Raw genomic sequence first — 288358 nt, forward strand, 5'->3', positions numbered from 1 at the left:
GCCTAGACTCAGAGAGCTCAGATTAGTGAGCCTAAGGCGTGCCGACGCCATAAGAGCAGTGAAGAGTATCGAGGCCTACTGTCAGTGTGAAGCCTAGTGAGGGCCCCGAGCGAGGCCGAAGGCAAGTGGAGTAAGCGAGCTACATAGGGAGCAGAGGAGCTTAACCAGCTCACCCCTTAAGCATTTACCGGACACCGGGTCCGTGTCTGCAAGGATCTCTAGGACCAGCAGAAACAACCGGAACCCCTGGCAAACTACATGTCCCAGGAACACCAAAAGCTGACTGATATACCAGGGTCAGGAGTCACTGAGGCCCAAGAGACCAGGGAGTGTGAACTCCAACAGAAGGCCCTACCACCCGGTCAGCCGGTGCAAGACAGAAGCCAAGTTAGGCCTAGCTCCAGGCAGGTCATAAACTTATCAGGAAAAGGCAAGAAACAGGAGGCCCCACACCCGCTCACTGGGGAGAGTCCTGAAATGCACCCCTCACCCTACAGTGCCCTGGATCGTGCCTGAAACACCACCAGTAAAGGTACTGAAGTGAACTGTTGTGAGTGTGCCTATTCTTCCTTTGACCCAGCTGGGTCCCCTCTGTCCTGAATCCCCTCTCCTACGCTGCCCTGAGGCCCCACTCCACCTTTGGGGAGCCGCACCAACTAAGCTGCCTGACCACCGGCCTCAGAGGACTGTAGCAGCGCTGGTGATCCTCACCAGACACCACGGGTGGCGTCACGAACTTTCCCCTTTCCCATACACCTTTTCCCCCATTATTCCTTGCTTTTAAGAGTGACCCCAGGGTACGGCCCCGGGAGCCGGCCACCGCGGCATCCCCCAAAACCAAACAGCAAGGCCAGGGTGCCGAGTCCCCATCCCTTGGGCGCGTCATATTCACTATTTATTGACTATGGGGGTTTGTTACCACGGCAGATTGGTGCCCATAACTGTATATTATTATTCCCCTTAGTCTTCATGTATTCATCTGCTTTTGGTTTGCCTTGCCGTGCTCTTTCCCATCCCATTGCCTCAACTTTTATGCAATGGTCATGGGGGCTTGAGCTATTGAGTGCTGGGTGGTCCTGATATCATCCACCCTTGTTTATCCATGCTGTGATTATATTATATACTATTTATTATGTGATGCTCATTCATTGAATAATAATAATTAAAAATTTCTATTGTTGTTTGCCATTCTGCTCCTTGTTTCTCCTTCTTTAATTATGGATTTATCATGTAGAAATCCATGGTGAAAATCCAGAGCCTAAATTGACACGCAGAAGACAAATTGTGCACTGCAGTTGAGTTTTCACAGAGGAATCTGCATCATATGAATGAGATTTGGTAAGATCACGACTGTGTTAGTAGTGTGATACGTTACAGATTGTATGCTAGAAAATCTGGACAGAAAATGCACAGTATATCCTATCCCTGTGTGAATCCATCTGAAGCTAGCCTTAAACGCTAAGAGTAGCCTGTACAATCAATTTAACAATAAACATCCAGTATCATGTAATTTTGCAGAAACGATTATTTAGTTAATAACATTAATTAATTTTGTGATACTGCCAACACCCAGCAAAAATATTCAGCTCTCAAAATTGTTAAAAACAACAACAAAAAATTAACGTAAAAGGGTTTTCTATAAAAAAAGATGCCCTGTTAGCTCTCCTAAAATGTCTGCTTTAGTAAACAGGTACACCCCTTATACATTAAAAATACTGCAGCATCTTTTCTTAGATCTCAGCTTTGAACCATTCCTCTGGTATTCCTCCTGCAAATGTACTAATCAACTATCAACTGTGTGCTACCATTCTTCTTATAAAAAGGGCATATCCCAGTGGTGCCAGTGTAAGATCATAAAGGCACACGACCTATAGAAATGGAAATGGTAATCTCCAGTTTTCAGCAATAATAGAGGAACTACATAACTCAGAGAACTAAAGGAAGGTAATTTTATAGGAAATACTAGTAATTTCCAAAACTTACATGTATATATCAGCAGAACAAACAAATCACCCATAAGAAAAAATAAAGCTAAATTAATAAAATATACTTAAAATGCATTGTTGGTGTTAATCATTTTTGTATGTTGCGTGTCTGAGGTTTGTATTGTACTTGTGATAAATGGCCCCCAATCTGGGGTCACGTAGCGTAGCTGTAGAGTTCCAGATGTAGCAGTAGCCAACACGGAGGCCGTGGCACATTCCAACAATATCATAGCACACCACAGCTTTTTATGTAGCATGATGCTTAATTAAAGTGAATAACAGAGACTGCACTACTCAAAAAGAGTAAAGGATATGCTGTTATTAACCCCTTAACAACCACTGATAGTTTTTTTAAAAAATGGTAATTAATTACACCTTCATCCTCAACCCCACTTTTTTGTTCGCTGAGGATTAAGTGCGTAGCGCATCCTGACAGGCAAATAAAGCAGCAGGAGTCAGCGGTATATGACAGCTGACACACTGCTGCATCGGCCACGATCGGTTTTTGCACTGATCACAGCTATATAACTCCATAGATGGTGTTGTAAATCACAATGACATGATCTAGATGATTAACAGAGAGAGCGTTTTCCCTCTTTAACTCTAACTGGACTATCCCACAAGGGTGAGTCCCAATAATTGCCAAGGCACCCCGAAGTCAAATAATGGCCTCAGGGTACAATGGCCTTTTAGACCCTTCCACAGGCAGGATCCCCACACACATTATGATATCACCACAGTACCTTCTCCACACACAGTATGATGCCCCCCAGTATTTTCTCCCACACACAGTATGATGTCCCCACGGTACATTCCCCACACAAAGTATGATGTCCACAGAGTACACTCCCACACAGTATGATGCCCTCCAGTGTATTCCCTCACACACATGACGATGTCCTCACGGTACATTCCCCCACACACATTATGATGTCCCCACGGTACATACCCACACTCAGTATTATTCCCCCAGGGTCCATTTCCCCCCACACACAGCTATGCAACATAAACACACAGATCTGCAGCATAAACACATACAACTCTACAACAAAAACACACACAGCTCTTCATAATCAATACAGAGAGCTTTGCAAAGTCAACACACAGTTCTGCTACATCAACACACACAACTCTGCAACATTTGCATACTCAACTCATAACTCTGTAACATCAAAACACACAACTTTGCGACTTTAAGGCTGAGTTCACACGATGCGTATTTAATGCGTTTCCGCTGCGTTTTTGCAGTAGCGTAAACGCCGCGGAAACGCATTAAAAACGCATGGTAGAAGGGCAGAAATGTTCCCCAATTGAAATCCGCATGTGCTGTGCCCATGATGCAGATTTTTCCGTAGCATAAACGCTGCGCTCAAAAATACGCAGCATGTGAATTAATTTTGTGGAAACGCAGCGTTTTCGCCGCCATTGACTTGCATTAGAACGCGCCAATTCCGCAAGACTGCATCTGTATTTGCGTTATTGGCGCGTTATAATGTGCGGATGGTACCCGAGTGTGGAGAAGATGAGACTCTCCTCCACACCCAGGTACCATTAAAAAAGCTGTAAAAAAAGAATAAAATAAAAAATAAATGTATATTTACCTTCTGTCGGCCTGCGCAGCGCTCCTTCTTGGTTCCCGGCACTTGCAGTGAGTTGTAGGACCTGCGCTGACGTCAGAGTCATGTGACGGGTCACGTGACGCTGACGTCAGCAGGTCTTTCAATTCAAAGTTGCCGGCAGCCGGGAGAACGGAGTGGGCAGGACAGCGCGGGCCATCAGAGGGTAAAGTATACATGTATTTTTTATTTTTACCATTCTCTCGGGTCACACTATATAAATCCATGCTGGTTGCATGAATTTATATAGTGTGACCTAGTTGTCAAGCACTTTCCAGGTGATGCTAAAATCGCCTGGAAAGCGCTTGTCAATCCACATGCGGAAACGCATGTGGAAACGCATGTGAATCCGCATGTATTCCGCAGAAAAAACACATGCACAATCTGCATGCGTTTTTTCTGCCAGGGAGATGCAGAAATGATGCAGAAATTTTCTGCTTCATTTCTGCATCGTGTGCACATACCCTAAAACACACACTTGCCTGTTTCCTGTTCTTTTCCCCACTTGTCTGCTAACTACTCACATGACCTGAGAATGTCTCCTGACCCAAAGGTTTTGGCAGGAACTTCGGTCTTTACATAGACAAAATGGTGAAGGAAAGACCTGTCAGTTCCCTGCTCCACCATTATATTCAGCTGTATCTGTGTCCTGAAGAGACAAATGAAGCTGGAGTTGGGACATGCTTCCAACCTCATTGGACAGTAGCACAGCTTCCAAAATTTTGGACAGTCCCACTACATTCAGGACAATTGGGAGGTATGCCACTGGGTTCAATATGCTCACTGTACACCTAGATGACTCCATGAGGAGTCTATTTTTAAAAATGAGATCACTTGTGGGGGATTCCTGATGTTTTGTCATTTCCGAGACTTTGGAAATGCTCTCTTTCCCTTTCGAGTTCTGCCTTGTGCCCAAACAGTAGTTTTCCACAACATATGGGGTATCACCACATTCTGGAGAAATAACATAAATTCATTTTCATTCATTCAATTCAAGTCCATTTTCTCTTATTACCTTTTGTGGAGATTACAACAATTGGATCTAAAACAACATTTTACTGTCAAAAAACATGTTTCTTCACTTTGATGTCATAATTTCATAAAATTTTGAGATGCACATGTGGTTTCAAAATGCTTTCCACACATGAAGATGAATTCGTTCAGGTGTCTAGTTCGCTAAATTTGGTCACAACTGGAAGTTTCTATTGTTTTGACAGGTCAGGCGCTCACTGTAAGTGTAAGATAGTGTCAACAATCTCCACCTAAATTTGAGTTCTGAAAATTATATAGCTCATCTTCCCTGATGTGTGCCCAGACAACAGTTTTTGACCACATTTGGGATAGTGCCACGATCAGGAAAAGTTACCTAACAAACTATGAGATCCATGATCTCTTTTTACTCCTTGTGAAAATGACAAATTTGATGCTAATCAATATTTTAGTGTAAAAAAATGTAATTTTTCCTTTTTTGATTCCTCGTTCCATGAATTCCTGTAAAGTGCTAAAAGGGTTAACACATTTTGTGAACACAGTCTTACATAACTTGGGCGTGCAGTTTTTAAAATGTTATCACTCTGAGGGGTTTACAATATATTGTCCCCTTAGAGTCAGTTGAAAACTGAATAGGTCCATAAAAAATTGGATTTGTAAATTTTATTGGAAAAAAAAGAAAAATTGCTGCAAATTTTTTTACTTAACATCCAATAAAATAAAAGTAAGTTTAAAAATGATGCTGACATAAAGTAGGCATGGAAAATGTTGTTTATTAAAGAGGTTGGCTGCTAATTTACATGTCCCTTTCCTGTGAACTAATTGCCTTAGATAAGCACTTCACTAAATACCTTGTTTTGTCAAATCTTACTGTAATCTAGGCTTCTCTTTTGGTCACATAATCTCTAGCTGAGACTCTCCTGGCTTCCTGTCATGTCATGTCAAATTCTACCTCCTTCCTGGCTCTGGTGGGCTGGGTAGGGCTTGCTGCATGGGTAGGCAGTGCTGCATTCAGCAGAGCTCACTCAGTTTCTGTGAATGCTGCCAGCTCTCCCTGCAGACCCAGCTCTCTCTCCTTCCTGTGTGTATACAGCAGGGTACATATATATTTACCAATGATCAGTGTGTAATGAGGGTGAAAATACCAGGTGAAAAATACTCCCAAGGCAGCAGACAAAATCTAATGATCTGAAGACAAGGGATTCGCTTGTACTATATTGATTTATGTGAAGTTTGTTAAAGTGACAATGACCATTTAAATTATAGCATTTTGTACTTACCAAATATTCTAACTCTAGAACACCAACTATCAACTATTTTTCATTTTTCATTTACTTCTTTGACATAATCAACCCACATAGACAGATAAGCCACTTCAGAAGAATGTTTCCATTTTTTTTTCTCTACTATTTGGTTAACAAGCTTTCATTATTCTTTTCCTACTGGCAAGTAATTCTGCTGTTCAGAGGTTATTCTGATGTACAAAGGCCTAAGAATTTTTTTTGATTTGATGTACGAACTCTAAAGAATGTCTAGAAATGATTTGGAAATGTTGGCAAGTAATACATATAAAATACTTTTTTATATTAGAAACAGTCAAGGAAATACTAGTAATTACTTGGTGCAAAACCACCAGACCTAATGATTTACTGGATTACATGTGGATAAGTAAAACCAGCACACTGAATATTAAAGCCATTGTGACACACTGAAATCATTTGGCAGACTGCAGGGTTCTGTGATTTACAGCAGTGTATATGCAAGGAAATTGAAATATTTCACATAACAAATAAATGACTCTGTCTGGCCAATATTTGGATTATTACATTATCTTTAATGAACATAATAACTATATATACTCCTCAACAATGAAATTGCAAACGCTAAGGAAAAGTTGTGCAATTATGATAATTACAGGATGGATAGACAAGTTAATGATATGTAAATTCTGAAAAAATGAAAAACATTTTCAAAACATCTCGATTTATTCAGCATCAAGCATGAGCACCACATGTGTGGCACCCTGCTACCCACAGGTACCACAGGATCCAAAAGGGTGCATGGATGAACTTCTCCACAAGATGCCCTCACTACATGCAGACACCTCCACCCTTCCACCTCATACCACCAGACGGATAAGGATATATATATGGAGGGTGGAGCCAGGCAGTTAGTCAGAGAGTTCAGAGAGTGTGTTGCCACTGAGAGCAGTGAAGACGCAGCACGTCTGCTGCTGAATCAAGGGCCCCGAGTGTGGCCGGAGGCAGTAAGGAGAGAGGAGAGAGGAGTTGAGGGGGCAGAGGAGCATCATAGGCTCACCCCAAGACACAAAGAGGACACCGGGTCCGCGCCTACAGGATCCTCTATACCCAGTAGGGACTACCGGCATACCAAGAGGCTTCCAGACCCCTGGTCATCCTGAAGCTACCAGCAATTGTGTCACCCTGGCCTGGATGCCACAAAATGTATTAAAGCTGTGTCTGAGAGCAAGGGGGAGGTTCTCTAGTCTGGGGAACATTAGCATGCAATGCCTCCTGTCTCAGGCCAGTAGGGGGAGCAGGCTGCCCCTATAAAAGCTGGTGCTGGGGGCAGGGTTAGGGAGAACTTGATGGCCTGTCTCAGCACTGAGACTTGTCCCAGAGCAGAGCAGGGACAGACAGTTGCACTGCACCTAAGAGGAAGTGTGGCAGGAGGAGAGCCACAAGCCAGAGACAAGAGGCGAAGCAAGCCTGTCTTGGCAGATAAGAGACTGACTTTACCAGACTTTGGTGTCTGAGGCTGAGAGGATTCTACATCCTCCAGCAGATAACCAGTCCGCAAGGGACTGTATATTCCTTGGCCTAAGAAGCCTGGAGGCCCTGCCACAACCGAAGGGACCAGTAAAGCCGTACAAGGCTGGGAGCAGAAAGGAACCCACGTCGCAGGCCATACAGGCGAGAATACACGGAAAGCTCGGAAACGTGGGCTGTTACCCTATAACGAGGAGATAGCCAGAAGGAGCGCAGAAAGCACGGTAGGCCTACACCCTCACCCTGACCAGGGCCAATTTCCCCGTTGCTCTCAGACATCCAGGTCCCCTCCTAGCTGGGACTGTTTATGGGTCAGTTTACCTGTTTCAGTAAAGACCCTGGACTGCAACCTATTGTCTGTGTGCTCCTTCGCGCCTCCAGCACTACCGGTACTGGGACTCTCACCACCGTCACTCCCACCATCCACTACACTGCCCTGGGGCCGCACTCTTCCCGTGGGGAGTCACACCATCCCAGCTGCACACCTCATCAGCCCCAGCGGTCTGCCTTGCAGCGGCGGTACCTAATGACCGCAAATCCACGGGTGGCGTAGTCGGACATTATCAATAGCACATAACGGACTACCACTGGCCTGACCACCCTGAGCCACGGAACCGGGTTGTCACTACTACTCCGATCGTTCCCCCTATTGCCCGGATCCGAGTGCCCCACGGCCCAGGGGGCGAGTCAGCTTTGGCGTAGTCGGCAGGATTTCGTGCCCGCAACCACCGGGTACTGCGTGCCTGAAAAAGACTTTTGTAACTTACCTGTGGCGAAGTTTCCCGCCGTCCGGAGTCGTTTCCCGCCATCCGAAGCCGATTCCCGCCATCAGACACCATCTTGGACCGTTTCCCGCCGTCTTCTGCCGTCTTCCCGCCATCCGCAGCTGTTTCCCGCCATCGGACGCCATCTTCAGGACGCCGCGCGGGAAGAAGAGGGGCGTGGACGTCAAAACCGCGCGAGATCCGAAGCTCCGCCCCACGCACCGACGCTGCGCAAGGTCCTGGAAGGGAGAGAGAGCGACGCTGACGTCATCAGGACGCGACGCCAGGTCCTCATCCATAGCAGCAGCAGCGGAGCCGCGGCCTACAGAAGAGGATCGTCGGAAGGTAGGCCACGCTTAACTAGGGGGGAGAAAGATGTCGGATACAGAGGCGCCCACTACCACCAACGCAGCTGCAGCAGCGGTGATGCCCTTTTCCCTGCCCTACATCCCTGGAGCGGCCTGGCTGCCCAAATACTCAGGGGAGCCCCATGCCCTAACTGACTTCAAGGAAAGGCTATACAGTTTGTTCCACGTTTACCCCCTGACAGAGGAACAGAAGGTCAGCATATTAACAGGGCAGTTAACTGGCGCAGTCCAGAGGGAGGTATAATCATGGCCCACTGAGGAGAAAAGAACTGTGAAGGGTATTCTGGCCCGGCTGCGGGGTACCTTTGACACACGTACCTCCGCTGAAATTAAAATGAGGTTCTATGGGTGTAAGCAGCGGGCACAGGACAGCATCAGAGACTATGCCCTAAATCTGCAGGAAGCCCTGAGGGCTATTCAACAAACTGACCCTGGCAGTGTGCAGGAAACGGATAAGCTGCTAACAGAACAATTTATAGAAGGTCTGCTGTCTAGCGCCCACAGGGCCCAACTGCGCCTCATGTTCTTTCAGGACCTAGACCTGACCTTTGCCCAATTTAAGGACAGGGCCATAAGGGTGCTCCGTGAATCTGAAACCAGTGGCGCTATAAACCCCCGGCGCCCTGCTCTCACCAACCACCAGGAGGCGGCGCCCTCCTCTATGGATCCCGTGGGGGCTGATGCACAGGCCCTGAACCAAGCCCCGTCGAAAGACCTGCACCACCAAGTCCAGGAGCTGACCAGGAGCATCGCTGCGTTGACCAGGACCGTCCAGGCATTGCAAGTGGACCCGTCAAGACCCATCGAGCTGGCTTCAAGTCCGGAGGATGTCCCGTGGCGTCGACAGAGGAGGATCCTGTCGTTCCGAGGGAGGCCCACAGACCGCTACGCAGAGGATGGACAGCCCATTTGCCGTCGATGCAACCAGCCCGGACACATTTCCAGGTACTGTTATTTAAACGGGTCCAACCTGGGGCAGAGGGCCAACCCCCAGGCATAAGATCACCAGGCCCTTGCAATTGGCGTAATAAGTACGTTGGGGGGCGCCCGGTTTTACCCGTGGTGCTGGACGGTATCCCCATGAGCGCCTTGCTGGATACTGGGTCACAAGTAACCACTATCCCTTATGTACTTTTTAAGCAGTATTGGACTGATGCTGATATCACACGGTATCCAGACAGTAACTTGAGCATCATCGCCAGTAATGGCTTACCCTTGCCGCAGATGGGGTTCAAGGAGATGACCATTAAAATTGGTAAAGTTGAACTGCCGGCACAGGGAGTGATTATTGTGGACATTGACCGTCGTGAAAGTCACCCTAAAATAACTGTGGGTACTAACGTGATTGAAAATTGTCTTTCAGAGGTAATTGTAATCTTACAACAGGTGGCGGTGAATGCTAGTTCCAGCCAACAGAGAGTCCTCAACAAGGAGATAAAAGCCCTGATGAGACAGCAGCAGGTAGAACTGTCTGGTGGTGAGATTGGTAGCGTAAGACTGAGTGACCCATTCCCCATTTCCATGCCTCCCAAAAGTTAAATGATGATCTGGTGTCGGACTGCAATCGGGTTGAGAGGTAGAGACTACCAAGCCATGGTAGAACCCGTGTACTCGGACAGCAGGCCCACCATTTTGACAGCCCGGGGGGTGGTTGATGTCCGTCATGGGAGGGTGCCCGTCCGAATCCTCAACATTGGGGAGAGGGAAGTACACTTACCCAGGTACGCTACACTAGCCAAACTGTTTGTTGTCGAACACAAAGCTATCAGGGCCCTTGCCTCCATCTCCACAGGCGGAGGGTAATGGCTCCCAGAAACAAAAGGAGGACTGGTGCCAGAAACTCCATGTGGGTGCTGACTCCACTCCCCTGCACCAAAAACAAGGAGTCTACCGGGTGGTACAGGAGTACGAGAGAGTCTTTAGTAAGCACCCGCTAGACTTCGGCAGAGTAAAGGGGATAGCACACCACATCCCCACAGGGAGCCACCCACCAATAAAAGAAAGACACAGGCCTGTACCCCCTGCACATTATCAGAACGCAAAGGGCATGCTAAGAGAGATGAAAGAAGCTGGGGTCATTAGAGACAGCTGTAGCCCCTGGGCAGCCCCCTTGGTTCTGGTCAAAAAGAAAGACGGCACCATGAGAATGTGCGTCGAACTATAGACAAATCAACCGTATCACTCACAAAGACGCATATCCGCTGCCTAGAATAGAGGAGTCTTTAGCCGCACTAAAATCAGCTAACTTCTTTTCTACTTTGGACCTTACTAGCGGGTACTGGCAGGTTCCTGTGGCAGAGGCTGACAAGGAGAAGACCGCCTTCACCACCCCGATGGGACTGAGTGAGTTCAACTGTATGCCTTTCGGGCTCTGCAACGCACCAGGGACCGTCCAGCGGCTGATGGAATGCTGTCTAGGGCACCGAAAATTCGAGACGGTCCTCCTTTACCTGGACGACGTGATCGTCTATTCGAAAACCTACGAGGACCATCTAAAGCACCTGGCCGAGGTGTTCGAAGCCCTGGCAGGCTACGGCCTGAAGGTGAAACCATCGAAGTGTCACCTGCTGAAACCAAAGGTCCAGTACCTAGGGCACGTGGTAAGCGCGGAAGGAGTGGCCCCGACCCTGACAAGGTCACGGCAATCAAAAGCTGGCCAAGCCCCTCGAACATCAAAGAGGTGAGACAGTTTCTCGGGTTGGTAGGCTACTACCGAAGGTTCATCCCCGGGTTCACTAAGATGGCAGCTCCTATGCAGGACCTCCTGATCGGACAGTCTAAGTCCAGGAGCCAAAAGCCGCCCTTCAAGTGGGATAAACCGGAAGAGGAGTCCTTCCGCCAGCTAAAGATGGCCCTCACAGGGGACGAGATCCTGGCCTACCCTGATTATGGCCAGCCTTTCATTCTCCACACAGATGCCAGTAATGTGGGACTGGGAGCCGTACTGTCCCAAAACCAACAGGGCAGAGAAAGGGTGATCGCGTATGCCAGCCGGAAGCTGAGACCCACCGAGAGGAACCCGGAGAATTACAGCTCCTTCAAGCTAGAATTCTTGGCGGTGGTGTGGGCCGTGACGGAACGCTTCATGCATTACCTGGCTTCCGCAAAGTTCACCGTGTACACGGACAACAACCCGTTGACACACCTGGACAATGCAAGACTGGGTGCCCTAGAACAGCGGTGGATGGCCCGTCTCTCCAACTATGACTTCGTGATCAAGTACCGGGCCGGCAAAACCAATGCCAACGCTGATGCCCTATCGAGGATGCCTCACTTGCCTGAAGGTGACGAAGACCCAGAAGAGCTGGAGGAGGTAGAACTCCCCGCGTTTCACCGGTATGGAGCCGCTCAATACTCCCACCGCATGAAGGAGGAGGATCTAACAACCGTGATGATAAATCCCCTACCTCACCACAGCTGGGCCGAGACCCAAGATAGTGACCCTGCCATCCGCCTGGTGAAATATCTGCTGACCCAGGAAGATGCCCGCATAGATCCGGATGCTTCAGAGGAAGCCAAGCAGCTATAGAAAGAGAAGAGCAAGCTGTTCCTCTACGAAGGCAAGTTGTGCAGAAGGATTGTCAACCACCGGACGCACGAGCTGACCTGGCAAGTCGTGGTCCCAAGGCGGGATGCAGCTATGGTCCTGGGGGCTTACCATGACAGAGCGGGACACTTCGGTTGGAAGAAACTGGAGTTCCTACTAAGAGGAAAGTTCTTTTGGGTCAGCATGAGACGAGCTGTAGAAAAATGGTGCAGAGACTGTGGCCCTTGTCACCTAAGGAGGAAGGACCGTGCCAGCCAGAAGACACCCTTGAGGCCCATCGTCACCACGCAGCCTCTTGAGCTGGTAGCTCTGGACCATGTCAAATTGGCTCCCAGCCGGTCAGGATACATCTATGCCCTGACAATCGTGGACCACTATTCCTGTTTTCTAGTGGTGGTCCCGGTAAAAGACTTGACAGCCCAAACAGCGGCCAGAGCCTTCCAGCAATATTTCTGCCGTCCACACGGGTATCCGGAACAGGTCCTGACAGACCAGGGTCCAGCGTTCGAGGCTGAAATCTTCCAGGAGTTCTGCAACCTCTATGGCTGTAAGAAGATTCGGACAACGCCTTACCATCCACAAACCAACGGGATGTGTGAGAAGATGAACAATATAGTTATCAATCTCCTGAAGACGTTGCCCCTGGAGGAACGCAGCCTGTGGCCAGAAAGACTGCCGGACCTGATAGACTTATACAATCATATCCCGGTGAACGCTACCAACTGCACCCCGGCTTACCTGATGCGAGCCAGACCGGGTAAGCTGCCCGTAGACCTGGAGATGGGAGTCCTGACGCCTGAGGACACCTCCCCGGATGCAGACTGGGATACGGAAAGGCAACTGCAGTACAAGAAGGTACAGGAGAGTGTGGAGAAGACTAATTCTCATTCCTCATTCTACATTAATAATTTAAATAAAGAGATAAAAATACTCAATATATTTGCTATTTCAAATTTTTATTAATGTTATCACAAGACATACACACACCCCATAAAATCATATTAATAGCCCCTAAGACATAGAAAACCCCAATAAAATTGAGGCAGTGTGGTCAAAAAGGTATCACTATAAGCACATAGAATTGATGTAGTTCAGAGAGTAGAAGTGTAGGATTGTATCAGTAGAGTTCCGAACCTCTTAGTTCCGTGGAATATGCCCCATATCCCTAGTAGATTGTCACAAAACATACATAAATAGAGTATATATCCATATATATAGGCCATAAACAAATCATGACATTTACAAGATAATGCAGATTTTTACATAGAGTAATATATTCTCATATAGGATTATCATATAGCATATACAGATTAAATACAAATCCTCATAATTTTAAGGAAAAAGTCCCACTGTACAAGTCATTAGATTACATATAAGTAGAGTATAAATCCTCATAATTTGAGGGATATTTCCCATATATAGACTAATAGGATAGTCTCAGTGGTCACAATGATTACAACCCATATATAAGCCACATAGGTTAGTATATAGAACCGGGTGCATATCAACAATCATGAGGATCAGAACAAAATCCTATTCGACAGACAAGTGATACCAACATAGTAATACCCCCAGGGCAGGCATAATACAAACCAATGCCAAAGTGTTGTGATTGTCACAAAACATACATAAATAGAGTATATATCCATATATATAGGCCATAAACAAATCATGACATTTACAAGATAATGCAGATTTTTACATAGAGGAATATATTTTCATATAGGATTATCATATAGCATATACAGATTAAATACAAATCCTCATAATTTTAAGGAAAAAGTCCCACTGTACAAGTCATTAGATTACATATAAGTAGAGTATAAATCCTCATAATTTGAGGGATATTTCCCATATATAGACTAATAGGATAGTCTCAGTGGTCACAATGATTACAACCCATATATAAGCCACATAGGTTAGTATATAGAACCGGGTGCATATCAACAATCATGAGGATCAGAACAAAATCCTATTCGACAGACAAGTGATACCAACATAGTAATACCCCCAGGGCAGGCATAATACAAACCAATGCCAAAGTGTTGTGAGACCACACTGCCTCGTACCCCAACGCGCGTTTCGCGTGCTGCTTCGTCGGGGGGTACAGAGACAGTGCCACACCTGATATATATATATATAGAAAAAATGTGACGCACACCTGTTGTTCCCTATGTGTATTAGGGCGCACGCATGTCGTCCAGGGCACATCGCCATCACTCGGCCGGCGTCCAGGAAGTCGAAGTGCGCATGCGCACATATCGGTTCCTGATAGGACGCCAGTCGAGGGAGGCGAGGCCGCCATGACACGCCACGCGCGCGCACCACACTGGGTCCGTGCACGCTCCATATTAAATCTGGGCAAAGTTGCCCTTAAACCCTATCCATATATAGACGATACAATTGGTAATACACAGTAGATATATCTTAAAGTCCATCACGATGACATTATCTCTCCACTTGATAATTCACATATTGATCCATCCTGCATTGCTGAAGAAAATAAACAAATAATAAAATATATTCCAAGCAAACAAGAAAGAGGAAGATAATAAGTACAGAGTTCTATATCAAAGTAATATCTACAGTAAATAATTATAGGATACTCCTAATATTATTGTATATAATGTACATATCGTCACAGATAATTATAAAAATATAATTATAAAAATACAGTACAAAATCATCGTAATGAAATATAAATAATTATGTTTTATGAATGGTCAGCATCCCCATAGTAACCATATTGTATATATTGAAAATAAATGATCAGAGATCAAAGTAATATATTAAGATAGGGAATATAAATAACCAGGAATGGCAATATCAAAATAATATATCGAGATAGGGAATATAAATAACCAGGAATGGCAATATAGAAGATACAGTGTAGTGGGATAAGGCATAACTGCAACAGTGCCATCATATTCAATCCCATTATGAGAAGTCACACCAGAAATGGCGCAAAGCTCACTGAGTCATTAAGGCCCTTCGGTTTAATTGTATCAAGGATAGTGTGGAGAAGAGCCTGGCCCAGGTGAGAGAGAGGCAAGAAAAACTCTTCAATCAACACGCCCCTGCTGGTCCCCTAGAACCTGGTGAGCAAGTCCTAAAGCAAAAAAGAAGTCTACATAAGTTGGACAACCAGTGGGAACGGGAACCCTACACCGTACTGCAGTCTGACCACGACAACCCGAAGGTGTGTGTGATCACCAAGGACGGAGGAGAAACCACTAGCACCGTCTCCAGAGACCACCTCAAAAGGTGCCCCGAGCAACTCCGTAGTGCAGAGGAGGATCAGAGTGACCTTGAACCCGCAGAGGACAATGAAGAAATGATCAGCACCGTTCTCGGAGAGTTCCCTCAGTCCTGGACTCGCATAAATGATGCCATAGTGGTACCCATCCTGCATTTCCTGCAACCGGCACAGCAACAACCAACACCAGAGCCGGAAGGTGAAGAGGAGCAAGCGGTTCCAGAGGCAGAAGAGCCTGTACCAGCAGCCCAGGAGAGTCAACCCTCTGCTGACAGTGAGCCTGCCATGCCTGCGGTAAGCCAAAGGACCCGCAGACAGCTGCCTGCCCTACCTGTACACCCAGCTGTTAGCTGTACCCCTAACGCTAGTGGGGAAAGCCAGGTTGGTCCACCACCAGACAGTGGGCTACGTAGGTCAACCAGGAGCACAAAGGGGCAGATACCCGCTCGCTGGAGAATATAGCGCGCTAAAATTGTAAATAACCCTGTTACCAACTGTTGAAATGTTTGCCAAGTTACGTGCATGTTTGGTAATTCTGTGTTTCAGTTTCTTGCAGCTACCGTAAGGGCTCAAAGGTTATGGACTTTTTATAACCGGGACCTTGTATGGACTGCGTTCGGAGCCTAACCCAGGAATGAACTAAGACTGTGAAGGACTTGGGGTAGGACAGATCCCCACCTGGTTAAGGCTCCCCGTTGTATTGGTGATATGGACACCCGGTCACAGGCCACACTGTGACCTTAAGAACTCAAGCTGTGCGTCGTTTATCTATTAATGTTTTATAGTCATATATATTATCCTTGTTTATTGTTTAGTCCCGGAGTACTAAATTTCACTAGGGGGGAATGTGTCACCCTGGCCTGGATGCCACAAAATGTATTAAAGCTGTGTCTGAGAGCAAGGGGGAGGTTCTCTAGTCTGGGGAACATTAGCATGCAATGCCTCCTGTCTCAGGCCAGTAGGGGGAGCAGGCTGCCCCTATAAAAGCTGGTGCTGGGGGCAGGGTTAGGGAGAACTTGATGGCCTGTCTCAGCACTGAGACTTGTCCCAGAGCAGAGCAGGGACAGACAGTTGCACTGCACCTAAGAGGAAGTGTGGCAGGAGGAGAGCCACAAGCCAGACAAGACAAGAGGCGAAGCAAGCCTGTCTTGGCAGATAAGAGACTGACTTTACCAGACTTTGGTGTCTGAGGCTGAGAGGATTCTACATCCTCCAGCAGATAACCAGTCCGCAAGGGACTGTATATTCCTTGGCCTAAGAAGCCTGGAGGCCCTGCCACAACCGAAGGGACCAGTAAAGCCGTACAAGGCTGGGAGCAGAAAGGAACCCACGTCGCAGGCCATACAGGCGAGAATACACGGAAAGCTCGGAAACGTGGGCTGTTACCCTATAACGAGGAGATAGCCAGAAGGAGCGCAGAAAGCACGGTAGGCCTACACCCTCACCCTGACCAGGGCCAATTTCCCCGTTGCTCTCAGACATCCAGGTCCCCTCCTAGCTGGGACTGTTTATGGGTCAGTTTACCTGTTTCAGTAAAGACCCTGGACTGCAACCTATTGTCTGTGTGCTCCTTCGCGCCTCCAGCACTACCGGTACTGGGACTCTCACCACCGTCACTCCCACCATCCACTACACTGCCCTGGGGCCGCACTCTTCCCGTGGGGAGTCACACCATCCCAGCTGCACACCTCATCAGCCCCAGCGGTCTGCCTTGCAGCGGCGGTACCTAATGACCGCAAATCCACGGGTGGCGTAGTCGGACATTATCAATAGCACATAACGGACTACCACTGGCCTGACCACCCTGAGCCACGGAACCGGGTTGTCACTACTACTCCCATTGTTCCCCCTATTGCCCGGATCCGAGTGCCCCACGGCCCAGGGGGCGAGTCACAATAACCGGACTAGGAACCACGAAGGCCCCGGCGTCCAGGGATAGTGGTTGCCAAAGAAAGGTCCTACTACCAAGCGGTCAGGTGAGAGAGCAACACAACACAGAAGCCAGGCCAAGTTCCAGGCTGGCTAGAAGCTTAGAGAGAGGGAGATACCGATCAGGAGGCCTTATACCCGCTCACTGGGGAGAAGTCCTGAAGTGCACCCTTCCTAGCAAGTACCCTGGACCATGCCTGCCATTACACCAGTAAAGGTACTGAAGTGAATCCCCTGTGTGAGTGTCCGTCATTCCCCCTGACCTGGCCATCTCTCACCTGCATCCCTTCCATCTACACTGCCCCGGGGGCTCGCTCCGCCTGTGGAGAGCAGAAACATCCCAGCTGCCATCCCATTACCCCCGGAGGTCTGCAGCAGCGCCAGTAACCATTACCAGAAAACACAGGTGGCATCAAGAGACAAAAACTGTTATTAACCAAAAACCCCCTTTTTCAAGAGAGACCCCAGAGTATGGGCCCGGGAGCCGACTGCCGTGACATCCTAAGCAAGGTAAAAGGCCCGGGTACCGAGTCCCCCTATATCTCCCTGGGTGACACACATGCAGAAATACAAGCACTTACACTTATCTTATATTTGTCTGAGGAATATTCTGGTGGAAGCTCCCTTTGCATTTGCTGACCAATTATCTCCCAAATGTGTTCCATGGGAGACAAATCCAGAGGTGCTGCAGGCCATGGTAACACGTTTAGGCCATGTAGGCTGCTCACAGTATCATGAGCAACAGGCAGCCTGATGCGGTCATGTTAAAGAATAGCTCCTGGGACACTTTCACATTCCATTACCCTGTGAAGGCCTTTGCATAGCGTTGCCCACATGGTCTCCAGACCAATCTGTATACCAGCCGTACCTGCCTGCACCTGCCAGTACAGGCCGTGCCAGTCTGTATACCAGCCATACCTGCCTGCATCTGCCGTGCCCATCTGTATCTGTATGCCAGCCGTACCTGCCGGCACCTGCCGTGCTAGTCTGTATACCAGCCGTATCTGTCTACACCTGCCGTGTCTCCCAGTATTCCTGTCGTGCCTGCCTGTACTTATCATGTCCATCTAGTTTTGGCCGTTACATCTACCTGCCCCTTTTGGGGTCAGCTGCCGTGCGTCAAAGCTCTGTCCTGGAGTAGCGCCGGGTGTCCATCTGGAGCTAAGTCTAATCCCACCATCAGGGGTTCCAGCAAAAAGTCAGGTGTTCGCCTAGTCACACCCCTGTAGCCTCTCCTCGGATCATGGCACAGTGGTTCCACTACTCCCATTACATATTTGAAACGATACTGCCTCAATGAATTCAACCACCTGATTAATTCAGCCTGGCCTAAGTTGAAATTCACTATGCACTTTGATCAACATCGCATGAGTTTCCTTGACACTTTTGTCCTCAAAAATCAAAGGGGTACTCTTACCACAGATCTCTACATTAAAAACACTGACCTTCTCCATTTTAATAGCTTTCACCCTCAAACTATGATGAAGTCTATACCTCGTTCACAATTTTAACGAGTGAAAACAATTGTGTCCAATAAAGCCGTATGTACCCAACACATAGGTGAGATGAGGGAGAAATTTAGAGAAATTTTATCCCACTACTGTTCTTGATCAGTGTTTAGATGTGGCTCCATCCACACGTCATAAGATGATAGGTCGGATTCCTTTTGTGCATACAGTACATTCCACCCGAAGGGCTGAAATAGTGGCTGATGGGCCCCACCTTGCCCTCCCCCGCCAGCCGTCTATCCGCTACCATCACCCACTGTTACCACTATCTACATCCTCGGTATGCAGACAACCGGTGAATACATTGGTGGAGTGCACCGGCTCCATCTTCCACCAATCAGGGTGTGCAACAGCAGACACAATGTAGTCACTTCATCGCATCAGCTGTGCACTGCTGAGAGTCAGTGCAACAGAAAGAGCAGAGGCAGAGCGCCGGGGGAACGGTAGCGTGGTCAGTAAGGGGTGTTGTTTTTTTTTATGTGCATGGGATATTTGAATGCATATATGGTGGCTATGTGAGTGGCTCATACTATACATAGTCTATGTGGGTGGCTCATACTGTTTATAGGAGGCTATATTGGGGGTCATACTGTATATTGGAGGCTATGTGGGTGGCTCATACTGTATATTGGAGGCTATGTGGGTGGCTCATACTGGGTTATAGAGGCAAAGTGGGGCTCACGCTATATAGGGAGGTTATGTGGGGGGCTCATACTGAATATTGGAGGTTATGTGGGGGCTCATACTGTATATAGGAGGCTATCTGGGGGCTCATACTGTATATAGGAGGTGATATGGGGGGCTCATACTGTAGATAGGGGGCTATGTGAGGGCTCTTATTGTATACAGGAGGCTATGTGGGATCTCATAATGTATATAGGGGGCTGTGTATGGGCTCTTACGGTATAGAGGGGGATGTGTGTGGGTTCATACTGTACATAGGGGGGCTGTGTGGGGGTTCATACAGTATATAGGGTGGCTGTGTGCAGTCTCATACTGTAAACAGAAGGTGTCAGCATACTTAATTCTGCTCAATATTAAGTGATACAATTAATATTAATATACATAATTATAATTAATATGTTAATATTAAAATTGAGTAGAATTAATTTTCAATGCGGTAATAAGGTGGCATTGAGGAATAAGAACCCTTGATGACCACCGTAAAAAGGCATATTGTTGAGCATTAATGGGTTAATAGGGTTTTTTCAGAGATTAAAACACATTTTTAATTGACTGAAAACTGTAAATCAGTTTTCAATATACTTACCTTATGGTTTTCCCCATTTATGCACTATTAATTTGCTTGGGTTACATGAAAGTGTGCACGTTTTACATGATATGCAATCCATAGTGATAACCTTTTTTAATATTAGGAATGATATTCAATATTAGATATAGGAATAAGCCTATGACCAGCTCTGCTTTTCATGAGACAATGGGTGGTTGTCAGATGAAATAGAGTAAGCCAATATTAGGAGTGTATTCAAGAAGAGAAGAATTTAATATTTATATAAAATAGAGAATATAGGGGCGCTAGTGGGTTGCCCTGATTAATTCTGCTGCAGGTATTGACAACTTACCACTGGTTGTCGGGAGAATGAATACTATGTACGAAGAATAATATACCAAGCGCTGGGGTTTTGAACAGAGGGGGCGGAGTGAGAAGTCGGAAGAGGATATTTGCAATAAAAATTAATAGCGTGCCAAGATAAAATGAACAATCAGATTTTATTGGTACAAGTTCAAAATGCATATTAAAAGAATCTTGTGTATATATATATATATATATATATATATATATATATATATATATATATAGTGTAAGATGGCTAATGGTTACATAGTCAATGGGAGGTATGTGTGTCACGCTGTCTCTGTATACTGGAGGTAGGGGGCCTAAGCTGACCCTAAGCTGGGGCCCTGACTAGTCCCTCAACCTGGAGGTACTGTTAAAGGTACAGAGGTCCAGGCCGCCAGCGTAACCCCTACCTCCTGAAGATCCCTGCACCTCAGTAATCTAGTCCTGAGAAGGACCCCGATCACAACCAAAGGGAACAAGAAATAATATGCCCAAACACAGTATTTAGACGAACGAGACAGTACAAGGGAAAAACCAAAACCACCTTGCATACAAACAACTTCTCAACTACAACAGAGGGAAAACCAACGGGAAAGGAGATAAATGATAAAGCGAGGAAAGGGAAAAAACACTTCCAAATACACTTATCTCAGCAACTCCAAACACCACGATCCGCTCTGTCAGTCTGAATGAAATGCTTTCACCGACACCTCCCAAACAGACCAGCAGGTATATGAAGGAGTCTCACTACAGAAGTATTGATTGCAGCTGGGCGAGGCTGGACCTCATCTAGCCCAGAGAGAGAGAGAGAATTAACTCCCTCACTGCCGAGAAACACAAAGCACCAACAAGTCAGCTGCGAGAAGTCAGGCTGTGTACTCGTGACGATCTTCATGGCAACACACCCGTGACAGTACCCCTCCTTCTACGAGGGGCCTCCGGACCCTCAGGGCCAGGTTTATCCGGGTGAGTCGTGTGGAAGGCCCGAACTAATCGGTCTGCATTAATATCCGACGCAGGAACCCACATCCTCTCCTCAGGACCATACCCCTTCCAATGAACCAGGTACTGAAGGGACCGGCGATTAAAGCGTGAATCAATGACCCTCGATACCTGGAACTCCAAGTTACCATTGACAACCACTGGAGGGGGAGGTAAAAGTGACGCTACCACCGGCGCCACATACCTCTTAAGCAATGATCTGTGAAACACGTTGTGAATTTTAAACGTAGGGGGGAGGTCAAGACGGAATGCCACCGGATTAATAATAGAACTGATTCTGTACGGCCCGATGAACCTGGGACCCAGTTTCCAGGAGGGAACCTTAAGTTTAATATTCCTGGTAGACAACCATACCCGATCGTTCACACTTAGGTCCGGACCAGACACTCTCCTCCTATCAGCCATACGTTTGTATCGGTTCCCCATAGTATTCAGATTCTTCAGCACCCCTCTCCATACTGAAGCGAGTGATGAGGAAAATCGTTCCTCCTCAGGAACCCCCGAAGAGCCCCCTCTACTGAAAGTACAAAACTGGGGGTGAAAACCATATGCCCCAAAAAACGGGGACTTACCAGTGGACTCGCTCCGCCTATTATTAAGAGCAAACTCTGCCAGAGGTAAGAAAGAAGCCCAGTCCTCCTGGTTCTCTGACACAAAACACCGGAGATATGTCTCCAAGCTCTGGTTCATACGTTCCGTCTGACCATTGGTCTGAGGATGAAAAGCCGATGAGAATGACAACTGCATCCCCCGCCGTGCACAAAACGCCTTCCAGAACTTAGACACAAACTGAGACCCCCGATCAGACACCACCTCGGAGGGTACCCCGTGAAGCCTCACAATCTCCCCAATGAACACCTGCGCAAGAGTTTTAGCATTAGGGAGAGCCGGAAGAGCGATAAAATGTGCCATCTTGCTGAACCTGTCCACTACAACGAGTATGACCGTTTTACCCGAAGACGGAGGGAGGTCCGTAATAAAGTCCATAGACAGATGAGTCCAAGGACGCTCCGGGATCTTCAAAGGTAAGAGGGCCCCAGACGGACGGGTATGTGAGGTCTTAGAGCGCGCACAAACCCCACAGGACGCGACAAAAATTACCACCTCCTTATGTAAATTAGGCCACCAAAACCGACGCGAGAGGAGATCCACAGTTGCTTTACTCCCCGGGTGTCCTGCAAAAACTGAGTTATGGTGTGCCTCGATCACCTTTTGTCGCAACTGATCTGGAACAAACAATCTCCCTGGAGGTCCAACAGGGGCGTCCCCCTGAGCCTCCAATACCTCCTCCTCCAGCTCAGAGCATACTGCCGAAACCACCACCCCCTCCTGAAGGATAGGAATTGGGTCGTCCGTATTCCCGGCCCCCGGGAAACTACGAGATAAGGCATCCGCCTTTACATTTTTTGACCCAGGACGATATGTAACGACAAAATTAAACCTGGTAAAAAACAATGACCACCTAGCTTGTCTGGGATTCAGACGTTTCGCGGACTCCAGATATAGCAGGTTCTTGTGATCGGTGATGACGGTGACCGGATGAACTGCCCCCTCAAGAAAATGGCGCCACTCCTCAAAAGCTAACTTAATGGCCAAGAGTTCCCTATTGCCGACATCGTAATTCCTCTCAGCGGACGACAATTTTTTAGAGAAAAAGGCGCACGGATGCCACTTACCAGGGGACGAACCCTGTGACAATACTGCTCCCACCCCTACCTCGGAAGCGTCTACCTCTACAATGAATGGCTGAGACGCATCAGGTTGAATGAGTATGGGCGCCGAGGCAAAACATTTTTTCAAAGAGGAGAATGCTTGACAAGCCTTGTCAGACCACCTAGAAAAATCCGTCCCCTTTTTAGTCATGTCAGTGAGAGGCTTAACCATGGACGAGAAATTACGAATGAACTTTCGGTAATAATTAGCAAACCCCAGGAAACGTTGTAGTGCCTTAAGATTCTCTGGCCGATCCCACTCAAGAACTGCCCGCACTTTCCCAGGGTCCATACGAAAACCGGACGCTGAAACCAGGAAGCCTAAAAACTGGAGTTCCTGTACGGCGAACACACACTTTTCCCACTTGGCATACAGTTTATTATCCCGCAAGATCTGTAACACCTGCCTAACGTGCTCCTGATGAGACACCAGATCCGGCGAGTAAATTAGGATATCATCCAGATATATGACAACAAACTGTCCCACCAAGCGGCGAAAAATGTCATTAACAAAGTGTTGGAACACCGCCGGGGCATTAGTCAGACCGAATGGCATGACAAGGTTCTCATAATGCCCCTCCGGAGTGTTAAACGCCGTCTTCCACTCATCCCCCTCCTTCATCCTAATCAGATTGTACGCCCCCCTGAGATCCAACTTAGAAAACCATTTGGCGCCCACGATCTGATTAAAGAGATCGGGAATAAGTGGGAGCGGATACGGATCTCGGACCGTAATCCGATTAAGTTCACGGAAATCCAGGCAAGGGCGTAGGCCTCCATCTTTCTTCTTAACAAAGAAGAACCCCGCAGCCACCGGTGAAGATGAAGGTCTAATATGCCCCTTAGCCAGACTTTCTGAGATATAATCCTTCATGGCCTGCCTCTCAGGACCAGAAAGGTTATACAACCTAGCTTTAGGTAACTTGGCCTCTGGGAGCAGTTTTACAGAACAGTCATACACGCGATGAGGAGGTAGTTCCTGACACCCTTTCTCCGAGAATACATCCTCAAAGTCCGCCAGAAATGGAGGTAAGACCCAAGGAGTAACCGCACCAATGACCGTGTTCATGCAGTTTTTATTACAGAATTTACTCCATTGGCTTATCTCCCTGGTTTGCCAATTAATAACCGGGTTATGCTTAGTTAACCAAGGAAGGCCCAACACAATAGGAGTGGGAAGACCCTCCAACACGTAGCAAGACAACAGTTCTTTATGTATTGCCCCCACTTGAAGTTTTACATCATGCACAACTTGCAAAAAACTTCCCTGCCCGAGAGGCCTGGCATCGATCGAGAATATGGGGATGGGTTTAGCCAACTCACTCAACCGCATACCTTGAACCCAGGCAAACCGAGCATCAACCAGATTAGCCCCGGCCCCACTATCCAGAAGAACAGATATCCTCTCAGTTCTCGTACCCACCACCACCTCCGCCGGTACGAGAAACTGAGACGAACCTAGGGACGAAATACCTACTCCCAGATTGCCGTCCACCACACAACCTGGGATCAACAGTTTTCCGACGACTCTTCACTCTGCAAGGGACGGGATGGACACCCCCCAATAAAATGTCCCTTTCTCCCGCAGAAGAAACACCTTCCTGCCTTATGGCGCACCACCGGTCCCCTCCCCCGAAATGATGTCCCTCCTAATTGCATAGGCTCCTCTGGACTGACCAGGGGAACCACCATATGAGGGGACCTTGTAGGAGGTGGAGTCATCACAGGGGGTAGAGTTATCCCGCACCTCTCCCGAAGCCGTCTGTCCACGCGAATAGCGAGGGCCATAGCGGCTTCCAGAGACACGGGAGAGTCATACTGTGCCAACACATCCTGTAATTTGTCGGATAAACCATGACAAAACTGGCTCCTAAGAGCCGGGTCATTCCACTGGGTGTCCGTGGCCCACCTACGGAACTCCGAACAGAATTCCTCCGCCGGACGATCTCCCTGCTGGATCCTACGTAACTTAGACTCAGCAAGGGAGATCCGATCTGGGTCATCATATACGAGTCCCAGGGCAGCGAAAAACCTATCCACTGACTGGAGAGCCGGGGAACCCGGGGGAAGAGAGAACGCCCAAGATTGTGGGTCCCCTTGTAGGAGCGAGATGACAATTCCCACCCTTTGTTCTTCACTCCCCGATGACCGAGGCCGCAGCCGAAAGTACAATTTACATGCCTCCCGGAAAACAAAAAACTTGTCCCGCCCCCCAGTGAACCTATCAGGGAGAGCTACTTTAGGTTCTGGTCCGGCTTGCTCCTGAGGATGCCAAACCTTGGACCTAACGTCCACCAGCTCCATGGACAAACTCTGCAATTGCCGAGCTAGACCGGCTACTGGATCCATAGTAGCTGGAGAAAAACTAAGTGGGTCGGTGAAAATGTCACGCTGTCTCTGTATACTGGAGGTAGGGGGCCTAAGCTGACCCTAAGCTGGGGCCCTGACTAGTCCCTCAACCTGGAGGTACTGTTAAAGGTACAGAGGTCCAGGCCGCCAGCGTAACCCCTACCTCCTGAAGATCCCTGCACCTCAGTAATCTAGTCCTGAGAAGGACCCCGATCACAACCAAAGGGAACAAGAAATAATATGCCCAAACACAGTATTTAGACGAACGAGACAGTACAAGGGAAAAACCAAAACCACCTTGCATACAAACAACTTCTCAACTACAACAGAGGGAAAACCAACGGGAAAGGAGATAAATGATAAAGCGAGGAAAGGGAAAAAACACTTCCAAATACACTTATCTCAGCAACTCCAAACACCACGATCCGCTCTGTCAGTCTGAATGAAATGCTTTCACCGACACCTCCCAAACAGACCAGCAGGTATATGAAGGAGTCTCACTACAGAAGTATTGATTGCAGCTGGGCGAGGCTGGACCTCATCTAGCCCAGAGAGAGAGAGAGAATTAACTCCCTCACTGCCGAGAAACACAAAGCACCAACAAGTCAGCTGCGAGAAGTCAGGCTGTGTACTCGTGACGATCTTCGTGGCAACACACCCGTGACAATGTGTCACAGAGATGGCTGGTCTCTGTGATGTAGCCCGGAGTATTTCTCTAGTGCACGCACGCACTAAGAGTACTAATTGTTGCACCTGGAAGCCGGGTTACGGGTTGCTTGGAGAGAATGGGCGGATCCAGCAACCCGCATACTTCACCTCTGAGTGTGGTTAACACTGCAGCCTATAAAATGGAGGCTGTTGTTTGTCACATGGTCTGTGTGTCAGGAGGGAGAAGGCCTCTTGTGTGTGTTTGTCTCCAGACTGGGCCGTGTACTGGATGCCTGCCAGCCTGTGTAACCACAGTGCTGGCTAACCAGAGTTTTTGCTAAACGGACTGTTTTCTTTGTTTTTGCCTTCACTAAAGGCTGTTTGTTTGCACTTTTACTTTTGCACGGTTTATGAAACCCATAAACCGTTATGGACACTTAAAGGAACGTGCCTCCTGTTTTCCTCTTATCGCACCCAAGTGAGTACGATCCTTACAATTGGTGGAGAATGCGGGCAGCGTTCCCAGCAAACACGTGTGGCTGCTATAATAAGGACTGCATGTCCTGGGTGAAGTCTGCCATAAGCCAGGAAGTGACACCGGAGAAGATGGAGGACCTGCTCAAGCATCTGTTGCAGGCGCAGCAAACGCAGCATCAACAGGAGATGGCGCAACAGGAGACCACCAAATTGCTTATGTAGCAGCTCCAGCTCCAGCAGCAGGCCCAACAGGACCAGTGCCGACAACAGCAGCAGCAGATCTATTTGCTAGCAGAGGCGATCCGTGGCTCGGGAACAGCTCCAACGGCAAGGTCATAAGTAGTGTTGAGCCACCCCCGTAGTGTTCGAGTTCGGTTCGGTTCGTCGAACACCCGTGTGTTCGCCGAACTGTTCGTCGAACTGTTCGTCGAACACCTTCGAACACCGTTAAAACCAATGGCAGGCAAACAAAAACACATAGAAACAGATAGAAAACACCTTCAAAGGTGTCCAAAAGCTGACAAACTGCTCAGAAGACACAACTAACACATGGAAAAGTGACAAGTACATATAGTCATGCGAAAAGAAAAGAGGTGGAGGAGTAAAAGGAGGGGGAGACACAGATATAGGCATGTCATGCCCTTCTAAAATCCAAAAAGTGAGAAGCCGACACGTTCAGTCCACTCCTGCCCGTGCCACCTCCGTGTCGCCGGGTTTGTGCCAGAGCCGCGGTGAACCCTGACGGCCTGCCCCCCTCTCCCAATACTGGTGCCTGTCCGCTGGTGGGTCGAGCGAGCCCCCCTGTGGTGGAGGCAGCTCTAAGCTTTTTAATTTAAATTGTCTCTCTAATTTGAATGAATACACTTTAAATCCATTTACAAGGATCTATTGGAGGGCAAGTCTCATGCCAGCAGCCGCGTAATTCCAGCTCCAGTAGCGTCCACTAAAGCTGCTGCAGTTAAAAAGCTTTTATAAGGATCGAGCTCGGCTGTCCACCGCAAGTCATCCTACTGCCAGTCCCAGCCCCTATGCCTTGGGGTGCCTCCTGATGCTCTTCACTGAGTATCCCGTGGTCCCGAAGCATTTCCTTTGAAAAAATTAAGTGTCCAAACTACAGGTGGTGTAGCTTGCTTAACAGCCGGGATAATCCGCTGACTAGCAGACACTGCTACTAGGCACAAAGTATTTCCTGGGCTAGATGCAGTTAAAAATTTGTAATTAGATACTCTCGTTGGATGCTGAGAAAGCATTCCATAGAGTCTCCTGGCACGCCATATATGATTCTCTTAAAAAGCTTGGGGTAGGGGTCTAGGGGACCCTTTTACAGCCAAAATCACGGCCCTGTATCACAATACGTCACCTAGGCTGAAGATAAATGGAACTGTAGCACCCTGAGGACTCGGTTGCTACAGAGGTATTGCACCTCACCCAGAGGTGTGATATCTCACTCTCAGGTAAGGATGGAGTGTGGATCAGGACCCGACACCTGCATGCATTACACCACATTGCCGTGGGGCAGGGCGACCAATATGCCTCTGAGATGGGCACGACAGTCCCTGTCCCTGGCTGGAGTGGGGGGAGGGAACACTGAGGAAGGGGAACCCTGTAGTGCAGGAGCAGGGAGGAAGCAGTTCCTGGGTGCATTGAGAAGGGAGTATAAAAGGTGGGCACCATCTTAGTTCAGTGCAGAGAAGTCTGAGCAGAAGTGGCAGGGAGCAGGGGCTCTGCATGAGCTCTGCTCCGGAGGCGGGCCTAGTAACAGAGGCCCAGGCCTGGAAGAGGGAGAAGGAAGGAAGAGGAGCGGAGAAGGCTCCAGGAACGAGGAATGAAGGGATCCCAGGGGTGCGGACGGGCGAGTCGCCACCGCACGCCCGAATCCACCTGCGTGGAGGGGTCAGGCCAAAGGGGGAGACCGGTCCCCGAAACTAGTGGAGCCAGGAAACGACCCTCAGCTAGAAACCGGAGGCTGTGACATTTTATGTGGCGCAGCCCCTCGCTACACCCGCTAGGAAGGCACCACATAGGGTCAGGGAAACTGTCGCCAAGTTTACCAAGAGGAGGCCCGAGGCAGCCAGACAGAAGGGTTGGTAAGAAAGGCCAGACAAAGGACACACAAAGGGGGTCCTGTGAAGCGCTCCAAAGTTATCTGGGAGTTGTCTGAGCCCCTCACCTGGTGAGCACAGTACGACGTGGGCAGCCGTTACCTGCAGACGTGGTCTGGATAATAAGAACTGTGAGTAAAGGCCCTGGACTGCATCACTGACTCCGTGTCGTTACTGCTGCTGCCCTGCACCATCACCCCCATCCTCCGCATACACTGCCCTGAGGCTATACTCCTCCCGTGGGGAGTTATGCTACGCTCTGCTGCACCCACAACACCAGCCTCAGCGGTCTGCCCTGCAGCGGCGGTTCACTCTGACCGCAATCCACGGGTGGCGTAGTCGGACATTTAAACATCAAAACCACATAAATAGTTCCGCCACTGGTTTGACCACCCTGAGCCACGGAACCGGGTCGCCGCCACGAAGACTACAACCACCAGCATCCACCAAAAAGGGTCCGGCTCCGGGTGTCCCAAGGCCCAGGGGGTGCATCAGAACATTTTCATCACCTTTCACAATCACCAATGGGACAAGGCAGGGATGTCCTCTGTCCCCTCTCTTATACATCCTAGTGACGGAGCACCTGCTCTCATCAATTCGCCATAACCCCAATATTAGGTGGATTGAGGTGGGAGGCACCGAGTACAAGTGCTCTCTATTTGCTGATGATGTCCTAGTATATATCACTCAATCACATATATCCATCCATGCTGTTATGGCTGAAATAGATCACTTTGTTACATGGTCAAATTTTAAAATCAATGCAGCGAAGTCTGAGGCCCTCGATGTCTCCCTCCCCAAATCCATATAGGATTCCATCCAGTCCAACTTTCCCTTTGCCTGGCCCTCACAGGGTATCAAATACTTAGGAATTCCTATTCATAGAGACCTCTCCCATCTATGTTATCTTAATTTTGGGCCCTTTATTGAACAACTCCATACAGACCACGGTTGGCAAGTTAGAACTGTAAGATTCACTACGTGAACCACTGGTGTTTTGTGGAAAAGCACATGTACACTGTGTTCCAAATTATTATGCAAAAAGTGTTTAGGAGTGATAAGGGAAGAATTTGTTTGTTTGTCAGTTAAACTCATTGATGGTGATGTGTGTCAGGGCTCTTTATATCACTGTAAGCAATTGCAGACACCTGTGCTAATTAGTTTGGCAGGTGTGTCCAATGAAAGGCAAGACTACTTAAGAAGGCTGTCTCACATTATTAAGCAGCCTACATTTTCTGCCAAAATGGGAAAGAAAAAGGATGTGTCGGCTGCTGAGAAGCAACAAATTGTGGAGTGTTTAGGTCAAGGCATGACTACAATCAACATTGTGCGATGATCAGGATGAAGTGTCTTGGCAATCAAGAAGTATGTAGCTGATTCACAGTACACACGTGTGCGTGCTGATAAGGGCAAATTGAGGACTCTTTCCTACAGGCAATTACGTCAGGTTAAAAGAGCAGCGGCAAAAAAGCCTTGTCATAGCAGCAGACAAGTTTTTGAAGCTGCTTGTGCCTCCAACGTCCCCCGAACAACAAGATGCAGGGTCCTTCAGAGGTTTGCAGCTGTGCATACGCCATCCTGTCGACCTCCTCTATCCACTTCACACAAGCAGAAACGGCTCCAGTGGGCCAAACATTACATGAAGACTGATTTCAAAACTGTTTTGTTCACGGATGAGTGCCGTGCAGCGCTCGATGGTCCAGATGGATGGAGTGGAGCATGGCTGGTTGATGGACACCCCACGCAAACACGGCTACAGCACCAACAAGGAGGAGGTGGAGTAATGTTTTGGGCTGGAATCATGGGGAGAGAGATTGTCGGCCCCTTTAGGATCCCTGAAGGCGCTAAAGATGAACTCCATAATGTATGTGGATTTTCTCAAACAGCACTTCCTGCCATGGTTCAAGAAGAAGAACCGTGTATTTCACAGCAAGATCATTTTTTTGCATGATAATGCACCATCTCATGCTGCACATAAAACATCTGCATCTCTGGCTGATATGGGCATAAAAGGGGACAAACTTATGGTGTGACCCCCATGCTCCCCTGACCTCTATCCCATTCAGAACCTCTGGAGCATCATCAAAAGGAGTGTCTATGATGGCGGGAGGCAGTTCACATCTAAGCAACAGCTCTGGGAGGGTATTCTGTCCTCATGCAAAACAATTGAAGCAGAAACCATCCAAAACCTGACAAATTCAATGGACGAGAGAGTTCAGAAGCTCCTTTCGAACAAGGGGTCCTATGTGAAAATGTAACATCACCTAGAATAAAGTTTTGAGTTGAAAACTGTTTGATTTCAGTTTCTAACAACCTGCTAATGCTTATAATTTCAAAAATGACCATTTTTTTGGTCTTTATTAAAATGAAAAAGTTGATCGAAAAGTTTAGGGGATCTAAGAGTGTGGCAACCCAGTAGTCATGATTACTTCGAATTCTGACAATATGAGGGTCATGTTGCAGGTAGTGCAGCAAGAAGGCACTTATGTGTCTTGCGCATCTCGGAGCCCCAAAATTATTTTCCGGGCTAGATGCAGCTAAAAATTATTATTAATTTTAAATCTGATGGAGCTTAGTATAGATGGCCTAATAAGATCAGTGCTGCACACTGCTACAAAGCCCAAATTATTTTCCAGTCAAGATACAGATAAACATGATTAGTAATTTTAAATCTGGTGGAGCTTATTATAGATGGCCTAATAGAATCAGTGCTGCACACTGCTACAAAGCCCAAATTATTTTCCAGCCAAGATACAGATAAACGTGATTAGTAATTTGAAAGCTTTAAACGGTTGGTAGGGTGATTTTAACCAATCATCAAGCTTTTACTCTCCCCAGTATGACACAGGGGTAGAAAAGTCGTTTCGAATCCATGATTTGTTCATCTTTATGAACGTGAGTCTGTCTACATTATCAGTGGAGAGCCGCGTGCGCTTATCTGTCAGCACACCACCAGCAGCGCTGAACACACGTTCAGACAGAACGCTGGCTGCGGGGCATGACAAGATCTCCAAGGCGTAAGTGGCTAGCTCCGGCCATTTATCCAGATTGGAAGCCCAAAAAGAGCAAGGGTCCAGTGACACAGTCATGGCTTCAATGTTTACTTGGAGATACTCCTGTACCATCGTCTCTAGGCGTTGACTATGTGTCAGACTTCTTGTCTCCTGTGGCCTTGCAAAGGATGGGCTAAAAAAGTGGTGAAATGATTCCGCAAAATTGATGTTACCAGCAGATACTGTGGTTCTGTTATGGTTTGAGTGCTGAACACTTGACGGTCCCACGGTTGGCAAGTTGGAACTGTGAGATTCACTACGTGCACCACAGGTGTTTTGTGGAAAAGCACATGTAAGATTCTGCAACAGTCTCTGCTGATACTCCTGCATGCGTGCATCCCTTTCTATGGCAGGAATAATTTCTGCAAATTTACTTTTGTACCGGGGATCTAACAGTGTGGCAACCCAGTAGTCAGGATTATTTCTAATTCTCACAATTCGAGGGTCATGTTGCAGGTAGTGCAGCAAGAAGGCACTCATGTGTGTTGCGCATCCAGGAGCACCAAGTCCCTGTTGTGTTGGTGGCGAGGTAACAATCATGCTTCCTTCCTCTGTCCTCTCCCCCCAACCTCGCACAACAGAAATGTGATCAAGTTCTCCCTCATCTGATGAGTCTTCCATCAGTTCGTCCTCCACTTCTTCCTGGGCTCCTGCACCTTCCTCACTAGTTTGGCTGCTACCATGCGCCCTGGTAAAACCATCGCCCCCACCCTCACATGCCTGCCGCCTTGGTGCTGCCGACCGTCTGGACCTTGCAGATGTTAGCCCTTCCGCATACAACTCCTCCTCCTCTACTTCCTCCACCTCCTCTTGTGCCACCACCTGACTCCGAATTCTGTTTAACATGTGCTCCAGCATGTAAATCACCGGAATAGTCATGCTGATAATGGCATCGTCAGCACTAAACATCTTCGTCGCCATTTCAAAACTGTGCAGAAGGGTGCATAGGTCCCTGATCTGAGACCACTCCTCCAGCGTGATTTGCCCCACCTCTGGATCTCGTTGGCCCAGGCTATACGTCAGAACGTATTGCACCAGGGCTTGTCGGTGCTGCCACAGTCGCTGCAACATGTGCAGAGTTGAATTCCACCGGGTAGGCACATCGCATTTTAGCCGGTGAAGTGGCAGGCCCAACGACTTCTGTAGAGATGTAAGTCTCTGAGCTGCGGGATGCGAACGGCGGAAGTGAGCACACAGCGACCGTGCCCTCTGCAGAAGGCCATCTAGTCTGGAATAGTGGGCTAGAAACTGCTGGACAACCAGGTTCAACATGTGAGCCATACAAGGCACGTGTGTGACATTGCCCCGGCGAAGGGCCGCACCCAGGTTTGCAGCATTGTCGCACACGGCCTTCCCTGGTTTCAGGTCCAGTGGAGACAACCATTCATGAAATTGGTTCTCCAGAGCTGACCACAACTCCTCAGCTGTGTGACTCACATTTCCCAGACATTTCAAAGTAAAAACCGCCTGATGACGTTGAGCCCTACTGCCAGCATAGTAAGGAGGTGTGCAGGATCCCTTCTGCGCAGTTAGAAAGCTTGTGGCATGACCAGACAGGCTTTGGGTGCAGGTGGAAGACCGAGAGGAGGTTGAGGAGGCAGAAGCAGTGGAGGAAATTTGACATAAAGAGGATTGACGCACAACTCGTGGGGACGGCAAGACTTGGACAGCAGCCCCTTGTCCTGCTGTCACCATAGTTACCCAGTGCCCAGTCAGCGACATGTAACGCCCCTGTCCATGCCTACTCGTCCAAGTGTCTGTGGTGAAATGCACCCTGTCACACACAGAGTTTCTCAAAGAAGCGGTGATGTTGTGTGCGACATGCTGGTGGAGCGCAGGCACACCTTTCTTTGAGAAGTAGTGCCGACTGGGCATCTGGTACTGGGGCACTGCGACGAACATAAGGTCTCGAAAATCCTCTGTGTCCACCAGGCGGAAAGGCAGCATTTCTGTAGCCAAGAGCTTGCAGATGGTGAAATTCAACCTCTTAGCTTTCTCATGGCTAGGAGGAAATGGTCTTTTACTTGTCCACATCTGAGGGACCGAGGGCTGGCTATTGTGCTTAGACGGGGTTGATAAGGGTGTCCCCGGCAAACTGCCGGTCTGTGAGGAAGATGCAGGCGGACATGTTAGGTTGCCTTGATCCAAAGGTGGTGCTATCGATGTCGGACAGCGCTCAACACCAGCTGGTGTTACCACCTCCAAAGAAAATGATGACCTGCCAATCACGCTGGCTGTTGCGGGTAAAGAGGTGGCAGGTCTGCGCCCCAAAACAGGTGTGACTGCTGTCCCCCCAGTCACAGAGGATGAAGAGGCCGCGGATGCACAAGATATGGCAGACGGTGGTTGACCCGGCCGGCTAGGCCACATGGTAGCACACTGAGCTTCCCACTGCAACTTATGCTTCATGTCCATGTGCCGGTTCATGCATGAAGTACTCAAACTATGTATTTTTTGGCCTCTACTTAGCTTTTGCTGACAAATGTTACAGATAACACGAGTTGGGTCATCTTTATCGATCTGAAAAAATGCCCAGGCTATGCAAGGCTTAGCACCCATGCGACCTGAAGAGCCACCACGACTTGTGGTGAGAGGCAGAGTTGTGTTTGAGGATGCAGTTGTTGACGTGCTTCCAGTACTACGTCTCTGTCCAGGAAGGCGCAACCTGACCTCGTCGTCACTAGCATCTTCCTCCACCTCCTCTGCTGACCTCATCTCTTGGCTGACTGTGGGTTGACAGTAAGTGGGATCTCCAACCTCATCATCATCACCCTGTGCGTTATCACACCCGTCGTCCTCAGAGCCAACCTGTTCCTGCCCTGACAAAAAACTAAAGTTGTCGCTCCAATCAGGTATTTGAGTCTCATCATCGTCTTCCTCATTGTCTCCACCAACAGGAGTTACAGTTTGGGAATGAGGGTCTACATTATGGTCAGAACCTTCTGCGTCTGGTCCTGGATCCGACTCATAAAGATTCTGGGCATCAGTGCAGATCATTTCCTCGTCTGGATTCACAGAAGCACGGGAGTCGACCTCTGATTCCCAGGCTATAGTATGAGTAAACAGCTCTGCAGACTCAACCATCTGTTCTACCTCATACTCAGACGGGCAGCTGGAGATTTGGGAGCTGTGAGGAAGCAAGTGCGATTGGGGTGACACCTTTGAGGACTGGAGTATTTGTGATGTTGAAGTTGATGTGGAGGAGAGCCCACTTAAAGGAGCACTTGATACCTGTTGAAGCACCTGCTGTTTTTGTGCCTCATCTGGAATTTGTAGCGATTGGCGTGGCCGTAAGAAAGGGATCTTATCACATTGTCCGCTAAAAGAAGTAGACATTTTAGTTTGGCTGGAAGATGGTCTTTCTTCTGCAGATGTTACTGTTGCTTTAACACCTACCCCACGGACACAACCTTTTTTCCCCTTCCCAACACGCCTATTCCCCTTTCCACCAGCAGCAGGCCTTTTTCCACTCATTTTGGTGGTTAACTAATTCACAACTCTGGAGTTGTTTGCACAAAAAAACAATGGATGGGAACCGAGCAGAGCTGAGTGGCCAAACTGTGGTATTAGGCCAAAACTATTGGCTGGGTTAGATGCAGAAAAAAATTATATTCAATTTGCAACCTGATGGAGGTCAGTATAGATGGACTAATAGAACAAGTCCCACACACAGCTAGAAGCCCAAATATTTTTTCAGAGGTAGATGCAGAAAAAAATTGTATTCAGTTTGCAACCTGATGGAGGTCAGTATAGATGGACTAATAGAACAAGTCCTACACACAGCTAGAAGCCCAAATATTTTTTCAGAGGTAGATGCAGAAAAAAAATATATTCAGTTTGCAACCTGATGGAGGTCAGTATAGATGGACTAATAGAGAAAGTCCCACACACTGCTAGAAGGCCAAATATTTTTTCAGAGCTAGATGCAGACAAAAAATTATTTTTAATTTGCAACCTGATGGACGTCAGTATAGATGGACTAATAGAGAAAGTCCCACACACTGCTAGAAGGCCAAATATTTTTTCAGAGCTAGATGCAGACAAAAAATTATATTCAGTTTGCAACCTGATGGAGGTCAGTATAGATGGACTAATAGAACAAGTCCCACACACAGCTAGAAGGCCAAATATTTTTTCAGAGCTAGATGCAGATAAAAATTATTTTTAATTTGCAACCTGATGGAGGTCAGTATAGATGGACTAATAGAGAAAGTCCCACACACTGCTAGAAGGCCAAATATTTTTTCAGAGCTAGATGCAGAAAAAAATTATATTCAGTTTGCAACCTGATGGAGGTCAGTATAGATGGACTAATAGAACAAGTCCCACACACAGCTAGAAGCCCAAATATTTTTTCAGAGGTAGATGCAGAAAAAAATTATATTCAGTTTGCAACCTGATGGAGGTCTGTATAGATGGATTAATAGAACAAGTCCCACACACAGCTAGAAGCCCAAATATTTTTTCAGAGGTAGATGCAGAAAAAAATTATATTCAGTTTGCAACCTGATGGAGGTCTGTATAGATGGATTAATAGAACAAGTCCCACACACAGCTAGAAGCCCAATATTTTTTCAGAGGTAGATGCAGAAAAAAAATATATTCAGTTTGCAACCTGATGGAGGTCAGTATAGATGGACTAATAGAGAAAGTCCCACACACTGCTAGAAGGCCAAATATTTTTTCAGAGGTAGATGCAGAAAAAAATTATATTCAGTTTCCAACCTGATGGAGGTCTGTATAGATGGACTAATAGAACAAGTCCCACACACAGCTAGAAGGCCAAATATTTTTTCAGAGGTAGATGCAGATAAAAATTATTTTTAATTTGCAGCCTGATGGAGGTCTGTATAGATGGACTAATAGAGAAAGTCCCACACACTGCTAGAAGGCCAAATATTTTTTCAGAGCTAGATGCAGATATAAATTATTTTTAATTTGCAACCTGATGGAGGTCAGTATAGATGGACTAATAGAGAAAGTCCCACACACTGCTAGAAGGCCAAATATTTTTACAGAGCTAGATGCAGAAAAAAATTATATTCAGTTTGCAAACTGATGGAGGTCAGTATAGATGGACTAATAGAACAAGTCCCACACACAGCTAGAAGCCCAAATATTTTTTCAGAGGTAGATGCAGATAAAAATTATTTTTAATTTGCAGCCTGATGGAGGTCAGTATAGATGGACTAATAGAGAAAGTCCCACACACTGCTAGAAGGCCAAATATTTTTTCAGAGCTAGATGCAGACAAAAAATTATTTTGAATTTGCAACCTGATGGAGGTCAGTATAGATGGACTAATAGAGAAAGTCCCACACACTGCTAGAAGGCCAAATATTTTTTCAGAGCTAGATGCAGACAAAAAATTATTTTTAATTTGCAACCTGATGGAGGTCAGTATAGATGGACTAATAGAGAAAGTCCCACACACTGCTAGAAGGCCAAATATTTTTTCAGAGCCAGATGCAGATATAAATTATTTTTAATTTGCAACCTGATGGAGGTCAGTATAGATGGACTAATAGAGAAAGTCCCACACACTGCTAGAAGGCCAAATATTTTTTCAGAGCTAGATGCAGACAAAAAATTATTTTTAATTTGCAACCTGATGGAGGTCAGTATAGATGGACTAATAGAGAAAGTCCCACACACTGCTAGAAGGCCAAATATTTTTTCAGAGCTAGATGCAGATATAAATTATTTTTAATTTGCAACCTGATGGAGGTCAGTATAGATGGACTAATAGAGAAAGTCCCACACACTGCTAGAAGGCCAAATATTTTTTCAGAGCTAGATGCAGAAAAAAATTATATTCAGTTTGCAACCTGATGGAGGTCAGTATAGATGAACTAATAGAACAAGTCCCACACACAGCTAGAAGGCCAAATATTTTTTCAGAGGTAGATGCAGATAAAAATTATTTTTAATTTGCAGCCTGATGGAGGTCAGTATAGATGGACTAATAGAGAAAGTCCCACACACTGCTAGAAGGCCAAATATTTTTTCAGAGCTAGATGCAGACAAAAAATTATTTTGAATTTGCAACCTGATGGAGGTCAGTATAGATGGACTAATAGAGAAAGTCCCACACACTGCTAGAAGGCCAAATATTTTTTCAGAGCTAGATGCAGACAAAAAATTATTTTTAATTTGCAACCTGATGGAGGTCAGTATAGATGGACTAATAGAGAAAGTCCCACACACTGCTAGAAGGCCAAATATTTTTTCAGAGCTAGATGCAGATATAAATTATTTTTAATTTGCAACCTGATGGAGGTCAGTATAGATGGACTAATAGAGAAAGTCCCACACACTGCTAGAAGGCCAAATATTTTTTCAGAGCTAGATGCAGATATAAATTATTTTTAATTTGCAACCTGATGGAGGTCAGTATAGATGGACTAATAGAGAAAGTCCCACACACTGCTAGAAGGCCAAATATTTTTTCAGAGCTAGATGCAGAAAAAAATTATATTCAGTTTGCAACCTGATGGAGGTCAGTATAGATGGACTAATAGAACAAGTCCCACACACAGCTAGAAGGCCAAATATTTTTTCAGAGGTAGATGCAGATAAAAATTATTTTTCATTTGCAGCCTGATGGAGGTCAGTATAGATGGACTAATAGAGAAAGTCCCACACACTGCTAGAAGGCCAAATATTTTTTCAGAGCTAGATGCAGACAAAAAATTATTTTTAATTTGCAACCTGATGGAGGTCAGTATAGATGGACTAATAGAGAAAGTCCCACACACTGCTAGAAGGCCAAATATTTTTTCAGAGCTAGATGCAGATAAAAATTATTTTTAATTTGCAGCCTGATGGAGGTCAGTATAGATGGACTAATAGAGAAAGTCCCACACACTGCTAGAAGGCCAAATATTTTTTCAGAGCTAGATGCAGAAAAAAAAATATTTTGAATTTGCAACCTGATGGAGGTCAGTATAGATGGACTAATAGAGAAAGTCCCACACACTGCTAGAAGGCCAAATATTATTTCAGAGCTAGATGCAGACAAAAAATTATTTTTAATTTGCAACCTGATGGAGGTCAGTATAGATGGACTAATAGAGAAAGTCCCACACACTGCTAGAAGGCCAAATATTTTTTAAGAGCTAGATGCAGATATAAATTATTTTTAATTTGCAACCTGATGGAGGTCAGTATAGATGGACTAATAGAGAAAGTCCCACACACTGCTCGAAGGCCAAATATTTTTTCAGAGCTAGATGCAGAAAAAAAATATATTCAGTTTGCAACCTGATGGAGGTCAGTATAGATGGACTAATAGAACAAGTCCCACACACAGCTAGAAGGCCAAATATTTTTTCAGAGGTAGATGCAGATAAAAATTATTTTTAATTTGCAGCCTGATGGAGGTCAGTATAGATGGACTAATAGAGAAAGTCCCACACACTGCTAGAAGGACAAATATTTTTTCAGAGCTAGATGCAGACAAAAAAATATTTTTAATTTGCAACCTGATGGAGGTCAGTATAGATGGACTAATAGAGAAAGTCCCACACACTGCTAGAAGGACAAATATTTTTTCAGAGCTAGATGCAGACAAAAAAATATTTTTAATTTGCAACCTGATGGAGGTCAGTATAGATGGACTAATAGAGAAAGTCCCACACACTGCTAGAAGGCCAAATATTTTTTCAGAGCTAGATGCAGAAAAAAATTATATTCAGTTTGCAACCTGATGGAGGTCAGTATAGATGGACTAATAGAACAAGTCCCACACACAGCTAGAAGGCCAAATATTTTTTCAGAGGTAGATGCAGAAAAAAATTATTTTTAATTTGCAGCCTGATGGAGGTCAGTATAGATGGACTAATAGAGAAAGTCCCACACACTGCTAGAAGGCCAGATATTTTTTCAGAGCTAGATGCAGACAAAAAATTATTTTTAATTTGCAACCTGATGGAGGTCAGTATAGATGGACTAATAGAGAAAGTCCCACACACTGCTAGAAGGCCAAATATTTTTTCAGAGCTAGATGCAGATATAAATTATTTTTAATTTGCAACCTGATGGAGGTCAGTATAGATGGACTAATAGAGAAAGTCCCACACACTGCTAGAAGGCCAAATATTTTTTCAGAGCTAGATGCAGAAAAAAATTATATTCAGTTTGCAACCTGATGGAGGTCAGTATAGATGGACTAATAGAACAAGTCCCACACACAGCTAGAAGGCCAAATATTTTTTCAGAGGTAGATGCAGATAAAAATTATTTTTAATTTGCAGCCTGATGGAGGTCAGTATAGATGGACTAATAGAGAAAGTCCCACACACTGCTAGAAGGCCAAATATTTTTTCAGAGCTAGATGCAGAAAAAAATTATATTCAGTTTGCAACCTGATGGAGGTCAGTATAGATGGACTAATAGAAAAAGTCCCACACACAGCTAGAAGGCCAAATATTTTTTCAGAGTTAGATGCAGATAAAAATTATTTTTAATTTGCAGCCTGATGGAGGTCAGTATAGATGGACTAATAGAGAAAGTCCCACACACTGCTAGAAGGCCAAATATTTTTTCAGAGCTAGATGCAGACAAAAAATTATTTTTAATTTGCAACCTGATGGAGGTCAGTAAAGATGGACTAATAGAGAAAGTCCCACACACTGCTAGAAGGCCAAATATTTTTTCAGAGCTAGATGCAGATATAAATTATTTTTAATTTGCAACCTGATGGAGGTCAGTATAGATGGACTAATAGAGAAAGTCCCACACACTGCTAGAAGGCCAAATATTTTTTCAGAGCTAGATGCAGAAAAAAATTATATTCAGTTTGCAACCTGATGGAGGTCAGTATAGATGGATTAATAGAACAAGTCCCACACACAGCTAGAAGGCCAAATATTTTTTCAGAGGTAGATGCAGGTAAAAATTATTTTTAATTTGCAGCCTGATGGAGGTCAGTATAGATGGACTAATAGAGAAAGTCCCACACACTGCTAGAAGGCCAAATATTTTTTCAGAGCTAGATGCAGAAAAAAATTATTTTTAATTTGCAACCTGATGGAGGTCAGTATAGATGGACTAATAGAGAAAGTCCCACACACTGCTAGAAGGCCAAATATTTTTTCAGAGCTAGATGCAGATAAAAATTATTTTTAATTTGCAACCTGATGGAGGTCAGTATAGATGGACTAATAGAGAAAGTCCCACACACTGCTAGAAGGCCAAATATTTTTTCAGAGCTAGATGCAGAAAAAAATGATATTCAGTTTGCAACCTGATGGAGGTCAGTATAGATGGACTAATAGAACAAGTCCCACACACAGCTAGAAGCCCAAATATTTTTTCAGAGGTAGATGCAGATAAAAATTATTTTTAATTTGCAACCTGATGGAGGTCAGTATAGATGGACTAATAGAGAAAGTCCCACACACTGCTAGAAGGCCAAATATTTTTTCAGAGCTAGATGCAGACAAAAAATTATTTTGAATTTGCAGCGTGATGGAGGTCAGTATAGATGGACTAATAGAACAAGTCCCACACACTGCTAGAAGGCCAAATATTTTTTCAGAGCTAGATGCAGAAAAAAATTATATTCAGTTTGCAACCTGATGGAGGTCAGTATAGATGGACTAATAGAACAAGTTCCACACACTGCGAGAAGCCCAAATATTTTTTCAGAGCTAGATGCAGAAAAAAATTATATTCAATTTGCAACCTGATGGAGGTCAGTATAGATGGACTAATAGAATGATGCTATGCCCAAAAGATTTTACTTCACTAGGTGCAGTAAAAAAATTGGTATTCTATACACAGGTGGTATATCTTGCAACACAGATAGGCTACTCCACTGACTAACACACTCTGCAATAGGCCAAAAAGGATTAGCTTTGCTAGATTCAGCCAAATGCTGTGAAAAAACTTGCACAGCACTGGCACAGACCTGCCTGGCAAAAACTGATAGGAACTGATGTAACCTAGTCCTGAAAATTAGTCTTTACTCCCACAATCTATCTATTTAAGAGCACAGACCGCCTGATAAAAGTCATAGGAAATGCTGTAACCTAGTCCTTAAAAAGACTGCAATGACAACTATTCCCTACTCCCAAGCTATCTGTAGATTTGTGCGAAAATTGGCTTGAAATTAACAAGGTATAGCGCACACAGCAACAGCGGTGCCGTCTAACACGCAGCTGCAGCAGTGAGAAAATGGTGGCGACGGGGAAAATGGCTTGGTCTTATAGGGCAAGGACATGTGACATACACTGCCAATGACACATGCCCTTGCTTGTGTGAAAAAAAGCACTTCGCTCCGTGTGTGCGCTGCTGATAGGCTGACAGATTGCACCTCCCCACTGTAAATGCGGGAAAGAGAAAAAAAAATGGAGATCTTCATTATTCCTGCAGAGATCCATCCCCTGCCCCTCCCCCCACCCCGCTGTACACTCAAACTGCGTATTAACATTAATTTTCATCATTACTGAGAAAAAATCCAGTTATGATTTTGGTGCACGAACAGTTATCGAACATAACCTCGAACAGCCGAATTTTTCTCAAATCGTTCGTGTTCGCCGAACGGCTCGAACACCGCCCAAAACAGCTCGAATTTGAGATTGGCGAACAGTTCGAGTCGAACAACGCTCATCTCTACTCATAAGGTGATTTTTCCATTCGGAAGGCGCTGAGGAGAGCCCTGCAGAAAATTACCCCGGGAGATGATATAGAGGCCTTTCTGACAGTGTTTGAAAGGGTCGCTGAGAGAGAGAGACTTCCGCCAGAGCAGTGGTCTGAGGTGCTGGCGCCATACCTGACGGGGGAGCCCCAAAAAGCATACTATGACCTAGCTTTGCAGGACGCTAAGGAGTATGGCAAGTTAAAGACCGAGATTCTGGCGCGCTTGGGGGTGACAATGACTGTTAGGGCACAGCGGGTCCACCGCTGGGCGTATCACCGGGACAAACCTCTTCGCTCCCAAATGTTTGACCTTTTGCACCTGATCCAAAAATGGCTGCAGCCGGAGTCCTCTACGCCTGTGCAGATGGTAGAGCGAGTGGTAATGGACCGATTTGTGAATTTCCTGCCGAGACAAATACAGACTTGGGTTGCCCAGGGTGATCCCCGGAATGCAGATGAACTGATTGGACTGGTCAAGAGATACCAGGGGATTGAGGGTTCATTGGGAAGGCACCCCACTCCATACTGGGAGTCCCAACAGGGGCCAGAGGCCCAAAAGGGGGTGGGGTGTCCACGGTCCAAAGGGGCGGGGGAGATGGTGCCCAAGGTCCCTACGGGTGATATTATTTGCTGGAGATGCCACGGCCCAGGTCATATTGCTGTCTGTTGTCCCCTGACCCCCAAGCAGATGGACTGCAGCATAGGATGCCACTGCTCGTATTATGCGTATCCAGCCTGCAGTGTGAACTGTCCATCCAGCGAGGGGCCACAGGCGTGTCCCGTGAAAATGAAAGGGCGACAGGTAACGGCCCTGCTAGACTCCGGGAGTCTGGTGACCCTTGTGAGGGCCACCCTTCCTCTCCGACTGATCCTGGAGAAAAAAGTCGGCGATGGCAATGCTAAGGACTATCCCATGGCCAGAGTGGACATTGAAACGGCCCACGGTACTGAGTCCCACAAGGTTGGCGTTGTTCAGGACTTGTTGCACCCCATCATTATAGGCCATGACTTTTGTTTGTTTTGGGATCTATGGGGGAAGGGTTCCGGGTTTGCTGGCTCAGATAAGAAACCAGTTAACCCTGATGAGGTATCACCATACCCAGAGTCAGGCGGGTTTCCCTTTTGTGTTCTTGTGAGGGATGAGGAGGTAGTGCCCCCTGAGTCTGACATTCCGGAGTTAGGGGTGACCAGCAAGAATTTTGGGTCTGCCCAACATAGGGACCTAACTCTGAAGGAAGCTTTCAATAATGTCACGGTCATAAATGGGGTTGCACAGGAGCTGGAGGCTGACACAAGGTTTCCCTATTTGATAAGTGGGGAATTGTTGTACCAGGTCACAAAAGTGAGGGAACAGCTGGTGGAACAGTTAATAGTGCCGGATCCCTATAGACGGAAGGTGTTGGACATGGCCCATTCGCATATCTTGGAGGGACGTCTAGGGGTGGAAAAAATGCAAGAATGGATTATGCAGAGGTTCTATTGGCCCGGGTGTCACTGGGAAATATTAAAGTATTGCAGGTCCTGCCCTACATGCCAGTTAACCACCCCCACCTCTCACTTTTGGAGTCCCCTAGTGCCATTGCCCATTATTGAAGTGCCATTCGAGAGAATTGCCATCGACTTAATCGGTTCCCTGGTTAAATCTGCTCGTGGGCATCAACATATCTTGGTCATCCTGGACAATGCCACACGCTATCCAGAAGCAATTCCCCTGAGAAACTCCTCTGCAAAGAGTATAGCCCGCGAATTGGTCCACGTCTTTTCCCAGACAGGTTTACCAAAGGAGATCCAGACCGACCAAGGAACACCTTTTATGAGTAAGGTGATGAGGGAGTTATGCAAGGTCTTGCAAATCTCCCAACTGAGGACCTCAGTGTACCATCCTCAGACAGATGGCCTTGTGGAACGGTTCAATAAAACGCTAAAAAGTATGCTGAGGAAGGCCATAGAAAAGGATGGTAGAGACTGGGACTGTCTCCTCCTGTATTTGTTGTTCTCCATCCAAGAGGTTCCCCAGACCTCTACGGGGTTCTCGCCATTTGAACTTGTGTATGGCCGACATCCGCGAGGTCTCCTGGATATAGCCAAGGAAACCTGGGAAGCTGAAGTCATGCCCCACAGGAGCGTAATCGAGCATGTGGCACTGATGCAGCAGAGGACTGTGAAGGTGATGACCATCGTAAAAGGACATCTCCTCCAGGCGCAAGAAGCTCAGGCCAGGGTCTACAACCGGTCAGCCAGAGTGAGGCAGTTCAATCCGGGAGACCCAGTCCTTGTGCTAATCCCTACTGTGGAGAGCAAGTTCTTGGCCAAATGGCAAGGGCCATATGAGGTGGTGGAGAAGCTTGGTGAGGTGAACTATAAGATTCATCAACCAGGAAGACGGAAACCATACCAGATATACCACGTCAACCTCATCAAGCCGTGGCAAGACAGGGAGGCTATGGAAGCTCCATGCTTGCTGGGCAAGCCAGAAGGTGATGTTGGAGAGTCGCAATAGCGGAAACACTAACGAAGGCCCAGAAACAGCAGTGTCAGGAATGACTGCAGAAGAACCGGGATCTGTTCTCCGAATTGCCAGGCTGCACAAGGGTCATAAAACACGAGGTTCTGACAGTGCCACATGTGAGGGTGAACTTGAAGCCCCATCGGATACCTGAGGCCCGACGAGTGTTGATCTCCAAAGAGGTGGTTTGTATGCTGAAACTCGGTCATTGAAGAGTCCAAGAGCGGTTGGTCGAGCCCGATCGTCTTGGTCCCAAAGCCCGATGGCGAGTGGAGAGTTTGCAACGACTATCGAAAGTTGAATGAAGTCTCCAAATTCGACGCATATCCCATGCCACGTGTCGACGAGCCTGATCGAGAGGCTTGTGCCAGCAAGGTAGATAACCACCTTAGATTTGACAAAGCGATATTGGCAGATCCCTATGGCATAGGGAGCCAAGGAGAAGACTGCATTTTCTATGCCAGATGGATGCTTCCAGTATGTCCGGATGCTGTTTGGTCTGCAGGGGGCCCCTGCAGCCTTCCAGAGAGCTATGGATCAAATTCTTGCACCCCATAAGTAATACACCGCGGCATACCTGGACGATATTGTTATCTTCAGCCCGGACTGGGAGAGTCATCTGGAAAAGGTCCAGGCGGTGTTTGATGCTCTCAGGAAGGCGGGGTTTTTAATAAACCCGAAGAAATGTGCCATGGGGAAAGAAGAAGCCAAATACCTGGGTTATGTGGTTGGTAGAGTGACTGCTCTCTTCCTCCTATGCCTCTGGAGGAGTGTATCTACACAAACCTAAACTGGGTCTGTGCCTGGTAAAAACTCTCCACCAGGTAGTGTCCATATCTCACTAACTACCATTACCTCAGACACAGGTCCCACAGCCCAGGTCCACCCACTGAGAGGCAAAGCAATCACAGTTTTCCAGTCTGACTATTCAGACACAGGTAAACACCTATCTCATAACCTTACTCATTCTATTTATCCCCAATATACTTTTTTGTGTACTCCTATTCTCATAGCCGCAGCAACCTACTCTTCCACCAGAGAGAGTTTAATCCATACTCTACCGGTAGCTTTCTCACCCTACTGGCAGCCAATAACAGGTACACACGGGTACTAAGGCATTAGTCCTACAATCACCCTTGTGTCTTCTTTCCTTTCTCTCCTTTCCTCCTTAGCAGCCAGGAAACGAAAAGGCGCTCTCTCCAAACCACTCAATTCACCTCTCCAATGGCCACATTAAGCTAATGAATCCTTTTTCCCTTCTAGGAACTTGCAGTTTCACCTACTTATGCAGGACGTTTTATTCTGCTACTTACGCAGGACCTTTTATTCTCCTACAGGGGATGACAGTCATTTTACCCAACTAAAATCATCGGACACTTAGGACCTCCTCCGCCATCCTACTACGAAGGACACCCACCCTCTACTCCTTTTGTAAAGAGCCCTCCCCGACGTTTACTCATTTTCATTCTTATTTTATCCCTTTATAGATATATATATCTATGTATACAAGATTCTTTTAATATGCATTTTTAACTTGTACCAATAAATTCTGATTGTTCATTTTATCTTGGCACGCTATTAATTTTTACTGCAAATATCATCTTCCTACTTCTCACTCCGCCCCCTCTGTTCAAAACCCCAGCGCTTGGTATTATTCTTCGTACATAGTATTCACTAAAGGTGAGGGTTGAGCTGGTCGTGCAGCGGTATAGTGGAACGATGGTTACTGCAGGTTGTGGGCTTGTTGTTAGAAGTAGGTCTTCAGGCTCTTTTTGAAGGTTTCCATGGTAGGCTTGTGTCTGATATGTTGGGGTAGAGAGTTCCAGAGTAGGGGGGATGCACGGGAAAAATCTTGTATGCGATTGTGGGAAAAGGAGAAAAGAGGTGAATAGAGAAGGAGATCTTGTGAGGATCAGAGGTTGTGTGTAAGTAAGTACCAGGAAACTAGGTCACAGATGTTTGGAGGAGACAAGTTGTGTATGGAGTTGTTTGTCATGGTCAGGGTTTTTAACTGGAGTCTCTGGGCAATGGGGAGCCAGTGAAGGGATTGGCAGAGAGGAAAGGCCGGGGAATAGCGAGGGGACAGGTGGATAAGTTGGGCAGCAAAGTTGAGGATAGATTGGAGGGATGCGAGAATGTTAGAAGGGAGGCCACAGAGCAGGAGGTTGCAGTAGTCAAGGCGGGAGATGATGAGGGCATGCACTAGTGTTTTTGCAGATTCATGGTTAAGGAATGTACGGATCCAGGAAATATTTTTGAGTTGGAGTCAGCAGGAGGTGGAAAGAGGCAGTGAGCTTGCGGGACTAGGGAGAGTGAGTAGCCATTGATTTTGATGGATAGGTCTTTTCGGGGGGTTGAGTGAGAAAGGTGAGGCCAATATTGTGACATCATAACATTGCGACCTTAAATCTAGGTTTAAGTGAGCTTGTCTCAGAATCGTCCTGGGACTCAATACAGCCAGAAGTGAGGAGGCCCGGCGATAAGAAGATGCAGGGAGTAGATGTGTATCTAGGTTTTCTGGTACCCGAGTCTTTTGAGGGCAGGTTGAAGGGAAACATGATGAGTTCTGTTTTGTCCATGTTGAGTTTAAGAAATCGAGCAGAGAAGAAGGATGAAATAGCAGACAGACATTGTGGAATTCTGGTTAATAAGGAGGTGATATCAGGTCCAGAGAGGTAGATCTCTGTGTCATCAGCATAAAGATGTTATTGAAAGCAGTGAGACTCTATGAGCTGTCCCAGGCCGAAGGTGTATATGGAGAAGAGCAGGGGTCTTAGAACTGAACCTTGAGGGACACCGACAGATAGAGGGCGAGATGAGGAGGTGGTGTGTGAGTAGGAGACGTTGAATTTCTGATTTGTTAGATATGAAAAGACCCCAGATAGAGCCAAGCCTGTGATGCCAAGAGATGAGAGAATCTGTAGTAAGAGGGAATGGTCCATCATGTCGTAGGAATAGGATAGGTAAAGGAGGAGGAGGACAGAGTAGTGACGCTTGACTTTGGCGGTTAGTAGGTCATTGATGACTTTAGTGAGGGCAGTTTCGGTTGAATGATGTGGTCAGAAGCCAGATTGTAACCGGTCAAAGAGGGAGCAGGGAGAGAGGTGGGAGGACAGTTCAAGATGGACATGCTGTTCCAGTAGCTTTCAGGCATCGGGGAGAAGTGATATGGGGTGATAGCTAGACACAGAGGATAGGTCAAGGGAGGGCTTTTTGAGGATGAGTGTGATCAAGGTATGTTTGAAGTAGATGGGAAGACACCAGTTGATAGAGATAGGTGGAATAGATAGGTTAGAGTTGGGATGAGGTGGGACAGGATCGATTCAAGTGCACAGGTGGTGAGATGTGATCTGGAGAGTAGAGGAAAGTTTATCTTCTGTAATGGCAGAGAAGATGGTTTTGGAGGGAAAGGGCTGTGTACAGTAGTTAGGAGGGGCTGTGGGGACTGTAGGGCAAAGCTTTGGATTCTAATTTTCATGCAATAGTTAACCTTCTCTTGCATGTATATTGTGCAAAGTGTACATTACGTCATGTCACAGCCATTGACCCTGCACTACCCTCCTTCACCGAGGACAAGCCTCCACTCAGTAACTACAAATCTGTCTTTATAAGAACATGTGAGAAGTGTTTCCCTACCCTTCCCACCCAGTGTATCTTCTAATAATGTTGAATCTGTGCTAATAGAAATGTACATAACTCCACAAGTAGTGCAATTGGTTTGAGAGAATATTTATTTTATGTGAATGGGGTTGTTTGCATCAAGCATGGATTTCTGCATGCCTCATCCAGATATGAGGGACAGTTTTAGAAATTTCTTCAACAAATTTACTACATGTGTAAGGGGGCTTACATTTAAAATGACACAGGGGCCTAATAGCCCTTTACAAACTAGGTGCACAACAAATGTAGGGAAAAGGGCACATAACGTTTCAACAATACAAAAGTGAAGCGATGGAAGCCTTCTCCACTCACCTTACGTTCTTTGCAATGTTCTACCACATACCATAGAAGAAGAGCTGTAACTGCATTTAAGTTGCCATGGATTTTCAGAGTTAAAATCTTCACCAAAAATCTGACAAAATCTGGCTACATCTGAAATTACAAATGTCTCCCAACAAATTTGCCATGTGCGAATATAACTTATGATTCTATGAGAGTCGTACTGTTTATTCATGCCCCAATTCATCATTGCCTTTGTGCCTGTTTTTTTGCCTAGTTTTGTGTGTTTTTCTGCTTTTTTTTTGTTTGCACCCAAGTAATTATTTTATTTGCACCTTTAAGTCTACTTTATTTGTGCTCATCTGTCTTTTTTTGGAGGGCTTCTGCTTTGTTAGGCAGAGTTTAGCATTTTCAGTTGCTTTCAGCTGATTGTTTATTTGCGACTTCGCCATGATTTCAAGCACGTCAAGCAAAAAGTCCCATTATTGGTGCAATAAATATCAGTGAATACAAGACAGAAAAAGAAAAGTGACTTTAAAAAACATAATGATGAATCAAGGGCTTAACTTTTAAAACTAAGATCATATCCCATTAGTGAAAACCATTCCCCAAAAAACTAGTGAAAGTTTTTCCTGCATTCACTGCATTGCAGATTTCCTATATTTTATTTTTCAATACACATATAGCCCATCTGAAAAAGTAATTACTGCCGTAGCTATTTACATGACCTGATTTAGTTTTACCTCTGTGTTTAATGGGTTTAAAACCCAGTGAAATCACTGACAGGCCTGATTACAGATAGTCTTGGTAAGCATACACTCCACTATACCTTAGAGCATACATGTCAAACTCCGGCCCGTGAGCCAAATCTATCCCTCAGGGTGTTTATATATGACTGGTGACACTAGAACCGCCACCCCTATGTGGGCCCACTATTCTGTGTGGAGGACTATGTGGGGCCCACTATTCTGTGTGGAGGACTATGTGGGGCCATTATTCTGTATGGAGGACTATGTGGGGCCCACTATTCTGTATGGAGGACTATGTGGGGCCATTATTCTGTATGGAGGACTATGTCAGGCTCCTTATATTGTATGGAGGATTATGTGAGGCCTATTATTTTGTATGGAGGACTATGTGGGGCTCCTTATACTGTATGGAGCGCTATGTGGGCCCATTATTCTGTATGGAGGACTATATGGGGCCCATTATACTGTATGGAGGACTATGCAGGGCCCATTATACTGTATGGAGGACTATGTGGGGCCATTATTCTGTATGGAGGGCTATGTCGGACTCTTTATACTGTATGGAGGACTATGTGGGACTCCTTATACTGTATGGAGAACTATGTGGGGCCTATTATTCTGTATGGAGCACTATGTGGGGCTCCTTATACTGTATGGAGAACTATGTGGGGCCCATTATACTGTATGGAGGACTATGTGGGGCCATTATACCGTATGGAGGACTATGTGGGGCCCACTATTCTGTATGGAAGACTATGTGGGGCCATTATTCTGTATGGAGGACTATATGGGGCCCACTATTCTGTATGGAGGACTATGTGGGGCCATTATTCTGTATGGAGGACTATGTCAGGCTCCTTATATTGTATGGAGGATTATGTGAGGCCTATTATTTTGTATGGAGGACTATGTGGGGCTCCTTATACTGTATGGAGCACTATGTGGGCCCATTATTCTGTATGGAGGACTATATGGGGCCCATTATACTGTATGGAGGACTATGCAGGGCCCATTATACTGTATAGAAGACTATGTGGGGCCATTATTCTGTATGGAGGACTATGTCGGACTCTTTATACTGTATGAAGGACTATGTGGGGCTCCTTATACTGTATGGAGAACTATGTGGGGCCTATTATTCTGTATGGAGCACTATGTGGGGCTCCTTATACTGTATGGAGAACTATGTGGGGCCATTATACTGTATGGAGGACTATGTGGTGCCCATTATACTGTATGGAGGACTATGTGGGGCCATTATACTGTATGAAGGTCTATGGGGGGACCCATGATTCTGAATGGAGGACTATGTGGGACCAATGATTCTGTATACTGGTTGGCCCGCAACTTTGTTCAAGTTTTTCATTTTGGCCCTCTGTGTGTTTGAGTTTGACACCCCTGCCTTAGAGTCTATGTACACATTCTCAACCAACTGTTTTTACTTCAGTTCATCTAAAATGAAAGATAAGGCAATTTTGCAAATATTCTCCATGGTAGCAGACAACAGACACCAGTGTCAGTATATAGAGATGCTTACTGCATTAGGACAGGAAAAAACAAATCAATGGTTGAGCTGGCCTACTCAAAATCCCAATATCATTTCTCTATACGGTCATTTATTTTTCTTTTGCTTACATAAAAAAATGGAACGATTTTCATCAGGGCTTTGGATCAGGTTTTCATCAGTGGGTCAGTTTTTATGGTTACTTAATGTTAGTTTATACTAGATATATATATTATATATATATATATATATATATATATATATATATATATATATATATATATATATATACAGTACAGACCAAAAGTTTGGACACACCTTCTCATTTAAAGATTTTTCTGTATTTTCATGACTATGAAAATTGTACATTCACACTGAAGGCATCAAAACTATGAATTAACACATGTGGAATTATATACTTAACAAAAAAGTGTGAAACAACTGAAAATATGTCTTATATTCTAGGTTCTTCAAAGTCACCTTTTGCTTTGATGACTGCTTTGCACACTCTTGGCATTCTCTTGATGAGCTTCAAGAGGTAGTCACCGGAAATGGTTTTCACTTCACAGGTGTGCCCTGTCAGGTTAATAAGTGGGATTTCTTGCCTTATAAATGGGGTTGGGACCATCAGTTGTGTTGTGCAGAAGTCAGGTGGATACACAGCTGATAGTCCTACTGAATAGACTGTTAGAATTTGTATTATGGCAAGAAAAAAGCAGCTAAGTAAAGAAAAACGAGAGGCCATCATTACTTTAAGAAATGAAGGTCAGTCAGTCCGAAAAATTGGGCAAACTTTGAAAGTGTCCCCAAGTGCAGTTGCAAAAAACATCAAGCGCTACAAAGAAACTGGCTCACATGAGGACCGCCCCAGGAAAAGAAGACCAAGAGTCACCTCTGCTTCTGAGGATAAGTTTATCCGAGTCACCAGCCTCAGAAATCGCAGGTTAACAGCAGATCAGATTAGAGACCAGGTCAATGCCACACAGAGTTCAAGCAGCAGACACATCTCTACAACAACTGTTAAGAGGAGACTTTGTGCAGCAGGCCTTCATGGTAAAATAGCTGCTAGGAAACAACTGCTAAGGACAGGCAACAAGCAGAAGAGACTTGTTTGGGCTAAAGAACACAAGGAATGGACATTAGACCAGTGGAAATATGTGCTTTGGTCTGATGAGTTCAAATTTGAGATCTTTGTTTCCAACAACCATGTCTTTGTGCGATGCAGAAAAGGTGAACGGATGGACTCTACATGCCTGGTTCCCACCGTGAAGCATGGAGGAGGAGGTGTGATGGTGTGGGGTTGCTTTGCTGGTGACACTGTTAGGGATTTATTCAAAATTGAAGGCATACTGAACAAGCATGGCTACCACAGCATCTTGCAGCGGCATGCTATTCCATCCGGTTTGCGTTTAGTTGGACCATCATTTATTTTTTAACAGGACAATGACCTCAAACACACCTCTAGGCTGTGTAAGGGCTATTTGACCAAGGAGGAGAGTGATGGGGTGCTACACCAGATGACCTGGCCTCCACAGTCACCAGACCTGAACCCAATTGAGATGGTTTGGGGTGAGCTGGACCGCAGAGTGAAGGCAAAAGGGTCAACAAGTGCTAAGCATCTCTGGGAACTCCTTCAAGATTGTTGGAAGACCATTTCCGGTGACTACCTCTTGAAGCTCATCAAGAGAATGCCAAGAGTGTGCAAAGCAGTCATCAAAGCAAAAGGTGGCTACTTTGAAGAACCTAGAATATAACACATATTTTCAGTTGTTTCACACTTTTTTGTTAAGTATATAATTCCACATGTATTAATTCAGAGTTTTGATGCCTTCAGTGTGAAAGTACAATTTTCATAGTCATGAAAATACAGAAAAATCTTTAAATTAGAAGGTGTGTCCAAACTTTTGGCCTGTACTGTATATATAGAGAGAGAGAGAGAGAGAGAGAGAGAGAGAGAGAGAGAGAGAGAGAGAGAGAGAGAGAGATAGAGAGAGAGAGAGAGAGATTTCCAATGTGCAAAAAAAATAATGCAGGTTTCCAACCTTCTCCTATCAAAAAACATGAAAAACAGACAACACTAGGATGCAGCTAGGATGCCATCAGTGTGCTGAGTTTTTCATGGACTCATAGATTTTCATGAGGGATTTTGAGCCATTTTGACTAGTATCAAAATTGGACAAAAAAAAAACAAACTTCTTAGCAGAACTAGAAACTATAATGGGTAACGTTCTCTATCTGTGAAATATAACATAGAACCTGTATTCCGAAAATCAGACATGTGAAAGGTGCCTTACCCTGCATTATTTTTTTTCCCATTGGAAACCTAAATCATTGAGAACTGTGCTCAGATCCCTTAGCATTAGATATAGCACAAAATCTTGTTTACAGATTTGAATCATTGCTTCATGTTGTAAGTAAATATGGCTAAAAGTCATCAAACATTGTTTGGTAATAAAGTAATATTTTATAATACAGTAATGAAGTAACATACACCGAGAACATGTAACAAACGACTACACAAACACAAATATGTGCAGACAAAGAGCCTTGAAAGCAGATATATCTACAGTGGCTTTACACAAGAATACCTGGCAGTGCGAACTTGGGAATGGGACAGTTCATTTATTGACAAGTCATATATTTCTGGTCTTGTAGAAGAGAACTGATCATTTAACATATCGAGGTTTAACACTGGTTCACTGTGCTTTGATAAAGGCAATGATTGTATGAACATATTCTGTAGTATTACTATTATACAACGGCCATAGATAGTCATTCAAGAAATGAGGGAACCATACAAGTATAGTTATTACATAGAACATCAACTAACTGATGGTTTGTAATGATAAATCCAACACTCCAGTCTGCCATGCTTCCCAATGATGCTGGACTATGTGTTATGCTAAGGCCTTGTTCACATGTGACGCTAGTATCGCACTACTACTGCATCTTATAGAAACAGTACCAAACATTGAATAGTGTGATAGGATTCTGTAAAATCCACATCACTACTCTTATAGCTCACCTCACTGTCCACATAATAAACAATATACTAAGTCTTAATGAGGCCATACTCCCAAAATAACTTGCTCTTGTTTATTTCCTGCAGTTCATATGGAGCCCGCATCTTGTCTTAAAGAGTAGGTTCACCATTTACACAACTTTCTGTAGATACTGTGTGCAGACAGGGCTGGCAGGCCTCCAGTGGGGGCAAGATCTAATAGGAGAAAGCCACAATAGGAGCCATTCATTGCAGCTTAGATAGCACTTCTGGCAGATTGCTGCTAGGGTCTATCACTTTTTATGGATATTTATAACCAGTGCACACAACAAAAACAGTGCAAATATCGTGAACATGCATGTTATAGATGATGCATAGGTCCTGTGATTAATCACCTAGGTGGGTCCAATATAGCTCAGTCCAACAATGAGCAGTGTTAAGCACTGCTCACATCTATATTGGGTATTTAAAGCAGTTCCTACTCCCTTAAAATAATGGAATTGCGGCTCGTTGACAGTAATGATCCACTGACTATGGAGTCCATTGACTTTCTTTCATTAGAACAGCCATTTTATCGTTCTCTGCTATTTTGTCTGAGCTTGTATCGGAGGCTCCATTAGGATCCTCATCAGCAGATGTGAACAGAGTCTTAAATTAAAAAAAATATTTAACATGTGTTATCTATTTATTCTTGTAGCCTAGCTTCACACTCCATATAAAACAGAAATTCTCAGGTTACTGAAATTTCATTATTTCATTTTTTAATACAGACAGAGTCCCTGCCTATCTGTACAGTGGTATGGTCCATTGTTCTACAGCCAGTTAGGAAGAGATGTCCTTTTTATTATGGAACAGACCACTGCACACATAACAGGGGTGTTGTAAATACAGTAAGATTTTTTCCTATATTTTCCTGTTCATTCAGTTGTATCTATTTATTCTTGTAGCCGGGCTTCACCCTCAATATAAGACAGAAATTCTCAGTTTTCTGAAATCATTTTTTTTTAATATAGACAGAACCCCTACCTGCACACATATAACAGGGGTATTAAAAAATACAGTCACAGAGATATAATAGAAAGCAATGCCAGCTCACCCTTTCAATCGCTTCAGTTTTCATTGGAGACCCTGGTACTGTGCTTTGTAGAGCACTGAGATAGTCAACTGTAGCGGTTTGTAGACCTGCTCAATCAAGTACATTAAAAATCAAATTTTTTTTATTATAAATCCTTTAAAATCACATCATCTTGGTGTTAAGGTGCAATAAAAATCTTCAACGCATTTCAAGAGTGATAGGCGTCCTTGGTATCTTCATGATTAAGGACGCTTATTCCGCCCCAAACGGAAACGCAACCGCTACAGTTGACTATCGAAGTGTTAGAAATACAGCAAAAATTTCTACGGTTTATGCTTTTGGGTACAAAGCAAGGATCTTTTCATAAAAAATAAATAAACAGTGCACTACAAAAACAAATAAAATAAGACTTTTTACATTGCCCTGTATGAAATTGTATGGAAAAGGTGAACCGTTCTACTTAGTCCAGCAACATGACATGACTAAAAGAAGCCATCAATGATCTTAACATGTGATTGTTTCTTAGCTTGTGTGCTGCTTGTAGTAGCTTATAACCTAATAATCTAGAAATGTATATGTTCATTTTTGGAGTCAGCATCAATACGCAAATCACAGTTGTCCTTGGACGAAATTACATTATAAGATTCTGAGCTAAGGGATAAGAAATTACATCAATATTGGATTTCCTCTTCCAGGACCCACAAGAAGAGTAGCTGACATCATCCCTACATACATACTGCCAAGATATTCTTGGCAACGGCTGTGCTATATATTATTGTGTAAACTAATATGTACTCTACAACACATGGCTTCAACATAGAATATTGCATTTCGACTTCCACGGATTTATTCTTGACTCTTGACATTGAGTAGAAAACTCTAAACTGTTGCTCAAACATTGCCATATACTCACAGATTTGTTGTGCCAAGTTCTACGGTAACCCTAGCTGAAAGCCTAGCAATTATAAAGAGTGCAGATCCCTATCCAGATCATCACAAAAACAAAGTAAACAGGTTGAAAGTTCAAAATTACACATTATCCAATATCTATAGGAATGTGCATCTATAACATGCATGTAAGGATATACAGTACATGCCTTGTTGTACACACACATTCCTATAAATATATAGTCCACGTTACTGCATACCAATTCAACATATAATTTATTTTAATATCAGGGGAATAATCATCTTCAAAAATTCAAAGTTTGGGACATCATCTTCCACCATTCCATTAGCTCTTCCTTCTCTTCCTCCTTCCTCTCTGATAATGATTCCAGATCAAAATCAATCTGTTTTAATGTAAAAATTAATATAAGTAAATATACAAAGGCTTCACGATGACAATACAAAGAACTGGAATAATCACAGAATCGAGACAAAAAACACAAAACATAAAGTAGTAAAGAAAAAACAAAAAAGGGCTAGAGATGCACTGAGAACCATAAACGAGAGGAGAAATCCAGGGCCAGAACAATATAACATTTCAGTGTACCCAGTGCAAAGATATAGAGGCCTCTGACCAGTGGCGTAACATGAAGCTCGTGGGCCCCAATTCAAAATCTTCAACAGGGCTCCCAACTATATCAGGTCTTTCATAGTAATAGCCTTTTCATATGGGGCAAAGGAACCTTTTGGGCCTCCCAAGGTTCAAGGGCCTGGGTAAGATTGCAACCCCTGCACCTATTATAGTTAAGCCCCTGCCTCGGGCACCCTGGAGCATCATTCAGACATCCATGTTCAATGGGTAGATCCATTCTAGTCTATGGGCATGTTCACATAGCCAGATTGTCTGCCAAAAAACTGATACATTTATCCGATTTTGATACACTTATTCATCAAAATCGTTCATTAAAATCAACGGACCCATACAAAAAAAAGAGAGATTGTGAATACCATGAACGTGCTGTCCATTTTTTACTGTTTGATGGGGAGGAGAAACTTGGAAAAACAGATGTCAAACTGATCATCAAAACTGACTCACGGATCAAAAATGAATGAAAATCGGATCGAGAGACACTAATTAAAAAAGTTCTGTGATTTTTGTCATATGCAAAAAAAAAAATGGACATCTGAATGAGGCTTCAGGGTATCTGTAATTTGTTACACGTGGATTTTATCCAAGATTTTGATATGAATTTGCCATAGATTTCACTCTTTGCATGGCCATGAATTCTGCACATATATCTAAAGTGCTGTGGATTTGAAAATTGCCACTATATCTTAATGTTGTGGAAAATTTCTGCAACATGTAGATGACATTTTCAAAATCTGCCGCAGATATAATACCTATGTGTGGCGCCCCTGAGGGTTCGACCGCCACAGGGATGCTGCACTTCTCTAATGGAGTGTAGTGTTCCTCCTCTGAGGTAAGAACAGTGTGATGATCAGGACTCCACCTCCACATCCAACACCACATTTTCTCCACCAGAGGGGGTTATAATGCACTAGTTGCTGCCATCCTGGTTACAGGGAGACTGGGGAACCAAGAGATAGGGGAACCACTTAGTGGGTGAGGGTGGAGGACTCACATTTTAGTGACACTTTAAATTTCATATTTAATAAAAAAAACATTTTGGTTTTGGTTCTCTGGCACTGTGATCTCCCACCCTGAACATGGATCCTGTGTGGACCTGCAGCGGATGGAGACACAGCCCTTGTACCTTGGCCTTGGGTCGAGGGGCAGGTTGCAGATAATGGATGTCTCAACCCGGTCAATGACCATGACCAAGAAGGCCCGGAGCTTAAGATCCCAGGGAGGATGCAGACGGAGCGGTATACGCCACCTGTCCTCGCCAACCTGATATATTCAGAGGGAGTCCGGCTGCAAGAGGGGTACCGGCCTCCGATACCCGACCTTGTTACTCCATGTCCTGGTCGGGAAAGTCTTGTAGGCCCTGAGGATCCCACCGGGTATCGGAAGGAGCAGAGCTGCCACCCGTGCTCTTTTTCTGAGAGGAGTTCAGAGGGAGACCCGGCCTATCTACACACACAGACAGGAAAGGATATGGCCTGTAGTTCGGGAACACTCAGGTGCGGGGTCCTCATCGAACGCTGGACTTACTTGGAGGTAGTCGGACCACCGTTCCTGGTGACCGAAGAACCCCACGGGGAGCAGGGAGTCGCCTTCCTTCTGCCATCTCTTATGTGAGTAAAGCCTTGGAAGTTCACCCCTATGGCCTCCGGACTCTTTATTCTGCACTACACCGCACTACGCAGTACCAGACCTCCTAGACTACTACCCCTGTCATTCATGTCCCTCTGCCCTGAGGCCTTGCTCCGCCTGTGGGGAGTAGTAACATCGTCGGCTGCCCTAACACCAGGCCTCAGCGGTCTGCGGCAGTGCTGGTGGCCTTCACCAGGTGCCACAGATGGCGTAGTCGAAATCAGCCACTCAACCCGGATAAGCCCACACCATCCTTTTTTTTTAATGTGACGGCCCTGGGCACGGAGCGGGTCCGGGCCACGGCTGCACCCCATCTCTCCATCTTTGGACCCGACTCCGAGTCCCCCACCTCCCAGGGTAAAGAAAAGGGCTTCCGAGAAGAGGCGTCACAACCTGGCGTAGTCGGCAGGATCGCGTGCCCGCAGCAAAGGAAGGAATTACCCATTGCTACCGGGTACTGTGTGCCTTACACCTTGAACTGTCGTTTTACACCTAAAATGGCTCCCGCCCAAGAAGAACAGGCACCATAATGCTGTGAAAAGACGGTCTTCAAACACCTCCCATCGTGGGCTGGGCTCCCACTTGGCGCCAAAAGTGTGGACTGCCCCTTCCATCAGAGACTGTCCGCGGGGTAATGCCTGTCAAACCAGATGGGCTGAACGAAGGCGAGCCTGTCGGCATGACGCCCAGGAACTGCCCCGAAAGAAGAGGAAGAAGAAAAGCAACAAGGTGCGGCCATTGCAGTGGGAGGTTGGCAATCTTTGGGAGCAGACATGGACGCTTCTGGAGCGCAACCTACCGAGCCTTCTGAACCCGGTTCAGGCCCTTCACCCGGCGGGGAGCGAGGCGGCAGCGTTCTAACAGCGGGAGATTTGGAGTTTCTCTGCCAGGAAGCCCCGGGTCTCATGCAGAGACAGAGAGAGGCCCAGGAGGCGGCGACGGCTGCGTGGCGGGAAGAAATGTTGCTGCGCATCTGGGCCCGCCACCAAGGAGTTGAAGCCCAAGGAGATACGGTGACAGAGGTCATGAGCGGCCCAGAGGCGGGTGAGTGAGCAACCCTTGCCCCGGCAGCTGAGCCTACCGTTCCAATCCTGGACCTCATGGCCAAGTATCTCCTGCCCGGCGCGGTCACCTGGGAGCAGGTCTTGGCTCCAGAGCTGCAAGCCGCAGCTATAGGTGGGGACCTGCGATGCCGCCCTACTCCCGAATCCGAAGCGCCTGAAGCTGCAGAGGTGCCCACCGGCTCCAACCCGGACTGGTCCACGCCTGTAGAGAACCCGCAGCAACCCCTAATGACACCGCTACCCGCAGCAACAGTCACCTGGCCGGAGGCTGAGGAGTGGGCCTGGGACAACCAGGGGGGGGACCTGATGGGCTTCCCCTGGGAGACCCAGGCTGAAGCGCAGAGGAGGAGTGAGCGGTGCCGTGAGCAGATCCTCCAGCTCACTCGGGAGCAACGCCAAAGGGAGGTCCGCTGCGAGCGCCTTGAGGTACGGGCCAAAGCTGCTAAATCCCGGGCCCGTCAGGAAGAGGCAACTTGTCCTAGTCCCCGTGTGGAAGGGCAAGTCGTCCGCTTCCACCATGAGGCGGGGTGGGGGTTCATCAGGAGTCCCCAGTACCAGGACGACGTCTTTGTCAGCCGGCGGGACGTTGAGCCGCGTCTAAAGAAGGGACACCCTGGCCGGAACCTCTTCCCGGGCGATGTAGTAACTTACTCTCGCCACCATGGGGTGCGGGGGTGGTACGCCCTGGATGTCCACAAAGTGTCCGGGAGCGACGTCCCCTCGCGCTCAGCCTCAGAGGACCGGTCCGCCTCCGTCGGGAGGAACGAGCCTTTTTCCAGGAGGGAACCCGAGATCTAAGCAGTTCCGGCAGTTGTAACTTGTTGAAAGTTATGTTTTTTGTGTTTACGTTTTGATTTTTTCTATCCCCGGTTTCTGGAGACATTGGTCCCTGCGGACTTGCAGCAGATAGACTCCTTACTTGTACATAGTTTGCATCTTTTTAGGTGCTCCATATTGGTTTTATGCAAAACCGCGAACATTTCTACCTAAAGAACTCAGAAGGAAAACCTGTCAGGGTGGCTCTCCGGGAGGTCCAACTCAGGATCTTCATGCCCTGCAGCCACCGTAGGGCCCACGTTGAGGGTTTGGGACAGGTCCCTCGCACTTCTGAACAGACTCTGCGTCTTTGCACCTTAACTCGTCTGTCTGCACAAGATGTCTCTGGAAAATGCTAGCACTTTTATAATTTTATACTTTTGTACTTTTATAATGTATTGTTATATTTGCAACGTTTAAGAAGATGTGCCTCCCATAAAGGGAAGATAGTTTGTTGTTATATAAAAGAAAACTTTCCTGGGTATTACTCTTTTGCAGCCCGCGGACGTGCTGTGTTTCACCAGGGGGGAATGTGGCGCCCCTGAGGGTTCGACCGCCACAGGGATGCTGCACTTCTCTAATGGAGTGTAGTGTTCCTCCTCTGAGGTAAGAACAGTGTGATGATCAGGACTCCACCTCCACATCCAACACTACATTTTCTCCACCAGAAGGGGTTATAATGCACTAGTTGCTGCCCTCCTGGTTACAGGGAGACTGGGGAACCAAGAGATAGGGGAACCACTTAGTGGGTGGGTGGAGGACTCACATTTTAGTGACACTTTAAATTTCATATTTAATAAAAAAAAACATTTTGGTTTTGGTTCTCTGGCAATGTGATCTCGCACCCTGAACATGGATCCTGTGTGGACCTGCAGCGGATGGAGACACAGCCCTCGTACCTTGGCCTTGGGTCGAGGGGCAGGTTGCAGATAATGGATGTCTCAACCCGGTCAAGGACCATGACCAAGAAGGCCCGGAGCTTAAGAGTGTAGCTCCACCGCAAATGGATCCCAGGGAGGATGCAGACGGAGCGGTATATGCCACCTGTCCTCGCCAACCTGATATATTCAGAGGGAGTCCGGCTGCAAGAGGGGTACCGGCCCCCGATACCCGACCTTGTTACTCCACGTCCTGGTCGGGAAAACCCTGTGGGCCCTGAGGATCCCACCGGGTATCGGAAGGAGCAGAGCTGCCACCCGTGCCCTTTTTCTGAGAGGAGTTCAGAGGGAGACCCGGCCTATCTACACACACAGACAGGAAAGGATATGGCCTGTAGTTCGGGAACACTCTGGTGCGGGGTCCTCATCGAACGCTGGACTTACTTGGAGGTAGTTGGACCCCCGTTCCTGGTGACCGCAGAACCCCGCAGGGAGCAGCCTTCCTTCTGCCATCTCTTATGTGAGTAAAGCCTTGGAAGTTCACCCCTATGGCCTCCGGACTCTTTATTCTGCACTACACCGCACTATGCAGTACCAGACCTCCTAGACTACTACCGCCGTCATTCCTGTCCCTCTGCCCTGAGGCCTTGCTCCGCCTGTGGGGAGTAGTAACATCGTCGGCTGCCCTAACACTAGGCCTCAGCGGACTGCGGCAGCGCTGGTGGCCTTCACCAGGTGCCACAGGTGGTGTAGTCGAAATCAGCCACTCAACCCGGATAAGCCCACGCCATCCCTTTTTTTTAATGTGACGGCCCTGGGCACGGAGCGGGTCCGGGCCACGGCTGCACCCCATCTCTCCATCTTAGGACCCGACTTCGAGTCCCCCATCTCCCAGGGTAAAGAAAAGGGCTTCCGAGAAGAGGCGTCACATATGCATTAACCCTAAAAGGTACCTAAAAGCTAAATTCAGACAAACATTGCCATTTTTGGATCAGTCACATCCACAATTTGCAGACCCATTTCCATATGCACTATTATATCCAGCACTGTCATTCACCAGCAATCCGTCTGATGAAGGTCAGAGTGTTATGCCCGAAACGTTACATATTGGATTGAATTTCTTGAATAAATTATCTACATGTCCAAATACCAGAGTGCCAGATTTTATCCTTAAGGCCACGGCCCCACGATCAGTATTTGGTCAGTATTTTTTCTCAGGAATGGGAGCCAAAACCAGGAGTGGGTGATAAATGCAGAATTGGTGCACCTGTTTCTATTATACCTTTTCTCTGATTGTTCCTCACCTGGTTTTGGCTCCCACTCCTGAGAAAAAATACTGACCGAATACTGACCAAATACTGATAGTGGAGCTGTGGCCTTACATTGATTTACAGATGATAACATAACCACATTTACTTTCATTAGTTGCCATTAAGCAGCACTACATGCGATCTGGGCTGTTAATGGAAGGTATTATAGGAGCAGAGGGATTATTTCAGCTGTCATGATTGAGATCTAGTTATATACAGAATTATTTTTGGCTTGTTTCACAATAAATGCTTGTGGCCTTCATGTTTTATATATTAGCGTAAATTAATCCCAATAGTAGGGGCACAGTCCTCTGTCCCCAGTACAGAGTTGGCTGTGTATGTATGATGACTGTCAGAAATAAACAATAAAAAATCAGTGAATCAGCATTTTATATATGTTATCAGGATATGTGCACACATTCAGGATTTGCAGCACAAAATTCTGCTGCAAATCCTGATGTTTTGGCAGAAAAAACGCTGCTTAAAATACATGCAATTTTGCAACGTTTTTGGCGTGCGTTTTTGTTTCAGCGTTTTCACTCATTAATATGGGTAAAATCGTCAGCAAAAATGCTGCAAGAATTGACCTGCTGCAGATATAAATCTGCTACAAATCTGCAAAAAGACTGTAATAAATAAAAGGACACAACCAGGACATCAACATAGTTGAGGAAGGGCCTTCTCAATCTGCAAAAAGATAAGCAAAAGGATGAGACTTCATGAATCTCATTTACTTTGCTGGTACTCGGAAATTCTTCAAATTTAGTGAGAAAAGGTGACAAAAATGTAACGTGCTTTTACCCTTATGGTATGTTCACACATTAAGTATTTGCTTCTTTTTTATCGAATTTTTTTCCGCGCATATTTGTCACAAAAAATTAGAGCAAAAGTGAATGAGATTGCTGAAGTCTCATACACACATTGCTAATTTTTTCCTTGCAGATTTATATCTGTCGCATGTCAATTTTTGCAGGATTTTTCACCTATTCTAAGAAATATGAAAACTTCATTAAAATTGGGCATATTTTATGCTGCATTTTTCCTGCCAATAAATCAAGAATTGCAGCAGATTTGTCTGCAGTAAATACTGAACGTGTGCACATACCCTAAGACTTAATGTTAGTTCATAATGTCTACAAAATTCCCAGTGCCAGTTACTTACCTTAGTGGCAGGGCTATAAGCTACAGCTACTTTTTTAGTGGTCGCAAGGAACCCTGGAGCTGAGGCTGTGACTTTGTAGTTCCCAGAAGAAAGGAGCCTCCAGTAATCACCATCCTTAGCTTGGGTTCAAAGAGAAAAATGAGACATTAACATGTTAAAATTTTTTTTTTTTTACTTGGGCCACTTTTGCACAAGTGTAATAAAGACGTATTTATGTGAGTGTATTATGGCCGTATTTCTATGCCTGATCCCTATGATGTTATCAGATTGGATGAGGACTTGCAGCCATAATACAGGCACAGAAATGTGTCCAAATTACTCTTATGTGAAACTAGGTCAACTCTTTATAAGGCCTCTTTCACACGTCAGTGTCTCCAGTACCTGTGGAGACAGTTTTCACACATAATGGAGATACTTACACACATAGTCCCAATTAAATGAATGGGTCTGTGCAGATGTCAGTGTGTTTTCATAGACCATGTGTCCGTTGGCAAAAACGCTGACATGTCTGTTGTTTTCACGCTGCACGGGCGGCAAAACGTCCCACACTGATGACACATGGATAACATCCGTGTGTCATCAGAGTGACACGCACCGGCGTCTGAGAATCAGCGGTACAGTCTGCGCTGTGCTCAAGCGCCGGGTGCTGAAGGAATCACTCATCATTGTCCTCTGCTTGTGCTGTGATCAGCAGTAGCAAGGGACAATGTTGAGAGTAGTATTCACCTCCCGAAGTCTCCAAAACCTGTAAGCGAGAGGGCCAGCTCTCTGGAACAACTCATTCTCCTCTGCTCCTCGGTGTGTGTGGTCACTTCAAGGCAAGTGAGTATAAGGATTTTTATTTTATTTTATTTTTACAAGTTTTGGACACAGTGGGGGCTGAATACTACTCTCAACATTGACCCTTGCTAGCGCTGATCGCAGGGCTAGCAGGGGACAATGACTAGTGATCGTTTCAGCACCTGATGCTTAGGAACACCACAAATTGTACCGATGATTCTCAGACGCTGGTACGTGTCACACTGATGCGGCACACAGGCGACACGAACACAAGGACTCGGATATCTCTGGTACTGGTTATTACAGTACTGGAAATATCCGGATGTGTGAAAGAGGCCTAAGTCAGTGAAAGGCATTTATCATTGCAGCTACACCAGAAACTGACGTATAGGAGTTGCAAATTATGTCGCACACCATAAGTATGCCATAATTTGCAACTTTAGTTTAACTCCACTGCTCATGGAGCTTTTGTGAAAAGGATTGCAGAGCTTAGCGAAAGGTGGCAGAGCCACTTGCTGCCCAACAAATTTACAAATCTACGCTAGAATGTGGTGTCAATTTGAATGGTTTTGATTTTACGACGCATGCATAGCAAGCAATGCACCTGGTTTATTTAAAGGTGTGTGCCTCTGAATAAAACAAGTGCATCTTATACCAGCTTGCTTTTTATTAAAACTGGTGTAACTTGTGTTAAAATTATTTAAAAATTTTGGATCCGTAAACAAATTGACCAAATAATATTTCAACAAATGGTATGAGCAAATGTGTTCTGTTCTGATTATCTACCGCACTATAATTATTAATCCACTGGCATTATATTCAATTGAAAATACTTGCAGAGCTGGCCATCTACTTCTAGTGACTGCCACAGAGTACTGCACATCCACCTCCTATTGACTAGAATAGGAGGCGGATGTATAATACTAAACCCTCGCCACTACAAGTAGACGGCCAGCTCTGCAAGTGAGTACTTCCGGCCGGCAGCCGCCTGCACACTAACAGCTGATCGGCGGGGGTGCCGGGTGTCAGACCCAGGGCGATCAGACATTGATAATAAGGATAGGCCATCAATGTAAAAGTAGTGGACAACCTCTTTAACTATTTTAGTACACTGGCTATGGTTGTTTCATATGGCCATCTGAAGCTGTTTCTTCATTACCTGACCTTTTATAGTTAGTTCACTTTAAAGGGACTCTGCTGGCACCGAATGACTGTTAAAAACCAAGTACAGATGCTGGATCCCCCCTTTGCATGGTCAAACATTTAAGTGCAGCATTCTGCCTACTTGTTTTCCATCTATCCCCCCCCCTTTTTTTGGCTCTAGGAAGCCACAGCTGTCAATCTAATAAGGGTGAGGTGGGGTGGAGATGCTTGGCATGGGCTTGGATTGAACAGTCATTCTTTGCTGACAGACTACCTTTTTTGGCAGTATTCTGTTCAATATTTTGTAATTGAAAGATTTGCACCTTTTATCAGTATTTTGGGTCAGCTCTTGCTTTGGCTTACTATTACTAATGCACAATACTGACACGTCAATGACCTTTTGCTGCACTAATTTTTTCCAGCCTAGACCTTGTAAAGAAGATTTTTTAGTACCTGAAGTCACATCATGGTTGATTCCATCCACAGATATTGTTGCATTAGCAATTGGATTTCCTTGATGATCTCTGACAAATCCTTTTACCCCACGATGCACCTTAAAAATAAATACACGTTTCTTTCCATTGGATTTCACATATAATAGCAAGGTTGAAATCCAATAGCAATGTGTTAGGCAAAAAATAGCTTAAAGTGGTATGCTATTTTTTAAAGTATAAGCCTCATTTTAAAAAAAAAAATCATACATCAATAGTAAGTGTGAAAATAAGAAACTTTGTAATATGTTATCAGCTAAATCTGCTTATTTCTCCTCCTGGACTTATTTTTCATAACTAATCAATTCAATTCACAGGTTAAATCTGTCTTCAGTGAATACAGCCTTTTACATACAGTTCTATGGAAAGCGGAGGGGGTGATAGGGAAGAGCTAGAGGCAGACACAGACATTCTGCTGCAAGTTCTTCTGAAACGACAGTTACACTGTAAGACCTCTTTCACATGTCAGTGTGTCTGGTAGGTGTGGTGACATTTTTCACACGTACTGGAGACACTGACACAAGTAGACTCATTCAAATGAATGAGTCTGCGCACATGTCAGTGTGTCTCCACGGACTATGTGTCCGTGGTCAAAGTATGTTGACATATCTATTTTTTACATGCTGCACAATACAACTTTCAACATTGTCCCTTACTGGTGCTGATCGCAGCACAAGCAGGGGACAATGATAACAGATGCCTCCAGCACCCTCCGTGCTTGGGAACAGGGCTAACTGTAGAGCTGATTCCCAGACATATGTGATCCTGATGCAGAACATGGTTACCACACGTGTGCCACAAATGTAGACACGGACATGGATTTCTCTGGTACTGGTTTCTCCAATACCGGAAATATCAGGATGTGTGAAACAGGTCTAAGGGTGTGTGCATATGACGCCTTTTTCCGAAGGATTCCGTTGTGAAAACTGCCTGAAAAAGCACTAACTAAGCGCTCAAAAACCTGAACATATGCACGCAAGTCGCTGTTCAAGTTTTTAAGCACCTTTTAACTGCTTCAGGTTTACAAAAATGCCATGCTTACAATATAAGGCAGTAAGAAGGCTCCAAAGTCACTCAAAAGACGCCTGGACATCTTAATGAGCGTTTCGTAAGCGTATTTTCTTGAAATTGTGGAATGGAAAAAATTACCGAAAAGACTAGTAAAAAAGATGACATAAAAATGCTGGAAAAATGCAAAAAAGTAAAAACGCCAGCGGTTAAAAATGGTTAAAGACATTAAAAAACACTCAAAAATGTTTAAAAAAAAAGCTAAGAAAGATGCTTCAGGAAAGAAAAATGTTGCTGTTTCCTGAAGCCTCTTCCTCTTGGTGGATTAACAGGATAGGAAATCATAAATGTGCATATATGGACATTAAAAATTATGCTCACATATCTTTATTAGGCCTCACTAACACAAATTATTGTTTTTCAAATCTCAATGAATTTCATATATTTTATTAACACTTTTTTTCTTTTTTGGGAGTTTTTCATTTATTCTCATATAGGTTTTTTTTCCATAGAAAAGAAAACAGGAAAGTATACACTTTGTGCAGAATTATTAAGCAAGTGAGTATTTGGACCTAATCATTATTTTTATGCAGATTTCCCAATTCCAAGCTGTATAGCCTTGAATACTTATTGGATGAAGCAGATCATGTGATGTGTATGTCATGCACAAAGTTAGCGCACGTGGTTCGTGGACCCACTGTGTCCCGGACCGGATTTACCCTGCAGGGGCATAACTAAACAGCTACCTTCGTGTTCACTCCAATGCTTGGCTGCCAGTAAAGGTCTTAAAGTTGGAAGAATAATGACATGGCCCCTTCCTCACCTGACCTAAACCCTACTGAGAACTTTTGTCATTTTTAAATGGGAGATTTGTGGTGAATTAAAACAGTACACCTCTCTGATCAGCGTCTTGACAGACTTCAAGGGCTACCTCTCTTTTCTGAGTATTTATTATAGCATGTAATTATTTGCAGCGTTCCTTGCCCCTTTCCCCCTTTTTTGGTATTGTAGTATCAGTACGTTCATTCAACACACAGTGTTCCCATACTGCAATAGTATGAATTCTATGGTCTTCTAATTAGTGTATTTAATTATTCATCATAGATTAAACTATTTATTGCTTTAGAATTATTTAGTGTCAAACCCAGCTGCTTACACCTCTCATCTGGATCTTTTTTTTAATCTGTATTTTAATATGTTTCCTGACTGCTATTTTGCAGCAAAACAAGTTATCAAAAGGTGATGGGAAAATAAAAGCGAAGCTTTTTTCATTGGAATGCTGTGTATGAAATTACCTTCATACTAGTTCTGTAGTTTTAAAAAATAACATGAAAACTGGTAAAAATAATATAGGATGGTGATTCATCATAGTGTTTTCTCCAGAAAATTGGTGTAGAACACTTTTAAAAAAAAGTTGAAGAGTTTTGCGCAACGCAGAGTTGCACAAAAATTGAGAATATAGACAGTTTCATGTGAAAATGGGCATGGCTCAGGAGGAGCTAAGGTGGGATGGGGCATGGCTATACACAAAAAAGGCATGTAGTTGCTAACAGAGGCAACCTCCTGTCTATTGTACCAGGCGCCGGTCATTGACCGCTACTGCCGTTGATTCAGCTACTCGCGGTCAACAGAGCAGCAGTTTCTCTTCCTGTTGACAGGACGGGACTACTTGTGATTGACAGCCGGCTTCCCCCAATTAGGCATCAGAGAGGTGGCTGTCAATAAGCATGACGTCACTAGTTCCATCCTGTCAACAGGAAAAGAAACTGCTGCTCGGTTGACCGGGAGTAGTGGAATCTCCGGCGCCAGGTCTAATACACAGGAAGTTGCCTCTGTTAGCAACTACGTGCCTTTTTTTGTCTAAAGTGCTGGATATGCCCTTTAAGACTGGCGTTTTGTACAATAGTCTTAATGAGCTTCAAGCAAGAATAAGATATGCCAAATTTATTAACAGACGTACACCACTTCACCACATCTTATCAGTAGCGTGTACCTTCTAATAAAGGGCAGCCACTTTTGCTGAATTTAATGGGCTGGTCTTTTTTTTTGGTCTCGTAATGTCTATAAGGCCACGGCCCCACTATCAGTATTTGGTCAGTATTCGGTCAGTATTTTTTCTCAGGAGTGGGAGCCAAAACCAGGTGAGGAACAATCAGAGAAAAGGTATAATAGAAACAAGTCACCAATTCTGCATTTATCACCCACTCCTGGTTTTGGCTCCCATTCCTGAGAAAAAATACTGACTGAATACTGATAGTGGGGCCGTGGCCTTAGAACAATAGTGGGTCATCTGTATAGAAGGAAATTTGCGTCATAATACCCACCAAGTGAAAGGAAATGAAGGAAGATGTGCAGTGTCCAAAAGTCACAAAGCCTTAGGCCACCATATTTTACCTCTATGACTCAAAGCTAAACTTCAGAAACATATGAAAACCTTATATCATACCTGCTTGACATAATTCACCAGCGAGTCTTTGTTTTCTTCCCAGTAATTTTTCAGTAATTCCTCTGGTGGAAACTTCTCACAGCTGAGCTCCACAGTTATCTCAAAACAATTACTGCTCAGGTAATTAAAGTCCTGCATACCTAGAATCATAACAAAGGGTTAACAGCGGGTATGAAAACGAACCCAGCATATCATGTAAAAACATAAGAAAGTTAACGTAACTTTTTAATTTACTAGAGAAAAGGACATAAGAATCGTCACATTAGGAAATACCTTCTGTCCTAGGTGGGAAACACTGTAGTTATGGGGGGCGTTGTGACTCTAGCTTTATGGCTGGCAATCATGAGAGCACTGTTATGGCCGGTCTGCTGCTGTCACTTATGGATCACTGTGATATCCACTCTCTTATACTGCTAGGGGAGGACACTGTTATAGCACTGCTATGGGGGCACTGTGACAGAGCCTGGCATTATTATGGAGTCTTTGTGGCTGGCACTGTTACTGGGCATTGTTGTTACCACTCTTGTAGGAGCTCAGTGATTCTTATGGGGGCACTGTAGAAGTTTTGACTGACGCTAGGAAAGGACTATTTTTGTAAGTACTCCTTGTCAGGATTGCCTTGGCACAAAAGACCTTGACATACAGTACAGACCAAAAGTTTGGACACACCTTCTCATTTAAAGATTTTTCTGTATTTTCTTGACTATGAAAATTGTACATTCACACTGAAGGCATCAAAACTATGATTTAACACATGTGGAATTATATACTTAACAAAGAAGTGTGAAAGAGCTGAAAATATGTCTTATATTCTAGGTTCTTCAAAGTAGCCACCTTTTGCTTTGATGACTGCTTTGCACACTCTTGGCATTCTCTTGAGGAGCTTCAAGAGGCAGTCACCGGAAATGGTCTTCCAACAATCTTGAAGGAGTTGCCAGAGATGCTTAGCACTTGTTGGCCCTTTTGCCTTCACTCTGTGGTCCAGCTCACCCCAAACCATCTCGATTGGGTTCATGTCTGGTGACTGTGGAGGCCAGGTCATCTGGCGTAGCACCCCATCACTCTCCTGCTTGGTCAAATAGCCCTTACACAGCCTGGAGGTGTGTTTGGGGTCATTGTCCTGTTGAAAAATAAATGATGGTCCAACTAAACGCAAACCGGATGGAATAGCATGCCGCTGCAAGATGCTGTGGTAGCCATGCTGGTTCAGTATGCCTTCAATTTTGAATAAATCCCCTACAATGTCACCAGCAAAGCACCCCCACACCATCACACCTCCTCCTCCATGCTTCACGGTGGGAACCAGGCATGTAGAGTCCATCCATTCACCTTTTCTGCGTCGCACAAAGACACGGTGGTTGGAACCAAAGATCTCAAATTTGGACTCATCAGACCAAAGCACAGATTTCCACTGGTCTAATGTCCATTCCTTGTGTTCTTTAGCCCAAACAAGTCTCTTCTGCTTGTTGCCTGTCCTTAACAGTGGTTTCCTAGCAGCTATTTTACAATGAAGGCCTGCTGCACAAAGTCTCCTCTTAACAGTTGTTGTAGAGATGTGTCTGCTGCTAGAACTCTGTGTGGCATTGATCTGGTCTCTAATCTGAGCTGCTGTTAACCTGCGATTTCTGAGGCTGGTGACTCGGATAAAATTATCCTCAGAAGCAGAGGTGACTCTTGGTCTTCCTTTCCTGGGGCGGTCCTCATGTGAGCCAGTTTCTTTGTAGCGCTTGATGCTTTTTGCAACTGCACTTGTGGACACTTTCAAAGTTTTCCCAATTTTTCGGACTGACTGACCTTCATTTCTTAAAGTAATGATGGCCACTCGTTTTTCTTTACTTAGCTGCTTTTTTCTTGCAATAATACAAATTCTAACAGTCTATTCAGTAGGACTATCAGCTGGGTATCCACCAGACTTTTGCACAACACAACTGATGGTCCCAACCCCATTTATAAGGCAAGAAATCCCACTTATTAAACCTGACAGGGCACACCTGTGAAGTGAAAACCATTTCCGGTGACTACCTCTTGAAGCTCATGAAGAGAATGCCAAGAGTGTGCAAAGCAGTCATCAAAGCAAAAGGTGGCTACTTTGAAGAACCTAGAATATAAGACATATTTTCAGTTGCTTCACACTTTTTTGTTAAGTATATAATTCCACATGTGTAAATTCATAGTTTTGATGCCTTCAGTGTGAATGTACAATTTTCATAGTCATGAAAATACAGAAATATCTTTAAATGAGAAGGTGTGTCCAAACTTTAGGTCTGTACTGTACCTATCAGGAACAAATAAACAAGAAAGTACTTTTGGGAATACATATACAGCTGACAGAAAGAAAGGCATATTATAGGAATTAATAAGGAGGAAGAAGTTAAAGAGGGGGTTCCCTGTTGGGATCCTCTTCACTTTTCTAGAGGGGAGTTCAGATACAAAGAGCATCTCTCGCTCTGGAGCTCCCATCCTGCTTGACAGAGACCATCTATAGATTTGAATAAGCACTGTGTAATGCCTTTTTTCTCCTGAGGTGGCACTGCTAGGAAATCAAACACTTATCACTGGGTTTTTGAACATATGAAAGCTGAATTGCGGGGGTCCTAGGAGAGGTCCACATAATGATCAGTTTATTGCCCAAGGACTCATCTAACACGTAGGGATAGAAAAGGGTGAGTACCCCTTTAAAAAATGGCAGAAAAGATCAAAGGTCTGATCATTATTTGGAAAGACGTGTATAAACACAAATTAGTGGTCTTCTTTGGGGTCTGTTATATTGTTTATTTTAGTTTAAATTGGATGTTACAACTAATTGGTCCATATTTTAACCTTTCACACTGATTGAAGGGGTTTCCATCTTTCAACAATTTTTTTTACTAACTCATTATGTGCATGTTAGAAATGATAAAATCAGTAGGTACTCACTCTCCCCCGGTCCGGCACTGAATCTCCGCCGCTACTCCGGTGATTGTGTACAGGCGGCAGTGTTTACATCAGGTTAATGGTAGACAGCACGAGCCGCTGAGCCCAGATGATGAGATGTCACCAATGCAGCTGTACACAATAGATAGAGCAGTGCTGGATCCAGGGAAGATGAGAACTAACTGATTTTATTATTTCTAACATGGCCACGACGAATTTGTAAAAAGCTGAGAAGAGAAAACGTCTAATCAGCGTGAAGGGCAAAAATATGGAATAATTAGTGGTAAAGTCCAATATAATAATCATTTTATTATAAACTAAAATAAATGAAACAAAATGACAGACCCAAAAGATCCCCAATTTGGGTTTATACACAATCCTTGCTCTCCATTGAAAGGAGTACTCATCTTTTTACAATCCCTATATGGTAGAGGTGTCCTTGGACAATAAACTGATTGTGTTACATGTTCCTCTCCTGTGATCCTCAGTATTCAGCTTTTATATGTTCGAAAACTCATTAGTAAGTGTTAAATTTCCAAGCAGTGCCACCGCAGGAGAAAAAAGGCACTACACAGTGCTTGTCCAAATCAATAGGCGTCTGTGTAAAGCCGGACAGGACAGGACCTCCCGGATGAGTGGATCTGAACTCCAATTCTGGGATAGAGAAGAGGATCCTGAAAAGAGGACCCGCTCTATTAACTTCTTCTATAATATATGAAAATAGAAGTTATACAGCCGATACATTACTTTTTGGTAGAATGAATCCTATGCTTGTACATTAGGGGAATGCACATACAGCATTTTTTAGTAATTGCTCACTTTAATAATTACTTACTTCATAATATAGCAGAGAATCAGTGGGGAATTCAGATTTTCCACCATTCTGCTACGACTCCATAAAATATATTCTGCATGGAAGCTCCAAGAATCATTGATTTCCCAGCAGATTTTCATCTATATTGCTTCAACTAATAAAGTGGCCATTTTTAATAACTAAAGTATATAAGAAAACTGTAGTACACGAGGTTGCCTAATATACAAATATACATTTACTTACGCTGTAAGAGAAACATGAATAATTTGTGGATTCAATTAGTTCCATGATCCTATGTCGACTATGGGTTACGCTTACCTCCAGGGACACTATACCAGGCAGCACCATTAGTGGTCCCATCGACAAAGCTGCTTTCATCATCATTCTTGCGGCATGGTGTCCTGTTTGCGTCAGACATGGCTGGGTTGAGTGACGAATATGACCGGGCCAAACTCTGAAATATGCTGTCATCAGGGCAAGCACTGTATTCATGAGCACTGCCTGCAGAATTCAAGGAATGCAATAAATTATTACAAAAATTCAAGAAAACAAGTTATTTGTAAATTCATTATAATTCCACCCTTGTCACTGTTGTCTAGTTATATGGACCTTGCACATTATAAGACTGGGCTAGTTTGACTGCATTAACAAATCACGTGGCCAATGACCACTGTATGGCAGCATAGTGCAAGGGAATGGGGCAGCGCTGTCATCGGCAAGGAACCACAACAAGCAAGTCAAACAATATCAAAATGATTCCGACTTTTCGTGACTTTCTTGTCATGTACGTCGAGGGTCACAATGTCACCTCATTCATTATATTGCAATGTATTAGCGTCTCACAGCGATCTTTGGCCACGCAACCTATGTCGCAGTCAAAATCAGTGTGTAGCCCCAACCTAACACAAAATGAAATTTACAGTGTGGTTCAGGTGAGTGGGGTCCTGGGTTCAAATCCCACCAAGGACAACATCTGCAAGGAGTTTGTTCTCCCTATGCTTTTGTGGGTTTCCTCCCACACTCCAAAGACATACTGATAGGGAATTTAGATTGTGAGCCCCAATCGGAACAGTGCCCATAATGCCTGTAAAGAGCTGCGGTACATGATGGCGCTATATAAACGAGTAAAATAAACAGAGGGACTCATTGTAACAAAGTAGCAGAGATTTTCCTAGACCTGATGATGGTCTTCACATCTCAGCTGAGAGCAGGATAAACTATGAATTGGTTTTCTGCCTGTGGATGTAAATTAGGCCTTATTCACATCAGTCTGAACTCAGATCACATTTCCTCAGTTAGATCTGAGTTAGAGCTAGATCGGTTTTTCATCAGTTTTTGCATCCGTGAGTCATACATTTTTCTTCTATGCAAAAAAAACTAATGGGAGGTTTTCCGAATTTCTATTAACAACCAGTTAACGCAGCACATGAATGTTACCGCAGATGGCATCACTGAGCTATCCGTTTTTTTTCACTGTCTAATATACAGGGTGGTCCAAAAGTAGGTGGACAGAAAGTGTAATAAGGTTATGAAGGGGGAGATTTATCAAACATGGTGTAAAGTGAAACTGGCTCAGTTGCCCTTAGCAACCAATCAGATTCCACTTTTCATTCCTCACAAAGTTTATAGTCAAAAACCAAAAAGTGTCAGTGATTTGAAAAATTACATAAGAGATGCATTTCAAGAAATTAATACTCAAAGAGACTTGTGCAAAAAAGTTTGTCGAAGCGTAAGAGGCCGACTTCAAAGCTGTGCAAATTGTAATGGAAAACAGTTTGATCACCTGCGCTGATAAAATTTAAGGGCTTTTGCATTATTGTTCAGAATAAAATGTAATTGTCAATGTTATGCTTGTGTTAGTAAATATAATTTTATATATGAATCAAAATAAATGTTATTATTTTCTGGCCACCTACTTTTGGACCACCCTGTACTTGAATAGATGAGTTTGGTTGGCAAAAATCGACCAGAGGACATGTCTTCATTTTTTGTATTTTTTTCATCAGTCGAGAAAAAAAAAACTAGCCATAAGATATACAATGTGTCAGTGTGTAGTCTGCACACCGACACTAAACACTGAGGTGTGAACAAAGCCTTACAGTGTTCACATTAAGGCCGGGTTCAGACGGCCGTTGTAAAAATCAGGCCAGTCATGTCCACACATTGCTGACTCTGCCTTAGGGATCATTTACACGTCTTATTTTTCCACATACGAGAAAAAAGGAGCGATTATTTTGATCAGACTTTGGCCCGAGTGTCATCCTTTTTCTCGTACATGGATAAATAAAAAAAAAAAGCTTCTCCACCTTCTCCATTCTGACAGTCTGTGAATATCTGACCGCACTCGGATGTCATCTAAGAGCAGCCGACTTTTTTACAGACCCATTGACTGGCATTACCGACCCTCAGATCAAAATCGGATGTCTCTTGGTCCACAAAAAATCACGGCCATGTGAATGGCCCCATAGACCATCGCAGGTACGAGTGCTATCCGTGAAAAACACAAATAGCACTCGTACATGAAAATCAGACTTGTGAATGAGCCTGTAGTGTTCTAGTCCACATAGCGGAGGAATGCAGAACCTATCGGCCATTTCCTGCACTATTCTAGTCCATAAAACTTCAGCGACTTCAGTAAGGGGGAGTGGCGTAGAAGTGATCAGACAACATGCACTCTTCACACTGAAGTCGCTCATTCACTGCCCTTCTGGGTACATTGAGTGGCGGCTGTAGACAGGCAGCAGCCAAACATCAGAGTACACATGTACCGTAATCACATTGTGAGCACACTCACACTGACATGTTGAGCGCCACTGCTCTCCTCCAGTGTCAGTGCGCAAGAACAGACACACAAACTAGGTTTAGACAGCACTCACCCGCTGTCAATCAAGACAAGGGATTGGCTTTAATATGCAAATAGGAGGCCATACAGGTGCTATACGGCATAGGCCATGTCATGGGTGCAATAACGCACCCTCATTTGCATATTAATAAAAGTATATTTCAGCAAATGTTAAGTTAAACTGTATATGCCTAGTATGATTTTTATAGGGGGAAGCTACGTCCCCTGTATAAATTATGCAGTTTAATTGGTATTTTGGGGGTGACAGATCCTATTTAGAAGATAATAACACGTAATTAAATTCCTGTAAAGGCAAAGAAAGAGAGAAAAGTTGACTGTGTTCTGTAATTAATGAGAGGGAGGATAGTGGACTTGGGGTTTTTTAACGTTGTAAGTACCTGGGAGCTCTTTAGCTTTTTTTGTACATCTATTTTCTATCCCCCTTTTTTTCCTTTTCTCTCCTCTTCATCAGGGAATAGAAGAGAGGGCAGCTGGGAGGGAGGGGGATTTTTCTTAGAACTTCCTTTATTTATTAGTATTTTTTTCTAATGACTAATAAAGTATTTCAAAAAGAAAAACGTACATTTCGCCAACTTTTTTAAAGTCACAGAAAATCCCTTTAAACTTTTATAAAACATAAAATTGTAAAAAAACAAACAAAAAAATAAATAAATCCTTCAATGAACCAATGAAAAACAGATCAATATTTGATTTATCTAAAATTGCAGATTGACAGCATAATTATGTTTTTCACATAATTTACGTATGACTGTGTGCTCTTCTGCATTCCTAATGAACTACGAAAGACCTAAGCAAATTATACAAGGATCTGGATGTCTTGCAGTGCAGATGTCCTGTCTCACTTCCATAGATTCTTGTATATATAGGGACTCTAATCGTGTGTTTTCTCTTCCAACACTTTAATGCTTACAGATGTTCCTGCCTTATTTTTATCAGCATGCTGTGTTTGAAAAATACCAGAGATTATAAAAAATACACCAAAAATCACCTTCTGACTGATGTATCTGTAGCTCTTCATGTAAGGACTAACAGCAAACAACTGGCAGAAGCAAGAGTCCAACTGTTCTCTGTGCTTGGACAGCTTACGTCAAACAATGTCAACATTTTGCTGTCCCATCTGGACAACTGCTTTCCATATGCCTTAGTAGCATATATACGGATGGATTTTATAGAGGTGTTCTGTCTTTGGGAAGACCATCTTTGACCACCGCAGTGGATTGCTGTAAAGAGCACCATTTACAAGGGCAAACTACGGTAAATAATATATTGTTGTATGATCATGTCCCACAGCATTGGTGGGGGGCTGAGACTGAAACTATTATTATGTGAAAACTAAGGGAAACACTAAGTGTTGCAATTCACATTAACCCCTCACACAACACTTTTTCCTTTAGAAATGACCAGATGTATGAGCACATGCGTGTTTAATTATTACTTGATTACTCATCGGCTGTGTTTTGGTATTTAAAGGGAATCTGTCTCAAGGTTTTTGACACCTAATCCTAGAGTAGTAAAATGTACAGACAGATACCCTGATTCCAACGATGTGTCACTTATTGGGCTGCCTGTTGTAGTTTTGATAAAATCACAGCTTTATCAGCAGGAGATTATCACTAGAGAACTAGTAAATCTGCTGCCATGTAGTCCTCCATATTTATGAGCTCTGTATAACCCCACATTCACCACTGATTGCCAGATTTCTGCCTATGCACAGTGTACACAGTAAGCAGCCAATCAGTGGAGTGGGCGGGATTATACAGAGCTCAGCATTCAGAGAACTGCTAGATCTGCAGCAGATAAAACTGTGATTTTATCAAAACTGCAGTAAGCAGCCCAGTAAGTGACACATTGCTGGAATTAAGGTCTGTGCACTTACGTGAAGCTGTTCTTATAAATGTAGCAAAAATCTGGTAACAGATTCCCTTTAAGTGACATGTCTGAGATGCAATGTGTCTAGTAAAAGACTTACCACTTCGAGTTTTGTCATATGGATAATTGGCAACAAGATCACCTCCATGTAGATTGGCAGACAGCACAAATGGAATATCCATTATCCAATGAATTACTGCTTTGGTTTCAGGGGCAAGCTGCAAAATTCAGACTAAAGTTACCATGCAATATCTTTCTACACAGGTATCATTGGTATTACCTTCCACTACAGAACTAATGTTATAATTGCAGTATTAGTAAAAATGTTTGCTTATACAAAATATCTTTTTATTCATAATTATTCCCCCATTAAGCCTTACAACAATCCATGGATGTCAACATATTTCATCCTGGTGTTCACGTCCTCAGGGGCACGGCAATGGGGAGTCCCTGTGCCCCCACGTATGCCAACCTGTTCCTGGTCAGGTGGGAGGAAACAATCATCTTCGGAGAGGAGGAAAAATGGTGGTATTCGCACATTGGTCTTTGGGCCAGATATATTGATGACATTTTGGTGTTCTGGTCTGGCACAGAGGCTGAGTTTAGATGGTTTATTGAAATCATCAATGTTAATGGGCTGGGACTTACCTTCACATACGAATGTCAGAATAACAATATAGCCTTCCTTGATTTGACGATAAGGAAGGAGAAGGATGGATCGATTAGTACATGTACATATCGTAAACCTACCGCAACGAACAGCCTTCTGAAGTGGGATAGCCACCATCCCGAGGCTCTAAAGCGTGGCATTCCAAAAAGCCAATTCTAACGTGTGAGGAGAAACTGCACTAACATCGGCACCTTTAGGGAACAGGCCACAGATTTGTACCATAGGTTTCGTGAAAGGGGATATCCATCTCAAGTCTTGGATAGATCATATTCAGAGGCTTTGGGCAGGAACAGACAGTCGCTTCTAGCTAACCCTAAGAATGACAAACCACAGGGGAAGGACATTGTAAGGATAATAGGCACCCTTGATAATCAGAGCGGGTGTCTCATATCCTGAAAAAACATTGGGGGATCTTACTGGCAGATCCAAATGTCAAGGATTTAATCCCCCCTGTCCCGAGTATTACATATAGAAGGGGTAAATCTATTGGCGACTGCCTGGTGCATAGCCTGTATGAAAAACCAACTAAACCTGCCACTTGGCTTGATAGAAATCCTTGTGGGTACAACAGATGTGGTAGCTGTAGCAGGTGCGACTGGATGAATATCTGTAAGACCTTCACTAGCACAGCCACTGGTAGGCAATTCTTGGTGAGAGACTTTGGTAATTGCAGATCGTCGGGGGTTGTGTATAAAGCGACATGTACTTGTCCAAAGGACTATGTGGGTAAAACCACAAGGGAGATACGAGTGCAGGTAGGCGAGCATTTAGGAGACAATAGGAACAAGCGTGACACCCCCATTGCATGTCATATGAATGAGAGACATGGTGGACGACTTAGAGAGATATAATTTAATATGGTTGAACATATAAGACCAAAAACAAGGGGTGATGATCTTAATAAGACAATCCTTAGAAAAGAAACTGAATGGATCTTCAGATTAAAATCTGTGGCCCCTAAGGGGTTAAATGAGCAGCTTTCCTGCACATGCTTCTTGTAGAAGCCTCGCCACACACTTGTCTCACTGCCCGTATATACTGCCTGGCCTGGTGCCTGGTTGGTCTGCTTCCACCCATGTTCTGTTTAATGAGGATATATTGCTGAGAGGATGTCTTCTCTATATCTCCAGGTTGGAGGTTCCCCATTGGGGGAATATTATCCATAGATATTAAATTCATATACATCTACTTTTCCAATTTCCTTGAGTTGATCTAAAAAAAAAACCCATCCCCTCCCTTTCTCCTCATTTCCAGGTCCCTATAGGCTTTAGAATTTTCCTTAGGCCGCATGTGGCTTGAAGTATGTCTATATGACTATATTTGGTAAATGCATGTATTGTCTACAAATATTAAAAAGTTATAAGCTGAGGTCTATGTTTCTATATTCACCAGTTATAGATAGAGTTGGGCAATGAAGGGACATTTATCAAGCCTGGAATGGATGCATGCGGGGCAGTGTCTATTATCTTGCGCCTCAGTGTTGAACGCAGGTATCACAGTGTGACGCGTGCGCAGTAATCTCTTTTTTTCTCTTGCGCTTCAGCCTGGAACGCAAGCACCATAGCGGTTCTGGAAGTGACAGTGGGGCGCATGCACGAGACCAGCAGGCCCCCTTGCGAACCACCGTGGAACGCAAGCGTCATTTCTGACAAAGGAAGTGACATCTGTGCGCTGCCCTTCGGAGACGCAACCGCTAGCGTCCCGGGAATTGGGCATGCGCAGTACCATCTTGTAGGCAGGAGACTAGGCAAGGAGGGGAGGAGGATTTTGGGAAGTGGGTGTACGAGATACACAGGACTATGATTGAGCACGGTATTTAAACACAGCCACAGCATATACCAGCACAGCCTGCTACATCCTTCATTGATCTTTATCTATGCTTTTGACTCTCTGGAGTCCAGTACATCTGAACTCCTGATGAACCTACAGGAAGGGGAAACGCGTTGGGGCGATTTCCAGAATACGAGATAAGTTTGCCATTATGTTGTACTCTCTTTATTTATCTACTAGCATAGTATGAAAAATGTATTAGATTAGGCAGTCACTCATTACCTGTCTATAACCCACATTATCAGGGCTTAACAGGGAAAGTGAGGGACAGCCAACGTTGAATAGGGGCGCCAAACTCGTATATTAGGGTGCCAATCTCCATGACAGGCAGTATCAGCTGAGGCGTTTTGTGATAGGGCAGATGTAAGTCTATATTGTGTATGAATGTTTATCATGTATAAGACTTCACTGGACCATATCTGATTATCTATTTCCATTGTCTCTTATTTGAAAAATAGTCCCCGAGGGATATTGGTTGGATTTGGATATAGTGACGAATTTTTTAACCAGCACATCACATAGTTATTTGGTGTTTTTTAAAAAGAATCAGAATAAAATTGATAGTTTTAGAGGTTTTCATGTTTACACACACTTAAGCTACCTCTACCCCAATAGAGTTTTCGGTACATCCTGGTGTTCACTCTGGAGCTAAATACATGTTAATGTACAGTCATGGCCAAAAGTATTGAGAATGAGACAAATAGTAATTTTTCCAAAGTTTACTGCTTCATTTTTTGTAATGGCAATTTGCATATACTCCTGAATGTCAAAGAGTGATCAGCTTAACAGCAATTACTGTACTTGCAAAGTCAATATTTGCCCAGAAAATGAACTTTAACCCCCAAAACACATTTCAACATCATTGCAGTCCTGCCTTAAAAGGAGCAGCTAACATCGTTTTAGTGATTGATCCATTAACACAGGTGTGGGTGTTGATGAGGACAGGGCTGGCGATCAATCAGTCATGATTAAGTAAGAATGACATCACTGGACACTTTAAAAGGAGGCTGGTTCTTGGTATCATTGTTTCTCTTCAGTTAACCATGGTTATCACTAAAGAAACACGTGCAGCCATCATTGCACTGCACAAAAATGGCCTAACAGGGAAGAGTATCGCAGCTACAAAGATTGCACCTCAGTCAACAATCTATCGCATCATCAAGAACTTCAAGGAGAGAGCTTCCATTGTTGTCAAAAAGGCTCCAGGGCGCCCAAGAAAGACCAGCTAGCGCCAGGACCGTATCTTAAAACTGTTTCAGCTGCGGGATCGGACTACCAGCAGTGCCGAGCTTGCTCAGGAATGGCAGCAGGCTGGTGTGAGTGCTTCTGCACGCACTGTGAGGCAGAGACTCTTTGAGCAAGGGCTGGTTTCAAGGAGGGCAGCAAAGAAGGCACTTCTCTCCAGAAAAAACATCAGGGACCGACTGATATTCTGCAAAAGGTACAGGGAGTGAACTGCTGAGGACTGGGGCAAAGTCATTTTCTCTGATGAATCCCCTTTTCGATTGTTTGGGACATCGGGAAAACAGCTTATTCGGAGAAGAAGAGGTGAGCGCTACCACCAGTCTTGTCTCATGCCAACTGTAAAGCATCCTGAAACCATTCATGTGTGGGGTTGCTTCTCAGCCAAGGGAATCGGCTCACTCACAGTCTTGCCCAAAAACACAGCCATGAATAAAGAATGGTACCAGAATGTCCTCCAAGAGCAACTTCTCCCAACCGTCCAAGAGCAGTTTGGCACCCAACAATGCCTTTTCCAGCATGATGGAGCATAAAACAAAGGTGATAACTAAATGGCTCATGGAACAAAACATAGAGATTTTGGGTCCATGGCCTGGAAACTCCCCAGATCTTAATCCCATTGAGAACTTGTGGTCAATCATCAAGAGACGGGTGGACAAACAAAAACCAACAAATTCTGGCAAAATGCAAGCATTGATTATGCAAGAATGGACTGCTATCAGTCGGGATTTGGTCCAAAAGTTGATTGAGAGCATGCCAGGGAGAATTACAGAGGTCTTGAAGAAGAAGGGGCAACACTGCAAATATTGACTTGCTGCATTAGCTCATTCTAACTGTCAATATAACATATTGGTACTCATAATATGATTGCAATTATATTTCTGTATGTGATATAAACATCAGACAAACACTAATAAAAACCAGAGGCCAGCAGATCATGTGAAAATATAATTTTGGTGTCAATCTCAATACTTTTGGCTATGACTGTACATTGCTTGACCCTCGGCAGGTAAGGTTAAAGGACACGCAACTCATTGATAAGATTTCCCTAGCTGTATGCGTAGTGGAAACTCTGAAATCATAACCTGAGAAGGTGGACGCAATTGTTGCCTGGTCCACTCCAGAAACCAAAGAACAGATTAGGTTGTTCTTTGGTACTTGTTGGTTATCTCGCCAAGTAGAAACTGGTGGGATGGACTGAATGATCTATGAATCAGTCTAGCAATACCAACTTTAAGTGGGGAAGATGTTATGAGTGGGGTTATGAGTTATACAAATCAAAGGATCACTACCTGCACCCCCCACTGTGTACAGGTAATTGAAGAAGGTTATCTGATGAAGAGCAGATATCAAGTGTACGAGGGGATACCCAAGAAAATGAGAATTACTTAATAAGTGCCTCCAGCTATTTTTTCTTAACCTCTTCTACGTCCTGAAAACGCTTTCCCTTTAGGTTTTTCTTCATTCTTGGGAAGAAGTCGCAGGGGGCTAGGTCGGGCAAGTAAGAGGGATGACCCTGATTTTTTTGTCAAAAGTCAACACAGTTGATGAATCTTGGTGTTACACCTATGATCCTGAAGCAAATCAGCCATCAAGCGTGGGAAAAGATGTGGCCTCAGCGTGCAATCCCACATCAAAGGCAGTGATACGACCTTTGATGTACATGTGACGCGCCCCCTGGGCCGTGGGGTACTCGGCAGCCGGGCCTAGGGATGCTGGTATGGGGGATATCACGGTGGCTGACCCAGGGCGGTCAATCAAAAAGGGGGAATATTTATAAGGGATTTAAAGTGATCGTGACGCCACCTGTGGAATGCAGCTAAGGGGAGCCGCCGCTGCGGAGCAGTCCTCTGGAGCTGGTGTTACGGCAGCAGGGATGGCGTGGCTCTCCACAGGTAGAGCTAGCTCCAGGGCAGCGTGGGGTGTAATGGATGGTGGTGCAGGGGAGATGGGACCCAGCTGGGTCAGAGGAAGAACAGACACACACACCGGGGCTAGTTTCAGTATCTTTACTGCAGATGGTAGTCATGTACGGTCCAGGGCACTTGTAGGTGGTGTGCACTTCTGGTCTTGCTCCCCAGTGAGCGGGTGTAAGGCCTCCTTTCTGTATCTTCCTGTCTCTCTACCTGGAGCTTCTGACCTGCCTGGAACAGGGTCTAGCTCCCTTGATGTTTCTCTCACCCGTCTTGCTTGGCGGCGAGGGCTTTCCCTCTGGTTACCACGATCCCTGGACGCTGGGGCCTTCGTGGTACCTAGTCCTCTGAGTGTGCGCTATACACAGGTGGACTGAGGGATATGAAATCCTCCTCAGTATGCCGGATTCCCTACTGGGCATAGAGATTCCAATAGGCTCGGCCCCGGTGCCCGGCTTGCAACAGGGGACGAAACCTCTGTGGTTCCTCTATCCCTCATGGCTCTTCTCTTCCTTCTTGCCTTCTAGCCCACTCTAGGCTCTCACTGGCCAGACTAGCCCGCAGCTTGGGCCTAGCCTGGCTTTCAGCCACACAGACTTCAGCTTGTCTGGTGCTGCAGCATCGTGTCACACTCACTGACTGACTTCCTGAACTCCACCCCCCAGTATATATATACCTGAGAGGGCTCCATCTAGTGGACTTAGGTGGAGATGTCTGCATGTATTGAGGCCACTGGGGAGAAACCATCTGTGCAATACCCAGGGGTTCTGTGACAGCCTGCAGCTGCAGGGTGTCACACATGTACGTCATAGGTAGTGAAGGTTAATGTTCATATATAGAAATATATGGACATGTCGAATAGGTGGACTTAGAATTCTTTCTTGTGATACTTTATTTTGACATTTTTTGGAGTGTTGAAGCACACTAGTGTGATCAGGCCTAAGAGATATATATACATATATATATATATATATATATATATATATATATATATATATATATATATTGTGAGGCAGTGACTGGGATCGTATACGAGGGATGTTATATATCCCCCAGAATGTGTACCTATTAAATCCATTGGAGTGCATTGCAGTCATAAACTCACTTGCGGCTGCAATGCAGGAATGAACATGAGCATTGACCTGGTCAGGCTGTCTGGCTAAGGCAGATTAGTAAAACCTGGCAGGGTCTTCATTTCTTGGGGGAGGCTACGGGAAGGAGGTGGGATGGGTTCCTCCCTCCAACCCGGGTTTTCCAGTGGCTCTTGCCACAGGTCCGTTAAAAACCCTGCACTAAGGATTAGTGTTGTTCAGTGTTGGGACCTGCTAGAAGCATAGCAGGAAAGTTTGGCGGGCCTGTGAGTAGCTGAACCCCCGCCTGGGAAGGCTCTGCACCCGACAGCATCTGAGCAGCCCGGCGTGGCCGTTGCCCACGGCAACCGTTGTTTAAGGACTCATGTTAATCTGGCTGCGAACCGGAGGACTTTTCTGTTTACCCGTGAGTTGCGGAGGAAAATTGATGACAAATCAAAGAGAAGGATAATACAAATGGTAACAAAAGAGCCCAGAATAACTTCTAAAGAGATTAAAAGTGAACTTCAAACTCAAGGAGCATCAGTGTCAGATCACACCATCCGTCGTTGTTTGATCCAAAGTGGACTTCATGGGAGACGACCAAGGAGAACACCATTGTTGAAAAAAAATCCTAAAAAAGCCAGACTGGAAGTTGCCAAACTACATGTTGACAAGCCACAAAGCTTCTGGGAGAAGGTCCTATGGACAGATGAGACAAAAAAGGAAGTTTTTGGCAAGGCACATCAGCTCTATGTTCACTATGTTCACAGACGGAAAAATTAAGCATATCAAGAAAAGAACAATGTCCCTACTGTGAAACATGGAGGAGGCTCTGTTATGTTCTGGGGCTGCTTTGCTGCATCTGGCACAGGGTGTCTTGAATCTGTGCAGGGTACAATGAAATCTCAAGATTCTCAAGAAATCTCAAGATTATCAAGGGATTCTAGAGAGAAATGTGCTGCCCAGTCTCAGAAAGCTTTGTCTCAGTCGCAGGTCATGGGTCTTGCAACAAGATAATGACCCAAAACACACAGCAAAAAACACCCAAGAATGGCTAAGAGGAAAACATTGGACTATTCTGAAGTGGCCTTCTGTGAGCCCTGACCTAAATCCTATTGAGCATCTTTGGAAAGAGCTGAAACATGCCGTCTGGAAAAGGCAACCTTCAAACATGAGACAACTGGAGCAGTTTGCTCATGAGGAGAGGGCCAAAATACCTGTCGAGAGGTGCAGAAGTCTCATGGACAGTTACAGGAATCGTTTGATTGCAGTGATTCTCTCAAAAAGTTGTTCAACAAAATATTAAGTTAAGAGTACCATCATTTCTGTCCAGGCCTATTTCATCAGTTTAATTTTTGTTTTAATTTCTGTGAAAGCAGGGCTGAAAAGCAATGTCTGACTTTCATTTGTTCATTTTCAAAGATTTTTAATTTATTATTACTTTTGTTAGATTCAAGTTATTTCTGTGACCATTGTGGGTTTTTCTTTCATTAAACGAGGGGTACCAACAATTCTGACCACATACAGTGCTGGCCAAAAGTATTGGCACCCCTGCAATTCTGTCAGATAATACTCAGTTTCTTCCTGAAAATGATTGCAATCACAAATTCTTTGGTATTATTCTCTTCATTTAATTTGTCTTCAATGAAAAAAACACAAAAAGAATTGTCCTAAAGCCAAATTGGATATAATTCCACACCAAACCTAAAAAAGGGGGTGGACAAAAATATTGGCACCCTTTAAAAAATCATGTGATGCTTCTCTAATTCGTGTAATTAACAGCACCTGTAACTTACCTGTGGCACCTAACAGGTGTTGGCAATAACTAAATCACACTTGCAGCCAGTTAACATGGATTAAAGTTGTCTCAACCTCTTTCCTGTGTCCTTGTGTGTACCACATTGAGCATGGAGAAAAGAAAGAAGACCAAAGAACTGTCTGAGGACTTGAGAAACCAAATTGTGAGGAAGCATGAGCAATCTCAAGGCTACAAGTCCATCTCCAAAGACCTGAATGTTCCTGTGTCTTCCGTGCGCAGTGTCATCAAGAAGTTTAAAGCCCATGGCACTGTGGCTAACCTCCCTAGATGTGGACGGAAAAGAAAAATTGCCGAGAGATTTCAACGCAAGATTGTGCTGATGGTGGATAAAGAACCTCGACTAACATCCAAACAAGTTCAAGCTGCCCTGCAGTCCGAGGGTACAACAGTGTCAACTCGTACTATCCGTCGGTGTCTGAATGAAAAGGGACTGTATGGTAGGATACCCAGGAAGACCCCACTTCTTACCCCGAGACATAAAAAAGCCAGGCTGTAGTTTGCCAAAACTTACCTGAGAAAGCCTAAAACGTTTTGGAAGAATGTTCTCTGGTCAGATGAGACAAAAGTAGAGCTTTTTGGGAAAAAGCATCAACATAGAGTGTACAGGAAAAAAAAAGAGGCATTCAAAGAAAAGAACACGGTCCCTACAGTCAAACATGGCGGAGGTTCCCTGATGTTTTGGGGTTGCTTTGCTGCCCTTGGCACTGGACTGCTTGACCGTGTGTATGGCATTATGAAGTCTGAAGACTACCAACAAATTTTGCAGCATAATGTAGGGCCCAGTGTGAGACAGCTGGGTCTCCCTCAGAGGTCATGGGTCTTCCAGAAGGACAATGACCCAAAACACACTTCCAAAAGCACTATAAAATGGTTTGAGAGAAAGCACTGGAGACTTCTAAGGTGGCCAGCAATGAGTCCAGACCTGAATCCCATAGAACACCTGTGGAGAGATCTCAAAATGGCAGTTTGGAGAAGGCACCCTTCAAATATCAGGGACCTGGAGCAGTTTGCCAAAGAAGAATGGTCTACAATTCCAGCAGAGCATTGTAAGTAACTCACTGATGGTTACCGGAAGCGGTTGTTCGCAGTTATTTTGGCTAAAGGTTGTGCAACCAAGCATTAGGCTGAGGGTGCCAATACTTTTGTCTGGCCCTTTTTTGGAGTTCTGTGTGAAATGATGAATGATTTGATTTTTGTTTCATTCTCTTTTGTGTTTTTTCCTTGCAAGAAAATTAAATGAAGATAATAATACCAAAGAATTTGTGATTGCAATCACTTTCAGGAAGAAACTGAGTATTATCTGACAGAATTGCAGGGGTGCCAATACTTTAGGCCAGCACTGTATATATATATATATATATATATATATATATACATACAGTACAGACCAAAAGTTTGGACACACCTCATTTAAAGATTTTTCTGTATTTTCATGACTATTAAAATTGTACATTCACACTGAAGGCATAAAAACTATGAATTAACACATGTGGAATTATATACTTAACAAAAAAGTGTGAAACAACTGAAAATATGTCTTATATTCTAGGTTCTTCAAAGTAGCCACCTTTTGCTTTGATGACTGCTTTGCACACTCTTGGCATTCTCTTGATGAGCTTCAAGAGGTAGTCACTGGAAATGGTCTTCCAACAATCTTGAAGGAGTTCCCAGAGATGCTTAGCACTAGTTGGCCCTTTTTCCTTCACTCTGCGGTCCAGCTCATCCCAAACCATCTCGATTGGGTTCAGGTCTGGTGACTGTGGAGGCCACGTCATCTGGCGCAGCACCCCATCACTCTCCCTCTTGGTAAAATAGCCCTTACACAGCCTGGAGGTGTGTTTGGGGTCCTTGTCCTGTTGAAAAATAAATGATGGTCCAACTAAACGCAAACCGGATGGAATAGCATGCCGCTGCAAGATGCTGTGGTAGCCATGCTGGTTCAGTATGCCTTCAATTTTGAATAAATCCCCAACAGTGTCACCAGCAAAGCACCCCCACACCATCACACCTCCTCATCCATGCTTCACGGTGGGAACCAGGCATGTAGAGTCCATCCGTTCACCTTTTCTGCGTCGCACAAAGACACAGTGGTTGGAACCAAAGATCTCAAATTTGGACTCATCAGACCAAAGCACAGATTTCCACTGGTCTAATGTCCATTCCTTGTGTTCTTTAGCCCAAACTTGTCTCTTCTGCTTGTTGCCTGTCCTTAGCAGGGGTTTCCTAGCAGCTATTTTACCATGAAGTCCTGCTGCACAGTCTCCTCTTAACAGTTTTGAAGAGATGTGTCTGCTACTAGAACTCTGTGTGGCATTGACCTGGTCTCTAACCTGAGCTGCTGTTAACCTCCGATTTCTGAGGCGGGTGACTCGGATAAACTTATCCTCAGAAGCAGAGGTGACTCTTGGTCTTCCTTTCCTGGGGCGGTCCTCATGTGAGCCAGTTTCTTTGTAGCGCTTGATGGTTTTTGCAACTGCACTTGGGGACATTTTCAAAGTTTGCCCAATTTTTCGCACTGACTGACCTTCATTTCTTAAAGTAATGATGGCCACTCGTTTTTCTTTACTTAGCTGCTTTTTTCTTGCCATAACACAAATTCTAACAGTCTATTCAGTAGGACTATCAGCTGTGTATCCACCTGACTTCTGCACAACACAACTGATGGTCCCAACCCCATTTATAAGGCAAGAAATCCCACTTATTAAACCTGACAGGGCACACCTGTGAAGTGAAATCCATTTCCGGTGACTACCTCTTGAAGCTCATCAAGAGAATGCCAAGAGTGTGCAAAGCAGTCATCAAAGCAAAAGGTGGCTACTTTGAAGAACCTAGAATATAAGACATATTTTCAGTTGTTTCACACTTTTTTGTTAAGTATATAATTCCACATGTGTTAATTCATAGTTTTGATGCCTTCAGTGTGAATGTACAATTTTCATAGTCAAGAAAATACAGAAAAATTGTTAAATGAGAAGGTGTGTCCAAACTTTTGGTCTGTACTGTATATATATATATATATATATATATATATATATATATATATTAATGTATGTAGTTTACAATGTGAACTCTTGTGACAGATTCATTTACTAGATCATAATAAATGACTGCACATTTGGGGTTTTCACATTTGTTCTTCGTTTCATGGATCTCAACTGTATACAGAGTAGTTTGATTATATAATGATTACAGCATTTGACAAAACACAGACAACAACTGTAACTCATGCCACAAAATTATAGGTACCTTAGTGTTTTGGTCGACCGTCTTCTTCAGATTCTGCAGCAAGTGGTTGTTGTCTCCACCTTCTCGCTCATTAATGTAGACAATACGGTCCAGATCTGGAAAATTTCTGTTCAGGTCTATACCTTGTGCGTTGCTACGTCCAACAAACCAGTCCTTTATATCTCCCGGCTTATACAAAAGAAAAAAAATAGGACTGGGTAAAATTTCATAGAACGCAGACATTTGACTAATCTGATCGGATGAGGTGGTAGAAGCTGTCATCCACTAGGGGGTGCAAGGAGCCCTCAAATCACAAAGCATCTCAGCAGGAAATCCTCTCTTACATGGAGAAATTGCAGTTGGAATTTAGTTTTATTAGCAAGATTCCAAAATTAAAGCAGTAGATAGACACATTAAAATAATAGTTTTATAATAATAAGTAAAAAAGTAAAAAACTATAAATACTTTATTTTTTTTGTCAAATGCTAAAAATCATAATTAAGGTTTGTGTATGCTATAAATAAGTCTCAATCTGTTTTACTGAAACTTTAATCCCTTGAAGGACTACTGCGGTGATTATTTTCAGTTTTATTCAGTGATCTCACTAATGTATGTTCCCCGCCTGTGGTAAAACACTTATCGCTCGCCGTCTTCTACTGTTCTCGGCACCGCTCTAGTCCTGGGCAGATAGGAAGCCACTTCTCCATGTAAGTCTATGAGAGCCAGAACCAGGCCCTCATAGACTTACATTGAAAGCCCTGACTTGTGGTCAGTCAGTAGCTTTGTTCACAAGATGGTGGGGCATGACTGACCCTAGTGGTGCCAGAAAGAACAGAATATGATGTACAGTAAGTATTTTACTAGTGGCAGGGAACAGACATAAATTATACCACTCTGGCGGTGAAATAAAAAAAAACACCGGAGTAATGCTTTAAGCCCTTCACGACATATGACATAAATATACATCACATGTTGTGTCCCTGACTTTGGTGCAGGCTCCGACGCTGAGCCCGCATCTTTTCCAACACATGGCGGCTGATGATCAGTTGTCATGTACCTTTAATAGTTGCGGGTAGAGCAGTGCTCCGCCTGCGTATGTTAACCAGTTAAATCCCTTTGTCAATCTCTGACAGCAGAATTTAACATGCGCCAGTCGGAAGAGCGTCACAAATCCTGCCCATCGTCACCCCTGTCACGTCATCGCGGGGCGCCGATGGGTTGTCATGATAGCCATGAGATGTAATATTTCAGTTTTTCTGTTTTAATAAATTTGCAAAAATTTCTACATTTCTATTTTTCTTTCAGTCAAGATGGGGTGCAGAGTGTACTTTAATGAGAAAAAAAATGAACTTTTTCGAATTTACCAAATGGCTGCAATGAAACAAAGAGTGAAAAATGTAAAGGGGTCTGAATACTTTCCGTACCCACTGTATATTCAGAGATGTTCAGCTATCATCCCATGGTATTTACATTGTATACTATGTCAGCTCTTCTGATCTTTACTTACAACATGTCTCAAGTGATATTTCAGGATACTTTTCAGCTGTTCAAACATACAGTTACCTTTGAAGTCTGGACGCTCAGCCAATTGTTTGTGTAAATGCTTTTCCTCCTGATTTCTGTGTCTCCATCCACTGGGTGAGTCACTTTTTAATTTGTCCTCTATGTCATTTTTATGACTTAATAAACAATCTTTTTTTCCTACATTTTGGCTCTGTGCGCACTTTGCTTTTTTGTAGGATCTACAATACTTCAGTTTTTCTGTACATAGTGCACATAACGATCCACAGCCTAGAATCACCAAGATCACATTGCGGTTGGGGGTGGATGGCAGGGACACCCAACACGATCATGACACCTAAATACCCCTGTCAGAGATTGACAGCAGTATTTAAGTTAGAGGCAGGTGTCGGCTGTATAATACTGTCAGTACCCACCTTGCAGGGAGCTCCTGAGCATGCTCCACACACGCAGATATTCCCTTAAGGCATATTATTACATGGAGCGGAAAGGCATCAAAGGGCATTTCCAGTTTTCTGTACCTACCAACCTTCTGATATACTATTTGCTTTAAATGAAACCTGACAGCTGATAACATGGTGCCAGATCCACGGGCAGCATGTATTAGACACTGGCTGTGTGAAATCATGTTTGAAACATACTTTAAAAGCCATTGGAGACCGAGCAGTGCATTTGACTTGTTGGGAGAGACAGCTCCCCGGTCGGCTCTTCCAGCACGTTCCCTTTAAGATACATATGTGTGTACAGTGGGGAAAATAAGCATTTGATACACCACCAATTTTGCAAGTTTTCCCACCTACATAGAATGGAGAGGTCTGTAATTTTTATTGTGAGAGATAGAATCTAAAAATAAAAACCAGAAAATGACAATGTATGATTTTTAAATAATTAAACTGAATTTTATTGCATGAAATAAGTATTTGATCACCTACCAACCAGCAAGAATTCTGGCTCTCACAAAGCTGTTAGTTTTTCTTTAAGAAGCCCTCCTACTCTGCACTCATTACCTGTATTACTTGCACCTGTTTGAACTCGTTACCTATATAAAAGACAGCTGTCCACACACTCAATCACACTTACAGCTATCCACCATGGCCAAGACCAAAGAGCAGTCTAAGGACACCAGAGACAAAATTGAAGACCTGCACAAGGCTGGGATGGACTACAGGACAATAGGCAAGCACCTTGGTGAGAAGGCAACAACTGTCGGCACAATTATTAGAAAATGGAAGAAATGTAAATCTTCTTCGGTTTGGGGCTCCATGCAGGATCTTGCCTCGTGAGGTAAGGATGATTCTGAGAAAGGTCAGAAATCAGCCCAGAACTATACGGGAGGACCTGGTCAATGACCTAAAGAAAGCCGGGACCACAGTCTCAAACTTTACAGTTAGTAACACAATACACCGTCATAGATTAAAATCCTGCAGGGCACGCAAGGTCCCCCTGCTCATGCCAGCACATGTCCAGGCCCGTTTGAAGTTCGCCAATGACCATCTGGATGATCCAGAGGAGGCATGGGAGGTTATGTGGTCACATGAGACCCAAATAGAACTTTTTGGTATCAACTCCACTCGTCGTATTTGGAGGAAGAAGAAAGATGAATACTACCCAAAGAACACAGTCCCAACCCGTGAAGCATGGTGGGGGAAACATCATACTTTGGAGGTCCTTTTCTGCAAACGGGACAAGACGACTGCACCGTATTGTAGGGAGGATGGATGGGTTCATGTATCGAGAGATTTTGGCCAACAACTTCCTTCCTTCAGTAAGAGCCTTGAAGATGGGTCATGGCTGGGTCTTCCAGCATGACAATGACCCGAAACACACAGCCAGGGCAATTAAGGAGTGGCTCCGTAAGAAGCATTTCAAGGTCCTGGAGTGGCCTAGCCAGTCTCCAGATCTGAACCCAACAGAAAATCTTTGGAGGGAGCTGAAACTCAATATTGCCCAGCAATAGCCACAGAACCTGAAAGATCTGGAGATGATCAGTAAGGAGGAGTGGGCCAAAATCTCTTCTGCAGTGTGTGCAAACTTGGTCAAGAATTACAGGAAACATCTGCAAACATAGGTTTCTCTACCATATATTAAGTTTAGTTTTTCTACTGAATCAAAGACTTATTTCATGCAATAAAATGCAATTTAAAGTATTTTTCGGACTATAAGGCGCACTTTTTCCTCCAAGGGTTGTAGTGAATATTCATGGTCTTTAATAGCGGGCACACAGACCACCGAGCACAGCAGGAGCCGCGCTGCGGCTACAGTGTGAGCACTATTAAGGAGAGTGAATGGTCACTGCTCCCCAAGTACACAATTCTGGCGTAGGGAGCAGTGAGTATTCCAACACAGCATCTCAGTGTGATGGAGCATGGCAGGGATGCCATGTGCGCCCTGCCATGCGCGGCTCACACAGTGAGAGTGTCGGCAGCAGAGCGGGATGCAGCGATGGAGGAGAGAGGAGGTGAGTATAATTGTTTATTTTTGTGTGCATAGTGTGATGGTGATCAGGGGGGCTATGCATTACCAGAATGGGGATCAGGGGGGCTATGCATTACCAGAATGGGGATCAGGTAGGCCATGCATTACAAGGATGGGGATCAGGGGGGCCATGCATTACCAGGATGGGGATCAAGGGGTGCCATGCATACCAGAATGGGGATCAGAAGGGGCCATGCATACCAGGATGTGGATCAGGGGGTGCCATGCATACCAGGATGTGCGATCAGGGGGTGCCTTGCATACCAGGATGGGGATCAGGGGGTGCCATGCATACCAGGATGGGGATCACTTGCATACCAGGATGGGGATCAGGGGTGCCATGCATACCAGGATGAGGATCAGGGGTGCCATGCATTACCAGGATGGGGATCAGGGGTGCCATGCATACCAGGATGGGAGATCAAGGGGTACCATGCATTACCAGGATGGGGATCAGGGGTGCCATGCATACCAGGGTGGGGGATCAAGGGGTGCCATGCATTACCAGGATGGGGATCAGGGGGGCCATGCATTACCAGAATGGGGATCAGGGATTCCATGCATTACCAGGATGGGGATCAGGAGGGCCATGCATTACCAGGACGGGGATCAGGGGGGCCATGCAAATACCAGGATGGGGATCAGGGGGTGCCATGCATACCAAGATGGGGATCAGGGGTGCCATGCATACCAGCATGGGGATCAGGGGTACCAAGCATACCAGGATGGGGCTCAAGTGGTGCCATGCATACCAGGATGGGGATCAGGGAGTGCCATGCATACCAGTATGGGGATCAGGGAGTGCCATGCATACCAGGATGGGGATCAGGGGTGACATGCATACCAGGATGGGGATCAGGGGGTGCCATGCATACCAGGATGGGGATCAGGTAGTGCCATGCATACCAGTATGGGGATCAAGGGTGCCATGCATACCAGGATTGGGATCAGGGGTGTCATGCATACCAGGATGTGGATCAGGGGTGCCAAGCATACCAGGATGGGGATCAGGGGGTGCCATGCATACCAGGATGGGGATCAGGGGTGCCATGCATACCAGGATGGGGATCAAGGGTGTCATGCATACCAGGATGGGGATCAGGGGGTGCCAAGCATACCAGGATGGGGATCAGGGGGTGCCATGCATACCAGGATGGGGATCAGAGGGTGCCAGGCATACCAAGATGGGGATGAGGGGTGCCATGCATATGGGGATAGGGGCCACGTATAACAGGAAGGAGGGGGGCATATATACCAGGATGGGGGATATTAATAGAATTGGGAGACATTACCCCTATAACAGTGTCAGCAGCAGACCCCCTCCCCCATAAAGAGCATCATGACCACATTTTTTGCTTAATTTATTTTCTATTTTCCTCCTCTAAAATGTAGGTGCGTCTTATGGTCCGGTGCTTCTTATTGTCTGAAAAATACGGTACTTATGTAAAAATCATATAACGTGAGTTTCTGGATTTTTTTTTAGATTCTGTCTCTCACAGTTGAAGTGTACCTACGATAAAAATTACAGACTTCTCCATTCTTTGAAGGTGGGAAAACTTGGAAAATCGGCAGTGTATCAAATACTTATATCCCCCACGGCATATGGAGAGACCTGTTATTCATTGGTAGTGGGTGAGGAGAAACCACCAGAGACCAACTAGTCTCTCCTGCAACTCGGTCCTCGTGACTTTTAATGTATGTTTTTCTCTGAAAAGCCCAGGTATTTCATCTTCAAACATACCAGGCTGTGTTCATACAGTCAGTGCCTGATACATGGTACCAGATACATAGGCAGTATGTATCAGCTGTCAAGTTCCCTTTAATTCCTCAAACATTTTTGTTGGCAGTCTGCGTTTGTTTCTATTTGGAGGCAGTAGACTGTCTATATCTAGTCTTGCTCCCAGATGAAAAGTGAATACTACTGGGAGATAGAAGGATCGGACATGATAAATTTCAAAATCCAATTCTTTTTTTACCAGGGAAAATGATCTGCAGCCAGAGGTCTTTGGCAGTGGTTTACTTTTCCCATCTCCCACTCAGAGTAAATGGACGCTCAGCCGAACCGAGTGTGAATGCTTATGGTGGGGTATGGGATTAATTGTATTTAGTTGACAGCTTTATAAGGTGCATGGACGCGGGGTCTACACGGGGCAAACCCTTCCAATTGTAGCTATTGATATGTTGACATGAGCCTCTTCAGAGCTGCAACTATTCTGCTGCTAAATTGTAGATCATATCCTTCTGTTTGCCGTATGGGGCTTTTGGCTGTTTGCTCTCAACATATGACATCTGTGTATATGACAGGTATCCTTTAACAGGCAAGTTCAGCGGATTGTGTGAGCAGTCTAAGGACACCAGAGACAAAATTGAAGACCTGCACAAAGCTGGGATGGACTACGGGACAATAGGCAAGCACCTTGGTGAGAAGGCAACAACTGTTGGCACAATTATTAGAAAATGGAAGAAACACAAGACGGCTGTAAACCTTCCTCGGTTTGGGGCTCCATTCAGGATCTCGCCTCGTGAGGTAAGGATGATTCTGAGAAAGGTCAGAAATCAGCCCAGAACTATACGGGAGGACCTGGTCAATGACCTAAAGAAAGCCGGGACCACAGTCTCAAACTTTACAGTTAGTAACACACTACACCGTCATAGATTAAAATCCTGCAGGGCACGCAAGGTCCCCCTGCTCATGCCAGCACATGTCCAGGCCCATTTGAAGTTCGCCAATGACCATCTGGATGATCCAGAGGAGGCATGGGAGGTTATGTGGTCACGAGACCCAAACAGAACTTTTTGGTATCAACTCCACTCGTCGTATTTGGAGGAAGAAGAAAGATGAATACTACCCAAAGAACACAGTCCCAACCCGTGAAGCATGGTGGGGGAAACATCATACTTTGGAGGTCCTTTTCTGCAAACGGGACAAGACGACTGCACCGTATTGTAGGGAAGATGGATGGGGTTCATGTATCGAGAGATTTTGGCCAACAACTTCCTTCCCTCAGTAAGAGCCTTGAAGATGGGTCATGGCTGGGTCTTCCAGCATGACAATGACCCGAAACACACAGCCAGGGCAATTAAGGAGTGGCTCCGTAAGAAGCATTTCAAGGTCCTGGAGTGGCCTAGCCAGTCTCCAGATCTGAACCCAACAGAAAATCTTTGGAGGGAGCTGAAACTCAATATTGCCCAGCAATAGCCACAGAACCTGAAAGATCTGGAGAAGATCTGTAAGGAGGAGTGGGCCAAAATCTCTTCTGCAGTGTGTGCAAACTTGGTCAAGAATTACAGGAAACATCTGTAAACATAAGTTTCTCTACCATATATTAAGTTTAGTTTTTCTACTGAATCAAATACTTATTTCATGCAATAAAATGCAATTTACCGTATTTTTCGGAATATAAGACGCACTTTTTCCTCCATGGGTTGTAGCGAATATTCATGGTCTTTAATAGCGGGCACACTATATCATGTGTTCACATTTTATCAGTTATCATGCAGATTTGGGATAAAGGTGATACATACATCGTAGGCCATCATTGTGACTGCGGACATCCAGGATTCCCGCCATCAAAAGGTGGTGCCATAGTACAAGGGACAGCTACATGGATACACACCACCATGGATAAACATGAAAGGGGTCACCACTCTCCACAGAGCACCCCAGCCCACTTGTTTTGATGATCAGTGGTGACCCGAGGGTTGGTTTATCATCAATCTCAATTAATGGCCTATTCTAAGTATAATCCACAAAAGTACATTACAGGCTAACCCTTTTGGTAGAAACAATATTAACAACTTTTTATTTTTTTTTCTAACCCTTTTACTTACTTGCTGAGCAGCTTTTTCAAACCCATCGGGGTTCATGGAAGGCATGATGTGTATACGGGTATTGTGGATCAGATTGATGATGGTCTCGTTGCCTTTCTGGTACTCATTGCAGAGATACTGGGCCAAATAAATGAGAAGTTCTCTACCCACAGCTTCATTCCCATGCATGTTGCCAACATACTTAAATTCGGGTTCACCTATAAGACATTAAATCACCAGTTTTAACAAATGATCGTCATTTAATAGCACATCCCATCTTGCAATACCTCATATTGACCACACAGCAATATATGACATTTGGTTTGGCGATTGCTATTTGGAAATATTTTACACTAGAATGGTCATATTTCAATAGTAACAAATTTGGTTTTATATTTTCTAAAGGTATATGTACATTCTGCCTGAAAAAGTGCTAAACTATGCCAAAAACAATGAACATAATGTACAGCAATGTAAAAATGTCTTGATCTACCTATGTTCTGTCTTTTGTCACTTCTTCTAACCGCTTCAGGCTTTGAAAGCTATGGAGCAAATAAAAGAATGAAGGGTCCATCCTTCAAGAGGCTCACACTTGGAGGCCATCACTATGTTATAAATCCAATCAAAAGAAAGAGAAAACTCAGCCGAAAGGCCGTGCAAAAGACATCCTGAAAGAGGAGTCACTTTAGAGAAAACATTGCCGAAGTTTTCCTGAAGCGTGTTCTGCATCAAAAAGGATGTGGTACATTGGTTTCTAAAAGTCAAAGTGTGCACATACCCTAAAGGTAATGTCCGTGATTGTGCTATAATCCTGTACACCCTACATGAATAGACTTTGCATGCTTCAGAAAAACATTGCATTTTTAGAATTTCATTTTGAAATTATCTGGATATGGTATATATGCGGGTGTGAAAGGTACCTTTGGATTTTGGAATATCATAAATAAAGCAACTGTGGTTCAGGGAGTCATTCACATGTGAATGCTCATTCAGCTAGCTGCTATCTCTCCCAGCTGTCCACTGTCCTATATACAGTTGTGCTCAAAAGTTTACATACCCCAGCAAAATTTTTCCTTTCTTGGCCTTGTTTCAGAGAATATGAATGATAACAAAAAAACTTTTTCTCCACTCATGGTTATTGGTTGGGTGAAGGAGAAAACAAAAATGGATATCAGCTCACCCACTTAGAAGATTGCAGCACAGAACCAGCAGTGCGACTGGGAAAGTGAATCAGGAAACCAGGGAAAATCCAGCTGAACGAATCTTCTAAAATCAATAACTTTATTTGGTCATAGAAAAATATTAAAACAGCCTTAGGAGGGCATAAGCTTAATGCCCTCCTAAGGCTGTTTTAATATTTTTCTATGACCAAATAAAGTTATTGATTTTAGAAGATTCGTTCAGCTGGATTTTCCCTAGTTTCCTGATTGGTTGGGTGAAGCGATTTATTTTCAAACTACTGTGTTTTCTCTTTATAAATGTTAATGACAACCAAAAACATCCAAATGACCCTGATCAAAAGTTCACATACCCTGGTAATTTTGGCCTGATAACATGCACAGAATTTGACACAAATGGGTTTGAATGGCTACTAAAGGTAACATCCTCACCTGTGACCTGTTTGCTTGTATTCAGTGTATGTGCATAAAAGCTGAGTGAGTTTCTGGGATCCAGATAGACTCTTGCATCTTTCATCCAGCCACTGACATTTCTGGATTGTGAGTCATGAGGAAAGCCAAAGAATTGTCAACGGATCTACGGGAAAAGGTAGTTGAACTATATAACACAGGAAAGGGATACAAAAAAATATCCAAGGAATTGATAATGCCAGTCAGCAGCATTCAAACTGTGATTATGATTTGTGAAAATCAGGGGCTCTGTAAAAACCAAACCACGGTCAGGTAGACCAACAAAAATTTCGGCCACAACTGCCAGGAAAATTGTTCAGGATGCAAAGAAAAACCCACAAACAACATCAGCTGAAATTCAGGAATCTCTGAAAACTAGCGATGTGGCGGTTTCAAGATGCACAATAAGGAGGCACTTGAAGAAAAATGGGCTGCATGGTCAAGTTGCCAGAAGAAAGCCATTACTGCGCAAATGCCACAAAGTATCTCGATTACAATACGTTAAACAGCACAGAGACAAGCCTCAAAACTTCTGGAACAAGGTAATTTGGAGTGATGAGACCAAAATTGAACTTTTTGGTCACAAACCATAAACGTTAGATTTGGAGAGAGGTCAACAAGGCCTATGATGAAAGGAACACCATTCCTACAGAAAAGCACGGAAGTGGATCGCTGATGTTTTGGGGATGTGTGAGCTACAAAGGCACAGGAAACTTGGAAAAGTTGAAGGAAAGATGAATGCAGCACGTTATCAGCAAATACTGGAGGCAAATTTGCACTTATCAGCCCGGAAGCTGCGCATGGGACGTACTTGGATGTTCCAAGATGACAACGATCCAAAACACAAGGCCAAGTTGACCTGTCATTGGTTACAGCAGAACAAAGTGAAGGTTCTGGAGTGGCCATCTCAGTCTCCTGACCTCAATATCATTGATCCACTCTGGGGAGATCTCAAGCGCACAGTTCATGCTAGACAGCCCAGGAATTTGCAGAAACTGGAGAATGGGCATCTTTACCATCTGAGAAATTAAAGAACCTCATCCACAACTACCACAAAAGACTTCAAGCTGTCATTGATGTTAGTTAGAGAGGACAATACACGGTATTAAGAACTGCGGTATGTGAACTTTTGATCAGGGTCATTTGGATGTTTTTGGTTGTCACTAAGATTTAGAAAGAGAAAACACAATAGTTTGACAATAAATGGCTTCACCCAACCAATAACCATGAGTGAAGAAAAAGTTTTTTGTTATCATTCATACTCTCTGAAACAAGGCCAAGAAAGGAAAAATTCTGCAGGGGTATGTAAACTTTTGAGCAAAACTGTACATGCATGCACAATGCAGGCGAGTATGCATTTACTTCAATAGGAAGCAGAGAATAAAGGTGGCCATATATATTAGACTGAATGTCGCTGAACCTTACAACTTCAGTGAGACTACCATCTAGTGTGTATAGGGGTCTCAACTTTCATCCAAGGGTCAAATATCAGGGAAAGAAAGGATTGGGGCTGGTGAATTTCAACCTTCTTAGGTAATATAACCACCCAACAGTAGGTTACAACCCCATCTAGAACACATGCACCCTTGACTCAGCTGAGCATACACGTGTATGAGGGCAGAGAGGAATAGCGGTTGGCCTGACGAGCTATCTATTGTGTACGGCCAGATCTAGACACCTCTATTAGCAGGTTATCTGCTACAGAAAGAAATAGTTGAGAGTGCGGAGACCAGACATATTCCTTTTTTGCAATATAGTTGAATAAATCGGATTTGGCTGACTGAAATCTGATATGTATTGTCAGCTAACAACTACATTTTGAAATGGCATCCTGCAAATGTTAGAGAAATAAACATTTTTTCTTTGACATATGACCATTGTTAAATTGTTGACAATTCCAATCAAATAGTTTGGATGGGAATTAAAGTGATTGTTTCACATTTCTTCATTTCTTTCCACCAAAAACTCATAACGGTTATAACATGTAAGAAGAGAGTCCCGCGCCCAAATAAAGTTACAGTTTGTTAGGTCAACATGTACTTTCACTTATCTCCCATTCGCGACGCTGTCATGGAAGAGTAAAATGAGCAGTCCAGATTGTCAGATTTCCAAACCGAATTGTGATGGAAAATTCACCAAACAAGTTCATGGAGGGCCTGGATGTCTTTATTAATAAATATAATATTACAGGTTATGGGTAGTAGATGTTGGGACTTTGATCCAGGGAACCTGTTTGATTGCTGTGTATGGAGTTGAGGAGAATTCTTCCCCTAATATCGGGCAAATAACTTTTGCCTAGTGAGGTTTCCGCCTTCTTCTGGATTAACACATAAAATAATGGGAAGAACTTGATGGACTTGTGTCTTCGTTCAGCCTAAAAACTTTGACACTGTGATGATCGGATTAAAATTGCAGAGGTAGGACAAATGGTAGACGAAGTAGATGTTCATCTACAGTATTATTGTGGGGGAGAGGGGCACAATTAGTAAATATAAAAAATAATAATTTGCTGACAGGGAGTGAAGTTATTTCTGAAACCTCCTCTTTGGGCCTCAACAGAACTCGTCCTCCCCCTGTTGAAATATTTACTGTGAGACTCATTTCGGTGGGTGGCCTCAGGTTTGGTCTGTTCTGTGCTTATGTGGGATTATTGGCCCATCTGCAGCCAATATAGGAATTGTACTACTTCTTAAAGATCAGAGTGTAACATTGCTTGAGAAGTAAGAAAGTAATGGAAGACAGCTGTATTACAGATGTGGTAAAATAAAGCTTGTTGAAACTTCGGGTACACGTTCCCAGCTGCGGGATATAGCTCATGGTGCTTTTATTGTTATAATGGGACATTTAATTAGCCAGAATTAGAACATCTTCCCAATGGCTTTGTTTTATAGTAATATGTGCTATCCAGTGGTAAAGTAACTTCATTAAAAGTTTATGTAGGAATAATGTATATTTGCAAAAAAAACTTTGTTTAAAAACAGGATAACGATGGATTTTTACAAATGAGCTAAATTGTATTAATTAATTTTACTTACTTATAGCACCATCATATTCTGAAGCACTTTAAAGATATTATCATCACGGTCTCCATTTGGGTTCACATCTTCTTTACATTGTTAAAGGGAATACGTTACTCAGTTTCTGCTATGTAATCTGAGAGCAGCCTGCTGTAGGGGCAGAGACCCTGATTCCAGAAACGTATCGCTTACTGGGCTGCTTGCTACAGTTTTGATAAAATCAGTTTTATCTGCTGCAGATCTTTCACTTCTCTCAATGGTGAGCTCTGTATAACCCTGCCCCCACCACTGATAGGCATCTTTCTGTGTACACTGTGAATAGGCAGAAAGCTGCCAATCAGTTGTGCAGTCGGGGTTATACAGAGCTCATGAATATGGAGGACTACATGGCAGCAGGGTTACTAGTCCTCTAGTGAAAATCTCCTGCTGATAAATCAGTGATATTATCAAATCTACAGCAAAGTAAATAACACATAGCTGGAATCAGGGTCTCTGACTCTACATCATGCTGCTCTCAGATTAGGTGGAAAAACCTAGTGACAGATTCCCTTTAAATTCCCAGACAATAACAATAAATATACAGAAATTTGCCTTTGGTATAATATATAAAATACCCATTACTTACTAATTAAATGCAAAACGATCCTGTAGTGATGACATTCATCATTCATGTGATGACTGCAACCAATCGCTCGCCTCATCACTCGTACATATACAGCACATCACCACTGTGGTCAATGATGTACATGACTCCATCGCTGCAGCCAGCAGCAATGCCACTTGATTTATCAAGTCAGAGAAATGTATTTATTTGAGAATATTTCCTATAACTTTCTTAAAATCCCGGACAAACCCTTTAAAATCTGACACTTTTATACTGTAGAATCCATGAATCAGCCACTTAGCCTCTGTACCTTTATACCTACACACGTGGTCAAAATTGTTGGTACCCCTTGTTTAACCCCTTAAGCCCCGAAGGTGGTTTGCACGTTAATGACCAGGCCAATTTTTACAATTCTGACCACTGTCACTTTATGAGGTAATTACTCTGGAAAGCTTCAACGGATCCCCGATTCTGAGATTGTTTTTTCGTGACATATTGTACTTCATGATTGTGGTAAAATTTCTTCGATATCACTTGCGTTTATTTGTGAAAAAAACGGAAATTTAGCGAAAATTTTGAAAATTTTGCAATTTTCAAAATTTGAATTTTTATGCCCTTAAATCAGAGAGATATGTCACACAAAAGAGTTAATAAATAACATTTCCCACATGTCTACTTTACATCAGCACAATTTTGGAACCAAAATTTGTTTTTGTTAGGGAGCTATAAGGGTTAAAAGTTGACAAGCGATTTCTCATTTTTCCAACAAAATTTACAAGACCATTTTTTTAGGGACCACATCACATTTGAAGTCACTTTGAGAGGTCTTTATGACAGAAAATACCCCAAAGTGACACCATTCTAAAAACTGCACCCCTCAAGGTGCTCAAAATTGGAGCTCCCCCACAAGTGACCTCATTTTGGAAACTAGACCCCCCAAGGCACCTATCTAGATGCATAATTAGCACTTGGAACCCCCAGGTGCTTCACAAATTGATTCGTAAAAATGAAAAAGTGTTTTTTTTTTCACTTTTTCATTTTTACGAATCAATTTGTGAAGCACCTGGGGTTCCAAGTGCTCACTATGCATCTAGATAGGTGCCTTGGGGGGTCTAGTTTCCAAAATGGGGTCACTTGTGGGGGAGCTCCAATGTTTGGGCACACAGGGACTCTTCAAATGCAACATAGTGTCCGCTAACAAATTGTCGGCTCAAATTGTTAGCGGACACCATGTTGCGTTTGGAGAGCCCCTGTGTGCCCAAACATTGGAGCTCCCCCACAAGTGAAAAAAAAAACACTTTTTCATTTTTATGAATCAATTTGTGAAGCACCTGGGGGTTCCAAGTGCTCACTATGCATCTAGATAGGTGCCTTGGGGGGTCTAGTTTCCAAAATGGGGTCACTTGTGGGGGAGCTCCAATGTTTGGGCACGCAGGGGCTCTCCAAACGCAACATGGCGTCCGCTAACAATTTGAGAAGATTTTCCATTCAATTTGTTAGCGGACACCATGTCGCGTTTGGAGAGCCCGTGATGTGCCTAAACAGTGGAGCTCCCCCACAAGTGACCCCATTTTGGAAACTCTACCCCCCAAGGATTTTATTAAGGTGTATAGTGAACATTTTGAACCCAGAGGGTACAACACAGAATTTGTTTACATTAGGTCATCATATTGAATAAGTTGTCATTAGTCTTGAGCGCAAGTGCTCGCTACTTGAGTTTGCATCGGGTACTCAGGTATGCACCATGTACAGCGTGTGCTCGAGTGACATGCTCGAGTCCCTGCATGTTTCACGGTTATTAGACACCCAAAAAAAAACATGCCGGGATCGCTAGTGCTTGGCAGGCAATCCCCGTAAAGTTTTTTTGACCGCGAAGCATATGGGGCAGAGACTCGAACATGTCACTCAAATACCCACGATACTCAATGCATACCAGAGCACCCGATGCAAACTCAAGTAGCGAGCACTTGCGCTCAACACTAGTCGCCATATCGTCATCCTTTTTTCTTACTTTTGAAAAAAATCCCAACCCCATCACAACCCTAACCCCAACCCTAACCCCAACCCCAGCCCTAACCCTAGCACAACCCTAACCGTAGCACAACCCTAACCCTAGCACAACCCTAGCCCTAGCACAACCCTAACCCTAGCACAACCCTAGCCCCAAACCCAGCCCTAACCCTAGCCCAATCCTAACCCAAGAGTTTATTTTTGATGCCGTTCCTTGTGCGGTATAAGTGATTAGACGACTTTATTCTTCAGGTCGGTGCGATTACAGCAATACCAGAATCATATGGGGTTTTTATGACTGACAGCTGTCACACACTAAAAGACGCATTTTTTGTAAAATCTAGTTTTTGCATCGCCATATTTTGAGAGCTATTATTTTTCCAGAATTTGGCAGTCATGTGACGGCTCGTTTTTTGCGGGATGACTTGACGTTGTTATTGGTGCCATTTTCAGGCACGTGACATTTTTTGATCGCTTTCTATTCCGATTTTTGGGAGGCAGAATAAACAAAAACCAACAATTCAGGAATTGTTTTTTTTGTTTTTTTTTATTCTGTTCCGCGTGTGGTAAAATTGATAAGGTAGCTTTATTCTTCAGGTCAGTACGTTTACAGCGGTACCACATTTATATAGTTTTTCTATGTTTTGCACTTTTACATAATAAAAGCAATTTTATAGAAAAAAATATTTTTTAGCATCGCTTTATTCTGAGAGCTATAACTTTTTTATTTTTCGGATGATGGAGCTGTATGGCGGCTTGTTTTTTGCGGGACGAGATGACGTTTTCAGCGGTACCATTTTTTTTTTTTTTTTTACCGTGTTCACTGAAGGGGTTAACTAGTGGGACAGTTTTATAGGTCAGGTTGTTCCAGACGTGGCGATACCAAATATGTGTACTTTTATTGTTTTTTTTTTTATAATAATATTTATTGATGGGTACATTATATTTTTATTTTTGGTGGATTATTTTTTTTATTTTTTTTTTTATATTTTTGCATTTTTTTTAATTTTTTTTTTCACTTTCTGGAAGCTTATATAGTTTCTTACTTTGTCCCACTCTGGGACTTTCACTTTTTTTTCTCTGATCGCCTGCATGGCACAGGAATGCAGCACCATCCCTGTGCCATGCAGGCTGTCAGCTCCGGACAGGGAGAAGATTGTTTGGAGATGCGCTGCGCATGTCCAAACAATCGTCCTGCTGTCTGGTGACCCGGATGTTGTCATGACGACATCAGGTCGTCATGGCAACACCCGGGAAGCCTTTGCAGACAGCGCTGGAAGCCGGAAGAGGAGGTGAGTATCTGCGATCACCTCCCCTTGCCCCCGCAATGCTGCGATCGACTTCGATCGACTACGATCACAGCATCGCGGGGGTTAATGTGCTGGGAGCGGTGCAGGACCGCTCCCTGCACATAGTATCGGGTGTCAGCTGTGACAATCAGCTGACACCCGGCGGCGATCGCGCCCGCACAGCCTGTGTGCGCGCGCGATTCCCATGACGTACTAATACGGGTCTGGCTCTTAAGTCCCAGGGCACAGACGCGTATTAGTACGTCAGATGTTGTTAAGGGGTTAATGAAAGAAAAACCCACAATGGTCACAGAAATAACTTGAATCTGACAAAAGTAGTAATAAATGAAAAATCTATGAAAATGAATAAATGAAAGTCAGACATTCCTTTTCTGCTTCCACAGAATTTAAAAAAAAATTAAACTCATGAAATAGGCCTGGACAGAAATGATGGTGCCCCTGAAAATAATGCGACAAAAGGGACATGTTAAATCAAGTTGTGTCCACTAATTAGCATTACAGGTGTCTACAATCTTGTAATCAGTCAGTGGGCCTGTATATAGGGCTACAGATACTCGCTGTGCCGTTTGGTGACATGGTGTGTACCACACTCAACATGGACCAGAGGAAGCAAAGGAAAGAGTTGTCTCAGGAGATTAGAAAGAAAATTATAGACAAGCATGTTAAAGGTAAAGGTTATAAGACCATCTCCAAGCAGCTTAATGTTCCTGTGACTACAGTTGCCCATATTATTCAGAAATTTAAGATCCATGGGACTGTAGCCAACCTCCCTGGACGTGGCCGCAGGAGGAAAATTGATGACAAATCAAAGAGACGGATAATACGAATGGTAACAAAAGAGCCCAGGATAACTTCTAAAGAGATTAAAGATGAACTTCAAGCTCAAGGAACATCAGTGTCAGATTGCACCATCCGTCGTTCTTTGATCCAAAGTGGACTTCATGGGAGACGACCAAGAAGAACACCATTGTTGAAAAAAAATCATAAAAAAGCCAGACTGGAATTTGCCAAACTACATGTTGACAAGCCACAAAGCTTCTGGGAGAATGTCCTATGGACAGATGAGACAAAAATGGAAGTTTTTGGCAAGGCACATCAGATCTATGTTCACAGGCAGAAAAATGAAGCATATCAAGAAAAGAACACTGTCCCTACTGTGAAACATGGAGGAGGCTCTGTTATGTTCTGGGGCTGCTTTTCTGCACCTGGCACATGGTGTCTTGAATCTGTGCAGGGTACAATTAATTCTCAAGACTATCAAGGGATTCTAGAGAGAAATGTGCTGTCCAGTGTCAGAAAGCTTGGTCTGAGTCGCAGGTCATGGGTCTTGCAACAGGATAATGACACGAAACACACAGCTAAAAACACCCAAGAATGGCTAAGAGGAAAATATTGGACTATTCTGAAGTGGCCTTCTATGAGCCTTGGCCTAAATCCTATTGAGCATCTTTGGAAAGAGCTGAAACATGCCGTCTGAAAAGGCAACCTTCAAACATGAGACAACTGGAGCAGTTTGCTCATGAGGAGTGGGCCAAAATACCTGTCGAGAGGTGCAGAAGTCTCATTGACAGTTACAGGAATCGTTTGATTGCAGTGATTGCCTCAAAAGGTTGTTCAACAAAATATGAAGTTAAGAAGATTACCATCATTTCTGTCCAGGCCTATTTCATCAGTTTAATTTTTGTTTTAATTTCTGTGGAAGCAGGGCTGAAAAGCAATGTCTGACTTTCATTTGTTCATTTTCAACGATTTTTAATTTATTATTACTTTTGTCAGATTCAAGTTATTTCTGTGACCATTGTGGGGTTTTCTTTCATTAAAAGAAGGGTACCAACAGTATTGACCACGTGTGTATATGACGCGCGCCCCCTGGGCCATGTTGTGTAGCATTGCGCACGCGGGGGATACCCGGAGCCGGATCCGATAGGGGTAGTAGTCCACCCGGTCCGTGCCCAGGGTGTCAAACTAAGTGGCGTTATTGGTATGATGGTATTAGTGTCCGACTACGCCACCCGTTGAATGCGGCTATGAAGCCGCCGCTGCAGGGCAGTCCGCTGAGGCCGGTGGTACGGATGTGCAGCGTGGATGGTATAACCCCCAACGGGAGGGGTATGGCCTCAGGGCAGAGGATGTGAATGATGTTGGGAGAGATGGTGTGTATGTCCCAGCACTGATGGTGCTGATCCGACGAGGAATCACTGAGACGTGCAATTGCAGTTTTCACAGCTTTACTCACAGTTCTTTATCAGGTCCCTTGTGCACAGTTAGGACCACCCGAGCCGTGCTGCGTCCACCAGGTGCGGGACTCGGTCAACTCCCAGGCAGTTCCAGAGCGTGGTCCTGAGCTCCCCTCTCTTCCTTCCTACTGGCCGTCCCCACCAGGGACCCACCTTTGTCCAGCTCCCTCGGGCCTTCTGGTGGTGAAACCTTTTCCCGGTTTCCCTGACCCTATATGGTATGCCTTCCTGGTGGATGTGGCGAGGGGTCGCGCCAAAACTTGACCACGACCTCCGGTTCCTGGCTGAGGATAATTGGCCTCCACCAGTTTGGGATCCGGTACCCTGTTCTGCCAACCCTTCACCCGGTATCTTGTGGGATCTCAGGGTTCCCTCTTCTCCTGCGTCTCTGGGCCTTTCCTGGTGTTTCTGTTCCTTCTTCCTCTTACTTCTCTCTCCCTCTCTCTGCTTCAGGCCTCCACTCCAGGCCTGGCTCTGGAGCTGGGCCCAGACTGAGCCACAGCTCCCTGTCAGCCCTCTCTGGCTGAGCTCCTCTCTGCACCGACAGACCCTGTCCTAAGATGGTGCCCACCTTATATACCTCCTTCTGACACCCGAGCCCAGGTGACCAGCACCCAATGGGCTCCTACCTATGCCCAGAGTCCCTCCCCTGTCTGCTCCTACACCACTGGGATGTTCCTCCCCCCTCCCCACTCCAGCCAGGGACAGAAGCTGTCGTACCTGCACATCTATCTGGTGGGAGTACCGTTGGTCTGTCCCCCGGAAATGGGGTGAGTGTAGTGCATGCAGCCTACTGAGCCCCGGTCCACACTCCATCCTTACCCGGGAGTGGAATACCACACCTCTGGATCGAGGTGCAATACCCCTGTAGCAGCCGAGTCCTCGGGGTGCTACATATACATTTCATTTAGTCATCTCATTTTACTCATTTGTAACTCGATATGTCCCTTTATGTTCACACCTCTTTTCTCTGTAAATACGTTAGACAGTATTTTGTGGTCTGTACAGATGAAATTGCAGTAAGTGTAGCCCCAAGTTTGCCAACCACTGGTCCATGACTGTGTTACTCAGAAAGTTAGCTGCAAAAAACAAATGCCTACTAGCCACATAAGCTTCATGGGGAAACCTGCCTATGGTGGAGTGCCCTGCAGAGAAGTACTTCCTATAATATTAAAAATGAAACAATGGGCCTGCAGACCTGTTGCTTTAGGTGCAACATGTAGGTGCACATTCACACTGTAGCAATTAACAGACAAAACCTAGGATAATAAACACATAACCTAGGATAATATACCATCATACAATGAATGTCGCAAATACGAAATACCAAGAGGCAAAATGTTTGCATAGCTCAACGTTGTGTAAAAATTGTTAAACTTTTAATGATTTTACACCCAGTCCCGACAAGCCCTTCATTTTTGAAAAGTGGACAGACGGGGCCAAGTGAGCCTAATAAATTCATCAAAATTTATGTCACAAATGTGGAGTGCTTTATTGGAGTAGATTTAAAGAGGTTGTCCACTATTTTTACATTGATGCCCTATCCTTAGGATAGGTCATCAATGCTTGATTGGCCAGGGTCCACCACATGGCACCCCCGCCGATCAGCTGTTATCGGTGGCGGCTGCCGGCCGGAAGTACTCACTTGCCCAGCTGCTCCGTCTTCTGGTAGTGTCCATGGCCAGGTACTGCACATCCGCCTCCTACTCAAATCGATCAGAGGCGGATGTGCAGTATCCCGCAGCAACCACTACCAGAAAACGGCGCGGCGGGGGTGTCGGGTGTCGGACCCCAGCCAATCAGACATTGATGGCCTATCTTAAGGATAAGTCATCAATGTAAAAGTAGTGGACAACCTCTTTAAGAGGCTCATCTTACTCCAGTACACAGTTGCACAGTGCACTGACAATTAGGATGGATCTTTCTCTCTCTCTCTCTATATCATGAACGATAAGAAGTCCAGGACTATTTTATTTTTTTAATATGGGTCAAAAAACTAACAGGAAGGTGGTTGCTAAAAGTGGCAACTACCTGCCTGCTCTACCCAGCACCGGCTCAGAATGGTTACCGACTGCTCCTGCTGACAATTCAGCTGCTACATGCTAACAGAGCAGCTCTTCTTCTTCTGGGCAGCTGTCGACAAGGCGTGACCGCTGACGTCATGCTGATTGACAGCCGGATCCCAGCAGTTAGGCAGCATGACATCGGCCGTCATGCCCCATCAACAGAGTAGTGCAGATGAGAAGCTGCTGCTCTGAGGACGTGACGTCAGTGGAACGCGCCAAATTGCAGACAGGAGCGGTCTGTGACCACTCTGTGCCGGCAGACACCAGTGCCAGGCAGATAGTTAACAACTACCTGCCTGTTAGTTCTTAGGCATGTAGCAAAAAAATTATATAGTCCTGGTTAACCCTTTTAACTTTGCAATTGAATTTGAATCTTGACTCACTTGTGGTCCCTGTACCTATACTTCACTAGTCAGAGGCTCTTCTTCTGGGTTAGTGCCATGATTGTTGCACTAATGCAGATGTGAATGAATTATTGTTATTCTACTACCCTCTATATTGTAAATCCATAAGTCAAGAAATGCAAATGATTTTTTATTTTACCACTATCAAGCTGTACACTGTGTGCAGAATTGTTAGGCAAGTTGTATTTTAGAGGATTATTTTTATTATTGATCAACAACTATGTTCTCAATCAACCCAAAAGACTAATAAATATCCAAGCTTAATATTTTTGGAAGTTGGAGTGTTTTTTTTTTAGATTTGGCTATCTTAGGAGGATATCTGTTTGTGCAGGTAATTATTACTGTGCAGAATTATTAGGCAACTTAATAAAAACCAAATATAACCCCATCTCACTTGTTTATTTTCACCAGGTAAACCAATATCAGTGCACAAAATGTAGAAATAAACATTTCTGACATGCAAAAACAAAAACAAAATTAGTGATCAATATAGCCACCTTTCTTTATGATGACACTGAACAGCCTTCCATCCATAGATTCTGTCAGTTGCTTGATCTGTTTTCGATCAACATTGTGTGCAGCAGCCACCACAGCCTCCCAGACCCTGTTCCAAGAGGTGTACTGTTTTCCCTCCCTGTAGATCTCACATTTTATGATGGACCACAGGTTCTCTATGGGGTTCAGATCAGGTGAACAAGGTGGCCATGTCATTATTTTTTCTTCTTTTAGACCTTTACTGGCCAGCCACACTGTGGAGTAGTTGGATGCATGTGATGGACCATTGTCCTGCATGAAAATCATGTTTTTCTTGAACGATACCGACTTCTTCCTATACCACTGCTTGAAGAAGTTGTCTTCCAGAAACTGGCAGTAGGTCTGGGAGTTGAGCTTCACTCCATCCTCAACCCGAAAAGGTCCCACAAGTTCATCTTTGATGATACCAGCCCATACCAGTACCCCACCTCCACCTTACTGGCGTCTGAGTCGGAGTGGAGCTCTCTGCCCTTTACTGATCCAGCCTCTAGCCCATCCATCTGGCCCATCAAGAGTCATGCTCATTTCATCAGTCCATAAAACCTTTGAAAAATCAGTCTTAAGATATTTCTTGGCCCTTTCTTGACGTTTTATCTTATGTTTCTTGTTCAAAGGTGGTCGTTTTTCAGCCTTCCTTACCTTGGCCATGTCCCTGAGTATCGCACACCTTGTGCTTTTTGATACTCCTGTAACGTTGCAGCTCTGAAATATGGCAAAACTGGTGGCGAATGGCATCTAGGCAGCTTCACGCTTGATTTTCCTCAATTCATGCGCAGTTATTTTGCGCCTTTTTTGGCCAACACGCTTCTTGCGACCCTGTTGGCTATTTGCCATGAAACACTTGATTGTTTGGTGATCACGCTTCAAAAGTTTGGAAATTTCAAGACTGCTGCATCCTTCTGCAAGATATCTCACAATTTTGGACTTTTCAGAGCCCGTCAGATCTCTCTTCTGACCCATTTTGTCAAAGGAAAGGAAGTAGCCTAATAGTTGCCTAATAATTAAGCACACCTTATATAGAGTATTGATGTCATTAGTCAGCACCCCTCCTCATTACAGAGATGCACATCACCAGATTTACTTAATTGGTAGTTGGCTCTCAAGCCTATGCAGCTTGGAGTAGGACAACATGTATAAAAAATATCATGTGATCAAAATACTCATTTGCCTAATAATTCTGCACGCGGTGTATTATGTAACATAAACAACGGGAAACTGGAACACAGGGACATTATATTGTATGTCATCCGGATAAAGTAATCACCCTTACACAATAACATTATTTCCTCTTGATGGGCAGGAACTTTCCAATAATGCTTTCGTTTACACAGAGAATAGGAAACTTTATAAACAGACACTTGATCCCGATACTATCAGTGATTAAGGTGGATAACACAATACTTGTGTTTAGAAGGGATTAAAAGCATTGTCTACTTTGGCTTGAAAAAGACAAGATAATCACAATGTAGGAAACGTACACAGAAAAGTCATAATGCAGAGATTTCATCTTTTGCAATGCAATAAAACACTGAAAATTCAGGTCTGGATGTTATATTTGTTCCTGTGCCATGGGTGGGACTTTTACACAGCCGACTGCGGTCGTTAGATGACTGATGATCAGCTACGCATAAGCCGATCAGCAGCCTTTTAATAAACTGTTTGGACAGGCCAAGTGCACTCCTCATGTACACAGAATGATTAACAGAATATCATTGTTCTCAGCAGCACATCATCCTGTGTGAAAAGGACATGTGCTGCCGAGAACAATGATTTTTAGTCAGCTTAAAAATCATTTCACCTGATGAACAATCATTATTTGTGATTGGCAGCATGTTTAGACAGCCTGATAATCGCCCAGAGTAAATGAGACCGAAGACTGTTGACAACAGTGGAAGACCCTATTAACAATATGCGATTTTGACTGTAAAATCAGCATTATTCTTACTGTCTAAAGCAACAAAATCTGTGAAAGAGGCAGATGTGAACTAATCAAACAATGATCAGTTCTCCAATTGCTGTAAGGTTGTATACAACCTATTGTTCCCAGTCATTGAAAGGATTACTGCACCCAGAAATGTATAACAAAGCCAGAATATTGGTCATGTTATCTAAAGTAGATAGTTAATCATTCAGGCTGCACTTTCCCGTTAAGGAGGACATTACACTGGACTTTTTAATTTAAACTGAATAACTCCTCCAACTGCTGCTGTTCCACTGATTCTGGAACATTTTTTTCTGTTCCCCTCTGTACCAAAGTTATGCCTCAGGTAATAAAGAAGCAAATTTTCCCTTAAACCAACAGAACGAAAACCACAGAACCTCTCTGTGGGCATTTCCTTTTCTCCTCTATGACGCCGGCCAATCAAACAACAACATAGAGGGGAAAAGCAAAAAACCATAGAAATGGTCACCGCTGCAGCCTTGCTCAGCATGTACACTATTGGAGTGTCGGAGCACCGAAGTGCAGCAGTGCTCCGACACTCAAAGAGCAAGAAAGGAGGTCCTCTTTAAAGGGGTTCTATGGCACCCATCACTTCTACATAGGTAGGTCAACAACGCTAAAGATGTGTGGATGTGTGCCTGCTAGAAATATTGCACAGCCTGGCAGGCACCTGTTGATTCAACGAAAAAGGTACTACTCACCTCCCTATGTACAAAGCACAAGAGAATCCCTTTAGGGCTCAAAAGAGGCAATCTGTAGTGTTTTGAAAGCAAAAATAATCTCTGCCACCATGATCACTAATCTACTGTATCTCAAATGTCCCCAATGGGACTCTGCAGAAACATATACCGTACATGCATATTTGTGTAAGTAACCTAACCTGAACATTAATTTCATTGCATTTCATCTTTTAATGCTTTTTTAAATTTTCTACAGACCTGCCTGGTACACTATAATAGCATGTAACTTTTCTGTAAATCTTAGTAAATCGTTATTAGGAAATGTTCAGATGTAACTTATTCTTTGTGGATTGCCTGTGTAGATGATGTGGGGACGTGTCATCCACACGAAGCAAGGAGGACGGCATTCGTAAGAAGATGGGAGGTGCCGAAACAAGACGAGCAACACCCATTGGACCAGATCGCCCCCCAGGTGAGTATAATAAAAGCTCTTTTTCTTCTCCTTCAGGTCGGGGACATATACAGTACAGACCAAAAGTTTGGACACACCTTCTCATTTAAAGATTTTTCTGTATTTTCATGACTTTGAAAATTGTACATTCACACTGAAGGCATCAAAACTATGAATTAACACATGTGGAATTATATACTTAACAAAAAAGTGTGAAACAACTCAAAATATGTCTTATATTCTAGGTTCTTCAAAGTAGCCACCTTTTGCTTTGATGACTGCTTTGCACACTCTTGGCATTCTCTTGATGAGCTTCAAGAGGTAGTCACCGGAAATGGTTTTCACTTCACAGGTGTGCCCTGTCAGGTTTAATAAGTGGGATTTATTGCCTTATAAATGGGGTTGGGACCATCAGTTGTGTTGTGCAGAAGTCAGGTGGATACACAGCTGATAGTCCTACTGAATAGACAGTTAGAATTTGTATTATGGCAAGAAAAAGGCAGCTAAGTAAAGAAAAACAAGTGGCATCATTACTTTAAGAAATGAAGGTCAGTCAGTCTGAAAAATTGGGCAAACTTTGAAAGTGTCCCCAAGTGCAGTTGCAAAAACCATCAAGCGCTACAAAGAAACTGGCTCACATGAGGACCGCCCCAGGAAAGGAAGACCAAGAGTCACCTCTGCTTCTGAGGATAAGTTTATCCGAGTCACCAGCCTCAGAAATCGCAGGCTAACAGCAGCTCAGATTAGAGACTAGGTCAATGCCAAACAGAGTTCAAGCAGCAGACACATCTCTTCAACAACTGTTAAGAGGAGACTTTGTGCAGCAGGCCTTCATGGTAAAATAGCTGCTAGGAAACCACTGCTAAGGACAGGCAACAAGCATAAGAGACTTGTTTGGGCTAAGGAACACAAGGAATGGACATTAGACCAGTGGAAATCTGTGCTTTGGTCTGATGAGTCCAAATTTGAGATCTTTGGTTCCAACCACTTTGTCTTTGTGCGACGCAGAAAAGGTGAACGGATGGACTCTACATGCCCGGTTCCCACCGTGAAGCATGGAGGAGGATCTGTGATGGTGTGGGGGTGCTTTGCTGGTGACACTGTTGGGGATTTATTCAAAATTGAAGGCATACTGAACCAGCATGGCTACCACAGCATCTTGCAGTGGCATGCTATTCCATCCGGTTTGAGTTTAGATGGACCATCATTTATTTTTCAACAGGACATTGACTCCGAACACACCTCCAGGCTGTGTAAGGGCTATTTGACCAAGAGTGAGAGTGATGGGGTGCTACGCCAGATGACCTGGCCTCCACAGTCACCAGACCTGAACCCAATCGAGATGGTTTGGGGTGAGCTGGACCGCAGAGTGAAGGCAAAAGGGCCAACAAGTGCTAAGCATCTCTGGGAACTCCTTCAAGATTGTTGGAAGACCATTTCCGGTGACTACCTCTTGAAGCTCATCAAGAGAATGCCAAGAGTGTGCAAAATAGTCATCAAAGCAAAAGGTGGCTACTTTGAAGAACCTAGAATATAAGACATATTTTCAGTTGTTTCACACTTTTTTGTTAAGTATATAATTCCACATGTGTTAATTCATAGTTTTGATGCCTTCAGTGTGAATGTACAATTTTCATAGTCATGAAAATACAGAAAAATCTTTAAATGAGAAGGTGTGTCCAAACTTTTGGTCGGTACTGTATACAGCATCATAGAATGCTGTATATCATGCCTGAAAGGTGGTGGCCTTACCTGATATCAGCCAAACTTGGTGAAGGGTTCACTTTAAAAAAGCCTAGTAAAACCACTAAGGGATTGATATACTAAGCTTATTTTTTAAACAGCAGCAATCTGGTGCATCTTTAGACACTTTAGTCTGAATTTAAATTACCTCTTGATTAGCTTATTTTTTAAGCAATTTCTATTGCAGAGTGGATTTTAGGCCGTGCCCATCTCTGGCCAGAACATTCACAGTAACATGAAGCCACCCCATCTTTACAAGTGAGCCGCAGAGTATTATATACAGAATAAAACTAGATCTGGTAACTGGAGTCAAAATTAAACACAATTTCCGCCAAGGTCAAGGTGCACAATAATAAATCTGTCCATATATATGAAATAATGTAAGAGATAAACAAATTATCATAATGAGAAGTTTTATTCTCAGCATAAAGTATCTAAATGACATCTCAACAACTGCGGTAAGTGCAGCCTCAGTGGTTTCCAGGCCCATAACGGCAGCGTGACTGATGGAGACAGGACTACGCAGGAGACACTGCTGATGACGCATCCCATTGATGTGTGTAGGTGGATAATAGGAACAGGCTCTGGCAAACAAAGGTGCCTCATGTCCTCTTAATGGGGCATACAAAAGACAACAGCTGGCCTATTAATGCAGGAAGATGTACTTAGGTTCAGGGCCGTGACGCATGATAAATGAAAATTACAGCAGTTTTCCGTGTTGTCAGTGGAAAACATAATTAGGAAAATCCCCCAATATTTCTATTTAACTGATAAGCAATGTCTGAAGTAGTAATGTATATTATTTTACATCTGTTAAAGTGAAATCGTCCCAGTATCTTCATTTTAGGTTTAAATAAATCCTTATGTACTCTGCAATGTATGCATCTCATTCATATAAAGTAGCTGCACACATACTGTAAGTAAATACACTAAGGCTATGTGCCCACAATGCCGAAATGCTGCAGATTTTTCCTGAGCGTTTCTGCATCTTCCTGGCAGAAAAAACGCATGCGGTTTTTACATGCGTTTTTTCCGCCAGGTAGAAGCGTTTGTGAAGCGTTTTGAACATGCAACCGGCATGGATTTATATAGTGTGACCAAGTTACGATGCTGCAAATGCAGCATCAATAGTAAAAAAAAAGAATAAAAATGGTGAAAAATAAAAAAAAAACATTATACTGACCTTCCGATAGCCCCCGGTCTCCATCTCTGGTGCGTCCTGGCTCCCCGGCGGCTCGCGGTGGTGTAAAAGGACCTTCCATGACGTCATTTAGTCATGTGAAGGTAAGTATATGTTTATTTTTTATTTTAATTCTTTTTTAACTACAGGTACTATGGTACCCGGGTCTGGAGGAGAGTCTCTTCTCCAGACCCGGGTACCAACCGCGCATTGAATCACATAATATCCGCATGTGTACGTATAGTCATGCGGATGTTATGTGGTCCAATGCAAGTCAATGGTGGCTAAAACACAGCGATTCCACAAAATTAATGGACGTGCTGCGGATTTTTCCACAATGATAATAATGGGGACCATTGAGCACCTATTACCCAGCGTTTTCTAAGCATTTCCGCGACGGAAATTACGCTGCGCAAAACATTCAAAAAACGCATAGTGAGCACACAGCTTAAGTCTCCTTGCACGTAAATTAATTTTTGAGGACTATATTTATCCACCTAAGGACCAGTCTATATTGTAGTTTGGCCACTACAAAGTAACATGCACTATGACCTTGACATTTCCTTAACATTGGGGCTAACGGCTGACATATGTCCCTGTTATGTCTTTCGAGTGGCATATTAGTGTATACGTACCAACACAGTCTGAATGTATACAGTGGGGAAAATAAGTATTTGATACACTAACGATTTTCCAAGTGTTCCCACCTACAAAGAATGGAGAGGTCTGTAATTTTTATCGTAAGTACACTTCAACAGAAGAGACAGAATCTAAAAATAAAAGCCAGAAAATCACATTGTATGATTTTGAAATAATTAAATTTCATTTTTTTGCATAAAATAAGTATTTGATCACCTACCAACCAGCAAGAATTCTGGCTCTCACAGACCTGTTTTTCTTTAAGAAGCCCTCCTATTCTCCACCTGTATTAATTGTACCCTTTTGAGCTCGTTAGCTGTATAAAAGACACCGGTCAACACAATCAATCACACTTCAACGTCTCCACCATGGCCAAGACCAAAGAGCTATCTAAGGACACCAGAGACAAAATTGTAGACCTGTAAAAGGCTGGGATGGGCTACAGGACAATAGGCAAGCAGCTTGGTGAGAAGGCAACAACTGTTGGCACAATTATTAGAAAATGGAAGATGACTGTCAATCTTCCTTGGTCTTTGGCTCCATGCAAGATCTCGCTTCGTGGAGTAAGGATGATCCTGAGAAAGGTCAGGAATCAGCCCGAAACTACATAGGAGGACCTGGTCAATGACCTGGAGAAAGCTGGGACCACAGTCTCAAACATTACCGTTAGTAACACATTATGCAGTCATTGATTAAAATCCTGCAGGGCACGAAAGGTCCCCCTGCTCACGCTCACACATGTCCAGGCCAGTTTGAAGTTCACCAATGACCATCTGGATGAGACATGGGAGAAGGTCATGTGGTCAGATGAGACCAAAATAGAACTTTTTGGTATCAACTCCACTCGCCGTGTTTGGAGGAAGAAGAAGGATGAAGAACACGGCCCCAACCGTGACGCATAATGGGGAAACCTCATAGTTTGAAGTTGCTTTTCTGCAAAAGGGACAAGACAACTGCACCTTATTGAAAGGAGGATGGATGACCTCTGTAATTGCAAACAAAAGGTTTCTGTACCAAATATTAAGTTCTGTTTTTCTATTGTATCAAATACTTATTTCACGCAATAAAATGCTAATTAATTATTTAAATATCATATAATGTGATTTGTTGGATTTTTTTTAAGATTCTGTTTCTCACAGGTGAAGTGTACCTACGATAAACATTACAGACCTCTCCATTCTCTGTAGGTGGAAAAACTTGGAAAATCAGCAGTGTATCAAATACTTATTTTCCCCACTGTACAGTGAGCACAGTCTGACATCAATGTTGATCTACAGTGGCCTTTGGTACGCTAGCAGAACACATATTGATGTCAGCAATATGTTCTGATGGACCGCATAATTTCCTGCTTGTAAACCATACAATGTGAACATTTCCTATACTGTGATACAATCTTCAAAAGATACCATTTCTTTTCATCAAGGTCCAAATCTCCTCAGGGTAAACTTCTCTATGGCAACAATCTTCAGCTTCAAGATTTCTCCCATAACGGGAAGTTTGTGCAAACACTAACACGGAATAATGTGTTCAAATCCTATGAGAATTGTCTAATAGCAGAAAATATCTATGCTGAGAAAATATGAACAGACTCCAAGGGTATAAAGTAATGCTATGTGTGAGGAAGACAGTAATACCGGTATGGTGGATATACAGTGGCATGTAAAAGTTTGGGAACCCCTGGTCAAAATTACTGGCATTGTGAACAGTTAATCAAGTTGAAGATGCCATGATCTCTAAAAGTTAAAGATGACACATTTCCCTTGTATTTTAGGCAAAAAATATATATATCGTAATTTTTTACATTTTAATAATTACAAAAAGGAAAATGGGCCGATGCAAAAGTTTGGGGACCCTTGGGAGATTTCTGTGCTCAGATAACTTTGACCAAGGTTTCACACCTAAATTAGCCTGTTAGGGTTATGGCTTGTTCATTGTTAGGAAAGGCCAGGTGATGCAAATTTCCCAGCTTTATAAAAATTTTGACCAGGGGTGCCCAAACTTTTACATGCCACTGTAGATGGGCCACTGGACATCTTGGTGAATGGCTGTATATAGCTATAATGCAATATGTGAGGAAGGCAGTACGGTCATTTCGATATGGTGGATGTAGATGAACAATTGGACATAGAGACCTTACAAGCAAAAATTACAGGGGCCAAGAAATCTTTATTGTTCAACAACATACTATACATGGAGACTACATATTTAATGCCCGTTTAGGCTACAATATTAGTCATCAGTGCCAAATTAGCATTTTAAAAATGTGAAAAAAAAAAGAATTTTTAAAAGCGTTTTTACATGTGTGATGGTATCACTTGTTATTACATTTTCGACTGATGTTGTTACTCACCTTTTCTGGCACAATAGCTGGACCTAGATGCCTTCTCTTTTGGCTGTTTTGGCTGACTCCCATTGTAGTAGACCATGCCAGGTTTCTCATGTAACCTGGCAAACTGCTCTGACATTATTACCCTAGGACTTTTAATTACAGTTCTGCCAGAGGTCAGGTGCTTGGTTATTTAGTAGATTTGTCCACAGTTACTTCAAACTGGTCAGAAAATCTATTGTCTTCTATCTATCCTGTCTATCGCCTTCTCTACTACTGCTGGCCTCCAAGCTGCAACTTGCATTATTTTCAAGTGCAGTCAAACTTACTAGGTGTTGTCCACACCAACCTCTCAACATGCAAGTTACCAACTCCTCCAACTGCAGAAGCCAGGTGTGAACAGTACTGGTAATAAACAAGGTAACACATCTCTTCAAGTGTGTCTCCAGACTTCATTTACTTCTCTGTTACATTGGTGCTATTAAACATTGCCCTGCTGAAAGATACCAGACTGCTTGTACCTCTCTGTTACATTACTGTTCTTAACCAGTGCCTTGCTGATAAATACCAGCCTGGATTTACTTCTCTATTACATCACTGCCACTAACCAATGCCCTGCAGAAAGATACCAGACTTCATTTACCTCTCTGTTTCATCTCTGCTATTAACCATTGTCTAGCTGGGCCGATTCCAGGCTGCATCTACTTCTCTGTTACATAACTATCAACCATTGTCTTGCTGGAAGATACCAGACTGCATTTACTTCTTGATTATTCCTGTGTTTAGCCATTGCCCTGACAGAAAATACCAGACTGCATTCCTGTGGTTAGCGGCTTCCCAGCCAGGAAATGCCAGCTTCCTATAAGGTTATTGTTCCTGTGTGCACCAGCACACTGGGCTGTGCTTTATCCTTCCTATCTGTCCGCTTGTTTTCAGGCTATCCTGCATACCATGCTGTCCTGGTTATTACTTATGCAAGTGTCCTCAGTCAAGACCCGCTTCACTGAACCATTGCTTCCGGTCCATGCTGTACACCCAGACCTTTGGCTTAAATTATCATTCTTGAGACAGGTGGGGGTACCAAAGGTAGCACCCCAGCCATTGTGAAGTTATCCCCTTTTTGTGGATAGAAGATAACTTCAAAACTTGGCACATACCCTATAAACTGCGGAGGATTTTAAATATATTTAAGAGCAAATTCTGCATTATCTTTGTGTAATCTACCAGTTTTTAACTGTAGTGCGAGAAAAAATCCACCTTGAAAATATGGATCATATTACTTATTTTGAATGGAATACCAAAGATAAGCTCTACTAAATAACAATGGAGCAAACCTTTGTGAGGATCTGATACATACCCACAGCACATCTGTGGCTGAAATCTGAGTGTAAGGCCACGGCCCCACTATCAGTATTTGGTCAGTATTCGGTCAGTATGTTTTCTCAGGAGTGGGAGCCAAAACCAGGTGAGGAACAATAAGTGAAAATGTACAGTATAATATAAACAAGTGCACCAATTCTGCATTTATCATCCACTCCTGGTTTTGTCTCAGACTCCTGAGAAAAAATACTGACCAAATACTGATAGGGGGGTCGTGGCCTTTGGCTGGGATTACTCATGTTGACTACAGCGATTAAATGCCTGCAGATCAGCTAGATGCAAGCTAATTGGTAGCTGTTTACTGGCTTGATTAGACAGACTGCATTTATATGTGCACAACAAAATAGCCAATTCTGAGCATAAGAATATCATTGTTCTCAGCAGCACATGTCCTGTTTACACAATATGATCTGCTGCCGAAAATTATGTTTTTTTACACAAGCTAAAAAATCACTACTGCCGCCAAAAGAGCATTTGGCTCGTTCACTAGGTGATTGCCAGCCTGTTTAGCTAGCCTGTTGGCCATCTAAAAAAAAGCCTTTGTCTTGGATATCTGCCATTGATCTTATAATAAAATAGATATCTAAATGATTTGCTAATAGAGGAAGTAATTCAGACAGTAATCCATCAAGCAATCAACAGCATTTAAAATCTATAATATAGTCCATAAACATTTTTTACAGGAGAATTTTACAGCACTGTCCAAAGTGTTTTGGACATATATTAATCCTAAACCCTTTCTTCCATGGCCAATTTTTCTTTTTTTTGTTCATCTACCTTTTCCCAGAGTTATAACTTATTTATTTTTCCATGAACATGTTCTTTGCATAAAATAACCTTGGCACATGATTCATCAGGTAAGAATGTTTACAGTGGTACCAAATTTGTATGTCTTTTTAAGTGGTGAAAAAAAATACAAAAATACATTTAAAAAATTGTTTTCGTTGCCACAATCTGAGACTTTAACCCCTTAAGGACCCTGGGATTTTCCGTTTTTGCATTTTTGTTTTTTCCTCAACGTGGTTTTTTTTTTTTTAACACATTCACTGAATGCTAAAACTGATCTGCCATTCTTATTCTCCAGGTCATTACGAGTTCGTAGATACCAAACATGTATAGGTTTCTTTTCAATGTAAGTGGTGAAAAAAAAATCCAAAGTTTGCTAAAAAAAAAAAAATGGCGCCATTTTCCGAGACCCATAGCGTCTCCATTTTTCGGGATCTGGGCCTGGGTGGGGGCTTATTTTTTGTGCACCAAGCTGATGTTTTTATTGATACGATTTAGGGGTAGATTTGATGTTTTGATCACCCGTTATTGCATTTTATTGCAATGTTGCGGCGACCAAAAAACATAATTCTGGCGTTTAGAATTTTTTTCTCGTTACGCCATTTACCGTTTGGATTAATTCTTTTTTTATATTGATAGATCGGGTGATTCTGAACGCGGCAATACCAAATATGTGCATGTGGGTTTTTTTTTTTATTATTTTATTTTGAATGGGGAGAAAGGGGGGTGATTTAAACTTTTATATTTTTTTAATTTTTTTAGTATTTTTAAAAAAAATTTTTACACTTTTTGCTTGCTTGTATAGTCTCCATAGGAGACTAGAAGCAGATCACCTCTATGTAGCAGAAATGCTCCTGTGCTATGAGCGCCGACCACTAGGTGGCACTCATAGCGATCATTACATGACAACCACTGGGGTCTGCTGCAAACCCAGGGTTACCATGCCTACCCATCAGTAATCCGCGATCACGTGACGGGGTCACCGATGGGCGGGGTAAGTGATGCGCTTCCGGCGCGGCGCGGCGCTGTTAAATGCCGCTGTCAGAGATTGACAGCGGCATTTAACTGGTTAACAGCCGCGGGTGGATCGCGATTCCACCCGCGGCTGTTGCGGGCCCATGTCAGCTGTAATAATCAGCTGACATGTGCTCGGTTCAGTGCGGGCTCAACGCCGGAGCCCTCACTGAACTGGGGGTGATGGCCTGGGGCGTACTAATACGCCACAGGCTTTAAAGGGGTTTACTCCTTTATTTTACCATCAATGGAGCTGTGTAAAAGTTGTTTGTTGCTTCATGGGCAGTAGATTTTATTGGTAAAATTTTGGGGTATATGTAATGTTTTGATTGCTTTTTACTGCATTTTCTGGGGGTTGGTTGTGGCAACCAAAAAACGTCATTCTCTCATTTAAATTTTTGCTTTACGGCATTTATCGTTTACACATTAACAGAATGGACTTTTTGATTTTTAAAGGAGGTAAACAGGTTGATTTGAATATTTATGTTTATTTAAATTATATTTTTCAATGTTTTGAAAAACTTTTTGCTTTTCACTTTACTTTTTAGTCCCCTTAGGGGAATTGAACCTGTGTTTGTACTATAATTCAATCCTATCTGGCTGGATTACTTGCTCTATTACCTTAGCTTCTCGCTAATCTGGAAGAATTACCCGTTCCATAGAAGGACTGAAGCCTGTCAAGTGAGTGAGCTAGTCTAACTGTGGTATTAGGTGTGAGTGTGTCACCCAAGGCCTGGATGCCACAAACATTAAAGGCTGTGTCTGAGAGCAGGAGGGAGGTTCCCTGGACAGGGACCATTAGCATGCAGCACCTCCTGTCACAGGCCAGTAGGGGAAGCAGGCTGCCCCTATAAAAGCTGGAACTGAGGGCAGAGTTAGAGAGACCAGGACCCACTTCTGAAGCATCCAGAAGGGTTCCCAGAGGAAAGGGACAGGTCAGCAGCAGCTGAGGAGTCCGGGAGGCAGAGGAGGAACAGCAAGCCAGGGACAGAGGCGACGAGAGCCGGTCCTGGCTGAGAGAGAACTACACAACCGGACACTGGGGTCCAAGGCTGTCAGGGTTGCAAGCCCGGCAGCAGATAACCAACCCGCAAGGGATTTCAGGTTCCTTGGCCTAAGAAGCCTGGAGGCTCCGCCACACAGAGGGACCGGTACAGCACGGAGAAGCAACAGGTACCTAAGGCCCGAGTCGCAAGCCATACAGGCGTAGTACACGGCCAGCTCAGGGACGTGGGCTATCACACCACGAAAAGGGGGATAGTCAGCAAGGGCAGAGAGAGAACGGTAGGCCTTCACACTCACCCTGACCAGTGGGGCTCGCCCGAATGTTCTCAGACACCCAGGCCCATTCCTACCCAGTACTCCTGTTGGGTCATTAGAAATACCTGCAATAAAGACCCTGGACTGTTTGAAGCAGACTCTGAACCCTTATTATTGCGGCCTGCACCATCACCCCCAGCATCCTATTACACTGCCCTGAGGCTACACTCTTCCCGTGGGGAGTTATCCTATCCTTGTGCTGTATACCAACATCAGCCTCAGCGGTCTGCCTTGCAGCGGCGGTCATCCCTGACTGCAATCCACGGGTGGCGTAGTCGGACATTCATAACCCTACAAATAGACTGCCACAGCATTTGGTCTGACCACCCTAAGCCACGGGATCGGGTTGCCACTACTACCCCCATCATTGCACTGAAGCCCGGTTCCGGGTGCCCCACGGCCCAGGGGGCGAGTCAGCTTTTGGCGTAGTCGGCAGGATTGTGACCAACCCGCCACAAACGGGTATTGCGTGCCTGAAAAAGACTTCATACTTACCTGAAAAAGAAGTTTCCCGCCATCCGGAGCCGTTTCCCGCCATCTTCAGCCGTTTCCCGCCATCCTCAGCCGTGTTCCCGCCATCGGGCGCCATCTTCGGGATGCCGCGCGGGAAGAAGAGGGGCGTGGACGTCCAAACCGCGTAAGACCTGAAGACCCGCCCTACGCACCGACGCTGCGCAAGGTCCTGGAAGGAGTGAGAGCGACGCTGACATCACCAGGACGCGACGCAAGGTCCTCGCCCGGAGCAGCACCAGCGGAGCCGCGGCCTACGGAAGAGGATCAACAGAAGGTAGGCCACGGTTAACTAGGGGGGAGGAAGATGTCGGAAGCGGAGGCCCCCTCTACCACCAGCGTAGCTGCAGCAGTGGTGATGCCGTTCTCCATGCCCTACATCCCCAGAGCGGCCTGGCTGCCCCAATACTCAGGGGAATCTTATACATTAACTGACTTTAAGGAAAGACTGCACAGTTTATTTAAAGTTTATTCCCTGACAGAAGAACAGAGAGTGAGCATTCTGACGGGGAAGCTAACCGGGGCAGCTAACCGGTGCAGCCCAGCGGGAAGTGAAATCATGGTCAGATGAGGAGAAAAGGACTGTAAAGGACATTCTGACCCGGCTGCGGGGTACCTTTGACACCCGTACCTCAGCAGAGATCAAAATGCGGTTCTATGGCTGTAAGCAGCGAGCCCAAGATAGTATCAGAGACTATGCCTTGAACCTGCAAGAAGCTCTGGAAGCAATAAAGCAAGCTGACCCTGGCAGCGTGCAGGACACTGATAAACTGTTGACTGACAAGTTCATAGAAGGTCTGTTGTCCAGCGCCCACAGAACCCAGCTGCGCCTTATGGCCCTACAGAACCCCGATCTGACTTTTGCGCAGTTCAAGGATAGGGCCATCCGGGTGCTCCGAAAACCCGCACCAAGTGGCGCTGTAGTTCCCCGGCGCCCTGCCATCACTTTCCACCAGGAGGCAGCGCCCTACCCCGTAGACCTTGTGGGGGCTGATGCACAGGCCCTAAATCCATCCCAGCCTGCAAACCTGCACCATCAGGTCCAGGAGCTAACAAAGCGTGTGGCTGCACTGACCAGGACCGTACAGTTGTTGCAGGTGGAACCGTCAAGACCAATCAAGCTGGCTTCCAGTCCGGAGGATGTCCCATGGCGTCAACAGAGGAGGATCCTGTCGTTCAGTGGGAGGCCCACCGACCGTTACACTGAGGATGGACAGCCGATTTGCCGCCGTTGCAGTCAGCCAGGACACATAGCAAGGTACTGTACTTTAAATGGGTCCGACCTGGGACAGAGGGACAACCCCCAGGCATAAGGTCATCAGGCCCGTCTAATTGGCGTGATAAGTACGTGGGGGGACGCCCGGTCTTACCCGTAGTGCTGGACGGTATCCCCATGAGTGCACTGCTGGACACCGGGTCCCAAGTGACTACCATCCCCTACGTACTTTTCAAGCGGTACTGGAGTGACGTGGAAATAACCCGTTATCCAGACAATGACTTAAGCATCATCGCCAGCAATGGCCAACCCGTGCCGCAGGTGGGGTTCAGAGAGATGACTATCAAGATTGGTAAGGTTGAACTGCCGGCACAGGGAGTGATCATTGTGGACATTGACCGTCGTGAAAGTCACCCTAAAATAACCTTGGGTACTAATGTGATTGAAAACTGTCTTTCAGAAGTAATTGTAATTTTGCAGCAGGTGGCGATGAATGCGAGCTCCAGCCAACAGAGGGTCCTCCAGAAAGAGATAAGAGCCCTGATGAGACGGCAACAGGTAGAACTGTCTGGTGGTGAGATCGGTAGCGTGAGGATGAGCGACCTGTTCCCCATTGCCATGCCTCCCAAAAGCAAAATGATGATCTGGTGTCGGACTGCAATCGGGTTAAGAGGGAGAGACTACCAAGCCCTGGTAGAACCCGTGTACTCAGACAGCAGGCCCAACATTTTGACAGCCAGGGGGGTGGTTGATGTCCGCCATGGAAGGGTGCCCGTCCGGATCTTAAACATCGGGAAAAGGGAAGTACACTTGCCCCGGTACGCTACACTAGCCAAATTGTTTGCTGTCGAACACAATGCTCTCAGGGTCGTGGAACCCTTGCCTCCATCTCCACCGGTGGAGGATAATGGCTCCCAGAAACACAAGGAGGACTGGTGCCAGATACTCCACGTGGGTGCTGACTCCACTCCCTCGCACCAAAAACAAGGAGTCTACCGGGTGGTTCAGGAGTACGAGAGAATCTTTAGCAAGCACCCGCTAGACTTCGGCAGGGTGAAAGCGGTAGAACACCACATCCCCACGGGGAGCCACCCACCAATAAAAGAGAGACACAGACCTGTACCCCCTGCACATTATCAGAATGCAAAGGGCATGCTGAGAGAAATGAAAGAAGCGGGGGTCATTAGAGATAGCTGTAGCCCCTGGGCAGCCCCCTTGGTTCTGGTAAAAAAGAAAGACGGTACCATGAGAATGTGCGTGGACTATAGACAAATCAATCGTATCACCCATAAAGACGCGTACCCGTTACCTAGGATAGAGGAGTCTTTAGCAGCCCAGAAATCAGCTAACTTCTTCTCTACTTTGGACCTTACTAGCGGGTACTGGCAGGTTCCTGTGGCAGAGGCTGAAAAGGAGAAGACCGCCTTCACCACCCCGATGGGATTGAGTGAATTCAACTGTATGCCCTTCGGGCTCTGCAACGCACCAGGGACCTTCCAGAGGCTGATGGAATGCTGTCTAGGGCACCGAAACTTCGAGACGGTCCTACTTTACCTGGACGACGTGATTGTCTATTCGAAGACCTACGAGGACCATCTAAAACACCTGGCAGAGGTGTTCGAAGCCCTGGCAGGCTATGGCCTGAAGGTGAAACCATCAAAGTGTCACTTGTTGAAACCGAAGGTCCAGTACCTAGGGCACGTGGTGAGTGCAGAAGGAGTAGCCCCCGACCCCGACAAGGTCACAGTAATCAAGAGCTGGCCAAGCCCCTCAAACATCAAAGAAGTGAGGCAGTTCCTCGGGTTGGTAGGCTACTACCGAAGGTTCATCCCCGGGTTCAAAAAGATGGCAGATCCAATGCAGGACCTCCTGATAGGTCAGTCTAAGACCAGAAGCCAAAAGCCACCCTTCAAGTGGGACAAGCCGGAAGAGGAGTCCTTCCGCCAGTTGAAGATGGCCCTCACGTGGGATGAGATCCTGGCCTACCCCAATTATGGGCAGCCTTTTCTCCTTCACACAGACGCCAGTAATGTGGGGCTGGGAGCCGTACTGTCACAAAACCAACAAGGCAGAGAAAGGGTGATCGCGTACGCCAGCCGGAAGCTGAGGCCCACTGAATGGAACCCGGAGAATTACACCTCCTTCAAGCTAGAATTCTTGGCAGTGGTGTGGGCCGTCACAGAACGGTTTAAGCATTACCTGGCCTAAGCAAAGTTCACTGTGTACACGGACAACAACCCGCTGACACACCTGGACAATGCAAGACTAGGTGCCCTAGAACAGCGGTGGATGGCCCGGCTATCCAATTATGACTTTAACATCAAATACCGGGTAGGCAGAACCAACGCCAACGCAGACACCCTATCAAGAATGCCCCACCTACCTGAAGGAGAAGAAGACTCGGAAGAGCTGGAGGAAGTAGAGCTCCCGGCGTTCCACCAGTGTGGGGCCACTCAGTATTCTCACCGGGTAAGAGACAAAGATCTAACCACCGTCATGTTCAATCCCTTACCCCACCACGGCTGGGCTGAAACGCAAGATAGTGACCCTGCAGTTCGCCTTGTGAAAGACCTGTTAACCCAGGCAGACGCTAGCCCTGGCCCGGACGCTCCAGAGGAAGCCAAGCAGTTATGGAAGGAGAAAAGCAGGCTATTCCTCTATGAGGGCAAGCTGTGCAGAAGGCTTGTCAACCACCGGACGCACGAGCTGACCTAGCAGATAGTGGTCCCAAGGCGAGATGCAGCAATGGTCCTGGAGGCCTACCATGACAGAGCGGGACACTTCGGGTGGAAGAAACTGGAGTTCCTGCTGAGAGAGCGGTTCTACTGGATCGGTATGAGAGGGGCCATAGAGAAGTGGAGCAGGAACTGCGGCCCATGCCACCTCAAAAGGAAGGACCGTACCAGCCAGAAGACACCCTTGAGGCCCATCGTCACCAGGCAGCCTCTTGAGCTAGTAGCTCTGGACCATGTGAAGTTGGCTCCAAGCCGGTCCGGCTACGTCTATGCCCTCACAATTGTGGACCATTACTCCCGGTTCCTGGTGGTGGTTCCTGTTAAAGACCTGACAGCCCAAACAGCGGCCAGAGCCTTCCAGCAACACTTCTGCCGTCCACACGGGTATCCGGAACAGGTCTTGACAGATCAAGGTCCAGCGTTTGAGGCGGAAGTCTTCCAGGAGTTCTGCAACCTCTACGGCTGTAGGAAGATTCGGACAATGCCTTACCACCCGCAAACCAACGGGCTGTGTGAGAAAATTAACAACATCGTCATTGATTTCCTCAAGACGTTGCCCCTGGAAGAACGCAGCCTGTGGCCGGAGAAGTTGCCAGACCTGATTGACTTGTACAACCATATCCCGGTGAATGCTACAAATTGCACCCCGCCTTACCTGATGCGCGCAAGACCAGGTAAGCTGCCTATAGACCTGGAGATGGGAGTCCTGACACCCGAGGACACCTCCCCAGACGCGGACTGGGATACAGAACGGCGGCTACAGTACAAGAAGGTACAGGAGACTGTGGAGAGGAGTCTGGTTCAAGCGAGAGAAAAGCAAGAGAGGCTCTTCAACCAACACGCCCCTGCTGGTCCCCTGGAACCTGGTGAGCAGGTCCTGAAGTGGAAGAAAAGGCTTCACAAGCTGGACGACCAGTGGGAGAGAGACCCGTACACAATACTGCAGTCCGACCACAACAACCCGAAGGTATGTGTGATTACAAAGGATGGAGGAGAAACCACTAGCACCGTCTCCAGAGACCACCTAAAACGGTGCCCCGAGCAGCTACAGAGTACAAGTGAAGATCAAGATGACCTTGAACCCGCATAGGACAAGGAAGAAATGATCAGCACAGTTCTCGGAGAGTTCCCCCGGACCTGGACTCGGATAAACGATGCAATAGTGGTACCCGTCCTACACTTCCTTCAGCCTACCCAGCAGGAGCCTACAGAAGAACAAGAAGAACAAGCAGCCCTGGAGGCAGAAGAACCCATGCCAGCAGCCCAGTAGAGTCAACCCTCTGCTGACAGTGAGCCTGCCATGCCTGCGGTAAGCCAAAGAACCTGCAGACAGCTGCCTGCCTTGCCTGTGAACCCAGCTAGTAGCTGTACCCTTAATACTAGTGGGGAAAGCCAGGTTAGACAACCACCAGACAGTGGGTTACGGAGGTCAACCCGGAGCACTAGGGGTCAAATGCCAGCTCGCTGGAAGATCTAAATTTATAATGTATATATTTAATGTGTTATGTTTGTACCCTGGTTATTAATAATGTTTCTCCAGTTTTCCTAGATGCAATGGACTGGCAGGTTATGAACAGTGAATAACCGGAACTACCATGTAGATAGTTGCACTGGGTGCCCTCTTGTGAAGACGACCACAGAAGAAAACCTGTGCGGCGTGGCCTCCTTGTGGTCCAAAGTAGGTAGCTGAGCCTTGCCGCCACGCCCAAGGCCAGGAACTTGGGGTTTATAGGGACAGGTCCCCACATCACTTAAAAACTTCGCCTAATGGGTGAAATGGACACCCGGTCAAAGATCATACTGTGACCCTCTTCTTTTGTTGGTGATATGGACACTCGGTCACAGGCCACACTGTGACCTAAAGAACTCAATATGTGGTGTTGTTTGTTATTTCTTTCCCTGTTGTGTTTATGGTCATGCATTTGTACCCTGTATTTGTGTTTCTTGTTTAGTCCCGGAGTACTAAAATTTACTAGGGGGGAATGTGTCACCCCAGGCCTGGATGCCACAAATATTAAAGGCTGTGTCTGAGAGCAGGAGGGAGGTTCCCTGGACAGGGACCATTAGCATGCAGCACCTCCTGTCCCAGGCCAGTAGGGGGAGCAGGCTGCCCCTATAAAAGCTGGAAATGAGGGCAGGGTTAGAGAGACCAGGACCCACTTCTGAGGCATCCAGAAGGGTTCCCAGAGGAAAGGGACAGGTCAGCAGCAGCTGAGGAGTCCGGGAGGCAGAGGAGGAACAGCAAGCCAGGGACAGAGGCGACGAAAGCCGGTCCTGCCTGAGAGAGAACTACACAACCGGACACTGGGGTCCGAGGCTGTCAGGGTTGCAAGCCCGGCAGCAGATAACCAACCCGCAAGGGATTTCAGGTTCATTGGCCTAAGAAGCCTGGAGGCTCCGCCACACAGAGGGACCGGTACAGCACGGAGAAGCAACAGGTACCTAAGGCCCGAGTCGCAAGCCATACAGGCGTAGTACATGGCCAGCTCAGGGACGTGGGCTATCACACCACGAAAAGGGGGATAGTCAGCAAGGGCTGAGAGAGAACGGTAGGCCTTCACACTCACCCTGACCAGTGGGGCTCGCCCGAATGTTCTCAGACACCCAGGCCCATTCCTACCCAGTACTCCTGTTGGGTCATTAGAAATACCTGCAATAAAGACCCTGGACTGTTTGAAGCAGACTCTGAACCCTTATTATTGCGGCCTGCACCATCACCCCCAGCATCCTATTACACTGCCCTGAGGCTACACTCTTCCCGTGGGGAGTTATCCTATCCTTGTGCTGCATACCAACATCAGCCTCAGCGGTCTGCCTTGCAGCGGCGGTCATCCCTGACCGCAATCCACGGGTGGCGTAGTCGGACATTCATAACCCTACAAATAGTCTGCCACAGCATTTGGTCTGACCACCATGAGCCACGGGATCGGGTTGCCACTACTACCCCCATCATTGCACTGAAGCCCGGTTCCGGGTGCCCCACGGCCCAGGGGGCGAGTCAGCTTTTGGCGGAGTCGGCAGGATTGTGACCAACCCGCCACAAACGGGTATTGCGTGCCTGAAAAAGACTTCATACTTACCTGAAAAGAGGTTTCCCGCCATCCGGAGCCGTTTCCCGCCATCTTCAGCCATTTCCCGCCATCCTCAGCCGTGTTCCCGCCATCGGGCGCCATCTTCGGGATGCCGCGCGGGAAGAAGAGGGGCGTGGACGTCCAAACCGCGTGAGACCTGAAGACCCGCCCTACGCACCGATGCTGCGCAAGGTCCTGGAAGAAGTGAGAGCGACGCTGACGTCACCAGGACGCGACGCAAGGTCCTCGCCCGGAGCAGCACCAGCAGAGCCGCGGCCTACGGAAGAGGATCAACAGAAGGTAGGCCACGGTTAACTAGGGGAGAGGTAGATGTCGGAAGCGGAGGCCCCCTCTACCACCAGCGTGGCTGCAGCAGTGGTGATGCCGTTCTCCATGCCCTACATCCCCAGAGCGGCCTGGCTGCCCCAATACTCAGGGGAATCCCATACATTAACTGACTTTAAGGAAAGACTGCACAGTTTATTTAAAGTTTATTCCCTGACAGAAGAACAGAGAGTGAGCATTCTGACGGGGCAGCTAACCGGGGCAGCTAACCGGTGCAGCCCAGCGGGAAGTGAAATCATGGTCAGATGAGGAGAAAAGGACTGTAAAGGACATTCTGACCCGGCTGCGGGGTACCTTTGACACCCGTACCTCAGCAGAGATCAAAATGCGGTTCTATGGCTGTAAGCAGCGAGCCCAAGATAGTATCAGAGACTATGCCTTGAACCTGCAAGAAGCTCTGGAAGCAATAAAGCAAGCTGACCCTGGCAGCGTGCAGGACACTGATAAACTGTTGACTGACAAGTTCATAGAAGGTCTGTTGTCCAGCGCCCACAGAACCCAGCTGCGCCTTATGGCCCTACAGAACCCCGATCTGACTTTTGCGCAGTTCAAGGATAGGGCCATCCGGGTGCTCCGAAAACCCGCACCAAGTGGCGCTGTAGTTCCCCGGCGCCCTGCCATCACTTTCCACCAGGAGGCAGCGCCCTACCCCGCAGACCTTGTGGGGGCTGATGCACAGGCCCTAAATCCATCCCAGCCTGCAAACCTGCACCATCAGGTCCAGGAGCTAACAAAGAGTGTGGCTGCACTGACCAGGACCGTACAGTTGTTGCAGGTGGAACCGTCAAGACCAATCAAGCTGGCTTCCAGTCCGGAGGATGTCCCGTGGCGTCAACAGAGGAGGATCCTGTCGTTCAGTGGGAGGCCCGCCGACCGTTACACTGAGGATGGACAGCCGATTTGCCGCCGTTGCAGTCAGCCAGGACACATAGCAAGGTACTGTACTTTAAATGGGTCTGACCTGGGACAGAGGGACAACCCTCAGGCATAAGGTCATCAGGCCCGTCTAATTGGCGTGATAAGTACGTGGGGGGACGCCTGGTCTTACCCGTAGTGCTGGACGGTATCCCCATGAGTGCACTGCTGGACACCGGGTCCCAAGTGACTACCATCCCCTACGTACTTTTCAAGCAGTACTGGAGTGACGTGGAAATAACCCGTTATCCAGACAATGACTTAAGCATCATCGCCAGCAATGGCCAACCCGTGCCGCAGGTGGGGTTCAGAGAGATGACTATCAAGATTGGTAAGGTTGAACTGCCGGCACAGGGAGTGATCATTGTGGACATTGACCGTCGTGAAAGTCACCCTAAAATAACCTTGGGTACTAATGTGATTGAAAACTGTCTTTCAGAAGTAATTGTAATTTTGCAGCAGGTGGCGATGAATGCGAGCTCCAGCCAACAGAGGGTCCTCCAGAAAGAGATAAGAGCCCTGATGAGACGGCAACAGGTAGAACTGTCTGGTGGTGAGATCGGTAGCGTGAGGATGAGCGACCTGTTCCCCATTGCCATGCCTCCCAAAAGCGAAATGATGATCTGGTGTCGGACTGCAATCGGGTTAAGAGGGAGAGACTACCAAGCCCTGGTAGAACCCGTGTACTCAGACAGCAGGCCCAACATTTTGACAGCCAGGGGGGTGGTTGATGTCCGCCATGGAAGGGTGCCCGTCCGGATCTTAAACATCGGGGAAAGGGAAGAACACTTGCCCCGGTACGCTACACTAGCCAAATTGTTTGCTGTCGAACACAATGCTCTCAGGGTCGTGGAACCCTTACCTCCATCTCCACCGGTGGAGGATAATGGCTCCCAGAAACACAAGGAGGACTGGTGCCAGATACTCCACGTGGGTGCTGACTCCACTCCCTCGCACCAAAAACAAGGAGTCTACCGGGTGGTTCAGGAGTACGAGAGAATCTTTAGCAAGCACCCGCTAGACTTCGGCAGGGTGAAAGCGGTAGAACACCACATCCCCACGGGGAGCCACCCACCAATAAAAGAGAGACACAGACCTGTACCCCCTGCACATTATCAGAATGCAAAGGGCATGCTGAGAGAAATGAAAGAAGCGGGGGTCATTAGAGATAGCTGTAGCCCCTGGGCAGCCCCCTTGGTTCTGGTAAAAAAGAAAGACGGTACCATGAGAATGTGCGTGGACTATAGACAAATCAATCGTATCACCCATAAAGACGCGTACCCATTACCTAGGATAGAGGAGTCTTTAGCAGCCCAAAAATCAGCTAACTTCTTCTCTACTTTGGACCTTACTAGCGGGTACTGGCAGGTTCCTGTGGCAGAGGCTGACAAGGAGAAGACCGCCTTCACCACCCCGATGGGATTGAGTGAATTCAACTGTATGCCCTTCGGGCTCTGCAACGCACCAGGGACCTTCCAGAGGCTGATGGAATGCTGTCTAGGGCACCGAAACCTCGAGGCGGTCCTACTTTACCTGGACGATGTGATTGTCTATTCGAAGACCTACGAGGACCATCTAAAACACCTGGCAGAGGTGTTCGAAGCCCTGGCAGGCTATGACCTGAAGGTGAAACCATCAAAGTGTCACTTGTTGAAACCGAAGGTCCAGTACCTAGGGCACGTGGTGAGTGCAGAAGGAGTAGCCCCCGACCCCAACAAGGTCACAGTAATCAAGAGCTGGCCAAGCCCCTCAAACATCAAAGAAGTGAGGCAGTTCCTCGGGTTGGTAGGCTACTACCGAAGGTTCATCCCCGGGTTCAAAAAGATGGCAGCTCCAATGCAGGACCTCCTGATAGGTCAGTCTAAGACCAGAAGCCAAAAGCCACCCTTCAAGTGGGACAAGCCGGAAGAGGAGTCCTTCCGCCAGTTGAAGATGGCCCTCACGTGGGATGAGATCCTGGCCTACCCCAATTATGGGCAGCCTTTTCTCCTTCACACAGACGCCAGTAATGTGGGGCTGGGAGCCGTACTGTCACAAAACCAACAGGGCAGAGAAAGGGTGATCGCGTACGCCAGTCGGAAGCTGAGGCCCACTGAATGGAACCCGGAGAATTACACCTCCTTCAAGCTAGAATTCTTGGCAGTGGTGTGGGCCGTCACAGAACGGTTTAAGCATTACCTGGCCTAAGCAAAGTTCACTGTGTACACGGACAACAACCCGCTGACACACCTGGACAATGCAAGACTAGGTGCCCTAGAACAGCGGTGGATGGCCCGGCTATCCAATTATGACTTTAACATCAAATACCGGGTAGGCAGAACCAACGCCAACGCAGACGCCCTATCAAGAATGCCCCACCTACCTGAAGGAGAAGAAGACTCGGAAGAGCTGGAGGAAGTAGAGCTCCCGGCGTTCCACCGGTGTGGGGCCACTCAGTATTCTCACCGGGTAAGAGACAAAGACCTAACCACCGTCATGTTCAATCCCTTACCCCACCACAGATGGGCTGAAACGCAAGATAGTGACCCTGCAGTTCGCCTTGTGAAAGACCTGTTAACCCAGGCAGACGCTAGCCCTGGCCCGGACGCTCCAGAGGAAGCCAAGCAGGTATGGAAGGAGAAAAGCAGGCTATTCCTCTATGAGGGCAAGCTGTGCAGAAGGCTTGTCAACCACCGGACGCACGAGCTGACCTAGCAGATAGTGGTCCCAAGGCGAGATGCAGCAATGGTCCTGGAGGCCTACCATGACAGAGCGGGACACTTCGGGTGGAAGAAACTGGAGTTCCTGCTGAGAGAGCGGTTCTACTGGATCGGTATGAGAGGGGCCATAGAGAAGTGGAGCAGGAACTGCAGCCCATGCCACCTCAAAAGGAAGGACCGTACCAGCCAGAAGACACCCTTGAGGCCCATCGTCACCAGGCAGCCTCTTGAGCTAGTAGCTCTGGACCATGTGAAGTTGGCTCCAAGCCGGTCCGGCTACGTCTATGCCCTCACAATTGTGGACCATTACTCCCGGTTCCTGGTGGTGGTTCCTGTTAAAGACCTGACAGCCCAAACAGCGGCCAGAGCCTTCCAGCAACACTTCTGCCGTCCACACGGGTATCCGGAACAGGTCTTGACAGATCAAGGTCCAGCGTTTGAGGCGGAAGTCTTCCAGGAGTTCTGCAACCTCTACGGCTGTAGGAAGATTCGGACAATGCCTTACCACCCGCAAACCAACGGGCTGTGTGAGAAAATTAACAACATCGTCATTGATTTCCTCAAGACGTTGCCCCTGGAAGAACGCAGCCTGTGGCCGGAGAAGTTGCCAGACCTGATTGACTTGTACAACCATATCCCGGTGAATGCTACAAATTGCACCCTGCCTTACCTGATGCGCGCAAGACCAGGTAAGCTGCCTATAGACCTGGAGATGGGAGTTCTGACACCCAAGGACACCTCCCCAGACGCGGACTGGGATACAGAACGGCGGCTACAGTACAAGAAGGTACAGGAGAGTGTGGAGAGGAGTCTGGCTCAAGCGAGAGAAAAGCAAGAGAGGCTCTTCAACCAACACGCCCCTGCTGGTCCCCTGGAACCTGGTGAGCAGGTCCTGAAGTGGAAGAAAAGGCTTCACAAGCTGGACGACCAGTGGGAGAGAGACCCGTACACAATACTGCAGTCCGACCACAACAACCCGAAGGTATGTGTGATTACAAAGGATGGAGGAGAAACCACTAGCACCGTCTCCAGAGACCACCTAAAACGGTGCCCCGAGCAGCTACAGAGTACAAGTGAAGATCAAGATGACCTTGAACCTGCATAGGACAAGGAAGAAATGATCAGCACAGTTCTCGGAGAGTTCCCCCAGACCTGGACTCGGATAAACGATGCAATAGTGGTACCCGTCCTACACTTCCTTCAGCCTACCCAGCAGGAGCCTACAGAAGAACAAGAAGAACAAGCAGCCCTGGAGGCAGAAGAACCCATGCCAGCAGCCCAGTAGAGTCAACCCTCTGCTGACAGTGAGCCTGCCATGCCTGCGGTAAGCCAAAGAACCTGCAGACAGCTGCCTGCCTTGCCTGTGAACCCAGCTAGTAGCTGTACCCTTAATACTAGTGGGGAAAGCCAGGTTAGACAACCACCAGACAGTGGGTTACGGAGGTCAACCCGGAGCACTAGGGGTCAAATGCCAGCTCGCTGGAAGATCTAAATTTATAATGTATATATTTAATGTGTTATGTTTGTACCCTGGTTATTAATAATGTTTCTCCAGTTTTCCTAGATGCAATGGACTGGCAGGTTATGAACAGTGAATAACCGGAACTACCATGTAGATAGTTGCACTGGGTGCCCTCTTGTGAAGACGACAACAGAAGAAAAACCTGTCCGGCGTGGCCTCCTTGTGGTCCAAAGTAGGTAGCTCAGCCTTGCCGCCACGCCCAAGGCCAGGAACTTGGGGTTTATAGGGACAGGTCCCCACATCACTTAAAAACTTCGCCTAATGGGTGAAATGGACACCCGGTCACAGATCATACTGTGACCCTCTTCTTTTGTTGGTGATATGGACACCCGGTCACAGGCCACACTGTGACCTAAAGAACTCAATATGTGGTGTTGTTTGTTATTTCTTTCCCTGTTGTGTTTATGGTCATGCATTTGTACCCTGTATTTGTGTTTCTTGTTTAGTCCCGGAGTACTAAAATTTACTAGGGGGGAATGTGTCACCCCAGGCCTGGATGCCACAAATATTAAAGGCTGTGTCTGAGAGCAGGAGGGAGGTTCCCTGGACAGGGACCATTAGCATGCAGCACCTCCTGTCCCAGGCCAGTAGGGGGAGCAGGCTGCCCCTATAAAAGCTGGAAATGAGGGCAGGGTTAGAGAGACCAGGACCCACTTCTGAGGCATCCAGAAGGGTTCCCAGAGGAAAGGGACAGGTCAGCAGCAGCTGAGGAGTCCGGGAGGCAGAGGAGGAACAGCAAGCCAGGGACAGAGGCGATGAGAGCCGGTCCTGGCTGAGACAGAACTACACAACCGGACACTGGGGTCCGAGGCTGTCAGGGTTGCAAGCCCGGCAGCAGATAACCAACCCGCAAGGGATTTCAGGTTCATTGGCCTAAGAAGCCTGGAGGCTCCGCCACACAGAGGGACCGGTACAGCACGGAGAAGCAACAGGTACCTAAGGCCCGAGTCGCAAGTCATACAGGCGTAGTACATGGCCAGCTCAGGGACGTGGGCTATCACACCACGAAAAGGGGGATAGTCAGCAAGGGCTGAGAGAGAACGGTAGGCCTTCACACTCACCCTGACCAGTGGGGCTCGCCCGAATGTTCTCAGACACCCAGGCCCATTCCTACCCAGTACTCCTGTTGGATCATTAGAAATACCTGCAATAAAGACCCTGGACTGTTTGAAGCAGACTCTGAACCCTTATTATTGCGGCCTGCACCATCACCCCCAGCATCCTATTACACTGCCCTGAGGCTACACTCTTCCCGTGGGGAGTTATCCTATCCTTGTGCTGCATACCAACATCAGCCTCAGCGGTCTGCCTTGCAGCGGCGGTCATCCCTGACCACAATCCACGGGTGGCGTAGTCGGACATTCATAACCCTACAAATAGACTGCCACAGCATTTGGTCTGACCACCCTGAGCCACGGGATCGGGTTGCCACTACTACCCCCATCATTGCACTGAAGCCCGGTTCCGGGTGCCCCACGGCCCAGGGGGCGAGTCATGAGCATACCCTGGATGGGATTTTTTAGGCCTTTATCTCTTTAGAATAGCTCATCAAAGCCTAAAAGTGGGTGTATTACCCCCAGGGAACATCAGTATGAAGGTGCCAGGGGTGTTAGCATTTCTGAACCAGTGACCAGGACACTAGATCTTAAAGGTAAAAGAAGACAGAATATATTTGTCTCCCTGCCACAGTAATCACCTATTAATCTTTTACTGAGCATTTCCATTATACCAAGGCATCGTTCCTTACAAATATCCTAAATAATGGATTTCTATGCAATATGCTATAGGCGGCTGTATAAACAGAGCTTTAGTCTGACTGCCGGGTGACGGCAGATGGTCAATACACGTACAGCAGCAGGAGGGAACATATTAACGCTGCTAAGAACAGTAACCAGAGCCAGCGGAAGGACCAATGAAATCATCTCCGTCTGCTAATCCTCTCTGTCACCATGGCAACATCTCCTGGACTTTCATGTCTCAATCAGGCGGCCACGCAAGAACTTTCCAAATGTTTATTCCCTATACTCGTTACATGGCCCCGAACTGAGCAGAACCCTATGGAAAAGGCAGCATAAACGACAAGAAACTCTGCCAGATATCTGATTAGATAGGTAATGCCACACAGCATAGGTTCACTACCTTTACTAGTCAGGTTTTCTGATACTAATATTAGGGTGCCTTTATATACAGCGTTTTTAGGGGGGAAAATGTCAATTTTCTGGGAATTTTTCTGTTTCTTGCCATGTTTTAGTTAGCAGTCAATAAGGAATTATGAAATTAGGTATGGCATTTTTCAGGAATTTTTCCAAAGGCTTTAAAGGGATTTATTATGAAAAATATCATCGACACAAACCTGAAATTTTAGTAAAAATATAAATAAATGATGTTTTGTATAAATGGTTTTGAGTGATTACCAGAGTAAAATAGAGAAATCTATCCAAAAACTTTCTTTCCGAGCTATGCTCAGGTGGGATGCATTCCCATTTTTGGCAGAAAATTAGTGAAAAATAGTCATCATCTATGCAGTGATAGTAGACACTGTAGTAACATGTTACTGTAAGAAATCTAGTTATGTCATTTAATTAATACCAAACTGTCTTTAGAATATCAAGCATCGTATCGTTCACTGAAACAACTCCTGCACCGAAATATCTAGAATTCATTACATGCATTATCCAGCCTTCATTGGTAAAGAAAAATCCATTTTTGAAGGTTAAACAATTCATTTTCTAATCACTGAAATAAATCATTAGCATGTATGAGCAGCTTTCTGTATTTCCGCTCCTGACGTCTTTGGGAACATGCGGTACTCTCAGCAACTGCACTTTGCATATCATTCCGTGCACAATATGTCCATATTCTGAAAAACTGACAGAAAAAGAATGAGAGCTAGGCAGGTCAGAATGAATTTAATGCAAAAAAAAAAAATCGACTTTTGACATGCAGTAAATGGATTCTGTGTAATTATGTGTTTGTTACAAAACTTCTATAGCCTACCAAAGGCTACAGTCTGGGTTCTTACAGTCTACTGTGCATAGTGGCCACATTATGTAATCGTCACATAAACAGGACAGCACTATCCTGGAAATGGAGGCATCCATCCTCATAGTCTTTACCTATCATAGCTATATCATGGTGCTTATCCTTCTGTGTTTAGCTGAAGATCTCAGTAACTCGTGACAGAATGGTACCAAGGAAGAGCTGCCTGACAACCATACGTACAAATCAGTAGTTGGCCATACATTAGAGCAGGGATCCCCAACCAGTAGCTCGGGAGACACAAGTGGCTCGCAGGCCCGTGATGTGTGGCTCACGGCTGTCTGCCAGCTTGGAGCATTAGCACCAGGTGTAGCAAACAGCTATTAAAAGTAGATCTCTATAGCCTATACAATACTATAGTTTCTTCCTTACATTATGTTTCCAATGCCAGGCCAGAAGGTCTCGTATATGTACGATATAAACCTATGGTTGACTACATTCATAATAGTTTTCTTGGATGAGGTTTCAGCAAATTGGTCAAGAAATAACAGTGCTTATAGCACATTATTGTGTGCACTTTCTGCCTCACTGATAACAAACCTACATTATCTTATCCTTTCCATACTAAAATACACTTTACTACAAAGATTTCTATCTATACACTCAAATGTCCAATTATTTTAACTTCCAATTAGGTACTATCACAACACAAACTTGATATCCAGAATTACTTAAAATAAATAATTTGTATTTCATAGAAAAAAAATCAACATTAACAAAAACCAGGAGCTTTCAAAATACATATCGCCACCAATTTACAAGCTGAAATCACAATACCACAACAATGATTATTATCTGCTAAATACTAATATCCCATTAAACTTATTCCCATGAATAAGGTGCTGCTATCAACAGAATGCTCTAAGGAATTCCACACAAAGAAAACAAACATTCCAAAAGAAATTCTTTATATATGCACGTAAAGTATCCCCATATTCTATAGTCCTCTTTTATATAGATATAAAGTGCCAAGTGCCATAAGATTACCATCTAGCAAAGAGCCATTTGATACCAGATTATCCTCGTGACTGTTAACAACAACAGTTCTGTATGCCTATATAAAATGCAAGTACCAAAAACTGCTACAATAATAACTGTTAAATCAGAGAGGGATTTTGACTAGGGTATCAGAATATTGCTATCAGTATAACTATTAGTGTAGAGAGCATACTTATAAATTGCAGTGTCAGGAAGTAAGTGGCGGTGTTAGTCTTACCCCGACGTCGCCGTTTCGCCTTGGGCTTCTTCCAAAAGGGTGCGTGAATAAGTGCAATATGATATTAGTATTTAGCAGATAATAATGATTGTTGTGGTATTGTGATTTCAGCTTGTAAATTGGTGGTTATATGTATTTTGAAAGCTCCTGTTTTTTACTAATGTTGATTTTAACTTATATGAAATAAAAATTATTTATTTTAAGTAATTCTGGATATCTTCCTGCTGAATCTAGTGTGATAAGCACAAGTTTGTGTTGTGAAAGATTTCTATTTAGTCAGGGAATAACAATTGATCCAAATGTAAGCTATATTTCACTAGTTAAATAGCTCATAAACCTGTAACTCTAAGCAAAATGTCTGCAAGAAGCAAATGCATTGTCACATAATATATATATATATATATATATATATATATATATATATATATATATATATTCTCTATGTGGCCATGATATCAAATGATTAGATCCACTTTAAGTTATTTATAAAAAACCTCAAAGATTCAACTCATGGCAGCGTTGCATAGTTCAGGTGATGATGGTGTATCATTGGTCAGCAAAAAATATTATGCATTGGTAAATTTTACCCAACAAACATGCATTGTAATTTAAATAGTCAACTTTATAGTCCAATAATACAATAGTTCAATGTTTAGCCTTCAATCTAAACATGGTAAAACACTCACGTCCTAAGCAGCTTTACATGTACATTGAAAGTCTAAATCAGTCAAATAAATCAAAGTAGTAGACTATTTCCTATCAATGTCACTTAAAGGGAACCTGTCATGTGAAATAACGCTATTAACCTGCGGATATGGGGTTAATTTGCAGGTTAATAGCATTCTGACGCCTCACTGTCGGGAGAAAATTCACTTTATTCCCCCTCGCAGTGTTCGGCTTCCAGTCATAGGGGTGGCGACAGCACGGGTTCAGTCCCTGCACTGTGTATAGAGAGCGGCGCCTGTAAACGTGCCCCCAGCACTGACTGACAGCAGCTCATCATTAGGGCCGGCTGTCAGTCAGTGCCGGTGGCGTGGTTACAGCCGTCGCTCTCTATACACAGTGAAGTGACTGAAAGTGCGCCGGTGCCACCCCTATGACTGGAAGCCGAACGCTGCTAGGGAGAATAAAGTTAATTTCCTTCCGGCAGCGAGGCTCCAAGTGCCAGCACCGCATGGTGTCAGAATGCTATTGACCTGCAGATTGACCCCATATCTGCAGATTAATAGCAGTATTTTACATGACAGGTTCCCTTTAAAGTAATAATGGTACTCCTAGTACTCATCCAGCTGTTTCTTCCCCGCTGGCTTTTTGGTGAGTAAGTGGAGATCTGGCAAAAGGGTTTCCAAGGACAGAAATGGCATTAGCCACTCTGCTTATCAGGCTTCAGAGGCACTCTGGCCTTTATCCTTCAACCCCTATGCAGGGATCTGACTTTACAGGGATCTGAATTTTGTGTCCACAGAGTAGTTGCTGGCCGATGATGCTGAGGGAGTTGACTTACAAGGTCAATAAAAGAGGGACAGATCGAAGAATGAAATCGGAAAGCAGGCACATAGTCACCTGGATTGCCCACGTCTAAACCCGGAAGATGGAATTAGAAGCACAATAATCAGGTAAGCAGAGGATTAAATCAGTCCAGGATAAGCAACATGTATCAAGCAAACCAGGTCAGATAACAAGGATCAACAGGAAAACGTAACCAAGGTCAGTAAAAACTTAGAAGTGGACTGAGTGTTGTATAAAAATGTAAATATGGAGCTGTGCTCAGGAATTGGTCTTCTCAACTGCCCTGACATTGGGTGATCAGCAAGTCCATATGTCCCATCCAAACAAGAAACAGTCAGAACTACCTCCATGACACCACAAACTCCAACTGGAACAGCGACGGCAACAGGTTCATGTTGATCAATGATGGTGTTCAGTAACCAGAATCTACATATAAGTGAAGATTCCAAAAAGAGAATAGGTTGATGGATTCATGGAGATAGATTCCATATAAGAAATAGTTGGCACTAACGGGCATAATGCAAAGACAAAACCGCTGTGCATCAGTGCACGCTGTCCAGCAGAATGTGCTAACTTGTTACTAACTATCTGCTGGATGACTTGTATGTCGCCCAGTATTTCTATATACTTGAAGGGGTTGTCTGGGATTTACATATTGAGAACCTATCCGTAGTATACATCATCAATATAAGATCAATAGGAATCTGACAATAGGCCCCCTGTGATCAGGTGGTATGTGTCCAAATATACGCAATGTATGGAGAGGGGTCGCTCACACTAGCGTATAACATGACTGAGTGCTATCCGATGTTTTATCCAACAGACCAATGTAATACGATGGGCAGTGCAGATCTGCGATTTTTTTCTCATGCCGATCCGGAATAAGAAAAAAAATCACGGCATGCTGCGGGTGGCTCCGCAAATCATATGGCACACACCTATTCAAGTCTATGAGTGCATGTAATACATCACACTGCACTCGGATGTCATCCAAATGCAGTCCTGATTTATGCAATGGAGAGCGTTTTCTCCACCCATGATATGATTCTTTCATGCGAGAGAATCTGATCCCACTAAGCTGACACTTATCAAACTCTGGCAGTGTTTGAGCCAAGTGTCATTACTATAATCGAGCTGATTCTATTGCATGAGAGAATCAACGCTCATGTGACCCCGGACTCAGGCTAGGTTCGTTCCCATGATGAATATTTGGTGAATTTTTGATGTTATAGATTTTATGCAGCATTTGTGCCCCAATTAGCTAAATTAGGTTACTTTCATTTTTCATTGTGCATTTTCCACATCACCTTCAAGTCTATGGGGAAAGTCGACATATAAAATGCATATTTACAGCAAGAGACATTGACATGTTGTAGATTTCAAAAACATTTCACAGGTCAAATACGCTGCTATTTTTAAAGCACCGGGGACTTGAGTTCTTTGGGTATCCCATCTACTTTGCTGGAACTGTAAGATGCTTCGTCTTTTGTGCAGCAAAATTATGCCGCGTCAAAAACGCACCAAGTACTCATCGTTGGAACTTAGCCTTTACTTTGTACAGATAAGGCAGGGCACAAAGGTTACTTCATAGTGGGCTGCAATAGTAAGGAGTACTTTTAGAAGCTTGTGTGCAATGGCCTTGACTAAGACAGATCCAGCCATCTCTTTTATTAGCCATTGTAATAGCCAAAGGGGGTTACATTACAGGCAAATTGATCATGGAACATCCAGCTGTTCACTGATGCAGAATTCATATAAATGCGATGTAATATGGATATGATACCACAATATCTGATAAGACACACAATATCCTGACTGGTTACTGTTATTGGTTATATTTAGAATATTGTCAGGTCGGATTCTATTTTGCTTATTGGACTTTGTATTTCACTTTCCATCTACGTTTGTACTTTGCTGCCTTTGGGCACATACATCTTGTGTAATCACTTTCAATTCTCAGTTAAATGGGGAGGTGATTGATCAGCTAATATTTTCTTTAGTCCAACATTATGTGTGCTCTTTTTATACCAGCATTTCTTAGACTTTCTAATTTTTATGATTTTTTTTTAATTTTTAGCTCAGACAAGTTGATGCCATATACCTCTTGGGGGAGCAAAGAATTAGGCTTGCAAGTGTTTGCCATACCAATCTTGCTTTCTCCCCATATCTGCTGACGGGACTGCTCCCATGCACATTACATTGTCAGCCTATCCTTGCATTTATACTGTCGCTTGCTCAAAAAAATGGAGTTAAATACCATGAAAAAATCCCCGAGAAACCCTGATTCTATCACTTCTTTCGGTTTTGCACAGCACTGCTCCATTGCAGAGATTTTCACTTCTGCTGCTTTAGGATCGCAGTATGTGAAATCTCTGCTTGCGTCCAACTGGGAGTTTCTCCAGAGTGTTTTCTTGGGGCTTGTGTTTTCCCCACTCCCTCCCAGATGCGGCCAATCATAATGTGCTAGCCAGTCACCATGTACTAGCAGTGTAGCAGTCTCAGACACAGCAGAGCTATGATTGGCCGAATCTGGGAGGGAGGGGTGAAAGCGAACGTTCCCAGAGAAGAAAAGAAACACCCGGTTGGACTGCGTGCCGAAAGCAACAAATATAAATATTACAGCAATAGAGCAACATAGTACAAAAAAGAAATGAGCGGCAGAATCAGAGCTGAGAGAATTTTACTTCACTCAATTTTTTGGAGCAAGTGACAAGTCCTCTGTAAAGGGGTTCACCAGCCTTTTTTCTCTACAACCAGGTCCAGTGCAGCGTGCAAATAAGAAAAAAATATATAAACACACACACACACAAAAAAATATATAAACGCACACACACTCATTGCCGAAAGTGTTCTCAACCTTGAAATTGTTCCAGAAAATGAAGTATTTCTCCCCGAAAACTATTACACGTTTTGTTATACACATTTTATTTCCTTTGGGTGCATTGGAACAACAGAAAAAAAACAGAGAAAAAAAGGCTAAGTGGACATCATTTAACACAAAAGCTCGAAAAGTCGGCCGGACAAAATTGTTGGCACCTTTTCAAAATAGAAGGTTTAATAGTTTATTTTTATTAATTAACAAAATACAAAGTGAATGAACAAAAAGAAAACTAAATCAAATCTATAATTGGTGTGACTGTCCTTTACCTTCAAAACAGCATCAATTCTTCTAGGTACACCTGCACACAAGTTTTTCGTATATTCTGTTTATTTGGGGATTTTTACAATATAGGGGAAAGGGAAAATAAAATGTAATATATTGTGGCATCAATCAAACTTGTAACATAAAAGAAACAAAGAAGAGAACATGGAATGAGATTTGGAGGGGAAGGAGGAAAGGAAAAGGGGAAAGGAAAAGGTGGACAAAAAGGGGGGGGTGAATGTAAATAGGGAAAGAGGGATAAAAGGGAAATGAAAGAGAGATCATCCATTTTATAATTATACGTATAACTTCACAGGTTTTCAATTTATATGTATTGAAATAAAGAAATCTATATATTTTCTGGCTAAAATTAATACCATTTATGTAGAGAGGTTATTCCTGCCTGGGGAGAAGTATTTATTCCAAGAAGACCATCTAGAATAATATTTTTTAAGAGAGTTGTTTCTTAACGCAAAAGAGTATTCAAAAGAATTATGAGTGGACATTTTTTTCTATAATATCTGAAATAGTAGGAACATCAATAGACTTCCATTTAGATGCAAGAATTAGTTTCGTTATCGCAAATATGTGAATTGAAATACACTGCTCAAAAAAAAAGGGAACACTTAAACAACAGAATATAACTCCAAATCAAACTTCTGTGAAATCAAACTGTCCACTTAGGAAGCAACACTGATTGACAATCAATTTCACATGCTGTTGTGCAAATGGAATAGACAATAGATGGAAATTATTGGCAATTATCAAGACACCCTCAATATAGGAGTGGTCATACAGGTGGGGACCACAGACCACATCTCAGTACTAATGCTTCCTGGCTGATGTTTTGATCACTTTTGAATGTTGGTTGTGCTTTCACACTCGTGGTAGCATGAGACGGACTCTACAACCCACAGAAGTTGCTCAGGTAGTGCAGCTCATCCAGGATGGCACATCAATGCGAGCTGTGGCAAGAAGGTTTGCTGTGTCTGCCAGCGTAGTGTCCAGAGGCTGGAGGTGCTACCAGGAGACAGGCCAGTACACGAGGAGACGTGGAGGGGGGCCGTTGGAGTGCAACAACCCAGCAGCAGGACCGCTACCTCCGCCTTTGTGCAAGGAGGAACAGGAGGAGCACTGCCAGAGCCCTGCAAAATGACCTCCAGCAGACCACAAATGTGCATGCGTCAGCACAAACGGTTATAACCCGACTCCATGAGGGTGGTATGAGGGCCCGACGTCCACAGATGGGGGTTATGCTCACAGCCCAACACTGTGCAGGACGCTTGGCATTTGCCACAGAACACCAGGATTGGCAAAGTCACCACTGGCGCTCTGTGCTCTTCACAGATGAAAGCACGTTCCCACTGAGCACATGTTACAGACGTGACAGAGTCTGGAGACGCCGTGGAGAGCGATCTGCTGCCTGCAACATCCTTCAGCATGACCGGTTTGTCAGTGATCTGCTGCCTGTAACATCCTTCAGCATGACCGGTTTGTCAGTGGGTCAGTAATGGTGTGGGGTGGCATTTCTTTGGAGGGTCGCACAGCCCTCCATGTGCTCACCAGAGGTAGCCTGACTGCCATTAGGTACCGAGATGAGATCCTCAGACCCCTTGTGAGACCATATGCTGGTGCGGTTGGCCCTGGGTTCCTCCTAATGCAGGACAATGCCAGACCTCATGTGGCTGGAGTGTGTCAGCAGTTCCTGCAAGATGAAGGCATTGAAGCTATGGACCGGCCTGCCCGTTTCCCACACCTGAATCCGATTGAGCACATCTGGGACATCATGTCTCGCTCCATCCACCAACGTCACGTTGCACCACAGACTGTCCAGGAGTTGGCGGATGCTTTAGTCCAGGTCTGGGAGGAGATTCCACATGAGACCATAAGCATTCTCATCAGGAGCATGCACAGTTTTGGGGGTGACTCCAAATCCAGGCCTCCATTGGTTAATAAATTTGATTTCCATTGATGATTTTTGTGTGATTTTGTTGTCAGCACATTCAACTTTGTACAGAACAAAGTATTCAATGAGAATATTTCATTCATTCATATCTAGGATGTGTTGAGTGTTCCCTTTATTTTTTTGAGCAGTGTATATTTTATCTTCTGGGGAAGCAAGTTTGAATTGAGAGAGAGAAGAAATAGTTGAGGAGGGATTTTAACTGTAGAGTTATTGATTTTATTTAGTAATGTAGAGATTTTTTTCCATATTGTTATAATTTTAGGACGTGTCCAGAAGATATGTATAAGATTTGCTTTTTGTCCACAATTTCTCCCTCAAGAGTCGGAATGTTCCGTGAATGCTTTAAGTCTAGCTGGCGTGAAAAACCAGAGCGATAGTATTTTAAAGTAATTTTCGTGGAGATTACCATTGACGTTAGATTTGTATTTTACGCCAATCGCTTCCCTCCACATTTCAGGAGAGAAATGAAGGTTTAAGTCGTTTTCCCATTTTATCATGGGTTTTGATTTTTCAAAAACTGTACACTGCACACAGGTTTTGAAGGACCTCGGCAGGGAGGTTGTTCGACACATCTTGCAGAACTAGCCACAATTCTGTAGATGTAGGCTTGTGCAAATCCTTGTCTCTTCATGCAATCCCACACAGACATGTGGGGGCCTTATCATCACTCCTAGGACTCCTTGTTCTTCTTTACACTAAAGATAGTTCTTAATGACATTAGTTGTGTTTTTGTTGTTCTCCTGCAGGATAAATATGGAGCCAAACAAATGCCTCCTTAATGGATAATTATCAGCCTGTATTTCTCAGCATTAGGGATTCCATTGATCCTGACCAAATTCTCAACTCCATTAATTGAAATGCAGCCCCAAACTTACAATGGACATCCACCATGCTTCACTGATGCACTCATTATTCTACCGCTTTTCAGCCCTTTGCTGAACAAACTGCCTTATGTTATTTCAAATTTTGACTCATCAGTCCAGAGCACATGCTGCCATTTTTCTGCAACCTAGTTGCTATGCTTTTGCACATAGATGACTTATTAGGCCTTGTTTGCATGTCAAAAGTATGAGTTTGGCAACAATTTATCTATGAAGACCACTTCTTGCCAGACTTACAGTAGATGGGTGTAGCGGGGTCCCAATGGTTGCTGCCAATTTTGAGCTGATGGCACTGCTGGACATCTTACAATTTGAAGTGAAGTAAGCATGATGTGTCTTTCATCTGGACATCTTACAATTTTGAAGTGAAGTAAGCATGATGTGTCTTTCATCTCCTAAGTGAAATTTCCTTGGCTGACCAATGCATTTACGGTTTTTAATGTTGCCCATTTCTTGGTGTCCTCAATGTTAAGACATACAGGCAGATACTTATCTCTCACGCAATACCTTCTGGTAGGCATCAGATTGTTGTTCCGTTGCAGGATAAAAGTAAAGCCAACCACATACATACAGACAATGTCATTAAAAACTATCTTGAGCATAAAGAAGAGCAAGGAGTCCTGGAAGTGATGTTATGGCCCCCAAATTCACTTTGCATATTTTTAATTAATAAAGATAAACTATTAAAAGAGTTGTCCACTACTAGGACAACCCCTTCTTGAACTAAATGTTTGACCCAGATAAAATAAAATAACCTATAGGCTGTGTGCCCACGATGCGTTTTTTAAGCGTTTCCGCAGCGGCAAAAACGCTGAAGAGATGCTTAAAAAACGCATGGTAGAAGGTCGCCATGTTCCCCAATGATAATCCGCATGTGCTGTGCACATGCTGCGGAAATTTCCGCTGCGGATTATCATTGCGGAAAAAAACGCAGCACTACCAATTATTTTGCGAAAGTGCTGCGTTTTCGCCGCCATTGACTTGCATTGAAACGCATGGATTACGCATCATTGGATCTGTAGATGCGCATTCAACGCGTTTCAATGTGCGGATGGACCCAGGTCTGGAGGACAGGAGACTCTCCTCCGGACCCGGGTACCATGGAACCTGTGAAAAAAATAATAAAATAAAAAATAAATGTTATATTTACCTTCTGACGGCCTCCGCTGTGCTCGTCCTCCCATGCCAGCAGATCGTGATGGACTGAAGGACCTGCGCTGACATCATAGTCATGTGATGGCAGGTCCTTCAGTGCAGTGTACCGCGATCTGCCGACAAGGGAGAACAGAGCGAAGCAAGACTCCGAGGGCCATCAGAAGGCAAGTATAGATTTAATTTTTTATTTTTAATCATTCTTTAAGGTCACACTATATAAATCCATGCCGTTTGCATGGATTTATATAGTGTGACCAAGTTGTCACAAGCACTTTCCAAGTGATGCTAAAATCACTTGGAAAGCGCTTGTCAACCAGCATGCGGAAATGCATGTGAAGAATGCTTCACATCCGCTTGTCCCTGGCAGGAAAAACGCATGTAAAATCCGCATGTACAATCCGCATGCGTTTTTTTCTGCCAGGGAGATGCAGAAATGCTCAGGAAAAATCCAGAGCATTTCTGCATCGTGGGCACATAGCCGTACTCATCTAATGCGCTGGCACTGTTCCAGTGGTGTCGGCACTCACGGTCCCGGGTCTCTCATGCGGTTGTTATGACATGTTGTGCCAATCAGTGCTGGCGTCATTGTCCCCGTATACGTACGGGCTGAACATGAAGAGGAAGTCATAGATCAGCAGCGGCTCAGACTTCCTCTTCATGTTCAATCCGTATGTAGGCGGGGACAGTGACACCAGCTTCGAGTGTCACAACAATAGCATGGGAGCCCCGGGAAGAGCAAGTGTCGACAACATGGGAACAATAGTGGCACGAGAGGTGAGTATAGGTGTTTTTATTTTATCGGGGCCACACATTTCGTTCAAGAAGGGGTTGTCCTGGTATTGTTTTTAAAAGCATTCTTAGTTTGCATCATTTTTTTCCTCACCGGTCTAAAATTTTGCACAGTAATGTATATATCATATGTCAACCTAAAACCATAGCTATTGCTAGCCTGTCTTTGCAGTGTTATATACGGGTTTCTTTAAAAGACCACTGAGGATATTTCAGCAAACATTTTTAGAATTATGCAGGTGCTACCAGTGGACAATTATTGGCAATGTACTATTAGTAACTCAATCATTTAACAATAAGAGTCATATGGGCACAAATATCCACCAAAATAACCACAACAAGGTTATGTTGTAATGAGTTCAGCTCTGGATTATCCTTTTCTGAATGCATTTTAACTAGTGATGAGCGAGCGTGTTCGGCATTGCTCGTTACTCGATCGAGCATTAGGGTGCTCTGGAACACTAGTTACTCGGCCGAGTATCGGGGGTGCTTGAGCGCAATTCTCAAGTCCCTTTCCCACATGTTTTACGGCTGGTAGCCAATCAACATAAGCTCCCCTGATTTTGCCACTCGCTTTTGATTTGCGCTGCATTGCTCCATTGCACAGATATCCATATCTGCTGCTTTTGAAGGGCAGTATGTGAAATCTCTGCTTGCAGTTCAACTGCATGTTTCTTCAGAGTCTTCTCTAGGGCATGCATTTCACCTCTCCCTCCCAGATGCTGTCAATAACACCTGTGATAGTCAGCATCTGGGAGTGAGGGGTAAGTGTGCTCTCCCTTAGAGAGGACTCTGATTAAATGCCCAGATATTTCACATACTGCACTCCAGAGATAACACAAAACAGAAAAGAGCGGCAGAATCAGAGAAGCTCAGGAATTTTTAGAAAGTAATTACCTCAAGATTTTTGAGCAAGTGACAGGTCCTCTTTAAATGTACTTTTCTGCAGGCAGGCAAATGGCTGCCTGTGATTGGACATGAGCAGAATTTACACTACCTAAGCCAGGTAGATTTTCCTTTGGACAAAAAGTTACTCTGAAAATGTTACACATCAGCTGCCTACCAACAAAATTCTATCATAATCACAACATTATGCATTACAGGAGTATTCTCATGTCATTAAATTGCTTTAATTTGTTAGGCAGCCAAAAAATAAGCAACTTTGTAAATGACTTACTTTTTCCATCTGCTATCCTTCTCCTGCAATGACAGCTTTTATCTTACATAGTGTACAGCTTATTGCCAAGGAGAACGCCACCAGATTCGGCCTGAGTATGCACGGAAGTTACATTTCAGGCTGAGGACTTAATTTATGAGATCCTTGTTAGCTGATTCCAACCAACTGATTTCTATTCTGTAGGAAACTGCTCACCTCCCCTCCCTCTCAGCTACTGACCTGATATCCCCAGCATCAGCTACTAGAGCATTCTTCTAATCATTACTGGCTGGTGCAAAGACCCTGTTATCTCTACATGTAAATTGTGATAGCAGAATAGACAAGTGTTCTGACAGACCATCAATGTGTCACAATATCAGGATAAGCTAAACGGAAAGACAAAGCTACTGGATCAAAACTGTCAGTCAAGGAGGAATTCCAGCTCTCCCAACAACACGGAAGGAAGGGGACTGCAGAGCTGTGTGCTGCTCAAGACACAACTTGAGAATAACCTTTTAGTGATGCACAATGTAACAAATGTAATAAAACAGTTTGGTCTTAATACAAGCTCTCCTATTAACAAATCTAGATCAAGTCCATTTAGCCCTTTTTTATTTATTTTTTTAACGTCGACTTGCCTCCTTCAAAGTGTTTCTTGAATTTAACTGGGCTGAATTCCACAGGGGCAGAGGATTGTATGAAAAAGTGGTGTAGGAAAATAATTTTCAAATCATTCATGATTTCTACAGTGATGGTTTTCAATTTACTTTGGTGATCCTTTAGCTCAAATTTATGCTGGTGTTCATTTAGCTTTAGCTCTCATTTAACCCTGTGTTCTTTTTGCTCTTCTTTACACTGGTGTTTCCTTAGGCAGCGTGCCCACTATGCATTTTTCAAGCGTTTTTGATGCGGAATTTCCGCAGCGTAAATGCTTGAAAAATGCTTGGTAATCCGTGCCCCATGATCCCCAATGAAAATCTGCATGTTCTGTACACATGCTGCGGAATTTTCCACAGCAGATTTTCCTTGCAGAAAAATCCGCAGCATGTCCATTATTTGTGCATTTCCTCATGCGAATTTGAGGTCACAATGCATTTGAAAAACGCAAGTCAAATCCGCACGTAAAAACGCTGCAAAAACGCTTAAAAAACGCGTGTAAAATCCGCAAGCGTTTTTACTGCCAAGAACATGCAGAAACGCTGCGGAAATTTTCTGCTTCAATTCAAGGCACATAGCCTTATCTTTAGCGTTAATTTATCCCATTATTCCTTTTACGTTTATTTACCCTTTAGGTTCAGGTCTAAATTTATCCGAGTGTTACTTTAGCTTCAGCTTCAATTTACTGTGGTGTCCCTGTTAAATATAATTTTCCCTAGTATTTGTTTAACCCCTTCACTCAAGGGCCATTTTCCTTCTTCTAAGAACCGTAACTTATTATATTTCCGTCAATGTAGCCGTAAGAGGGCTTGTTTTTTGCGGGACGAATTGGACTTTTGAATGACAAAATTGATTTTACCATAGAGTGTACTAGAAAACGAGGGAAAAAAACAAATGCGGTGAAATTGAAAACTAAAAAGTTCAATTCCACAATTGTTTTTTGGGTTTTTTATTTACCACATTCGCTATATGGTAAAACTGACCGGCCAATATGATTCCTCAGGTCAGTACAAGTATACAGATACCAAACATGTATAGTTCATTTTTTATTTAAGCGGTAAAAAAAAATTCTGAAAGTAGCATGAAAAAAAGTTTTTGATTTTGTCGCCCTTTTCCGACATTTTCATTTTTCAGGGTTCTGGGGCTGGGTGATGGCTTATTTTCTGCCCCCTGAGCTGATGTTTTTATATATACCATTTTGGGGTAGATACGATGTTTTGCTCGCCTGTTATTACATATTATTGCAATGTTGTGGTGAAAAAACCCCTGTAATTCTGGCGTTTCAATTTTTTTTCTCGTTATGCTGTTTACCTATCGGATTATTATTATATAAAAATGGTATTTTTTTATTGTATTATTTTCAATGGGGCAAAAGGGGTGTGATTTTTACTTTTTGTGGGGGTTTTTTTTCATATGTTTAAACTTTTTACTATATTTTAGGGCTTGCTCACACTGCCATGTAACATGGCCGAGTGGTATCCAATGTTTTATCGCTTAGCACTTGGCCCAATATTATACTACGAGGCAGTACAGATCGGCGATTATTTTCTCATGCCAATTCGACTTGAGAAAATAATCGCAGCATCCTGCGAGTTCATAAGATAATCGGGTCAGATGCACTCATACAAGTCTATGGGTGCATGTGAAACATCGGACTGCACTCGGGAGGGGAAGAAATGGCTAACGTGGAGAAAGAAGCAGTTTATCTGCTGAGATATATTGCAAAATTTCTTATAGTCGCTTGTTTTATTGATTTATGCAAAATTTGTTGAAATGTCAGGGACTATTTAAATTTGGCTCGTGCACCCAGAACATAAAAAAAGCAAAAAAGAAGTTCATTATATTAAAAGAGATTTGCAAAATCAACCTCAAAGTATGAGAAGCACTGGAAGCGGTGGCATAATCTTACAAGGTATACAGATGATGCATATTTACTACAACATGGCATTTGCACAAATGGAATAAAACTAATTAGTACAAGTCTAGGCAGTAACTAACAGTATAACATCACTCAGCCGCACAAAGCACTTTAAGATTACCTCAATTAGGGCAAATAGGCTTTCATGGTACAAGGTAAAAATAGCATCTGCTTCTCTGGCACATAAGCCGAATTCTCATGTGGAAACCTCAGACGCTGTAATAGAACGTGAGCTGCACCTGCCTCACTGCGGAAGCTGTTGTGACTGAGATTCTAGGGAATCGTGGCATTATATTGCATCCTATACTTCACAGTATATAGTCAGTAGATTACTAGAATTGCAAGCAAACATCCCATTAAAGCATACATATTTGAGCACCTTAGCAGAATTTGGGAAAGGGGTCCCTTACTTGGGACAGTAAAGCCCAAATAACACACAAAAGATACATATACCATAGACACGTCATATTATACCAGTGCATTGTATATATGTATACACGAATCTAAACGTAAAGATATCAATACACAAGATTAGCACATGACAACATAAAACACTCATCCGAACATTAAGGCTATGTCCACACGTTGCGTTTTTGATGCATTTTTTTTTTCTCCAAGCAAAGCCTGCTCTCTTGGCACAAGCATATGATGGGAATGTTAAAAAAGCACCAGAAGAGCTTATGCCCAAAGTTATGCACCTACGTATCTGCCGTTCACTCCCATTAAAAAAAAAAACAAGTATATGCCACTGCCAGTAATTGACAGCGCAGCTAAAAGATTAAACAGCAGGAACTGAATGTAGCTCTGGACCCTGCTGTTTAACCATTTAGCTGCTGCTGTCAATTACTGGCAGTGGCATATAAAAGTTTCTGGGGGATTTTTCAGAGGGAGTTAATGACAGACATACAGTACAGACCAAAAGTTTGGACACACCTTCTCATTTAAAGAAAGTTCTGTATTTTCATGTCTATGAAAATTGTACATTCACACTGAAGGCATCAAAACTATGAATTAACACATGTGGAATTATATACTTAACAAAAAAGTGTGAAACAACTGAAAATATGTCTTATATTCTAGGTTCTTCAAAGTAGCCACCTTTTGCTTTGATGACTGCTTTGCACACTCTTGGCATTTTCTTGATGAGCTTCAAGAGGTAGTCACCGGAAATGGTTTTCACTTCACAGGTGTGCCCTGTCAGGTTTAACAAGTGGGATTTCTTGCCTTATAAATGGGGTTGGGACCATCAGTTGTGTTGTGCAGAAGTCTGGTGGATACACAGCTGATAGTCTTACTGAATAGACTGTTAGAATTTGTATTATAGCAAGAAAAAAGCAGCTAAGTAAAGAAAAACAAGTGGCCATCATTACTTTAAGAAATGGAGGTCAGTCAGTCCGAAAAATTGGGCAAACTTTGAATGTGTCCCCAAGTGCAGTTGCAAAAACCATCAAGCGCTACAAAGAAACTGGCTCACATGAGGACCGCCCCAGGAAAGGAAGACCAAGAGTCACCTCTGCTTCTGAGGATAATTTTATCCGAGTCACCAGCCTCAGAAATCGCAGGTTAACAGCAGCTCAGATTAGAGACCAGGTCAATGCCACACAGAGTTCAAGCAGCAGACACATCTCTACAACAACTGTTAAGAGGAGACTTTGTGCAGCAGGCCTTCATGGTAAAATAGCTGCTAGGAAACCACTGATAAGGACAGGCAACAAGCAGAAGAGACTTGTTTGGGCTAAAGAACACAAGGAATGGACATTAGACCAGTGGAAATCTGTTCTTTGGTCTGATGAGTCCAAATTTGAGATCTTTGGTTCCAACCACCGTGTCTTTGTGCGACGCAGAAAAGGTGAACGGATGGACTCTATATGCCTGGTTCCCACCGTGAAGCATGGAGGAGGAGGTGTGATGGTGTGGGGGTGCTTTGCTGGTGACACTGTTGGGGATTTATTCAAAATTGAAGGCATACTGAACCAGCATGGCTACCACAGCATCTTGCAGCGGCATGCTATACCATCCAGTTTGCGTTTAGTTGGACCATCATTTATTTTTCAACAGGACAATGACCCCAAACACACCTCCAGGCTGTGTAAGGGCTATTTGACCAAGAAGAACAGTGATGGGGTGCTATGCCAGATGACCTGGCCTCCACAGTCACCAGACCTGAATCCAATCGAGATGGTTTGGGGTGAGCTGGACCGCAGAGTGAAGGCAAAAGGGCCAACAAGTGCCAAGCATCTCTGGGAACTCCTTCAAGATTGTTGGAAGACCATTTCCGGTGACTACCTCTTGAAGCTCATCAAGAGAATGCCAAGAGTGTGCAACGCAGTCATCAAAGCAAAAGGTGGCTACTTTGAAGAACCTAGAATATAAGACATATTTTCAGTTGTTTCACACTTTTTTGTTAAGTATATAATTCCACATGTGTTAATTCATAGTTTTGATGCCTTCAGTGTGAAGGTACAATTTTCATAGTCATGAAAATATAGAAAAATCTTTAAATGAGAAGGTGTGTCCAAACTTTTGGTCTGTACTGTATGTAGGTGCATAACCTTGGGCATTAGTTACTTTGCCACTTTTTAAAACATCCCCCATCATATACATGTGGTAAATGCCACTTATATACAAGTGTGCAGTTGCTGGCTGTGTAGTATAGCCGCCATCTGCCGCGTTTGGAGCAGGCTCGGCTTCTGATCCCACTCCACACATTGGGACCTGGCGTGGATGTACAGGGGTTAATACAGTTTTACTAGAGTTACAGGACAGCCAAATTATATGCCATGAGGGAGTCTTTTGGAGTAGGATATTACCCCATTTCTAACTGTACCTAGAACTGCAGGAAGATGTGTTCACTCGGCTTATGTGCCAGAATGACCTGCAAACCATGTACCCATAGATGTGCAGAAAATGCTGATTTTTGTTATGATGTGGCTTTTGGTGCAATGCTTATGAATTTTGTGTGCGCCAGTACAAATTGTTCTACGAATTACCGCACCCAGTTAGGTGGAACCACACACCGCACGTCATAGACCAAGATGTACAATGAGTCCAAATAGCCATTTTGGAAACTATCCAGTAGCCAATTGTCTGACAACTCGCCTGCTGTAAGTTTTAATGAATGAAGCCCAAAAAGCATTATCCTTTACAAATTACATAAGAGAAACAGGAGCTGGTTTTCTGATTTTGTGGCCCACTCTATAGAAGTCTATGGGCATATTAGACATACAGGATACCCAAAAGTTAGAGGACAAATCTAAGTATACGCCAAAACTAGGGCAAAATTAATAAATAAATAAAAGCCTATAAAAGCAGCAACAGTTTTTCAAAATCTTACTACCCCGTTTCATGTCCCTGTGACTAACTCACATGGGAGTAATCAGATGCCTTCTGTAGAATTCCTATTGAGCAACCCATACTTTGGACAATCCTATAGGACAAGGCCTTATTAAATTGGCCAGAAAGGTGAGAAAAATGTAAAAAAATGAATACTCTCTCCTCCATAGTTTGGTATGGACAAAATGTGAACTCTGCAGCCGATCAACATCTGCTGACTGGCTGCAGCGCTCACATTACACCCCTGTCAGATGTGGATTCTAGCAAACTGGTGGGGAATGCAGAGCTAACTATGGAAGAACGATCTGGGAGGTATCAATGTTGTCATTGTCCAGTATTGTACTGTACTGTATTATTGTGTGCATTATGTCCTGTGTACAAAACCAAAATACCGGGTTCCTACAGAGCGCCATTTATCTCACAAAAGCAACTTCTCAGCCAATTATTCACTCACATTCAGGATGCAGATGACACAAATGTAACTCCAAGACCAAGTCTTGCCCCAGGACGGGAAGTTCTCCATCCTAGGAGGGACCGGTGACAGATATGTTTTGACTTTAGAAGAGGAAGCAAAGTGACCAATATGACCCTTCCGGGTGACAGGGTTAAGAGGAATCCCATATTATCTCCCCGTATGCAGAGCAGTATCGTGTGCAGCCACATACAGTGAGGCATGAGATGGCAGCTAGCCTTTCAGCAAAAGGAAAACCTGATCTGCTATTCCCTGCATCATATTTACATTTCTTCATAGATTTGTTAGTTTTTTAGTCAAGCAAACATTATTGTTCTCTGTGGCTGTTTACACAGTCTGGTAATGATCCTGAAGCCTGGAAACCTGTATCTGCCCCACTAACTATACCTAAAGTTATCAGATTGCAACTTTTACTTCTTTATTGACCTTTTATAAGAAATGAGATGACAGATCTTAGCATGAGCCCCATCACTCCACTTCTATCCATCACTGATAGGTGATCTGAGCTTTTATCACTTCACAGTAGGTTCAGAATTCAGTTCATACACTTAAAGGGAACCTGTCACCAGGTTTGTCCCTCCCATATGAGATACGGCCACCACCTTTCAGCCCTCATACACAGCATTCTATAACGCTGTATATAAGCCCCCGATCCGGCTTGCAACAAAAGAAAAACACCTTTTATAATACTCATCTACAGGGCGGTCTGGTTCGATGGGCGTTGCTGGTCTTGGTCCAGTGCCTCCCTTCTTCTGTCGATGCCGTCCTCCTTCTGTGCTTCATGTGAATGATGTATCCTATGGCATCCACACAAAGTCCCCGGCATTGCGTTCCTGTGCAGGTGTATTTCTCTGCCCTGACCAGGACAGAGCAAAGCATTGCAGTGCGCATGCGCCGGGGCTCTTTGACCTTTCCCAGCACATACGCACTGAAGTACTTTGCTCTGCTATCGACCGCGATGCCGGAGACTTTGTGTGGATGCCATAGGATGCGTCATCCACACGACGCACAGAAGGAGGACAACATCGCAAGAAGAAGGTGGGCGCTGGACTAAGACCAGTGACGTCCATCGAACCGGACCACTACATACGTGAATATAATAAAAGGTGTTTTTCTATTGCTGCAGGCCAGATTGGGGGCTTATATACAGCATATTAAAATGCTGTATATGAGGGCTGAAAGGTACTGGCCTCATCTCATATGGGACAAACCTGGTGACAGGTTCCCTTTAAATATAGCAAAGTTAGGCCATGTGCACACGTTGAATATTTGGTCAGTTTTTACCTCACAATTTTTAACTCAAAACCAGGAGTGGAACAGTCAAAGGAAAAGTATAATAGAAACACGTCACCACTTCTGTATTTATCACCCACTCCTGGTTTTGGCTTACAAATACTGAGGTGAAAAACTCACCAAATACTGAACATGTGCACGTGGCCTAAAACAATCCCTTTCCATTTGCCCTATGGTGCGAACCAGCCATTCTGCTTTCAGACTGCCTTAAATTGGCCACATTTCACTACTGTCTATATACAGTCCCCGTCACACACACACCTTCCCCACACATGTGCAGGTGATGGACCCAGATCATCTTAGAGCCCTTTATCACAGGGGTCTGCTGCATCCTGTAGTGCATTAGTATTGCCTTTACTGTGATATGTTTTTTTATTTCCAGTCCTTTTTCATTGAGTTGCTTTTACTTTTAGTGTAAGGACTCGCAAGATAATGAGGATCATTGATGTGGGTTGCGAGTTAACGTATTTTGGCCAAAATATCAATGCCAAAATACCTCATGCATTTTTAACATGTTTTGCAGGGTGCAGCCGGACCTTTTAGAGGTGGCTGGGGGAATTAGGGTGCCTGTCCCTGTGGGATGCACGTACATAGCGCTGGACAGCCGTCATATCTAATAGTGTGGGCATCATTAAAAGGCTGTACGCCAGACACTGTGAACTACATATGTGTGACTGGCGCCCTATACAAGCTTCATCTGTGTGCATTTATAATACTAGGCAACCACCCCCTACAAGAATGGCAGGTTTGTGAGTGGTTACTCATCAGTATTTTGCACCTGTGCAGCCCCCGCCTGTTATCGTGGGGGTCTGCTGCCTCCTGTAGTGCATTAGTATTGTGACCTGGCATTGGTAAATTCCAGGGCTGTGGAGTCGGTAAGCCAGACCTCTGACTCCGACACCTCAATTTCCATGACACCAACTCCGACTCCGACTCCCTCATACATGGCTCATGTTTAAGTGATAAATTTACTGCAGCACAGATTCATCTCAGCTAAAAGACAAGACCCTTAGATCAGGAATAGGACAGACATTTATAAGACATGTCATAACTTTCCCAAATTCTTATGAAAAAATATTCCCCACAAACTGCATTGAACTACTGTACCCAATTTATTATATATTTTAGGAGTTGGATTCGGTCCATTTTATACCGACTCCGACTCCCCCAAAATGGACACTGACTCCAACTTCACGCCCTGGTAAATTTGGCTGCCTTTTTTCTGTGATGCTTTTTATAGAAGCCTATGGGGATCCATGCTTGGTTCACGTGTACTGTTAGGGCCAGCTCTAGTAACAGATATTAGAACAATGAAATGTTGCCCCGTTACAACCTAAACCCACATTCACACAAGACATTTTCTGCCATAATTTTTCCAAAATTGCAGTGTTTTTGTGTGAACATCACGGCAAGAACAACGCCTAAATATTTAAATGTTTAAGGAGCCTTATGTTCTAAACATTTTTTAAGTTTTCTTTTATAATTTAAAATTCATTACTATATAAATTTCCTTCTACCATGAAAGTAGTGAATATGATATTGGGTGCTAGCGCACAGTGATGCATGGTATATAGACTCCCCAATATGCTCTATAATGGAGTATTCATACCCAGGACATACAGGATTACATAGTGTGTACTGTGCTATATGTACAAATCAGCTATCATCCTTCAGTTGTGTGTAGGTTCTGTGCGCCACAGTTGCTGCCATCACCAGTGGAAAATCACACAGAGGTTTCAGTGCAGCCTTTTCCACCCGCGCAGTGTTTCATGTTCTCCATGCAAGACTAGTTTGGGATTTCCCTAATGTTCCACCATAACCACACTTTATTGAGATCTTTGGAATATCAGGACAATTATTCTGATAAATGGTACAATATGCGCTTTCACATGGTATAATATACGTTTTACTAAAGTGTAAATATTTCTTATGCATGGATGAAACGTGAAAAAAAGCTATTCCTATTTTCAGTTTGTAACCTTGTGCAGTGCGAAAAAAACTATTTTGCTATGTGAAATACAGGAAACAAGGAGGCGAGCTGCTGCTCTGGGGTATGAGAACACAGCATCTCCTTAGGGGGGATTCCAGCTGGAACATGCCTGAAAAAAGTGCTAAAAAAAAAACGACCAAAAAAAATTACCATAAGAACTGCAATGTAAAAAAAAAATTGCTGTGCATGTGTTACATCTTTTATCACTTCTTTTAATTGCTTCAGGCGTCGAAAGATGTTAAGCGCCTAAAAAAAGTGACCTGTCGATTTTTCTGGCTGCTTCTGTTTGGAAGCCATAGCTATTTTATACGTTAATGTAAAAAAAACACTGGAAAAGAACGTATGCACATACCCTTATAGCTCAGACAGGACACTGTTATGCACGCCAAGTACCAAATGGAGACACAAAAGAAACTGAATCTATCAACACCATTTTGTGGATAGCTTCTATATAGAAAGTAAATCATGAGATTCATAAAAGACATTGTTGGGTCCATCTGATCATCCACTACCATTTTCTCCAGCCTCCAGGTGACCCAATATTGCATAAGGAAATGTGTTGGCTACAGAAGTCAAAAATATAAAGAAATATTCCATGGGGATCTCAATCTATTCTCACCAGACTATAGCCCTTCTACAACTTCATTTCCTAGTAAAGTGGCACCATTGCCATACTTATTCCTTATCCTGGCACCTCTTCTCAAGGTGCCCGGACCCTAATAATCAAATACTGCCCCTTGTTACTGTAAGGCCTTATTTCCATTTATTCGACCATCAGGCTTTATTTCCCTGTGATACGCTACAAAAATGCTAAAGAGAAACTCATGCGGTAACTGCTCCCATAGTTTTTTTCAAAATCAGAAAATGCTACACGTGACATTTTCCGATCCTGCTCATCAGTTATGTAGTAGAAAGTAGTAAAAAATCTGATCCTGATGAAACGCATAAATGGAAACCAAGCCTTATTCATACAGGTGGTAAATACATAGACGTGGTACCCTTAAGGCCCCGTCACACTTAGCGACGCTACAGTGATCCCGACAACGATGCGACCTGTCAGGGATCGTTGCTGCGTCGCTGTGTGGTCGCTGGTGAGATGTCAAACAGTCAGATCTTCCCAAGGACGCAGCAACGATACGGCGACCCGTAGCGACCTGTATAATGATGCAACGCAAATGCACGCCTATGTGTCTCAGTTCTGAGTCACCAACGAGGTCGTTGGTAAGGTGTCAAACACACCGATGCATGCTACCCAGCGGGACCTCAACGATCAAAAAATGGTCCAGGCCATTTCGACGCGACCAGCGATCTCACAGCAGGGGCCTGGTCGCTGCTAAGTGTCAAACGTAGCGAGATCGCTGTTGCGTCACAAAACTTGTGATTCAACAGCGATCTCGCTTAGTGTGATGGGGGCTTTAGGTATGTGCCTGGTCCCAAGTGAATAGCAGTGCTGCCTCTATGGCACATTTAGATGAGTAGATAATCAGCTCAAGGAGACACTCGATCCTGATTATCTGCTGGTGATCGCCCAACAAGCAAAACGCTCATACATTGAGTGATCAGATCGTTTATGCCTGCAAAAGAAATCATTATCAGCAGCACATTGGTCTACAACAGTCATGTGCTGCCGATAACATGATACTATATGTGGACAGAACGATCATATTAGTGATCGTTCTGCACTCATAACTATTACCCCATCTCCGCAGGTATCCCCCATCTGTCCCCTGAGCCTTCATCTCAGCAGGTATCCCCCATCTGCCTCCTGAACTCCCATCTCTGCAGGTATCCCCCATCTGCCCCCTGAGCCCCCACCTCTGCTGGTATCCCCCATCAGCCCCCTGAGCCCCCACCTCTGCAGGTGTCCCCCATCAGCCCCCCATATCCGCAGGTATCCCCCATCAGTTAGGACATGTTTCTACTTCCCAGAGCTGCACACAGAGGCTGATCCTGTTATATGACGAGCAGGGACTAAGCTGTCACCTCACCTCCACCCCATCATCAGCCTGCAGCTAATCATATAACGCTCCAGTGTAGATTAGAGACTATAGGGCTGATGCACCTGTCATTATGCCGCCATCATCACGCAATAATCATCCAGATTCTACCATCATCTTGCACTTCATAGCCACATGTAGCAGAGCTGACCAGTATAGCACAGCTGACCAGTATAGCCGACCACCCCCTGACACCGTAGAAATGGCTCCTAAGTGTGAATGCACATGAGGTTGTTGCTATATGTCCCGTATATTGGGCCACGGTTTCCATCCATTATTAATAAGGAATGATTCTTTTACATGGCACCAGTCGCGCCGCTGCCCACTGATGTCCGCGGCACCCTGCGCTTGGCTCTGCTATCTCTCCTGCACACATCCCCGACGCTGTCTGCCGTGCACTCACCGGGCTCGTGTTCTCCGGGCTTGTCCGACATCTCGATGACCAGCAGCTCCCGGCCCTCGGAGCTCCGTCCCACCGTGTAGATCCTACTGATGGAGGGACACTGCAGCCACACCGCCACCAGCGCCTCCCGCAGCTCCGGGTACCGGTGATACTCGAACGAGATGCCGCCCGGGTCTCTGCTCAGTATCCGCCGCCTGCCCTGAGCCTCGGAGGAAGAAGAGCAGCCCAGAAGAAGCAGCAGCCCGCAGGCGGCCAGACACAGGGAGCGCCGCTCCATCTTCTCACCTGTCTGCGGTGTGTAGTGCTGTGTGCAGTGTAGTCAGTGCTGTGCAGTGCCCGCGGCGCCCTGTACCATCCCCTCCTGTGCTGTGCCTGGTGCTGTGTCTGTGTGCTGTGCCCTATGTCCTCCTCCTCCAGGTCCCAGTTGCTTCCCTTTGTCTCCTTATCGCTGTCACTGACTGCCGCTGTGTCCTGCAGCCTCCTCCTCCGCCTCCTCCTCCTCCTGTGACTCAGGCTCTCCACCTCCTCTCACCTTCCATCCTGGCTGAGGGATGGATCCGCTCTGCCGCGGCTGTGACGGGTGCGGATCAGGCATGGGGAGAAGGGGCACCCTTATAATTCACCACATGGAAAGATCGACCTATTTTATGGGCACTTACAGTTTTCCCAGATTGAGGTCAATAATGAAAAACAGATAACGCTGAATGTGGGATTGGGAAACAACACACAACCCCTAAAACATATGGGTTCTTCAACATCTGATCACTGCTGGAAAAGAAACAGATCCCGATGCATCAGAGGCAAAGTGGTGCCGAAACGATTATTCAAGTAGGAATAGGGATGAATAGGGATCTGTCAGCAGCTTCTACTCCGGGCCAGGAAAAGTGTCAGGCAGGAGATCAGGAGACTGCCCCTCCAGCAGGAGATGATGTACCCCACTCTGTGACTGTCTCTGGTCAGTGGCTGTCAACCTTGTACATATGCTATGGCATACCTCAGGGGCGGACACTGACAGCTTGTGGCCCCTGTCCAAGAAACGTGTCTGGGCCCCCCCACCTTTTATGGCGACAAAGCTACAGATGTATATGTAGCCACACACATATATACCTCTTACATAGTCTCCTTTATTATATATATTGCCGCCCCTTATTACACAGTGCCCTCTCTTGTTATGTATAGCACCGTCCGTTACATATTGGATTATTTATAGCCCCCTGTCTTTATTACATATCGTCCTCTCTTGTTAGATATATAATGCAATAACGGCTGATGGAGCAAGGGAAAACTTCTTTTCTGATGGAGGAGCTGACGGACCAGTCTTCTGGTCACCGGCTGCTCCATCAGCAGTCATTTTATATGTAAAAGAGAAGACTATGTAATAAAAGAGGGCGCTGTGACTGACAAAAATAACAAGAATACGCTATGTAAGGGACAGCACTGTACATAACAGCAGAGGAAGCTATATAATAAGAGATGGCACTATATATAACTAGAGAGGATGTTACGTAATAAAGGAGGGTGTTATACATAATAAAAGAGGAAACGATATAACTAAGGATGGCGCTATACATAATAAGTGAGTACACTATATACTAAGGGACTATGCTAAACATAATAAGGCTACATTCCTGTATCCGTGTGCAGTGTCGGTGTGCCGCCTGCTTTTACAGACACATTGAGCATGTCCTATTCTAATCCTCAAAATCAGATCAGAACAGGACATTCTCTGACCCTCACAGATCTCATTCTCAGATCCGTGATTTTCATGTATGTGTGAATGGATCTATAAAACTCTATGAGTCTGTGGATCATCCGATAAAAAAATCTGGCAGCACACGGACATTTCACACAAATGTGAGAATGAAGCCTAAGGGATTTTACAGATAACATTATCAGTTCACTCCAAGTTCTATAGTGCAGATACAGAATAATATTTACATCCAGGTACTTACCACTGATGTCTCATCTGATCAGAGTTGGTTTCTGCTGCTTCTCCTTCTGGTCAGACCTTCATGTCGACATCTCCCAGCCACGACTCGTCTTGTCACGATGATCTCCAGCCTAGAAAATAACAAGGTCACATATATTGTATATATACACATGTGTCTCCCCCGCACTGCACCCCTGACTACAGATATGTCCCCCCCATTAATATACTATTAGCCATTTAGTAATTAAAATATAAAGTGATAAGCAGCACTGTGCCCCCCATTAATTCACTGGTCAACAGCATTTTTGGTGCCAAAGATATTTCAACGAATTTAGGGTAACTTTGGGGTGCTGATTCTGAATATGTCATCAGTTTTGCCAGATTGGCTCTAGTTCTTGATATTTTCTGTAAAATGTGTAAAAAAAATGACGTAATTTGCTACACGCGCATTAACTTTATTGATATTGTCATGAATACTATAAATTAAACAAAGTAAATGTTGATTATAGTTTATTTTAACTAGTTTTAGAAAGTAATCTTCAAAAATGAACAAGACATGAAAGATAGGAGACATTTAATCTCTGGAAAAGCGCTTTTTATATGATTTTCTTCTATGTGAGCTTTTCGGGCGGTCACGCTGTAGATTCTGTAGATGCTGTTATCATAGGCATCTACAGCAGTAATCAGCCATCATATGTCTGTCCCATCTGCCTTGGTACCTTTCCTCCATCACCATAATATCCTGATGAAATCTCTCCCCTTGTTCTTCGCTAAAATCTCCAAGATTTTCTGGAAATCTGTCCAAGTGACTGTGAAGATAATGCAATTTAATGCTCATGTGTACACCCAGATTTCTAAATCTCAATAGCATGTTTTGTACCAGTTCTTCATAATTGTCTGCCTTTTTATTTCCCAAGAAGTTCTTCACTACCAACACAAAACTACACCATGCAGCAGCTTCCATGTCATTCATTTCCTTAGGAAAATTTGAATCTTTAATGAGTTTCCGAATTTGAGGACCATCAAAGATTCCTGCCTTCAGTTTTTCGCTACTAAGACCATGGAAAGATCTGCAGATGTACATGAAGCAATTACCATCTTTGTCTAATGCCTTGACGAACTGCTTCATTAATCCTAACTTTATGTGAAGTGGTGGTAGAATGATTTTTTCCCTGTCCACCAAAGGTTCGTTCACTATGTTTGATGCTCCTACTGTCAAGGTGTCCCTTGGAGGCCAATTCACTTTCTCCCAGTGCTGATGTTTTGCTCTACTATCCCACATGCAGATGAAGCAAGGATACTTTGTGTATCCACTTTGCTGTCCAACTAAAAAGTTGACCATTTTTAAATCAACACATATCAGCCACGAATGTTCATGGTAGCACAGTTTCTCCAAGACCATTTTGACATTTTTGTATTGTTCTACAAGTTTAGTTGAGTGAGCTACTGGAAGAGATGCACACTGATTGCCATTGTTCAACAAAACACATTTCAAACTCCTTTTAGAACTATCTATGAAAAGCCTCCAGTCTTCAGGACGATATACTTGTAAACCCATTTGCAGCATCAGGCCAGGAATATCCTTACAATATACAAGTAGGTCATCTTCACAGAAAAATTGAAGAAGTGCTTCTTCTCTGGTCCTGTAAGATGTAATTTTAGTTCCAGGCGTCAGACAATTTTTCTCACTTAGCCTGGAAGCTAAAAGTTCGGATGCACTTTTTGAGAGGTTGAGGTCTCTTATTAGATCGTTGAGCTCTCCTTGGGTAAATTGCGTAGGTGTTCTGAAACTTCCTTCATATTCTGGTTCACTTCCAGAACTAATGCTTAGCTCCATACCCTGCATTTCATCATCATCAGGTGGGGGAAGGTCAGGTAACATGGTAAACACAGGTACAGGCACATCTTCACAATGAGGGACAGGCCTTCTTGCAGATTCCATGTTAGGATACTCCCATTTTCGTTTCTTATGCTTATTGAATCCTTGCACTTGCACTGCACAGAAATAACAGTCATCATGATGATTTTTTTGCTCTCTCCACACCATTGGAACACCAAATTTGAAGCTTTTTCTTTGTCCTTTGCTCCATTTTCGTAATAATTCGATACATGCTTTGCACACTATGTGTGGTGCCCAAAACTTGTCTTGGTCCCCAAGCATAACCCCAAAATAGGCCAAATACACTTTTTTTACGAAGTCTGTTATGTTTCTTCTATGTTTTGGCAGTGTATATTCACCACAAATGTAACAGAATGAGTCTGGATCGTTAAGGCAACTTCTTCTTGATGAGTTCATGCTTTTCACTGGAAAACAGACAACAACATAAAGTTAGTATAAAAATCAAGCTATGAACAAACTTCTAGAACACTAATTAACACAAAACTATATTGAGAACTGCTCAGTTCAAGTACTAATCTAAAGAAATTAATGAGATGACGCGTCGCATTTACCAACACGTGCTATAAATAAGATACCAAAAATCTCAAAAACTAGAGCCAATCTGGCAAAACTGATTGCATATTCAGAATCAGCACCCCAAAAATACCCCAAATTCATTAAAATATCTTTGGCACCAGAAAAAAAATATTTTTTTGTTGACCTGTGTTATAATCTCCACTGGCCAATAATATTAATTATTCAGTCTCTGAGACTCTCCCCAATTAAATGTAAGGCTATGTGCACACGGAAAATATACAAGGCTTTACAGTACAAGCAAAGTGAAACCCCCATCAATGCTCTCTATCAGCACCCCCGTCATTGCTCTTTCCCAGCACCTCCATCATTGCTCTCTCCTAGGACCCCCATCATTTCTCTCTCCCAGCACCCCCATCATTGCTCTCTCCCAGCACCCCCATCATTGCTCTCTCCCAGCACCCCCATCATTGCTCTCACCCAGCACCCCCGTCATTGCTCTCCCCATCCCCACCCCCACCATCCTCATCATTGCTCTCCCATCCCCACCATCCTCATCATTTCTTTCCCCATCCCCACCATGCCCATCATTGCTCTCCCCGTCCCCACCATTGCTCTCCCCATCCTCACCATTACTCTTTCCCATCAATGGTCTCTCCCACCACCCCTGTCATTGCTCTCTCCCGGCACCCCCATCATTGCTCTCCCCATCCCCACCATCCTCATCATTGCTCTTCCATCCTCATTATTGCTCTCCCCATCCCCACCATCCTCATCATTGCTTTCCCCATCCCCATCATTGCTCTCCCCGTCCCCACCATTGCTCTCCCCATCCCCACCATTGCTCTCCCCAGACCCATCATTGCTCTCCCCAGCCCCATCATTGCTCTCCCCCCATCCCCACCATCCTAGTCATTGCTCTTCCCATCCCCACCATTGCTCTCCCCAGCCCCACCATTGCTCTCCCCATCCCTACCATTGCTTTCCCCAGCCCCATCATTGCTCTCTCCAGCCCCATCATTGCTCTCCCCAGCCTCAGCATCCTTGTCATTGCTCTTCTCTCCCCATCCCCACCATTGCTCTCCCCAGCCCCATCCCCATCATTGCTCTTCCTATCCTCATCATTACTCTCCCCCCCATCCCCACCATCCTTGTCATTGCTTTCCCCATCCCCACCATTGCTCTCCCCAGCCCCATCTTTGCTCTCCCCAGCCCCATCACTGCTCTTACCATCCCCATCAGTGCTCTCCTCATCCCAACCATCCTCGTTATTGCTCTCCCCATCCCCATCATTGCTCTCCCCAGACCCATCATTGCTCTCCCCAGCCCCATCATTGCTCTCCCCCCATCCCCACCATCCTCGTCATTCCTCTTCCCATCCCCACCATTGCTCCCCCCAGCCCCACCATTGCTCTCCCCATCCCCACCATTGCTCTCCCCAGCCCCGTCATTGCTCTCCCCAGCCTCAGCATCCTTGTCATTGCTCTCCTCTCCCCATCCCCACCATTGCTCTCCCCAGCCCCATCCCCATCATTGCTCTCCCCATCCTCATCATTACTCTCCCCCCCATCCCCACCATCCTTGTCATTGCTTTCCCCATCCCCACCATTGCTCTCCCCAGCCCCATCTTTGCTCTCCCCAGCCCCACCATTGCTCTTACCATCCCCATCATTGCTCTCCTCATCCCAACCATCCTCATCATTGCTCTCCCCATCCCCACCATTGCTCTTCCCAGCCCCATCATTGCTCTCGCCAGTCCCATCATTGCACGCCCCAGCCCCATCATTGCGCACCCCAGCCCCATCATTGCTCTTCCCGGCCCCATCATTGCTTTTCCCAGCCCCATCATTGTTCTCTTCAGCCCCATCATTGTTCTCTCCAGCCCCATCATTGCTCTCCCCAGCCACATCATTGCTCTCCCCAGCCCCATCATTGTTCTCCCCCACCTCCCCTCATTCTCCTGTTCCTCTCCCCAGCGTTTCAGTATAAAAAAAAAAATCACACAACTTACCTCTCAGCCAGCTTCCATGCAGCATCCTCCTCGTCTCTGGTAACTTTCTCCCTGACACAGGCCCGCGCGGCATGATCACGTCATCAAACAGTCCAGGCCTGTGTCAGGGAGGAAGCGCCGGGCAGAAAGCAGAGGTGAGGACGGATCTCTGCAGCTCCGCTCCGCTGCCATTTTCCTCCTGTCAGCAGCGGAGCTGCAGGGATCGCTCCCTGCCCGCCGCACATGATGGAGGGAATTTGGCCATGGGCCCCCCAGAGCCTGGGGCTCCGAGAAGCAGGCCAGATTGCCCTCATCTGCCACCCAGCAAGGGCCCCCCTGCACCACAGGGCCCCGTTGCTGTTGCACCAGCGGTATGTCCACCCCTGGTATACCTCCTTATTGCATACCATATTTTTTGTGACCCCACACAGGAAGAGTGTCCCTATTGAAGCCACTTAGTGTTCACACACAGTTTGATACAGCTTATATAATCCCACGAAGTGTGATGCCCTTACAAGGCCCTGGCTTGCAGTTGGAGGACCCCCCACACAAATTACCATGCTCTGCAGCCCTCATAGTATGATGCCCCTACAGTGCCCCCTCATAGTATGATGCCCCTACGGTGCCCCCTTTATAGTATGATGCACACACATGATGCCACCATAGTACATCCCACACAGTATGATGCCCAAACAGTATGAAGACCTCTGACTTGGGTCCCTGGCGGGCTTTTTTCCTAGCAAGTTGACTGACAGATCTCTCCCCATGTGTGAACACAGTGGAGGACCTGTCAGTCAAAGACAGAGAAGCCAGCCGTTGACCTGCCTTGGACTAGTCAGCTGAGACACATAATCCCCGTCCTGGGTTTCCAAATTATGCTTACTCTGAAACTCCGCAGTGTTTTAAAGTAAAATATACTTGGGTTTAATCACACACCCAGTGTCTGTTTTGGATGGCATGAATATGAGTTTCACTATTAAAAAAAAAAGTCACAAAATAATACTAAAAAAACGATCCAAGGGATCTAAGCCAAATTAATTCTATGCCACCAGTCATGTTATGTGATGGTCTATTTATTTCTAATTTTCTTACTCTTTATCTCATTGTCTTACTCTTAAAGGGGTTATCATGGGACTATTTTTTTTTCTCATGGAGCTAAGAACTGACAAGCAAGGTGAGGTGCTTCTCGCAAAATTAGAATATCATCAAAAAGTTAATTTATTTCAGTTCTTCAATACAAAAAGTGAAACTCATATACAGTATTATACGTATAGAGTCATTAGAAACAGAGTGATCTATTTCAAGTGTTTATTTCTGTTAATGTTGATGATTATGGCTTACAGCCAATGAAAACACAAAAGTCGTTATCTCAGTAAATTAGAATACTTTATAACAACAGCTTGAAAAATGTTTTTAAAATCCGAAATGTTGGCCTACTGAAATGTATGTTCAGTAAATGCCCTCAATACTTGGTCGGGGCTCCTTTTGCATCAATTACTGCATCAATGCGGCGTGGCATGGAGGCGATCAGCCTGTGGCACTGCTGAGGTATTATGGAAGCCCAGGTTGCTTTGATAGCAGCCATCAGCTCGTCTGCATTATTGGGTCTGGTGTCTCTCATCTTCCTCTTGACAATACCCCATTAATGCTCTATGGGTTTAAGGTCAGGGGAGTTTTCTGGCCAATCAAGCACAGTGATACTGTTGTTTTTAAACCAGGTATTGGTACTTTTGGCAGTGTGGACAGGTGCCAAGTCTTGCTGGAGAAAGACATTTCCATCTCCAAAAAGCTTGTCGGCAGATGGAAGCATGAAGTGCTCTAAAGTTTCCTGGTAGACGGCTGCGCTGACTTTGGTCTTGATAAAACACAGTGGACCTACACCAGCAGATGACATGGCTCCCCAAACCATCACTGATTGTGGAAACTTCACACTAGACCTCAAGCAGCTTGGAGTGTGTGCCTCTCCACTCTTCCTCCAGACTCTGGGACCTTGATTTCCAAATGAAATGCAAAATTTACTTTCATCTGAAAACAACACCTTGGACCACTGAGCAACAGTCCAGGTCTTTTTCTCCTTGGCCCAGGTAAGACGCTTCTGGTGTTGTCTATTGGTCATGAGTGGCCTGACACAAGGAATGCGACACTTGTAGCCCATGTCCTGGATACGTCTGTGTGTTGTGGCACTTCATACCAAACACAAATCAGGACTACAAAATCATGGATGTCTTTTCATGTACATCCTCCAATGTGGTGTATATGATACAATGTACAAGGTGCCCGGAAGGAGTTTATATTGGAGAAACTATGCAAAAACTGCAAACGAGAATGAATTTACACAGACACACAATTAAGAATGAACTGGACACGCCTGTGGGAAAACATTTCTCTGGCCTGGGACACTGTATGACAGATCTAAAAGTTTTAATACTAAAAAGTTCATTTCAAGGACAACAGAGATAAAAATTTGGGAATTCAAATTGATAAGAATGTTCAATTCCTTGACAACAGGACTCAATCTAAAGCCCCCGTCTCATATAGCGAGATCGCTAGCGAGATCGCTGCTGTGTCACGGTTTTGGTGACGCAACAGTGACCTCACCAGCGATGTCGCTATGTGTGACACTTTGCAGCGATCAGGCCCCTGCTGTGAGGTCGCTGATCGCTGCAGAATGTCCTGGACCATTTTTTGGTCTTTGCCCTCCCGCTGGTCAGCACACATCGCTGTGTGTGACCAGCGAGACTAGCGATCAGGCTGGTAACCATGATAAACAGCGGGTTACTAGGGGCACACGCGCACTTAGTAACCCACTGTTTATCATGGTTACCACTCTGCTACGGTGAGCAGTAACCTCCCGCATGTGCTCCTAGTAACCCGCTGTTTACCATGGTTACCAGCCTGCTCCTGCTTCAGCAGGCTGGTAACCAGGAGCAGGACATCGTGGAAAGATTCTTTCCACGATGTCGCTGCTCCCCTGATCGCTGGTGAGCCTGCCTGTTTGACAGCTCACCAGCGATCACATAGCGACGCAGCAACGATCCCTGACAGGTCGTATCGTTGTTGGGATCGCTGTAGCGTCGCTAAGTGTGACGGGGCCTTAAAACCTGGATTTATGACTCACTACCTGGATTCAATTCACACCTCCACCAGACGGTCTCCAAATAATTAAACATTCCCACAGACTTGTCATTTGCAACTAAAAAACCCTAAATTTGATCTCTTTGACTTATGAATAGGAGGCATCACCCCTTACACCTCATGAACAAATGTCTTGCTGTAACAGCTCTTAAATGTTGTGCCTTTTGTTTAATCAATTCATTTGTAATATTGCCTGAAGAAGGAGTCTGTGTGCTCTAAAAACTTGCATATATATATTTTTTTGGGGTTAGCCAATAAAGGTATCACTCCGAGAATACTTTTGTCATTTTTGGGCATAAAAGTATTTACAGTGGCTCTTGAAGCAATGACTCCAGCAGCAGTCCACTCCTTGTGAATCTCCCCCAAATTTTTGAATGGCCTCTTTTTAACAATCCTTTCAAGGCTGTAGTTATCCCGGTTGCTTGTGCACCTTTTTCTATCATACTTTTTCCTTCCACTCAACTTTCCCTTAATATGCTTGGATACAGCACTCTGTGAACAGCCAGCTTCTTTAGCTATGACCTTTTGTGGCTTACCCTCCTTGTGGATTGTGTCAATGACTGCCTTCTGAACATCTGTCAAGTCAGCAGTCTTTCCCGTGATTGTGGAGCCTACTGAAACAGACTAAGGGACTTTTTTAGACGCTTAGGAAGCCTTTGCAGATTTTTTTTGTTAATTATTCTATTTTTACTGAGATAATGACTTTTGTGTTTTCATTGGCTGTAAGCCATAATCATCAACATTAACAGAAATAAACACTAAAATAGATCACTCTGTTTGTAATGACTCTATATAATATGAGTTTCACTTTTTGTATTGAAGAACTAAAATAAATTAACTTTTTGATGATATTCTAATTTAGTGAGATGCACTTGTAGTTGCTAACAACCTGCCTATTCCTCCCAGTTAACAACCTGCCTATTCCTCCCAGCACAGAGCGGTCACAAACTGCTCCTTCCAGCGATTCTGCTGCTTCTCGTCAGCAGAGAAGCTCTGCTGTTTAACAACCTCCTGGATTACAGACAGAGGGAGAACAACAGGGTGCCTCTTGTGATCACATACAACCCCCACATGAGCATCCTAATGAAAAATTGGTGCTGATCTCCAACCCATATTTAACAGAGACCACGGACTAAAAGAAATATTCCCAGAACTACCACTTCTCTAGTACAAACAGCCCCCTAACTTAAGGAATCTTCTTGTCAGATGTGTCCAATCATCACCATCAGTGACTGACACATTCCCATGTAACAATAAAAACTGCAAAACTTGTACCCACGTATTACCAAATTGTTTCTTCAGAGAGGAAGAGGACTAGAACTCTAGTGCCACCTATAGGAAGTAGCAATCCTAAAAGTCAATATCGGCTCTAATGAGCCTTGTCATATGATAGGATAAAAGCAAAACCCAAAATCTGAATTTGCAAAGTTGTGTTTCTGGGTCCTGCCCCTCGTCAGTGCAAAGTGTGATATCTGGTTTGGCTGGGTGAGAGGCGTCCGACCAGGATCCAAAAGCTCGTTAGAGAGTCAATATTGATATTGATACTTCCTATGGGTGGCACTAGAATTCTAGTCCTCTTCCTCTTTGAAAAGACAATTTGCATATGTTCCAGAGGATCATTGCAGCTTAAAGTCTACTCACTTTGGCATGTCAGGCTTGACATGTCACTCTCCCCAAGTAGAAACGTTACCCCTTGCATTTGTAACAAAAACTCAAATTTGATTTCCTTGGCTTAACTTTAGGAGACATCACCCCTTCCAACTCATTAACAAATGTCCTTCAGTACTATCTCTTAATGGCTGTGCTCTTGTTTTATTAATTCATTTGTAAACAGTCTGAAGAAGGAGCTCCTGTGCTTTGAAAGCTTGCAAATATTTTTTTTCTGGTTTAGCCAATAAAGGTATCACTCCTAGAATACTTTTGTCATTTTTGGATATAAAAGTATTTACATTGATTTTTCTGGCTAACACAGTACCACAATATATTTTTTTATTGTACATCACGGATGTAACTTGAAAACATGTGAAAAGGTTCACGGGGTATGATTACTTTTTCAAGGTACTGTAGCTGATCAATGGATAATTAACCTGGATTGGCTTGTGTAAATGGGCCATCACTGATGCATTCATTACTGAGAACAATTACTAATGCATATTAGTACAAACCACCTAGTTTCCTGCTAATGAGCTACTTATACCATTCATACCTACAAAAACATGGCGATCAACAAGGCACAATGTATGTTGCTAAGCTATGGCTCCGATATATTAGCACCTTGCTAGTTCAGGTAAAATAAATACTTATTAAGGATCTTGTGGTCGATTTAGTGAATGATTACAAAGGCTTTACCTGGAGTTCCATTTAATAGCCTTAGATTAACTTTTATCTAAGGAATTCATTAATTTCACTCTAAATATATTAAGATTAGAGAGTCCCCAGTGGTTGATACATTTTAATGGCTGACCTACATAGTCTCAAAAGCTTGCAATTTGTTACCATCTTTTCAGTTAGCCATTAAAAGGTATTAACCACTGTGGACTCTCAAATCGAAATATTTTTTATCTACTGGCTAACATCATACAAAGATATATATTTTTCCTGCTCTAAACATAATACTAGTGATTATAACACACTAGTGGTAACTGATTTCATTTATACCCAGGCACTGATACCAGTCTACACAATAGATGAATGATCACAAGGTTCCTCTGATTTTACCAGGATTTGTTTTCATGGAGAGTAAAACAAATGCCTTCTTTGTGTTACACGCATGCCACTAGGTTCAGATAGGGGCGAGACAGGTTACAGGAATTCTTTGGAATCCTGGAGGAACCATTACTCAGGGCGACCATAGACCATGTGCTGCTGCTTCTCTCAGGCACACAGGGGTATTGACCCTCAGGCACAGACACATAGGTTGTTTCACTTGCTGACCAGACACACTTGACAAGAGTCCTCATAAACGGTAGAACAGTAGCATTTAATAAGAAGCTGCACAGCCAGTGCAAGTAAAGTCTTATAAGTAGTGATGAGCGAGCATACTCGCAAGTACTCGGTACTCGCCCGAGCATCTCAGTACTCGATCTGCTCGGAGCTCGCCGAGTACTTGCAAGATGCCTCGGGTCCCCTCCCTGCATGTTTGACGCTCTTTAGAGCGTCAATCAACTTGCAGGGATTGCCTGCCACTCATTGTAATGCCGCAGCCATGGTGGTTGTGGCATCACAGTGATTGGCTGGCCGAACAGCATCATCAGGTGTATATCAGACCTGGCGCCGCTGTGCTCGTCACAGTCACTCTGGAATCAGGCAGAGTAGGAAGAGGTGCTGCTGAGCAAGGGAGAGATTTGCTTGTGTATTAGGTAGTATAGGGAGAAAACACGTGCATTACACATATCCATCTCAACAAACAGTCCTTCTGAGTACTAATCCATCTGCAGAGATATCAGGCAGGCAATGTATATAGGCAGGCAGGCAGTGTATATAGCAGACTGCAGTGTATATAGCACAAGAGGCTCCATTCCAGTTCTGCCTTCTGCTGCTGTTAGATATTTCTAGAAATAGACCCAGGTCTCAGGGGCCAGGAATAATTTTTTGGGGATCTTAATCCTCAATATTTGCTTCAAAAGAAATCTAGAGAACACCTTTTTTTCTGCGCCATTTGCTTGTTGGCACTACAGAATACAGCCAGGTCCTTTCCATATTACAGCGCTAAAAATCCAGCTATTCAAAACTGTGTTTTCTCCGTCACACGGATCACATATACGTTTTCAGAAAATACTGCCATTTCTGACCTCCATTAAAAATTTGTTTCAGTGTGTCAGTGAAGCAATTGACACCAGATTGCTGTTCAAAATAGTTACCTACAGGCCAAGTATGTAAAACTGTGTTTTCTCCGTCACACGGATCACATATAAGTTCGCTCGAAATTCAGTCATTTGTAGTGAGCGTGGAAGATATCGTCCTCCATTTAAAATGGGCAAGGCACGTAGCAAGGGACGGGGAATTGGACGTGATGGTGATGGCGCATGCAGAGGCCAAGGCCAAGGCCGTGGGCAAGCTGAAATTGTGCCACAACAAACACCCACATCTTCTTGCCCGACCTTCCTGTGCCAATTCTTAGGGGACCGCAGCACACCACTATTGAACCCAGAGCAGTGTCAAAAGGTTGTTGGTTGGATAGGGGATAATGCTTCCAGTCACTTAGCCACCATCACCACCCTGTCTTCCACATGGTCAAGTCTCAGTAGTCATGAGTCTGGACCGCATATTCCTCACCCTGATGCTCCTTCCTCACACCATGCCGAGTGCCCGGAGACAAATGATCCCACACTTGGACACTCTGAAGAGCTGCTCACTTTTCCATTCATAGATTCGGGCCTCTCGCCCGGTCCACTTGAAGCGAGGCAAGAGGAGATCGCATGTAGCGATGCCCAAATATTTGAGCAGCCATGGTCACACGAAGGCGACGGAGGGGAAAGTGTCACAAGAGGTGGATGATGATGAGACGCAATTGCCAGAAAGTCAGAAGGAGGACCAGGGTGCGGAAGTGGAAGACGAGGTGGTGGATGATATAGAAACTGACCCAACCTGGCAGGAGTACATGCTGAGCGAGGAAAGCAGCACACAGGGGGAGGGAGGCAGAGCACCCCAACAGGCAGGAAGAAGCAGTGTGGTGGCCGCAGACAGAAGGCAGGCAACCGTTCCCCGTAACACCAACACGAAGGAAGTTGCAAGTACAACTGTTAGGTCTTCCCGAGTCTGGTTGTTTTTTAAAGAATCTGCCAATAACCCCAAAAAGGCCATTTGCACCACCTGCCAGGCCAGCATCAGCAGGGGTGGCAAACGACCAGCCGGACCACCACCAGCATGATCAGGCACATGGCAGCAAAGCACCCGACTTTGTGGGCCGAACACCAGGGTCCAGGAACAGTGCCTGCAGGTGGCACCATTGCTTCTTCTGCTGTTGTGCATGCAAGCCAATCCCCTGTCCATGGTGCATGCGAAGATGCCTTCTGCCCTGCACCTGTCGTTGCACACTCTCAAGTAGCAGCATCAGGAGGCATGTCCACGTCCTTGTCCCAGCGCAGCGTTCAGTTGTCCATACCCCAGTCCTTGGAACGCAAGCGCAAATATGCAGCCAACACCCCACAGGCCACACTACTAAATTCTCACATTTCACGACTGCTTGAGCTTGAAATGTTGCCTTTTAGGCTCGTGGAGACGGAAGCATTCCGCAAGCTGATAGCGGCGGCCGTCCCTGGGTACTCGGTCCCCAGCCGCCACTATTTCTCCCGGTGTGCCGTCCCCGCATTACACAAGCACGTGTCCCAAAACATTAGATACGCCCTCAACAATGCAGTTACCAGGAAAGTCCACCTAACCATGGACAAGTGCTTGTGGGCAGGGATGGTACATCTCGCTGATGGCACACTGGGTTAACATAGTGGAAGCTGGGACCCACTCGGACCTTGGGACGGGACACGTCCTCCCGACGCCAAGGATTGCGGGCCCTAGGTCAATCAGGATTGCCCTCATGGTCTACAGCTCCTGTACCTCATCCTCCTCAGCCTCCTCCTCCTCTTCAGCCTCCATCTCCGAAATGACCTCATCAGTCACAAGCTGGAAGCACTGCCGCACTGCCTCGGCCAAGCGGCAACATGCTGTGCTGAAGCTAATATGCTTAGGTGACAAACCACACAATGCTGAAGAGTTGTGGACAGCTCTGAAAGAGCAGGCAGATCAGGCACGATGAGATGGAGCAAGGAACCATACAGGGTGATTACACACAGCCCAGCCTCATCTCATCCCAACGTGGATTGGGGACAATGAGGAAGAGGAGGAAGAGGAAGAACAGGAGCTAGTTTCATGCGCTATAGACGGTACTACCTGCACAACTGTCATACCGTCTGTTCAGCGTGGATGGCCAGAGGACAGAGAGGAGGAGGAGGAGGAGAGCATGGTCAGTCATCCTCTTGGTGAGGACACTGCAGTCTTGCCTGTTAGTAGTCTGGCATGCATGGCTGAGTTTATGTTACGCTACCTTTCCCATGACCCTCGCGTTCTCCAAATTTTGGGTGACAGTCATTACTAGTTGGTGACACTTCTAGGCCCATGCTACAAGGAGAACTTTATATCTCTTATTCCTGAGGCGGACAGGTCTACAAAAATGGGGCAGTACCAGAAGGCCCTTGTTGCGGAACTATTAAAAAAATTCCCATCTGAAAACGCTGGCAGCAGAGGTCACACTTCGTTGGACAACCAAGGAGTACAGGCGAGAGAGACACAACTTCAATCCAGCAGAGGCAGGGGAACACTGTTAAAGTTCTGGGAGAATTTTCGCAGCCCCTCCCATCGCACAAGCCCTGAGGCGCGGAGTACTCTCACAAGGATTGCAAAGTTTGGGAAGATGCTGAGGGAGTAGCTTGCTGACCGTACCAATGTCCTCCGTGATTCCTCTGTGCCTTATAATTATTGGGTATCCAAGCTGGATACGTGGAATGAACTGGCTCTCTATGCCTTGGAGGTCCTGGCCTGCCCTGCCGCCAGCGTTTTATCAGAGCGGGTTTTTAGTGCCGCTGGTGGAATTCTAACTGATAAGTGCATCCGCCTGTCAACTGAAAATGCTGACAGGCTGACTCTTATAAAAATGAACAAGGGCTGGATTGGGCCAGACTTCTCAACACCACCGAATGATAGCAGCGTAACATAAACTCAAATACAGTGCCCTCCTCCACGACTCTTCCAAGGGGCATTGAAGTGCCTCCCACTTTTTGGCAGCCCTTGCATTCACTGCATAGGCAAACACAATGGGAGACCCACTTCCTAATAATGGGAACATTGTTTTCAGGAGGCCCTCCTCTAAGTCTCTTCAAAGGGGTATTGGGGTGCATCCAAATTTTCAAAGTGGTATTGGGGTGCGTTCAAATTTTGGGCAGCCCTGGCACTCACTGCATACGCAATAACAGTATAGGAGACCCACTCTTTAGTAATGGGAACAATAAAACATAGCCGGCTGATGGCTCTCTAAGAATAGTGAGGGATGACTGCTGGCCCTTTAAGAATAGTAAAGACCGCCTGATGGCCCTAAAAATAGACTTTGTGACTTTCAGAGTCCCTCCTTCATAAACACGATGTGTCTGATGATATCTCACACACCACATGGCCAGATAAGGTTGTAAAATGCTAAAATGACATTTCCTGGTGAATGCATTTGTCACAGTTGAAAGCAATGCAAAAGTGAAAAAACGCATCAAAAACGCTACGTTTGAACATAGCCCAAGGTGTGGAGGAACATTTTTGTTTTGGGTTATTTATTTTGCTTTATATACAAGTCATTACCCTGGAAAGGATGTTCCTTAACATATTTCCCAGGAAAATCCATTTTGGTTTTGTTTTGGTATGTTTTATTGTGAGTCCGTAAAAGTGGTGTAATACCTCTGACAATGTTGTTGACAGAAGTGACCTGGGAGTCAGAAATGCTTCCAGGGGTCTTCTTTATGCTGTCCCCATGTCATTTGAGCACTGTTCCCATCGATTTGGGCAATTTTTAGGTCCTCTGCAGACCGCCGGGGGGAGCCGCCTGAAAAATGCTCGAGATTCCCATAGACTTACATTGGGCTCGTTGCTCGGGTCGAGCACCCGAGTATTCCAATGTGCTCGACTCGAACATCGAGCACCCGAGCATTTCAGTGCTCGCTCATCACTACTTATGAGCAACAGGCTCCAGTGACAAACAGTACAGTTTCCTTAGCAACACAGCACAGTCTTCCCAGTAGTACAGGACAGCACAGTTCTAATGCAAAGTCACATTAATGAACACAGCATTCTTTATAGCACAGTGAGATGGAGGAGCGGGGGAGGGCTTGCTGAGGGAGATGATCCCTGTGGCACCATTTCTTCCAGTCCTTATCTTTCTGCCTGACAATACTCTGCAGTGCTAGTTCAGGAACGAACTCTACCTGATATGTGCTTAGCTTCACTCCTGACTTGAATCCTTTTCACTTGCAGGGGCACTTCTGTGAGATACAGAACACACACACCACCTTTCTGTTCGGCTCCAGCCAGACAGTAAACAACTTCACCACAATCCCCTTGGGGCTCTGCTAAAACACTCCTTCTCCTGTGACTGTGTTAACCCCTCTAGTTGCTGGATGCTTCTGGAGCCGAACACTTCCTGTCTCATGTGCTTGTGTTACTTCTAATAGTTGCTAAATGCTTTTAAAGCAACAGCACTACTTCTGCATGTCACACTCTTCCCTCTTTTTTGAATGTCGTCCTTGACATTCATCTTAATTGGTCAATCTGACCAATTCTGAGACAGTGGTGAAAGTTGGAGAACTTTTATATACAAATTGGCATTGTGAAATTGGTATAACGTTCATGAACATTGATAACAACCTAATCTTACGACCTTTTTCTTGTAGGATGCCTGTAAGAAATCAACAATTAACACGGTTAAAACAATCAACATCTCTTCAACTGGAGCTTTTCGAATGTCTTCAACCAGCTCTCTCTCTCTCTATGCTTTAACAGTTCTTTGCTTCTACAAAGTCTTTTAATGAAAATCAAAGCATGAAAACAAGTCTTTCCACCAGGCATCATCTTCCATACTGCCTCTCGGTGGTGAATACTACTCAAGTGGGCTTACCTGGTCCACATGCTGAGATACCTGTTTCCAGTCGACAGTGCTTGGCACTTGACTCGGTTCACCAAGTGTCTCATACGTCAGCATCACGGGCCTCCTCACTTCTCGAGTCGACATCCTCCTGGTGGGTTGTTCCTCAGAGACCACGGGTTATTCGGTCACAGATGTTTCTTCCACCGCACTCATTTCCCGTGCTTCCTCAGATGCTCTTGGAGCTGCCTCTGTAAGTTCCTGTACTTCTCCTGAGTCGCTTGTTTCTGCATGGTCTGGTAATTCCACTCCTCCTGAATGTCGATCGGTCTCTTCAGGGGCCGGTGTTCAATCATCAGATCTGAATTGGACTTCATCTGTACTCCTTGGTACAAACTCTGGAGCCTTGGGACTTAGTTCACTCTCCTTAGGATGGTACATCCCTCTCCTTACCAGTCCGAAAAATACAACGGTGTGTTCTTCTCCATTGGAACTTTCAAGGTCACTATCCACCTCCGGAGCTTCAGTCTATGGTGGTCCCTTAGTCGATCTCAGACGATTTAGGTCTTCTTCTGGGAAGTCTTGTTGTGGTGGGAGATAATCACAGGATAGCAGTAAATTCCGATGGACTATTCTGGTTTTCTTGTCTCCGGTTTCCAATCGGATTTCATACACTGGGCTGTCATCAGCTTTCCTCCTTACGACACATACACCTTGTCTTCCCAGTACAAACAAAGTTTTCCTGGACCGCCTTTCTCACGTACGTTCTCGACTAGCACCCGGCTTCCTGGTGCCAATTCTGCTCCATAACATTTTCGATCATAGTACTCCTTACTCTTGCTCTGTCCTTACGTAACCACTTTGGATGCTATGTTGTATGCCTCTGACATCCATTCCTTCCATTTCAGAACATACTCCGGATACGTTCTGTAAGTCTCTGACACCGGAATATTGAACATGATGTCGATTGGCAGTCTTGGCGATCGTCCATACAATAGGAAAAAGGGTGAGTAACTGGTTGCATCGCTCGTTGTACAGTTATAGGCATGTACCACTTTTGACAGAGAACTCTTCCAGTCTCTTCTCATCAGCTGTTAAAGTGCGCAACAACAATAATATCCGGTTAAAACGTTCCACTTGTCCATTACCCTCTGGGAGATAGGGCGTTGTGCGGGATCTCTGAATTCTACAGTACTTTCCTAGCTTGGCAAAGAGCTAGTTCTCAAACGCTCTTCCTTGCTCGTGGTGTAACCTCGTAATGAATCCAAACCTCAAAGCAAAATCATTGAAGATCTTCTCTGCCGCTGTTCGACCCGATTTATTGGTGGTGGCATATGCTTGAGCAAATCGAGTGAAATGGTCCATCACCACCAAGATGTATACGTAACCACCCTTGCACTTCTCGATATGTAGAAAGTCTATTGAGACCATCTTAAATGGATACGTAGTTTGGATTTTGCCCATAGGTGCCCGGGTTGATGTGTTGGGACGTTTATCTTTCAAACACCCACACTCCCTGGTCACGTACCTCTCAATATCTCTCTGCATGAACGGCCAGAAGAAACGTTCACGGATCAAATTTGTTGTCCTTTCCACTCTCAGGTGTCCCATGTTTTCATGGAGTTCTTTGAAGACCAACCTACGGAATACTCTGGGTAGTACCAACTGCTGGTTTTGTCCTCCTTTATGATACAGGATACCATCTTCACTGAGGTAGAGCTTTGTCCATTCTTTAATGAAAACAGATACTGCTGGTGACTCATTATCTCTCTCCCGTTTATTGGAAACCAATTTTAATCCACATAAAGTAGTATTCTACCAATTATCTGATCTTCCCGTTGTGCTCTATGGATTTTCCCTTTTGGTAGTTGTTGAATAGACCGGGGGTGATCTTGTTCTCTCGCTTTTATGGTGGATTCCACTGTCAACGGACATTGATGTGTCTTCCTCCTGATAAGCTTGTACTGCTTGGGTAGTGCTCTCAGTTCCTTCCCGACTGACTTCCTCCGAGCATTCTTGCATGAATTCCTCAGGCTCTAGTGGCATTCTAGACAATCCATGAGCATCCGCATTGCATTTTCCTGGCCTGTACTTGATGCTGAAATTGAAGTCAGCTAGTTCAGCGATCTCTGACCCGTTGCATTCAGTTTGGCTGTAGTAAGGACATAGGTCAAAGGGTGGTTGTCAGTGTATACCTCAAACTCTTTGCTGTAGTAGTGATAATCTCTAAATGGTTTACAGATAGCCCATTTCAATGCCAAGAACTCCAATTTTCCAGAATGCAGATGGTAATTCTTCTCGGCGTCTGTCAAGGGTCTAGAACCGTAACCGATTACTTATCATTTTTCCATCTTGATGCTGATACAGGGCAGCTGCCAATCCAACTTGAGAAGTGTCACAATGAAGAACAAATGGTAAATTGAAATCAGGATATCCCAAGATGGGTGGTTTTACCAGGTAGTTACTAGTTCTTCCAATACCTCCCGGTGGTCTGCTATCCAAAAAATTGGCTGTTGGGACGAAATGGCGTTGTTTCTTTTAAGCCCGGTCCTACCAATGTTCTTCTTTTTCTCCGTGGGTGTTGTTGTCTCTGTCGTCGTCCCCAAGAGGAGGTAAAGTGGGCGGCAATCCTGGAGAAGTTCCGAACATAAGTACGATAGTAGGAGAGGAATCCTAATATCTGCCTCAACTCCCCGACGGTAGATGGCCACTTGTCTTTTAAGGCCAGAGTGATTTCTTCTGGATCCATGGTATATCCTTCTCCGGACACAATTTTCCCCAGAAATCGGACTTGCCTTTTGAACAGTTCAAACTTCTTTGGGGGTCAACTTAACTTCGTGTTGTTGATACCGTAGTAATACGGTCCTCACATGTTCAACATGCTCCTGGAAGGTTTTGCTGTGTACCACATTGTCATCCAAGTACGGCTGGCAGATATCATCCCTCAATCCTTCTAAACAGGTCTCCATGCGCCTCTGGAATTCTGCCGGAGCTGAACTGAGCCCAAACAGTATGCAGATCCACTCATATAATCCAAACGGTGTGATGAATGTTGTCAAGGGTCTACTGGACTCTTCGACAAACCCTTGGTGGTATGCCTTACTCTGATCGAGGACAGAGAACCAGGTGCTTCCTGATAGGCTATCCAGCATATCTTGGATCTTTGGTATTGGGTGTCGATCAGGTACTGACTTTCTGTTTAGTTCCCGGTAATCACAATAGAGTCTCAACGTACCGTCCTTCTTCCTAACACAGACGATAGGAGAGGAATAAGATGACTTCGACTTTTGGACTCAACTTCTGTTGATGAGATCTTGTAAATATTCTTGCACTTCACAATGCAATGGTTTTGGCACAGACATGTAACTTCTTGTTACTGGGGTCGTGTCTTTCAAATTGATTTTTAAATGCACTGACGGGATACAGCCTATATCAGAGTCATCTTTGGAGAACGCATGATACTCTTCTCTCAGCATCTGTTTTGCTACCGCTAGATCTTCAGCACACAAGTGTTCCAGGGGTACTGGGGGATCCCAGGACCCCGAGGTGGGTTGGGCAACTCCTGTTCCTTGGGGAGGAGACTGAATTCACTGTAAACCCCTGGGCTGGTCTCACACTGGCTGGATATACCATTTTAACGGTTTCGATGTGACCTAACACAGTCTTTGGATCCAGAATAATTTTGTGTTTCATAGTATTCATCACCGAACTGAACTAGGTCTTCCGGAAGTTCTGAGGAGTCTTTTGGCACGAACAGTCTTTCCTGGACTTTTCTTTCCGGTTCTACCCAGACTCCACACTTCACCCCCACCATTTGGTTTGCAGGGATGATGGTTAGGCGCAAGCCTACTTTGACTTCTTTTAGGTCCATTGTATTCTGTGCTTTCTTTACTCTATGAATCACTTTTTCGCCATGGCATTGGGTATGGCGAGCGATGTGGCGATTGCATCCATCACCAACGCCCCTGTCTTGTGTTTCGTGATGACCTCACTGATTACATTATAACCCAGGATAGGATCCTCTACCACGCTCTTATCATTGGTCACGAGAAAAGGTACCAAAAGCTTGATGGTGTCGCTTTTCTTCGTGACCCTCAGTTGGAAAGTCACTTCCACCCAGCCTATGAAAGGGATTTCAGTCTGGTTGACAGCTTTGCCGTGGAGTTCCACTGGTCCCAAGAGTCTTTACTGACTGAGGAATCCTCCTTGCAGGAGTACATCATTTGACCTCCGCACTGGGCATTAAGTAACTGATGCCCCTGTCTCTCTTGCAGCTATTGTAGACGGGAACATACTTGGGGATAGTACTGATGCAGCTGTTTTACCTCATGCACCGTTCTGGGATTTGGCGAGATTTGGATTTTCTTCTGGGGCCTCCTCCGTGTCGCGATTACCAGTCGCCCCTCACTGGTTACCTACTGTCTTTTAACCCAAGCGACCATGACCATTGACATTCCTTGGCATAATGTTCTTCCTCACCACATCTTAGACAGTGAATACACACCGTACTCTGATTTGATGAACGGCATGCTTCACAAGCCGGATATCTTCTGTTTTGGAACCCACTCCTGGGTTTGAGGAATACCGGTTCTCACCTGGAACGAATCAACTTTTTCACCTCAATCAACTCGGCTCGCAGTTCTCCTATTACTTCCCCCCAGTCAGCGCAGGCAGGCTTCTCTTTTGTTGGTGATTTAAGGTTCCCTCTCGGAGGTGGCAATGGAGGGTCTCTATGATGATCTTCGGACTGACCACCGGGGGCCTTCAACTTCAGCTGACTCATTTTGGTGATTTTAGGAGCAGAGCTTTTCTTTAACTTCTGTTCGCTCTCTTACTCCAAACTAGCGGCTTCATTCATTTTTTCAATTTGGACTTCGTCCAAAATGCCAGGATCTTCTAGGTGCTGTTTCAGCTGCAACTTGAGATCTTTGCTGATTAATCCCATTCCCAATGATCTCAAGAACTTCTTCTGGACTAGTCCAGCATCAAACTTTTCTTCCGCTTCTACATCTCTGGATGCAAGCAACAGTCTATCCTTCAGTTCAATTGCTCTGAACAAGAAATTTTGGGGTGATTCATTATTTTTCTGTGAGAGGTTAATGAGTCGGTGGGACAATTCTGAAGTACTCTCTTCTTTATAGTGCCCTTTTAAAATCATCTTCAGCTGTTGCAAGGTCAATTGACTTTTCATTTCTAGCATACTACGGAGGTTCAGTCCTGGGCCGTTTGCTTTCATCTGTAAGCCTGCATCGATCTGGTGCAACAAGTTCATATAAGACAGTTTCTCTTTCTGTTCACACTCTCCAATCTGTCCCAGGATGTTGAATTCTTTCCTTATGCGGTGTTAGAGAGGAATGTCTTTGTTATGTTCTGCTACCAGAGCTAAGGAAAGAGAGGAGATCTGTCCCTACGATAGAACTCAGCTTGATCCCTACGATGTAACAGGGGACCTGATCCTGCGATCAGACCTGCTAAAGTCCTCAGCTAGTCTGTACGGAGACCTATAGATGTGGGGAAGGAATCCCTACAAGTACTAGGGACTGGGAGCAAAATGGACACCTCCTAACAGAAATAGTAGCAGACAGACGAACAAATAATATATATAGAACACAGAGGTCCGAAGACCAAGCAAACTAACAGAGTTAGATACTGAGCACCGGCTAGCTAAAGAGTAGTAATACAATGAAGTCCAGCAAAGCCAGAAGGGCGGAGCAGGACTAAATAGGCCAACAAGGTCATGTGACCAGCAATAGAAAAAACCTAAGAGCAAGGTTCTAACAGTACCCCCCCCTTCTAAGAGGATCCTCCGGATCCCCTAGGACCAGGCTTATCAGGAAATCTCCTGTGAAACGCTCTGATAAGTCTGGACGCGGAAACATCATCCGACCTCACCCATGAGTTATCCTCGGGTCCGAAACCTTTCCAGGCCACGAGATACTGCAAACTACCTCTATACCGTCTAGAATTAAGGATGCGAGAAATTTCATATTCCCCGTCCTCCACCACCGGAGGAACAGAGGCAGAGGCGTCACAATCCGACACAACAGCTTTTTTCAACAGAGAGACATGAAATACCGGATTAATTCTCCAGGAGGTAGGAACCTCCAACCTAACAGCAGATTGGTTGACAACCTGAAGCACCTTAAAGGGCCCTACAAACTTGGGACCCAATTTCTTAGAAGGAATCCTCAACCGCAGATTCCTAGAGGACAACCAAACCATGTCACCAACAGCGAACAAAACCTCCTGTCGTTTCCTATCAAAGTAGTCTTTAGATTTTCTGTTAGCCTCCTGAAGATTACCACACACATCCGTCCAAACTCTCTCCAAATCGCCGGAAAAATTCTCCTCCTCAGGCACGGCAGATACCAACTTGGAGAACGACCCAAACGACGGATGTCTCCCAGAACAACAAAAAAAAGGCGAACAACCAGCAGAAGAAGATGTATGATTGTTCAAAGCAAATTCAGCAAGTGGCAGAAACTCAGACCACCCCTCTTGATTGTCTGCCACAAAACAACGCAAGAACTGCTCAACATCCTGGTTTTTCCTTTCTGTCTAGCCATTAGATTCAGGATGATATCCGGATGAGAACGACAAATGAACTCCCAACCTGTCACAAAAAGCGCGCCAAAAACGAGCCACGAACTGAGGTCCCCTGTCAGAAACAATGTCAGTAGGAACGCCATGAAGAGACAGAAGACCCCCTGACGAAGGACGTGTTGTCCGAAACGCGCGTCGGGGTTTGCCGCGGAGTGCCACTCACACCAGCTGCTGTACTGACAGGTACGCTATACATTTCTCTCCAATTGACTGTATGTTGCCCCTTTGGTACTGCCTGTACATATATATCTGATTTAGATATGGCTAGTATTTTAGTACACATAGTACTCCTATATATGTTGGTTGATCATATTACCTGCTCTTTTTCCTAGATTCTTAGGGGTTTCTTAGGGGATTCACTCTATATGTTAATTAGATTCCTAGCAAATACGATCTAATACCTGTACCTGTTGTATTACCATCATGTTTTGTATTATGCAGCTTATCATGTAAATTTTACTGTGTGATCTTTTTCTGTGTTTTGGACTCTACAATGCGGCTTTCTCTTTGCATGTAGTGCCACTTGTTACCTCTACATAATAAAAGTGATTTATATAATCCTTTGCATGATTGGACCTATCATTCGGTGGTTCTCTTTTCTCCAGGAACGCCATGAAGTCTGACAATTTCCTTGACAAAGGCCTTAGCGAGAGTCTTAGCGCAGGGCAGTTTGACGAAGGGAACCAAGCGACACATCTTGCTAAAACGGCCCACGACCACCCAGATGACAGTAAAACCCTCAGAGGGGGGAAGGTCAGTTATAAAGTCCATAGCCAAATGTGTCCAAGGAGCACTGGGAACCTCCAGAGGGCAAAGCAACCCCGCAGCAGGAGTATGTGAGGACTTAGATCTAGCACATATAGTACATTGACGCACCCACTTAATGACTTCCTTCTGCCATCCAGGCCACCAAAAACTGCGACCCACCAGTCTCTTGGTCTCAGAGATTCCGGGATGACCTGCCAACCGAGATTCGTGACACTCAACAAACAAATCTCTCCTAAAGGTCCCAGGCACAAACAACCTCCCATGGGGAGTGTTAGATGGGGCATTCTCCTGTGCTTTAAGAATCTCATCTTCCAAAACGGAGTCCAAAGCAGCAATCACAACACCTTCTTGTAAAATGTTCTCCTCTTTCTCAGCACCGACTATGGGAGAAAAACTGCGAGACAAGGCATCCACCTTAACATTCTTAGTACCTGGGATGTAAGTAACGGAAAAATTAAACCGCGAGAAAAACAATGCCCACCTAGCCTGACGGGCATTCAGGCGCTTGGCAGCATCAAGATATATCAGATTTTTATGATCCGTAAAAACCTGAACGGGAAATTCAGCACCTTCCAAGAGGTGGCGCCAGTGTTCAAATGCGAGTTTAATAGCCAATAATTCCCGATTACCAATATCGTAATTCAGTTCAGTCTCCGAAAATTGTTTTGAAAAAAAGGCACAGGGATGTACTCCATCCCCGTTATCCTGAGACAATACTGCGCCAACCCCCACAGAGGAAGCATCAACCTCAACCAAAAACGGCTTAGTCACATCAGGCTGCATAAGGATGGGAGCAGAGGTGAACCTCTCCTTGAGATACACAAAAGCTTCAATGGCCTCAGAAGTCCACTGAACCGCATCAGCACCTTTCCTGGTGAGATCGGTCAGAGGTTTGACAATAATAGAAAAATTTTTAATGAATTTTCTATAATAATTGGCGAAACCCAAAAACCTCTGTATCGATTTCAAACCAATAGGCCTAGGCCATTCCTGCACAGCTTGAACTTTCACCGGGTCCATCTCAAAACCTTCGCTGGAGATAATGTAGCCCAAAAAACTAATTCTCTGTACAGCGAACTCACATTTCTCCAGCTTAGCAAAAAGCGAATTGTCAATTAATAACTGTAATACTTCACGTACGCTCCGCCAATGAGACTCCAGATCCGGCGAATAAATCAAAATGTCATCCAAATACACAACCACATTTTTGCCGATCAAAGGTCTAAGGATGTCATTAATAAGATTCTGAAAAAATGCAGGAGCATTAGTAAGACCAAAAGGCATAACCAAATTCTCAAAATGACCCACAGGAGTGTTAAAAGCAGTCTTCCATTCGTCACCCTCCTTCATGCGCAACAGATTGTATGCCCCCCGGAGATCAATTTTAGAGAACCACTTGGCCCCCACTAACTGGTTAAACAAATCAGGAATCAATGGCAGTGGGTAAGGATTGCGTACAGTAATTTTGTTAATCTCACGAAAATCCAGACAAGGACGTAAACCGCCGTCCTTTTTTTTTACAAAAAAAAATCCAACCGCCACAGGGGACTTAGAGGGCCTAATGTGACCGGCGGCCAAACTTGTCTGTATATATTCCTCCAAGCCTTTCTCTCAGGAATAGTAAGGTTAAATAAACGACTTTTAGGAAGAGTCGCTCCAGGGACAAATTCAATAGTACAATCATAGTCTCTATGGGGAGGCAAAACCTGCGATTCCTTCTCAGAAAAAACTCTCCAAAAATCCTGAATAGGAACAGGCAATTCCCCCCTATCCACAGCCGCAATACGCCCGTTACAACACTTGTCATAACATTTATGGCTCCAGGATTTAATTTCATTGGTAGACCAATCCAGTACAGGATTGTGCAATTTTAACCAGGGCAATCCCAACACCACCGGAGAAGGCAAGTTATTCAAAACTACCAAATCCAATTTCTCATGGTGAACACCATTAATAGTGAGGGGAAATTCACAGACCTTGAGAGTAACATTCTTCAAAGGGGAGCCACCCACAGAAACCACAGCAATGGGGGATGACAAAGGTTCGGGTTTTAAATTGAGTTTTTCCAAGAATCCCCCATCAATTACATTCAGAGTAGACCCACAATCGACAAACACCCGAAATTCCATTAATTTTTCCTGAGCAATAGTGGAAGCAGCTAAAAATACACCCTTGGAATTTAAACAGGCAATACGGGCATGACTGACCATTTTTTTTTTCTTTCTTCATACGAAGCACACAGCTTTTAATGAAATGACCAGAATTTCCGCAATAGAAACACAAACCTTCAGAAAATCTGCGGTCTTTTTCTTGAGAGCGAGATGCCATCGCTCCTATCTCCAGCGGCTCTCCACTGTTAGTACTCACATTCATATGACCAGAAACTGACATAGCAGAGGATTTTCTCTCATTAACCCTTGCACGCAGTCTCCTATCCACCCGTATAGCTAATTGCATAGCCTGTTGCAAATCTTCAGGTGTGGGATAAGCAATTAGCAGGTCTTTAACCCTTTCACTAAGCCCTGCCAGAAACAGACTCTTCAGAGCAGAATCGTTCCACCCTATTTGAGTAGACCACCGACGGAAATGAGTGCAATATTTTTCCACATTACCTGATCCCTGTCTCAAACGTCTCAACTCAGTCTCAGCAGATGAGACACGGTCAGGATCATCATATAATAGCCCCAAAGCAGAAAAAAAACTATCCACTGATCTAAGGCATGTATCACTAGGTAGCAAAGAAAAGGCCCACTCCTGAGGTTCTTTGCGCAAAAGTGACATTATGAACCCTACGCGCTGGGATTCATCCCCAGAGGACCTGGGTCTCAAACGAAAATACAATAAGCAAGCATTTTTAAATGAAAAAAATTCTTGGTGTTCACCAAAAATTAAATCAGGCAAACGTACCTTAGGCTCCAAGAAATGTGCTCCAGAACAGTTACTCACGTGCTGATGGAGCTCGGCCACCTCCAGAGAGAGTCCCTGCAGGCGTTTAGCCAAATCCTGAACCGACACCATGATGGAACAGAAAAATCTTTCCTTAGAGAATTTGCGGGCTGGACTTACTGTTATGTTCTGCTACCAGAGCTAAGAAAAGAGAGGAGATCTGTCCCTACGATAGAACTCAGCTTGATCCCTACGATGTAACAGGGGACCTGATCCTGCGATCAGACCTGCTAAAGTCCTCAGCTAGTCTGTACGGAGACCTATAGATGTGGGGAAGGAATCCCTACAAGTACTAGGGACTGGGAGCAAAATGGACACCTCCTAACAGAAATAGTAGCAGACAGACGAACAAATAATATATATAGAACACAGAGGTCCGAAGACCAAGCAAACTAACAGAGTTAGATACTGAGCACCGGCTAGCTAAAGAGTAGTAATACAATGAAGTCCAGCAAAGCCAGAAGGGCGGAGCAGGACTAAATAGGCCAACAAGGTCATGTGACCAGCAATAGAAAAAACCTAAGAGCAAGGTTCTAACAGTCTTCCTGATTTATCTAACCCGAGTTAGGTTAATGGTTCTGTCTGAGTCTATCACCAGTTCAGAGGTTTTGGTCGATTCCTGCAGGGCTGTTGTTAGGGCTTTGAATTGTTCTTTCAATTCCTGTAGTTCAGTCTGTTGACGGAGATTCCTGCTTTTGGTAATTGGTGCCGCCCCTCCATCCTCCGACTTCAACCTGCTTAGAAACTGTGTTAGCTCCTGGAGGAACGTCCCCATGACATCTTCAGCTTCTTTCTCCCTCAGCTCATCCATTTTTGCATTAATGGCAGCTAACAGTTGCCTGCGGTTGTGTACTTTGGAAATCTGTTTTACTGACATCTTTATATGTTCTGCTACTGTTCTCAATTCTTCACATGTTAACTGAAGAAGCAGCTCACTAATTCTGTCCATTTGTATTTCCACATCCATTGCTGCCAGGTGAGTTTTTCTTTAGGGCTGGTCCCCTTTAACTGGTATAGTAGAGTTGAGTTGAGGTGCTGTGCTGCTGTGTTTTTCCAGACACTTTTCCTCTTCTCCCTCTACACATTAATTCCCACTCAGGATTCCCCATATGGGCCACCAATGTTACACGCACACCGCTAGGTTCAGATAGGGCCGAGACAGTTTACATGAATTCTTTGGAATCCTGGGGGAACCGTTACTCAGGTTGACCATAGACCATGTGCTGCAGCTTCTCTCAGGAACACAGGGGTATTGACCCTCAGGCACAGACATGTAGGTTGTTTCACTTGCTGACCAGACACACTTGACAAGAGTCCCCATAAACAGTAGAACAGTAGCATTTAATAAGAAGCTGCACAGCCAGTGCAAGTTAAGTCTTATGAGCAACAGGCTCCAGTGACAAACAGTACAGTTTCTTTAGCAGCACAGCAGTTCACAGTCTTCCCAGTAGTACAGGACAGCACAGTTCTAATGCAAAGGCACATTAATGAACACAGCATTCTTTACAGCACAGTGATATGGAGGAGGGGGGGGGGGTTTGCTGAGGGAGATGATCCCTGTGACACCATTTCTACCAGTTCTTATCTTTCTGATTGACAATACTCTGCAGTGCTTGTTCAGGAACTCTACCTGACCTGTGCTTAGCTTCACTCCTGACTTGAATCCTTTTCACTTGCAGGGGCGCTTCTGTGAGATACGGAACACACACCACCTTTCTCTTCAGCTCCAGCCAGACAGTAAACAACTTCCCCACAATCCCCTTGGGGCTCTGCTAAACACTCACCTTCTCCTGTGACTGTGTTAACCCCTATAGTTGCTGGATCCTCCTGGAGCACAACATTTCCTGTCTCATGTGCTTGTCTTACTTCTAATAGTGGCTGAATGCTTTTAAAGCAACAGCACTACTTCTGCATGTCACATTTGCCACAATTTATTAGAATGTATTGTGTGTGGCTAGACAATAGTGAGTTAAAGGAATTTCTATTTTTCAGAAAACCCCTATACCCAGTCACAGTTTGTTTAGAAAATAATAAACTGTGCTTTTTTTCACCCTCTCCTGGTCTAACGCTAAGTCTCCACTGCTGCTCCCGGTGTCTACAGTATTATTGTCTGCAGCTCTAAAGTCATGTCAACAGTAGATGGCACAAGCCGCTTAGAGCTGTGGAGCTGACTGATTGGCTGAAGCGCTGCTTACATGACATCAGCTTCAGACAATAAGGGCACGTGCCAGGGGCGGACACACCGCCGGTGCAGCCAGTGCAACTGCACCTCGGTCCGGCAGTGCAGGGGGGCTCTTGCAGAGTGGATAATACTAAGGGCAATCTGGCCAGTTTCTTGGAGCCCGAGGCTCCCGGGGGCCCATGGCCAGATTGCCCTCATGATGATGTCACCAAACAGCGTGCACCTGTGTCAGGGACAGGGAGAAAGTTGCCGGTGAGGACTATGCTGCAGGGGAGTGGGCTGAGAGGTAAGTTGTTTTTTTTTGTTTTTTTTTATCCAATACACTGGGGCAATGATGAGGGTGATAGGGGGACAGCAATGATGAGGGGAGAGCAATGATGAGGGTGATGGGGGGAGAGCAAAGATGAGGGTGATGGAGGGACAGCAATGATGAGGGAGAGCAATGATGAGGATGATGGGGGACAGCAATGATAAGGGTGATGGGGGGACAGCAATGATGAGGGGAGAGCAATGATGATGATGATGGGGGACAGTAATTATGAGGATGATGGGGGGAGAGCAATGATGAGGGGAGAGCAATGATGGGGATGATGGGGGAAAGCAATGATGAGGATGAAGGGGGACAGCAATGATGAGGATGATGGGGTGAAAGCAGTGATGAGGATGATGGGGGAGAACAATAATGGGGGAGAGCAATGATGAGGGTGATGGGGAGAGCAATGATGAGGGTGATGGGGGAGAGCAATGATGAGGGTGATGGGGGAGAGCAATGATGAGGGTGATGGGGGGAGAGCAATGATGAGGGTGATGGGGGAGCAATGATGATGGTGATGGGGGAGAGCAATGATGAGGGTGATGGGGGAGAGCAATGATGAGGGTGATTGGGGGGAGAGCAATGATGAGGGTAATTGGGGGGAGAGCAATGATGAGGGTAATTGGGGGGAGAGCAATGATGAGGGTGATTGGGGGAGAGCAATGATGAGGGTGATTGGGGGAGAGCAATGATGAGGGTGATTGGGAGGAGAGCAATGATGAGGGTGATTGGGGGAGAGCAATGATGAGGGTGATTGGGGGGAGAGCAATGATGAGGGTGATTAGGGGGAGAGCAATGATGAGGTTGATGGGGGAGAGCAATGATGAGGATGATGGGGGAGAGCAATGATGAGGATGATGGGGGAGAGCAGTGATGGGGGGTTGGTGTGGGACAGCAATGATGGGGGTGGTGTAGAAGAACAATGATGGGGGTAGGGGAGAGGACACTGAGGTGTGGTGTGGAAGAACAAAGATGGGGAAAGCAATGATGGGGTAAGGTGCATAGGACACTTTATAATGAATTGAAAGGTGGGAAAAGATGCTGTCAGGGACTAAGGCTATGTGCACATGTGCACACATTCAGAATTTGCAGGAGAAAATTCTGCTGCATGTCCTAATGTGTTGGCAGGAAGAACGCTGCGTAAAATTATTTTTTTGCCATGCTTTTGTTGCGTATTTTCCCCCACTCAAATCTGCAAGGAAAAAATAAGCAACGTGTGCATGAGACTTCAGGAATCTCATTCACTTTGCTTGTACTATAAAGCCTTGTATATTTTCCGTATGCACATAGCGTTACAGTTAGTTGGGGAGAGTCACAGAGACTGAATAATTTATATTAATGGGCGGCGGAGATTATAGTTAATAGGGGGCACAGTGCTGCTTATCACCTTATATTTTGATTGGTGAGTCGTGGCTAATAGTATATTAATGGGGGGGGTACATATATGTAGACAGGGGCGCAGTGCGAGTGAGACGCATGTATATATACAATATATGTGACCTTGTTATTTTCTAGGCTAGAGATCATCATGAGAAGATGAGTCGTGGCTGGAAGATGTCGACATGAAGGTCTGACCAGATGGAGAAGAAACAACAGAAACCGACTCTGATCAGATGAGACGTCTGCGGTAAGTACCTGGATGTAAATATAATTCTGTATGTGCACTGTGTGACTTGGAGTGTTAATGTTATCTTTAAAATCCCTTGGGCTGCATTCTCACATTTGTGTGAAATGTCCCTGTGCTGCCAGATTTTTTTATCGGATCGTCCACAGACTCGTAGAGTTTTATAGATCCATTCACACATCCATGAAAATCACGGATTTGAGAATGAGATCTGTGAGGGTCAGAGAATGTCCTGTTCTGATTTTGAGGATTAGAATAGGACATGCTCAATGCGACTGTAAAAGCGGGCAGCACACCGACACTGCGCACAGATACAGGAATGTAGCCTTGTTATGTATAGCACAGTCCCTTAGTATATAGACTATGTGAGATCTATCTATCTGTCTATCTATCTATCTATCTATCTATCTATCTATCTATATATATATATATATATATGTAGCTTTGTCGCAATAAAAGGAGAGGGCACATACATATTTCTTGCACAGGGGCCCCAAGCTGTCAGCATGCACATACCAGGGGTGGACACTGTCAGCAGCCGCCTGCGGCCCCAACACTGCGGAATTGCCGCACGGCTTCCGTTCATTATGCAAATGAGCCGAGCCATATTTTTCACATAGGGACTTTCCTCATAGTTGTTAGTCTATGAGGAAATTCGACATGCGGACCCGCAAGAGAAATTGACATGCTGCAGGTCTGAAATACGTGCCGCATGTCAGCCGGGTGAGCTGCAGGTTCCCAGAGACGCATAGTGGACGTGGGATTTCTAGAAATCCATCCATTATACTGTAACATCTTGGCGCTGCGGGTTTGACTGTGTGCACATACCCTAACAGACAGGAGAAACCAACTTAACATTGATCCCGGGGAGGTTGAGTGCTTTTAAACAAATTGTGCCTGCGTGCAGGTGTTTTCTGAAAGTGGAAAACACCTTTAAGGCTGTGTTCCCACAATGAGTTTTTGGTGAGTTTTTGACACTGTGTATATTTTCTCTTAGGCTATGTTCACACGATTAACTGAAGATTGGTCAGTATTTTACATCAGTATTTGTAAGCCGAAACTAGGAGTGGGTGATAAATACAGAAGTGGTGACGTGTTTCTATTATACTTTAACTCTGATTGTTCCACTCCTGGTTTTGGCTTACAAATACTGAGTTCAAATATTAAGCAAATACTGAACATGTGAATGCGGCCTTACTGTTCCAGCAATGTGGTTATCCCCTTTTCCAAGCACGTTCGCTCATCACTAGTACAGATCTTCCCCGTAGAATTGCAATAAATGTGGAAAATCCACATGTAAAACAGGCACATGCATTATTAGTGCAGTCCCACAGCGGAAATGCATCAAAAGCAACGACGTGTATTCCACACATGACTGTATCAGTAAACTTTTGTCAAAGCCAAATACTAGGAAGTATCGAAAACAAAGTAACTTTGTTTAAAACATAAAAAATGGATATACAGCGCTCTAAAGATGTGGTGCACGAGTAAAGATTCCACTCCGTATATAGTCAATATAAGATACTCGGCACTCCCAGACTTGAGAAAAAAAAGATTTTTATTGTAATATTATAAAGCAATCCATAAATCGTGACGTTTCGACCCTATACAGCGGGTCCTTTTCAAACTTATGTCTGATCTGTTGTTTCTGGACAATCTCTGTCCTTATAAACAACAGTCAGTCCAATACATATGATGCAGTAAAAGATGAATAGAAGAAAGGTGGCACTCACATAGGCTTGCAGAAAAAAAACAGTCTTTATTGTGGCAAAGACATCAGTAGAGGCAGTGAGCAGAGGAGTGCAGGGGAGTGCAGAGTGCCTATGGTGAGTGCTACCTTTCTTCTATTCATCTTGCATCATGTTGAATTTCTTAGTGAAGTGTAACAATTATTTTAAAAGGGGTTAGTAACAGTGGTAATAAACAATAACTTGAAATAACAATATGAAGTCTTTTCAATAAGTAACAGTATAGTCCTTTGCAAAAATGTGATGCACCCAGTCGTGGAAGTCACTACGTGAGCTCTCTTTCTATCTATATGGCCCTAGCGGGGGTCACCGGTTCTTCTCGCTAGGCCGCAAGTCTTTTCTGGATTTTGTCAATCAGGTCCCTTTTAGCCTCTCATGCACTAACCGGCCCCCTTCCAACCTGAAGTCCTAATCCTAACTGTCCCCGGTACTGTAAGTGAAAGTTGAAAGTGACGGCCCTGCTCACTTGCGCTGTTCCTCTGCTGCTGCTGGCGAACCTCTCTTGTTGCGGTCGTCTCTCAGCTCTTCTCAGCTTGACTGTCGTCGGTAGTCTCTCAGGCTTGGGGCAAGGAGTCCAGACCTCGGCTCTTGACAGGCGACGTCAGATCCTGGAAACTTGATCAATGCAGAGCACGGGTCCTGGCTCTGGCCAACATGCGCAGAACTCGGGGCTCTTCTGTGATGGGTTCGGACCTTATCAGGCAGGGTACGGCACTTAGGCGACGCAGGTCTCTTGCTAAGGCCAGTCGCGCTGGACTCTGCGGTACCTATGGAGCATATCTGCTCTCCTCTGCAGCCTAGCACCAAATCCGCCTGTGACTTGGCGCGCTGGGCTTTTATATCCAGGAAATCCTTCCTGGAGGTCACCTGATCAGGACCTGATCAGGTCCGGCATCTGAATTTCCTCCCCCTTCAACTCTTCAAGCACAACTTGGTTCCGCTTGATTTCGCCTGGCCAGCAGATGGCAGTCTCTCTTCACTATTGGCACATCCTGCAAAAGTTCTCCTGATGTTTCATTGCCTTCTACTACATTACTCCCCCCTTTTTGCTCGCCAGTGCTCGGGCGAGTGGACTTCTTGCAGGATTGATGTCTCTTCACTGGCAGTGCAAGTTCAGCCAACAGTTGAGCACATTCTTTAATTTTTTGTTGAATCTGAGATCAGACATGTTCTTCCTGGGCATACCAGTTAGGAGGAATTCCGGCATTGGCCCGCTCAGTCCTTCAGTGCTCCTCTTGCAAAGGTGGCTCTGGAGTCCCTGAAGAATCAATCACTGGAGATTGCAAATCGTCTCCTGGTTCATTCTCTATCCCACTCGAGAATGGCATTGGCAGCTTCAGCGGACTCAACGGAATTGTAGTCCATCCTTCCTCATCCTCTAAGTCTCCTCTTTGTGGCGCCATTACAGTCCTCCGCTTCGGAAGAGCAGGGCCGCAGCTTATTTCGTTGCAACACTCTAGGTGTCGCGGAGTCATCTCCCTCGGGTCTAATCTTATAGACCGGATTATCTGGGTGGATCTTCTTCACTATTCGATAGGGTATTGCCTCCCAACGGTGATCCAGCTTGCTCCCGGGCCGCTTGGCCCACTCTAGCACATGGTCCCCTGGCTGCAGTTGTCCACATGAGGTCGGGGACCAACTCAAATGTTCCACTTCCCGAAACTTCTGTCCAACTAATCTTCTCACTGTGTGAAGTCGGTGTCAGTGCTCCCGAATCAAGATACTTGGGCTACTGGGGTCTTATGAGTCCAGCTCCAGTTCAGTGATTTCTCGTCCATTCCGCCCAAACAGGAGCATGTAGGGGGTGTAGCCGGTAGTTGCATGGACTCAATTATTATACACCCACACCAACTCAAACACAAATTTGGGCCACTTCATCTTTTTGTCCTCTTCCAGGGTTCGCAACATTTGCAACAGGGTTCGGTTAAAGTTCTCGCACGCTGCTCATTTCCCCTGGGGATGATACTGCGTTGTTCGGGATTTATCAATCCCATAGATACGATACAGCTCGTCCATCTCTCGTCCCTGGAAGCAGGCCCCCTGGTTGGAGTGTATTCGCTTCGGGCACCATATATTCAGAAGAGATCCTGACAGATAGCTCTAGCTGCAGCTTCTGCTGTCTGGTCTCGGGTGGGGGTCACCACCGTGAACTTAGTGAAGTGATCAGTCATCACCAAAAAATACCCGTAGCCATTGTATGAAGCTCCGATTATCAGATAGTGAATCACCAGGACCTCCAAGGGAGCAGAAGTTCGAATGGTCTGCACAGGAGCTCTCTGTACAGGGGGTTTATTTATCTCACAACGGCGACATTTTCGGCAGACTCCTTCAACTTCTCTTCGCAGTTGGGGCCAATACATCAGCCGCTATAACCACCAAAAGGTCTTCTTCACATAAAAGTGGGCACCATTCTCATGAGCCTCCTTAGCTAGTTGCACTACTGGTGCTTCTGGAGCCACCACTTGCCAGGTAACATAGAACTCCCGAGGAAGTTGAATCCTTCGGCACAGCAGGCCATCTTTCAGAAAGAGCCTTTCCCATTGGCCCAAGATTTGCAGGGTAGTTGGGAGTGAAGCAGCCCTGGCTTCCTGGTCAGGTCTTTGCCCCAAGGCAATCCATTTTCTCAGTTTCGCTAGTTCTGGGTCAGACTGTTGCAGATGTACCCACTAGTCTCTTGAGTGACCCAGAATCTGGGTTGGTCTGGGCTCTTCTCTAGACTCCTAGGTGGCTATTACAGCAGCGGCAAACTGTCTGAAATATGAGATCTCGTCACTTTCAAGCTCTTCGTCTATGTCTCTCTTTGGCCCAGCTTGGGTGACTTGGGACATTGGTGTTCAGGGCCTTAGACCGATAGGAGATCTTGTACTGATATTTGGACATTCTCTAAGTGGGCCAAGGGGTTGTTGTCTGTTCGTACCTGTACTTCTGATCCCGACAAGTACTCTGAAAATTTCTCAGTCATGGCCCACACCAGTGCCAGTAACTCTAGTTTGAACAAACTGTAGTTGTCTGGATTCTTGTCTGTGTCCCACAGTGACCAACTGGCATACACCATCACCCCCTCTCTTCCTTCTTGTACTTGAGCCAATACTGCTCCGAGCCCATACAAGCTCCCATCAGTGTACAACACGAAGGACTGTGAAAAGTCAGCGTAAGCCAGGATTGGGGCGTCCGTTAGTGCCATCTTCAATGCTCGGAACGCTTCCTTTTGTCATAGGCCCCTCTGAATAGGTTTCCACTTGGCTCCCCCCACCAATTGTCTCAGCAACTCATTGAGTGGTACTGCAATCTTAGCGAAGTCTTTCATGAATCTGCGGTAGTATCCGGCAAGCCCCAGGAATGCCCTCAATTTTCTCAGGTTGGTGGGTGTGGGCCACTTCTGTACTGCAGCTACTTTCTCGGCAGTGGGGTGCACTCCTGCACTGGACACGGTGTGTCCCAGATATTCAGTCTCCCGCTTAAATAGATTAAATTTGTGAGGCTTGGTTTTTAACCAATGTCTTTGAAGCCGCTCCAACGCTTGCTCTAGTCGGTGGAGGTAATCCTCAAATGTAGCAGAATAAATGATCCAAGTATATCAAAGTGGCTTCGAAGGTGAGATCCCCCAAGCATCTTTCCATCAGCCACTGAAAGGTCCCTGGCGCATTTTTCAGTCCAAATGGCATGCGGTTGAACTCGAACAAACCCATAGGGAGGACAAAGGCTGTCTTCGGACAGTCCTTCTCAGCTACTGGGACTTGCCAATAGCCACTAGCTAGATCGAGGGAAGTGAAAAATTTGGCATTCCCCAATGCAGTTAGGGACTCTTCGATTCTAGGTAAGGGATAGGAGTCCTACACTGTACACGCATTAAGCCTCCGGTGGTCCACACAAAACCTCAGGGTACTGTCCTTCCGAACCAACACGATAGGGGCCACCCAGGGACTCTGACTCTCGCTGATCACACCATTCCACAACATGTGGGCCAACAGTTCTTTTACCTCCTGATACATTTGAGGTGGGATCTGCCAATACCTTTCTCGAATAGGAACAGTAGTTCCTTTATGTATTTCGTACTGAATGGCCTGGGTGCACCCAAAGTCATCTTCATGCTGTGCAAACACCCCCTGATACCGCTGTAGCAGTTGCTCAACCTGTCTGACTTGGCTTGCGGAGAACTCGGTAAGGTTAGCCTCCATCTGTTCTAAGAGATGACGTCCAGTTAGTGGTTCTCTTCCATTTTCTTGACTGTTGAGCGACACCTCTAGGGTCCATGGTTCTCCTTTCACAGGTGTCATTCCTATAGCGTCAGCTCTGGTGAGATCTTCCGCCATTATACAGACTCGAGCCACCTCTTACTGTGGCAACAACTGTAGACTTGCTCCACTTAGATTGATTCAGCGCGCAGATACCCTCCCTGCTGCACGGTGGCTAGTGTTCAAGCAACCAAAAGTCTGAAGGGCGCCTCCTCTTCCTCCATTGGCTCAATCTGGATGTCCACTCCCTCTAAGGATACATGTGCCATTACTGGTACAGTGAGTGCAGTCTGTGCCACTGGCAGTGTCACTGTGGCTTCGGGCGATATCCATACCTTACCGAGATACTGGGATGCAGCAGGTAACTTTTGGATTTGACTGACCCTCACGAGATGTTGAAATACTCTCTTACTGGCCGGGTCATGAATGGCACGGGTCCAGTTGCTTTTGTTGGAGCCCTCAGCCAAGAACTGCCCGACTTGTTTTAGCACATTCATGCCTAGGGTTACAGTGGGTCCTCCTCCTCCATACTCGGTGGTCAGCACTATCCCTTTTTAGCCGAGGTCTTTTCTGCACACCCTGACAGACATCCACACTACTCCCGCTGCTGGAATAGATAGTTGGTTGGCCGCCACCAGCCGGACAGTGGGTTCTTTCCAGGAGTGAGCAACTTCAGGAAAGTGACTTTGGAAATACGCCTCAGGCATAGTGGTCACCTGAGCCCCCGTGTCCATTAAACAGCAAATATGTTGTCCATTAAATTCAGCCCAGATGATGGGCCTCTCAGAGACAATATCCTCAAAGTCCTCCCTTCTACCCTCTGAGGCTAGGAACCCCACTGTATGCTCCACGACTGTGGGGCGCATTAATATAACGGCTGCCCCCGACTTCTCCTTTCTTTACTCAGGCAGTCTATGGAGATATGTACTCTACCATCACAGGTCCAACACTCTGGCCAGTGTTCCAACGACGGACTGCGTAAACGGCGTGATGGAGTTCGGAAGGAGCGCCTCTCTTGCTCAGACCCCCGTCCACGTGGGGCTGTACCGTCCGCCAGAGAGATGGCAGCAGGGGTCCCATTAATATTGCACAGCTCACCTCGAATATCCCGAATCTCTTGACGTATCTCCCACACCCAGTCAGGCTCATTGTGGGTTGATTCCATGGTTCTCCCTTCGCAGGTGTTCACAGGCCAATTCATGGCTCCGGACTGTGGCCTTGAGAACAGGTATCTCTTTCTCCAAGACTCTAGCTTCGACCGAACATCCAGGAAGTCCAGATCGGGACTCAAGCACAGTTGCTCCTTTAAGATCTGTTTCAGGGAGAGATCATTCAGGCCAGCAATTAGTTGGTCACGCAACACTTCGTCTAATGGTCCAAATTCTCGGTTCTCTTCTCGAGCCTTCTTGACAATATGGGCCACACTTCAAAAAAACAACTGTAACATCAAAAAAAGGAGATTCAATAAGCATGATGCAGGGGTCACCTTCCATGGGTTGTCAAGTGAAAATGATATATACTGTATATATATATATATATTCACCCTGAGGGTAAGTATAATAAATAGTCAAAGATCAAACGTGACAGTGTTTGCTAAAGTACTAAGTCTGCTGCACAAAACAATCTGTGTGGGGGAATCACATTGTGTCTGGAAATCTCCAATTATACTGGGGTGCTGTGAAGAGAAGACATCGAAAACATGTTAGACTTACCAGATTGCAAATGTGAGGAGAATGTGGATAATGGCGCTGTGTACCTCGCAATATCGCTTTGTCGTAAAGCGCTCAACGCTGCCCACATGGCTGGGTCATTTAAACTCCTCATGTTCACCAGCGTGTGACGTCAGGCTCGATGGTCATTGGCCTGCATCAGTGGTGAGTGTGTATTAGCCCAGGATCCAGGGTATGTCGTGCCTATGGTAACACCCCTTCAGTGATGTCAGTGTGGGGTGTGTCCATAATGATGCGGATTTGGCTAGAACTCCAGTTTACCATTTAATATAGTAATGATCGCAATAGTTTTTTAGACACTAGGGTCATTAAAAATGATACATCTCTGACATTGGATTTATTCACAAAAAGGACTGACCGTAATAGTTTGCTACATTACGAGAGTTGTCACGCAGAGGCAACAAAGAGAGCAATTCCCTACTCCCAATTTAAAAGTAAAAAGGATAGTCCTATCCAACTACAAAATAGATTAAATGAAATGCAACTTAAACCATGAGAGAGAATATCATGAGCCAGTCCTACATACAAGTAGGGACCAACACCAAATCTCCACTAGACCAATAATAGGTAAACGTCTGGTGTTTGTGCATACATTTCACCCATTCACATACAAGATACATCAACAGATCCACAGATATTGGCACATTTTGGCCCAGAATCCATTTTTAACTTGCTACAGGCGACCTAAAACCTGAAGGATAAATTAGTTAGGGTAGACATACAGTACAGACCAAAAGTTTGGACACACCTTCTCATTTAAAGATTTTTCTGTATTTTCATGACTATGAAGATTGTACATTCACACTGAAGGCATCAAAACTATGAATTAACACATGTGGAATTATATACTTAACAAAAAAGAGTGAAACAACTGAAAATATGTCTTATATTCTAGGTTCTTCAAAGTAGCCACCTTTTGCTTTGATGACTGCTTTGCGCACTCTTGGCATTCTCTTGATGAGCTACAAGAGGTAGTCACCGGAAATGGTTTTCACTTCACAGGTGTGCCCTGTCAGATTTAATAAGTGGGATTTCTTGCCTTATAAATGGGGTTGGGACCATCAGTTGTGTTGTGCAGAAGTCTGGTGGATACACAGCTGATAGTCCTACTGAATAGACTGTTAGAATTTGTATTATGGCAAGAAAAAAACAGCTAAGTAAAGAAAAACGAGTGGTCAGCATTACTTTAAGAAATGAAGGTCAGTCAGTGGGAAAAAATGGGAAAACTTTGAAAGTGTCCCCGAGTGCAGTTGCAAAAACCATCAAGCGCTACAAAGAAACTGGCTCACATGAGGACCACACCAGGAAAGGAAGACCAAGAGTCACCTCTGCTTCTGAGGATAAGTTTATCCGAGTCATCAGCCTCAGAAATCGCAGGTTAACAGCAGCTCAGATTAGAGACCAGGTCAATGCCACACAGAGTTCTAGCAGCAGACACATCTCTACAACAACTGTTAAGAGGAGACTTTGTGCAGGAGGCATTCATGGTAAAATAGCTGCTAGGAAACCACTGCTAAGGACAGGCAACAAGCAGAAGAGACTTGTTTGGGCTAAAGAACACAAGGAATGAACATTAGACCAGTGGAAATCTGTGCTTTGGTCTGATGAGTCCAAATTTGAGATCTTTGGTTCCAACTACCGTGTGTTTGTGCGACGCAGAAAAGGTGAACGGATGGACTCTACATGCCTGGTTTCCACCGTGAAGCATGGAGGAGGAGGTGTAATGGTGTGAGGGTGCTTTGCTGGTGACACTGATGGGGATTTATTCAAAATTGAAGGCATACTGAACCAGCATGGCTACCACAGCATCTTGCAGCGGCATGCTATTCCATCCGGTTTGCATTTATTTTTCAACAGGACAATGACCCCAAACACACCTCCAGGCTGTGTAAGGGCTATTTGACCAAGAAGGAGAATGATGGGGTGCTACGCCAGATAACCTGGCCTCCACAGTCTCCAGACCTGAACCCAATCGAGATGGTTTGGGGTGAGCTGGACCGCTGAGTGAAGGCAAAAGGGCCAACAAGTGCTAAGCATCTCTGGGAACTCCTTCAAGATTGTTGGAAGACCATTTCCGGTGACTACCTCTTGAAGATCATCAAGAGAATGCCAAGAGTGTGCAAAGCAGTCATCAAAGCAAAAGGTGGCTACTTTGAAGAACCTAGAATATAAGACATATTTTCAGTTGTTTCACACTTTTTTGTTAAATATATAATTCCACATGTGTTAATTCATAGTTTTGATGCCTTCAGTGTGAATGTACAATTTTCATAGTCATGAAAATACAGAAAAATCTTTAAATGAGAAGGTGTGTCCAAACTTTTGGTCTGTACTGTATGTTCAGCCAGAAAATTACCCACCCAACAATTTCTGTGGTCATGCAAGAATAGCACTTTCCCATGTCTGCAATGTTTGCAATGTAACCATATAAGGCAATAGAGGACGTCATCTACATATTGGGGAAGGCATCCCTGATAAAGGTTTTTTTACCTGTGAGTCATCCTACGTCACATATAGCATTAAATGTCCATGTGGTTTAATGTACATTGGGGAAACGACGCACCATGTGCGGGATCGCATATCTCAGCATAAATTGAACATACGATGCAAAAAGAACACCTTGCCATTACCATACCATTTCACAGAGGCTAAACATGCTGTGTCCCAGTTTACCACAACACGATATTGCGAGGTACACAGCGCCATTATCCACATTCTCCTCACATTTGCAATCTGGTAAGTCTAACATGTTTTCGATGTCTTCTCTTCACAGCACCCCAGTATAATTGGAGATTTCCAGACACCACGTGATTCCACCACACAGATTGTTTTGTGCAGCAGACTTAGTAGTTTAGGAAACACTGTCACCTTTGATCTTTGACTATTTATTATACTTACCCCCAGGGTAAATATATATATATATATATACTGTATATATATCATTTTTCACTTGACAACCCACCCATGGAAGGTGACCCCTGGATCATGCTTGTTGAATCTCCTTTTTTATGTAATAGTTGTTTTTTTGAAGTGTGGTCATGTCAGAACTTCTATAAAGAAGCAGTTATATCCCCAGATGTGCCTGTGTTCTAGTTTGTATATGTATTGGACTGACTGTCCAGAAACAACAGATCAGACATAACTTGTGTAGTGATATATGATGCAGATATGAATTTCAACTATATATTTATGATGTATTTTGTCAATAATTATGTGTATTATTTTGTTTCTTATACTGTGTTTTTCATTTTGGCATACAGAGTTTGAAAAAGACCTGCTGTACAGGGTGGAAATGTCACGATTTATGGATTGCTTTATAATGTTACAATAAAATCTCTTTTTTCTCAAGTTTGGGAGTGCCGAGTATCTAATATTGACTTTGTTTAAAACATGACACACCAACAAGAGACAAAAAATGCAGGATCAAAAATGCGATAAAAATGTGATAAAAATGCATGGTAAAAAAACGCACACAAAAACGCAATGAAAAAAACGCAAGTAGCATAATTTACATAATAGGCGCAAAAATGATGCAGAAAATCTGCAACATCAAAAACTCACCAAAAGCTCATCATGGGAACGTAGCCTTAGGAGATCAAGTTGGTCCTGTAACAGAAGAGGAAGCTGCATTTGGCATCATCCTACTCTTTATCAATATTCATGGGGGATTATCCTAATGCTGCTCTCCAGGCTTATACCATTGTATTAATAGTCTACTTAATAAAAACAATATCCAGTGGCTGTTGCGGGAGATAAATGTATGGCTTTGTAAGAGGGATATCGAGGAGTATCTCTATCGCCTCTTACAGAAGAGGAGGTAGCGCTGTATTACTGTTATTTTTATATAGTTTCAATCACTACAACCAGTTATGGGCATTTATATAATAATGTGGGCTGAATGTAGATTGTGAGCCCCAATGGGGACAGTGACGATGATGTCTGTTGAGATTATCGGAATTGTAAAGCGATGCGGAATATGTTGGCGCTATATAAATAAAAAGACTATTATTATTATTGTTTCAATTTTCGCTCACCTTGGCTAAAATTCCTATTGCGGCCATGTTAGCGTAGTGGGCTAAGCAACCCCTAGAATAGTTACAGACTAGATACCACTTGTATTATAAGATAGCAAGAGTATTTTTTTAATACTTATTAAATAATTTATAGCTCTTGGGATAGAAATGTCAGAATTAGAAATTAATAATTTGAGATTGTCCACATACAATGCAAGACAATCCTCATCATATACATGTAACACCCTTTTATACACCAGACCCAATCTTATCCGTATTGTTAATTCTACACTATGAATAATTATTAGGTACAGGGTCGGACTGGGGTGCCTGGGGCCTACCAGGGGAACTGACTCTAGGGGCCCATACTACAGCCCACCATAAACGGTTTTATTACTTGTTATGTTTTTCTATAATGTACTATAGTTACATGATTGGCCATGCTGTGAAGCACTGAGCGGCAGGACTTTATTCGAGCGGTCATTCCGTACTGCCAGAGTCCCTTTAATGGTAACTTGTCACCTTGAAAAATGCTATTTATCTACAGATATAGGGGTAATCTGCAGGTAAATAGGGTTTAAAGCCTGGTTAGACGGCTTAATGGACAAGCGTTGGCTACACGGAGAAAATTAAGTTTTATTCTCCCTGCCGCCACTCGCTTCCTGTTATAAGGTCGGTGCAAGGAGGGAGACATTACAGTCACCGCGAACTACAAAGTGAGTGTGCTGCAATAACGTCCGGCACCTTGATTGTGACACTTCCATGGAGCCCAACCTCAGGCTGAGCTTCATTGAATGACTAACATGGCAGCAGCACCTGGCAACTAGTGCTGAGCGAGCGTGCTCGGATAAGGTGTGATCCCAGCATGCTCGGGTGTTATCCGAGTATCTTGTAGTGCTCTGCTAATATGCTCGAGTCGAGGGTAGCATGTTTTGCGGCGGTAGCCAGACGCAACACATGCAGGAATTGCCTGTTTGTTAGGTAATCACTGCATGTGTTGCTTCTGTCTACCGCCGCAAAACATGTTACCGCAGGGACTCGAGCATATTAGCAGAGCACTACAAGATACCTGGATAACACCCGAGCATGCTGGGATAACACCTTGTCCGACCACGTTCACTCAGCACTACTGGCAACCCATCAGCAACCTGCAACTGCGTCACAGGGGGCAGAAGGGAGCAGGTGACTGCATGCACCGGCCATCGTGCTATCTAATTTCTGCTGTCAGTGATTGACAAGGGCACTTAAATACTCAAGCCAGCAGCAATCAAGGCGAGCTCTGATCACTGCTGCTACAGGCAGACGCCGGCTATGTAACACAGCCGCCATCTGCCTGGTATGGCGCAGACTCAGCTCCTGAACCCGCTTCATACAAGCACATCCCAATGGTGACAGTTATGACAAGGTTAGCAAATTTCACTTGTCTGTTCCTAAATGTGGAAAGACAAATGGAATTCCCTAACACATGTGAGCGAGTCCTAATAGATTTAGTAAAGGTGCCCCAAGCATATGAATGTTATTACACACCACAATGGACTCTTACATACACGCATCTTACAAAAATACATATTATTCCAGATACGCAGACACATACAAACACGCAGACGCGCACAAACACATCCGTACATGAATATATCATCTGAACCACCATCATTTGTAATGTCAGGTCAGCCCCATATATCTTTGTATCACATAAACCTACAACTCCCAGTATGTAATTAACAATAGAGATACTGGGAGTTGTTATCAGTCATCATCAGACTGCGGAGCATACAGGAACCACAGTACTGATGAGACGCAAGGCAGTATCACAAAGGAAAGGTGCGAATACGGCCCAGTGGACTACTGAGGCCATTGAAGCGTTTGAGTATCTCAAAGAGCGGTTCAGTTCTGCCCCTATCCTTATGCAGCTTGATGAGACCAAGCCTTTTTTGGTCGAGGTCGATGCTTCATCGGTGGGGGTCGGAGCAGTTTTGTCTCAGGAGAACAAGGGTGGAGTAAATCCTTGTGCCTTCTTTTCGAGGAAATTTTCGGAAACCGAACTGAATTATGATGTTGGAAATCGGGAGTTGCTGGCTATTAAACTTGCGTTTGAACATTGGCGTCATTTTTTGGAAGGCGCTAGATTTCGTATTCAGGCTTTCACAGATCATAAGAATTTGATCTATCTGGATGCTGCCAAGCGCTTGAATGCCCGTCAAGCTAGGTGGGCACTTTTTTTTCTCGGTTTCATTTTTCTGTTACCTATATTCCTGGTACTAAGAATGTTAAAGCCGATGCTTTATCTCGCAGCTTCTCTCCTACGGTCGGTGCCGAGGAGGAGAGCATTTTACAGAAAGGAGTTGTGGTGGCGGCTTTGGTCTCCGTTTTGGAGAATGGGATTCTGAAAGCTCAAGATGATGCTCCATCTAACACTCCCCATGGGAGGTTGTTCGTGCCTAGAGCCTTTAGGAAAGATTTGTTTGTGGAGTGTTATGAGACTCGGTTGGCAGGTCATCCAGGAATTTCGGAAACTAAGAGACTTATCAGTCGCAGTTTTTGGTGGCCTGGATGGCAGAAGGAAGTCATCAAGTGGGTGCGTCAATATACTGTGTGTGCTAGGTCAAAGGCTTCACATACTCCTGCTGCGGGGTTGCTTTGCCCTCTGGAGGTTCCTGGTGGGCCTTGGACGCATCTCTCAATGGATTTTATTACTGATCTTCCTTTGTCCGAGGGTTTTACTGTCATCTGGGTGGTCGTGGACCGTTTTAGTAAGATGTGTCACTTGGTTCCATTCATTAAGTTGCTCTGCACCAAGACACTCGCTAAGGCGATTGTTAAGGAGATTGTCAAACTCCATGGCGTTCCCACAGATACTGTTTCTGATAGAGGATCTCAGTTTGTGGCTCGCTTTTGGCGTGCTTTTTGTGACAGGTTGGGAGTCCATTTGTCATTTTCGTCTGGATATCATCCTGAACCTAATGGACAGACTGAAAGAAAGAACCAGGATGTTGAACAGTTTTTGCGTTGTTTTGTGGCAGACAATCAAGAGGTGTGGTCTGAGTTTCTGCCTCTCGCAGAATTTGCTCTTAACAATCATACATCCTCCTCTGCTGGGTGTTCTCCTTTTTTTTGTTGTACTGGGAGACATCCGTCTTTTGGTTCGTTCTCCAAATTAGGGTCGGCGGTGCCGGAGGAGGAGAATTTTTCCGGTGATTTGGAGAGAGTTTGGACTAATGTACGTTGCAACCTTCAAGAGGCTAACAAGAAGTCCAAGAAATATTTTGACAGGAAACGTAAAAGATTTTGTTTACTGTGGGTGACGTGGTTTCGTTGTCCTCGAAGAACCTGCGGTTGAGGATTCCCTCTAAAAAACTGGGTCCTAAGTTTGTGGGTCCACTTAAAGTGCTTCAGGTTGTTAACCCGTCTGCTGTTAGGTTGGATGTCCCTACTTCCTGGAAGATTAATCCTGTGTTTCATGTTTCCTTGTTGAAAAAGGCTGACGTATCTGATAGGGACGCCACTGTCACAGTTCCCCCTGTGGTGGAAAACGGCGAATTTGAAATTTCGCGTATCTTGAATTCTAGATGGCATAGAGGGAGATTACAGTATCTTGTCTCCTGGAAGGGTTTCGGTCCCGAAGACAACTCCTGGGTAAGGACGGATGATGTCTCTGCTCCTAGGCTTGTTAAAGCTTTCCACAGGAGGTTTCCGGATAGGCCTGGGCCTGGAGGATCCTCATAGAAGAGGGGGTACTGTCAGAACCTTCCTGTTAGTTTTTTCTATCTTGTGTTTAACGGTCACGTGACCATCTGCCTATATATTCCAGCTCCGCCCTTATGGCTTTGCTGGGCTTCAGTGTTGTTTGACTTTTTTGCTCGCCTGGTGCTTCGGTGCCTTTCTCTGTCAGTTTGCTTGGTCCTCTGGGACCTCTAGTACTTTTTGTCAGTTTGTCTTTTGTGTTCTACAACAATTTCTGTTTAGGAGGTGTCCCATTTTTGTCCCAGTCCTTAGTTCTTTTAGGGACCCCTCCCTTATTTCTTTAGGTCTTCGTTCAGACTAGCCGAGGACTAAGGCGGGTCTGTTCACAAGGAACAGGCAGCCCGCTACATCATTGGGATTCAGCTTAGTCTTACTGTAGGGACAGCTTTCCCCTATCTTTCCTTAGTTCTTGTTGCAGATCATAACAGGTGTGGCTGTATTTATCCCCTGTATGTGGTATTATTTGGTCACTATGTGGTGGTAATATGTGGTCTGACCATAATGTGATGGTATTTGTCCCTTGTATGTGGTGCTATTGGTCATTTTAAAAAATGTATGTCATACATTCCCTTAAAGGGAATCTGTCACCCCCTGGGACTTATCAGACCTCTAATATGGGCATACAGGTTATAGAAATGTAAATCTATACATACCTGTATGCCCTATATTAGAAGTTTGGCTGCTTTGAAAAGTCTTTTTATTAAATCATTTTTTTCTCTCTTGCCATCTGGGGGACGCGAAGAAATCCCAATCTACTTATTTAATTTCAATATTTCCCCCCTCCGCTGCACATCACAGTGCCATGTGACATGCAGTTTCGTTTTGCAGATCCCTGCAGTGCTCTAGTGCACAGGCGCAGGGGAGTCACTGTGACTTCCGCTCCAGTGACCTCCGGCGTGCGCAACAATAAAGTTTGCTCCCCACTTCCTCCCGGCATCCTGATAGTTAGGAACCATATTGTATATACACGTGTATATGTATATACATACATATACAGTACAGACCAAAAGTTTGGACACACCTCATTTAAAGATTTTCTGTATTTTCAAGACTTTAAAAATTGTACATTCACACTGAAGGCAACAAAACTATGAATTAACACATGTGGAATTTTCATTGAGCTTGAAGTTCATCTTTAATCTCTTTAGAAGTTATTCTGGGCTCTTTTGTTACCATTCGTATTATCCTTCGCTTTGATTTGTCATCAATTTTCCTCCGCAACTCATGGGTAAACAAAAAAGTCCTCCGGTTCGCAGCCGGGTTAACATGAGTCCTTAAACAACGGTTGCCGTGGGCAACGGCCACGCCGGGCTGCTCAGATCCTGTCGAAGTGCAGAGCCTTCCCAGGCGGGGGTTCAGCTACGCACAGGCCCGCCAAACTTTCCTGCTATGCTTCTAGCAGGTCCCCACACTGAACAACACTAATCCTTAGTGCAGGGTTTTTAAAGGACCTGTGGCAAGAGCCACTGGAAAACCCGGGTTGGAGGAAGGAGGCCACCCCACCTCCTTCCCATAGCGTCCCCTAAGAAATGAAGGCCCTGCCAGGTTTTACTAATCTGCTTTAGCCAGATAGCCTGACCAGGTCAATGCTCACCTTCATTCCTGCATTGCAGCCGCAAGTGAGTTTGTGACTGCAATGCACTCCAATGGATTTAATAGGTACACATTCTGGGGGATATATAACATCCCTCGTATACAATCCCAGTCACTGCCTCACAATATATATATATATACAAAATACAGACCAAAAGTTTGGACACACCTTCTCATTTAAAGATTTTTCTGTATTTTCATGACTATGAAAATTGTACATTCACACTGAAGGCATCAAAACTATGAATTAACACATGTGGAATTATATACTTAACAAAAAAGTGTGAAACAACTGAAAATATGTCTTATATTCTAGGTTCTTCAAAGTAGCCACCTTTTGCTTTGATGACTGCTTTGCACTCTTTTGGTCTGTACGGTATATCTACAGTTGAAACCATAAGTTTAGATACTCTATATAAAAAGACACATATGCATGTTTTTCTCAATATCTGACATGAAATCAGAATAAACCTTTCCCGTTTTAGGTCAATTAGGATTACCATAATTTTTAATATTTGCCAAATGCCAGAATAATGAGAGAGAATGTTTTAAGGCATTTTTATTACTTACTGCAAAGTCAAAAGTTTACATACACTAAGATTACTAAGCCTTTAAACAATTCTGGACTACCCATATGATGATGTCATGTGTTTGGATTTCTGATTTTGTTGTTTTTTGGCAACATCTGAATTAATTAGAGACACACCTGTGGATGTATTTTAATGCACACCTGAAACACACTGCTTTTTGTGTAGCATCATGGGAAAGTCTGAAGAAATCAGCCAAGATATTAGGAAGAGAATTGTGGACATGCACATTCTTGGGTGCAATTTCAAGATACCTGAAGGTGCCTCGTTCATCTGTACAAACAATTATATGCAAGTACAAGCAAGATGAGAATGTCCAGCCATCATACCACTCAGGAAGGAAACGTCCCAGAGATTAACGTTCTTTGGTCCGACATGTGCATATCAACCCAAGGACAAAAGCAAAAGATCTAGTGAAGATGATGGCTAAAGCTGGTAAGATTGTATCAATAACCACAGTGAAACAAGTACTGTATCAACATGGGCTGAAAGTCACGCTGTCAGTAAGAAGCCATTACCCTAAAAGAAACATAAAAAAGCCAGATTAATGTTTGCAAATGCACACAGGAACAAAGACCTTAATTTTTGGAGACATGTCCTGGGGTCTGATGAAACTAAAATTGAACTAAGTGCTAAGCATCTCTGGGAACTCCTTCAAGATTGTTGGAAGACCATTTCCGGTGACTACCTCTTGAAGCTCATCAAGAGAATGCCAAGAGTGTGCAAAGCAGTCATCAAAGCAAAAGGTGGCTACTTTGAAGAACCTAGAACATAAGACATATTTTCAGTTGTTTCACACTTTTTTGTTAAGTATATAATTCCACATGTGTTAATTCATAGTTTTGATGCCTTCAGTGTGAATGTACAATTTTCAAAGTCATGAAAATACAGAAAAATCTTTAAATGAGAAGGTGTGTCCAAACTTTTGGTCTGTACTGTATGTATATACACTACCGTTCAAAAGTTTGGGGTCACCCAGAGAATTTTATGTTTTCCATGAAAATGAGTTGCAAAATGAATAGAAAATATGGTCCAGACATTGACAAGGTTAGAAATAATGATTTTTATTAGAAAGAATAATTTACTCCTTCAAACTTTGCTTTCGTCAAAGAATGCTCCCTTTGCAGCAATTACAGCATTGCAGACCTTTGGCATTCTAGCTGTTAAATTACTGAGGTAATCTTGAGAAATGTCACTTCATGCTTCCTGAAGCCCCTCCCACAAGTTGGATTGGCTTGATGGGCACTTTTTACGTACAATACGGTCAAGCTGCTCCCACAACAGCTCAATGGGGTTGAGATCTGGTGACTGCGCTGGCCACTCCATTACAGACAGAATACCAGCCGCCTGCTTCTTCCCTAAATGCTTCATGTATAATTTGGAGGTGTGCTTTGGGTTATTGTCCTGTTGTAGGATGAAATTGGCTCCAATAAAGCGCTGTCCACAGGGTATGGCATGGCGTTGCAAAATGGAGCGATAGCCTTCCTTATTCAAAATTCCATTTACCTTGTACAAATCTCCCACTTTACCAGCACCAAAGCAACCCCAGATGATCTCATTACTTCCACCATGCTTGACAGATGGTGTCAGGCACTCTTCCAGCATATTTTCAGTTGTTCTGCGTCTCACAAATGTTCTTCTGTGTGATCCAAACACCTCAAACTTTGATTCGTCTGTCCATAAAACTTTTTTCCAGTCTTTCTCTGTCCAATGTCTTTGTTCTTTTGCCCATATTAATCTTTTCTTTTTATTAGCCAGTCTCAGATATGGCTTTTTCTTTGCCACTTTGCCCTCAAGGCCAGCATCCTTGAGTTGCCTCTTCACTGTAGACGTCGACACTGGCGTTTTGCGTGTACTATTTAATGAAGCTGCCAGTTGAGGAGCTGTGAGGGGTCGATTTCTCAAACTAGAGACTCTAATGTACTTGTCTTGTTGCTCAGTTGTGCAGCGGGGCCTCCCACTTCTCTTTCTACTCTGGTTAGAGCCTGTTTGTTCTCTCCTCTGAAGGGAGTAGTACACACCGTTGTAGGAAATCTTAAGTTTCTTATCAACTTCTCGCAATGAATAGCCTTCATTTCTAAGAACAAGAATAGACTGTCGAGTTTCACATGAAAGTTCTCTTTTTTTTGGCCATTTTGAGAGTTTCATAGAACAAACAAATGTAATGCTCCAGATTCTCAACTAGCTCAAAGGAAGGTCAATTTTATAGCTTCTCAAATCAGCCAAACCATTTTCAGCTGGGCTAATATACTTGGCAAGGATTTTCTAAGGTTTTCTAAACATCCATTAGCCTTCTTACACAGTTAGCAAACACAACGTACCATTAAAACACTGGAGTGGTGGTTGTTGGAAATGGGCCTCTGTACACCTATGTAGATATTGCAATAAAAACAAGACGTTTGCAGCTAGAATAGTCATTTACCACATTAACAATGAATAGAGTGTATTTCTGATTCATTTAATGTTAGCTACATTGAAAAAAAATGTGCTTTTCTTTCAAAAATAATGACATTTCTAAATGACCCCAAACATTTGAACGGTAGTGTACATATACAAGTGTATACTGTAATGCAGCGCCTTACTGCATTGCTAAAATGTCCAGGGGGTGTGTTCTGGCTGACCATGTACCTCCCCTCAGGTGACTGATCACATGACTGTGACATCATCACAGGTCCTATGTGCACAGACTGATATATAAACCTTGGTAGTTTTGAAACAGGTGTGAAAGGCATGAGGCCTGATCCCTGTGTGTGGGACACCATTAGCCTGGAGAGGCTGGAAGAGAGAGGCCTGGAGAGGCCTGGTGAGGCAAGAGGCTAAATCCCTGTGTTTGGGACGCAGTAGCCCTGGAAGGCATGTGGTTTGGAGACCATGGCTTGGAAGCCTTAAAGCCACAGCTGTGGCAGAACAGAGCTGAGAGAAGCAGCTAAGACCTGGCAAAGGTAAAAATGGTTCTTTATATGGACATTGATGTTGTAACTTGCTGAAGTCTGTATCTAAAGCCAAGCGGGCATAGCTGTCACTGGAAAGGCTCTAGGACATTACATGTGTAACATGCCTGCGAGCCACTGAGATGGACTGTGTTATAAGCAGTTTATGACGTGTAATAAACTGCTGGACTTTAGTTTACTGGAAAACGTGGCTTGTGTGCTTTCATTGACCCGGTGAAGTGAGTGCCCCCCCCCCACATGATCAATAGTGCTACCTTACAATTGGTGGAGAATGCGGGCAACTGCAGCCTGGTTGCTAGGGGTAACGGCACAGGACGACAAATGTGGATGCAAGCATCTTGTTGTGGCTTGGTGGGGTCACAAAGATTAAAGCATCTGGCTGTAACTCTGCGGGGTTACGAAAATTGTCGTCGCACTCAAACCTGGTTTGCTGTGGTTTGTTGGGGCCACAAAAAATTTTCCGGGGAGAGCGGTGTGAGCAGTATCCCCAGACGGAATGGAGAAGGGGTTAAATGACCGGCTGCAAATGCTCTTCAACAAAATAGAGAATCCTGAAGAAATGCAAGAGCTGATAAAGATGGCTGTGAAGGGAGCAGCAAATGAGACTGAAGCTGTTGAGCGATTAAAGTGCCTGCAGCAGGTATTTGAAAAGCAACAGCAGGTATTTGAGAAACGACAACAGGACTTGCAGCAGGTATTTGAGAAACAACAGCAGGTATTTGAGAAACGACAACAGGACTGGTGCAGGAACGGCAGGAGCTGTTGGCACCTTACAGAATGGTGGCAGCGGACCATTCCTTGAGTTCTCCTGAGGTGCCGGTACTATCCTAGAGTGCCCAGGGAGGTAGTAAGAGATGTTGTGAACTGGGTCCTAAGACTGTTGCGGGGTTTTTTGTTAAAGTACCCTCTTTAGGTGTGGTTGTCCAAAAGGGGGCGGAGTCTAAAAAGGGGACGGATTTTCAAAAGAGCGTGGAGTATAGAAAACCAAAATTTGTCACTGATTGTGGGTTGGTACAGCCTAAAAATGACAATTTGACCGTTGATAACGGGGTAGCTCCACTAGAAGGGGTTGACGTCAAGGTGGGAGGTGACTTGCTGGTCCACGACACCATGGGGAGTGACACAGACCCCACAACTGACGGTGATGCTACGAAAGTAGAAAGAGAGTTCAGTCAGGAGGGGCTAGATGAGGGGAGAAAGTCCCCTTCTCGTCATCGACGTCGTAAGGGCCACAAAAAGGTTGATGCTGTGTGCCTTTGTTCCAAGTGTGGATCCTCCTTTAGAGACAGAAGGGGAAGTGACGTTGCCAGTAGCAACCTCCGGTACAGTACTGAGACAGAAGGATCAGGATCTGACAGCCCTGAAAGAGGAGGTGGCCAGTCATGACCAAGAGCTGGAGCCTATCAGGCAGCAGTGTCAGAGTGATGGGCAGCAAAAACTGGAGGAAAGCAGCGAGGAAATCAACAAATGGAAAGGGATGTTCCAGAAAATTAAAGAGGACCTCCGCAGAACCTAAGAGGAGGTTGTTCGGTTGCAGTTTGACAAAGCGATGTCTGAAGATGAGCTCTGCGAGATGAAAGATCATTTCTCCCTGGTACAGTTAGAGTTGATGCAGGAGAAGTAAAGGCAGGATGAGGGTCTACTCCAGAGGGATAGGGAGCTATCTGCCTTAAAAGGGGTGCTGCAGGATGAAGTTTCTGGACGTGATCAAGACCTAGAACGAATGCGCGAGCAGTTCAACCGGGAGCTGTGTGAATCCAAGAAGGAGCATGGTGAACTAATGAGGGAGCTCCAGAAATTCCAGGACCAAGTAAAGCCTCTAATGCAGGAGATGGAGCGGCTGGTGGACTCTCTGTACCAGCGAGACCGGGATCTATCCACCCTGAAAAAGGCAGAAATGAGGCATGAAAAGTTCAATAGGGAACTGTAACAAACTAAGAGAGACTGAGGATCTCCTCAAGGTTAAGGAAAAACTAGAGGATGATAAGGCGGATGCACCAACTTATTGAGACCACTCTGCAGGACACTCGTGATGTAAATGATGATCTCCGCAGAAAGACCCTAGGTCTGGAAGCTCAGGTAAAGGAGCTGCAGACGTTCTGTGATAATCTCCAGAGGGCAGAGACGTGCCTTAAGGAAAGAATCAGCAAGATGGAAGCTGAGCGGAAAAAGATGAAGGAGTCTATCGGAGAAGCCACAGACCAGGGCCAGGAGTTGGCCACTGGAGATGGGAGGTATGAAGCAAATACCTCCTCGAATAAGGTGAGCTTGGATGATTCGGTGGATGTTAGAGCCAAGATCAAGGAGCTCAAGGAGACGCTACAAGCCCATTTGAAGCAAGAGAAGTTTGAGAGACTGGCTGTTGAGAGTCGAGTGGGCGCATTGGAGACAGAGAGGTCTGAGAGAACTCTACTGTTAAAGGAGCAGTTGAAGCAGGAAGAGCTTCAGAGATGGGCTGCTGAGAGGTGAGTAGCTGAGCTAGAGGAAGAAGTTTTCGAGCTCAAAGGTCGCCTGGCAAAGTATCACTCAGTGAACAAGGCCTCCTTGGAGAAGGAAAAGGGCAAACAAGTTGCACTTACTCCTTTATACCATGAGAAGGTGGACCTGAGGAGAGTTAAGGGAGTGTTAACAGAAGATAAGTATGAAATGGAAGTGGTCAAGATGAAAATTCTTGAATTTGTAGCTGTGAGTCAGCTCAGGGGAAGCATACAGGGTGAAGAAGCTGAAAGTCAGTTGCCCCTGAAACCTGAGCCAGATGATCGTTTGGAGACCACTGGTGAGACAGAAACCTCTCAGTACAAGTGCCTCATAGATGTGCCCGAAGATTTGAGAGAAGAATGCACCAAAGAGTCAGTGCATGAAGAGTTTAAGAAGGCCGTGGGAGCCTGTAAGGTGTACTCAACCTCAGAAGCTAAACAGCTGGTGGTCCTGTCCACGACCGAAGTCACAGTGAAAAGGGTGGCGATCCTAAGTGACATGCACTGGCGATGTATTCGCACGAAGCGGTTTCTCCGGTTGAAGACGGAACAAGCTGTTAGACAACTGGAGCTTATGAGAAAAGCTCACAGTCTGCGGGAATAAGTCATCCGAGTGCCTCATGTTCTGGTCAGAAAGCTCATTGGGAGAAATGACCAAGCCATGCAAATGATGGTAAAGAAGTCTGGTGTGATGAAAGTAAGCAGTCCACGTGATCGTCAGGACTGGATACCAGATGAAGACGGAATGGTGTCATTCTCCGCTGTAGGAACGGAAGAAAATCTTGCATATATACGCATGCTGATGGAGTACCGAGTGACCTACCTGCGAGAAGTAGAACAGTTGAATCTCGCCAGACTGCGAGTGGAAAGACAGCATCACCTGAGCGGCAGAAGGTGGCAGCCGTCTAGAAATTGTGAGACCAGACAGAGAAAGGGCCCCCTAAATAACAGAACAGCTACAGCTGAAGTTAGGGACCTTTCAAGATGTCCTGAGGATAGTGGGCATGGGTTTAGAGGTAGTGAGACCTCCAGTAACTCAGGTCTGAGAGGCCCATACAAACGACCCAATAGAGTACGAGACCGTACGGAGTCGGACTGAACCTTAGATACAAGGGCAAGTGAGTCACACTGCTGTATTGACCACTGGGAGCGGGGGAGGTCTGACAAGGTTACGACTGACCACTGGGAGCGGGGGAGGTCTGACAAGATTACGACTCGGAAATGTGACTTGATGAAGTTAGTGACAATGACAGATGGTAGGTTCCTAAGGAATGGGCTAATGTGGATGACTAATGTTCCAGGGGCTGAGCAGCGCAATTGTCAAGTACATGGTCTCTGTGTGAACCATGGGTTATAATGTGATTGTGTATATTGTGTGTTCAACCCCACACGTTTGAACAGAGGGGGAGGATATGTAATGCAGCGCCTTGCTGCATTGCTATAATGTCCAGGGGGTGTGTTCTGGCAGACCATGTACCTCCCCTCAGGTGACTGATCACATGACTGTGACATCATCACAGGTCCTGTGTGCGCAGACTGATATATAAACCCTGGTAGTTTTGAAACAGGTGTGAAAGGCGTGTGGCCTGATCCCTGTGTGTGGCACACCATTAGCCTGGAGAGGCTGGAAGAGAGAGGCCTGGAGAGGCCTGGTGAGGCAAGAGGCTAAAGCCCTGTGTTTGGGACGCAGTAGCCCTGGAAGGCATGTGGCTTGGAGACCACGGCTGGGAAGCCTTAAAGCCACAGCTGTGGCAGAACAGAGCTGAGAGAAGCAGTTAAGACACGGCAAAGGTAAAAATGGTTCTTTATATGGACATTGATGTTGTACCTTGCTGAAGTCTGTATCTAAAGCCAAGCGGGCATAGCTGTCACTGGAAAGGCTCTAGGACATTACATGTGTAACATGCCTGCGAGCCACTGAGATGGACTTTATGACGTGTAATAAACTGCTGGACTTTAGTTTACTGGAAAACGTGGCTTGTGTGCTTTAATTGACCCGGTGAAGTGAATGCCCCCCCCCCACATGATCAATAGCGCTACCTTACAATACATATATATGATGTGGTATGCTGGGAGGAAATGGGGAGCAAACCTTATTGTTGCGCACCCCTGAGGTCACTGGAGCAGAAGTCACAATGAGTCAAATGGAGTTTTTCCAAGAGTGGACGGTGGCACTGTGAAAGTTCGAGAGGTGGAGGCAGAGCAGGGGTGGAGCCTGTGTGGAGATTCAAAGGGGCCCAAAAATGTTTCCAGTATGGGGCCCTGAAATTCCTGGTGGCAGCCCTGAGTTTCTGAATATGCAGATGATCAACTTTTTAAGCAGCACCAACCACAGCCTCCCAGACACTCTTCAGAGAGGTGTACTGTTTTCCTTCACCATATACCTCCCATTTAAAAATGTCCCACAAGCTCTTAATAGACTTTAGGTCAGGTGAGGAGTGGGCCATGTCATTAATCTTCCATCTTTAATGGGAACCTGTCACCAGTTTTTTCTGATATGACCTATGGCCACATCCTTTCAACCCCATGTGACAGCATTCTATAATACTGTACACATGACTCCAATTCACCCTGCAAAGCAAAAGAAAGACCTTTTATTATACTCACCTATGGGGCAGTCCAGTCCGATGGGCGTTGCTGGTCTTAGTCCAGTGCCTCACTTCCTCTTGCGATGCCGTCCTTCTGTGCTTCATGTGGACGACGCGTCCTACGTCATCCACACAGTGTCCCCCTTCACACTTTTGCGCAGGCACACTTCAAAAGTTTTTATGTCACTTTTTGGAAGTAAAAGTTTGGATGAATTGGTACCAAGTCTTTAAATAGCAACTAAAGTCATTATCCAAACATTACAACTCTGTCAGCCCCCAGTCCAGTAACACTTCACATCTTTCTACAAATAGTACCACTGTATTTAGCAGGATTCTGAAAAATATAGAACTAGACAAAATGCAGTCAAACGCAAGGAAATGCATGATTCTGAACTGGAACAGATGGAAGATGATTCTATTAAGGTAATTAATCTGTCTGATTTTGCTTTTACATCTGCACAACAATTAATTTTATTTTTAAGTTTCGGTTTTAGTCCTGCTGCAAATTTTGATTGCTTTATTGCAATTAGATATATATATATACAGTACAGACCAAAAGTTTGGACACACCTTCTCATTTAAAGATTTTTCTGTATTTTCATGACTATGAAAATTGTACATTCACACTGAAGGCATCAAAACTATGAATTAACACATGTGGAATTATATACTTAACAAAAAAGTGTGAAACAACTGAAAATATATCTTATATTCTAGGTTCTTCAAAGTAGCCACCTTTTGCTTTGATGACTGCTTTGCACACTCTTGGCATTCTCTTGATGAGCTTCACAAGGTAGTCACTGGAAATGGTCTTCCAACAATCTTGAAGGAGTTCCCAGAGATGCTTAGCACTTGTTGGCCCTTTTGCCTTCACTCTGCGGTCCAGCTCACCCCAAACCATCTCGATTGGGTTCAGGTCTGGTGACTGTGGAGGCCAGGTCATCTGGCGTAGCACCCCATCACTCTCCTTCTTGGTCAAATAGACCCTACACAGCCTGGAGGTGTGTTTGGGGTCATTGTCCTGTTGAAAAATAAATGATGGTCCAACTAAACGCAAACCGGATGGAATAGCATGCCGCTGCAAGATGCTGTGGTAGCCATGTTGGTTCAGTATGCCTACAATTTTGAATAAATCCCCAACAGTGTCACCAGCAAAGCACCCCCACACTATCACACCTCCTCCTCCATGCTTCACGGTGGGTACCAGGCATGTAGAGACCATCCGTTCACCTTTTCTGCGTCGCACAAAGACACGGTGGTTGGAACCAAAGATCTCAAATTTGGACTCATCAGACCAAAGCACAGATTCCCACTGGTCTAATGTCCATTCCTTGTGTTCTTTAGCCCAAACAAGTCTCTTCTGCTTGTTGCCTGTCCTTAGCAGTGGTTTCCTAGCAGCTATTTTACCATGAAGGCCTGCTGCAGAAAGTCTCCTCTTAACAGTTGTTGAAGAGATGTATCTGCTGCTAGAACTCTGTGTGGCATTGACCTGGTCTCTAATCTGAGCTGCTGTTAACCTGCGATTTCTGAGGCTGGTGACTCGGGTAAACTTATCCTCAGAAGCAGAGGTGACTCTTGGTCTTCCTTTCCTGGGGCGGTCCTCATGTGAACCAGTTTCTTTATAGCGCTTGATGGTTTTTGCAACTGCACTTGGGGACACATTCAAAGTTTGCCCAATTTTTCGGACTGACTGACCTTCATTTCTTAAAGTAATGATGGCCACTCGTTTTTCTTTGCTTAGCTGCTTTTTTCTTGCCATAATACAAATTCTAACAGTCTATTCAGTAGGACTATCAACATATTCCGCAGCCCTTTACAATTCAATGCAGTAATTGATGCAAAAGGAGCCCCGCCAAGTATTGAATGAATTTACTGAACATACATTTCAGTAAGCCAACATTTCGGATTTTAAAAACATTTTTCAAGCTGTTGTTATAAAGTATTCTAATTTACTGAGATAATGAGTTCTGTGTTTTCATTGGCTGTAAGCCATAATCATCAACATTAACAGAAATAAACACTTGAAATAGATCACTCTGTTTGTAATGACTCTATATAATATATGAGTTTCACTTTTTGTATTGAAGAACTGAAATAAATTAACTTTTTGATGATATTCTAATTTAGTGAGATGCACCTGTATATAAATATGTAAATAGATATAGATATGCAGATATAGATAGATGTATATGTTTTTTTCTCATTTTTAGTCACCATGGTTGCGTCATTCAGCACTTGAATAGGTTTTTTATGCAATTCACTATTTTTGTTATTATCATTGTTATTATTAAATTACTAACCACATTCACCCTTCATACCCCTTGTCACATAATTGTTCTCATGGCACATTCCTCATCACATTCATATCAATTATTATTTACATTTTTATACACATTACATTTGCTCACAAACACATATTTGATTTTCTCACATTAATTTTCACACATTTTTATTATCATTATCACCATTTTGTATACTTTTAATTATTTTTGGCCTTTTTTCCTCTTTTTATTTATTTATTTATTTATTATTATTTTTCAATCACTCAGCCCTTGGTCAAGATGGCTGCCATACAATTATATGCACATATCCAGGCGCTGCGTGGTGTTTGGACCCGCCCATGTTATGAAGCACCTTTGCACACTTCATTGACATGTATGGCACCTCCTGTGCTCCATAGCGTTTCCTGGACGTGCGTCTGCTCCTTTTCAACATGGCCGCGGCGTCTGCGCATCTATGCGCCTGCCTGCACTTGTTCGGGCATGTTGTGTGGTTCTTGGTGATCTCTACCCACATAATGAACTGCACCTTCCGACACATTTCGTTGACTTGTGCAGGATTTCCGGCACCTCTCAGTGCCTTCTGGACACACACTTGCTGCTGTCTAGTACAAGACACTATTTAAGACTGCTCCCTTCTCTATTATGTCACTCCCTGATGAAGCAACGTACCAAAGCGCATTGGGTGCTTGAGGAGCAGCAGGTCACACCATGCAATCTGGTTATAATGTACTAACTTTTGGGATGTTCAATTACCCCACTTCATCTTTAATTGTAGTTCCTCCCTTTGAATACCACTAAACCTGCGGCACCTGTCACTTTATATTATAAATTTCAGTGGTTCATTATTATGTAGTTATTATTATCAAAAGTAATTACACTCTTGCAGCGAGCAACCTAAAGCATAGCATCTGAATCTCTACTGCTGATAAGATGGGCTAATAACGGTTGCAGTGGGGCACCAGGTGGAGGTGGCCAAAATGCTATGCACTCATTCTATGGCATAGGCTGTAGATAGATTTGCATCTGAAGAGTATTGAAGCCATTGCTTCATGAATTTATAGGGATCCTTGTGTTATGCTTGTTCCTGGAAGCGCAGTTCACGAATGTTGATACATTTAAGGCAGCTCTCAAAGATCAACCGTTCGTTGACTTCTCCAGAACTGAGACCTATCCTGAGACTGGAGCTGCTGCATCATCAAGGTGAGATATTCTGACTTGCTTCTGCTTATCTCTGTCCAGTAGGTTCTGCAAATCCAACCTAAGCAGGCCATGTCTATCTTCACCTTGTCGATTTTCATAGTTAATGCCAAGGGGGAAGAATTTATTGCCGCTACCAACTGAGTGGAGACCTGCTTCAGAGTGAATTCAGGCTTGTCCTCCTATTGCTCATCTTCCTTGATCTTCCTGTATGCTGGCCCATCAGACTGGTATGTGAAGCTCTCTTTTAAGTTGCTCTGTGATGGAGGATGGTCTCTGATGGTCCATTATTGTGGCACCAGTTAATTAGAGCCAAAGAGAACTGCTCAGAATGAATCATGCACTTATTTCAGCAGGATAAAGGTGGGAATCGCTGAATCAAGCTAGGTGTCCTCTGTGCCTGCTCATGCCAAAAGCTGTCCACGTTCCCCTACCGGGACAGATATTAGCTGATTTGCAGAGTGAATGATGAGTTCAGGAGGTAAGTGAAGGAAGATGTAACATAGCAACATAGTTTTTAAGGTTGAAGGAAGACTAAGTCCATCTAGTTCAACCCATAGCCTAATATGTTGATCCAGAGGAAGGCAAAAAAAAAACATGTGGCAAACATTAAGCTTCACATTGGGGAAAAAAATTCCTTCCTGACTCCATACGACAATCAGACTAGTTCTCTGGATCAACGCCCTATCAAGGAATCTAGTATATATAACCAGTAATATTCTACTTTTCAAGAAAGGCATCCATGCCCTTCTTAAAATTTAGTAGTGAATCACTCATTACAACATCATGCGGCAGAGAGTTCCATAGTCTCACTGCTCTTACAGTAAAGAATCCGCATCTGTGATTATGATTAAACCTTCTTTCCTCCAGACATAGAAGATGCCCCCTTGTCCCCGTCTCCGGCCTCAGAGTAAAAAGATCAGTAGAAAGGTCTTTGTACTGTCCCCTCATATATTTGTACATAGTAATAAGATCACCCCTAAGTCTTTGTTTTTCCAAACTAAATAACCCCAAGTGTAATAACCTGTCTTGGTATTGCAGACCCCCCAGTCCTCTAATAACCTTGCTCGCTCTTCTCTACACCCGCTCTAGTTCAGCTATGTCTTTCTTATACACCGGAGACCAGAACTGTACACAATATTCTAAGTGTGGTCGCACTAGTGACTTGTATAGAGGTAAAGTTATGTTCTCCTCATGAGCATCTATGCCTCTTTTAATGCATCCCATTATTTTATTTGCCTTTGCAGCAACTGCTTGACACTGGCCACCAAATGTAAGCTTGTCATCCACCAAAACACCGAGGTCTTTTTCAGTTACAGTTTTACCCAGTGATTTACAATTAAGCATATAATTATACATTTTATTTACTCTGCCTAAGTGCATTACCTTACATTTATCCCCATTAAAGCTCATTTGCCATTTATCAGCCCAAGCTTCTAGTTTACATAGATCCTCCTGTAATAAAAAATTGTCCTCCTCTGTATTGATTACCCTGCAGAGTTTAGTGTCATCTGCAAATATTTACGGTAAATATTACTCTGTATGCCCCCTACAAGGTCATTAATAAATATGTTAAAAAGAAGCGGGCCCAATACTGACCCCTGTGGTACCCCACTGTTAACTGTGACCCAGTCTGAGTGTGTTCCATTAATAACCACCCTTTGTTTCCTATCACTGAGCCAGTTTTTAACCCACTTACATATATTTTCCCCTATCCCCATTGTTCTCATTTATGTATCAATCTTTTGTGTGGAACCGTATGAAAAGCTTTTGAAAAGTCCATATACACAACATCCACTGCACTTCCTTGGTCCAGTCCAGAACTTGCCTCCTCATAAAAGCTGATCAGATTAGTCTGACAGGAACTGTCCACGTAAACCCATGTTGATATTGGGTCATGAGGTTATTCTTCTTCAGATACTCTAGTATAGCATCTCTTAGGAAACCCTCCAGGATTTTACCCACAGTAGAGGTTAAGCTAACCGGCCTATAATTTCCAAGTTCGATTTTTGTCTCCCTTTTTGAATATTGGCACCACATTTTCTATACACCAGTCCTGTGGTAAAGACCCTGTTATTATGGAATCTATAAAGATTAAAAATAATGGTCTATCTATGACGTTATGTAATTCCTGCAGTACTCGCGGGTGTATCCCATCCGGGCCCGGGGATTTATCAACTTTAGTGATTTTTAGACGCAGCCATACTTCCTGCTGGGTTAAGCAAGTGACATTTAATGGAGAATTTTTGTCATCACTGATCATGTTTTCTGTCATGCGATTTTCTTGTGTAAATACTGTTGAAAAAAAATCATTTAGCATATTGGCTTTTTCCTCATCCTCATCCATCATTTCACTCAGACTATTTTTAAGGGGGCCAACACTATCATTTTTTAGTTTTTTACTATTTATGTAGTTAAAGAATATTTTGGGATTATTTTTACTTTCTCTGGCAATGAGTCTCTCTGTCTCAATCTTTGCTGCCTTGATTTGGTTTTCACGGTATTTATTTAATTTTATTTATTTATTTAATGCCTCATCACTACCTACTTGCTTTAGTTCTCTAAATGCTTTCTTTTTGTCACTTATTGCGCCCCTTACAACTCTATTTAGCCTTAGTGGTTTCCTCCTATTTCTAGCATGTTTATTCCCATAGGGTATACAGTACAGACCAAAAGTTTGGACACACCTTCTCATTTAAAGATTTTTCTGTATTTTCATGATTATGGAAATTGTACATTCACACTAAAGGCATCAAAACTATGAATTAACACATGTGGAATTATATACTTAACAAAAAAGTGTGAAACAACTGAAAATATGTCTTATATTCAAGGTTCTTCAAAGTAGCCACCTTTTGCTTTGATGACTGCTTTGCACACTCTTGCCATTCTCTTGATGAGCTTCAAGAGGTAGTCACCGGAAATGGTCTTCCAACAATCTTTAAGGAGTTCCCAGAGATGCTTAGCACTTGTTGGCCCTTTCGCCTTCACTCTGCGGTCCAGCTCACCCCAAACCATCTCGATTGGGTTCAGATCTGGTGACTGTGGAGGCCAGGCCATCTGGCGTAGCACCCCATCACTCTCCTTCTTGGTCAAATAGCCCTTACACAGCCTGGAGGTGTGTTTGGGGTCATTGACCTGTTGAAAAATAAATGATGGTCCAACTAAACGCAAACCGGATGGAATAGCATGCCGCTGCAAGATGCTGTGGTAGCCATGCTGGTTCAGTATGCCTTCAGTTTTGAATGAATCCCCAACAGTGTCACCAGCAAAGCACCCCCACACCATCACACCTCCTCCTCCTCCATGCTTCACGGTGGGAACCAGGCATGTAGAGTCCATCCGTTCACCTTTTCTGCATCGCACAAAGACACGGTGGTTGGAACCAAAGATCTCAAATTTGGACTCATCAGACCAAAGCACAGATTTCCACTGGTCTAATGTCCATTCCTTGTGTTCTTTAGCCCAAACAATTCTCTTCTGCTTGTTGCTTGTTCTTAGCAGTGGTTTCCTTGCAGCTATTTTACCATGAAGGCCTGCTGCACAAAGTCTCCTCTTAACAGCTGTTGAAGAGATGTCTCTGCTGCTAGAACTCTGTGTAGCATTGACCTGGTCTCCAATCTGAGCTGCTGTTAACCTGCGATTTCTGAGGGTGGTGACTTGGATAAACTTATCCTCAGAAGCAGAGGTGACTCTTGGTCTTCCTTTCCTGGGGCGGTCCTCATGTGAGCCAGTTTCTTTGTAGCGCTTGATGGTTTTTGCAACTGCACTTGGGGACACTTTCAAAGTTTGCCCAATTTTTCGCACTGACTGACCTTCATTTCTTAAAGTAATGATGGCCACTCATTTTTCTTTACTTAGAATTTGTATTATGGCAAGAAAAAAGCAGCTAACAGTCTATTCAGTAGGACTATCAGCTGTGTATCCATCTGACTTCTGCACAACACCACTGATGGTCCCAACCCCATTTATAAGGCAAGAAATCCCACTTACTAAACCTGACAGGGCACACCTGTGAAGTGGAAACCATTTCTGGTGACTACCTCTTGAAGCTCATCAAGAGAATGCCAAGAGTGTGCAAAGCAGTCATCAAAGCAAAAGGTGGCTACTTTGAAGAACCTAGAATATAAGACATATTTTCAGTTGTTTCACACTTTTTTATTTTCAGTTGTTTCACACTTTTTTGTTAAGTATATAATTCCACATGTGTTAATTCATAGTTTTGATGCCTTCAGTGTGAATGTACAATTTTCAGAGTCATGGAAATACAGAAAAATCTTTAAATGAGAAGGTGTGTCCAAATTTTTGGTCTGTACTGTATATTGTGCACAGGTCCTATTCAGGATGCTAATAAATGTCTCCCATTTGCTTTGTGTAGTTTTATGTCTCAGGATATCGTCCCAGTTTATTGCACTAAGATCATCTCTCAACCGTTGGAAATTTGCCTTCCTGAAGTTTAGTGTCCTTGTAACCCTTCTACTATACATCTTATTAAAGGATACATGAAAACATATTATTTTGTGATCACTATTACCCGAGTGACCCCCAACTCGTATATTTGATATGGGCCGGGCCTGTTGGTTAATATTAGGTCTAGCAGTGCCCCCCTTCTTGTTGGGTCCTGAACCAGTTGTGAAAGGTAATTGCCTCTCATAGTTGTCAAAAACCTATTACCTTTGCTTGAACTACAGGTTTCTATTCCCCAATGTATTTCAGGGTAGTTAAAGTCCCCCATAATAATGACTTCTCCTTGAGTCGCTGCTTCATTTATTTGCTCTATGAGGATATTTTCCGCTGCTTCCATTATATTTGGAGACTTATAACAAACCCCTATCAGTAATTTATTATGTTTTCCCCCTCCCCTGATATCCACCCACAGGGACTCTACATTTTCATTAGATTCACATATAATCTCACGCAAAATGGGTTTTAAGGATGATTTTACATATAAACACCCCCTCGCTTGTTTGTATGGTCATTTCTGAACAGACTATAGCCCTGTAAATTAACTGCCCAGTCATGGCTCTCGTCCAGCCATGTCTCAGATATCCCCACCATGTCATAATTGTTTTGCAACAAAATTAATTCTAATTCCTACATTTTATTGGTGAGGCTTCTGGCATTAGTGTACATGCATTTTATGTATCTCTCTGTACCTCTATTCCTTCTTACTATATTGACTGTTCTAACCCCAACCCCAATTTCTTTATTTGTGCCCAGGTCACTATCTGCACTTCACCACCTATGAAATTAATACCCTCCCCCCCAATCCCCAATTTAAGCACTCCTCCAACCTTCTAGCCATTTTCTCCCCAAGCACAGCTGCACCCTCCCCATTGAGATGCAGCCCGTCCCTAGCGTAGAACCTGTAGCCAACTGAGAAGTCGGCCCAGTTCTCCAGGAACCCAAACCCCTCCTTCTTACACCAATTCCTGAGCCATTTATTTATCTGCCTAATCTCCCGTTGCCTCTCTGGCGTGGCACATGGTACAGGCAGTATTTCAGAGAATACCACCTTGGATGTCCTTGTTTTATGCTTGCAGCCTAATTCCCTGAAATCATCTTTAAGGACCTTCCACCTACCTCTAACTTTGCAGTTTGTGCTAATGTGCACCATGACCGCTTGGTCCTCTCCAGCCCCTCCCAGTAATCGGTCAACCCGATCAGCGATGTGCCGGACTCGAGCGCCAGGTAGGCAGCACACTGTTCGACGATCCCTGTCTTTGTGACAGATTGCCCTATCTGTTCCCCTAATAATTGAGTCCCCCACTACCAGCACCTGCCTGGCCTGCCCTGCTCTCCTTTTTCCCACCTTACTGGAGCTGACACTCCTCCAGCTTTCAGAGGACATGCCTTGCTGCAGCATTGCTACCCCTGTACCGACACCCCCCTCATCTGCCAACTTTGCAAACTTATTGGTGTGTGCCAGATAAGGACTAGCCTCCCTGGCACTCTTCCCTCTACCCCCCCTTCTGTCACCCAGCTAGCTGCCCCACTGTCCTGCAACTCCCTACTACCATCCTCCCCCACATCTACCCCAGTGAGCAGCTGCTCACTGAGCAGAAGACTCCTTTCCATATTGTCAATGGATCTCAGTGTTGCCAGCTGCTCATTTAGGTCCAGTATCTGGGCTTCCAAACTCACAACGTGTACACATCTTGCACAGCAGTATGCAACCACGACCGGCTGTTCAAGGATTGCATACATGTGGCAAGATGTACACTGCATAGCATTGTCGATAATGGAGCTCATTTCCTAATGGGGATTGCACTAGACAGAAATGCTAAGTAAACAGAAAAGTAAATGACGCGCCCAGGGGGCACGGGGAGTTACTCATTTCGTGGGCCTTGACGTTCTGTGAGATGTCACGGCAGTCGACTCCCGGGCCCGTACCCTGGGGTCACTCTTAAAAAGGGTTTGTTGCTTGTAGGGATAAATAATAGTTTGTCTCGTGACACCACCTGTGGTTCCTGGTAATGGGTACCTGCGCTGCTGCCGACCTCCGGGGGTGATGGGGTGGCAGCTGAGATGTTTCTGATCCCCACAGGTGGAGCGGGCCCCCGGGTCAGGGTTGAGGGAAGGGATGCAGGTGAGAGGTGGCCCGGTCGGATCAGAGGGAATGACGGACACGCACACACAGGGGATTCGCTTCAGTACCTTTAGTGGTGTAAACGGCAGGTACGGTCCAGGGTACTTGATAGGAAGGGTGCACGTCTGGACTCTCCCCAGTGAGCGGGTATAAGGCCTCCTGATTGGTTTCTTCCTCTCACTCTGAAGTTTCAGACCATCCTGAAACTAAGCCTAGCTTCTGTACTCTTTCACTCTCCTAACCTGTATGCTTGGTGGTAAGAACTTTCCTCTGGATACCACTATCCCTGGACGCTGGGGCCTTCGTGGTTCCTAGTTCTTTAGATGATTGTAGCTTCAGGTTGACCAAGAGTTTAGAATCCTCCTGGTATACCGGTTATTCCTACTGGGCCTAGAGGACTCTGTAGGCGCGGACCCGGTGTCCGGCTTGTGTTCTGGCGTAAGCCTAAGATGCTCCTCTGCCCCCATAACTCCTCTCACTCTTCTCCTTGCCTCCTGCCCCTCTGTAGGCCCCCAGGGCTAAAGCACGTGCTTTAGGCCCTGGCTGACCCTCAGCACAGCAGCTCACATGCTGCTTCTTCACTGATCTCTGTGCCAGCACACACTGCCTACCTAACTCCACCCTCCAGTATATATATCCCTAACAGGGCTCCCTCTGGTGGTATGAGGTGGAAGGGTGGAGGTGTCTGTTATGTAATGAGGGCCTCTTGTGGAGAAGTCCGTCCATGCACCCTTTTGGGTCCTGTGGTACCTGTAATAGCAGGGTGCCACATAAAGAATTAATAAAATACAGACAGCAATTCAGTCCAAATTCCTCCCTTCCAAACTCCCTGAATCCAAAGTCACTGAAAAACAAGTCACACACTTACTTCCATTTGCACTTATGCTCCGGTCACACTCAGCTCGTTCACACTCGCTAAGGAAGAAGATTTAAAGAGTTTTTTTTTCCCTTTAGCAGCAATCCAACCTACAGCTCAATGCACTTCCAAGGGACTGGATGCCCCAACAAGCTGTCCCTTATAAACCCTTAATTAAGACCCCTCACCCTTAATTAACCCCTTGTGAGTATAGCTACACCTCAGGATTTAAGTGCAATGTAGTTAACCCTTAATAAATGGAGAAAGAAGCATATTTCTCTAATAGGATGTATTACATAGTTTTGTATATTCACTTCTACTATTGATTTATGCAGTTTGTAGTAACAGTGACCATGCGGTGAGCCACGGAGGAGGTGCCAGATGTTGCAGAGGGGCCAGCTGGGACATGTAGATTCACTGACAGTGTATTTTAATGTCACGGTAGCTAAAATGGGTCGCTGGTCCCCTAAATACTTCCCTTATGTCCACAACAATTGTCAATAGCAGGAGGTGGCACTTATGTAGATCGTATAAGAACCCCCGGGGGCTGTCCTGTAGAGGTGGTGTTTGGATGCAGGTGCTGTAGAGGTGGTATCTGGATGCTGGTGCTGGAGCGCCCATGATGTTCATGCAATTTCAAGCAGCCAGACACATATGTGAACTTGTAAACGTAACACTTTACTAAATGTAGAAACGGGTACAGTCTCTCTCACTTAAAGGCAAAGTGGCGGTAATTCATAGCATAGGTTACATTGCATATTGTGTGTATGAAAGAAGCAAGTTTAGCGCGGCTGGAGCACAGTTCTTGAAGGAAATATTATGCACAGTCCAGGTAATGCTACACTGATGGAGGGACCTTCACGGGTTGGCTCTATGGAAGCACTCACTGTTTTGGCCCTACCGTTCCCTAATGCAGGGGATAGATCGGACTGTTTTCCGGCTGGAAACAACACATAGGAAAACAAGGATGCAGAAGGACACTTGTTCAGCCCTATCTCTTCTGGGGACTATGTATAGAGAATGGTGTGACCTCATCATGGACTGGAATGGATTCAGGGAGCAGTGGAGTTTCCTTCCTCTGCCTTGACTAGACAGGACCAGACTGGTTTTTACCAGCTCACAGGATGTGTGCACTGAGCTGGGAGACTCCTTCCAGCCTTTTCTGTGGCAGCTTGTTGTGAGACTACTCACCTAACTTTCATACACATACACTGACCAGTAGATGGCAGCAAAGTACAAATTACTTTTATTAAACCTCAATGTACGCACATACAATGTATTACATCTCTTAAGTCACAGTGCCCAACCTAATTCTGGCACACTGGAACAAATCCACTGCCACACAACAATTGTTTCACTCAGCAGCAGTAGACTGGGTACTGGGATACCACAACCATTTAAGTGATCAGGTAAGGATAAGTATTTACATGGGTCTGTAGTTAATTTAGAGACTCTAGGGTCATTATTCTGGGGTTTGTATTTACTCTGTGGGCCACTCTGAGAACAGTATATATTTCGGTGTCTGGTCTGGTTCGATATCTTGAGCTGCAGTGTGGGGCACTCATGTTGGGGTGCATTAATTCTGAGGTCTTTATTAATTTTAGGGCATATTGAAGGCAGAATGTGGCCCTAGACAAAATCAAAAGTAGGGCTCCAAACAGAAAAATCAAGAGTAAGGCCCCAAATATAGCACCAGCTCAGTCAGGTACATTTAGTGTCCATTCACAAGACCTGATTTCAGACTGTTAATTGAGCACCGATCAACTATATTCAAGTAAATAAAGTATAGCGGCTGGTAAAGAATAATCGCTAATATGTGATCATTTTTGTTCCGACAAAACTAATCTAATGGGTCAATGAATGAGCATTTTACTTGTTTGCTGGGTGATTGCAGTCATGTTTTCACCTACGAACACTTGCCTGCACTTAAGGGAATTTTTAAATGTGGCTGCTACATATACATTGTATGTTACACACCCTCCATTTGTTACTCACACACACTGAATATTAGAGAACACACTCCATGTTAGATGCACAGACACTGTACCTGGAGACAAATTCTGTGGGTGCACAACTGTTAAATGGACATATTGTCTCAACATGAACCTTATCAGCAGAGCCACCGGTGGCAGCAATGAGCAAAGCCCAAAAATGTGCTGGGGGGCCCACTCTGCATTGGTTTCAATTTGTGACATTCACCATACATGCACGGCAGATGTTCGCACTGTATTTTTCAAGCACACCTGAACTTACTGTGTGGGTGCTGGCTGGATTATACAGCCAGCACCCGAGTATAACTAGAGCGACACAGCACTTTGAGCTTTGAAATGCAATAGCAATCATGATAGCAGCATTTAAGAGGTTGAAAATAGGGGAAGATGTCTCTTCCAAACTCCATCGATCACCCTTTCCCATCTTCTCAGCCACGATCATGCTGCCGGTGGCAGTGTCATGGCAGTCAGATGAGGCCCCTGCGTCTACCATTTTTGTGCACCTATGAAGCGCAGCCTGTCAGAATTTTTCTATGCTTTAAAAAATTACAGTATTGCAATGTATTGTTCAAGTAATTAACTGATCCCTGGTCAAAATCCCATAGTGGGATCACTAAAAAAAAGAAAAATATTTTTAAAAAATAAAAATATACATTTTCATATCACTTCCACTTTACCAGAATTTAAATGAAATCTTAAAATGAAAAGAATTAACATATCTGGTGTCATTGCAACTATAACTCTGTGAACTAATAATACAATCCAACATTTATCCCATATGATGAAAAATGGAAAAATAATTGAAATGGAAGAATCACTGGTAACTGGCCAAATTGTCACAAAAAAAAAAAAAATAAGATCAGAAATTCGTATAAGCTACAAAATGATAGTAAGGCCACATTCACACATTGAGTATTTGGTCAGTATTTTACATCAGTATTTGTAAGCAAAAACCAGGAGTGGAACAGTCAGAGGAAAAGTATAATAGAAACACGTCACCACTTCTGTATTTATCACCCACTCCTGGTTTTGGCTTACAAATACTGAGGTGAAATACAGACAAAAAAATGAATGTGTGACCATGGCCTAATAAAAGCTATTTCTCACAAAAAAACAAGCTCTGTTTAGGTTTAGGATTAAGTTTAGGCTTAAAATTAGCCTTGATAGAAGTAGGTGTAGAGCTAGGGTAATAAAATTGTTATAATGTTTTTAATAAATTAAAAAAATATACAGAGCAACATATGCATTTATATTTTAAAAATGTAAGCAAAAAGCAGAAAAAAAAACAGTAGGACAAAGCACAAACTATAATTACATTAGTATTTTCCTCAAATTACAGTACTGGACTGGTGGAAGGGACTCACAGAGTGCTAAAGGTTCATGACCTTGGGGGAACGCAAAATACTTTCATTACCCCAGATGCTGGCGACCAACACTATGCCGCTGATAACATACCCACACTCTAGTTAGAAAACACAATCCATGCCATACACAGTAGACTTCATACCAGATTCTTTCCTCTTCCTCCAGGTTCTCTCCTCCTCTTCAGTTCCTCCATGGTCTCGCAGGATGAAGGACCTTTATTCATCTGATTATGATGCCACCAAAGGTTCTTATACATTTTTATCCTTGGAAACTGCACTGATAATACAAGAAGCTCACATGGGCAAAGGTAGGTGTTCAATAATAGACCTTCAGCAGTGTGGGATCTTGCTGGATGCCTTTTTTGGAATGGGAGCCCTGGGCAATTGCCTAGTTTTAACCATCCCCTAATGCCAGCCCTCGATAACTTCACTGATAATGCAGGACAGTCCCAAGGGCAAAGGCAAGCATTCACAAACAAACCTTCAACTTTGTGGGGTCTTGCTGGGGGCCCTTTTGGGAATTGGGGCCCTGCGCAATTGCCCATTTTTCCACATCCCTAACACCAGCTGTCAATAAAAGATATATGTGCAACTGGTAGTTGTAACTTAGTAAATTAGTTGTTTCGGGGCTATGTAAAAGGTAGGGATATGTTAATAATACTTTGAAAGAAGCTTATTACACCTGTTCTTAAAATCTAGAAATCTGATTTTTTCCACCCAACATTGGATGGCCAAATAGCAAGATGTACAGTAGTGTTGATCGAGCACTAAAATGCTTGAATCGAGCAAGTCGGATGCTCGGACGTTCTCCACTCGAGTACCGAGTTTAATGGAGGTCACTGGGAAACTCAAGCATTTTACCAGAAGACCCTAACAGGAGGGCTGGGAAGGCAGGAAAATTGTTGACATGGATGGAAAAAGCGCTCAAATGGAATGGGAACAGCATGGGGAAGATGCCTGGAAGCATCTCTGACTCCCAGGTTGCTGCTGGGAACAATGCTGTTAATTAACCCACTTTCATGGACTGACGATAAAACATACAAAACCGAAGATAAAATGGATTTTACAGGAAAAATGTTAGCAAACATTCCATCCTGTATAAGGACTTGTATATAAGGCAAAATTAAAAAAAGAAAAAAAAAAAAACACCTCCTCCACCTATTAGGCTGCGTGCCCACGATCAGTAAGGCTGTGTGCCCATGATGCGTTTTTTAAGCGTTTCCGCAGCGGCAAAAATGCTGCAGAAACGCTAAAAAAATGCATGGTAGAAGGCCTGCCATGGTCCCAAATGATAATCCGCATGTGCTGTGCACATGCTGCGGAAATTTCCGCTGCGGGTTATCATTGCGGAAAAAAACGCAGCACTACCAATTATTTTGCGGAAGTGCAGCGTTTTCGCCGCCATTGACTTGCATTGAAACGCTTGGATTCCGCATCACTGCATATGTAGATGCGCATTCCATGCGTTTCAATGTGCGGATGGTACCCGGGTCTAGAGGACAGGAGACTCTCCTCCGGACCGGGTACCATAGAAAACTGTGAAAAAAAGAATAAAATAAAAAATAAATGTTATATTTACCTTCTGACGGCCCCCGCTGCGCTCGTCCTCCCTTGCCGGCAGCTCGCGGTGGACTGAAGGACCTGCGCTGACGTCATAGTCATGTGACGGCAGGTCCTTCAGTGTACCGCGATCTGCCGGCAGCCAGGACGGAGCGAAGCAAGACTCCGGGGGCCATCAGAAGGAAAGTATAGATTTGTTTTTTTATTTTTAACCATTCTTTCAGTCACACTATATAAATCCATGCCGTTTGCATGGATTTATATAGTGTGACCAAGTTGTCAAGCACTTTCCAAGTGATGCTAAAATCGCTGGGGAAGCGCTTGTCAACCCACATGCGGAAATGCATGTGAAGAACGCTTCACATCCGCATGTGCCTAGCAGGAAAAATGCATGTACAATCCGCATGTACAATCCGCATGCGTTTTTTCTGCCAGGGAGATGCAGAAACGCTCAGGAAAAATCCGGAGCATTTCTGCATCGTGGGCACATAGCCTGATACTAGTGTTCTGGTCTTCTGGATGCAGCATATTTTTTGTACAGAACAATTACAGTGGATGCGATTAATAGAAATCCCATGCCCACTGTGCTTCTTTTTTACACTACGTGAACTCACCTGCAGTGTGGGTGTCCGAGCCACAGCATGTCAATTTCTCTTGTGGGAATGCTCAGTCTTCTGTGTAGAATTTCACCATAGACTTGCATAAGATGTGGTGAATCCTCAGTTTAAATAAAAGCACATGTGTTGTAAGTCTGTTTACGCAGGTGTTTTTAGCCTGGTTTTAATAAATAACCGCAGGCGAGTTTACACAGCGTAAAAAAGAAGCACAGTGGGCATGAGATTTCTATTAATCCCATCCACTGTGCTTGTACTGTACAATGCAGCATTTTGGAAGCAGCGAAAATCAGCTGTTTCCAGAACGCTAGTATTACTGATCGTGGGCATGCAGCTTAATGCCAGTAGCCAACATGGCTACGGCATTACAGTGTATGGCAGGCAATCCTCGCATGTTTAGTGGTTGTCTAACAGCTGTGAAACATGCGGGGCAGGGACTCGAACACCTGCGATACTCGATCGAGTAACAAGCGTACCCGAGCACCCTGATCGGTTTTCAAGCAGTGGCGAGCATGCTCGCTCATCAATAATCTACAATATTTATAGACCAGTGACTGGGGCTCCTGATAATGCTGGATTCTGAGGAGGGAAATAAAATACTATATATCAAGACCTTAACTCACAAATGTGCAACTCACATGAATAGTCCACCAGTAATGTTTCCACTAACCTCCTCTTGTAGGTTGCCAAAATGTCTTCTTTTGGCCATGACTATATGGGTGCATGTGATGGAGGTAGATTATTTAGAGGTGAGATAAGGCAGAGCTCATATATTTTCTGGGCATTTTTTATATACAGTAAGCCCTTTTAGATTTACTTCAATAGGGTATTATGGAACGGTGCAAGATATTATGGTGCAGTAAATGTCTTAAAACATTGTTGATGGTCCTCATAAGCAGAAGATGCTGAGAGTGCAGCTCCTCGACCTCCTCCATTATTATCCTGCATTCCTTTGCAACCTCTAGAGATTTTGTGAATAATAGGATCCACAAGGATTAGTTTTATTACTGAATAACAGCTTTCCTCTATTTTTAATCTGACAAAGTTCACAGTTTCTAGGCAGAAAGCTGTAGTGATAATTTATTTTGTGCAGCTATGCCTTCTGTATGTGTGTGAGGGTCATGGAAAACAATCATTAGAAAACTTGCCCATTGCTGCACATCTGTCCAACGCATTCAGCAAGATTGCATAGAAGAGCTGTAAAAGGGGCTCTTCTCTTTGGACAATCCCTAGTTACTAAAAGGGTAAGTTATCAAAAAGCAGATCTTAAAGTGTGTCTTCTTTTTGGGTACACTGCTGTTATCTGATGGGAACCTAGCATATATACAGTACAGACCAAAAGTTTGGACACACCTCATTTAAAGCTTTTTCTGTATTTTCATGAGTATGAAAATTGTACATTCACACTGAAGGCATCAAAACTATGAATTAACACATGTGGAATTATATACTTAACAAAAAAGTGTGAAACAACTGAAAATATGTCTTATATTCTAGGTTCTTCAAAGTAGCCACCTTTTGCTTTGATGACTGCTTTGCACACTCTTGGCATTCTCTTGATGAGCTTCAAGAGGTAGTCACCGGAAATGGTTTTCACTTCACAGGTGTGCCCTGTCAGGTTTAATAAGTGGGATTTCTTGCCTTATAAATGGGATTGGGACCATCAGTTGTGTTGTGCAGAAGTCTGGTGGATACACAGCTGATAGTCCTACTGAATAGACTGTTAGAATTTGTATTATGGCAAGGAAAAAACAGCTAAGTAAAGAAAAATGAGTGGTCATCATTACTTTAAGAAATGAAGGTCAGTCAGTGCGAAAAATTGGGCAAACTTTGAAAGTGTCTCCAAGTGCAGTTGCAAAAAGCATCAAGCGCTACAAAGAAACTGGCTCACATGAGGACCGCCCCAGGAAAGGAAGACCAAGAATCACCTCTGCTTCTGAGAATAAGTTTATCCGAGTCACCAGCCTCAGAAATCGCAGGTTAACAGCAGCTCAGATTAGAGACCAGGTCAATGCCACACAGAGTTCTAGCAGTTCTAACTGTTAAGAGGAGACTTTATGCAGCTGGCCTTCATGGTAAAATAGCTGCTAGGAAACCACTGCTAAGGACAGGCAACAAGCAGAAGAGACTTGCTTGAGCCAAAGAACACAAGGAATGGACATTAGACCAGTGGAAATCTGTGCTTTGGTATGATGAGTCCAAATTTGAGATCTTTGGTTCCAACCACCGTGCCTTTGTGCGACGCAGAAAAGGTGAACGGATGGACATGCCTGGTTCCCACCGTGAAGCATGGAGGAGGAGGTGTGATGGTGTGGGGGTGCTTTGCTGGTGACACTGTTGGGGATTTATTCAAAATTGAAGGCATACTGAACCAGCATGGCTACCACAGCATCTTGCAGCGGCATGCTATTCCATCCGGTTTGCGTTTAGTTGGACCATCATTTATTTTTCAACAGGACAATGATCCCAAATACACTTCCAGGCTGTGTAAGGGCTATTTGACCAAGAGGGAGAGTGATGGGGTGCTACACCAGATGACCTGACCTCCACAGTCACCAGACCTGAACCCAATCGAGATGGTTTGGGGTGAGCTGGACCGCAGAGTGAAGGCAAAAGGGCCAACAAGTGCTAAGCAACTCTGGGAACTCCTTCAAGATTGTTGGAAGACCATTTCCAGTGACTACCTCTTGAAGCTCATCAAGAGAATACCAAGAGTGTGCAAAGCAGTCATCAAAGCAAAAGGTGGCTACTTTGAAGAACCTTGAATATAAGACATATTTTCAGTTGTTTCACACTGTTTTGCTAAGTATATAATTCCTGGGGCGGTCCTCATGTGAGCCAGTTTCTTTGTAGCGTTTGATGGTTTTTGCAACTGCACTTGGGAACACTTTCAAAGTTTGCCCAATTTTTCGGACTGACTGACCTTCATTTCTTAAAGTAATGATGGCCACTCGTTTTTCTTTACTTAGCAGCTGTTTTTTTCTTGCCATAATACAAATTCTAACTGTCATCAAAGCAAAAGGTGGCTACTTTGAAGAACCTAGAATATAAGACATATTTTCAGTTGTTTCACACTTTTTTGTTAAGTATATAATTCCACATGTGTTAATTCATAGTTTTGATGCCTTCAGTGTGAATGTACAATTTTCATAGTCATGAAAATACAGAAAAATCTTTAAATGAGAAGGTGTGTCCAAACTTTTGGTCTGTACTGTATTTATATAAAATCAGTCAGCAGCTATCTCTCCCAAATACTCCATACACATGAACGTTCAACTCAAGTGTTTTTAAATGAGAGCGTGGAGAAAGCCATTGCCAAATTGCTCTGGAAGCATCTTATCCCCTGAAAAACAAAAGGGTTAAGTGATAAAATTCTAACCTCCCCCTCACATAATTTTTGAGGTTGATAAGGGTCAGGCAGAGTCAGGAAGCCCCCATACACACTATACTGTTGGTTGATCCCGCTGATATTAGTGGGTTCGGCCTACTTTAGTCTATTGTGTGTGGGGGCCTTACGTGAGGGAAGGAAAAATGAACCATTAAATAGTGCCTAAGTCAAAGTGAAAGATCATCAATATAAGAAAAGTCATAATGATGTCATACATTTGTTGTTTTGCCTGTATATCTGTCAGACATTTATTCTAAAACCTCTGATAATCCCTTTCAAGTGGACATTTCACTGGATTTTTTAAATTTAAACTGAGTAGTTCTTTCAATTAGTGCTACTCCACGAATACTGAAACAGTTGTTCTTTTCCTTCTGTGTCCTTCCATTCTATAGATATGCCTCCTGGTAATAATGGTGCAAATTTTTCCTTCAACTTACTGGGCCTATTACACAGAACATCTCTGTGGGGGCTTACTTTTTGTCCTCTGACAATATCCAGTCAAAACATGGCAGTGCTCACAGAATAGCCTCTTCAATAGGCTTTTAAAGTATGTTTTTCTCTGAAAAGCCGCAACATTTCAGAGTCAAAAATACCTAGCTGAGATCATGAAGTCAGTGCCTCTTTCATGCTGCTCATGGATCCTATATTAGCTGTCCCTTTAATATATTTCCCCCAAGACCTTATGAATACATATAAAACTCTTGGTCTCCTACGACATATCTTGTGCAAATTGCACAAGAGCCTCAATTGCGGTACTACCTGTATTTCATAGTACCTTTATGAACCATAATACCTAGAACGACTGAGGGTCTTGTTACCAGAATTAACCTGTGAGGCTGTTACTTCAGGTAAGGAGACCATAGATTGGTTTAAGTCAGGAACCGTGGCCATCTGAACCAACCCTCAAAAGTAATAAAATATGCCCAAAGACGCGTTTCTTTATTATATGGCCAACCTGTCTATTGAGTTGTCAGTATTATTCATCTACACCTTGGGTTTGATATTCCAAACATCTTAACCCTGACTACTTTTGTTTTGTTTTCTATTTACATTTATTAGATAACATTTGTTTTACAAATTGTCATTGGTTACACACTTTGTGATATGGGGACACGATTGGTACCTTAGTTTATTTCCTACTGTGTACTATATAGCTAGTTCCAATATAAGTACTGTATATATCTTCATCTATTCTTGAGATTTCACAACTTCACTTTATTCGCTATTGTACGTTATGACTATATTTTCTTATATTCTCTTGCCTTTTAATATTTTATTGATATTGAATCTAAAATTACATCAGAAAACCAGGAGACACCACTATACGAGTCATGTGTTCCAGCTTGTGGATACAAGGAAGAGGATTACTGATAACAGGCGACTGTTGAGGCTGTCATCAATATCATTGAATTTGTGAGCGCCAAGCCTCCTCTTTCTCTCATTTTTGCATTCAGGGCTCTCAAGAGCTGCTTGTAAGGAAATGTTCCCACAACTTCTTTTTCAAGCAGATTTCGCCTGAAAAAATGTAGCAGAAACGCCGCAAAAAAATGAACAGTGCACAGTAATGTAAAAATGACACAGCTGTGCACATTTTCTGTCTTATGTAACTTATTTTAACCACTTCCAAAACCTTGAAGTAGTTAAAAGAAATAACATGTTCATTCTTCAAGAGGCTTCTTCAAGAGAGTTGATTTCCCTTGCCATCCGATTGGACTTGCTTTTTAAAGAATAGTATAAGGAAGAAACGCTTGATTTCCGTGTCTCACTTGCTGAAACGTCTTCAAAATCTCCTCACAGAATGGCTCAACTAGAACCAATGGAAATCTGTCAAAACAGATTATTACAGGCTGAAAGATCCCATCACCTTACTGGCGGACTCCATTTGTATTGTGGTGAACGGGATCATTATTGCTCAAATTGTTCAAAACTGATGGCTAAACAGGGAGAACTTCAGACCCTAAGCAAAGAGGGAGGTATCACCCTATAATTAACTCTTTCTTCCACTAAAGATAAATTACTTGTGATTATGTCTGTTTCTTACACTTCCTCTGTGTTTCTCTGTGTTGAGAATTTTATGGACTTCTCTCTGGCTAAAAGACTGAAAAGTCCTTTAGTTTCTTTGCAGATGCTCTTGAAGCTAATCTTCATAAAGGGCTCAACAATTACTGGTGGTCGTATCCAATTCCAGACATTGAAAGCAATTCAGATTGCCACTTTCTGATGCGCTGATACGTTAGGGACTTCCGTAGCTACGGCTATATCCACTATCGTCTGATCAGTTCGCCCAGTGGTGATCATCTTGTCACAACAGCTTCAAAATTCCACCTCAACCACCTTCTCAGAAACTCTGCTCTGCATCCACTACCTCTAATGTTTTCACCTCCTATCTAAATTTCACTGATATATTCTCCATGCATGACACCAAGAGTCTGAGTGTGTTCTTGCATCTCACTCCTCATTTTACAACTCTCCATCTGCAGGTCGTGCTCTAGCCGTCTACAAATCCTCTTCTACAGTTAAAACTGAAGTTCCCACTACTTCTTATCAAGTTGCTAAGTATGAAATCAACCATGTTCTGGACTATCAATTAACTTGTGATCTTGAGGAGAGATGCTGGGTGCCTAAAAAGGGCATAGATGTTCCTATCCTGCTCAAGAGATGTCAAGTATTCACTTTCTGCTGTCAGAATCATCTAGAAGGGGCCCTAAAAGGGGGTACTGTTACATGTCTGTCCCAGTCTATGCTTCTTTTCCCTGGGTCCACTGCACTCTTTGGTGCTCCACGTCTGGTTTGCAAGTTGCCCAGCATGGATCAATGACATCATCTCCCTAGAACTATTTAAGGTCCATCGACTCACACTCTGTGCCTTGGGATTAAGACTCCTAGTCCTATGTTAGGTGTTCTCCACCATTTTTGCTGTTTGTGCATGCATTCATCCCTGCTGGGTTCCACTTCATCTGTCTGCTGATCCTGAGATTCCTGGTGAGTCTTTACAGTACTTGCTGCCCATGTGCTTTCCTGATTTCTGCATCAATGCCCAGGGTCCGTTTACCCATCCAGGCCTAAGGCTTAGAGGATCCACCTCACCTGGTGAGCCTTAAAGCCTACAAAGTAACCTCTAGCAGTCTGCAGATGTACATGTTTCTGAGCATACTGTTGTAAGGTGCCCCAGCGAGGTAGTCGTGGGCGAGCTGTGGCCCCTGCTCGTTCTGGCACCCTACAGACAAGGTGTGCCCTCCCTCTGATATGCTGCAGTGTATGTGGTACTCTCCACTTACTTCAGATCATCCGGGCACGGCTGTCTCCAGGCATTTCTCTTTTGGAACCAGGGCAGCAATAAATTCAGAGGACACGAGGTTCTTAAACATATCTGAGACTTTACTTGGGGAAGAGGAATATGTACAATATTTACAGGCAGATATAATGGATAAGGCCCAATGAGTTGTCATTTCTCTCACAGGTACTGGAAACAACTTCAGCCCTGGTTCCCTCTTTAAGTGAAGCATCTCTGTGGCTCTATTCTCTAGCTCTAGAGAATCTTCCTCATCAGTGACAGTATATCCAGATCCTATTTCTCCCCACGTCCTAGACTTGGGCCCTAGCTTCTTCTGCAGCCTGCAGACAGAATGTGCTCTCGAGTCCTCAATACCTCTGTTGAGTTTCTCTGACTGGCTAAGGGGACTCTTGCATAGGGAATCTTCACTCTGGTGATCCTACTGTCTGCGGTACGGGGCTCCCGTCTGCCCTAGCAGTCACTATACTCAGGCTTGCTATACGGTTCTCTGTCCAAACTGTAACTGAATCTTTCTGGAAACTCACCAACAGGTTTCTTAAAGTGCCCATCCTCTATGGGCTGTCCTCACACACAGTTAACCCCCTTCACTGTCTGTAATACTACTGGCAGACTCAACCTGTCATCTGCACCCGGGACAGTGGCATCTTGTGGCTGGTTATCAATACTACAGCCCACAAGGAAACATATCATCCTAAGGCATTTACTCACATCTTATGCCTAACCAAAGCACTGGGTTCCCCTTTACTCTACTGGGCTGGATTATCACAGCTAACCCTGTTAGAATCTATTTAGTTTTACTATCGGCCATCTTGTTGTGGTTTGCTGGCTTCTAGTCTTTTCCCCTGGTGCTGGGTTTCTTGGTCACGTGATCTCTGCACTCTTTATTACTCAGCACCTGTCTCCCATTCCCTGCTGGACATCAGTGTTCTTACGCTCGTGCTCTGGCTAAGTTGCCTGGTTAAGTTCTTTTTGCTTTGGACAATTGATTTCCTGGGACTTCTTGTTCCACCAGTTTTGTTCCCTTTAATCTTCGTTTCTGCAACTAACTTTTCTGTTAGGAGGTTTCCTGTTTTTTGCTCCCAGTCCTTAGATATTTTAGGGACCCCTTTCCCCTTCCTATAGGTCTTCGTTTGAGTTCAGTGGAGGAGTTTCGGTGGGGCTATTCATAAGGAATAGGGCACCCACCCCAGCGTAGGGTTAAGCTGAGCCTCAGTGCAGGGACAGCTTTTCCCCCCTATTCCTTAGTTCTAAGTTGCAGAAGATAACAAACCCCTTAACTGGACCTAACTGCAGCCCAGAGAGCTCTAACTACTGGGAATATACTCTTTTAACTCTTTCAGTGCCATAGGGCGGGCGGTACGGTGGCTCAGTGGTTAGCACTGCAGCGCTGGGGTCCTGGGTTCAAATCCCACTAAGGACAACATCTGCAAGGAGTTTGTATGTTCTTCCTATGTTTGCGTGGGTTTCCTTGGGGTTCTCCGGTTTCCTCCCACACTCCAAAGACATACTGATAGGGAATCTAGATTGTGAGCGATCCCCGATGGGGACAGTTCCCATAATGTCTGTAAAGCTCTGTGGAATTAATGGCACTATATAAGTGAGTAAAATAATAATAATAATAATAATAATAACAATAGGGAAGCTACATCCTTCCCCACTACTACATTGTCACCATTACAAAAGTAAAGACATCTCTCTATTGTAACGGTGGAATAAATGTTATCACTCAATGTGAGTCGGATCATCTTTCAAACCCATCAGCCTGGCTGGGATTCAGAATGTGCGCTCGAGTGGAAGTTAGAAGGTACGTGGGAAGAGGGGGGGGATACTGGGATCCATCTTCCCTCATGGAGTACGTACTGTCTTGTTGCAGCTTGCACATTCAAAAATCCATTCCTGTTTTGTCGGCTGGCACTCCTTTTTTTTGTTATAGTTTGTTTGTCCAGTCCTCAAGGCCCACCAACAGATCATGTTTTCAGGATTTCCTTAGTATTGCACAGGTGATGGAATTCTTGCCTATGCAGGTGATGTAATTATCACCTGTGAGATACTAAGGAAATCCTGAAAACATGATCTGTTGGTGGGCCTTGAGGACAGGAGATTGATTTTCCTCTGTAATTGGTGCTAATATTCCCGCCCGAGTTACAGGCGAAATCAGCTTTAAAAAAAGAATTTCAATGTTGAAATACCCCTCTCCGTTTCTGCACAATATGGGAAATAAATTAAAAATAAGTGGGGAAAAAGCAGCTACCAATCAAAAGGAGAACACATTTTTGATATGTACTTCAGACATCATTTTGGTCACACAGAAATTGTAAAAAAATGCCTTTATTTGACCACTAATATTGCCCGATATTGCCCCCAAAAGTGTACAAAAATGACATGAAAATTATGCCTCGCATATCATGAAAAAAGATGCAAAAATTATTTGAATATACAAACAAAAAAATGTTACAGCTCTTTAAACAGCATGTACAAAAAAATGTGCCTAGCCAGGACAGGGGTAAGTTGCCTGGTCTTGAACTAGTTATGTATCCAATTCCATTTTTGAGCAGTGTATTTACCTGCTCTCATGGCTCTTACAGGCTCTCCTCCTACTGGATGATATAGCGACAGTGTTGTATTTACACACAACTCTTCATCCAAAGAGGAAATAATGGTTGTTGGGCTTCGAGGGTGATTTTTATACCCTATGACCATTGTGACCTCACAAAATAATTACATAAGGATAGGTGTGACGCCTTTATTTAGTCATTGGGTGTGGTCGAATCAGAAAATAAAGGGGCAACAGCAATTTGCATATGATGCCATAAAGCTATGATGTTATAATGAACAGAGACAAGAACATTCTACTCAGAGCCCTGAAGTCATTATAATCTGAATCCTGGCCCCATCATTTTATCAACACGGTGTTTAAAGTCTAGAGAGGCGGCACAAAACCAGGGGTATTCTGCATAAGCGTTAAAGGAGCTGTAATATAGACACAAATAAATACACAGATCAGAATAAAAAATTCCCAAAATATGAGATGGAAAAAATATATATATATTTTCACTCTGACCTCCTACACGGCCTTTGGTCCTGTCCTGCATCGGTTTCTTATTGGGACCAGGTAGCTGACATGATTAACACCACATGGGGACCAGAATATGTTCTTTCTCCTAGTCTAGCCTTGCTTCATTTTTGGACTAACATAAACAACCCTAACAAATTAATGGGGAGTCCTCCCAAGTTACTACATACCTGGCTTATATTGGCAAAAAAACAGCTCCTAAAACACTGGCTAGATCCCAATGTCCCCCCCATTACGGAACTAATAGCACAAATGAAGCATTACATGACGGTAGAACAACAAGATGCTCTATGTAATAAAGAGAAGCAAGCAGTCAAATACCGTCTGAAATGGAAACAGTTTATTATAAATTGCTGTTCAATAGAGGACAAAAGGAAAATGGTAGAACCCTTTACTAGTGATGAATGAGCATGCTCGCTACTGCTCGGTGCTTGCCCGAGCATCTCACTGCTCGGTGCTTGCCCGAGCATCTCACTGCTCGACATGCTCAGTGCTCGCCGAGTATTTCCGGGGTTGCTCGGCAGGAGATCAGGTCCCCTCCCTGGATGATTGGCGCTCTTTAGAGCGCCAATCAACATGCAAGGATTGTCTGCCACACACTGTAATGCTGCAGCCATGTTGGTTGGAGGAGATTGGAGGCATTGACGGCTCTCCAGGAGGAGATCTTAAGGAATCTTAAGGAATGCAGGTCCTTTTCTGGAAAAGCTCCAAAACAACCGGCGTTTTGCTAGCATGGGGAGGTCAAGCCAAGGCGGTGTAAAGAAGGCTGTGTCACCCGGTGCCCAGGCCGGTGTCACCTTACCTGGAAGTGCTCCATCCAGGGTCACCGCCCCATCCAGTTGCACCGTGGTCGATGCAGTCTTTCCCAGCATGGATGCCTGCAGTAACGCCTTGCACAGTCCTGCTGCTCTGCTCGGCTCTGACGGTCAGCACGGTTCTGACACTGCGCCGGGCTCTGCCACTCTGCAGGGCTCTGTCGCTCCGCGCAGTCCCGTTGCTCTGCATGGCTCAGCCGATCAGCGCTGTTCTGCTGAGGTGCGGGGCTCTGCAGGCCTCTGCTGCGCCGCACAGTTCTGGCGCTCTGCAGGGCTCTGGTGCTCCACCCAACACAGGTGCTCTGCCTAGTGCTATTGTATCAGGCAATGGAAACCAAGCTAGTAACGTCTCCCAGCACAGTGCTGAAGCCACACCAGGTGGAAGAGCTGTGTCCAGCAACGATACTGCTGACAAAAGACTTAGCAATGTTAATCCTGGCTATATACCACCCAGCAGCAGTCAGGTTCAACGTACCGGTGGCTCGGTCCGCGATGTCCAGCTTGATGGGGAGGAGCAGCGGTGGGATTCTACCTGCAACATGGAGGTCAGTGAAGATGGTGTTGTGGGAGGATCTGCTTTCTGGTGAGGTTTCTGCAAGTGACTGTTCATTAAGACCAGGACAGGTGGCGGTGCTTGCTTCTGGATCAGAAGGCATGTGTGAACAGGGATCAAGTGACGGGGATTTTGAGTCGAGCGGATCCGAAGGCCTGCTAATTGCTATAAAGCAACAGGAGTCTCCCATGGATCTGACACTCTTTTCCTATGGCGACGATTAAACACCAGAGGAGGGAAAGGGAAAGCAGTAGAAGAAAAACAGGATAAAAAACACCGGTACTGCACGGGAGGTGGTGAGTTTAAAATATGTCTGATGTGTCTGCTATTTCCCATGTAAACCCAGCTGGACAGCAGCAACCGGCTCCGTCAGTGAGTGCAGGTTGTAGATCAGGCGGGGAGAGCAAAAAGGAAGGCGAGAGTGGTGAAGCAGCCATCTCTGTGGCTCACAACAGGGGTGGTGGTGCAGCAGTTTTGGTTGGTGTACCAGACATTAAAAATATGGTGGAGTTTTATTCCCACCCACTTGCTTCTAAGCCGATCGCCACCGGGGGGCGCAGGGGGAGAGGCGGAAGGGCATGCAGCTGTGACACGTGGGCTGCATGCCAAGAAGGTCCAGGGTGTGATGGGTACAGCCCCCGGGGCTGAGGGGGGGGGCGGGTCATTCTACCACCCAAAGTGGCAATGGGCCTGGCAAGGGGGCCCTGGAGATAGAAGTAAAGACTAAGTCAGTAGAAGCTGCTAAGGAAATTATTGTAAATAATGTAAATACTGTAAATGCTGAATGTACTATGGGGGCCCTACCTGATCCCATTCTGGAAAGTATGGAAGGGGGTGTGAGTGAGGTGGGTGTGAGTGAGGGGGTTGTAAATGAAGGAGAGATGGAGGTGGTGACGGCTGATGGGGGGGGGGTGAGTGAGGTGAGTGGTGAAGTTGGTGTAGATGTGGGGGTTGTTGGAATGACTAGTGAGGGTTCCACTGCCTCCCCAGCAGTGGTGGTCGGACCTCAGGGAGGTAGTTATGCTGGGGTCGCTGCTGCTGGGTTAGGAGGTGTGTCTGAGTCTTTGTCTGGTGAACATGGCGACGATGACTTGCAACGAAGTAGGGTGAGGAAACCATCACTGTGGGGAATGGGGTGGTTGACCTGTCTTTTTGGACAAAGGGCAGGGTGGTGCTCGCAAGAATGTGGTCTGTTTTCGGTGGGTAGGCGATGATGTGCGTCCCCCTAGGGACAGGGTGGCGGAGCTCCTCCTGAAAATGGGCTTCAAGGCTGAAAACATCAATGCCTTAATCCAACCCTTCGGCACCACCTATTTTGATGTTAGTTTCGTGAGGCCAGTGGACATGGAGCTTTTCTGGTCTCAGTACGAACTGACATTTAGTCGCCCTGAATGGCGGGGGTTCGCAGTTCATGCAATCACTCGTCAGAATACGATTAGGAAAGTGACCGTGTTAAGAGGTAACAAGTCACTTTCCTGTGTGGATATTATGACCTGGATAAGCAGGTTTAGGGATGTGGCTAAGATCCCGGAAAAAAAATCTGGACCGTTTCGGCATCTGGTCTGGGGCCTGGACCTTTATGGTTAAATTAAAGGTTTCAGGTAACACTAGTGATGAGCGAGCATGCTCGCTACTGCTCGGCGCTCGCCGAGTATTTCCAAGGTTGCTCGGCGGGAGCTCGGGTCTCCTCCCTGCATGTTTGGTGCTCTTTACAGAGCCAATGAACATGCAGGGATTGCCTGCCACTCACTGTAATGCCGTAGCCATGTTGATTGCGACATTACAGTGATTGGCTGGCCGCACAGCGTCGTCAGGTCTACAGTATATAAGACCTGGCGCCACCATGCTCATCACAGTCACTCCGGAATCAGACAGTGTAGGGAGAGGTGCTGCCGAGCTATGGAGAGATTTGCTTGTTTCTAGTTAGTGTAGGTATACCAAACTATATTAGAGACACATATCCATCTCAACAAACAGTCCTTCTGAGGACTAATCCATCTGCAGAGATATCAGGCAGGCAGTGAATATAGGCAGGCAGGGTATATAGCAGACTGCAGTGCACATAGCACAAGAGGCTCCATTCCAGTTTTGTCTGCTGCTGCTGTTAGATATTTCTAGAAATAGGCCCAGGTCTCAGGGGCCAGGAATAATTTTTAATCCTGATTATTTGATTAAAAAGCAATCCAGAGAACACCGACTGCGCCATTTGCTTGTTGGGAGTGCAGAATACAGCCAGGTCCTTTCCATATTACAGCGCTAAAAATCCAGCTATTTAAAACTGTGGTTTGTCCGTCACACGGGTCACATATAATTGCGCTGAAAATACTGCCATTTCTGGCATCCATTAAAAATTTGTTTCAGTGTGTCAGTGAAGCAATTGACACCAGTTTGCCGTTCAAAATAGGTACCTACAGGCCAGCTATTTAAAACTGTGTTTTCTCCGTCACCCGGATAACATATACGTTTTCAGAAAATACTGCCATTTCTGGCCTCCATTAAAAAAAAATTTCAGTGTGTCAGCAAAGTTTTTGACACTGGTTTGCTGTTCAAAATAGTTACCTACAGGCCAGGTATTTAAAACTGTGGTTTCTCCATCACACGGTTTACATATAACTTCGCTCCAAATTCAGCCATTTGTAGTGAGCATGGAAGATATTGTCCTCCATTTAAAATGGGCAAGGCGCGTGGCAAGGGATGGGGAACTGGACGTGATGGTGATGGTGCATGCAGAGGCCGAGGCCGTGGGCAAGCTGAAATTGTGCCACAACAAACACCCACATCTTCTCGCCCGACTTTCCTGTCCCAATTCCTAGGGGATCGCAGCACACCACTATTGAACTCAGAGCAGTGTCAAAAGGTTGTTGGTTGGATAGCGGATAATGCCTCCAGTCATTTTGCCACCAACACCACCCTGTCTTCCACACTGTCAAGTCTCAGCAGCCTTAAGTCTGGACTGCATATTCCTCACCCTAATCCTCCTTCCTCCCACCATGCCGAGTGCCCAGAGACAACTGATCCCACACTTGGACACTCTGGACAGCTGTTAACTTTTCCATTTATAGATTCAAGCCTCTCGCCTGGTCCACTTGAAGCGGGGCAAGAGGAGATCGCATGTAGCGATGCCCAAATATTTGAGCAGCCACGGTCACACGAAGGCGACGGTGAGAAAGTGTCACAAGAGGTGGACGATGATGAGACACAATTGCCAGAAAGTCAGGAGGAGGACCAGGGTGCGGAAGTGGAAGACGAGGTGGTGGATGATATAGTAACTGACCCAACCTGGCAGGAGGACATGCAGAGTGAGGACAGCAGCACACAGGGGGAGGGAGGCAGAGCACCCCAACAGGCAGGAAGAAGCAGTGTGGTGGTCGCAGACAGAAGGCAGACAACAGTTCCCTGTAACAACAACACAAAGGAAGTTGCCAGTACAAATGTTAGGTCTTCCCGAATCTGGTTGTTTTTTAAAGACTCTGCCAATAACCCCAAACAGGCCATTTGCACCACCTGCCAGGCCAGCATCAGCAGGGGTGGCAAAACTAGCAGCCTGACCACCACCAGCATGATCAGGCACATATCAGCAAAGCACCCGACTTTGTGGGCCAAACCCCAGGGTCCAGGAACAGTGTCTGTGCGTGGCACCACTGCTTCTTCCGCTGTTGTGCATGCAAGCCAATCCCCTGTCCATGGTGCATGCGAAGATACCTCCTGCCCTGCACCTGTCATTGCACACTCTCAAGTAGCAGCATCAGGAAGCACGTCCACATCCTTGTCCCAGCGCAGCGTTCAGTTGTCCATACCCCAGTCCTTGGAACGCAAGTGCAAATACGCAGCCAACGCCCCACAGGCCACAGTACTAAATTCCCACATTTCACGACTGCTTGCGCTCGAATTGTTGCCTTTTAGGCTCGTGAAGACGGAAGCATTCCGCAACCTGATGGCGGCGGCCGTCCCTCGGTACTCGGTCCCCAGCCGCCACTCTTTCTCCTGGTGTGCCGTCCCCGCATTACACAAGCACGTGTCCCAAAACATTAGCCGTGCCCTCAACAACGCAGTTACCGGGAAAGTACACCTAACTACGGACACGTGGACAAGTGCTTGTGGGCAGGGATGGTACATCTCGCTGACGGCACACTGGGTTAACATAGTGGAAGCCGGGACCCAGTCGGACCTTGGGATGGGACACGTCGTCCCGACGCCAAGGATTGCGGGCCCTAGGTTAATCAGGGTTGCCCCCACAGTCTACAGCTCCTGCACCTCATCCTCCTCAGCCTCCTCCTCTTCAGCCTCCATCTCCGAAATGACCACATCAGTCACAAGCTGGAAGCACTGCAGCACTTCCTCGGCCAAGCGGCAACAATCTGTGCTGAAGCTAATATGCTTAGGTGACAAACCACACAATGCTGAAGAGTTGTGGACAGCTCTGAAAGAGCAGGCAGATCTGTGGCTCACACCGCTGAACCTACAGCCAGGCATGGTCGTGTGTGACAATGGCCGAAACCTGGTGGCGGCTCTGAGGCGAGGCGAGCTCACACACGTACCATTCATACATGAAGAAAGCGAGGTGGCACACCGATGTAATAAAATCTTCTTTTATTCCATTTCCATTAAAAATGCAGGGAAGTGGCACCTTTTGCGGTGCAGACCACATAATTACTGGACATCTGATACTGACTCTAGTGCCTCGGATGATACTTTCCAGCAGGAACGTGAGGCAGGATTGACAACTACAGGGAAGCCCCCTTTGGGAAACGAACAAGGAGGGGGGGGAGAAAACATAGGTCGAGGAGGAACAAAACGAAAACAGGTGTCTTGGCGGAGATAACTGAAGGAACAGATCAATCTTTAAATATTATTAATTTAACACAGCATATGCTTGATAAAGATATGGTATCTCTGTTGAAAAAAGGTCTCAAGTATTGTATACCCGATAAATTTGATATTGTGGACTTTAAGGTGGACTTATTTAAGGCTACATGCAAAATGCATCTATTTACCGTATTTTTCGGACTATAAGACGCACCGGACCATAAGACGCACCTAGGTTTTAGAGGAGGAAAATAAAAAAATAAAAATTTAAGCAAAACATGTGGTCATGATGTACTTTTAAGGGGGAGGGGGTCTTCTGCTGACACTGATATAGGGGTAATGTCCCCCAATTCTGACAATATCCCCCAACCTGGTATATATGCCGCCCCCTTTCTTTTATTTGTGGTCCCCATCCCCATCCTGGTATGCCTGGCATCCCTCCATCCTGGTATGCATGGTACCCCTCATCCCTATCCTGGTATGCATGGCACCCATCATCCCTGTCCTGGTATGCATGGCACCCCTCATCCCTATCCTGGTATGCATGGCACCCCTAATCCCTGTCCTGGTATGCATGGCACCCCTAATCCCTGTCCTGGTATGCATGGCACCCCTCATCCCTGTCCTGGTATGCATGGCACCCATCATCCCTATCCTGGTATGCATGGCACCCCTTGTCCCTGTCCTGGTATGTATGGCACCCCTCACTCCTGTCCTGGTATGCATGGCACCCCTAATCCCTGTCCTGGTATGCAGAGCACCCATCATCCCTATCCTGGTATGCATGGCACGCCTCATCCCTGTCCTGGTATGCATGGCACCCCTCATCCCTGTCCTGGTATGCTTGGCACCCATAATCCCTGTCCTGGTATGCATGGCACCCCTCACCCCTGTCCTGGTATGCATGGCACCCCTAATCCCTGTCCTGGTATGCATGGCACCCCTAATCTCTGTCCTGGTATGCATGGCACCCATCATCCCTATCCTGGTATGCATGGCACCCCTCATCCCTGTCCTGGTATGCATGGCTCCCCTCATCCCTGTCCTGGAATGCTTGGCACCCCTAATCCCTGTCCTGATATGCTTGGCACCCCTAATCCCTGTCCTAGTATGCATGGCACCCCGAATCCCTGTCCTGGTATGCATGGCACCCCTAATCCCCATCAGGCTGCACATTAAAAAAAATAAACACTCCTACTCACCTTTCTTCTCTCCTCCAGCGCTGCGTCCGATCTGCCTGCACTGATCTCTCCATGTGAGCCCAGCATGACGTCACTGCCATGCGCGGCTCACAAGGAGAGATCAGCTGCCGGAAGTCACTGCTCCCCATGCCGGTTCTGTGTGCGCGGGGAGCAGTGACTTCACTCTCCTTCATAGCCGGCACACAGCAGAGCCGCGCTGTGGCTGCTGCTACTGCCGGCTATCTCCTGTGCCCGCTCATTAAAGGGCATGAATATTCACCACCTCCCCAAGCCCATGGGCGTGGAGATAGGTTGAATATTCATGCCCTTTGACAGCGGGCACAGGAGATAGCCGGCCGCAGCAGCAGCCGCAGCGCGGCTACACTGTATACCGCTATTAAGGAGCATGAATATTCAGTGCTCCCCATGCCCCATGGGCGTGGGGAGCAGTGAATATTCATTTTGTTTAGCAGTGGGGACAGTGTAGGCTGCGGTAGGCGGCTGCTGCCTCCTGTGCCCCGCTCCTCCACCCACACCGCTCCCCCCACACCACACATAAATATACACCCCCCCCCAACATTCGGACCATAAGACGCACCCCCCATTTTCTTCCAAAATTTTGGAGGAAAAAAGTGCGTCTTATGGTCCAAAAAATACGGTAAATCATTTTTGAAGAATAAATCAGGAGTGCACCAAGAATTAGAGGGAGAGATCCCCTGTTTGCCGGGTGCCGGAGGTTTCATGACGGATGAGACAACCAGATACCTGTTGGGCAGTGATGTATCTCTATTGCTGAGTTTGAATGATGATGACACAATTGGGGCGCACTCCACACAGACTAGTAGGGAGGCTTTTCAGGGGGGTGTTACATCAACCTTTATGCCCTCCATAATTCCTGGTAATAACATCGATTTATTTCAGGAAGATGTGATCAGGGATGTCGAGGCTTTAATATATCCTGAATTACCCAAAAATTTAGAAAAAGGAGAGTGGGAGGCCTTAAAAGAGATTCAGAAATGGGAGGACACTGTAATACGAGAGGCAGACAAGGGGGGGAATATTGTGCTTATGACTAAGGAATATTACATACACGAAGCACACCGCCAGCTGTCAGATAAAAATACGTATAAACCCCTCAAATTCGATCCCTTAACAAAATTTCAATTGAGATTGAAGTCTCTATTGGAGAAGTATGTTGCAAAAGGAATTCTTACGGATAAAAAAGCGAACAAATTGTATCCGGATTTTCCACAGACCGCTAATTGGTATTTTATACCGAAGGTCCACAAATCCACAACGCAGCCGCCGGGTCGCCTCACCATTGCGGGCATTGGCTCGCTTACTGAACCGTTGTCCAGATATATTGACTGGCTTCTCCAGCCTCTGCTGAGGGAGATTCCACCGTATATTAAGGACATGGGAGATTTTTTAAAGTCCTGAAAGGATTTTGAATGGCAGGAGGATTTTGCCTTGGCCTCAATAGATGTGGAGAGCCTCTATACGAGGATCCCACATCATCAAAATATTGGGGCTGTTCGCAACATCCTCTCCCACACAAACAAGAGTGAAAATTTTATATCGTTTGTGTGTGAATCCATAGGATTTATTTTGACTCACAACTCATTCAAATTTATGGACCAGTGGTACGTTCAGTGCTCTGGGACAGCGATGGGGACCCCGGCCCGGCGACTTGCGTTCTGGCTAATTTGTTCCTAGCTTCCTTTGAAGAAAAATTCATCTTCTCCAGTAGTAACCGTTTCTCCCAATTCCTTAAATTCTATGTCCGATTTGTGGACGACATTTTCATTGTCTGGTCAGGCAATAGGAGTGATTTTGACTCCTTTGTCAAGTATTTGAATGATGACAATGACATGAACACGTCGTTCACCTCAGTGTTTGGAAACACGGAATTGAATTTTTTGGATGTAAAACTTAAAATTGTGGATGGCTATCTATCCACAGAATCTTTTTCAAACCCCACATCCTGTAATGCACTGCTTCACTATCAGAATGCTCATCCTTTACACACGAAGCAGTCTCTACCCTACAGTCAATTTTTACGTTTGAGAAAAATGAATAACAATACTGCCCCCTTTGTAAAAGAAGCACGAAATCTGAAAATGAAGTTTAAACAAAGAGGATATCCAGACGATATCATAGATAATGCCTATCAAAGGGTATGCCAATTTCCTCAGACCTCGTTATTAAATCCCCAAAAAAATGAGGACAATACAGATAAGTTTAAGAGATTCATTTTCAATTTTAAGTTTGGTCCTATGGATAAAAAAAATTAGATCAGCAATTCTGAAAAACTGTCCTCTTGTCACTGCAGACAGGGATTTCCAGGTGGGAGTGGGAAACCCATTGATTACTTACCGCTGGGGACCAAATTTGAAAGACAAGCTTGTAAAGAATCACATAGAGGGTAACTCGGCGAGAAATTGGTTAAATAAATCAGTAATCACAGGCAATCACAAATGTGGTATGTGTAATTTTTGCAGTTTTCATGAGAATGCCTGGCAAATAGAACTTGGAGGGGTACACCATGTGATCAGGGATCTGATTACATGTAGAACCAAATTCACGGTTTATGCAATTTTTTGCCCGTGTAGAAGGTTCTATATAGGCAAAACAATTAGACCCCTGTTCACACGGTTCAGAGAGCATTTCAATTCAATCATTTCAGGGAAGGGCTCTAAAAGGTTAATAGAGCATATTCGCACTGAGCATAGGGGTAATCCTGAAGTCATGCGCTTCATAGGATTAGAAAAAGTGGCATTGCCACGCAAGGGAGGAAGCCACTATAGGATCCTCTTACAGAGGGAGGCGAAATGGATCCTCCGAACTAATGCCCAGGGACCCCTCGGCTTAAACGACAAGCTAGACATGGCAGTAATTTTATGATGGTTCCATGAATATTTTGTAAAAAAATTTTTTAAAACAATTGCTTTTAATTTTGTATTTTTTATTGTAACATTTTGTATGGCTGTTTGGTCCAGGGGGTGGGGTCGGGAGTATTTTAACCCCTGCACACCCCCATAACCATATGCCTGGACCCGTGGAAGCGTGATAGACATGCGAAATGGCCGTCGTTCGCAAAAGGTGCCGCTTCCCTGCATTTTTAATGGAAATGGAATAAAAGAAGATTTTATTACATCGGTGTGCCACCTCGCTTTCTTCATGTATGAATTGTGACTTACTTTGTTTCTGGAGGGAGTTGCACCCGATGGTAAGATTGATTGCTCCAGCTGATGAGGTCGAGCTTCTGGAGTCTCTGCACAAGGACTGAGTCGCTGCAGTGCTGGTTGCCTGTGCATTCACACACGTACCATGCCTGGCCCATGTGCTTAACCTCGTGGTTCAGCGGTTTCTCAAATCCTACCCGGAGCTACCGGATCTTCTTATTAAAGTACGCCGCCTGTGTACCCATTTTAGAAAGCTTCTGCCGCCCTTGCTGTGTTTTAGCAGCGTTTGAGCTTCCGGCTCGCAGACTGGTGTGTGATGTCCCCACGCGTTAGAACTCTACACTGCAGATGTTGGGAAGGATTTGTGAGTAGAAGAGGGCAGTTGTTCAGTACCAGCATCAACAAGGCCGTTGGTATTCAGTTCAGACTCCACACATAACACCACAGGAGTGGACATGGATGTCAGACATATGTACCATCCTCCAAAACTTTGAGGACTCCACCAAGATGGAGAGCGGCGATGATGCCATAATTAGCGTCACCATCCCGCTTCTCTGTCTTCTGAAATGCTCTCTGCTCACAATCAAAGAGGATGCATTGCAGGCGGAGCATGATGAGATGGAGCAAGGAACCATACAGGGTAATTACACACAGCCCAGTCTCATCTCATCCCAACGTGGATTGGGAGGCAATAAGGAAGAGGAGGAGGAGGAAGAACAGGAGCTAGTTTCATGCGCTATAGACGGTACTACCTGCACAACTGTCATACCATCTGTTCAGCGTGGATGGCCAGAGAACAGAGAGGAGGAGGAGGAGAGCATGGTCAGTCATCCTATTGGTGAGGACACGGAAGTCTTGCCTGTTAGCAGTCTGGCACGCATGGCTGAGTTTATTTTACGCTGCCTTTCTCATGACCCTCGCATTCTCAAAATTTTGGGTGACAGTCATTACTGGTTGGTGACACTTCTAGACCCACGGTACAAGGAGAACTTTATATCTATAATTCCTGAGGTGGACAGGTCTACAAAAATGGGGCAGTACCAGAAGGCCCTTGTTGCGGAACTATTAAAAAAATTCCCATCTGAAAACGCTGGCGGCAGAGGTCACAGTTCGTTGGACATCCAAGGAGTACAAGCAAGAGAGACACAACTTCAATCCAGCAGAGGCAGGGGAACACTGTCAAAGTTCTGGGAGACTTTTCTCAGCCTCTCCCATCGCACAGGCCCTGAGGCGCGGGGTACTCTCACAAGGAGTGCAAAGTTTGGGAAGATGCTGAGGGAGTACCTTGCTGACCGTACCAATGTCCTCCGTGATTCTTCTGTGCCTTATAATTATTGGGTATCCAAACTGGATACGTGGACTGAACTGGCTCTCTATGCCTTATAGGTCCTGGCCTGCCCTGCTGCCAGCGTTTTATCAGAGCGGGTTTTTAGTGCCGCTGGTGGAATTATAACTGATAAGCGCATCCGCCTGTCAACTGAAAATGCTGACAGACTGACTCTTATAAAAATGAACAAGGGCTGGATTGGGCCAGAGTTCTCAACACCACCGAATGATAGCAGCGTAACATAAACTCAAATCCAGTGTCTTTTTTTGGGATGTGTATTCCCATGCACCTATTCACATCCACACATGGGTATGCGCTTCCTGATTTTGGCTATTTGCTCTTGTCCTCCCTCCTCCTCCTCCTCCACCACCATATCACCAGGGTGACTGTGGTCCGTGATGCAACACCCACATAATTTTTTAAGGGTGTTTATGATGCCTGTAAAAAAAAATGTTTATACAGTATGTTCATGTATACCCCCCAGGGATAAATGTTTGTCAGCCCATACACTTAGTGCATGGGCATTACAAGTATAGGAGACCCGCTCCTTTCTAATGGGAAAAATTTTTATGAGACCCTCCTCCACATCTCTTCCAAGGGGCATTGGAGTGCCTCCCAATATTTGGCAACCCTTGCATTCACTGCATAGGCAAACACAATGGGAGACCTACTTCTTAATAACGGGAACATTGTTTTCATGAGGCCCTACTCTAAGTCTCTTCACAGGGGTTTTGGGGTGCGTCCAAATTTTGGGCAGCCCTGCCACTCACTGTATACGAAATAACAGTATAAGAGACCCACTCTTTAGTAATGGGAACCATAAAACATAGCCGGCTGATGGCTCTCTAAGAATAGCCAGGGCCGACTGCTGGCCCTTTAAGAATAGTAAAGGCCGCCTGATGGCCCTATAAAAATAGGCTTTGTGACTTTCTGAGTCCCTCCTTCATAAATGAAACACAATGTGTCTGATGATATTTCACACACCACATGGCCAGATAAGGTTGTAAAATGTTAAAATGACATTTTCTGGTGAATGCATTTGTCACGGTTGAAAGCAATGCAAAAGTGCAAAAACGCATCAAAAACGTGAACATAGCCCAAGGTGTGGAGGAGTATTTTTGCTTTTGGTTATTTATTTTGCTTTATGTACAAGTTATTATCCTGGAAAGGATGTTCATTAACATATTTCCCAGGAAAATCCATTTTGGTTTTGTTTTTGTATGTTTTATTGTGAGTCTGTAAAAGTGGCAAAATACCTCTGACAACGTTGTTGACAGCAGTGACCTGGGAGTCAGAAATGCTTCCAGGGGTCTTCCCCATGCTGTTCCCATCGATTTGGGTAATTTTTAGGCCCTCTGCGAACCGCCGGGGGGAACCGCCTGAAAAATGCTCGCGTTTCCCATAGACTTACATTGGGCTCATTGCTCGCGTCGAGCACCCGAGTATTCCAATGTGCTCGACCCGAGCATCGAGCACCCGAGCATTTTAGTGCTCGTCCATCACTAGGTAACACCGTTACGCACATTCCCTCCTCAACATTCTTGGTCTTTTACCAGGGGCAGCCGAAGGTCTGCCACAAGTGCGGTAGCCCCTCACATTTTAGTGCAGGGTGCAAGGTGGTGAAGTGCGCTTTGTGTGGGGGCCTTGGTCATCTTACCACAACTTATAAGGACATTAGGTGTAACCTGTGTGGGGATCTTGGTCATCCGTTCAGCCGCTGTCCACGCTCCTTTACCAATGGGGTCCTGAATCCGGGGGATTCAGCTCGTGATAGGGGGTCCAATCCTGCTGGTGAAGGGACTAGCAGAGGTGGGGGAAGCGAGAGACCAGTGAAGAGCAAGCAGTTGGGCCCCTTCAGGGTGAGGCGGCAGGAGAGACGCCAGGGGGAAGGGAGAGAGGGGGGGAGTGATGTCCCTGCCTCCTAACCCCGGTGCAAATAGATCTGCAGCTGAGGTCTTGGGCAGTGAGCTGGACGAGAAGGTGGAGAGATTGAATAGAGAGGAGGATGCCGAGGCCTCGCGTTCCTCATGCAGTGAAGATCTGAATTAGGATGCGAGAGAATGGCTAGATACAAAACGTAAGAAGCGTAACGGGAAGAAAAAAACTAAAACCAAAGCAGCAGAGGGACCTCAGGGTTCGTCTCTAGAATGGAACCCCCTGGTGACACCAGCTGAAACACAGACCCGGTAGTTTGAGGAAGGCTCAGCCACTCCACCCCTGGTGGACCTCACCAACCGGTATCATGTCCTGTGTAACATATCTCCTTCTCCTTCAGATGGGAAGGAGGAGGACGTGGTGCCGGGTATGGTGGGTGTGGAGATGGGGGCTTCAGGGGGCGCCGGGCCTTCTTCACTGGGAGTGGAAAGTAAGCCCTTGGGGAGGAGGCGACGCCGAGCCCACCAGACAAAGGCGGGGATGTACGAAAGGAGGGAATGGATGTGTCAGTGTGCCTGAAGCGGGTGGCTTCTCCTGATGAGGAGTATGTTTCATAAGGGCGTGGGAAAAAGGCTGCTGTCGAACCCAATCACCCATGATGGCAGCACTCACCCCGTTGACGCTGGCAACCATTAATGTTGCCAGCATAAAGTCAGATACGGCTAGGTTTACAGCCTTTGATTTTCTCGGTCGCCTTGACACCGACATTTAATTTTTGCAGGAGACCAGGTTGTCAGATCTGACGTCCTTGCGAAAGGCAAGAAGGGAGTGGACCCATGGGCCCTCCTACTGGTCTCTTGTGGCTGAGGTGTATAGCTGGGTGGAGTTTTTTTTTAAAACCGCTAATGTTGAATGCCAACAGGTAATTGAGTAGGAAATGGGGAGGTGCTTGATCTTGGATGTGCTCATGAAGAGACAAGAGCTTTGGCTTGTGAACATCTATGGTCCACAGTCCAAGTGGGACCGTAAAAGTATTTTATGAGGATTAAACCCTTTCTTTTTTCTAGCCGGCAGGTGGGTCTTTGGAGGGGACTTCAATAACGTCTCGAGGCTCCAGGACAGAGGAGGTTACAGAGACCGGCTGGCTTATGACAGCGTCGCGTTAAATAGCATAGTTAGTGAGGCTCGCCTGGTCGATGTCAACATCAGGAACAACCCAGGCCAAGTGGTGTTTACATATTTTAGAGAAAGTCAGATTAGGTCCAGGATAGATAGGTTTTATTTAAAGGAGGAGGCTGTCTCCTCACCAATTTCGGTGGTGGAGGTGGAATTCTCCGATCACTGTTTGATTTTGTTTTCTTTGAATGTCACAGAGACCCCTCGGATGGGAAGAGGCATGTGGAAGCTCAATTCGTCACTCCTTGAGGAATCAGCTGTGAGACAGTCCTTTGAGGACACCCTTCAGAGACAGGTACCGTTGTTGGACCTTTGTAGCACTAAGTCAGTGTGGTGGGAGATGTTTAAACATTGGGTAGCGAGATTCTTCCACCAACTCTCTAACCTCAGAAGCTTGAACAGGGAGCGCCTGTATCAGAGCCTGAGGAGGAAACTCGAGTATCTTGTCTCGGCTGGAGGTGACCGCGAGGAAATCTCCAGGGTGAAAGCCTTACTGAAGAGGTGTCAGTATGATAGGCACATATCTTTAGTTTTTGAGAGGGATTTCGGGAAATACCGCTCGCCTGGAAGTCGTCAGATCTTACTATTCACATCTTGTCGGGAGGAAGGAACTGAATCGGGACAGGATGTCGGCTTTCCTGGATGAGGCCATCCCTATGTCAGGGGTAGACCCCTCACTTGGTGTTTTGGAAGATGTGATCAAAGAAGAGGAAGTGAGACTGGCGATTGATGGGCTTCGGCTCAAAAAGTCGCCAGGTCCAGATGGCTTAACATCTGAGTTTTATAAGACCTTTAAGGACTCCTTGGTCACCTTATTGACTCAGGTGTTTAATGAGTGTCTGTCCTCGGGCACTCTATCGAGATCAATGAGGAGGTCTGCTTTGATTCTTCTTTCAAAGGGTAAGGACCCGTTGCACATTGAGAACTGGCGTCCCATAGCCCTTCTCAATGTGGACAGGAAGGTCCTGCTAAGGTGCTTTTCAATAGGCTAGTGAAATTTGCACCATGTCTCCTTTCGGAGGCCCAGCACTGCTGTATTCCGGGCCGTGGCACTTTTAGTGCGGTTCTTGGTGTCCGGGAAGGGGTTTATGCTGTCCCTGGATCAAGCTAAAGCTTTTGATGGAGTTAATCACGAGTACCTCTGGTCTACTCTTCTGAGGTATGGTCTGCCAGGTGGGTTTATGGATTGGCTTAAAACCTTGTACAGAGGGGCAGAGAGTTTTCTGCTGGTGAATGGTTGGGTTGGGCAGCCTTTTGAGGTCGGTTCCGGTGTTCGCCAGGACTGTCCTCTTAATCCTTTGCTGTACGTGTTCTTGATCGATCCCTTCGTAAGGAGGGTAGATCATGGACCGTTGGTGGGGATAGAGATGGGTAGCTCAGGGGCACGGGAGGCCGCTCTGAAGGTGGTAGCCTATGCGGATGATGTCACTATTTTCGTCTCCTCGGAAGGGGAGGTTGAAGAGGTGATGTCAGAAGTGGAGAGCTATTCGGAGGCATCTGGGTCCAAGCTCAATCAGGACAAGAGTGAGAGCCTCTGGCTGGGAGGAGACCCCGGTTTTGGTCTCCCGGACACCCTTCCAGAGCCCCAGGAGTATGCCAAAGTCCTAGGCATTGATTTTGGCCAGGGTGATTACGCCTCTAGAAACTGGGATGATAGGCTTGCGTGTGCCTCCCGGAAAGTGGACCAATGGAAGGGTTGGTCTCTGACCCTGAGGGAAAGGGTAAACGTGTGAAAAGCTTTCCTGCTCCCTTTGCTAATTTACCTGGGTACTGTCTGCATCTTGCCAGAACCTCTCTGGATGCGGGTTTATAGCCTGTTCTTCCAACTGTTATGGGGGAACAGGTTGAACCTAGTCAAACGGGAGGTTACTTACCATACGAGGAGACTAGGGGGGATTGAATATGGTCAACCCAGTTGTGTTTCTAGCAAACACATTTTTGAAAGCAAACATTGCAAACCTCTGGAAGGAGAGGGCTCCTCTGTGGGTATTCTCCTGCAGGGGGTGGTTTCAGCCTTCCTTCCAGGAATGGGAGACAGGGGGGCATGTGAAGGATTTTCTTGTACCTCACGGGCATCTCCTGGCTTATGTTACCCTGGTCCTGAAGGTAATTCGCCGGTGGGGCCTGGAAGTGTGGGAGGTAAGAACTCTGTCAAGGAAACTCCTTGATGAGAGGGTCTTGTCAACCCATTTCCAAAAACCTCTGGCCCTCAGGGATTGCCCATGTCAGGATCTGGAGGTGGGGTTGCGGCTTTTAAACTCAAGAAGGATCCGCTTGAAGTTTTTTAACTTGACTTGGCGCTGTTTCCATGGCAACCTATATGTGAGGGACAACCTGAAGTACAGGAATTCCGAGGACAGAAATTGTTCTCGAGAGGATTGTGCTGACATGTTGGAAAGCATGGAGCACTTCATGCTTCAGTGTCTCTTCAATATAGAGGTTTACAAGAGGGTATGTGCTTCCATGGGCTGGCCCCGGCTGGCTTGCCTCGCCTACTCTGAGTGGGCTTATGGGGCATTCGGAGACCTTGGTGGCCGGGACAGAACCACTTTATTCTTAGTCAGTGTAGTGGTTAGGTATTTCACTTGGAATGCACGCTCTTTAGTTTTGACGAGTAGCAAAATCCTCCCATTGGAAGAAGTTTGTAGTAACATCTTAGGTGACCTGGTGAAGGTTCGCTCCTTGGAGTATGAATGATTAGGAGCACCGAGAGTCTCTCTGCTTTGAAGAGCATTCTCCTTTGGGGTGCCTTAGTCTTAGTAGTACTCCAAGTTTCTCCTGGTGGAGGGCTGGCTTCTTTTCACAACTAGATTTTTGTTTTGTTTGACTTGATAGGTGGTGGAGAGGGTTTTCAAGCACCAAACTTGAGCAAGTTTTGTAATACACTGCTCAAAAAAATAAAGGGAACACTCAAATAGCACATCCTAGATCTGAATGAATTAAATATTCTCATTGAATACTTTGTTCTGTACAAAGTTGAATGTGCTGACAACAAAATCACACAAAAATTATCAATGGAAATCAAATTTATTAACCAATGGAGGCCTGGATTTGGAGTCACCCCCAAAATTAAAGTGGAAAAACACACTACAGGCTGATCCAACTTTGATGTAATGTCCATAAAACAAGTCAAAATGAGGCTCAGTATTGTGTGTGGCCTCCACGTGCCTATATGTCCTCCCTACAACGCCTGGGCATGCTCCTGATGAGGTTACGGATGGTCTCCTGTGGGATCTCCTCCCAGACCTGGACTAAAGCATCCGCCAACTCCTAGACAGTCTGTGGTGCAATGTGACCTTGGTGGATGGAGCGAGACATGATGTCCCAGATGTGCTCAATCGGATTCAGGTCTGGGGAACGGGCGAGCCAGTCCATAGCTTCAATGCCTTTATCTTGCAGGAACTGCTGACACACTCCAGCCACATGAGGTCTGGCATTGTACTGCATTAGGAGGAACCCAGGGTCAACCGTACCAGCATATGGTCTCACAAGGGGTCTGAGGTTCTCATCTCGGTACCTAATGGCAGTCAGGCTACCTCTGGCGAGCACATGAAGGGCTGTGCGGCCCTCCAAAGAAATGCCACCCCACACCATTACTGACCCACTGCCAAACCGATCATGCTGAAGGATGTTGCAGGCAGCAGATCGCTCTCCACGGCATCTCCAGATTCTGTCACGTCTGTCACATGTGCTCAGTGTGAACCTGCTTTCATCTGTGATGAGCACAGGGCACCAGAAGCGACTTTGCCAATCCTGGTGTTCTGTGGCAAATGCCAAGCATCCTGCACAGTGTTGGACTGTGTGCACAACCCCCATCTGTGGACGTCAGGCCCTCATACCACCCTCATGGAGTCGGTTTCTAACCGTTTGTGCAGACACATGCATATTTGTGGCCTGCTGGAGGTCATTTTGCAGGGCTCTGGCAGTGCTCCTCCTGTTCCTCCTTGCACAAAGGAGGAGGTAATAGTCCTGCTGCTGGGTTGTTGCCCTCCTATGGCTCCCTCCACATCTCCTGGTATCTGCTCCATGCTCTGGACAATGTGCTGACAGACACAGCTACCCTTCTTGCCACAGCTCGTACTGATGTGCCATCCTGGATGAACTGCACTACCTGAGCAACTTCTGTGGGTTGTACTGTAGACACCGCCTCATGCTACTGTACCTCTAGGGGTGAGAGCAATGGAAAAATGAAAAAGTGACCGAAACAACAGCCAAAAAGGATGAGAACAGAGAAATGGTCTGTGGTCACCACCTGCAGAACCACTCCTTTATAGGGGGTATCTTGCTAATTGCCTATCATTTCTACCAGTTGTCTGTTCCATTTGCACAACAGCAGGAGAAATTGATTCACAATCAGTGTTGCTTCATAACTGGACAGGTAGATTTCACACAAGTGTTATTGGAGTTACATTGTGTTGTTTAAGTGTTCCCTTTATTTTTTTGAGCAGTGTATATTATGAGGTTATTTGTAAGTAATATGGAAAAATAATAATGTGTGGTTACTGTAGCAATAGGGGTTTAGTTATGTGGGGAGGTTTTTTTGGGGGTAGGTGGGTGCTTTTTGGGGGTTTGGGTGTTATAAGGACTGGTTCTGGGGAAAAACATTGGGGTCCGATCCAAGCTCAAAGAACTTGGTGCCCAGAGCTGGATCAGGGGTGGTGGGCTTAGATAGGGTAAGTTTTAGGTTAGGTTTGCTGTGCATATATATATATATCTCAGTATATTAAAAAAAATGTATATATTATCTGAGGGTTTTGTTGTTTGTGTTTTTGTGTGGTGCAATGAATGGGTATTATTTTGGGCAGTGGAGCTGGATGTGGTAGGAGGGTTGTACATAGTGTTTGGTTATAAGTAATGTGAGAGTGGTGGAACAGGTAGGGTACCTGCTAAGTTTTGCTGGTGGTCTCTGTTTTGTTCAAGTTTTGGCTTATGTTTTGTTAGTTGTACTGGTTTCTACTTTCATAATAAAATAGAGTTCCAGTTCGGTCTACTGGTGCTTTCACAGATATTTGTAGAAATAGCCCCAGGTATCAGAGGCCAGGAATAATTTATTTTTTTTATCTTAATCCTGATTATTTGCTTAAAAAGCAATCCAGAGAACACTGTTTTTCTGCGCCATTTACTTGTTGGCCCTGCAGAATACAGCCATGTCCTTTCCATATTACAGAGCTAAAAATCCAGCTATTTAAAACTGTGGTTTGTCCGTCACGGATCACATATAATTGCGCTGAAAATATTGCCATTTCTGGACTGGCCTCCATTAAAATTTTGTTGCAGTGTGTCAGTGAACTTTTTGACACCAGTTTGCTGTTAATAATAGTTACCTACAGGCTAGCTATTTAAAACTGTGGTTTGTCCCTCACACGGATCACATATGTTCGCTCCAAATTCAGCCATTTGTAGTGACCGTGGAAGATATTGTCCTCCATTTAAAATGGGCAAGGCACGTGGTAAGGGACGGGGAACTGGACGTGATGGTGCATGCAGAGGAAGAGGCCGTGGGCAAGCTGAAATTGTGCCACAACAAACACCCACATCTTCTCGCTTGACCTTCCTGTCCCAATTAATAGGGGACCGAAGAACACCACTATTGAACACAGAGCAGTGTGAAAAGGTTATTGGTTGGATAGCAGATAATGCTTCCAGTCACTTAGCCACCACCACCACCACCCTGTCTTCCACACGGTCAAGTCCCAGTAGCCGTGACTCCGGACCGCATATTCCCATTTATAGATTTGGGCCTCTCGCTGGGTCCACTTGAAGCGTTGCAAGAGGAGATCGCATGTAGCAATGCCCAATTATTTGAGCAGCCACTGTCATACGAAGGCGACGGTGGGAAAGTGTCACAAGAGGTAGACGATGATGAGACACAATTGCCAGAAAGTCAGGAGGAGGACCAGGGTGCGGAAGTGGAAGAGGAGGTGGTGGATGATATCCAGTGCATTGTGAAAGTATTTGGCCTTGAAATTTTCTACCTTTTGCCACATTTCTGGCTTCAAACATAAAGATATAAAATTCTAATTTTTGGGGGAAGAATCAACAACAAGTGGGACACAATCGTGAAGTGGAATGAAATTTATTGGATATTTTAAACTTTTTTAACAAATTAAAAACTGAAACGTGGGGCGTGCAATATTACTCGGCCTCCTTGAGTTAATACTTTGTAGCGCCACCTTTTGCTGTGATTACAGCTCCAAGTCACTTGGGGTATGTCTCTATCAGTTTTGCACATCGAGAGGCTGAAATTCTTGCCCATTCTTCCTTGCAAAACAGCTCAAGCTCATTGAGGTTGGATGGAGGGCATTTGTGAACAGCAGTTTTCAGCTCTTTCCACAGATTCTCTATTGGAATCAGATCTGGACTTTGACTTGGCCATTCTAACACCTGGATATGTTTATTTTTGAACCATTCCATTGTAGATTTTGCTTTATGTTTGGGATCATTGTCTTGTTGGAAGATAAATCTCAGTCCCAGTCTCAGGTCTTTTGCAGACTCCAACAGGTTTTCTTCCAGAATGGTCCTGTATTTGGCTCCGTCCATCTTCCCATCAATTTTAACCATATTCCCTGTCCCTGCTGAAGAAAAGCAGGCCCAAACCATGATGCTACCACCACCATGTTTGACAGTGGGGATGGTGTTTTGAGGGTGATGAGCTGTTTTACTTTTACGCCAAACATATCGTTTTGCATTGTGGCCAAAAAGTTAGATTTTGGTTTCATCTGACCAGAGCATCTTATTCCACATGTTTGGTGTGTCTCCCAGGTGGCTTGTGGCAAACTTCAAATGAGACTTTTTATAGATATCTTTGAGAAATGGCTTTCTTCTTGCCACTCTTCCATAAAGGCCAGACTTGAGCAGTGTACGAATGATTGTTGTCCTATGGACAGACTCTCCCACCTCAGCTATAGATCTCTACAGTTCATCCAGAGTGATCATGGGCCTTTTGGCTGCTTCTCTGATCAGTCTTCTCCTTGTTCGAGATGAAAGTTTAGAGGGACGGCTGGGTCTTGGTAGATTTGCAGTGGTCTGATACTCCTTCCATTTCAATATGATCGCTTGCACAGTGCTCCTTGAGATGTTTAAAACTTGGGAAATCTTTTTGTATCCAAATCCAGCTTTAAACTTCGCCGCAACAGTATCTCGGACCTGCCTGGTGTGTTCCTTGGTCTTCATGATGCTCTCTGCACTTGAAACAGAACCCTGAGACTATCACAGAGCAGGTGCATTTATACGGAGACTTGATTACACACAGGTGGATTCTATTTATCATTACCAGTCATTTAGGACAACATTAGATCATTCAGAGATCCTCACTGAACTTCTGGAGTGAGTTTGCTGCACTGAAAGTAAAGGGGCCGAATAATATTGCACGCCCCACTTTTCATTTTTTAATTTGTTTAAAATATCCAATAAATTTTGTTTTAAAATATTTTTATTAAGTTTTCAATTAACAAAACTGTAAATACTTTATGTATTATATTATACAGAGTGGTTATTGTAGATATAACATATGTGAGTTATTATCATATAATACAGATATATCTATGCAATATGTTTTAATCACAGATTTACAAGGAAAGAACATAAATTTGGGGAAAGGGGAAAAACAGATAACATAAAAGGAACTTACAACATAATCATACAAATTGGTTAACCAAAAGGGTAATACATTACTTTTAACATCCCGAATTCTTACAAAGAGTATCATAGCCTAAGTTTCGAAACTACATTCAGTTAGTGAATTAAACAAAATGATATAAATACACCGTTATTGAATCAGAATTCAAAAATCGTAGTTTCACAATGTTAATGGAGTGTCAAGAAATTAAGTTTGGCATAAAGTTTTGCGACCAAATATCCCATTTAAATTTATATTTATTCAAGTCCTTCTGTCTAAGGGCTATATTATATTCATAGATATTGTGGATATAAACTCTGCCTATTACATCTGCTATGGTTGGAACTTCAACTTGTTTCCAACGTGAAGCTATCAACAATTTAGTAGTTATTAAAATGTGACAACTTATGTGCCTTAGATTGTTGGGGAAAGTATCTATATCTAGTAGCAGAAGAACCAATTGTGGATTAAGGGAAATTCGTAAGCTAGTGAGGTTTTTAATAAGGTTTCTAACCTCTGTCCAAAGATTATTGAGCTTAGGACAACCCCAGAAAATATGTGAGATGGTCCCCATCTTTCCGCAACCCCTCCAACAGTCGGATGATGTCGATGGTGAGATTTGATAAATTCTCTCCGGTGTCCAGTACCATCTAGACAAGACCTTATAGTGGGACTCATGTAGAGAAGCACACAGAGTGTTCTAGTAAATGATGTCTAGAGATGAAGAGAGTTGTGATATGTCTATTTGAACTTGGAGTTCTTTTTCCCAAGATATTATGTTTTTAGTCTTTAGTAGTTCAATGTCATCATTGTAAATCCTATACAGACGGTTTGTCACCCATTTGGGGCTATCGAAGGGTTTAGATAAAAGGTCAATAATGAATTGGGGAAGAGAAAAGAGAATGTTTTTTGAAGTCAGGAATAATTGTAATTTTAACCATGTCAAAATTTCTTTGTTAGGTAAAGTATATTTATCCTGGAGAGATTGAAAAGTAATAAGATTATTATCCAGAATTATATCTTGGATTACTGAGATACCCAATTCCAACCATGTACTCAATTTCTGCTTAGCGATTAAAATTTCTAAAATTTGGATTGGAAGAGAATTAAGCTGCAAATCTTTAAATTTTGACTTAGTATTTTTGAGCAGATTTCTCCAGACGGTGATAACTGCCTTGAGTGTCTGAAAATTTGGTAGAGGTTTACTAGGATCTATAAGATAAGCTGTGATAACTAGCTTCAAGTCACTGTAATTTATTTGGGCCTTTTCCAAGGTGACCCAGGGAATAGGATTGTCTTTTAGTAACCAACCATTTGAGAGTTTCAATATCGTTGCTTGATAATAACTAAAAATATTTGGGAGACATAATCCACCTCGTCTCTTATGTTTTTCTAAAAGAGTGATTGATATTTGTAGCTTGTTTCTGTTCCAAAAAAACATTCTGAGTTGTGTTTGAAATTTATTGAACCATTTTCCAGGTATAGACAATGGAATACATCTAATTACATATAAAAATTTAGGAAGGGCCATCATCTTGTAGGTAATGATTCTCCCCAGCCACAATAGGTCTATTTTACTCAGACGGAATAATTCGGTTTGGAGGGATTTATGAAGGAGGTTGTCATTGACCACAGATGATGGAGATTTTGTCAGAATTATACCCAAGTACGAAATCTGCTGCGGTTGGCAGTTAAAGTCGAATTGTACCTTCAAGGCAGTGGCCAAGTTGTCTTCTAAGTTGAAAGTCATACATTGAGTTTTTGAAAAGTTAATTTTATAAAACGAAACATTAGCAAAAAATTTTATCAGGGAATTTAAACGCTGAAGTGACAAAAGGGGGTTTGAGATACTAAGCAGAATATCGTCTGCAAAAAGTGTGACTTTCGAGCATGTTTGTTTAAAGTTTATACCTTCTATAAAAGGGTCAGACCTAATTTTTGCAGCTAGGGGTTCAATAAATAGGGCAAAAAGTATAGGCGAGAGGGGACATCCCTGTCTGGTGCCATTAGATAAAGGAAACTTAACTGAAAGAAAATTATTTGTGTACACCCGGGCCGATGGATTAGAATACATAGCCTTAATGTTGTTGAATATCCTGCCTTGAAATCCAAATTTTTCAAGAGTTTTAAACATATAAGACCAGTTCACCTGGTCAAAAGCTTTCACCGCATCTAGGGCCAACAATACTGCTGGAAATTTCTTTTTGCTTATAATCGAGATAATATTAATGGCTCGTCTTGTGGCATCTGATGTCGATCTTCCCTGAATAAAACCCACCTGGTCTGGGTTAATTAGTTTGTGAACACAATTTTGAAGTCTTTGAGCCGCTAATTTAGCCAATAATTTGGTGTCACTGTTCAAAAGAGAAATAGGCCTGTAATTTTTTGTGTCGTTCGGATCACCTTTGGGTTTGGGGATGACGATCACCAAAGCCTCCAGCATCTCAGCAGGCAAGTGGCCCCCAATCGCGGATGTATTTGCTAATCTAACTAGAGGATCTTCCAACAAGTTTTCAAAGCACTTATAAAACTCATTTTGAAACCCATTTGGGCCAGGTGATTTCCCATTTTTAAGGTTTTTAATTAGAGAAGAAATTTCTAATTTAGTATATGGGGAATTCAATTCTTCCAGCTCAGACTTAGAAAGGGAAGGGAGGTTTATGGAATTTAAAAAAGAGTCTATCACTTCACATGAGGGGTTAAAAAAGTTGGAATTATCCTTAAGATTATATAAATTTTTATAAAAATCAGCAAAGATGTCTGTGATTTTCTTAGGATGTGTAACTAAATGAGCATTTTTATCTATAATTTGACTAATCTTTGTCTTTTGTCTAAAATGTTTAAGTCTTGCCGCAAAGGCTTTAGATGGTTTATCGGTTGATGAGTAATGGTTTGCTCTAATTCTTTGAGTAACTTTGTCGAATTTTTGCGATAAAAGGGCAAATCTGGGGAAGGGTTATTAAATAATTTTTCTTCTAAAGCTATAATTTCTTTAGTGATTTCAACTGTTTTGTCTCTATTGTTTTTCTTTAATTGGTAATTTAGTTGGATAAGATGACCCCTTAGTACCGCCTTAAAAGCCGTCCAAAGTAAATAAATTGGAGTATTGTCAGAATCATTCTCTCTAAAGTAATTCTTAATTGATTGTTCTATTGCACATCTGTATTTAGGATGGGTAAATAAGTAACTGTTGTTTCGCCACAGCCTATTTTCTACTAAAACTGGGCCAATAATTATTTCAGATAAGACAGGGGCATGATCAGACCATAACCATGGCTCTATTTGAATTTGGTTAAAGAAAATATGTCTGTCAGGATCAGGTCAATACGGGAGTATGAGTTATGCCTTCCTGAGTAATGGGTAAACTCTATAGAAGATGTGTTGAGGCATCTAAATACATCATATAGCTCATTCTTATTAATCCACTGGTCTAAATTAGAGAGAAACTGTCTTGATCTAGTGGAGGAGTCCATTAAGGCGTTAGGTACCATGTTAAAATCCCCAAACAAAACCAATTTGCCCCTCTTGGTTTGGTGAATAAGCTTCATTATTTTGTCCAAAAAGGTTATTTGACCACTATTAGGGACATAAACATTAGCTAGGGTGAATTCTACACCATTTATTTTACATATTAAAATTAGATATATTAGATATCTTCCATCTTCATCGGCTAATATCAGAAGTTTTTCAAAAGTTACTGTGTTTTTTATAAGAATTGCTACACCTCGTTTTTTCTTTGGATTGGAGGCATAAAAGATGTTGGGAAAGTTCTTATTAGTGAATTTGGGCTGGTTGGCTGCTGCGAATTTGGTTTCTTGAAGACCAATAATATCTGCTCTAGAGTCTCTTATCTGTTTCCATACTAGATATCGCTTTCTTGGGCTATTCAGTCTATTAACATTATGGGATAAAATCTTAACTGCCATGGGAGAAGGTGTCAGTAGTGATGCTTGACATTTGAGCACGGTGTTTTAGAAATATGAAAAAAAGGGATGGAGACATTGTAAAGATTCTGAAAACAACTTAATGAATCAATAAAAAAAAAAAAAAAAGTACTATCAGTAGTAAACCACTAAAAACTGAATGTAGCCTAAAATAACCTAACTTAACTGCTGAAGATTAGTTCCTCTAGAGGATCTACTAATCGTAGGAACTAATTCCTCTAGGAAAGGGCTTAAGTTCTGGCCCAAAACCCTAATTCAAATGCATAAAATTAACTTCTCAGGAAATAGTATTACCAAGTTCTTTTAGAATCTGTAGACCTTCCTCTACATTGCTTATGGCGACAGTCCGGCCCTGGAAAGAAAACAACACCTTCGCTGGGTTAAAACCCCACTTATACAGGAGGTGTTTCTGCCGAAGAATGTCTGTAATTTTTGCTAAGTTTTTCCTTTGTAACATGGTCTCTCTTGAGAGATCAGCAAACGTTTTAATGGTCTCATAGGGGTGAGGTAGGATTTTGTTAGTTCTTCTAAATTCTTTTAACCTTTCTTTTGTATGAAAGAAATGGAATTTGACAATTACGTCTCTTGGAATGTCCGGACTGATATGTTTAGGTTTTGGAAGTCTATGGACTCTAACAATAGTGACATCTAGATCTGTCAGAGATGGCAAGGACTTCTTTAGCAGACCTTTTACATAAAGATCTAATTGGTCATTTTGGACTGACTCAGGGATCCCTCTCAGCTTCAGATTTTGTCTTCTATCCTTGTCTTCTAAATCCATCATCTGTTTTTTGATGAATTTTAGATCTTCCCTTAGAGTACTTTGCTCCTTCCCCAACTCATCAGTCATTTTTCCTAATTCAAAAACCTCAGCTTCATTTCTTTCTACTCTATGTGAGATGGAATCAATCGAGGTCTGAAGTTTCTCAAATCTCCTATCTAGGTCTTTTTTTGTGTCCAGTCTCATGGATTTTTTAAAAGCTGTAAACAGACTCTTGAAAAATGTTTGGTCTAATGGCTGCTCCCATTTGAAACTTTGAAGAGGATCATTTGGGTCAGTATAGGATGAATCGTCTCTCCTAGATCTCTGCTTATCCGGGCTTACAGTAGGTGAGGAGGTCTCATCCTCTTTAGAGCTCTCCTCCGTCACCTGCTTTGTATGAGATGATTTCTTAGATTCCCTCTCCTTCCTCTTTTTTGAGGATGACTGAGATTCAATGAACATTGAGTCATCATCAGATATTTCTTTGTCCTGAGACCGGGTGTTCTTAGCAGAAGTTTTATATGGAGATCTTGACCTGTCCCTAGGTTTGTTGTTGGGAATAGATTTAGGTTTCGATGAAGACATTATGTTAATTGTGATCCCTCACAACATGAAATTGGAAAATAATTACCAAACAATTAGGACAGAGTGGTTCAGATAAATTGCAGTTCACCAGAGTCTTTATGCTGTACTAAACTATCATAGCAATGAGTATTATGAATTAGGAGAGTAAGGAATGAGTGAAAATCCTAGCTAGAGCGATAAGATTTAAAATCTTAACCTCTAAAGAGATAAAACAACCTATAAAATAATAATATATATAATATATAATACTATAATAATAATATGTTTTCACAAAAAAGGCATGAGAAAAAAGATCATAAGAATCTAAAGACCCCTGGCTGCAGTATCAAAAATCAGACACCAGAGCCCGCCACTGAGGTGAAAAATTTAAGAGAGAGAAATATAGCTTTCATACATCCAGTAAATTAGTTATATATAAAGTAGAGATATTTCTAACAAATAAATGTATGTTATTAAAACACTAATTACCTTAGGTATTACAATAAAAGTAGATAATATCAGCTGTCTTCAGATATTAGCTAATCAAATCTGCTCATTTTTCTCCCATTCACTATTACACACAGTATGAAGAGAAGGCAACAACTTACCTACATCAAGAACCACGGCACCAAGACATGTACATATATATAATAATAAAGCTTTGTAGCAGTGTTAGCAATGACAGAGGAAAAATCACCACACACACAAAAAAATATATATATAAACACTGGTTTCCCTCTTCAGATCTGTGCAGCTCGTGTTCGTTGGAAACCCAATGATTTCATTTGCTCACGGAGAGTCCTCTCGTCTCTGTACCGAAATTGTTGTTTATGATGATAATCAACTATCGCGGCCAAAGATATTAATAAATATTTTTCAAGAACTGTAATATCTCTTGTTAGTCATACATTTGTAGATCTATATCAGGAGTAAAAGGGATGTCAAGTCCATATGTTGTCTTTTCAGTTAGATCATCACAGTTTACATAAAATGGCGGAGTTAAGAACCGTAAAGCACAAGATGGCGGCACCAAAACGCAGTGAAGATCCCACAGTCATGCAGTAAATTGTACATATGTGTAACAGATTTAAATAAGAATACTTAAATCCTTTTAGATCATAAAACCTCTGTTATCACACAAGATGGCGTAGTTGAATATGATGAAGTACAAAAATGGCGTCATTGTAAAATTTGTGACACAGCAAAAAAAAAAAAAAAAGGTACTTATCCGTTCAAGAGCGGCGAATCTTCAAAGCTTCTATGTAGCACGAGATGAACCCCAAGGTCAAATCAAAGACCAGGTGATGAAATAATGAGGTAATAAGATCTCAAGATCAAATCTTTAAGCTTCCCTCAGGAAAATTACTCAGCATAGTTGTGAGGTAAAATTTTTCAGATAATATCAAAGAAGGTCTCAAAATGTTTCTGAAGCATCCAGAGTTAGTTTAGTAGCTTTTTATAAGAGTTCAATGTCTTTAAAAAGGCATTTTATCCCAGTTGCTTATTCTGAGGCAGGAGCACAAGAAAACACGTACCTACTCCATGACTAGCAGGCCACGCCCCCAAGCATCCAATAAATTTCGTTCCACTTCACGATTGTGTCCCACTTGTTGCTGATACTTCCCCAAAAAAATTAGAATTTTATAACTTTATGTTTGAAGCCAGAAATGTGGCAAAAGGTAGAAAAGTTCAAGGGGGCCAAATACTTTCACAATGCACTGTAGTAACTGACCCAACCTAGCAAGAAGACATGCAGAGCGAGGATAGCAGCACACAGGAGGAGGGAGGCAGAGCACCCCAACAGGCAGGAAGAAGCAGTGTGGTGGCCGCAGAGACAAGGCGGATCGCCGTTCCCCGTAACACCAACACGAAGGAAGTTGTTAGTACAACTGTTAGGTCTTCCTGAGTCTGGTTGTTTTTTAAAGACTCTGCCGATAACCCCAAAAAGGCCATTTGCACCACCTGCCAGGCTAACATCAGCAGGGGTGACAAAACTACCAGCCTGACCACCACCAGCATGATCAGGCACATGGCAGCAAAGCACCCGACTTTGTGGGCCGAACCCCAGGGTCCAGGAACAGTGTCTGCGTGTGACACCACTGCTTCTTCCGCTGTTGTGCATGCAAGCCAATCCCCTGTCCATAGTGCATGCGAAGATGCCTCTTGCCCTGCACCTGTCGTTGCACACTCTCAACTAGCAACATCAGAAAGCTCGTCCACATCCTTGTCCCAGCGCAGCGTTCAGTTGTCCATACCCCTGTCCTTAGAATGCAAGCGCAAATACGCAGCCAACGCCCCACAGGCCACACTACTAAATTCTCACATTTCACGAATGCTCATGCTCGAAATGTTGCCTTTTAGGCTCGTGGAGATGAAAGTTTTCCGCAACCTGATGGCAGCGGCTGTCCCTTGGTACTCGGTCCCCAGCCGCCACTATTTCTTCCGGTGTGCCGTTCCCGCATTACACAAGCACGTGTCCCACAACATTTGCCGTGCCCTCAACAATGCAGTTAGTGGGAAAGTCCACCTAACCACGGACACGTGGACAAGTGCTTGTGGGCAGGGGTGGTACATCTCGCTGACGGCACACTGGTTTAACATAGTGGAATCTGCGACCCAGTGGGACCTTGGGACGGAACACATCCTCCTGACGCTGAGGATTGCGGGCCCTAGGTCAATCAGGGTTGCCCCCACAGTCTACAGCTCCTGCACCTCCTCCTCCTCAGCCTCCTCCTACTCTTCAGCCTCCATCTCCGAAATGACCACATCAGTCACAAGCTGGAAGCACTGCAGCACTGCCTCAGCCAAGCAGCAACAGGCTGTGCTGAAGCTAATATGCTTAGGTGACAAACCACACAATGCTGAAGAGTTGTGGACAGCTCTGAAAGAGCAGGCAGATCTGTGGCTCACACCGCTGAACCTACAGCCTGGCATGGTCGTGTATGACAATGGCCGGAACCTGGTGGCGGCTCTGAGGTGAGGCGAGCTCACACATGTAACATGCCTGGCCCATGTGCTTAACCTCGTGGTTCAGCGGTTTCTCAAAACCTACCCGGAGCTGCCGCATCTGCTTGTCAAAGTACGCCGCCTGTGTCCCCATCTTCGAAAGCCACCTACAGCTTCTGCCGCCCTTGCCGTGCTTCAGCAGCGTTTGCAGCTTCCGGCTCACAGACTGGTGTGTGATGTCCCCACGCATTGGAACTGTACACTGCAGATGTTGGGAAGGATTTGTGAGCAGAAGAGAGCAGTTGTTGACTACCAGCATCAACAAGGCCATCTGTATTCAGTTCAGACTCCACACATAAGACCTCAGGAGTGGACATGGATGTCAGACATATGTATCATCCTCCAAAACTTTGAGGACTCCACCAAGATGGTGAGCGGCGATGATGCCATAATTAGTGTCACCGTCCCGCTTCTCTGTCTTCTGAAACGCTCTCTGCTCACAATCAAATAGGATGCATTGCAGGTGGAGCACGATGAGATGGAGCAAGGAACCATATAGGGTGATTACATACAGCCCAGCCTCATTTCATCCCAACGTGGATTGGGTGACAATGAGGAAGAAGAGGAGGAGGAGGAGGAGGAAGAACAGGAGCTAGTTTCATGCGCTATAGACGGTACTACCTGCATAACTGTCATACCGTCTGTTCAGCGTGGATGGCCTGAGGACAGAGAGGAGGAGGAGGAGGAAGAGAGTCGTCCTCTTGGCGAGGACATGGAAGTCTTGTCTGTTAAACTCGTGTCAGACTGCTAGGTTATGCTACTTTTCCCGTGACCCTCGCGTTCTCAAAATTTGGGGTGACAATCATTACTGGTTGGTGACACTTCTTGACCCACGCTACAAGGAGAATGTTATATCTCTTATTCCTGAGGTGGACAGGTCTACAAAAATTGAGCAGTACCAGAAGGCCTTTGTTGCGGAACTATTAAAAAAATTCCCATCTGAAAACGCTGGTGGCAGAGGTCACAGTTCGTTGGACAACCAAGGAGTACAGGCGAGAGAGACACAACTTCAATCCAGCAGAGGCAGGGGAACACTGTCAAAGTTCTGGGAGAGTTTTCTCAGCCCCTCCCATCGCACAGGCCCTGAGGCGCGGGGTACTCTCACAAGGAGTGCAAAGTTTGGGAAGATGCTGAGGGAGTACCTTGCTGACCGTACCAACGTCCTCCGTGATTCCTCTGTGCCTTATAATTATTTGGTATCCAAGCTGGACACGTAGAATGAACTGGCTCTCTATGCCTTGGAGGTCCTGGCCTGCCCTGCCGCTAGCTTTTTATCAGAGCGGGTTTTTAGTGCCGGTGGTTGAATTATAACTGATAAGCGCATCCGCCTGTCAACTGAAAATGCTGACAGGCTGACTCTTATAAAAATGAACAAGGGCTGGATTGGGCTAGAGTTCTCAACACCACCGAATGATAGCAGCGTAACATAAACTCAAATCCAGTGTCTTTTTTTTGGGAGATGTATTCCCATGCACCTTTTCACACCCACACATGGTTATACGCTTCCTGATTTTGGCTATTTGCTCTAGTCCTTCTCCTTCGCCTCATCCTCCACCACCATAATTTTTTTAAAGGGTGTTTATGATGCCCGTAAAAAAAATTTTTTATACAGTATGTTTATGTATACCCCCCAGGGGAAAATGTTTGTCAGCCCATACACTTAGTCCATGGGCGTTACAAGTATAGGAGACTCGCTCCATTGTAATGGGAACATTTTTTATGAGGCCCTCCTCCACGTCTTTTCCAAGGTGCATTGGCGTGCCTCCCAATTTTTGGCAGCCCTTGCATTCACGGCATAGGCCAACACTATGGGAGACCCACTTCCTAATAATGGGAACATTTTTTCATGAGGTCCTCTACGTCTCTTCCAAGGGGCATTGGAGTAGGTCCAAATTTTTGGCAGCTCTTGCATTCACTGCATAGGCAAACAGTATGGGAGACCCACTTCCTAATAGTGGGAACATTGTTTTCAGGAGGCCCTCCTCTAAGTCTCTTCAAAGGGGTATTGGGGTGCGTCCAAATTTTGGGCAGACCTGTATACGCGATAACAGTATAGGAGAGCCACTCTTTAGTAATGGGAACAACAAAGCATAGCCGGCTCATGGCTCTCTAAGAATAGCGAGGACCGACTGCTGGCCCTTTAAGCATAGTAAAGGCTGCCTGATGGCCCTATAAAAATAGGCTTTGTGACTTTCAGAGTCCCTCCTACATAAATGAAACAGGATGTGTCTGATCATGTCTCACACACCACATGGCCAGATAAGGTTGTAAAATGTTAAAATGACATTTCCCGGTGAATGCAAAAGTGCAAAAAAAGAATCAAAAATGCTATGTGTGAACATATCCAAAGGTGTGGAGGAGTATTTTTGTTTTTGGTTATTTATTTTTCCTTATATACAAGTCATTACCCTGGAAAGGATGTTCCTTAACATATTTCCCAGGAAAATCCATTTTGGTTTCTTTTGTATGTTTTATTGTGAGTCCGTAAAAGTGGCATAATACCTCTGACAATGTTGTTTTTGTATGTTTAAAGCTCTGTGCCCACTATGCGTTTTTCAAGTGTTTTTGCAGCAGAATTTCCACAGCGAAAACGCTTAAAAAACGCTTGGTAATACGTGCTCCATGGTCCCCAATGATAATCCGCATGTGCTGTGCAAATGCTGCGGAAATTTCCGCTGCGGATTATCATTGCGGAAAAATCCGCAGCATGTCCATTAATTTTGCGGACACGCAGCGTAATTGCCACCATTGACTTGCATTGAATCGCTTCATATCCCCATGACTACATGTGCACATGCAGATATTAAGCGATTCAATGTGTGGATGGTACTCGGGTCTGGATAAGAAGAAACTCTCCTCCAGAACCGGGTACCAAAGTGCCTGTAAAAAAAAAGAATTTAGAATAAAAAATATACATTATAGTCACCTTCCGATGTCCGCCGGTCACCTGTACGATGCGTCCTGGCTCCCTGGCGTCTCGTGATGGTGTAAAAGGACCTTCAATTACATCATTTAGTCATGTGACAGGTCACGCGACCGCTGATGTCGGCGGTCGTGTGACCTGTCACATGACTAAATGATGTCATGGAAGGTCCTTTTACACCACCGCGAGCCGTACAAGAGACCAGACGCACCGGAGAGAAGACCGCTGGCCATCAGAAGGTGAGTATAATGTTTTTTTATTTTTTACCATTTTTATTCTTTTTTTGTAACTATTAACTTGGTCACACTAAATAAATCCATGCCGGTTGCATGGATTTATATAGTGTGACCAAGTTGTCAAGCACTTTTCCAAGTGAAGCTACAATCGCTTGGAAAAGCGCTTGATAACCCGCATGCAGAAATGCATGCAAAAACGCTTGACAAACGCTTCTACCTGGCAGGAAAAACTAATGTAAAATCCGCATGCGTTTTTCCTGCCAGGGAGATGCAGAAAAAATCTGCAGTATTTCTGCATCGTGGGCACTTAGCCTTATTGTGAGTCCGTAAAAGTGGCATAATACATCTGACAAAGTGGTTGACAACAGTGACCTGGGAGTCAGAAATGCTGTTCCCATGTCATTTGAGCACTGTTCCCATCGATTTGGGCAATTTTTAGGACCTCTGCAGACCACCGGGTGGAGCCGCCTGAAAAGTGCTCGAGTTTCCCATAGACTTACATTGGGCTTGTTGCTCGGGTCGAGCACCCAAGCATTCCAATTTGCTCGACCCGAGCATCGAGCACCCGAGCATTTTAGGTGCACTTTGTTTAACTTAAAATGAAGAAGAGAATGGTGAGGAGAACAATCAATGGGCCAAGACTTCTGGCATAGATATAAATGCATGATGGGCATCTTTTTGTAGTAAGGGTTGTAGTTTCCGTGCGGCTCTCCTTAGCACCCCGGGTGCCTCTAGTAGTCACCTACAACCCAAATCTGGAGGTGCTAAGGAGAGCTGCACGGAAACTACAACCCTTACTACAAAAAGATGCCCGATTACAATCCATATTTCCAGACCCCCCATGTCTGTGTTTCAGGCAACCCCCAAATTAAAGAAGCATCATTGTCAGAAGCTCCCTGGCATCTCCACCAGCTACAGGTACCTTTCCCTGCAACCAGAAAAAAGTAAAACCTGTCCATTTATAATAACCACAAACAAGATAAAGACACCCACCTCACATCAGGAATACACAATCCCAGGTACTTTCAGCTGTATCACATCTAATGTAATGTACTTAATTATATGCACCAAATGTCCATCAGGGGGTCTGTATGTAGGGGAGACAGGGCAAAAACTTAGGACAAGGTTGAATCATCATCACCACACTATAAAAGAAGAACAAATAGATCTACCTGTGGCCAAGCATTTTTGTTTACCTGATCACAACATCATATACATGAAATTATTGGTATTAAAAGGTAACTTCAAATCTCAGAGAGACAGAAGAGTCTCGGAATATAAACTAACGGTGATCTTTGACACCTTCAGAGCAGGATTGAATGTGTCACATGGATTTATGTCATTCTACATCAACTAAGGAATGTGGTCCTCAGAGCTTTGTGGTAATCATAACAGTCCTTATCTATGAACCAATCCAATATTTACAGCCAGAACTCTATTGCATTATTTCTGTGTCCTAATATGTATAAATATGTGACTCTTCAGATTTTGTGTTTATATTAGCCTGATAAAGAGGCCTGAGTAGCCTCGAAAGCTTGCAACCAGATGTAACTACCGGAATGCCGGTCGAATGTGTATGAGGGATACGGTGCTGCTTTGAATGACTCCGACCTCGTATAGTGGCAAATAACTTTCTTTATACTGGTCACACAAATGACAGGGTTAAATGACTCTACAAAATATGGGTCACAACAGCCACTAACACAAAATACAAAATACACAAAAAAGTTATGCAGCCCGAGAGAGCCCAAGTGCCAATTTCGCGGGAATGAGCCAAACTACCCCTGGGCTATCCCGCTCCCACCCTTATTCAGTACAGGGCCTACCCAGGATGTATCCGTGTCATTCTAAGCACCCACCTGTGACATGATTGCGGGTCGCTAATGGGTTGCTATGACAGCCGGGGGTCTATTAAAAATTACTGTGCTTGTCATTACGGAGTTCCTTTGAAACCCTGCCTGTGGTTGGGCTTCAAAGGAGACAGTGATTTTCATATATGCATCAATGCTGTATATAGTACAAGCCATCAGGCGATTGCAGCTTCAAGTCTCCTAAGGGGACCAACAAATGCTGTGAAAACTAAAAAAAGTTTTAAAAAATATGAAAAAAATAAAAAAAACATAAAAGTTTAAATCACCCCCTCCCCACCCCCAGGAGATATTAAATTTTTTTTAAAAAATACACATGTGTAATTGCTGGGTTCAGAAAAGTCTGATCTATCAAAATATAAAAATAAACTAACAGGATTGATAAAAACCGTAAACAAAAAAAAATCAAGAACACCTAAATTACATTTTATTTTGGTCGCAGCAATTCCACAAAAAATGTTGCAACAAGCGATCAAAATGTCACTTCTATCCCAAAATGGTATCAATAAAAAGATTGTCTCGTCTCTCAAAAAATTAGCCCTCACACAGCTCGGAAAATGGCGACACAACCCCAAAAAATTTTTTGGGTAAACTTTACATTTTTTCCCACCACTAAAATAATTAAAAACCTGGACATGTTTGGTATTGCCGTAATCATACTGGTGAGGAGAATCATACTGCCAAGTCGTTTTTACCACAAAATGTACACCGTAAAATTAATTCCCAAAAAACAATGTGAGAATTGCTTTTTTTTCCACAATTTCTTCCCATTTGGACATTTTTTTCCATTTTCAAGTACACAATATGGTAAAATGAATGGCGTAATTCAAAAAAAGTACAATTCGTCCCACAAAAAACAGGCCCTCATATGTCTATGTGGACAGAAAAACTGAAATGCAAATATGGAAAGAGGCCCCGTCATGAAGGGGTTAATCTGTAAATTTGACTAATATGTCCACCATTAAATATGAGCCCTGTAGAAGCTGTAATGGCAGCCCTGTTGATTGTTATCCATAATATGAATAACAGTAACATTGCAGGTGCTTATATAATATACTTTAATATGGAAAGTGCAGGACTAGAGTGGTTGATCATGCCAAAAATTCACTTTTACATATTGTTGTTTCATGCTGTCACGCCCCCTCATCTTCTCATTTATCAGATCTGTTAAATAGAACCATCCTTAGTGCACATAGCAAGCTACCGCAAACAGCATTCAGAGCAATTTTGAAAGTCAATGCCAAGCTGTGACTGCTTTATATGGCCACAAGTTTTAATAAATAAGGCCCGAGATATTAAATTAGCCCTGTTGACTTAAAGGGATTTTCCCACGAACAAAAGTTCATTTTAATCCATGGCTGTGTCTGACAGTACTGGAACCTGGTCTGATCATACCACAGCTCCTGGGCAGGAAGCAAAAGGGTATTGTCACACAAGATGTGGGAAAGACTTAGTGCAACACAGAGGGAAGAGGGAAAGGGAGCCCAGACACTAGGGAAAGGGGGGAGTGGAGACCTCCTAGTCTGGTCTAGTGTCACCCTGTCTCAACTACCGTCCCTATATTGGCTCTTCACTAATCGCCGCACGTGTGCCTCACCCCTGACTTTCCCTGGCATATGGCTAAGGCTAGGGAAGGAAGGAGATGAGAACTAGTCGATCTCCACTAAACTCTATAGACAACAAGGGTAGACAAACAGGGGGGAATTTCTTAGCTTTAGACGACACCAAACAAATGTGCACACGGCCTCAAGCTCCAGAGAGGACGAAGTACTGCTCTTGCTAAAGCCTCACAAGTAGTAATGAATATCGTCGGAACCTCCATCTCAGATACACCGGGTATTTATACACCCAGGCCACGGAGCTAATTAGCCAGAGGGAGGTAGACGCTGGGTCCTAGAGACAGCCAACCTCTAAGAAGATGTCTGTAAGAGATCTCCTGCAACCAACTGCAGGGAGACTGTCTGTCACCTCAGACAGTATCCCCCTCCTCTACGAGTGGACTCCGGACACTCAGGACTGGGTTTCTCAGGAAAAGAGATGTGAAAATGAGCAAACCAATCTGGGAGCGCTCACCTCTGATGCTGAAACCCTCATCCTCTCCTCTGGACCATAGCCTTTCCAGTGCACCAAGTATTGTAGAGAATGACGTTGGAGACGAGAATCTACAATCCTCAAAATCTGGAACTCCAGATTACCATCAACCATTACTGGGGGCGGTGGTAGAGGCGAGGACTCAAGAGGTTCCACATATTTTTTAAGTAAGGACCTGTGGAACACATTGTGGACCTTAAGGGCCTGAGGAAGTTCAAGACGAAACGCTGCTGGGTTAATGACGGCGGTTATTTTATAGGGACCAATAAACCTAGGTCCCAGCTTCCAAGAAAGAACTACGTAGGATGCCCAATCCCCCTGATTTTCAGAAACAAAACACCTGAGGTAGGTGTCCAAATTCTGATTAACACGCTCGGTCTGTCCATTCGACTGAGGGTGGAAGGCAGAGGAAAAGGACAGCTGCACCCCCAGTCGAGAACAGAATGCCTTCCAGAACTTGGAAACAAACTGGGTCTCCTGATCTGACACCACATAGGAGGGAACCCCGTGAAGCTTCACGATCTCATTTATGAACACCTGAGCAAGTGTCTTGGCATTTGGAAGCGCAGGCAATGCAACAAAATGAACCATTTTACTGAACCTATCTACTACCACCAAAACCACCGTTTTGACTGCAGAAACCGGTAGGTCAGTAATAAAATCCATAGACAAGTGTGTTCATGGCCTACTAGGAATAGGTAGCGGAAGAAGAGTACCAGATAGACGGGTATGCGAAAACCTTAGAACACGAGCAAATACTACAAGCAGATACGTGTTCAATTACATCCCGATGCAACCCCGGCCACCAAAAACGACGAGAGAGGAGGTCCGTGGTTGCCTTACCACCTGGATGCCAAGCAAGCACAGAGTTATGATGTTCCTTAATTACTTTGCGGCGCAGATTAGATGGTACAAATAACTTTCCTGAAGGGCAGGAGGCAGTGGTGTCCCCCTGTGCCTTCAACACCTCACCCTTCAGTTCAGGATAAAGTGCCAAAAAGACTACCCATTTCAAAGTGACAACAAAATTGAACCTAGTAAAAAGCAGGGACCATCTGGCTTGCCTAGGGTTGAGACGTTGAGACGTTTAGCTGACTGGAGATATGACAGGTTCGTATGGTCAGTAATAACAGTAATAGCATGGACAGTCCCTTCCAACCAATGTCACCATTCTTCGAACGCCAATTTGATTGCCAAAAGTTCCCTATTACCCACGTCATAATTTTTTCTCTATCAACTTCCACAATAAAGGGTTGAGAAACATTGGGCTGACTGAGTATAGGTGCAGTGGCAAAAAAAATATTTAAGGAAGAAAAAGCCTGGAGGGAAGCATCCGACCATTTGGAAAAATCGGACCCCTTCTCAGTCATGTCAATAAAGGGTTTCACAATAACAGAGTAATTTTGGATGAATTTCCGGTGAAAATCAGTAAAGCCTAAAA

The 288358-nt window shown here is 44.7% G+C and overlaps 1 protein-coding gene across 1 annotated transcript; it reads right to left on the bottom strand.

Annotated features, from left to right (window-relative positions):
* Nucleotides 1-55004: 55004 nt before the first annotated feature.
* Nucleotides 55005-165105, bottom strand: CPE (carboxypeptidase E). Its single transcript, XM_073644341.1, has 9 exons — nt 164597-165105; nt 97418-97614; nt 89612-89779; nt 77919-78036; nt 73405-73587; nt 69360-69499; nt 65868-65967; nt 63492-63610; nt 55005-56387 (listed from the first exon to the last, which is right to left on the bottom strand). The coding sequence occupies exons 1-9, from the start codon at nt 164871-164873 to the stop codon at nt 56289-56291; spliced, it is 1401 nt and encodes a 466-aa protein (XP_073500442.1). The 5' UTR covers nt 164874-165105; the 3' UTR covers nt 55005-56288.
* Between the last annotated feature and the right edge of the window lie 123253 nt (nt 165106-288358).

This window comes from Phyllobates terribilis, unplaced genomic scaffold, assembly GCF_046119375.1.
Source record: "Phyllobates terribilis strain yellow unplaced genomic scaffold, ASM4611937v1 Scaffold_1__5_contigs__length_1240528914, whole genome shotgun sequence".
In the NCBI taxonomy this organism is placed as follows: Eukaryota; Metazoa; Chordata; class Amphibia; order Anura; family Dendrobatidae; genus Phyllobates; species Phyllobates terribilis.

What these genes read in the sequence shown, in the direction of transcription:
- CPE (XM_073644341.1), bottom strand. Translation starts at nt 164,873, where the DNA reads ATGGAGCGGCGCTCCCTGTGTCTGGCCGCCTGCGGGCTGCTGCTTCTT. An exon ending in GCCCGGAGAACACGAGCCCG is followed by an intron (nt 97,615 to 164,596) that starts GTGAGTGCACGG and finishes AATGTCTTATAG; the next exon opens with GTGAACCCGAATTTAAGTAT. An exon ending in TTGAAAAAGCTGCTCAGCAA is followed by an intron (nt 89,780 to 97,417) that starts GTAAGTAAAAGG and finishes CTTTTGTATAAG; the next exon opens with CCGGGAGATATAAAGGACTG.